Consider the following 243,793-nt stretch of genomic DNA (forward strand, 5'->3'; position numbering starts at 1 on the left):
CAACAGTTTGGACGTGCTAGAAAAAGGCTGTTGTTTATTGCCTACTTTTCTGAAAAAAGAAAAGGTTTAGTACTTTTATTAACTGGGAAAGATCTTCATTGTTCCATTAGGCTTTCCCAAATCCCCAAATCACAACACACATTCTTATTTATTAGAAATTACTCATTCGGGAAGCAACACAAGGGGGATGGGGAATAACTTATATTCTGCAAAGAGGGTAATTTTTATTTATCCCCCTGCCCTCCTTCTGCCAATCCTGCCTTTGGCCTTCTCCTTTTCTGGCTTAAGGCAGAGAAGAGGCAGGAGGTCTCCTATTAGCCTGAATTAGGAAATGTAGACCCTGGTGCCAGCCACTCCGAAACTTTAATCCAAGTGAAGATTTTAATTGTATCTGTTTTAACAATCATTCGAGCAGTTTTATGGCAGGCAGGACATGACAATTAGGGACATTGGTTGGGGGAAAATATATAATCTGTTCATTAGCCTAATAAAGTCTGGCTAAGCTTGCTTATTCAGCGACTAATAATAATCCTACTATTAGCACCGCACTAGGAGCCAAGGTATTAAAATATATACAGCTTACCGGTATCACAATAGGAATATGGGTCAGCATAGGGCTTATCCAGATGATCAGTTCAAAGTATGCCTCTACCACATTTTAGCCCTGATGGGACAGTCCTGCATTCCCTGTTCGAAGGTAACAGTAAGACACCCAGCTCAGCTATAGACATAGTGGATGGGGCAGTAACATTGATGCACAGGGGACATGGGAGTATGCATGCTTCTGAGACTCTATTTTTAAATGGAAGCCCTTGGGTTATAAAGCAGAAAGACACATGGAAGTTGATTAAATCTGAGGCAAAGATGCTGTTGGAGGGCAGGGGAGGAGAGACTAGAAACATCACACTTTCCCTTGAGTTCCAGTTCCTGTGCAGGGTTCCCACTTAGCAGACTATGCCCTGATGCTAGCACAACAACACAGTGTGGGCATGTGGGGAGAATCGTTTTGTTCCTTATCATCAGTGGTGTCACTGGCACTGTCCAATAGATGCCCATGACGCTTCCCCAATTACATTCCAGCTAACAATTTTTTTAAAATGATCTAATTGCTGGGGGGAAAGAATTATATTTTTCAAGCAACAATAACTGCTGAGAAAACGCCATATCCTGAAATAGAAACTCTTCCTTGTTTGAAACTATGAGGATCCTGTTTTGCAACAAAAGAAGAACTGCACATTTGTTGGGTGATGTGCACACAGTTTGGAAAGATCGTTACTTGTTCTTTTGTTTTTGTTATCAGCTCCATATGTCTCCTGAGAAGTGAAAAACAAGCTTCACCAGGCTAACCACAACACACTACAAAAATCCCAAACTCCAAATGTTTTAGAAGTAGACGCCCCCTCCTTGGATTTTTATTTTTTTAAAAGGTTGTGTGAGGACATGGAAACTGCTTACTTATAGTGATGGATGGTCTTGAAAAGCAATTGATTTTTTTCCATGGGTAATTCACCCAATTTCAGCACAAAAGAGCTTTGGCTGTATATCAGATATGAACAGAGGCTAATTGTCTTATTATATGGCTTTCCTGTGCTGAGCTGCTCATGGAGACACACGTCTCACAGAGTATGATGAAACTAACATCTAACACAAGAACACCCACCTAAACCACATACATGACGAGCCTCATTTTTGAGGCACATTGCTTTGGTTTTTTGGCTTACTCTGTAACTTTTATTTCCATGGTAGGGGTGGAAAAAAATCCAGCCTGCATGGTCAGCAGCCTTTTATTAGTTCTTTGCTCATTAAAATGACAGAAATATAACTTCATTGTGTCCGTCTTCTTAAAGCAATGCCAAATTGTTAAGGCCTTTCTGGACACATATGTTTAGCATAATCATTGGGTGCTTGTTAGTTGCCACGCAGGATTCAGATGCTTTTTATAAAAACATCATTCTGCCATTCCAAAATACACTTTAGAGCAATGCTTATATCAGATCAACCAAAACATTACAAAAAAAAAAAAGTCTGCAAGCATTTGAGTTCTACAGAACCTTCTATCAGGTTAGATCCTGGTAAACAAATTATATTTCTGGAAAGCCAGGAGTGTGGTTTTTGTATGTAACACTCATGTTTCACATTTTGGTACCAGATTTTGATTCCAAAGTGAATTTGCTTAATTTTAGTGCGTGTGAATTTCTGCATTTAAACATGTGGTATTTTCAGTGTTATGAACTTCTGCCTGCTTTCTAGTTATGGCTGTAATTTTTACCTATCCCATATGTCATTTGCATATTTAACAGAGAAATAAAATTTGACCTTATCCTTGAGGCTGGTGGAAGATCCCCTCTGACGTACACAATAAGAATGACAGCCATGTGACGTGTAAAAGTAAGCCTGATAAAAGTGACCTCCTCAGATAAACCCCAGATCGCACGGCAGGTTTTTCCAAATCCTGTTACGTGTGCGCCTATTGCATAACTGTCAGAATCTAGCACACTGACCTACAACTGATGCTTTTAAACACTCAAGAAGTGTTCGCTCATGGTACTGGCACCACATGGAAAGATCCTTTGAGTCTAGACTGGAGGGTAGTTTTAATTGGATTCCAGTGGCTTTATATAAGTGTGGGGGCTGGGGCTTAATTCCAAGACAATGAAGCTGAGGAGTAAAGGCCACCTGCTTGTTTGCACCTGGTGGACAAAGCAGCTCTCGATCGGCACAAGAGGAGCAGCTCCTGTATTTCATTTGTTCGTTCCGCAACCAACAGGGAGCCCAGGCTCTTAGCGCAGATCTGTTTTCACTGGGCACTTAGGAATGTTGCATTGAATTGCTTTGTCATTTTCTGTGGGAAATCATGAACCAGTTCTGCATCCAGGCCATTTTACAAAGGCTTTTTTTTCTTTTCTTCAGAAGAGCATCCGCATAATCACCATGAGATGTTATCTTTGCTAACTTTCCGTGTCATGGCATGACAACCGTTTCTATGAATGTTTGAATTCCACAATATTCACTAGGACTTGCTTTTAAGTAAGTGTGCATAGGATTGATTGATTTATTACTTGCTTACCACATTCATATCTCACCCTTTTGCCAAAAAGGTTCTCAGAGCAGTTTAAGGAACTGATTTCCCTGCCCTTAAGCTCACAATCTATAAAGACATGACACACAAGGAAAAAACAGAATGAAAATGTAGAGAGAGAAAACAGGTTCTTAAAACTGCAGTTCTTAATGTAGGTCTGGAGCTGGTCAGTGACTGGATGAGAGACGGCCTTAGTGCCCTATGGGTTCTGCCATGATGGAAGAAATGTGGGGTGTAAATAAATCAGTATGCCAGATTCCACACTGGGCTGTGTGGAAGCTACTGCTTCTCAGATCAATCCCATGCATGCCTGTCTGAATACTGCACACAGTCTTATCTGATCGTCCTCATCTACATGTTTTTAGTATTCATACACGAAAAAGCTATGGGGGATTAAAACACAGATAATCACTTCCCATGCAACTTGGTGTTTGTCCATGTTCAAACACAGACATATGCAAAGTGTGCTGCAATAAGGGATGGAGGAGAAATTCAGTTCGGTTTTCATATAAAGTTTCATATAAAGTTTTCATATAAATATTTTTCATCGAATATGCTCTTTTCAGAACATGAGAACTCTGAACTAAATAATTCTCACTTAGCTGAATTCTGTTCCAAATTCTCCAACCAATGTTTACAAAAATGCATCTGTTAGGGGAAAGTGTGCCTGGAAAGGACAATATAAGTGAAAATAACATAAAATGCACATTAGGAGAAATTGCTTTCAAAAATGTGTACACTAGTCAAAACATACAACAGTGGGTTTATTTGGATAAATTTGCACTATAATGCTGAAGAATTATAATGATTTAAAATAAATAAATAAATAGAATTGCTGAAGAATGAATTTCAGATTGTGTGTGTGTGTGTGTGTGAGAGAGAGAGAGAGAGAGAGAGAGAGAGAGAGAGAGAGAGAATTGGCAGGTCTTTTCATCCCTAGCTGCAACACTTTGGAGAATTTACAGTTGTAAAGAATTCATTCAGTTGCTTGCCAGATGTTGATAAGTGCTTGTCTGGAATGAAAACATGTGATATAATTAATGCTATGGGCACTCTGCTTGTTCAGTATCTGATATCAACCAACGAGTGCAGGGGTGTAACTTTCATTTATTTAAAACTTGAACGAATCTGATTTTAAAAATTTGACCCCACCCACCCTGAAGTGATTTATTTCTGCATTCCCATGATGTGACTACCCTCATGCCTGAAATCAGCCTAAGCATTTCAGTGCACAAAATGAGCATTGCCCCCCCCCCTTCAATTTGTTACTGGGCAAACTTTTCCATGAAGAGGATCAGATCAGTTTCAAGCTGTCCATCAAAATCCATAGTTCAGACAAGGTAACATTAGGCCTCTGAACATGTTGTTTATTTCACAATATATACCTGATATCACCTTAGGCTAGTGTGCATGTGTTTGTATATGTTTTGTTTCCTTAGTCATCCTTATCTCAAATATTTTGCTTTCCTTATGTTTTTAGATTTCCTCTGACAGTGATCTGGGGTCACTGCAAATCAGAGACTTGTTTGCATGGGGTTTGACGTCAACAAAATAGGCAAAGATGGAAAAGATAGGCCATGGGTGATGGTGGAGTTGTGAAACTTACCACATGCCAGAAATATCTCACATACAGTTCTTCAGTGGGATAATCTCCTAATATCCACCACTCCACCAAAGAGGCCTTTTAAAAATAACGAGGAGCCGAGTGAATGGCCTTGGAGCACCTGATGCTCCTTCATCTTCCAGTGCAAGGAAGACAATAGGATTAGGCCAGGCATAGGCCCCCTAGCTAACAGGACAAGTGGTCAGGGATGATGGAAGTTGTAGTCCCAAACATATGGAGGGCCGAGTTTGCCTCTGCCTGGATTAGGCAATGGGAACATGATGGAAGGGGTCAGAACAGCCAGCATTGTTCCCCTCCCACATGCATTTGGCATTATACACCTGAGGATGGTACGTGCAACCTCAGACTTGGGGACCAAATGTAGCCCTTCAGACCTCTTTTGTAGCCCAGGCTAGAGACAAATCTCCTCTCTCCAGGCCTCAGACATACTTTGAACCCTTTGAGTGTTCTTGCCTGGCCTAGAATAAATCCTTAAACTCTCTGAATGCCTCTTGCTGGCCTGGGTGGAGGGTACAGTGCTGTGGGAGAGCCTGTGTGGAGATTGGCTTACTGTCCAAAGGTAATTCACATCCGTTGTTCTGCCCACTTTTGCCCCTTGCACCACTTACCGTTGGCATATAAAGCCAACACAAGGGTGCATAGAAGGGAGTGTGGCCCTCAGGCTGAGTATGTTTCCCCATCCCTGGGCTAGTGCCTCTGTGTAAACATGGCTGTATGTCAGCCCAGCGGTCGGCCTACATGTATCTGAGGCACTCAGATCAGCACCGCTGGCAACTGTAAACTTGTTCCTATTATGCCCAAAGCTGTGCCTGAAAGATTTTAAAAGAAAGTGAGCAATTCCAGGGAGTGGGGCATACCCTCCAACATTTCTCCGATGAAAATAGGGATGTCCCATTCCATAATGATCATTTTACTATTTATACCCCACACATCTTACTGGGTTGCCCCAGACACTCTGGGCAGCTTCCAAGATATATAAAAGCATATATTAAGCATTTTTTAATATATAAAAAAAACCCTTCCCTATACAGGATTGCCTTCAGACGGCTTGTGGGTTGGATCACTCCATACCCTCCGACATTTCTCCAATGAAAATAGGGATGTCCTAAGGAAAAGCAGGACATTCTGGGATCAAATCAGAAACTGGGATGGGTTCTCTAAATTAGGGACATGCCTGGAAAATAGGGTCACTCAGAGAGTCCAGTGGTGCAGTTGGATAATTTTTTACTCTAGACTTGATAGTCTTAACACCACTGCTCCCCTTTAGATGGTCATGCGTATCACTTCACTTCCTTCAAGATGTGTTAAGTCAGCCCTGTGGTGTTTGGAGCCCTCATTCTGCTCAGTGGGGGCGTGGACTTTTGCCCTAAAGTTCTGCCCTAATGGCACTACTGACTGCAGGTCTCCAAAAATACTGTTCATCTGGAATGTTTGTCATTTCATTTTGTCTTTTGGGAAGCCAGAATGAAAGTATATCAGCAATTTCCAAATGGTCCAGTTTAGCACAGCAGTATTATTTATGTGGAATGTTGTCTTTTTCTTTTGGGAATCTGTATCTGTGTAAAAGCAGGCTCAGACACAGCATATTGCACCCAGTGCTGGAATAATTAATATAGACTTCAGATTTCCTGTACTAGCACTCTCAATCCACCTGTGGACTGATGGACCAGTGGGGGATTTTTTTTCCCTGACCCTTTCCGGCGAATCCTGCAAACTAGGGTAACGTTCCCCAGCAGGACACCTGAAGTGTCATTTGCCAAGAGTAATATGTCACCCATCGAACACGAGAATTAACAGATGGCACCCCCTAGAAACTCCAGCTTTAAGAAGCTGCCAACTGTGACAGAGTTTGCACAGGGGGACTGTCAAGGCAATTCTGTTTATCGTCATACTAATGTATTTGTAGGAGGGAAATGATTGCTCTTCTCTGCAACCACTGACATCTTCTTTCACACACTTTACTCCTTGCCCAGTCGTACCTCAGCAAAAAGTTCTCAGCTTGTCAGACAGCATTTATTTCTCTGTGTCCTAAGAAGTCCTTGCAGGAAGAGTTTTTCAGGTCCTTTGTGGAACCTTGCTACAGCATGGACAGTAATGAATCGAGTATATTTAAGCAGCTTGTCTTGCAGACTGCAAGGTTGTTGCTCTTTGACAATGCAAATGTTTTTTTAAAAAAATTTACTCATTGATTCACTTTCTGTTCACTCAAGCCGATTATTTTACAGAAGTTCTTTATTCCCAAATGGTCCCTCAGTGATGTGTTGAGCTGCACATTCTGCAGAAGAAAATATATGTGAGAATGTTACTTTTAAGGATAACATTGATTTGTATATTTTAACTCACTTATGTTATATGGTGACAGTCATGATCTGGGGTATTTTAACTACTTGCCTAGAGAAACAAAGTTTGTGAAGGATTAGTACAGACATTATACTGCTGTGGGAGATGGTAGGCACAAGTTTCAAGATGGAAGGCTGACCAAAAATTGCCTCCCAAGCTTCTTTTATACAAATCAAATGAAATTTGGCCAAGTTTCAGGTTAAAGGATCCCATTGTTACAAAAATGAAGGCTGCCTGTTGCCTGGATCTTCCCCAACTCCTCACAGAACATCTACATCATGAGTGGGGAAGTAGATCTGGCTGGTTGGCCAGATAGTTCTTTCCCCCACCCCTGTGCCCAAGTTGGGGGGGGCAGGGCTTCCCACCTGTCAGCTACCTGTCACAGTGGCACCCAGTGACCCACCTTTGCCTTTGCGGTTTGAAATCAAATACTGAGGGCACTAGGAAATATGGGTGTCAGGTGTACAGAAGGTGAGAGTGACTTGGCCAAAATGGCCTCATGAGCCAAATGAAGAGAGCTGGTGGATGTAAGTTCTTATCCTCACCTGAAACAAATCCTTAATACGGCATCAGTTTGAGGCTTGAGTGGGCCCTTGGCAAAGCTAGGCCCCTTCTCCATCAGTGAGTTGAGGCCCTAGCGGTTTTACCTGGTTCTGGTGGTAGCACCCCATGCAATGTGGAACAGCTGGATCTAGTCACCATTTTAATTTCCCACAATGCCCCAGAGAGGTGGGGGTCAGAGGGCATTATGGGAAATTAAGAGGATGGTTATTCCAAACTTTTTTTTTAACTCATTATGGGAAATTAAGAGGATGACTGAACAATCAACCTGGCACTGCTTAGAGTGCTGACTAGAAGGAAAGAGGGTAAGGATAAGTGTCACTGGTGGACCCTGCTAGATTTCTGGGACCCTGGTAACTGCTCAAGGATTATTATTATTATTATTATTATTATTATTATTATTATTATTATTTATTATTATTATTATTATTATTATTATTATTATTATTATTATTATTTTATTTATTTGTACCCTGCCCATCTGACTGGGCTTCCCAAGCCACTCTGGGTGGCTTCCAGCAAAGATTAAAAATACAGGTGCTGCTCTGTTGCTGAGCCTGCCTACATGCATGATATTGGCTCATCATTTGCTGTAAGTATAATGAGTAATAGTTTTGTATAAACATTTCCATTGATAATTCTTTGGCAGAGAAGTTATGCTCAGGGAGTAAGCTTTCAAACACACACACACACACACACACACACACACACACACACCACAATTGGAAGACAATTTATAGTGCCAGGTTTCACATTTCTGCATTTCATGAAATATCGCTCATGGAAAAGTGAATGTGGTGTTGCATCCCATCTAATTCCCCACCCCCCACCCCGGCATCTAGTCTAAAATTACATAGTAAGCTTTTGGGGACAGAGACCTTTCGTTTCCTTTCTTTACTCTACAAAGTGCCACATGTCTTGGTGGTGCTATGTAAATAATCATAAACAAACACTGTGATTCTTTTGCTTCATGAGACTTCTGACTCCATGCGGATTTTACAAGGAGAGGAGATGCCATGTTGAAAGGAGGAAATGATAAATGTTTGTGTTCTGATTGCACAGAATTAAACTTATTTGTCAAGTGCCACCTGGTGGTTCAAAAGCATGTGGAGTTTTGTAGTCTTATGCAAAAGGTGAACCCTTCCTTTACAAATGAAGTGGCTTCCTTGATTGTGCCTGTATGAAATGCTTATCGGGGATTTTTCTTCACACATTAATTTTGTTTCACATACATGACCAGCTGGAACTGGATCATAGGCAGAATAGGTTCCTGAACTGAAACACACTGTAGCCGGCATGATAAGTTCTAGCATGTTGGTATTATTGTGAATACTAGACCAGGGGTTCCCAAAATGTGGTCCATTCAAGTAGTCTCTGGGATGTCTGTGAAGAATGGTGGGCACAGTGGCTGCTTCATTTTTTTTAAGAACCTGGTAGTCAACTTGGAAGCAGAGAAGGGTGGGTGGGAAGGGGGGGCACTTGAAAGGAGGGGCGAGGATTAGGAGCATAAAGGACACAGCGAGTGGAGCCAGCTTGAAAGGAGTGGAGAGAATGAGGAGACACAAAAAAAGTGAGAGGACGCAAAAACAAAAGTAATTAAAAATAATACAGGATTACAATTGCAACAACAGGCAGACAAATCATCCCAAGGCCCTCAGCAATTTTCAAGTGGTCCACAAAAACATTTTGGGGGTCAGTGTATGAGACAATTGTTGACGTTACTGCCGAGTCAGACCAGAACAGTATTGTCTGCACAAGGGGTGACTGAAAGGTAGATTTGTGATCTCCTGGTGACACGCAGTAGATCAGCGACTGTCTCCCAGTTGCTTAACTATAGTTACAACAGAATTACTACTCCTCTGCCCTACATTATACTGCTGAAAGGAAGGGTGCTTCCAAATGGAAGGTTTTCCAGCTGTAAGCTACCTAATGTCCCATGCTTCAACAGGTACATCCTGCTATCTTCCTGTCATGTCCACGTTCACCCACTTTTTACAGGGCAAAGCTTGGCCATTCCACTGTACAATATCTAGTGTGGAAGTACCTGAAGCAACCTGGGGTGGAGGGTAAACCTGAAGTGGATTTTTGTGAATAAGGAATGGGTTCAGTGCCAGAACTGAACTGCTCACTTCTATTCCGGCACTCAGAACAAATGGCTAGGCTCAGAATTCTTTGATTCTAAACATTTGTACCTGACTCTGGTTCTAGTAAAAAAGATTATAGCCCACTGGCCAGAAGCCTTAATTGCCCTTGCTCTAAACTGACAGGCAACAACTTTCCAGGATTTCGTACAAGTACCTTTCTCAGCCTTCCCTTAAGATGCTGGCGGTTGGATTTGGATGCTTTTGCATGCAGAGACTGGGCTATGGTCCGTTTCATAGAGTTCTGTGGAAAGACCCTTTGCTGCTGCTATTCTGCCATGTTAAGCCGGTGAGATTGCTCTGAAAAATAAGCCTCGAGCAAATATATCTAAGAGGCGTTTTCTGTAGTAGCCCTGCCTAGCGTGGCCCTTCACCAGTGAGAAGGAACACAAAGAGGTTAAGAGGGTCAGCCCCCTCGGATTCCAGTTGCCAGGTGGGATATGGAGGATCAAATGTTCTGGTTAGGTACACCTCACACCTATTTAGGCCTGCACATGGACTTGGAGCGGCTTCATACTCGCACAAAGGCAGGAATGTAGCACATTGTATCTCTCACATGAGAGGAGGGAGAGCTGTGACCACTGGTATGTGACCTTCACTGTTGGGCTGCACAGGTCCCACTCACAGGTCTCCCTCTTCAGGATGTGATATGGAAGCCAGACTCAAAGGGAAGAGAGAGAGAAACAAAGAAAACTCAGTCATAAGAAGGCTGCTCTGTTTTTCTCCCCTCTTTATCTCCAGGAACAATTTTCCCTTTGATTTTGCTTGGGTTTGTGGGCTGAGACACTGTTCCCTTTTCAAGGACTTACCCTTGAACTGTGCATCCCTCCACCCTCTTTCCTAAGTGTAGCAGTTGACTCAGTGAAAAAGGAAATGGAGCAATTTGGGGTGTATTTCTGTTTGTTCCCAGCTCATTAACTATATAGCCCAGTGTGGCTCTATGCATTGAAGGCACATACATCTGCAGCTAATGTATCTACAATATGTGTACTTTGGGCAAGTCTACATATACAGGTTCATCATCAAGCAAAACAGCCATAAAGGGGATATTTTAGAATCTGTGATCTCCTTCACATGACCTGCTTGTTGAGTAGTCATCCTGATTTGCTTACGCAGAGACGAGATTATATCCAGCTTTTATCAAGTCTTCATTCTGATTCATTTGTGTGGGGGTGGGATGGGTGGGTTAATACAACAAAGAGCATTCGTCCTGATTTGCTTGCAGTGTGTTTATCCCATTGATAACCTGTTCATCCCACATTTTTCAACGCATTTCCGTGTCACTTTCCTAATCACAAAAGTCTGTTTCTCTTTTTTAAATCAAATTTGTTGTGCTAGTTCAGCAGAGCTTTTCAATCCACTTTAAGTCACTTTTACTATTAACGGAACAGAAAAGTAGGATATACCGTATTGGCTCAAATATACAGTAAGCCGCACCCGAATATAAGCCACACTTTTAACATTCAAGGTGCGGGGGGAAGAAAAAATACCCGAATATAAGCCGCTCCCTTAAAATTCTGCAGGCACTCACACCCATTCCGTTTTACTGTATGCCTGTTTCAGCAGCGATATCATATAAAGCCAATTTTTGTAAGGTCGTGAATTTAAGCCGCACTTTAACTTTTCATGGTCAGAATTTGGAAAAAAAGAAGTAGTGAGGCTTATATTCAGGCCAATATGGTAACTAATGAAGATTTTTTTTAAAATCTCAAAATATATATGCAAAAAACTACAGTGGTACCTCAGGTTAAGTACTTAATTTGTTCCGGAGGTCTGTTCTTAACCTGAAACTGTTCTTAACCTGAAGCACCACTTTAGCTAATGGGGCCTCCTGCTGCCGCTGCGCCGCTGGAGCACGATTTCTGTTCTCATCCTGAAGCAAAGTTCTTAACCTGAAGCACTATTTCTGGGTTAGCGGAGTGTGTAACCTGAAGCGTATGTAACCCGAGGTACCACTGTACAGTGGTTATCACATGTAGGTTGATACCCTGATCTAAGTGTAGGGTTGGAACAGTGATCAAACCCTATAGAATTCCTGCTTATTTTCCCCATGCCACCCCAAAGCAAATGGTGCTTACTTGTCATCTTAAGCTTGGACTATCTAAAGGGCTACCTTCTCCCATATCAAGCTACGATCATCAATGAAGTACCGTATTGGAATGCCCCATTTCAGGGCTTTCTTTTGGCCTTCGCTGGTGAGGATACTATCAACAGAACTGCTGCCTGCACATTCGACAGCTGGCAATAGGTTGGCTCAGCTGGCAGGGCTGAACACAGGGACACCACCACTCAATCCAAACCCTGCACAGCTGGGCGTAAAGAGGGCTTAGCTTACATTGGCTGTCAGGAAAGAGAAGCATGTGAAGTCTGCTGATAAAAGATGGGAAGCAGAGAAACCACTTAAAAATCAAATGCATATTCTAGCCAACATGGCCTTTAAATCCACATCACATATGCAGAAAATCAAACTAGCTGAGAATCAGGTGAAAAAAAGCCAGTGGTATCATTATAATCATTTCACCAGCAAAAGGAACTCTCTTATGCATATGTTCTCACTTTCCTATCTCAGCCAAGCTCTGTATCTGACTTGTCCTCAAGTAATTTAAGAAGCAATAAAAATCAGCGCAGGTGTCCTTTTCATCAAGCAAAATTCTCAGGTATGGGTGATGATGACCTGTAAAGATCAATAAAGAAGTAAACAGATTTATTACTCAAGGGGGGGTGTCTCCAAACAACTCTCAGCACCCTTAACAAGCTACCATTCCCATGATTATTTGTGGGGAGTCATGATTGTTTAAAGAAGTATTATACTGCTTTAAATGTATAGTGTAGACAGAGCTAAAAACAGTTCTGTTGAAATATTTATTCCACCACCTTATTCTAAAGATATCACAGTAGTTTATGTAGGATTCTCGAGTTGTCGCTCATCAGACAGTACTTAAGACCACACTTACTAAACTTCAACAGAACTGTATAATTCACCATTGGACCATTCTCAGGCTAGCTCCAAAGGCATCGTGCATATTAACAACAAACCCATATGTTTGAAGCTGAGCCTGTGACCATATTTACTACCTGGGCTGATCATATATTAGGTTTGGATCAGGCTGAACTGAATTGATAAAAATTCTAATTCCTCTATAAACCCTTAATTTTTATTTGTATTTTGTTTTCAACACTGCTCAGCTTTATAGCAATGTACAGCTGTGCCTTGTTTTTAGGACATTTTATTGAATGTTGAATTTGTACTGTTTTTACGTAAACTACTTATATATGTATATATTTATGAAGACTGGTTTACAAATTTGATGAATCAATGATGATTTCTTAGATGGCAGATCTACCCTCTCAATCACCCATATCATGCTGCTCTTGATTTAGAACAATAAACAAGATGCATAAAGAGCATCCTGCCAGAAACAAGATGGTGTCTTTCCTTAACAGCCATTTGGAGTGCACAGCCCCACACTGGCCACACTTAGGGCTCATCTACACTTCTGTTTACCCTGCCAATTTTCCCAAAGGTAAGCTGTGATTTATCTCTGAATTGGAACAAATGGCAATAGGGTTTTCCATGGGATGCTGTTTGTCCCGATTTAGCACTAAAGAGTGGGTTTTCTGGGGGAAAGCATTGGGGCAAAGGCAAAACTACTCAGACCTGTACCTAGAAAGCACAGGACAATTGTCTCTCTCCCCCTCTCAATCACACACACACACGCACGCCTGCCATATACATGGGTGTGCGAAAGTACAAGATCAAATTTCTGTCCATTTGGAATTCAGTGAATTATATGCTTACTGGACCCCCTTCCCAATAGCCAAGCATATGTGCCCAAGATATGAGCACAACAGCAATGAAGTAAAGCAGAAATAAAATCTCTCTCAACCACTCAAACAACTAGAACAGGTCTAAATGTGCCAAACTTTCCCCAGGCTTATATAGCTAAGTAGATGGGATTTTTTTAATGGTCCCCAAAAGCCAGCTTACTCTTCTCACTGCACTGGAAAAGTCTATTTCCTTCCTTGTTGAAAATGGCAGTGATGGGTTTTATATAGTCCCATAAAACTCCACTGAGGCCCATGTGTCTTATCTGCATGGAACTTAGATAATAATAGCAATCATAAATACTTCTCCCTTTGACAGTTGGTTCCCTTTCCAAGGCCTCAACAATACACTTGGTTCAATTAAGTTTCTCAAAGTTCCCTGAAGGGGGAAGAGAATGAACTATATAGAGTGATTTCTCTAAAGACACACAGGAATTCTGTGACAAAACAAGTAGTAAATAGCCATGGAGCGAAAGCAAATACAGTACTTGCAAGTGTTGGAAATTCACGAGCTGTTCAGTCCCATACAGGTCTATGCAGAGGCAATCCCAGAGCTTAGTGGGGTTTATTCTCTGGAAATTGAATTTGGGATTGCATCCTAAATTTTCATATTTTGCCAGATTCAGAAAGCGAAGTTGGCAGTCATCAAATCTCACAAGCTAACAACTATCAAACTCTACTGCTGACATATGCTCAATACTGTTACTATCAAACATAATCAAATATTTTCAAAATCAGAGATCAAAGTCAAAGAGGGATGAGCCAAACCTCTTAATGCCTATTAAAAAGAAACTCCCTTCATATAGAATAGGGATGGGGCCCTCGGGATGTTATTGGGGTCCATCAGCCCCAACCAACATGCCCAATGTTTGGGGCTGATGGGAGCTGGAGGCCCAGAGCTTTGCCACCTGACACAGAAGATAAGCATGCCAGGGAGAAGCCTTCTTCAGGTTGTTTTCTTTCCGATATACAGCTGTGGTATAGTTGAGAGAAAACTTTACTAAATGATTTCTGTCCCTGAGGTCTTGTGTGACCATGAACTAAATCTGAATCATGGGAAGTGTGAATGACTGGAATAAGTAGTGGAGGCTACACCTCCCCTGTCCCACCTAGCATAATCAATTTTGACAGCATGCAGGTCTATTGAAGTGAGGTAAGAGGCTATTATTAAGTTAGGTGTTCAGCAGTGCTTTTTTCCGGGGGGACACAGGGGTACGCATATCCCTAAACATTTTGTGAATCTTTGTACTTTTGTCCATTTACTGTATTTATTTTTCCCAGTTTGAAGTATAAAATGGTGATTTTCTTGAGTCAAAATGAGAGTACCATTAAACATTTTTTAAGGAAAAAAGCACTGGTGTTAAGTATTACGATATTGTGCTGCCAGGGGCGAAGCTGCATGCTCCAGCACTGGGTGCAGAGAGCAGGTGGGGGCATGGTTGGCGCGTGCCCTGGGGGCATGGTGCACATCCCGGGAGCATGGCACGTCACTCCTTGGGTGCATGGCATGTGTCCCAGGGCCGTAGCGTGCCTCCTGGGGTGGGGCATGGCACCCCTGGGGGCATGGCACCCGGCATGGTGGTGGGGTGCGGTGCATGTACGGGAGGGCGGCCGCAATGGTACCCCCTCCACGATGGTGCCGGTGCGCTCCCCCCGCCCCCCTGATCCTCCACCAGTGAGTGCTGCAGTGCTTATGAATTCTTTGCAAGTATCCATTGCAAGGGAAGAGGAGGGGGGCCCCAAAATTATTGGGTTCTGCTTGCCATTGGCTCTGGCACCACTTTGCCCACTGTTGGCTCTCCTACCCTCCACTATGCCAACCCTAATGGGAGCCAGCCACTACTGAGACAACTGACTTTTTTACCCAATTTCATGCCAGACTGGATGGACAATGAAATTCCTAGACTGCTCTGTGTGAAGCATCAGTGTTTTTTTTAAGGCTATAGTTAATGTCTTTTAGAAGACTTCTGAATGCTACAACTGGTGTATAACTGGAGGAGAGATTTTATCAAAGATCGAAGAGGGCTCTTCAAACAATCCTTTGCACACTTAAGCAACCAAATCCCACCAAACACACTGGGACTTCCTTGCAAGTAACCCTGCATAGGAATTCTGTCTGTTTATTCTTAGGGTGGGGAAGCAGATACTCAGGAAGGGGCATTGTGTCTGCTTCTTATTTAAAAGAAAATGGCATCACAAGCCCATTCAGCCACGTGGCATTGCTTTTGTGGGGATATAAAGCCTCTACTTGGGGGTCTGGCATGCAAGATCAAAAGCATCTTCAGAACACTTTGATGTTCGGGGGTTTTTTTGTGTGTTTTTGCTTATGCTGCCTGTGGTAATGTAATGGCACATGAATCATGCAGAATGGCCTGACATTTGCTTATTTTATCCAGTTCATTGTCAAGGTACAAGTGAATGAATCAGTAAGATGTGGGATACTGTAATCTCAGAAAATCCTGTTTAATAACAAAGTTGATATTTCGCATTTCAGAAACACAATGTACAATGCTTGCCTATATATCTTGTTTCCACTGATGTTTCCCAAAGAAAGAAAAGAGTAAGGGTGTAGCTAGGGGAAGGGTGGCGGCGGCTGCATAAAACAGCATACGTTAAAAACAGATTATTTTCTGCAGTGAATCCTAGGAACTGTAGTTTACTCCTAACAAAGTTGTAATTCTAAACAGTCTTAAAGAAATCTGGTTCCCAGAGTTCTTTGGGGGAAATAATGTGCTTTAAACGTATGCTGTGGATGTTGCTCCCACACCCTACCATTTCTGCATCTGGACTGAGGCTATGCTTGTTAGATGAAGAGGTTTGTTTTACTTTCTTTGCTGACACTTATATACAGACTGTATATAATCCTTCCAGAATTCTCCTAAATCCTTGGGTGGAGCAGTCTAAGTTTAGTTCAGAGCATTCTGAAATCCTGGCCTAGATCAACAAATGGATCTAACATAGCTGTTACATCCATCCTTTTCCCCCCGACATATAAAATGCAAACGTAATTGAAAACTCAGAACAATTTTAAACTCTTCAGCAACTATATAAGAAACCTACAACTACTATAACAAAACCACACAACTAAAGGAGTAGGACAAGACTGGATGATTGGTATTTGGTTCACAGGCACAGCTCTCTATTGACTATCGTGCAATTTATCCTTGTGATTTGATATGGTGCAGGATAGAAGGGCACTGAGAATTTGTTGCGAGGCTGGATATTCTTAACAAGGGACTGTGTGTCCCACTTTGAATGGCACTACTATGGCTCACCTGCATGGATTGGGACCTTGCCTTTTCATAATGTTGGTGCAGGAGGACATCCTTGATTGGTACATCAATTTGATGTAATTGTGTATGTACCTGTCTGCCAAACATGGTAGCTGATGTCATGCCAGTGGAACAACGAGTACTGTAGTTTAAAAACTGTTGGGAAATTGAAGCAATTCTTGTTTAATATTGGCTCCCTCTGCTGTAGCAATCTGTAGGAATTTCTTGAGTTTCGTCATAAATATCTGTTTCCCCATTTGCTTGAGCACAACGAGGTTTGATTTTTCAGTGTTTGAATCCAAGGTGGTCTGAAAACAGCAAATTGCAGACCTTGAAAAAGTGGGCCATAGTTAATTTTTGCAATAGCAGGTATGCTATAAGATTGGGGAGGGGATCTAATTTTGGGGTGACAGCATTTGTAGTGATGACCATTTTTACCTCTGCAGTCATCAGTAACAATCAAAATATATTCCTCCATTGGGGAGGCTACAGAAATTAATGCTGCCTTCCACCCATGGTGATGAAGGGAAGAAACATGCGGTGCTGCAGAGTGCTTCTGTGGAATTGTTGCTTGGCATAGTGCGCAGGATTTTACATGTTGTCCTGTATGATCATTAGTAGCCAGGGAACCAGACTTTCTCCCTCAGCAGAGCTTTAGTTTTAACTTCTCTCTGGTGGCCTTCAAGAGCCAAATTGATTGCATAGTTCCATAGAGAACATGGAATAACAAACGAGTGCCACAAAGAAGAAGGTCCTCGTTAGTACCAGTTGGCTCACTCTTTCTGTTAGCAAATTACTGGATGACCGATTTTGCTTCATCCTAGATTATTCAGGAGGTCTTTCCACCAATCGCTGTGGACAGTCTTGATTGTTGTCTGGATGCATGCGTCAGCTTGTGTGGCAGCCTTCATGCCCTGCAGAGAAAGAGCTTTAGGGGTGGCCTAGGAGACCAGGAGGTTGGCATGTGCCCCTGCTTTATTCGTAGATGCATGATCAGCGGCTGTGTCGGATATGGGATGCCTGGAAACACCGTCAGCTGGATTGCCTTTACCTGGTTAACAGATGGTGCTGTAATTTAAGCATCCAGTGCTCAATGTGAACAGGTGGTTTAATAAAGGATGGATTGTGATCGCTTATGATTGCGAATGGGCAGCCACATGTGTATGAATGAAAATGAAAGCATGCCCAGGCTACTTTATTTTATTTTTTAAATTTCTACACTGCCCTTCACTCAATGATCATATTTCACTCGATGATCATATTTTATAAAAACACAAAAATGTATATCATAGTAAAAAACAACATTACCTTTCACACACACGGTTTAAAAGGCCATAGATAGTTTATTTAGCCATAGGCCTGGGAGAAGACAAATGTTTTTGCCTGGCATCTAAAGATATGTAATGAATGCACCAGGGAGCCTCCCTGGGGAGAGCATTCCACAAATAGGGAGCCAACACAGACAAGACTTGTCCTTCTGTTGCCGCCCTCTAGATGTCTTGCTGAAGAGACACATGAAGGAGGGTCTGAGATTATGATCTCAGAGTCCGCATAGGTTTATATGGGGAGAGGTGGTCCTTGAGGTATTGCAGTCCTGAACTATTCAAGGCTTTATAGGTCAAAACCAGCACTTTGAATTTGGCCTGGAAATTAATTGGCACCCAGTGCAGTCAGGTCGGTATTGGTGTTATAAGCTCAAACCCTCTTGCCCTGGTGAGCAACCTGGCTGCTGAATTCTGCATAGCTGAAGTTTCTGAACCATCTTCAGAGGTAGCCTCATGTATAACACACTGTGGTAATCTAATCTAGAGGCTACCAGATCTGTGATCTGTGGGAGAAAGAGCTTTGCTGGCATATGCAACAGAAACATGGACATCTTGATAGACCTGTGAGAGTACAGGCAACGAGGTCAACAAGGCTGGCATTCACTACAAGTTCAGTTCTCTTGCCTGGATCAAGGTACGACATAACAAGGTTACTCACAAGTGCATTTTTAAACTCAATAAAAGCAGTTCGAATCTTTTCTGGCCATTCCCATATTCGATCCATTTTTGTAAGATCCCAGAGATGCCGTGAGATTGCAGCCTTGATATAAATTGGCCACAATTGTTTGCAATGTCTAACAGGCTTTGAATCTCAGTAGGATTAGTAGGTATGACAGCATTATGTATAGCTGTTACTTTGTGGGGATTAGCATATTCTTTGGATAATATGCAGCCAAAAAAATCCAAAAGTGGGTATTTTTGAACTCACATTTGCTTTGGTTTAGTGTCAGGTTCTCCTCATGCAGGCATTTTAAGACTGCTTCAAGTTGATTATCATGGTCCTCTGATATGGCAGCAAACACTAAACACTCTGATGTGGTAGCAAACACCGAAATGTTATCACTTACCGTACATTTAGAACTGTCATCTACAGTGGGAGTACTATGTCTCATTTGTTTCTTGGATGAATTAGGAAGGTGAATATTCACACAAATCTGGATTTTTCCTGGTAGTTTAGGTATTTGGACCACTACTACTGGAGAGATCAAAAGGGTAGGGCCTTACTTGTCAATAATTTGGAGCTTCTCTAAATGTTTTGATTCTTCTTTAGCTTATTTTCTGATGCGGAAGGGAATAAGTCTTACATGGTAGGCTCACTGGTTGAACAATGCCATCAATCTGAAATTTTACTTGTTTTCTTTTTAGCTTTCCAGTTCCTTGAAATGTTTCTTCATACGTTTGGAGAGTTTGAGTCAGTCTGTCAAGATGTGCCTGGATCATTTTAATTGGTCCTAGCACATTGGCTGTCTTGCAGCTAAGCAATGCATCAATGATATCAGTTACCACATACATTGGACTTGTAATAGATATGCTTCTGGAAAAGTGGGCTCAGAACATGCCAAACACTAATATTAACATGGATTTCCATGGGCACATATATTTACTGCTGTGCTCTGTAGTAGTGGCTTCTGAGGGAACACATTTTTTGCACATTGAGTCGTCACATTCATGGATGCACCCATGTCAAGTAAAACTTCAGTGTCACGTCCTTGAATGAAAATGTGATGACAGCGCAGGCAATTCTGTTTGGAAGCACTTGTTTGTGCAGAGCATACTGTGCAAACATATGTCTCCCCTTTCTCTTTTGCTTGGCTTGTAACTATTTGGTGAATAGCCAATTTGGTGAGTAGCAATTTCTGACCCCCAAATTGTGGCAGATTGTGCCTGTGACTGGACAAGTGCCTTTATGGAGATACAACCCTCCACAGTTGTAGCAGGTTATCTGAGATGTCTTGAAGGACTTCCACTGTGCTTTGGAAGATGGATGGCTACTGACATCTGGGTCTTATGGAAAATTTGCTTCTGGAGTATTGCTGAAGAGCATCCTTGCATTATTTGTGCTCTTATCTTATGACCTGTGTTTGCAAAGTCACCAGATTGTGCAAGGAGGCATAAATGGGTATGACTTTCGCTATCCTTTTGGTGTGCCTGTCAAAAACTATGCCGCTCTTAGCCTGTTTTTTGGGGTGGTTTTAAACACTTGCTTTTTCATAATCATCACTGTCTCCTGTGTCAGGGAATGTTTTGAAAGTTTGGTGCACTTCACCACCTGCAAAGTAGAAACATGGCTTTTTGGTGGTGAGCTCATTGTCTTTCATCACAAGAATTAAATTTTCCAGATATTCAAGCCAGAGTTCCCATCCAGGCCATATAATACACATGCAACAAGATTCATGTATAGGAAAGTCAGGAAAGGTGGGGAACATGATGAATGCAGGACCTAAACGAATAGGATTGTGAAGAATTAGGAGAATATCCTACACTCTGAATGAAGGTCTTTAGACAGGGAGCAGGGAAATCCCATGGAAAATGTCTCCTGTCCCACCTCTGCATGCAGGACTAAGATTATGCAGTATGGAAGATGGCTCCTATAATTAGAATAATTGGGTAGCTTAATGTGAAAGCTTCATAAGCAGAAAAGCAAATATCTTAGTTGGGAAGCGCTGGCGCTATGGGCACAAAATGTTTGTGTAAGCAGTTGTCAGGGTGATTCTGTTATCTGTTAGGGTTAGGTAATAAGGATTCCCTTTCTTCCTTTCTTTGAACCTGGACTGAAGCTGCACTTGTTAGATGAAGAGATTTGTTTTATTTGAGAGCTCTTTCCTGCCCCTGTGTGGTGAAATCCATTACATTCAACAAAACGTTAGCTCAGTTGACAAAGGAAAACTGAGGCGCTGCATAAAAGCAGTCTTTTTTTATTTCAACAGGAGCTTTAAATATGTGGCGGGGGGGAATGTTTCTCACTTAAAGATAGTTTATGTGATAGTTTATGTAATTCTAAAATTTTTTTTGCTGAAGGGTGGGGATGGGGGAGAAATTTGATGCAGTTTGTATTTAAAGGTAAACCTACCAAATTCACACTCCCCCCCCCAAAGCAAACACAGCCACCCTGTGAAATTCACACTTCTCTGAATTTTGCCATGCAGATCTCCAGCCAAGTAATGTGTACAAAAATGCATTGCCAGGATTAAAGTATGCATTGAAATGCATATTTTATTTTATTTTATTATTTTATTTATTAAATGTATTTTTTTATTTTTACAAAAAGTAACTCAACTTCGTGAAAAAGTGTTTGATTATTACTGAAAATAGCATACAAAGATGCATTGTATAAAGGGGAATGCTTAGGAAAGTGTGTGTGTGTTTTGTGTGTGTGTTTCTGTTGCTCTAAGGAATCTTCTTACACTTCCAGTGTGAGCAGAAAGTGGTGAACACAATTTCTCAAAGCCAAATTTATAAAAGCTTACATATACTCAACAATGTTGCAAAAGAGACTAGTTGGCTTGGCAACCTTGTCAATAGAACATGCCCAGGTTATAGTATCAGCACTTGACCTGAAGGGATTGGTGACAAATTTTGCAAAGGAAAAGGCACACAAAGTGAGATTTTGATGTACCTGAAATTGAAACTTTTAAGAGACTAAATTTTAAAACAGCATTTATTCAAAATGATTTGTATGCTAAAACTTTTTATTTTGTATTTGAGAAAGTCAAAGTATAGTCAAAGATGGTTGTATTACTCATTGTTGCAATTTAAAATAAATTTAGCAGTTCCAAGTTTTCTGCTTTTCATTTTTTCTACATCTGTTTTTAAACATCGAAGTTAGCACTTTGTTTTGGCAGGGGGTGCAGGTAGGGCTCTTTGCCTAGGGCACAAAATAGCTTGGCACCTGCACTGACCATACACAGAACCCCGTTTTTGTTTTATCTTTAATCCACTGAAAAGCTTAATAACATTTCAGTTAGAATAAAAATTAAGCGTGACACTGCATAAGTGAGGCTCCTTTTCTTACCTTTTTCCTCTTTTACTATCAGGTGCTGAAAAGTGCATCTGAACATAAGAATTGTTATGTTGACAGAAAGCACATATGTTGTCGATATCCCCTGATTTTCATCCAAACATTTTGTTTCTCTCTCTCTCTCTCCCTCTCTCTCTCTCTCTCTCTCTCTCTCTATATATATATATATGGCTCATTGGGAAATATGCCCCTGTCTAGAAAACTGAGTTTGTATGAGGTGGACTCATGTGAGCAGTTACCAGCGGTCACTGTTCAAAAACACATGAATGTGAGGTTAAAAGACTGTCTTAAATGCAGTGAGTGAGTTCCAGGAATGGACTCTAACTGTACTTTATCTCAGAAATAAATCGTCTTCTGCAATGCAAGCGCTGACCTGAAATGGTGCTAACTGAAAAAACAATAACAAAACAGCAGTTCGCTCGAAGATCATTGGGTGAATATTTCTGTCTCACTCACCTGCCATGCATTCTTTCAACTTTTTCCAGCGTTGCTTCAGAATGAAATGAAGCCGAGGGTGGGCATGGAAACAGATGACTTTCCAAACTGTCTTTGGGGCCTTTCGAAAGCCTTTTGCTATGGGTCATTCATTCTTCTCCCCACCACCACTTCTCTCTAGTATTGCATGGGTTAAACAACATAAGCAACAACAAGAAAATGTTGTCAAAGAGAAGTTCTTGGTGAGGATGCTGGACTAGATCCATCAGGGCTCTCTTCTTACATTGTCTGCATCCTCTTATGTGCCCTTAAAGGCTTTCCCTGCAGCATCTTGGTTCTTAGGGGGATGACAGAAGCAATTAAAAGTACAGAAGGGAAAGGACAGAAGTATGTATCACTGGTCTTAACAATGTTATTTCCATGCACTTTTTGTTTTGACAAGCTTTTCCAGCTGGGTGGAAAAGGTCTCTCTACCTTAGGTTTTAAAACACTACAGAATAATCACCTGTCTTTAGTTGACATTTTTTGTACTGTTTTTAAAGCTGCTCTTTTTTTTCTTTTTTCTTTTTTGTTACTGTGTAAATTGCCTTGGGAGTCATGTGGAAGGCCATTTATAAATTTAACACACACATACACATATCCCAACTACGCTTTGTGCATTTTCAGCTGTTATGCAACCTCTTCAAGAGGCCTCGGGAAATGTGTGTATCATAATAGAATTGTAGAGTTGGAAGGGAGCATGAGGGTCATCTAGTCCAACCCCCTGCAATGCAGGAATCTTCCACCCAACATGGGACTCGAAACCATGAACCTGGGATTAAGAGTCTCATTCTCTACCGGCTGAGCTACATCTTGACTACTTCTTTTCATTCTCTGGGCAATATGCATAGTCTCCAAGACACATGTCCTTGTTTTCTACCTCTTGTTCAGAAGTGTGCAAACTGCACACTGCAGGCTGCTTTGGCCTATTGCCTAACATGACCCTACAAGATACGCCCCCCACCCCCCCATGGTAAGCCAACCAGCAGAAAGAAGAAGTGAAGCTATGTATAAATATTAACTTTTTTCCAGCAGTTTAGCCTCAGAGCCTAGGGCTCGCCGATCAGAAGGTCGCAGTTCGAATCCCCGTGATGGGGTGAGCTCCCGTTGCTCGGTCCCTGCTCCTGCCAACCTAGCAGTTCGAAAGCATGAAGTGCAAGTAGATAAATAGGTACTGCTCTGGCGGGAAGGTAAACAGCGTTTCTGTGTACTGCTCTGGTTCGTCCGAGGCGGCTTAGTCATGCTGGCCACATGACCCGGAAGCTGTACGCCAGCTCCCTTGGCCAATAAAACGAGATGAGCGCCGCAACCCCAGAGTTGTCCACGACTGGACCTAATGGTCAGGGTCCCTTTACCTTTAGCCTGCTTTCACCATTCTCAGCTGTTGGATTAAAGCTGCAACCCAATATACATTTATCTGGGAGTAAGCCTATTGAACTCAGTAGGATATACATCTGAGTATGCTATGTAATGTATCGATCAGTTAGAACCGGAGCAGTTTAAAAGTTAACTTCAACAGTAAATGGTTGCACAAACATCAGGTGAAGGAACTTAAAATTGTTGGCAACCTTAATCAGGTAGCCCAAGATCAATCTTACATGATACCCAGTTCCTTTCCTCCATGTTTTGCACTTCTGTTTCATTAATATTTTGTGTTTACATTCAACAATGCTGTGTTAAAGAGGAAAAAAATATGTGCCTCAAGTTCCACCTTCTCTGCCACTGCCTACATCCATGTGACAAGCAGCTATTGCACACTGTGGAAATGTTGGGACATTTAATTTTTTGGAGTTTAAAGAAAGTCCAAATAGCTGAGCAGGGTACCCGTCCAATGGAGGCTTGACATGTTTGCATAATCTTTGTACTCAGAGTCAAGTGTTAATACAGTGGTACCTCAGGTTACAAACGCTTCAGGTTACAGACTCCGCTAACCCGGAAGTAGTACCTTGGATTAAGAACTATACTTCAGGATGAGAACAGAAACCGTGCCACAGCGCCATGACAGCAAGAGGCCCCATTAGCTAAAGTGGTACCTCAGGTTAAGAACAGTTTCAGGTTAAGAACGGACCTGCGGAACAAATTAAGTTCTTAACCAGAGGTACCACTGTATAACCTTTCTGGATGTAAAAATATGTACGAAACACATGCACTTCTTTATATTAAAACACAGGCTTTCAATGATACTGAAGGAATATATTCATGGAGTCCCCAGGGTCTGACAAAACTGATCTACCAGCAGCTTCAGAAATACCAAGGGCTTACATTTGTGTGTCTTTCAGCCTCTGCTTGCTTGAACTAAGGTTCTTCCTTGGGGATCAACTGAGTGCTGTGCTGTTCTGTCCATCTGCTGCTTGAAATTTCTCTTAGGAGCACTCATTTCACTTCCTCATAACTTCCCTAATAACCCTCTCCTGTTGTTACCATTGGGCGTCATAAACTCTTGTGTTACGTTCCATGAAACACTGAGGCGAGTGAGTGTTTGTCTCTCTGTGTGCATATGTGTGTGGTGGTTGTGAATATCTACAGTTTTTGTAGAGAGAGGGAGTCTTGAGAGAATCCGAGGGTCAGGAGCCAGACTGGGAAATGGTATTCATTTTGGCAGTCTGTGGAGCAGCTGCAAAAATAAAAGAAGCTTTTTTAAAAAATAAAATAAAAAGTGCACCTCTCATAGCTCTGCTACGATGCCCAGAATATTCAGGACCTATGAAAGGGCAAGGATGTCCACAGATTGAGGGTGGACGGGGTGGACCATTGACTAAAGCAGGGTAGCCAATGTAGCACCCTCCAGAAATTGTTGAACTATATCTCCCATCATCTCCTTCATGGATCACTGCCTTGCTGTGGTGAAGGGGCTTGAATAACTCAGAGAAGCTATGAGCTATGCCATGCAGGGCCACCCAAGATGGATAGGTCATAGTTGAGAGTTTTGACTAAACATGATCCACCTGGAGCAGGAACCAGCAAGCCACTTCAGTATCCCTGCCAAGAAAACTCCATGGACAAAGGCTGATTGCCGAAGAATTTATGCTTTTGAATTATGGTGCTGGAGGAGACTCTTGAGAGTCCCATGGACTGCAAGAAGATCAAACCTATCCATTCTTAAGGAAATCAAGCCTGAGTGCTCACTGGAAGGACAGAACCTGAAGCTGAGGCTCCAATACTTTGGCCACCTCATGGGAAGAGAAGACTCCCTGGAAAAGACCCTGATGTTGGGAAAGATTGAAGGCACAAGGAGAGAAGGGGACGACAGAGGACGAGATGGTTGGATAGTGTTCTCGAAGCTACCAGCATGAGTTTGACCAAACTGCGGGAGGCAGTGGAAGACAGAAGTGCCTGGCGTGCTCTGGTTTATGGGGTCATGAAGAGTCGGACATGACTGAACGACTAAACAACAACAAATCTCACATCATCCTGATACTGGAAGGGGCTGATAGGTATTCATGTTCAACAGCATCTGGATTTTTACTGCCTGAAGCTAATCCATACATCCCGCCCCCCCCCGCCCCCAGTATAGTACCTTTGGCACCTGCGGCAGAATATCCTCAAATAAGCACATCTCTGGATACCTTAGTTGGTTAGAGTGTGGTGCTTATAACATCAAGGTTGTGGGTTTGATCCCCATATGGGACAGCTGCCTATTCCTGCCTTGATGATCCTCAAGGTCCCTTCCAACGCTACAATTCTTTCTTCCACACAGTAAAAATGTAATAATAATAATAATAATAATAATAATAATAATAATAATAATATTATAAAAATAGTATTATCCCTGGTGTGTTTACAAATCAGTTAACTGGAAGGAAGTGAAATTGGGGGCAACATGATGCTTGGGTAGATTCTAGCAAATGGCCTGCATACCCTGACTTTTTCTCTGCATATTTAGAATCCTTTTTGTCATGACTGAATGGTTTTTCTCTGTTCCCTACCGGCTCATTTGCTGCTGATGCCCCCCAAACTTTGAAATAGCCATGCAAATCACAGAGTCCCTAATGTACTTGCAAACCTTAAAAAAAAATAATCATCATCTCACACTTCTCCTAGCTCCTAAAGTTGCTGGGTAACTCCTAATTCTTCACACGTTTCGCTCTACTTGTGTTAGGCTAGTCATTGCTAAAAACAAAAGTTCCTGCAGGCCATTCTGTTCTCACCTTCAAAGCTGTGTGACTTCCTTTTCTTCCCTATTAAGTTACAAAGCTCAGGTGAGGTATTTGCGAGAGGGAGGGAAAGATCTGATTCTTTCACTTCTGATTTCAGAAACTCAACTAAAAGAGAGAGAGATACCATTTTGAACAGCAAAAACAGCCTGCTGTTTTAAGGAATGCCTTGCAAATGTAAATAGCTTTGTTGTCCTTCAAGCTCCACCCCACCACCCTTCCCACTTCCGTGATAACACCTGTGATGGTGCAGGGTTTGGTTCTGGGGTTGAGCCCAAACAACCTTCCTAATGTGCTTCCTATTATTCAATAGGTCATTGGGAAGTATGAGCATACCCATAGCCTGAGCAAACTTAAATGTCTTCCACGCATACTCCCAGTGCACACTGGACTACTTGGAGAAAGAGCTTCTGTGAGTGCTCTTTCATGTGCAAGTTTTAAAACAGAGCACCCTTGACCCAAATCGAAAGGATAGGGCAACACTGCCTTTCTAATCTTGCACATGCCCTGCCCTCCCACTTCACCTTTCTCATTAATATTTATTCCTGTTTTCGTTTCTGCCACTATTTGCAGCAAGCCTGTAAGATTAGTTACCTCTTCACTAAGCTTCATAATTATCTTCTAGGGTTTTTCCCCCCCTGGAATCCACGTCATACCATTTGTCTGCATGCATGGCTATGGGCTGAAATCAGATTTTAGCACACCAATGCAATCCATCCAAAACGTGAATGAATTCAACCCATGAAAGCACAAACAACTTAAATGCATTGCATTCATATTTGCACACATTTGTATTTGAATGAACCTGACCAGTTAAGGAGACTGGAAGCAACCCCTGGTAACCTTTTTTTAAAAAAAGTGATCGGTAAAACATCCACTAGACACATTTTTAGCAGACCTTGAGGAAAAGCCAATTCTGCTGTGTAGAAACATATGCAGAATCTGGAAATAATTCAATGGTCTGGTTTGGACTCCAAGTGGAGCATACATGCATGGTGAGGCCTAGATCGTATCTCCACATCACATTAGACCTTACTATGCAAGTAAGGAGACTTCCTGCTCTTGAAAGATCAATAACCTTTTAGACCCTTTGACCTGTGGGCAGGTGTCTCCATGTTCCTGAGGTCTGCTGGGACATCTTGAAACCCTTCTGGACTTCCATAGATGAGGTTGCCATTGAATTAACCCAATAACGTCCCCTTAGATTCCTCACAAACATCAAGGGAGAGAACAGAGAAGGTCTGGTCAGGAGAAGGTTACAGTTCAAACTACAGGCAAAGTTAAATTATGGTGTTTCCAGGGAAAAGGTTTGTGAAATAATTCATTCCCCCTGCTTGCCCACCAGACTTAGATTATAAGCCTTCTGGGGGCAATAACTATGTCAGTTCTATTTTCTGGGTGGGATTCACCTAACAAGCCCCATCAGCGATGGGGTTTTGCTCCCTCTCCTCTCCCCACGCACCCTCACTCCCTGCATGCTGGGGGAGGAGAGGGGGAATTATTCCCATTTGCCAGACTGCAATGCTTGCACAGGTGAAACATTTGCCACAATGTGACGCTGAACTCCACCCTCTGTACATATCAGGGGTAGGTTAGTGATGTTGCCAAAATACACAACTTCCTGATTCAGAAGACAATCTTCACTAACTCCTGCTGTTCACTTCCAGCTGTTGGCAAGAATTACAGTCCCGTGACAGGATTGTAATTCCAGCTGGCAATGCCTACTTACCTGGCACTGGAGACTTCCATTCCTTCCTCCCTGGAACTTTAAATGGTGCTGCTACAACATTCCAGGGGCTGAAATGCAGCTTTCCCAGGATGACTGAATCCTTTGTCTGTTTGACAGACTCCTTGGAGACCTCCGGTTTCCAGGTTGCCTAATAACCATACAGAGAGCTCAGAAGCCATAGGAAAATGACACTTCCCAAGGTCCCTGGCATCTGGGGCATTGCCATAGCAGTGTTCCAACAGGCACCATGCCAGATATGTGAGAAGGGCATGGCCTGGCAAGGGCAAGGGATAGGGGCATGGGTGCAGCCAATATTTTTGTTGGGGGGCAGGACTTTTGTTGGGGGGCACAGAACCGACGCGATTGGTCAGTTAGTTAAGTATTTCTATTGTTTTACTTGATCATGGAGGCAGCTGCCCCCTGCCCACCCCCCCTTGGCTACACCCATGGATAGGGGGCTTGTGGGCTGGGGCTCACAAACAGCTGTGTGAGCTGCTTATACACTGTCTTGGTCACACCTTCACAGTGATGTAATTGGGAGAACAGGGGGATTAGAGTTATTTATCTGCTTAGCTTGTTTGTCACTTCACACAACTTACAAAATAATAATACAATAGGCAGTATAAAAATATTTAAAACCAGTGCTTTTTTTCTAAAAAAATGTTTAGGGATACTCTCATTTTGACTCAAGAGAACCACCATTTTATAGTTCAAATCAGGGAAAATAAATACAGTAAATTGACAAAAGTTCAGATTCACAAAATGTTTAGGGGTATGCGTACCCCTGCGTGCCCCCAGAAAAGAAGCACTGCTTAAAACCTATACACAGTGGTAAACCAAACCATAAAAACAATCCTTCTACCCTGCCTCCCACCATCAGATACCACCATTTGCCTACTGCAAAGGAAATTAACACTCAGAAGCTTGGAATAAAGACATATCTTCACCTGATTCTGAAATGATATCGGTGCTGGTCCGAGGAGAGTCTCCCCGGGGAGAGCATTCTATAAGTGTGGGCCACCAAGGAAAAGGCCCATTCCAGGGCTTGCCTTGATTACATCTGTACTGTAGGCTGCATGTGTGTCAGCCCCCATAAGCTACTAGGTAACTCTCAAGGTCATTGGGTCTAAAGGCAACTGTTTTCATGGATTCAAGGGAAGAAACTATCCTGACTCGAATGCATTTACCCAGTGGTTGAAAAAGCCCACTTTCATTTAACTCCCAACAGAAGCAGAAAGTGAGCTGTTTGGAGTAGCAATATAATTACAATGAATAATTCATCTTCATTTTATAGTCCCGTCCCCCCGCCAAGGTGCTCAGGGTTGTAAACATTCGTGTGAGCCAACATGAAAACAAGAACACCATATAGTCCCATGAAATTAACTAGCGCTGCACCAGTTTTCTTCCATGCAGAAGTTGCCTTGGAGAATGGGGGGAAATAAAAGAAGCTTTCCTTTCTACACTTGTGCACAGGTTTTGACTTTTTAGCCACAGTCTTCCAGATCTTCCATTTCCCAACAAATACTTCAAATGGCTCATTGGATGAGAGAGCCCAGCCAATCATGGATCACATAGGGAACACAGGCATCGTGATGAGGTGTAGCCATCAAATGTGGCTGTGATGCCACTGAGGGCTGAACAAAGCTGTCAAGATAGGGTCCATTCCCATTGGTCAGGCAATCCAACTGATGTCATGTTCTGTTGTGCTGACAGTTGCATGGCCTGCCAGCACTGCTCTTTCACCCAGCTGACAAGATCATCCATATCCCTTATTTTCAATTGGGTGTGCATTGGGATGCATACGTTTCCAGCTTTATATTGCCCCACCTAATCAATTGTTCACATCTGGATTGGGGTGAGGGAGTTTCAGCCCAGTTGCCTCAATATTTCCTCTGATATCAACAAACTCCCTGCAAGCAGTTTCATATACTTTCACAACAGGATGCAAAAGGGGGGTGGGAATCACCAAAAAGGGAAAATACTCTGCCATTTTATCTCAGCACCAGCACACACATTCACCAAAATAAGTATCGTGGAGTACAAAATAAAACTGTTGTCTTAGATTCTTATAAAAGCCACAGTAGAAGTAAACTAGCCAGCAGTGTATAACACAAAGTGTGTTTTTTAATGAATTCAGGGTGCTAGCCTTTATGTTTAAAGCCTTTCCTGGTTTGGGACTTACAAACCGAGACTGCCACTGCCTCCCTCCCGCCCTTTATGACCCCCTGTGAATTCTCTGCTTCTGGGCTTTCTCTGAGTTCTCACCCAGGACCCCTTAACACCTAGCTCAGATGGCTTTAAAAGAGACTGGGCTGTGTATTTCCCTGTTCCTACCTCAGGTAATTAGCTACTGGTGTCAAGGGAACTTGCAGGGATGACGTTACATCACTGTATGACTTGCATAAAAGTAAGAAGAAAAGAGATTTGGAACAGTGGCTGCTCATGTTTCCATAACGTCTAGGTAAGGGACTGAATTAACATGCTTAGAATCACACTGTGTGACTTTTTAAGACAACTGTGATGACTTCTTCTCGGCTAAAATGGGGAAGCTGTGGCCCTCCAGATGTTGCTGAACTTCAATTCCCATCAGCTCTAATTGACATAGTCAATGATCAGGAACAATAGGAGTTGTGGTCCAACAACATCCTTAGCTTCCCCATACCTGTCCTACACACTTAAATTTCTGCTTCTTTTCCTGGAATGTTTCCATGTTCCTTTATAGCTATACTTTAGTGCCACCTCATGGTCATTGCAAGGATTTTTGAAAAGAATAATGAACAAAGTTCCCCCACTTCAGGTTCTGTGGTCCTTGTACTGTAAGAAGATAATAGCTTCAACATTCAGGAGCTGGCATGAACTTCCAGAAAAGATGCTCATTTAATTTCCATTCCCCCCCCCTTCTTTATATTCACTGCTAGGAAGAACATCACAGCATTGCACAGCACTGATTTCCCAATCCACATCTATATAATCTATGTAAACAGTGAAAGGTCAGGTGTAATGTTATGCTGGTTTTATTTGCTCAGAAATCAATAGGAAATATAGGTGTTGATATCAAGGAGGAGTTTAGATCGGGCACCTGGAAATGATGGCCAAATCAGCCATGTGCTCTGCAGAGTGCCTAGTTCTAAGGGAGGTCAGAGGTTTTGCTTGGGAGGGCAAGGGACTTTTTTGGGTCAAACTGGTTTTGCAGAGTCAGGAATGCTTCTCTGCTGCAATTCGCATTCTGCACTGAGATAGAATCATGAAGAGTTGGAAGGGATCTTGAGGGTCATCTAGTCCAGCCCCCTGCAATGCAGGAATCCAGGCTGGAGATAGAGCGTGTTTCTGTTTCAGAATGAATAAAAAGTTGGACTGAGCAAGTAGGATATGCAACAAAGTGTTGCAGTGTGGAATGCTTCTGTATACTGTTCCAAGCAGGCCGGCACACCTCCCCCATGATACTCCATTCCACCTGATACCCAGGATGTTGCATCACTTTGCAGGCGATGAGGTAGCTGCCAGAAAAACAGCTGCAACAAAAACCAGGCAGCCAGGCAACAACACATGAAACAAATGTGGCTTCTGCGTGTGGATTAGCAAATTAATGGAGGATCAAAATGAGCAATATTTCTGTGCCTCTTAGGTAAATTGGACTAGAAGCTTGAGTCTATTTGCATTTACTCAGATGTAAGCCCCACAGGATTCGATGCCACTTATTTCCAAATAAGTATACCTTGGATTTCAAGTTGGTTTAACACCGGGGAATTCTTGGCTGGTAGTTGTGGGATTTACAGTTTCTCTTTTCCCTGCTGGGTGACTCATTGGAAGTTTATTCTCTGAGGGGACATAAAGAAACTCAGCTGGTTTCTCTAGGGCCAACTGAGGACCAACAACAAACTCTCATCTGCACCCAAGTGCAAAGCAGAGAGAGAGAGAGAGAGAGAGAGAGAGAGCGTCTTGACAGTCAGATGCTACTGCTGAATCTTTAGAGATATACAAGGAGCCATGAAAGAGAGAGCCAGAGAAAAACAAGCTAATTCTGCCAGGAGATATGCTTGTGTGCCTGCATTAGACTGTAGTGAAATCCTGACACCAAGGCTCCCCTTTTCCCTTCCCTTCCCTCCTGTAGCTTCCCTCTCCCAATACATAGCTTTGAACGGAAGAATGAAACACCTGTGCTTGTGAGACTCCCACCTGCCTTTCTACATCCAAGGCGCTGTTCGATCAGAGAACCCAGACTCAGGCTGCGACTCTCTGGAGCTTTGCACATCATTAATCTGAAAACAGCTCAGAAGCAACAACCAGGGGAGATGCTTCTGGTGCACCAAAGTCTTCCTTAGCCATTCCAGTTCCAGGAAAAAAGAGACCCAGAGCATGTCTAGATGGTCCTTTCCTCTTGGGCCAAAGAGCATTCCAAACGCAACATTTGGAATGCAACAGAACTCCTACACGGGGAGAATAGTGCCTTTGGAAAAACACCCCCAAACCTAGATGTCTTTGGTGCCAAGTGATACTGTTGTTCCCAGTCCAGCCCACTCTCTGAAGACATTTTTTTCCTAAGGAGAGAGGGACGATGCAGTCCCATAATTATGTGAAACACAGGCTATGTGGTATCAAGTCTTCACTCTATCATCCTCAAGCATGTTCTTCCTAGTAATAAAATCAGCTGTCCTCTCACCACCACCTCACCCCTGGGGAAGGGATTCATAGGCATCTGATAGCAGCAAAACAAACAGGTGAAGCTGTCCCTATCATTGCACTTGCATGCTGTGTGCCACAGCAAATCATGCACTGCATTTCCAGTTGTCACACAGCTGCTGAAGGCAGAGGAGGAGCCCTTGTCAGGAATGGAAGCTGGCAACAATAGCCTCTTCTTGACCTGTTTGCATGTTCTCTGGGGTAATGCAGGTCTGTTGTCTGCTAATAGTTCTGCTTTTCCGAATACTGTGAGCAGGATGCTGACTTTGGCATTCTAGGGCTGCATAATAATAAGGAGCAGCCAGGAGCGCCATCCTTCTTCCTGTGGGTATAAGACACATTTCATAGAATCAGAGATTTGTATTTGTTGGATCTCACATCCCAGACCTATATCCTCAACTACTCGCTTTCACCTGAGGTTGCTACCACCTTTTAAGTACCTTAAAGATATGTCTGTGTCCTCAGGGCTTTTTTCCATCCAGAACTTGCTGGAACTCAGTTCTGGCACCTCTTTTCCTAGAAAAATAGCACTGCGTGTCTTTAATAAATAGTTTTGTATTGTGCAGAACAGCAGTAAAATATTGGGAGGGATGCAAAGTTGATTAGCCATATCCAAACGGGTCCACTAGGGGGCAGAGTGGAATCATTTATTTCTTTTTAATGACTGCCGCTGTAGTTGCAAAACTAAAGGGGAGGGTGACATTAATCTCTTAGAATCATAGAATCTTTATTCAGCAAAGAGAGTTACCCATGGAATAGCAGAGTTAGGAAATGAAATTGTATAAATTGGCAATGTGTGGATCTGACTCGCCAGATGCAGTAAATTCCAAGCCCACTTTCCATGTTCTGAGTTTTATGAGCTATATCACAAGCCGGGGAAGAACTGCTGCATCTGGACAAAAGCAACATTGGATATCTGTGGAGTGCTGGTGGGGGGGTGGAGGTATATAAATAATACATTCCCCCAGCACATGACATCCATTCAAAGAACTGGGCTGTGACTGAACTGAGCTGTTAACATCTGGCTGAACTGCTAATGACCCTAATGGGAATCCAAGTGTTGCAAACCCACCTGTGTATTGCAAACAATATATTTATGAAGCACATTGCAAAACAATCACAGTCATGTCATAAAACAAAACAATCAAGCCTAAACCCCTTCCCTCAAACCCGGTCCCTGTCTTGGGACACACCCCAGAGCTACATTCTGCCTCAGCCCCATCTCCTGTGCACCAAGTGCACAAGTCCACCTGTCAGTAGCCAGAAAGGCAACCCTCTTTCCCTTTTGCCAAGTACGCAGAGGTCACCAGCACAATTAAATGGGTGGAGAGGGGAGCCAAGTCCTGCACAGTGAAGCAGGTGCAACAATTGTGTGGGAGGAAAACCTTGGAAAAACAAACTACCTGCCTCTAAGCCTTCAATCTTTTCAGACCCAGAACCCACATGTAACCCAAACATGCATTTCTTAACCTTTTACCATTTATTTGCATGGTGGTAGTGCTGCTGTCGCGACTCGTCTTGGATCAGGGCAGACGACTCATAAGCTATCTGGTAAAGCTTCTGTTCATATGGACTGGACCGGTCCTATCATTAGGCAGACTGAGGCAGTTGCCTTGGGTGGCAGATTTACATAGGCAGGGAGCAATGTTGGCAGGGATGGAAGAATCTAACAGTTTTTATTTCTCTTGGTTTCTCATTTTCCTATCATAAGTTCAGTTTTACACATTTCTAAATCATTTTTGGGGGTGGAGAATTAAGTTATTGTGAAAATTTGTCAGCCTTCTAGTGCTAATTAATATTAATCTGTATATGCCTAACATGTACATTTTGGGCATGTATTCCCCCCCTAATACATTTGTTGTGTGTTCCTTCACTAGTATGTGGGTTTTTATGCCCATTGCCCCTATAAGTGCATTTTCACACACATTATTTGGTTGGAAGACTGCATTGCAGATTTCAGAAAAGTGTGACACAGAACTGCGTTTCATTTTGCCTATTCAGGAAGTTCAGTTTCGGTGGGTTTATAGTAAAATGTGAACCACACTGAGTTTATGCCCCATCCCGCTGTGTGCCCCGTGTCCCGTAAGCTAGTTTTCAGCTGCAGTGGAGAAACAGGTCCCATTACCAGTGCTGGCAGAGAATTAAACTGGCAGCCCGGTTAGCTTTTGTGAATGGAATGGGGGAGGACTCAATCTTGTCAGCCCTCCAGATAGGTAAGCAGTCAGAGTTTTTAGCTTTTGCATCCTTCATCGACAATATTTCTTTCTCTAACAGATACACGTAGCTGTAAAGGTGCATCTTAGGGGAGGGTCCAGCCCAGCAGCTCAGGATGCGCAGAATGTTCCACTATTAACCTGGCTTCTTATTGGCTCCAGCAAATCTCACATTGATACATAGATTGAGGGTGGCCACAAGTCCTGCTTTACTGTGGACAGCTCTTTCTTTGAAGGGCTGCCAGACAGAGGGCAGTCCTTTCCTTAAAGATCTGTCCAGTACAGGTTTGGTTTAAAGATGAAGAACTATGAGATGACACGGGGGGGGGCAGTGAAGTTGTCCATCAACAGCTAGCACCAGGAACATCAGACTGAGGTCACCTGGTCGGTCTTGGCAAGATGTATTGCGTTTCTGTTTAACTATAGTAATTTCTAATTTTGCATCAATACATATAAGATGATTTTGTGAAAATCTGTGTCCTCTTTCATCCTTTCTGAGTGACCAACTTCATGTTCAGGCCTTCAATCTGAGATGTCCATATCAATGAAACTTACAAGAATATCTTCATGTGCTAATTGCTGCCTCTGAAGTCATACTTTTCTTTTGACACAGGGAAAGATGCATGTTGTTTGTTTGTTGCTGTAACACTTATAAGTTTTCTGCAAACAACATTTCATTTATTTTTCAAAACACAGTACACTTTTGGAATATTTTGTCTTCTCCACTAGGTGGCAGATTATCATAGTACCTTGATTATTAGACTCTGAAACGTCCAATTAATACAACCATTTCACGAGTGTAAAGGTAAGAAAGTAAAAACAAAAGTGGAATGGCTTAGCAAACAACATTTTAATCCAAGTAAATCAAATTCCCAGGCTCAAGTTAATTGAGAACTAAGCATCACAGCATTTATGTCAGTATTCATCCTCTCTCTCTCTCTCTCTCTCTCTCTCTCTCTCTCTCTCTCTCTCACACACACACACACACACACACACACACACCCCTCCATTTACCTAGGAAATACTGAAATATATACAAGTGACTCTCTGCTTATGCTGGAGTTACATTTTGGAGATAGTGCATAAAGCCAAAATGGTGTAAAGTCAAGACACAATGGGTGCAATGGTGGGTGGGATTGCCAAAGGTTTTTTTATTATTATTATTCCTTGATGCCCCTCTCACTTTCCACCCTGTCTGGAAATAACCATCCAAGTAGGACCAGTACCATTGCAAAGTGGTACCACCCACCCCCAACTTGGACAGCTGCTCCTGAAGTTGATGGTATCGAATGGTGCTGAGAGGTTGAAGAGAATTTATGTACCGTATTTTTCGTCCCATGGGGCACACCGGCCCATAGGACGCACCTAGTTTTTTGGGGGGGGAAATAAAGGGGGAAAAATTTCCTTTATTCCCCCCCCCCCCGCAAACCAGGTCGGGGAATCCAAACCAGGTCGGGGAACAGCGGGATGGCGGCGCTGCGCCTCCCCGCTGTCCCCTGAGCTTGTGGGGTTGGCGCTGGGGAGAAGCGCGCTTCTCCCCAGCGCCAGCCCTCCAAACCAGGTCAGGGAACAGCGGGATGGCGGCACTCCACCTCCCCGCTGTCCCCCGAGCTTGTGGGCTGAAGGCTGCTGCCCGCAAGCCTTGCGAGCCCACGGGAACTCCTGCCGGGTTTGCAAGGCTTGCGGATAGCTTCCTGAAGCCTGGAGAGCAAGAGGGGTCGGTGCACACCGACCCCTCTCGCTCTCCAGGCTTCAGCGAAAGCCTGCATTCGCCCCATAGGACACACACACATTTCCCCTTCATTTTTGGAGGGGAAAAAGTGCGTCCTATAGGGCGAAAAATACAGCAAGTCTTGTGTACATTTTGTAAGAAGTTGTGGTATAAATGAAATAATGATAGTAGTAACAACAACAACAACAACAAGAACAACATATTTATGTTTCACCAGTGGTCATGGAATAATTCCAACATTTGTTTTACACATAGGACCACATTGTAGCAATCAGAGTATGTTTCAGAATATACTAGTAGTGGTATTTGGCCATGTAGTGAATTAAGCGAATGAGAGCAATAACTTGGATCATTCGTTTGCTGCTCTGGCCTGTAGGAGTCATTCCATTCTTCAGAGGGAATCATATGTTTCCCAAGTGTGGCATCCACAGGCTTTCCCTCACTAAAGTCATGTCCCTTATAGCTTTGTGGGTTAATTGGCAGTGATTTATCATCACTCCCATGACAGGATAGAATTCCTCTCGTCTTTTGATGGCCGGGTAATGAATTTAACAGTTTGCAAGGATGCTAATTAGAATCTCTTTACAGCTTAATTGATCTCCGTTGCTATTAATATGCTATGGAGGCTGTAACAAAGTCTTTCGGGACAGAAGATGTAACGTAACAGACCAACACCCTCAGCTGAATGGAGAGCAGCTCTTGTGTCAGAATTGGGAAACACTCAGTTTTTTATGCTTTGCACCATCCTGAACCATCCTGGAAAGTGTTCTCAAAGGCTGGTATATAAAATCTTTTTTAAAAAAATTGTGTGTGTGTGTATATATACACACACATACATATATCACCAACATACAAACTTTATGAAGGAAAGGTCCCAAAATAGACACAAAGGAGACCACAGAGGAACAGGATGGAAGAATAGACAGCAGTAATCAGGAGAACACGTATTTCTCCCAGTTTCACTTTCACTTAAGGGAGAGTCACATGAAACACACACACACACACACACACGGTAAAGCATAGCATTTCAGCCAGTATACCATTTCCCTTATCAGCAATAGTGGTTCTTATAGGAAGGAAGGACTTCAAAATGCAACTTTTAAGAATAATAACCCTAGAGTACATTCACTTGTGAATAATGTAATCACATCGGCTGAGGTATTCATCCCACAGGATGGGGACCTTGTCACATGGTAACGGTCTCTATGCCACATGGGCGTGTCTGAAGGGAGCCTCATTTAAGAGGATTACACGCTGACACACAGAACATAGCAATGGAAATATGCATCTACAGTTACCTCATTGGTTTTGCATGCTTGTTGCTTTTATGTTTTCTAGGGTGACATCCACACCATACATGTGCTTTAAATTAAAAAAGAACCATGGAAACTGTAGTTTACCTTTCAGAAGTCTACAATTCCAAGCACTCTTAACAAACTACAGTTCCCAGGATCCTTTGAGGGAAGCCATGCACTTTAAATATGCTTTAAACATATGATATGGATGTGAGAAAAGTGAGGATTTGGCTTTCTTGGATACAGAGTTTAATTATTCTTAAGTTGACGTAGAGAATGAGTGGGCGAAATTATAGTGTGTGAGGGTGTGTGTTTTTTAAGTTGGCTTCCAAAAATTCATGAAATGCATTTATGTAACATAATTATAGGAAAAAGAAAAACACAAAGGGCCATGACATACAATTCTGTTTTACATAATTGAAATTTAGGTTAGACTGGCAGCTGTGGTTGAGGTTTATTTGGGAACAGCAGTCTAAGGATGTTTTCACACGTGAAACTTAAATCAGCTCATGCTTCAATCAGCTTGGGAAGTCTTCTGTTGGCAGAACACTGATTCACATTACAAAGCACCACTCTTGCCACATCAACAATGATTGGAAGGTTACAATAATGCTTTAATAAATAACCAGCAGCAAGAAGGGGTTTCAAAGGTGAGTTCAGTCTCATACATAGACACAAAATTGAGCAAAAACAGGGCAGGCAAGGGACAGCCAAACATGAATCCCTTAGGGTAGTGCTTCATAAAAGGAATATTGGACAAAACTCTGGCAGGAAATGAAAGTTTTCTGTAAAGCAGTACTAGTTTGAAAGCAACAAGCAGGTACTTGAACTGTCATCAAAAATATTTAGGTACCCACAGGAGCATCTATTAAAACTCAAGACAATGGAATAAGAACAAAAACCAAGAGAGAAATATTAGACATGCACAGCCAACACATTACAGCTTCTCCTTCCTGACAATAACCCAAAATGTCATTTGCTGATGGAAAAATGGGTTATCATAAAAGGAACTCCAGAAATGACCTGACACCACAATCCCAGTCTTCTGTATCACAAGTTGGTGAGAAATGGCTTCTTTACTGCCTAACAATTCAAGGAATAATGACCTAGCCATGTTCCACTGTGTATTGGGGCCAAGAGAGAGATATATTCTTGCAGGGAGCAACAAATAAGAACAAACGCTCATGAACAGCAAAGGTGCGTAAATCCTCCAGCACACCAGAGAATTCCCATGTTGTGACAGAAGCAATCTATAAACAATATAACCAATCTGAAATATATTAGGCATGATTGCAAACATTATTTGTCTCCTTGGCAGAGACAAGCGGAACTCTGATTGGCGGAGGTGCGTTAAGGGCAAAAATAAGTAGGTGACAAGGGGCTTCCTCGTGTTTACTGGGCATTGATCCTTGTTCCTTGAAGGAGAACTGGGAGATGAAGTATTGGGCTGAAGGGAGCTTCTTATCCTCTCTGTAAGCACAGCAGTTCCTCAATGAGAGCTAGTGTAATGCAGTGGCTAAGAGCCAGGAAGGCCTGGTTCATATCTTCTGTTGTGAATTCTATAGGTTGTCTTAGGCATGCTACTAACAATCAGATGGGCAGGGTGTAAATAATAAAATTATTATTATTATTATTATTATTATTATTATTATTATTATTATTAACATTGCAATTATTTACATGTCTGTTCAGATGTAACCACTGGGCTATAGATGTTGAACCACTGGGTTCAATAGGGCTTACTCCATCTTCTAGAAAATGGGTGTAGGAATGATGGCATTCTCATTCTCATTCTCTTCTACCTCCAGTATAATAGATAGATAGATAGATGATTAGATAGATAGATAGATGATAGATGATGATGATGATGATGATGATGATAATGAGATAACAATATTTTTCCTTTAAGTGTTGTTGTAAGGAACGTCTGTGAAAGAAACGCTCTAAAGCAGAGTTGGGTAGAAGATAGACTGGGTTCACTAGACGATCACTAGACATCCTGCAATAAATCAGCAAGAGTTTCTGAATTCCAATTGTTTTACAACAGCAGTCAGGAAAGGCATTCCCACTTCCCGCCCCCCACATGGCAAATTAGTCTGTTAGAATCTTTGGATCAGTATGCAAGGAAAGTGAAGAATTGCATACAAAGATCATTTCATACAACTGGAACCTGCAACACGATGTTGCAGTGTGGAGTGCTCCTGTTCACACCCTCTCCAGGGCATTCTATCCCATTACCCCTCATCCCTGGTTCCCATCCCCCTGCTCCAACCACCAGCCAGTATCCCATGATCACTGTCCTTTGACTGTTTGGGGCCTAACCTTTTAGTCTACCCCGTCCCTTTACCTCAACTTCTGGCATTTTTGGAAACCTAGGGATTTCCTGTATCTTGCAAATGCATTCCTTTTGTGAGCGGATGGTGCCATTTGGGGTACACAATGATCTACAGTCAGAGAATTGAGTTTGTTATTAGTGTAGAGGATGCTGAGCTTCAGAGTACTGTTTGAACTGAATATGCAAAAATATACTGGCTAAAGGCTGACTTATGCCATGATTGCCTTGTCTCTAGGACTGGATTCACATGATGCACACAGAATTGTTTGGGGCATTTCCAAGCATTGCTGGCCCTCAGAGAAGTATGGCACTGGTGGAAGATCCACATGTTGACCATGGTTTTAACTATAGAAATGCATCATACAAAGAAAATGATGGTGGTGGTGGTGGTGATGAAAATGGAAGACCCTACAGGAATAATTTCTACCAAACGTGTATCATTAGCATAAAGGGTAATATATGTCCTCAGTTAAACATTGCATAACTAAATGACAAAGCAGGTTCTGCATCTCTTTAAAGTTTTGTCTTCAGCTGGTGTGTCTGGACCCAAAAGAGCAGAAGTAGAGCCCTGCAGGGTCAGACCAAAGCCAACTAGAGTCCTCTGGAAAGTTCACAGGAGGGACCTGAGCACAATAGCCCCCTCCCACTTTTATTCTCTAGTATCTGGCATTTGGAGGTCTTCTGCCAATTCTGGAGCTACTATACAGCCATTGTGACTGGTAGCCATGGATAGCTAGATCCTCCATGAATTTGTCTAATTCCATTTTAAAACCACCCAAGATGGTCACAACCAGTACATCTTTTGGGAATGAATTCCACAGTTCAAGTAAACTCTGTGTGAATAAGTACTTCCTCTTGTCTTTGCTGAATCTGTCACCATTCAGCTTTATGGGATGATTTGGGGTTCTAATACTATGGAAGAGAGTTTTAAAAAACAAATCCTTAATTTACTTTATCCATTTCATTCACCTCAGTCATGTGTTCCCAAACGTTGCAGCCTTTCTTCACAGGGGAGTTGCTCCAACCTCCTGATAATTTGAGTTGCCCTTTTCTGCCCTTTTCCGCTCTACAATAACCCTTTTGCAGTCTATTGCAGTTCACAATATCACACTATCACCATACAAATATATGGTTAAAAAAATTAAGAGGTGGGTTTTAAATGCGTGTAAGACTAAATATGGTTCCCAAGTCAGATAAACTTCTACACACACACACACACACACACACACACACACCCCCAGCAGGAACATTTTGGAAATTATGTAAAATTATTATTATATTGAATTATTTTTTGGGGGGGGTTAAAGAAAAGGTTTGTGAAAGGCTCCCCACCACCAGCAGAAACTGTACTTGTAGCAAAATAGATTTTTCTTCAGAATATCACAGTACGTATGCCTGCTCCATCATTCTGTCTGATCCTCCTATGCCAATATCCCTGTGACAAGCCTGCTTTAAGTCTACCTAAAAGGGCGGGGTATATTTGTTCTCTTAACAGCTTCCTTATCTCGGTCATATTCCAACTACAGTAGCAAAGTATGTTCCATGTGGTGGTTCAGATTAGTCTACCAAAGGAAAATGTTGTTGTTTTTCTCTTTCCAATATTTAAATTATACAGATAGATATCAAACTTTCCCGCCCAAGGCCACATTCCTTCTGTACACGATGCATCATCCCCAGTATGAGGGGAGGAATTCAACATCACACACTTCTGGTTGTTCAGCCAGCACAAGCATTGGGGCTTGCTAGATGGAATGGTTCCCCCTCTTCTCCCCACTGGGGTTCTTCTGACTGTCCCCAAACCAATTTTGAGGGGGGGGCACAGAGAAGAAGGAGAAAAGCCCCATTGCTCAAGTGGAAGTATAACACCCTTCCTCAATCAGGCACAAACCACATCCTATTCTAAGGGATATGAGCTAATGCTTCTTTCAAACCTACCGTATTTTTTGCTCTATAAGACTCACTTTTTCCCTCCTAAAAAGTAAGGGGAAACCAATTTTGAGGGGGGGCACAGAGAAGAAGGAGAACACATGCCTCAAATGGCATCAACAACCTAGGAGCTTGCGGTCTTATCATAGGACTTGATGAAAAGTGCTGAATTTGATATATTTGTTGCCTGGTGCAAGGGAGAGTATCCAATTTGCTCATTGTTGTTCATTGATAATATGCAAAAATCTATAGCTGTACAGCATTTCCCATGCATTAAATTGCTCAAATTTATCTAACTAAATCTACTGGTACATCTGATGTCAGGTATGGGAACAGGGTATCAGGAAAGGAACAGATACAGAAAAATGGAAGGAAGCGTAGACTAAAGCTCCATTTTATTCCTCATCAGCAAGATTTAAAGAGAATTCTTTTAATTTGATTCATAGGTTGTATCTGACTCCTCATACGCTGAGCAAGATAACTCACACTACCAGCCCAAATTGTTGGAGGGTGTGTGGAGGGCTAGGTAGTACATTTCACCACATATAATGGACCTACCCAATGACTGAGGAGTTTTGGTAGAAGTTTTTTCAGGAGCTCCAATTGATTACAGGGCAGCTGTTGACAACATATACACTTATGGCACGGTTGCCCATCTTGGATAATGGAGGAAAATAGATGCTATATAAGAGTTCATCAGCTTCCTTAAAAAAAATATTATGGCCCATTTGGTGGTAGCATCAAACTGGGAATTAGTAACAGTTAATTTGGTGAAGGAGTGGTATTCTCAGATTTGATTGGTGGCCTTATGGGAAAACTTACTTTTCAACTGAGGGAAAGGAAGAATCCAAGGAGAGAAAAAAACATGTTTTATGTGAAATTGTGTTGTTTTATTAAATATAATTCAGTCAAAGAGCATGATTGGCTTCCTCCATCAACTGGTGCGGCTTTATGGAGTGATATTATAATAGGCTGACTGAGTTAATTCTGTCGTCTTTTTATTGCTTGGCTAGCTGATTATTTCTGTGATGGTTCCCTGATGGCTTCACACAGTATTTATTTGTTTGAGGGTTACAGATTGTATATTTGTGGGAGATTTTCTGATGTCTGCTTGTTTAGCTCTTATGTCTGCTGTAACCAAATGTATATGTGTATATGCTCCAAGTTTACAGTGTTGGTTTGCTTGTTTTTCGTTGATATGAAAAGTCTTAATAAGCTGTTCTTAAAAACAAAAAAGCATGCATATTCATTGGTTTGTAAGGGATTGGAAAGGATTCTAAACAAGCTTAGCCAGTGCTTGTCCTTCATTAGGAAGACATGCCCCATAGTTTCTACATGTAGACCCAGCCAGCATGGTCAGTAGTCAGGGATGACAGAATTGTAGCCCAAAAACATCTGGAGGGCCACAGATTTCCCATCCCTAGGCTACAGAGATGTGAAACAGGGTCTCACACTAGCAGACCATGCATCTGTTGAACAGTTAAAGGTAAAGGGACCCCTGACCATTAGGTCCAGTCGTGACCGACTCTGGGGTTGCGGCGCTCATCTCGCTTTATTGGCCGAGGAAGCCGGCGTACAGCTTCCGGGTCATGTGGCCAGCATGACTAAGCCGCTTCTGGCGAACCAGAGCAGCGCATAGAAATGCCGTTTACCTTCCCGCCGGAGCGGTACCTATTTATCTACTTGAACTTTGACGTGCTTTCGAACTGCTAGGTTGACAGGAGGTTGAACAGTTAGACTACAATATATTTCAAAAACTGAAGACCCACTTGGGAGCATTAATGTGCTGAAATGGTCTTTAAAACACAACACATCATCAGGCCTCAGAATTTTGCAGAAAAGAAGGTAACAGTTAACAGGGGGTATGGTGATCTGGGGGCTGAAAACAGAAGATCTGGATCATATTTAGATGTTGGTCCCAAAGCATCCCCTGAAGGCACATGATGCAGCAATTTTGCTGAAGTCAATAGAAGTGGCTGGTGAGGAGGGGTGGCCCTCAGGAACTGGCAATGCAACAGGGGCAGGGCAATGGTAAGGTTTGGTCTCACTGTCAGAAGCACCAGATTGGGTGCATTAGCAAAGCCAATCTGCTCCAACCTCACAGTATGTGGCTGTGACCCCAATGCTGGGAGCCAGGTCTGTAGCAGCACCCCTCCCCTCAAGCCACTCCTCAAAGATAAACAGTTTAGAGCCCGGTCAATGCCTGGACAAGAAACTGGTTTGAGCAATATGATTGGGGGAAATAGACAAGGTCTAAACGAAATAAATAAAAGGTTATGAATTTTGCCCTATTTGAAAACAGTGGATGTGCGATTCCCTTCAGACTCTGATATCCACATTTGCACTCCAATTGAATTTATTTCATCAAATCACAGGGTGTGTACATTATATACCTTTAAAGCACATTCAAAGCACATTTATCCTCTCCCCCCAAAAAAACCCCAAAATATGTGCACTGTCGTTTGTTATGGGTTTCTGAGAGTTGTAACTCTGTAAGAGGGAAACTACAGTGCACAGTATTCTTTTAGGGAAAGAATGTGCTTTGACTATGCTTTACAGGTGTCCATAGTCATAAATGACATCTATTCCAATCCCTGCTGATGCAAGAAATCCACTGCAACTTCAGCATCCCTTCTAGGTGACCATCTTAGAAACATCTAACAAAGAAGTCTGTTCCACTGTTGGACAGTTCTTTCTCTCAGGGAGTAAATTCTTCTTCCTATTGAGCCAAAAACCCTCTTTCTTGTAATTTGACTCAGTGGTTCAGGTCATACCCTTGAGAACAAGAGGAAATAACTTCGTTCCCATTCAAATATTTAAAGATGGCTATCATATCACTTCTTGGTATTCACTTCTCCAGAGCCTGAAATGTCAATATGCTGTGGTTGAACTATACGTTGAAGATGTTGGCTTCAGAGATTTAGGAAGGAGCTGGTGGGTTGGGGACCTTGATTGGTATTATTTATCTATATTAAAAACAACCTAACAAACTTTAAAAAACAATGGAGTGGGTTGAATTCAATTATATAATAATATTATAGCAATGCTAACCTGATGCGTGCCCTTTCCATCTTTGTTTTAACCTGGCATTGAATGATAGAATCCCGATTAACCAGTAATGGTTAATGAGGAGCAATGGTTAATCAGAATCTTAGAAGAAGAAAGTGGTTCTTCATTTGGGGAACTGCAATTTTGGGTGCTGCAGTTGATTTGGAGCAAAAACTGCTTTGGGACTACTTGTCACTATACGCTCATGCTTCTTACTTGCTCAACCTGTACAGCTGTAAATAAACAAAAACATATAAAACACCATAAACATCCATTGATCTCACACTAGGCACTGATGCTGTAAAACAACCCCAAGCTTTCTCACTGTTTAGGAAAACACAACATGATATAAAATCCAAAATTGCAGATTTTGAAAATAACAGTAACAATAATATGTTACCTGGATGGGAATCAGTACTTTCAGCTTTGATCTCAACACTAACATTTCTAATTCAATAGTTCACATCCAACTCAGAAGGCACAGCACTTAGGCTTAAAACAGTTTGACCCATGTTTACAATAAATAAGATAGAAGTTAAAAGTGAGAAATTTAAAATCTGAAGGGAGGTGGATTTATGTGTCAATAAAATCATTTTCCTCCTATCAATAACTTTTTTCTTCTAAAAAAAAAACAGAGTGAGTGATGAATGGTTGGATCGAAATGGCAAGATCTGTTGCTCACTTCTTTTTCAGTTCTGACACTCTTTCTCTGATGCCTGCTTGTCTCTAGTCCTCGAAACTTTATCTGCAAATGCTTCAGGTCTAATGCTCTTTGCAGCAGCATTAGACTAGAGGGAGGGGGAACATGGCAGCTCAAGGCTTGCCCAGCCTCATTCCCATCGCACTAAACTATGGCCTAGGATTCTTGCAATAGAAAAGCAACCACCACAACAACTGTGAAGCTTTTAAATAATCCCTAGAATGTTGCCAGGTCAGCCTGACAATTTAATGAAGCTTGATTTTAATAGTTGCATGGCAATGTATATTTTCAACAACAACAACAAAATCCAGTGGGAGACTTTCATGTGTGCTACCTTTGGGGGGGGTGTAATCTAAAACTGGTCCCAGGTGATCATAGGTAAGCTCATTTTATATAATCAGGCTCAGTACAAATGCCTTCAGTGGTCAGCACTACTGCAAAAATGAATGAAGTCCACTGAAGGGAACTTTGAACATGTATGGCATCTTTTCCCCTCCACACGATAACCAGGCTCTAAGTGCCTGAGATCAGATAGAAGATAGTGAGTTGATTTGATCCATCTTCTTTGATCTGCTTCTGCCTCACATACTTCTGTCTTCAAAGTAATTATGTAAGAGCCAATTCCTATGGCCACTTCAGTTCAGTAAGTATGGTAGCTTGGGAAAGTGGGTTAACTATAGAAAAGTGGCCTTTATATGTGTGCTTTCCATCCTCAGTATGAAATATGGCTTGGGTTTCCCATGCTATGCTGTGACAGTGCATCATAAAGAAATTCCACACAGCGAAACTGCAGCAGAAATGGCACAACAAATCGTCACCATCTGCAGCCTCCACAGAAGCATAGAATTGTAGAGTTGGAAGGGATCCTGGGGGTCATTTAGTCTGCCCCCAGCAAGGCAGGAATCCTGCCCACATCTGACCCTAGGTGGGCTCAAACCACCAACTTTCTGGTTAACAGCCAGACACACTGACCCATTGTGCTACTTGATGTAGGATAATTAGTTTAGCCCATGTTGAGCTCACATTGAATTAGAATAATAAAATCATAGAGCTGGAGGGGACCACAAGGATCTTCCAGTCTAACCGCCTACCTGCACAAGACATTTGCTACCTCAATATCCCTGATAGGAAGCTCTCCAGCCTCTGTTCAAAATCTAATGAAGGACAGCCCACCCCTTTCTGAGGCAGTCTGTTCTGCTGTTGGAAAACAAATTTGCTCTATCATCTGACTCATCTCACTATCTCACATAGCTACGTAGGTGAAGCTGCACAGGCACACAACAAACTGGTTAAAGCTTTGCACAACTGTGGCATGTGCCAGAATAGCCATGCTTCCACCAGTGACATCGATCCAACTGGGCTGTGATGTGTCTGTGCATTCAAATCAAAGGCCACTTTATTGGTCAGTTGCCTGCCATTTCCCACTAGTGGCAGAAATCTCCATGAATCAGTTTGATATGGTCTGGGTGCTGCACATCTTTGAGAACCTTTGGGGTGAGCTTTCCATATGCACTGGCCTTGGATTGCATCAGGGGGATGAGGCATCTATTTCAGGCCACATCAGCCCCTGGGCAATCTTGGGGTGGGAGCATGTGCCAGTAGATGGTGGGACCAGAAGCAAAAAGTGAGTGGGGCTGAGGCAAAAAGTGGGAGGATCAGTCTTTCTGACTTACTTTTGTACACTAGGACACCTTCCAGCTACACAAGTCAAAGGTTTATACAGTGATATATATATATATATATATATATATATATATATATATATATATATAAAAGTTTAGGGGTACTCTCATTTCCCTACTCATATTGAAATGCTGCCCCTCAATGAGGCCAAACTTAGATTCACAAAATGTTTAGGGGTATGTGTACCCCTGCGTGTCCCCCCCCAAAAAAGCACTGGGTTTATATACATCCACCACACACACACACACACACACACACACACACATCCTCCAGCTAGCAAGAAAAATGCATTTATCACAGGTCAAGCCAGGCAAAAGCACTTAAGGAAGGACTGTTCAGGGTGTGGCCTGGGGATGAGGAGAGACAGAGGCACCAGACGGGGCACATTTGGCTGCAAACCTGAGGTTCCCCATCCCCAGATTGCATGTTATTTACCCATGCCAACACCACTGGCTCATGACTGGGAAATTCTGCTTTGATGAGAGTATGGAATAACGGGATCAGCCACTCCTCATGGAAGGCCAATTCACACATTCCGCGTGGTGTTCCAGCAACACAGACATTTTACTACCAAAGGTCAAGATAACACACACACACCCTTCATTCCTTGTATAGAAACTGAATGGATTGGTATTTGACTCTTGAATTGTAGAGCAGGGGAAGCTTCAGAAAAGGAGTACAAAAATGATATGGGCTACAGTAACTCTGCTACAAGGAAATGATACAAAATGTCTGGGCTTTTTAGGAGAAGGAGAGTAAAGCAGAGGACATGATAATGGTGTACAAGACTATTCAGTTTGGAGAAAGTGGGTAGAGAGGTTTTTCTCCCTTTCTCATAAGACTTGAACCTGGGCCCATTAGCTGAAACCAAATGTTGGAAGATTCTGGACAGGCAAAAGGTTTAAAGTATGGAATTCCCCCTGCTGCCACTGCCCAAGACAGGCTGGCCACCACATTGGATGACTTTAAAAGGGTTTTAGACAAAAGCATAGAGGATAAGCCTATAAATGGCTACTAGCCATGATAGCTATGTCCTCCTTCAGGTGCCAGAAGCAGTATCATAAGTGGGTTCTCCTTTCAGGCTCCCCAAAGGTCATCTGTAAGGTCAGGATGCTGCAGCAGAAGGGCCATTGGCCTGATCCAGCTGGGCTTACTTTCATCTGATGTTCTCCTCTCACTTCAGAAATGGAGGCGGGACAGCATCCTCCACCATAACTGCAGGTGCAGGGCAAGCAATGTGGCACACATGGAATTGCCATCCAACAGAAGGGAGTACATGGGAGTCAGAAGGAATGGCTGGGCAGGTGATGGTAGTGTTGAGAAACAGTGGCAAACAGACACCAGCATTCTCTGACTGAGCCAGCTGCCCCACTCTGCCCTGCACAGAATTCATTTCAGCAGCCTCTGTGCCACTACAGGCATGCACCATTTGGTCAGTGTGTTCCCCTTCACATGTTTCTCCATGGTGGGCTCCCAAGTAGCCAGAGCTAATACCTACTTGGGCAGGACCCTTCCTGACACAGGAGCTAAAAGGTGTGCCTGTTTATGGGTTGTGTGCACACGAAGTCTCCAGCTGTGTGTGCTTAACACTCATCACCTGCATCCCTTAGGAGAGATCAACCTGCCCAGCTGTGATCACCTCTCTGCTCCTTCCAATCCAACCCCACTAGCTGCGTCCCGCTTCCAACTTCGGTTATGTGGAAAAGGAAAAAGTAAAAGCGGAAGGAGAGAGAGAGATCCCAGCCTATCTGGAACAGCTCATGGTGCAATTGACGAAGGGCGGGGAGAAACAGGAGGCGCAGGCGTGGATTAGAATGAAAACAGATCAGTCAATGGATTTGGACTCCGGAGATCATCTGACTTGAGTTAGCAAACCCCAACTGGATTTCGAAGTGTGGGAGCGAGAGAGGAAAAGTTTCTTTCCCCCCTCCACCTCCTCTTTCTTTTTTAACTTTCCTCCACTGGCGGCGGCGGCGATAGTGCTGGTGGGGGAAAGCAGAACCCTCCGCTCTCGCGCGCTCTCCTCCCCCTGCTGCGTTCCTTAATTTCTCCCCGAGCGTGCGCGTCCGGGGATGTCCTACGTTGGGATGATGGATGGCAGGAGGGCAGAAACGCGGCGGCAGCCGAAGAAGCGCCCAGCACTTTTTTGAACTCTCCCTCTCTCCCTTTCCCGGACGATCCTCAATGAGCCTTCGAGAAGGAGGAGGAGGAGGAGAAAGGGGAAGCTTGCGCTCCAGCCGGGATTTTTGGTAGCGGCAGCAGCAGCACCATCAACAGCAGCAACTCCCGCTTTTCAAGAAGGGGTAGAAAAACGACGCACAAAAGGACTGCAAGCGGCAACAACCCTCCCTCCCTCCCTCCCTCCCCCCAAGCCCTGAAGTGGACGATGGGGCGCTGGATTCGCAGCCCTCTCCTGGAGCCGGAGCAGCCGCTGGCCCTGTGAAAAAGCAAACAAACTTCTCTTTGGGTAAAGTTGCTTCCCTCCGTTTCCCTCCCCCTCCCCACCCCCACATTTTGGAATGCTTCGGGATTCTAAAGCGAGTCCTTCAAGTGTCGATTGCCTCCCCCCACAGCCGTTAAAGTGTGTTTGTTTGCGTGTTGGAGCAGACGAGGGGGGTCCGCGCACTCTTTCCCGCCGCCGCCGCTCCCCCACCCTTGGTGGGTGTGACGGCAAAAGTTGGTAACAGGCGGGTCGGTGCAGCTGTGGGTTGATTGATCTGAAGCAGGGAACCTGCGCACGTGTGTCGTCTCTCTCTCTCTCTGTCTCTCTCTGTCTCTCTCTCTCTCTCTCTCTCTCTCTCTCTCTCTCTGTGTGTGTGTGTGTGTGTGTGTGTGTGAGAGAGAGAGAGAGAGAGAGAGAGAGAGAGAGAGATGGAGATGCATTTTCAGGAACTGTGGCGGTGCCTTGACTTTCCTGCTACAACTAGGCAGGAGGGGAGGAGCAGCAGCAGATGAGAGATTGACCAACGTTCGGCTTGGAATGTTGGGAGAATTCCTCCCCACGGGGGTGCGTGGGTGGTGGGGAAGGTGGGGGCTGCCCCAATACTAGTGGGGCTGCCGCTCCTTCTGGGGAGATCCGTGCTGCTTTCTCTCCTCCTCGCCTTCCTCCGCCTCCCCCCCCCCAAACCTGTGTGTATCTGTTGATTTGAAATCTCCCATCTCCGCGGAAGACGGGCGCGGGGGTGCCTGGGTGGGAGTCAGTTCCTTCCACAAGAAGCGGCTTTCCTTGCCCTGCTCCACTCCCTGCTGCTCCCACCCACGCGCCCCAACTTTCCAGGAGTTTGGCGGACATGTGACGGGCGGTGTTGGTTGCTTTTCCCTGCTGCACACCTTTTGGACTGCAAAGCGTGGCGGGGATATTTGATACCGGTATATTACGCATAAGCCAGATATCCTACGTGCATCCCCCCCTCTCTCTGTGTGTGTGTATACCAATCCCGCAGGGATGCGTGTACAGGCATTTCCCAGAAACAAGACGGTAACCTGGCGGGGGCTGTTAGCCTGCGATTATAACGGGGAGTGAGTGATCATTTATTTGCAACTTAAATTTTGGTGTGCGCGCCATTCCCTAAAATCTTTTACAGGAGAGATGGAGAGGCTCTTGGGTTTGACTTAACTCCTCGCAATTGTCTCCCTCTGGCCACTTATCCACCCCCCCCCCCCCCACTTTCCCAAAGCAATCTTTCGGCAAGTATATTTGCGAAGGAATTTCAAAAATCCACCCTGCAACTTGATCCCTGTGTGATGGGGAGCGGCATGGAGTGAGCTGGGCGCCAATCCTATTAAGGATTTGGAGAGCTGAAGGGGTGCTTACCCCCCCCCCTCCAAGAACTCAAAGGCTTGAAGACAATTGTGGAAGGAGGGAGGGAATCGTTTCTTCTTGTTTTTCTTGTTGCCCCCCCCCCCAGAAAGCCTCCACACATACTAAATTGCTGTCATTTGTTGAGATTTTCCAGGTGCACCTTTGCCTAAAATAGTTACCTGAGTTTCAAACTATTATGCTTGTGTGTGTTCCGATTCTGGCATTAAAGATGTGTTGTTTGGCCTGTTGAACACTTTCCATCCAAGTTGCACAGGGAGTCAATGTAGAGGTTTTCAGGCAGCATGATAAAGAATATAGCCAATAACAACTTTGGAAAGGGTGGAAAAAATGCAGAAGTTTCACATAGGCTATCCCTGGGGTGGGGGAGAATACAGGGACCCTTTGGAACTATAGCACTCAACCAGATAGGTGCTGAGGATCTGCAATGTTCTTGCTGCTTATGGTCCATGAGAGTGTAAAGTTGTTAGCATATTCCTCAATGTAACTCACTGAGAGCACAAGACGACTTTTAGAAGACTGTTGGTCACCTTTTATTGCAAGTGCCACAAAAATAACGTTGCAGTGGCCCATCAAAACACCACTCTTAAGGGGTGTAGAGACTGGCAAGATAAGACTTCAGTTGTAGGGGGATTCTAGCTTTGTGTGTGGATGTATGAGAGGGAGATCCCTATGGCCAAGATCCTCACAAAGAGAAGCACTCTAAATGCATAGGGCATTTGCCTTGTAATGTGAGGTGTGGTGCAACCCAATACATGTTTACTTGAAAGTTAAGTCCCGCTGTGTTCAGTTAGTTTTACTTCCAGAGAAATGTATGTGTAGAACAGCAGCTTAGCAACACAATCATATGCATTTTTACTCAGAAGTAAATGAGGTTGTATCCGATGAGAGCTTTGGCTGGATTGTGCCCATTAAATAAAAGTAAAATGCAAATGCATAAAGTAATACATCGGTTCCTTACTCTTAAAAAAAAATCGACAATGCACACAGTCTGTTATGATATCTCTTATTTTATGTAGTTTTCAAAACCTGCACATATTGGGGTACCCTTTCCACAACTGAAGCGTTTTGAAGTTTATGTATTATTGACCGTTACAGATAAAAAGAGCAGTTGTAAAACTTTCTCTCCTTTTTATGCAATAGAGGTCTCTGGGGATGTCCAAGAATTTGAAAGTAAACGTTGCACTCGCATGCTGCATAAAATAGCATTTAAACAAATATTGTATTGGCATGTCCCACAGACCCAGTGCCAAAAGAGTAGAGTAAATAAACGGTGAAATCCAAAATATACAGACGTGGAAAAGACTGATTTCTTGCAAAGACTTACTGATTTGATCTGTTTGTTCTAGCTACCTTAGATTTAAGAGAGAACCTTATGGGGGGGGCTTAAAAACAAATTTACGTACATTTTGCTGCAAGGAAAACAAATTGTGCTGCCTACTTTCACCTGGAAAAGGAAATCTTTTAGATATATAGTACATCATTTACAGCTTTATAAAATGCATGTTGATTGTTGCATATTGCTCAAGCAGTAGTCGTTAGGGTTTTGTATTAATATATCTATATATATCTTGATATTTGCCTGGAGTTATTTATATTTTGTTCAGAGTGCCAGGAAACTTTGACACCTGTCAAACTTTGACTTGCCCTCAACATAAATGGCATATTGAGTATAACTTCACATCTGGCTATATATAATCTAACAAATTACCCACAGTGGAACTTTTTGTGGGGCAATTAAAAAATAAGGCAAGTTTCCAATTTGACAACCCACCCACAATTTTGAAAAGACAGAAAATCAACTTATACTGAACTGTTTCTCTTTGGTGAACTTTTCAATCCTCTGGGGTGTGTTTGTAAAAGAGATAATCTTTAAAGCAAGGTGTGGGGGAAGATTCACTTGATGCTGAATCCTGTTGTTGCCTTAAGCACATAACTTTGAAGTGCCCAGAAATGTAACCACTGTACTGCATAGGAAAACATATCCCAGGGACTCTTTCCAACTTCCTTTTAATGTCTTTATTTCTTCATGCGTCAAAAGGGTTGTAGGTTTGGGCGGATTCATATGGATAAAAAATGGTTGCAGCTGGACATTTGTGCTTATGGTATGTGTGTTGAAGGCTGGGACATAACACTTATTTAAATCCGATGGTGCTGATTTAAAAGTGATCATTCTGATTTAAATCTAGAGGCAACTTGGAGGATATTTCCCATCTTATTATGAAAAGCTGTGCGGGCATATGCTAAGCAACTGGTGTCAAATTCTTAGCCTGTTTTATGTGGGAAGAATCTTGAGAAGCATCCTTATTTGAGCAAACTGGAGCCATTTTAGAAAGGGTGGGGTGTAAATGTTTAAAATAAACCATTCTAGAATTTATATCTGCCTTTAATGTGACAAAGTTTAAAATGCTGTCATAAATGATTGCAGAAATCAATTGCCTTTTGTTTATGCTAAACAAAATTTGAATAGCAACAAACGGTATAGAAGATACTTTTTGTCAATATAAATTGGAATGAAATATTTGAGATACTTGGCAGTATTTCCCCCCTTAATTCAGATTTCTTAAAATTATTTAGTTACTTGTTTAAAAAGCACCTGACGATGGGTTGGGTGCCGTATGTGGGTAAACTCAAAGGAGGAATCTGTCTGCTGACTTATAATCAAACATGGCACAGGTAAAGGGAAGAAGACATTTATTCTGAAAAGCAGAGCCAAGATAAAGAAGTAGGTTTTAAGCCACTGGAAGGAAAGGTAAAGGTGATGGCAGCAGAGATGGAGCTGCACAGCTGGTTCAGTCTGGCCTTTTAAAACCTGAGATGTGCAGCCCAATCCTATGCACGTCTGTTTGAAAGCAAGTAATCTGAATTCAATGTGACTTAGTCCCAAGAAGTCATGGATAGGACTGCAGCCTTACAGCCCAATCCTATACTTCTTTACTCAGACATCCTACTATGAGGGGTGTTGCTCCAAATAAAGAGTGTATACAGCTGCAATCAAAGGAAATCACACATATAGATTGTAAAATAATGTTGTGCTTCTACAGTACTTTATTTTACAATACTCACTTTCCACTGCACTGCCGCATTGTTACCAGTGCCTGATTGCTATTTAGGATCAGGATGTTTAGGAAAAAGGCTGTTCCAAGGCATTCTAATTTTAGATTATTTTGGGTTTTGATAGCATCTTAGAATCACCCTTCACGCATTCCAAGGTGCATCTTTTACACGGACAGTCTCTTTCCCAAGCACGTAAGAGTTTTGTAGAAAAGTGAATAGACATTGCTACCCCTTGCTCCCTCAACTCCTGGTGGCCTACTGTAAGCCAGTTGTTTGCACTGCATCCTGAAAGATACACAAATCCTTCAAGCTTTTTGTGCTTTCAGAAGTGCCTTGTTCACAGTGGAGTTTCCAGTACGGATTAGCGAAGAAAGCAAATTCAGCCAGCAATCACACAAAACTCTATATTTATTTGTGTAGCAAACACCCATCCATTCCTTAGAATGAGTACACTTAACAGTTTTACTCAAGTTGAAGTAGAGGGTTAAAAGGAGAAAGAGGTAATTTTGAATGGTTTGGATTTTTTTGTGTGTTTTTTTAAATACTCTTATTCCCTAAATACAGCTTCTCTAACACTTCTTTGGACTGTTTGCACTTGAGCTACTTGTTCTGTTATCTGAATTTCTATGAATGAAGTTGACTGCACTGCAGTGTGTTAATTTACTTGAGCAGTGTTTGACATACACTTGAAAGCAGGGTAAATATAGAAAAGAACTGGGGTTTATTTTGTTAGCATTTCGAAGGAAAAGCAGCAACCCAAAATTGAATCTTGAGAGTTAATTACTTCCTTTACCCACACTGCCACAGTGCAAAAACATCTTATTTAATGGTCTTTGGTTAGATACCTGCACACTTTGTGAATTCCCATTGGACACTTACAGATCTTATATAGGGCAATCATGAAAGCTCGGAACATATGGCTGCATATGTAGAACTCAAGGGTAAATTGCTGGAGATGATCTCTTCACTTTATTTGGAATACCCAATGAATGGGGAGCCAACAATAATAACAGTTTGGATAATTAACAAAAACTCTGTGTTTTGTCCAGAAATCCACTTAAAGTATACCAGAGTTAAAAGCTTTACTGGAACCTGAAGGAATGGCAGGAAAATGTCCCTGAATCTGTTAATCCTGGTGCAGTTGTTAGGGCTTTCCTTAAATAAATGAAAAAGTGCTAGGAACTGAAAAACAATAAGCCCAAATTGCAACTGAAAAAGAGGTGCCTGATAATACAAGCCTATGCATGTCTACTCAGAAAAGGTCCCATTGAATTTGATAGGACTTTTCTTCAACCTTAGTTGGTCACCAGGATCTGTACATACTAGGCATCTGGTCCTCAATCCAGAGTCTACTAATGAAGGTTAGAAGCTTTGTTTCCACACACCGCGCCCCACTCCTTCCCTTCTCGATTTACTACATTTTGTTTTAACTGGCCATTACTATTTAAGTTCTTAAGGCTGGGTGAAGCAAAATAATACAGGCCAGAGTACTAGACACTTGCTGCTATGTATCATTTCTGTTCCTTTCCCACTTTCAAGGTCTGAAAGGGCATTTAAAAGAAGCCTTAGCCCAGCTCGAGACTTTTCTCCCTGTTCCCTGCTAGGAAGGGGGAGAAATAGAGAACCCACATTAATTTTGTGCATCTGGGAGGATAAGCTTTTAAAGCAGGCTCTGGCGTTTTTGGGTTAACTTGAATAGGTTAATGTTTTAAAAAAGAGGGGGGTGGACACATTGGTGGGGAGTGGGTTTTAACTGAGTACCCAATCCCATTCATTCATTAGCATAAGAAAACCAGTTTTAGTGCATTTACTATTGTATTGAGTGAAGAGTTCCAACAGTCAGGAGGAGAAAGAAAGTGAAAAGCTGCAAAGAAATGATGGGCTATTCAGATTATTCAGCAAGCCCCCCTCCTCCCCAGCTCTTCCAGATCGGGGGATCGGGGATCTCACTTTTATCTCCCCCCCCTCCACTTTCGCCTTTCTTTTGCCTTTTTCACACGTTCACTTTTGTCAAGGTTTATTGATCACGTTTTTTTCTTCTCCGCAAATCTGTGGAAAATTTAATGAACCAAAAACAACAGTGACATAAAAGGAACTTTTAGCACCAGGGCTGAATTCTCTCTCTCTCTCTCTCTCTCTCTCTCTCTCTCTCTCTCTCTCCCCCCACACACACACATTTCAGCTAGAAATCTGCCTTTCCTCCTCATTGTGTAGTTACTGTAGGAACATACAGTAGAAACTGGGGGAAACAGCTGCACTGGTAACTGTTCATTGGGGGGGAAAGTTTGTATAATGCGTGTGACCTGACAGAAAGCCCAATTATAAATGCCTTTCTCTCTCCTTTGATACCTTTGTGAGGGTCAGATGCTAGACACTGCTCCTGCTCCTGCTCACAGGACTGCATCTGATAAAGTATTTCCTTTGAGGGGAGAATGAAGCCCATTAGTTGCCTGGCATTTCAACCCAAGTCGCAATGATTGCGGATTACCAGTCCTTATTTACAGCTCCCTCAATTGTTTTAGTGGCCTGCTCTTTGCTCGGCCCACATCTGCCCTGCCTCTGTGCTGTCTTGGCGTGTTTTATGATGCAAATGTTTTTTTGTTGCTTTACAAATAGTTTCAGTATCTGGATGATCTCAGGTGGCGTAGCTGAAAAGCAGCTTCTTTTCTCCCAGTTGGACTCAAACCCTGTAATTAAGCGGGGCTTCCAGGGCGATTATATATTTGGTTCCAGTACCCTTTCGGAGCAATTTCCCTTTAGGAAACCAGTTGAACTTTCGGCTCATTAGGATTCGCTTGTGGTTAATCTGAAAGGCTTTGGACAATAGCAATTCTTAGCCCTCCTTCTCCACCCTACTGCCTTTTCTCTTGATTGCATGAGTACCAGAATAGCGGGGAAATGGAACTGAGTATATTTGTGACAAACCACATTAAGACGCATTCACCTGGATATACTGTAGAGTAGTTCTCTTGGAGCTGTTATCTTGCTTGTTTCACAATAACTTCTGAATTCCTGTTAACTTCTTACTGTGCTTGGTCTTATATGCTGACTCCCCTAATGTGAATGTATATATTCCACTTGCATACAAGCACATATACTCCTACTGTTATAGATCTAAGCTAGTGAATGCTGGTGAGTGCAGCTATCTGTTAACATTTGCTTCTGCCTCTCTGAGAAGTCTTTTCAAGCATTCACAAAATGCACACAGGGTTGCCTCCATAAGGGATGGGAACCTGTGGCCCTCCAGATGTTGTTGGACCCCAACTCTCAACAACTTCAGCCAACATGGTCCCTGTTCGGATGATTGGAGCAAGATTTGAAGGGCCACAGATTTCTTCATCCTTAGTCCACTTTCACATGTTACCAGTTTTTTACATTCGCTCTCATATTAGTCAGTTTTCCAGCTGGATTTTTTAATAAAATAAAACAAAGGGAGAACACAGGAACACAGGAAGCTGACTTATACAGAGTCAGAACAATTAGTCCAGCAGTTTTCCAAGGTTTCAGGCAGGAGACATTTCGAGCTCTGCCTGGAGAGGCTGGGGATTAAACCAGAGACTGTATGTGAATCAGGTAGCTAAGAATGGAATGGAGGAATATACTACAGTGGTACCTCGGGGTACAGACGCTTCAGGTTACAGACTCCGCTAGCCCAGAAATAGTACCTCAGGTTAAGAACTTTGCTTCAGGATGAGAACAGAAATCTTGTGGCAGTGGCAGCGGGAGGCCCCATTAGCTAAAGTGGTACCTCAGGTTAAGAACAGTTTCAGGTTAAAAACGGACCTCCAGAACAAATTAAGTTCTTAACCCGAGGTACCACTGTATTCATTGATGAGCATATGTTGGGGATGGACAAAGGATATAACTCTCTTTACAATGGCCCCAACTTCTTAGCTTCCCAGGAGCATCTGGTTGGCTACGGTTGGAATTACCATGATGGGCCAATAGGTTACCCTTTGGTCTGGTCTAAAAAGGGAATAATTACTATGGATCATAACTTCTTAAGATAAGGGTTTGAAGCCAGAGGCTTCAGAGGTTCAACTTTAAAACCTACATCACTGGTAACAATTACTTTCAATCCATTCATGAGTGGGGCTAGGATTCTTCCCTGGAACAAATGCATAGTAAGAGAACTGGTACTAGCAAACAAAGCTTTCTCCACAGATCAGACTAAGGATGGTGGAATCACACCACCATTTTATGAGTGTTTGTGTGTTATATGAATTGATATTGTATGGCAAGTTGAACACCCTCCCCCAGGGAACATTGGTTAACTAACCTGTCTTGAGAATGGTCCAGGATAGCCAACATGGCAGTATCCAGATGTAGATGGACAATTCCCATCTTCCCTGGCCATTGGCCATGTTGTCTGCTGGGAATTTATTTAATTGAGCACCTGAACCAAGCCTGAAGTTCAAGCATCTAGAGAACTTTAAAACATGGACTGTGGTGGGAAAGAGGAGCTAGGAAGCTGGCCCAATTTACTGCACCAGAAGCTCAAATTTCCTGATCAATTCACAGTTACCTCACTCCCTAACCACTATATAAATGATGCTGGGGAAAGAACAAAGATGTTAATTTCATAATCACTTTGTTCAGCATTACAGTTTTTCCCTCCTTCCCCTGAGGCCTCAAAAGGTGGCTGTCAAAAGAGACTGAATGTTCTACAGGGCTAGACAAGTGCTGAAGTTGAAAATGAAAAGAAAATACTCTTTTGCCTGGATGTGTGGAAAGGAAAAGAGGCTCCAGCTCAAGGAGTAGAGCAGACACTTTGTATGCAGAAGGTTCTGAGGACAATCCAGTTAACAAGAGCATGAGCAGTCCCTGCAAAGCCATGGCTAGATAGAGTAGACCACTGATCACCATATCAGATGCTAGAAGGCATTATTTACCTAGATTAATTAGGCTATTAATGATGGCTTTTTAGGAGACACCTCTTCCTCTCATAGAGCTACAATTCTCAGAGTGGTTTAATTAGCCAGTCCTCCTTCCCAGAGAACTCTGGGAATTGCTGCTTTTTGTCACTAGGGGCCGGGGTCCTTAACAACACTCAGCATTCTGAGCAAATTTTTAAAAGTGGTCTGATACTGCTTTAAATGTAAAGTGGAGATGGGGGCATTGGATTCTATAGATGAATGTAATTGCCTCTTTCATCATCCTGCACCTGCCCTTAATATTTATTTTTCTGCATTCATCTGTGAAAGGAGGGGTGGGATCAAGCCCACAGGCTTCACCCCTCACTTGCCAAACTTTTACCCAAACGCAAGCAGAGCCTAAGGGCAAGCTGTGTGAGTGTAGGCTCTCTTTAGAGGTTTAGGTGAACACTCAGGTGGTGCCAGCGGGCATGATCTTTCTCTCTCAGTATTCATCTTCTACATGAATGAAGATATGGCCCTGTAGCAAATGGTTCTTTGTACCTCCTGCATGGCAGTTTTCACCACATAGACTGATGACAAAAAATGTGGGGGTAGTCAAGTAAGTTTTACTCAGAGTAGATGCACTGAAATTAATAGACCTAACCTAGTTGCGCTTATTACTTTAAATGGATATACTCTGACTAAAACTTACTTAAGTGTGACCTTTGTTGTGTTTTTGTAATGCTGTACATGAAAGTCATCAGAACCGGTAATGAGTGATTTGATTGACTGATGTTTATTTCTGAAGCTCAGGGCAGTTTATGTGGAGAGGCCATCTCCCAGTCCCATTCAGAGACCTTTGATGCTGAAACAATAGGACTGTTCAGAGACAGCCATGTGTTCAGCTAAAACAGTAGTGGGCAGGGCTTTTTTTTCCAGCCAGAACTCAGTTCTGGAACCTTTCAGGTGGGTGCCATTGCCATTATAAGAGCAAGGGAGGCGTTCATTGTGAGTTCCGGCACCTCTTTTTCTAGAAAAATAGCACTGCCGGTAGGTGACCATGTTTCTTGGGCACCATTCACCTTCGGCAAGGTGCATGGGTGCAACCAAAAGAGAGTGAAGCCACAACGCACTTTCCTATGCATACTCTTGCATGCAAACACACACAAAGGCCACAGAGAGCCCCTGATGTAGCAAGTTAGTCTCTCCATATTAAAGCATGAAGGGGAGCAGGATTAGATTCACTAGTCATTCCTCCCTGTAGTCTTGGCATTAGTCTTCTCAGTGATGAGTGTACAGCTGCTAGGCTGTGGTGGATTGGCACAATGGCAAGTGGGCACGATTCTGCTGGATTCACTGAGTGCATGGGAAGCATTCATGTAGACAGCCCTAATGATTGGTCTCATATGCTCACAGACCATACTCTTTAGATTGATCGCAAATATTGCATAACACTAAAAAAAAAACCCACTAATTTTATTAGGCTTTTATGCTGAAAAGTAGTTTGATGTCACAAATGAAAGAACATTCAAATATCCATTCCACTTACCCCCACTCTATATGAAAAGAAACCACATTAATTAACACACACACACGGAGTAATCTGTGGGGCTTTATTACAGCCCTCCTCTTCTTTTTCTTGGTAGCTGAGAAAAAAGAAAACCCTGTTGATTAAGGACATATCTGTTAAAAGAACATCAGTTTTAAAAGACTGCGGTTCCTTTTCAGAGGGACCCTTAGTGAGCCCTTTTTGTGTGCGGAGGACAATGCAATAAGTCAGACAGGACTTTTTGAGCTGCATCTGTAAGGAACTGTAAGGGCCCCTGAAGTACACTTGTGTTAAGTTGAATTGATTGAGATTTAATGGCCGTTAGTGGCTATGAATGGTAATGATTTTCTTGAGTGTCTTCAGTGCGCTTGACATTAATAACTGGTGGACTTGTATATGTGCATGAACCAACTGCATGATTTACTTATAGAGATGGTTTCGCCCACCCTCCTTTTTCATAATTTAGTTGTTTTGATGGTTTGTTGGGGGTTTTTTTTGTAAAAAACAACAACAACATTGGCTTCAAGGAGCATGTACATCTTGTCAATTTAATTTTGTCCTCTTGATATTTCACCCGCTTTCCAGCATAAATCAAGCCATTATATAGCCGGGTGTGATGAATTTGTTTTACATGCCATCGTGAATTAATGTTATGCAAATGGAAGCTTTACAGGTACCGTGATTTACTTAATAACAAGTTCCAATATTTAGGCTCATTCATTTTGTTTTGAAGGTTTATAGGTTGTATACGTGTGTGCCTATGCGTGTGTGTGTTTGCACACAGGTACATAATTACTTTTTCAAATGTGAGATTTGTGTGTGTTTGCTGTGTAAGCACATATTGATGGTTGTGAATCATGGTTGTAACATGCTTTGCCTACCAAGGCATTTCAAAGAGGATATTCAAATACTGTGTGGGGGTTTGAGAGAGAGAAAAATGGCACCCGTGATTATTTTAGGTAACATTATGAAGAGGCATCCCTTGTATATCATTTGAAGCTTTTCTTGTAGGTCACTTAGGTAAACAGCAGTTTTTTATTCTTTCTATACTCACTATGAAGGCTAGCCTAAGACAATCCATGGAAGTGCCATATATTCAGAATGCTTTGAAAAATCTGCAAGAGCTCTAAGAATCTCAGTCCAAGGGTGGGTGTCTATATTATTGCAGATTTTCCAACTGATCATACCCCCACCTGTTCTTACTCAAGGTTAAGGACAGTGGAGAGTGACACCTGACACATAAATACACCTCAAATTGCTGAAGATGAGAATAAATTTTTAGCTTTGCTTTCAAAAACTTGAGGTCTTGCAAATCCAATGATTGACAGTCTTTCAGTCTGTCATTTTCCTTCTCCAGATATACAGACACAAGGCACCTTGGCTTGATACATTGGTCGTGTTTGGGCTTGTGACAATATATTCTGGTCTTGATATTTCAGTGGCCTCAGGCTCAAGGTTTTAAGTCTGGTTTTCCCTGTCCATCTAGTATTAAGTCTGTGACAGTTTCTAAAACTTGCAATAAAGTTAAGAATACAAATAAAGTGAACAGTTTGTAAAATTCAGGACAAGGGTCCAAATCAGTCAGCAACTTGACCAATAGAAGCCCAAGGAAAATAACTGAGGGTTGTCTAACAACACATCTTACCATGTGCTCTGCTTTTGAATGCAGCATTTGTTCCAGGCGATTTGAACAGAAATGGATCCCCGTGCATTTTGTCTGCTGTTAACACATCAACATTGGGCGCATGTGATTATGAATCATACCTATCACCCAGATGCTGGAAGCTTGTCTGGACCTGGAACAGGCAAATGCAAATTGGATGCTGGGGGGATACTTGTAGAGCAGGATACTGTAATAAGGCAGGATGGGTGATCACTAAATAGCCTTAAAAGTTATACAATAGATTTAATCAAACAATAAGCAAAAGAACATGCAAAACTTGTGAGGGGGAGGGAGTTGCACCGTTGGAAACTGGCTATTTGTGTGTGAAAGGGAGAGTATAGGAAAACTGGCAGTTCTTAAATACAGTAAAATATTGCTTATCCGGTGCCGTCTAATCCAAACACTTCCTTGTTCTTTATGGACACACTTCACTGCAAACTGTCCTGCTTTATGAACCCTCTTTTGGACATCCCGTTGTAGCAGACAAACTTCATGTTCTCCCCGCTCTCTCCCTCTCCCTCACACACCCCAAGGACATCGGGGATTTCTATTGCAACTTGTTTTGCCCTTCACCTCCGAGGTGACTACCCTAGAGTAGATGTAGTGCCTTATTTTCTTCCGCTGCGTGTCATTACTTGCTAAATTAAAAGCTGTGTTTCCTATACCTTCTGGGTGTACTAAAACCACCCATCCTTAAGAACGGTTGTGTAACTCTTGCTGTGTATGGGCTGGAGGAGCGCTCAACCCCTAGTGGAGAAGTTCAAACAAAGTGCATTGCTGCAGGGGCCGCTGCTTTTATTGGCCAGCTTATGCTCAATGTCACACCTTCTTTGTTCCTTTTTATATCAGTTGCGTGATACCATCACACAGGGACGTGGTGGGCACCCTGTGCTGCTTCGCCATCTATTTCCTCCTGGCGATTACTCTCTCCTAAGCATATTTGCATCAAAGACACAAGTTGGCATTTTTAGGTTGCAAAACTGCAGCGTATGGCATCCCCATCTTCTCACCGGCTAACTGCATGACAAATTAGGGGTGTCATGTTATCGCATTCTTTGTCCTCCATTGAGTTCTGCTTTAGCATTATGTTTATTCTGGGCACCAAATGATTCCTAAAGGGCTCATGATCTAAGGAATGAATGCACAATTTCCTGCACTTACAAGTAATTGAGGGTCTCAGAGGAATCCTGGGGAACTTAATTCATTATCAACTGATAATACTTTCTAGAGTCAATATGCCCAGGTAGGTCTTACGTGCATCATTACAAATGCATCCCAGTAATCACTCGAAAGAGTTCAAACAACTGCCGAGTTGGAGGCATCTGGGAAACATGTGGGATCACTGCTGAGCTTAGACTGGCACCATCCAAAGAGCAATGAGAGAAGCTGTCAGGTGCAGTTAAATACCATCCCACTATACACTTGTCATCAGGGCCACTGGAACCCTAGATTTCTATATACTCAGCGGGAAACTGATTTTATTTTAAAGAGAAGCATGGAAACTGAATAAACCATATTTTTAGTGCATTTGTGAGCTTCTCTCTTCTGATCTGATGCCTGTGCTCCTTTTGTCCAGCATTTGCATTGACGCCATTTGTAAGAAGAACCTGCACTTCTTTCAAGATGCTATCTATATGTGTGATTGAAACAGCTCAAGGTCTGAGCACAGTTGCGGAGGGCATATAAACGCTAATAAGAGATAATTGATTTTCAGACCCTGTTAAGACTTAGTGACTTAAAATACGAGTTACTTCAGGGGCAACTGCTGGTCTTGCAACCACAAGTAAATTTAGAGGTGCCATTCGTGAGAACGGGCACCTGTGCCTCCATAGGGATACTGTCTTCATCAACACAATCATGGGAATGAACTTGTTCAGCAGGATGGAAAGCCCCCATGAGGATGTTCTGACACCATTTCCACATCTAAATCCTTAAAAAAAAATCTCATTAGATGAAATCAGAAATTTTAAGCATATCTATGCACATTTCTCAGATGTGCCCCATAACAGACCCTAAATTTAGCGCCCCCTCCTCTTTTTGACAACATGAGGTTTTTATCTTCTGTCAAAATTCACAGTATTCTGTATTGAATTAAATGTTTATTAATGGGTAAATAAAAACCTCATTCGAAAAGCCTCGGACTTGAAAAGTGCTCATAGCTTCCAAGTGTTGTTAAATCAGAACGTCTTCACCCAGCTTCCCTTCATTTCCTTACTGCCTACATTATGCCTCTTGGTTTCTCACACCACCAAGAGCTCCCCAGTCCTCACTAACTTCTTTAGACCTGCCCGTACAGCATTGTCTTTTCAGATGAACCTGCCAGCCTTTAAATCAGCCGAAGATCCTCAGTCCTGCAGCCTGTTGTTAAGGACTCATGTGGCAGAAGCAGCACATGTTCAGGTTGTGTTTTTGATTAACTCCTCGGCATTTCTCAGAATGCCCCGCCCATTTCTCAGAATGCCCTTGTAGAACATTCCTCCAGGATGGCAAAGGCCATTGTGGATTATGTATATAGTATGTTGGTCAACGTGAGTTGCCTCTGACACATCCACAACTTTACACAGTATTGACTTCTGATTTGGATAAACTGGAGTTCTGTAAATGTGAAAATGAGGTTTTTATTCAGAGACGCCCTTTCCAGCTAGACAACAAGCTATTCCCAGAACTCCAGGATAATTTGAGAGTGGTCTCTAATGCAGAGTGAGGAAGTGTTGATTGGAACTGGAACTAGGGAGAGGCCTGGTGGGGTCATGTAGGTGGGAAACTGTCATGTGGGTGAGACTCTTGGATCTCTGCAAGCACACAACGAATGAACTTGCATACCTGGGAGAACCAAATGGGACAACTGAGGTTTTAAATGTGCATGTCGGAAAATAGGGTACCATTAAACTGTCCCATTATACCTTTTGTAACTTTATCATGCTGGGCACTCTGCATATATCAAAGCCACCTGAGCAGTGCTCTTCCCCCCTCCCCTCCCCACTTCCTCAAGTTCTGATGACATCTGCTAGTGACAGATGCTTTTTGATAAAGCCATCAGATCAACATGCCTTTGGAGATACCAGGCAGGCAGGTCTCCATGTTGGTACTTGCAGACTAGAGAGGGATCCAAGAGTCTTTCTTTAATCACCTTCTCAAGTAGAGAATTAAGCTCTGCGTTTCAATGGCTGTGCTGCCAAAAGGCTTCTTACGACAAGATCTAACATAGTCCCTGTGTCTTCTTTTCTTCTTGTTTTAAAGAGCCCGTTTCATTTTAATTATGTGAAAAAAGGAACTGGAGCATAAACTCAAATGAGAACAATGACTAATATCATATATGGTACATAAACTTGGATTTTATAGCCCTTCCCTTCAAATGTTATTTGGAGCTTTTCGGCTCCAGCGTTTGTGATGATTTCTCAAATCAAAACCAGAAATCCGAACTTTTGCCAGACCACAGGCTCCTTAGCGCCAGACTTGGGAGACAAGCACCACATGTTTTGGTATGATTTGAAAGCAGAACATGTGTTATTTTTAACCCTCCCCCTTCCCTTCCCATTCCAGCTGCATAATCCCTTCCCCTGCTAATCCAACAGATTAGCTTCAGTGAAAGCATTGATGATTTTTAGCAACCCACTCCTGAGCTGCAATGGCAAAGCAGCCTACGTGCAAGAGACTGTTAGCCTGATTGTATGATATCCCATCAATTGCTCAGGTAAAGATGAAAACTCTCTGTTGGGTTTTCAATCTGCCTTGAGCAGGACGGAGCCTCTTCTGCTATTAATCAGAATGGCGTCAGATTCATGTGGGAGCCCATATTGTGATTTAAGATCAAGAACTCCCAGAGAACTAAACACATATTATAATTTTCTCTTATGGGATATAATTTGTTCCAGTTTGGCTTTAGATCTGTACTATTGTTTTCTAAGTTCCATGTGAATGTTGCTGTTGGAACGACTATATTGTAGCCCTTGAAGCTGGAATCCTATACACACTGACCTGGGAGTAAGGGCCCTTTGCACCCAGTGGGGCTTCCTTCTGAGTAGGCAAGTAGAGGATTGCTCTGCCCATTGCACTCAATGGGGATTACTTCTGAACAGGCTTGTCTAGGCTTGCAGTAACAGTCTCTGAGGTGTTCATAAAAGGCGCAGGTTGTGTCTTGAGATACTTCTCTACCCACCCACCCCTGTTACTCCATCTGTTGTGAAATAATGCAAAAAGACCCTAAATACTCAGAAATCCTTGAATATCTCCAGACCCCAAAATTATCCTGAAGCAATGTGGTTGCAAAATGCTTCTGCCTAACTTGTACAACAAGGCAAAAGCTTTATATTTTTGTGCCAGCATTAAACCCATGCTGAATATTCTCATTTTAGGGCATAAACTGGAAATTTTGGTGGGAGAAACAAAAACTTTTGTTCCTGAGGGGAACAAAAACTTAATTTTTCTCAATCCAGTTTACTTCCATTACTCCCCCCTTCTGTGCAATTGGGGCTTCCTTGTGAGTTAGTCACATGAGTGATTCTACCAAGAGGAGGTCATGCAGTACATAAGATGACATCACACAGTTACGTAACCAATCAGGTTTGTTTACATGATGATGTCACTGTTGGCAAGTGGGGGCAAGTCAGAATGAGGCCAAGTAAATTAATAAGCTAAAGGAGGGGGGTGTTCAAAAAATCCCCATGCAAGTAAAATGCTTTTTAGTATTCCCAATGACGTTCCTGAAAACTGAGTAGTTTTGGCTTAGCTTTCACCAATATCACTGTAGCTTAGAGACCAGTGGCTAAGAACTTTTGTCTATCACACCTTACTAGTGTTGGGCATCAGACAGTGGGCAACAGTGCCTGCTTCATGTTAGTAAATAATTATAGGCCTGTGGGGGCCAAGTCCCCCCTCCCACACACAATATGTAGTTTGGGCACAAAGGGCAAATGTCACATGTTCTCGGGAAAACAACAAGAGTGCAAAAAGATTGTGATATGTGGGAAGAGGTGGGAGAGAGGAGGGGAAATCTACCAATGTTCTGTGAAAAAAATGGTGGGAGATGCAGTAGACCCCAAGGCTGAGCACTCTTGGTGGAATTTCACTCTCTTGGATGTCCAAGCTGAACCTGCTGGGCATCCATAGTAGATGATCTCAATCCTTAGCAATGTCAGTCTGGTGCAAAAACTTTCGCACAGCACGCAATTGTTTAAATTGTGGTTTTACAACTCATGAACTATTTTAAGGACCGTCCGGGTAATATTTGTTCAGATCACTTAATTAAAGCTAACATGTAGCAGGACTTTTCTTTTTAATTATTATTTTTACATGATGGAAAAAGCAGCTAGAGATTTATGACAGGCCAGGTGTTGGACATATTCCAGGTCAGGTTATGAGCTTACATTATGTGCTGTTCTTTTTATTTTTATATGGCCATTAAGCAGTTGCTTAATAAGCAGGTAAGTAATGTAATGAACTGTGTGTGGATCGAAACCTGCACCTGGGGGGTTTCATGGCTCTCTTGGTCCACTTTACACATTTGGGACATTAATAATCGGAATTTTCCTTAGGGCAAATCAGTACTCGGGAATGACTAGGAGTGCATGAAAAGGTGGTTGTGCTTCAGCCTTATCAGTATCAATGGGGCAGGTTAGTAATGATAAACTTAAACCCTATTTAGTTGGATATATGAAACTGCCTTGTACTATATCAGACCATTGGTCCATCTAGCCCAGTATTGTCAACTTTGACTAGTAAACAGCTCTCCAGAATTTCCAGCAGAGGTTCTTTCCCATCCCTTGCTACCTGTTTTAAGTTGTCAATTTCCAGTCTGCATCAACTTCACATGTGTTCCTTCATGAATCCATTCTGCCTCCTTTTTAGCGTCTGTTTTTCTTTTTAAAAATGCACAAAAATGCACATGAGTTTTGTACACATTTGCAAGCAATGCCCTCCCCACAAAATTCACATTTTATATGCTTTTTCAGTACTTTTTTGAGCTGAGAACTGCAAAAATCAAGAGATAATTGTGTTCCGCTCTAGGAGACGTGGATCAGGTTCATTCCCTTAAATATGCAGACTGAAAGCAATCCTCAGGCATCTGTAGCTGTAGTCCTCTTCCTAATTTCAATGTGCCCTAAATGTGACTAACTTTCTTGGAATCAAAGCCAAAATGTTTTAGTGAGAATGATAATTAGTTGCGTGACAAAACTTGCAACACTACTAGACATTTATTTTTTTGTTAAGCACACAACTTTCCAAATTCTGCTTCTGGATGACTTTTTGAAACCAGACATCTTCTTTCAGCTAGTTTGGAGCCATTTCATATTAATAACTATAAAGAAATCATCACTGTAATTAATAAGAGACAAGTATTAAGCCAACACCCTAAAATTTGAGAGAAGTTCAAAAAATCTGGATCCATTTGCACTCAGAAACAGGATTTTTCTTTTCTTTGCGCTTGCTCAAAGCAAGATAGCACATGTCTTATCAGGAATCCACTTTAAAATATTATTTGACTTTAGGGACTTTGGTTAGAATCCAGGATTATTTTCCCCATCAAAAGTCTGCAGAGACACAGACAGACCTAAGCGCTCTTGCTGTTGACACTTCAGAGCAGATTTCCTGCCAAAGGCTAATGTATTGCTATCAATATTATGCACTGTTGAGACTTAAAATAATTGGCGGCATTGTGCAGTGGGACTTTTTGTCTTAACGTAGATATATGAAAGGGCATGTCAAATATTGTACATTACTGGCTTCCTTACACTGGCTCTACATAAGCTTGTGAGAACTGCCCACTGGAATAGACCATAAGAGAAGCTTCTCTAGGCTCACCTAGTCCAGCAACTTGTTCTCATGGTGGCCAACCACATGTTTATGAGAAGCCTGCAAGCAGCATCCGTTACCCTGCGTCAATCAGCAGCCATTCAGGATTTCATGGATAGCCAAAGAATGCTCTGATAAGCTACTATGAACAGCACAAAGCTATAGTAATGCCTTGCTTGCGTTACAAAGCTTGTTCAGAGTCCTAAGACTGGGCATGTCTACCATTCTCTAGTCTACCCACTGCTAAAAACTCCCTGTTTGACCTCTATGTAACCTTGCATATGTAACCTTCCTGAAAATGTGCCACCTGACAGTCATTGTATGGGCTGTTACTCCCTCATGCAGTACATAATTCAGTGACTTTGACCATATATGACCACTCATTATTTACAATGCCAACAGAGCTGCTAAATATGGCATTTAACAGTGGCTTCCCTGCTCCCTCCTAATAAAAAGATTCTCTCTGAGTAGGGGAAATAACAGATGTTGATTGATATGCCGTGCAAATGTGTGTGTGCGTGTTCATCCTGTAAATACACAGGTATGGAAACGGGTGCACTTCCTTACCATGTTTTCCCAATGGAAACCTCTGCATGTTTCCTTTGCCCTTCAGACAATATGGTGCACATATTTTCCTCAATGGAGCTGAAAGTAACATATGAAGTGATCTCAGCAGAGCAAGTAACACAGATTTCTCAGTGCAGGCGGGAGACAGCATGTGTGGTAAAGCACAGGCAAAGCACTGAAGTAGACAACGTATTTAAAACCCATTATGGAAGACAGTTTTAGCTGTGGATCTAATTTGTGATCTAAGCCAGCCGACACTTTCATGTTTGTTTGCCTGTCTCCCCCCACCTTCCTTTTCATGGAAGAGCCTGAATTACTGGTGTGGATGTTAAGAGCTACAGCTGCATTTGTTTCTCTAATTACATGAATCTCCACCATCCAGCTTGTGCAGAAGATAAACTACCATTTTGCCAGAGATGCTGTAGCTTGATTTAGATCCCTCTTTTTGCCTCGTTTCCTCAATTGAGGTTTTCAAGATACAGTACGGAAAAGCAAGGTGCGATCTAGGAGGCACACTTTGGGGCTTCCTGGAATCCAAGAAAGCAGCTCTTCCCTTTGGCCTGCACAAAGGATGTTTTAAAAGGACTGGCAGGCGGTTATGGGCAGCCTGTAAGAGAGTGAGCCTTTGACCTCCGTTTGCATTTCAAGTGGAGCGAAAGGATATTGAAGCAATGGGGGTTTCTGAAGCAAAAGTGAAGGTACTGCATTGTAAGTTTCATAAAAGACGTGGGGCTTGTTTGTCCCCATTTCTTTGAAGCAAAGTGGAAGATTCCTTGGTCTGAACAAAGAGCAGAATGGTCCACTTTGATTCCTCTTTGCTCCAAAAGTGCCAACTGAACTAAACTCAAAATGGCAACGGTAGAATACCCCAGTGGCCAGAAGTGCAAGATCTGAAACCTTGAAAGGCCCAGATCATTATGACTTCCCACTGTGTGGCTGAAACTTTTTATAAAGGTGAGGAGGGGAAAGAGCAAACTCTTGGATTCTTTTTTTAAAAAAAACTTTTACCACCAAGTTCTTCTCTTTTTCTCCAGTGTCATGAAATCCTCATTTTATTAGTGATTGTAGTTTACTACCTTTGTTCTCCTGACTATCTCAGGCCAAATGAAGAAAAGAGGCGCCAAGCTTAAACTGAGGAAAGGTATTGATTGTCATTTATGATTACATTTTTATCCCACCTTTACTCCAAGCAGCTCAAGGTGGCATACATGGTGCTTCCCTATCCTGCTTTGTCCTCACAACAAGCCAATGAGGTAGGCTAGGTTGAGAGATTGTGACTGACCCAAGGCCACCCAGTGAGCTTCATGGCTAAGCGGGAGTTTGAAGCCTGGTCTCCCATGCCCTAGTCCAAACACTCTAACCACTAAACTAACCACAACTTCAATGGAAGTTGGCTAGAAAAAGCCTGAGTGAGCCAGAAAGAGTATTTGACCACTAAGACCATGTGTAGAGCAGTGGTTTTCCAACTGGGTGCTGTAGAATAAATGTGCTTTGAAGTTGAGATAGGGTGGTCATATGTCCTGTTTTACAGAAGATGGTCCCCTATTTGAGGACTGTTCAGTCCAAGTCTGGTATAAACATAAGGAGCCTATGAAGGGAGAGTGAGCAGGAACCTTGAAGTTGCCCATGAACAGTTACAGGCAGCTGGTCAGCAGATAGAGCAAGTACAGAAGTCATCTGGTGACTTCTTCACTGTGATATGACACATTGTATTTCTATTTCTATTTAAATTATTTCTAAATTTGCATCTATACATTAAGAATGAGGTGCCCTACAGGCAAGACTACCTACCCATTGTCTCTGTGCATGAGTCACTGCTCGGGGTATGCCTCTTTCCCGTTTTTTGTGTGAGTCAAGTGTGCCTCCAATTATAATTCCAAGCAGCAGCATGCCTCTGTTTAAGGAACACTGGTGTACAATGGAATCATGTGCTCTGGGAGGGACTTAAGCAGCATCTGGAGAAGCATCTGGCAGGCAAGCTTTAAGTAAGGGATGGGGAATGCACAACCCACAGGCCAGATCCAGGCTGGGAAGCAATTTTGTCTGGCTCTTAATGAAGCTCAAGTTTTAATCAAGATGTGAAAAGTGTCGTCTGCATTTTCACTCCCCAAAGAAAAGAAAAGAAAAAAACCATTTTAAAAAGTTTGTGAGAGATTCAAGTTCATGCACTAATCGTACATCTCCCTGTGATTTTGTGTGCAAGGCTGACTTTACGGTGGAGCTTGACTTCTCATTTAAAGGCTGCATTGTGTAGCAAAGACTCTCTTAGCCGCTGGACCACTGCCCAAAGAGCTGAGGGACTCTTGGCTGGGCAGAAGTTGGTCACCTCTAATTTCTCAGTGCTTTGACCAATTGGAGGGCCATGTGTGTTAGCAGAGGTGAAACAGTGCACACATTTGACCCACAGAGATTGGCAGGACTGAAAGAACATGTCTGACCTCCAAAATTACAGCCAATTATAAATGGTTTATTGATTTGTTTTATGTTTTGCTTTCCTCAACTGCTTCTGTGGTTTTAAAAGAAAATATAACAATATTGATGGAAATGTTGTTTGTTATTTTTAAATGGGCCGTTACTTGGTTTCTGGAAAAGTGGCATGTAAATATTAAATCAAATTGCCTATCTGGCTCAGCTCAAAATGGCGAACACGTCAGCCTGTGCCTTGCCATAAAACTACGTGGGGAATGGAGTATGGTTGTCCCACTTGTATTCGCCACACTTTGCTTTGTTTTGTTTTGGGGGAAGTCTAATAATAGGATTTTATAAGGTATAGCTAAGTCAGCAGTTCTCAGAGTGGTTGTAGCCTCGTGGCCACAAGTATAGTCAAAGTAAGATCATGGTGGCCACAATTCTGAAAGATAATGTGTTTTCTGTATACCTGTAATGGGACGTTCTTGGCGTTCGGAAGCTTGTGGATTTTGCCGCAACCTGATAACTATCAGCTTGTAGTAAAAGGCTGGCTTTTTCATGGGCGTTTCACCAGTGTTTTGGAATCCTCTCCCTGCTGAAATACGAGAGCCCTGTTGGTATTGACATTCCCCTGGCTCCTGAGGGTACACACCTGCTTACACAAGCATCCCCCTGATCTCCTGACATGAAGTGCCTGTTTTAATTGTTGTTTTAACTGTTATGCCGTTTTAATGGGCTTGTTTATTATGCCTTTTAATTATGGATGTTTTACTGATGTGATGAAATCGTTTTACTATATATTTTAATTATGGGTAGCTATATTTTTATAATTGGTTTTATACTTTTGGTTTATTTTTTGATGTTAGCTGTTACTTGTTTGGGAATTGCCTTGGTATTTCTTCTCTAAATGAAAGGTTGTATATAAATCCTAATAATAATGTTATGAGTTTGTGGGTGCCGGCACAATCCTAGCAAGTGTTAAAAGCTATTCAAGCCAGGCTAGCGTCCTGATGAGGTAACCGTCTGGGTGATGGACCATTAAGAGAACAAGAGGGAGGGGCAGCAAGTTAACTCCTTCTGAAACTACAACCCATTCTCTTCACTCCATTAATTTGGATGAGATGGGAGAACAGGGGAATACACTGAATACGGGGTGCCAGGGTGTTCCTCACAAGGGTATTTCCCAGTTGTAGCTAATTCTTTTGCCTGTAAGTCAATAGACCAAATGAAGTCCTCTGAAGATCAGGGGGAAAGGTTTGACATTTGCACGAAATGCCCCTGGTGAGCACATTTGAGAAATCACCGTCGAGGTTTGAAAGTAGAAGTAAAGATTCACTTACCCCCATTGAGTTTCCTAGTTGCAAACTCCCAGCACATTGAAATGCCAGCTAAAGTGAAGCAGTGAAGGATCCTGTGTGATAACTGGCCAGTGTTAAAGCAGTGAGTCACAATTCCAAAAGGGGAAATGGCAAGAAGCTGATCCCAGCTGCATGGATGTCCTGGTAGAACCAGTCTGGTGCTCTTACTGGTGCATCCATGCAGCTCTGATCTCAGTGCTGCCACATTCCTCCTCCTCCTCCTCCTCCTCGTAAACAGCAGTAATGCTACTGCTAGAAAGCTATTGCAACTCTACCCCACCAGGTGAACCACAATCCAGTAACAGCTGGGAGTAAGCACAATTCAGCTCCTAGGAATTTACCTCTGAGCAGACATGTATTAGGATTGTTATGTAGGTTGTGTTGAAAACTATGGGCTTTAATTTAGTCATGGTCATCGTGTTCCAACAATTTCAGTCCACAGATAACCTTTTAGCTGGGCTGGAGCTCCTACCAACAACTCAGATGTGTGATTAATGGGATGCTCTTGAGAATAAAGCGCTGAAGAATTCAGCACAGATACCATATCCTGGCTCACATCAGATTATTATCTATTTAACACTGACATGATTCCTTATTTGGCAGTGTTATTCATGTTAGAAAGTTCCACCCCCTGAGTAAAATATTCATGAAACTATTCAGATGTCCAAGTATGATGTATATCCAGACCTCCCTTGTTCTGAGTAAGATTTTTTTTCCTTCTCCCCCTTCTTCCTGTGGTTTAGACATTATGAAGCCTGAAACCAGTTTAAGCCAAACTTTATGATGTGAAAATTAAGTTTTCTCTTGTAAGCTGCAGTTTGTCAAAACAACAGCATACATTCCAAGCCAGGGCTGCGATTTGGCAGGCTAGGAAGAGTTCTCCCTCTCCTGCTGAATATCTCTACAAAATGGAAACCTGGTCTTTTAGCTCTTTGTCAGTTTTGATGCATTCCCCTCAACAGCTGGGATCAGCTTCTTGCCATTTCCCCTTTTGGAATTGTGACTCACTGCTTTAACACTGGCCGGTTATCACACAGGATCCTTCACTGCTTCAAAGCTCCTCTCTTTTGGCTGAAGTCTTTGGGATCTGTTCAAGGACTTTGTGTGTCTCCCAAACAGATTAGATTAGAACATGGTTGCCTTTTGTATCATGGCGGCCAACCCCAAATATTACAAATACTCATGAATCAGGCACTTTAAGATGATTCATTCAGCTTTTCGTTGGCGTAATATTTTTTAATAAACAATTATTATTAATTCTTCTTTATAGTTTGACTTGCACTTCCAAAATAAAAAGAAAATGCTGCAGAGTCATGAGGTTCTATCAGTGATCATAAAAACTAGTCTTGCTTGACTTAGGCTCCATCTGCACTATACTTTTAAAGCAGTATGATAGCCTTCTAAACAGTCATGCCTTCCCCTAAAGTTTATTAAGGGTGTTGAGAGGCACCAGGAAGGTCTTATTCTCCACACAGAACTTCAGTTTCCAGATAGACTGATCATTAGAATGCTCTGTGAAACGTAACTCTCTGAGAATAGAGGAGTATCCTAGGAACTCTCAGCACCCTTAAGAAACTACAGTTCCCGGGATTCTTAGGGCGAAGCCATGACAGTTTAAAGTGCTATGATACTGCTTAAACCATAGGAAGGAATGGTACATTTGTAGAATCATTCAGTGAATAACATCCATGGGCGTTGGGTAGAGAATTGTGTAAGGGCATCAGAGTGCCAGTTCTTTGCAAGCTCAATTTGCCAGGGTGTGATTGAATCCCCCCAGCAAAATAACAACAGTCTGGAAGCCCCCTCAGCCTGGATCCAACCCAACATATTTCACATCACACTGGAAAGTGTAGTATCGCACAACATGGGAACAGCAGAAACCACAATTTTTACAAGGAACCGCTGCATTCCCATTTGTGCCCTTTGCCATATGCTTAAATATTTTACAGTAGAGTTAGAAAATGGTCTATTGTGCGTTTAGGGAAAGTTACAGGCTTAGCCAGATGAGCTGTCAGCAAAGTCCTCTGTTATTAACATTTCATTGAGACCTGGGAGAAACATGCTATGTCATGTGTAGGAATGAATTACAGGCTGTGAGGCTCAGCAACATGCAAGTTACAGTAGCTTCGTGGTGCTGTTTTACCTTCTTACTATTGTGCGAGGGTTCAGAAGTTCACTGGTTGTGCAGTTTGTGGGGCGAGGGGGGGGCGGAGGAGAGAAGAAGGAGAAGTCTGGTCTGACTTATTTGTCCTGTTAATAATGATGTCTGGAGCAGAATAACCCCTGGTGAACTTGTATCCTCCAGCCCAGCTGCAGCTCTTCAACAAAGACCCATCACTAAATCCAGGAAATGGACTGGCGTGTGGGTGAGTTAATGACTCCACAATCACACCCTTTCGACTGTTCCTGAGGGGATGGGGCTCATCCGTTATAGATCACCTGCAAACAAGTGTGTGTGTGTGTTGTGTAAGGTGTGTGGGGAGACTCGTCAAAGTTCGTACACATAACTTTTAAAAACATTCCCTTCCTGTTTGGCTATTGTGGAATTTTCTTATTCTTTGATATTTATTCCGTATACAAGCTCAAAACAAACAGCTGTATATTTTCCTGAAGGCTGTATTTATAGACATAAGAGGACTGCACACACTTTAAAGGAAGCTAATACCAATTTTCAATTTTCAACATCAGCATTTAACTGGAACACTGGGGGTATATTTCCTTCTCTTTGATGATTCTCAAATATTTAGCTTCTGGGTGCCCATGTGACTGCATCTACACAGTACACACATACCCCCCCCCCACACACACAACATAGAATTATGGGAACTGTAGTTTACCCCTCACATAACTACAATTCCCACCACTCTTAACAAACTACAGTCCCTACAATTCTTGTGGGAAGGTGCTTTAATCATATGGGGGTGTATGCAGCCCATGGCACCATCTTTTCTAGCTCTTCTCTCTCTTGGTATGCCTGCTCTCCTATACTGACGAAGATTGAAGGAAGTGTATGCTGAGATGTAGGCTTGGACAACAGTAACTGGATTTATTCTGGCAGAGAAGAAGCTTCTTTTCAGTGTTTGGGAGGGAGGAATATTAGTATTGTTGACTCAAAAATGCCAAAGGATTATGGTCAGTTGTTTCCCTCCTGGGAGGAATGCAGTGAATACCAGAAATGGGTTTCATGGCGGGGAGCTTAATTGGTTTTTGCTTCACCTATCACAGAGTTTCTTAAAATTCCTTCTTCCTTCCTCTAATAAAGCTTAGAATCTCTTCCTTGGCATCTTAACAATGTTTTTTTAAAAGAATGCTCTTGATTCCTGCCCTGTCAGTCAAAGACTGGCCCACCTATTTCTGGTGATTCACTTGTGCTAGTTCTGTGTGGGCCAACTTGTATTAAATCAGTGGTTCACAAACTGGTCTTTGATAGGTGCCCAGGATGTTAGTGTTCTACATTTGATTCAATCAGGGATGGGGAAGCTATGGCCCATCAGGCGCCAGTTAGCACTGCTTAATAGCCAAGGATGATGGAAGCTGTAATCCAACATCTGGAGGGCTCACTGGTTCCCCATCCTTGGAACTTGATCATCTTCTTGGAGGTGGAGGATGACTAGACACTTTGCTGCACTACACTACCTGGCCTTCCTTCTGACCCTCCCTCATCCCGGTTGCAACTTGGCTGGGGTCAGGAAAAGGCCCCCTTTCCATTTCCCACACATCTAAAACCCCATTTTTATCTCATCCTTCCTCCAAGCAGACCAGGGTCACACCTAGAACACGAGTTCACCTGGGAAATAGTGATGGGCCCGGGGTCATCCAAGGAGAGCTTCATGGCCTAGCTGGAAACCATGGGCAAGCGGCTGCCACTCTAAAGCATTCACAGCAGGCATTGTAGGCATCTGCTGCCATCTTGGGTTGTGGTTCAGTGGCAGAGTGTCTGATTTCTGTGTGGAAGGTTCCAGGTTCAATCTCTGACATCTCCAAGTAGGGCTTGGAAAAACCTGGAGGGCCACTGCTGGTCAGCATAGACAGTACTTAGCTAAATGGACCATTGGTCTGACTCAGTAGAAGGTATCTTCTTGTACAAATAACTAGTGGCGGAGCAAAAAGGTGTCAGCAGTGGATTTATTTCCAGAAAGTCTGCCTTTAATCTCCCACCCCAAAGAGTAAGCTTTTAAAATAACCTAGCAATTAGAACTCAGGGCAGAAAAGGGTTGCATGTTGGAGTGATTCCCAATACCCACACCTGTATCTGCATTATATCACGTCAAATTCTTTACTGAGTGATGTTTCCTGCCTTGTCACCTTTATCCCAGATTAATGAATCACTTTAGCAGATCAGCTTAGCGCTGAACTGAGCTCAAAGGCCATATCGGCTTTGAGTCACGCAGGGGCCTGTGCCTCTCTTGGTAGGAGATGCGCTTTGCCATTGCTGATACTTGATCCACTGTGTTCAATGCCGTGCCACCAGTTTTCCCTCTCCTCCTCCCTTTCTAGATATTAGTGTGTGATTCACCTTGAATGTTCCATGAGCGGCTTTGCAGGGAGCCTCAAGTATGGAAGTGGCACTGGCACTGAAAAATCTCGGCACCTTGTAATTAATTCAGAGACGAAAGGAAATGGTTTTGTGACAGCTAAATGGAGACCAAGTAATGTGATGCAATGAAAGATAAGTTTAAGTGGGCTGAATCAGAGTTTGTGGAATATTTAGTGCTTTGGGGTAAGATGAATGGTGTGTAAAGAAAGCACTTTGGGGAGTCCAACTCCACCACAGATTTTTAAAAGTGCAACCTGACATGGGGGCATGATGCAGAAACTGCAAATAGCCAGTTAATTACAGTATAACCTGAATTAGTCAAAGTAGGGCCAAAAGATGCTCAGGAAAATTGTTTTACTGAAACCCTGTAACCCTAGCCTGGAATTTACAATTCACTGGTTCTGGCCCAGCCATTGTTAAGTTTCTCCCAACAATGCTGAAAGATTGGCATCACTGCCTCTTGAGGGGGGGAGTAGCTCTAAGCAATTTAGCCCTCAAGTACCTTAAGGATGCGGGTGGCACTGTGGGTTAAACCACAGAGTCTAGGACTTGCCAATCAGAAGGTCGGTGGTTCATAGAATCATAGAATCATAGAGTTGGAAGAGACCACAAGGGCCATCGAGTCCGACCCCCTGCCAAGCAGGAAACACCATCAGAGCACTCCTGACATATGGTTGTCAAGCCTCTGCTTAAAGACCTCCAAAGAAGAAGACTCCACCACACTCCTTGGCAGCAAATTCCACTGTCGAACAGCTCTTACTGTCAGGAACTTCTTCCTAATGTTTAGGTGGAATCTTCTTTCTTGTAGTTTGGATCCATTGCTCCGTGTCCGCTTCTCTGGAGCAGCAGAAAACAACCTTTCTCCCTCCTCTATGTGACATCCTTTTATATATTTGAACATGGCTATCATATCACCCCTTAACCTCCTCTTCTCCAGGCTAAACATGCCCAGCTCCCTTAGCAGTTCCTCATAAGGCATCGTTTCCAGGCCTTTGACCATTTTGGTTGCCCTCCTCTGGACACGTTCCAGTTTGTCAGTGTCCTTCTTGAACTGTGGTGCCCAAAACTGGACACAGTACTCCAGGTGAGGTCTGACCAGAGCAGAATACAGTGGCACTATTACTTCCCTTGATCTAGATGCTATACTCCTATTGATTCGAATCCCCGCAATGAGGTGAGCTCCCGTTGCTTGGTCCCTGTTCCTGCCAACCTAGCAGTTCGAAAGCACATCAAAGTGCAAGTAGATAAATAGGGACCACTCCGGTGGGAAGGTAAACAGTGTTTCCGTGCGCTGCTCTGGTTCGCCAGAAGCGGCTTAGTCATGCTGGCCACATGACCCGGAAGCTGTACACCAGCTCCCTCGGCCAATAAAGCGAGATAAGCGCCGCAACCCCAGAGTCGGCCATGACTGGACCTAATGGTCAGGGGTCCCTTTACCTTTTTACCTTAAGGACCACCTGGTTCTTTAGGCTTCACTTAAAACACAGTACTTTTGGTTGTCCCCTCCCCCTGCCCCTGAGGTTCAAGAAGGTGCAATGGCCACCAGCTTAGATGACTGAAAGAGGATGAGGCAAATTCATGGAGGATAAGGCTATTGACAACTACTAGCAACAATGGCTATGCTCTCTTTCCGCTGCAGCAGTATGCCTCTGAATGCTGGTGGCTGGGAATCACAAGTGAGCAGAGTGCTGCTGTGCTCAGGTCCTGCTTGCAAGCTTCTCATAGACATCTGGTTGGCCATTGTGAGAAGAGGATGCTGAACTATTGGCCTAATCCAGTAGGCTCTTCTTATGTTCTTAACACATGCTGTCTTAGAAGCAGCTCATTTGCTGCATTTTTATTTTTAGTTTTTGTCCTAGGACAACACAGCATCTAGACCAGGAATGGCCAATCTGTGGCCTTCCAGATGTTACTGGGTGACCAATCCCATCATCTTTGGCCATTGGTCATGCTGGATGGGGCTGATAAGAGGTGAATAATACCTGTAGGGCCACCCCTGCTCCAGATTTTCCTCAATGGGATATGGTCCGTTGTGCCACACAAGAGAGGACAGCACCAGTATTTCTAGGAATATAAAAATGATACTGTTGGGATATGTATAATGCAAAATTACAGGAGATGTGGTTTCTTTTCCTAGCCTTGATTTCAGATGTTCCAAGAATCTCTGCTTTTGATTTGCCTGCTTTCCCAGCAGAGGTCTTGCAGTGTGGTTTGCTTTGGTCTAGCAAACGCTGGTTTCAATGTAGCAACTTGACCCTCGGCGATGTTTTATCACAATTGCTAAAATGAAAATTGTTCAGGAAGATTCCCTTGAGAAATGACACGTGCAGGCGCAAACACATATTTACAAGCCCACACACTCCACAGGTAGATTGTGAAAATGTTTGATTGCTAAGCACACCTGAGATAACGATGGTGTATTGGTTAACCAGTCCTACACAACTTCAGCTGTGTATTATGTATATTGTGTTAGGTCAGGCATAGGCAAACTCGGCCCTCCAGATGTTTTGGGACTACAACTCCCACCATCCCTGACCACTGGTCCTGTTAGCTAGGGATGATGGGAGTTGTAGTCCCAAAACACCTGGAGGGCTGAGTTTGCCTATGCCTGTGTTAGGTGCTTGGTATTACTCTCGGGACTGGCATCAGGTTTGAGAGGGGCTCTGAGCAAGCCCTTACATATCACTCCAAAGTGGGAATGGGTGGCATGTAAGGGCAGGAACAGAGCAGCAGGGCAACTCCAGACATCTGGCAGTCCTTCCAGGGTAATGCTGATGGGGCAGCTGCAGCCATCACCATCTTCATTTCCTCAGAATGTCTCTGGGTTCTGACATAGTGTGCAACACAAGGCTTGGAGGAACTGGGTAGCAATGAAGATGGCAGCTGCAGCCACCATGTTTGGTGATTCTCTTCTCAGTGCTGGACCCTGAATAAATGAAACAAGGAAGAGGAAGAGGAAGGAAGGTCAGCACCACCTGCATTGGGTCCTGGCATTTGACCAACTTAGTCATGAGCAGACTTCAGACCGGGTTACTCAGATTGCATGCAGCAAACCATAGGCTTTGGGGGCCTTAAAAAAAGCTGAGCCAGGGTCCCCAGTTGCACTTACACAATCTCCATTTGAGATGAAAAGAAGGCTGTTTTCTGCTTCTTCAGCTTAACCCCTTCATTAGGTTAACAAATCTGAGAAAGTTCCAAGGCTGCTACCCCATGGCAACAGTCCATATAAATATTTCCAGGGGTGCCAAGTGAGCGGAGGGCCAGCCCCCCCATATTTTAAATTAGGGGGCCGGGCCCTCTCAGAGTTCCGCAGTGGCTGTGTGCACACACTGTGGGGTGTGCTCACGTAATGTGGGCAACGCCACAGGGTGTCTGCATGACACATCGGCACGCCCCGCAACATGCACACATGACATCAGCACATTCCATGGCGTGCTAACGTCACATGGCCCTGGCTCCCTCAATTTTAATATATTATTTATTTATTAAATCGATTGCAGGGGGCAATGCGTGTGAATATTTGTTTTTCTTTTCTTTTTTGCCAGTTATTTGTATTTTTGTTTCACTTCCACTTTCCCCTTCTGTGTCTGCTGCTGCTTCACTCCTCTTTCAGGCACCTGTAGAAAACAAGGCAGGTTGCTTTTTGAGTTCATCAGCTTTAGCTTCCTGTGATTGAATCTGCTGCAATTTAATTTTAATTGAGACACACACTGCTTAAACAGGTGCAAGACGGCTCCAGCTCATGCTAATTAATTTTCCTCCAAAAAATGACAACATTTAATAATTATATTCCACATCATTTACATTAGGTATACAAGGTTTAACTCTGGAAATAGTTTTAAGAGGGCATCAGCTGTGAAAGAGTAATATTGCTGTGACTAGATAGGATCTTTATTATGATAGGACTTGTACAGTGTATTTGGTGCTAGTTGAGACATCTTGCACACTACAGGTATAGGTATGTTCCGGGTTCCCAGTACCATAGACCCACTCAATCAACACAAAAGGGGAGCTTTTTAGCCACTGAGAAGAAGGCATCTTTGTGCTCATTGGAGCTAATCAGAGTGAAAGGACACATCAGACAGTCACTGAGGATTGGCTCCTAGGGTCACTCTGGAGAAGGTGCATAGGAAATTGTGGTGTTCCAGCCAAGTTCCTCTTACCAGAATTTCTCATGAGTGGAGCCCAGCTAACATGTAAGAGGTCACCAAGCAAGTGATGTGGTGCACCTCTCTCCCCTATGCAGGATGCAGTTTTGCCCTCCAGGATGTGTATCTCCTCTTTTCCCCTCCTCAATCTGGCCAAAAGGGTTCTCTGGGCCCACCAAAACACACTCTGAAAAAGGGTGAAGCAGGATCACACCAAAATTAACCAAGTTGCAGACTTGAAGAAATAAGGCAAGCAAAGAAGGAGGCATGTGGACTTCCTTGGGGAGGTTTTCCCAAAGATGTTGGCTCACTAGAGAAAAGGCCTTGTTTATGAGTAAGACTTTTGAGAGCTCAGTAGTGTGAGAAAGCCTAAAGCAGAGGCGGAGCTAGCTGCGCCGGCACATGTGGTGCACCCAGGGGTGGGGCCATGGGGGGCGAGTGTCCCAGGGGGAGACGCCCAGGGGGGCGGAGTGAGCCACCCATGGCGGGCTGCTTCCTGGGTGGGGGGGAGGGAGCCGTGCCACTTTGCCAGCAGCCTTCCTCCCTTCCCTCTTCCTTTTGACAGCTCGGGGGAGGCACCCCCCCGGAAGCAGCCCGGAAATGGGGGGCAACGGCACGCTGCCTGTGACTCCCAAGCCTCCCCTAAGCTGTCAAAATGAAGGGGGGGGGAGGTCGCCAGCAAGCGCAGCTCCGCCCCTTCTCCTGATGGCTCGGGGTAGGCTTGGGAGTTGCGGGCAGGGGTGCCGAATGTCACCCCCCTCAGTGATGACACATGGGGCGGACCGTCCCCCACCCCATTTCCTCTGCCCCTGGCCTAAAGTAGGCATGTGGTGCAGAAGTTCTGACTCGTACTTCCCCCAGGTGAATGCAGCCCACTAGCGACGTGCATTAGCCCACTAGAACTTTAGTAAGTCCCTTCGGTTTTCTTCCTGCCTGAGACTGCAAATAAGGGAGCTTGTCAACCTGGTAACATAACTGGAAGGCTGCACTTGACCTGGGAGTTCACAGGTTGCACAATCCCATCCTAAAACTGTTACAAATAATGCTGCAGCAAATATGTGGCATTGGCTGTAATTCCAACAGCTTGTTAAGGAGACGTCACAGAAGTCCCTGCCAACTGTGAAATATCTGTTTTTACTATTCTTATTGTCCCCTCTAGAATGCAGGATGAAATTTCTCATAGGCCAAAGAGGCTCCCTGGGTATTTGACTGGTATGAGGTAAAATGAAGACTAAATGGGGAAGGAGGGAGGGGGCTCAGCTAGTTTGCAATACTGTTATAATGACTTGGGATCAGATGCCAAATGGCTTCTAGCCAACTTTGCTTTAAGTTGGAAAAATGCCCTCCATGGCTGTTGTTCTGGGTTTTTGTTTGAACAGGGGTATGTATTTATGTGTGAGGGGTGTAATGGAAATACTGACAGAACTCCTAGCCTCAGAACAGAACAGCTCATGAGGTGAACAGATCCAATTACATAATGGGCCAAATTGAGATCTTTTATGAGGGATAATTCTCTGGCCCAATACTCTCCTTTTATGTGCAAGTAAGTGAAGGCACCTGTGTGCGTTTGCTTATTGAACAATTCTACTGAAAAATAAGCTTTTTGAGCTTATGAAATACGGTGCAATGGACCTCTCCTTCTCCTTCTCTTCTTCCTCCCACTTCTAGACAACTGCTGCTACATCCTCTTCTCTTTTTCCTATGTTAAAACTTTTGTTCAAGCAAAAGTCATCTCTTATTAAGAATACTGAACCCTCCTCTTCATTGGCTTTCCTTCCAGTCCGCTCTTCCCCCATCACTTGATGCCCCAGAACAGCTGTGATAAAATCGCCTTTTCCTCCAGTGTGGTATAGTGGTTAAGAGCAGTAGACTCATAATCTGGTGAACCGGGTTCGCGTCTCCGCTCCTCCACATGCAGCTGCTGGGTGACTTTCGGCCAGTCACACTTCTTTGAAGTCTCTCAGCCCCACTCACCTCACAGAGTGTTTGTTGTGGGAGAGGAAGGGAAAGGAGAATGTTAGCCGCTTTGAGACTCCTTCGGGTAGTGATAAAGCGGGATATCAAATCCAAACTACTACTACTACTACTACTACTACTACTACTACTACTCTTCTTCTTCTTCTTCTTCTTCTTCTTCTTCTTCTTCTTCTTCTTCTTCTTCCTCCTCCTCCTCCTCCTCCCATTGCTGTAATAATTGTGTCAGATTCATCCATCACAAGATCCCATACTGATTGTGGCTCCCCAGTAATCTTCTCATCCAGGTCAGTCTTCTTGCAGTTGGGCTTTCAAGCAGAAGTAGAGCCATTCATGAGGACACAGGAATGTGGTTTGCTGGGTGATGGAAGGTGACTCAGAGGTCTTGGGAGAATCCTCTACAGGAAGTAAAAGGCCTGGTCACTGGGTACAGCTGCATGCTGGTCCTATAGCAAATACTCTGCACTATGTTCTCTGGGGGTTAGTGCAGTGAAAAGTTTTCTATAACAAATTAAGTGTAGTATTTTGGATGGGAAATGGATGGGAATGGTGACTTCTGCTTACTGTCTGGAGGCGATGAGCAAACTTTTTCTTTCTTTCATAAGCACAATTTGCCATTGGGAAGTGGAAAAGGTGCAACCCATTTGCCCATGCTTTTAAAAACAGTGCTTGAATCCTGTCCCAATTCCTGATAAGCAGGGTGCATGGCGACCTGACAGCATTTCACTGTCTGAAATCTTAAGCTCATTCAGAATGGAATCAATAAGCCCCCTATGCATGTGTGCATGTGCGCACACATTTGGCACATGTTGACAATTGCACAGCAGTTAAAATAATGTCAGCGCCTTGGTTTGAGGAAACACACACACACACGTTTTATACCTGATGGGTGTTCACTTAGGTTGACAAAGTTGCTATTATGCAGCCCCTTGTCGTGGGAATCCTATTAGTGTCAGTAGAACTCCTCTGGGGCAAATGGTTCCATTTCCCAGATGCAGGAAAATCCTTCAGTCCATAGCCCTGAGCAGGTATTCTAGGCAGTTTTGCACAAGCTGAGCAATAAGAGAGAATCCTCCGTTGCCTCTTGTCATAATAATGTAGAGCTTAATGGGAGGTTGGTAATAATGATGCATGGTTTCAGAGGCTAGCTTGCACAGCTTGATGGTAGGAATACTCTTAAAAGCACACATTATATTAACCATATAAATAAATGAACAAACACCAAAGAGCCTGCCCTCCCCAGGAATCCCTGCATAGTGTGGTTGCCATTCACCCACTGCTACACCCAGAACATGGAAAGCAGGGGGGGAAAGCTGTGGCTTCTGGGGTGGGGTGGGGTGGGGAAGCACCAACCACCGTGGGTTACAGGCAGAGTATATTCACCACCACTAAGTGAATTGCTGACTTCCTCCTTTAGTTGTACCACAGATTGCTGCCCTTTCCCTCAGAGAGCTGAAAAGTTTTACATCTGTTGAAAGAAAGCAGGATCATGCAAGTTCCTCATCTCTGTGGTTTTCCCAGACTTTACCCAATCCCCTCAAGTTTCAAGAGGTGTTAGCATATGGTGCCTTTGCTATTTTCTGTGCATCCCTCTACAATGAGGAAAGCTAGATTCCTGCTGTATTTTGGAAATGAAAGCCAAGGTTCTCCAGAAAGTGTGTATAGGTGACAAATATATGGTCCACTTCACCATTCCAAACCAACAGTGAAAGTTGCTCACAAGGTACCATTGCATAAGACTGGGAGATGCATCAGGAAAGGACTTATATCTCCCAAATAGCAATATACAAATGTCTTCAGAATACACTCAAGCTTGGCTTCCTGTAGGCACCAGAGAGGAAGGAATTTCATACCTGGGATCTATTGCAGGGAACATTTTCTTTATGTGGCATGCCAGTGGTCTTTGATACATCATTTTTGATGTGTCCTAGGCAACACACTGCTGTATCTCTTCAAGGCATCTTGACCTCAGTTCCAAGAAACACACCAGCAACCTTGGCTATCTCTGCTTTGACAGTTGTTCAGCTTGAAAGAATTTTGCAGGGGAAGAATCTTTTATGATTAAGGCATACTTCTAAAAGTACAAGTGTGACTTTGTTTTTCCCCGTGTTCCATCACAAAAAGGCCCTTTCCTGCCTCCCTGTTCTCCCTCCTCCCCAACAACCTCTCACCTCTTCCCAAGAAGAGAACAAAGAAACTCCAAAAAGAGAAGCAAAAGTTGTCCCCCCTCCCACCTTCCAAGCCTGCAAGTCTAGGCAAGGACCTTGGCCTAATCTGTGTCTGTCTCTTGAGCCTTTTTATGTCTGCTCATAGGTTGAGATGATTTATTGCTATAGGTTCAAATCAGCATGTGAAATATAATTTAAGATCACAGCTTAATGCCAACTTCTCAATGGAAGTTGCTGACTCAAGCTTAAGGCGACTTTTCGTTTGTTCTTGGTTGCTTATTCACATAAACTTGCAGATCAACATATGGCTCTGATATTTGCATAAGAACTCCTCTACTTTCTAGACATCATGCCTTTCACCCCATTATTCAATATTTGTATTCTTTATACATGCAAACGCTTACATCCTCCTCAGTTACAGTTGCTGTATTGCTTCCTGGAGGAGACTGCCATTGTATACCTTTGAATTTCTTGATGAATCTTCCCTCTCTGGGCCAGTCATCCTGCACCTCTCCTGCCTGCTGTAGTGAGTAGCACATCAGGAGTGCTGCAGAGAGCGATTGGACTAAAGCACTAAGCTGCAATTCAGTGCATGATTCAAGGTGTAGCCTCATTTTGGCATACAGCTAATTCCAGCAGCCTTACTCCTCAAAGTAGAGGGCAGATGGATTGTGGGAATCAGTTTGTGTGTCCATTAAGATGTCCACAATGGACTCCACATATGGCTTCCACTTTAAGTCTCCATTTTGGACATTCTCCACACATAGAAGCTATGTAGAATGCTTCTTTCAAGCCTAATTTCATCAGAGGGAAAGGCAATGGGGGTGATCCTGTGGGCATCACATGAAGCCTCTGGGCACATGTGTGGCTGTGGGTGCCATAATGGAGAACCCTTTGCATCATCCTACATCCACTGACTCACCTTGTTTACTGTTGTGGGAGACAGATGAGTCAATGAGCATTGAATACTTTACCTTCTTAAAAAACAAAGGCTGCAGCCTTCAAACAAATCCCAAAGAAGTCAATAAGAACCTTCAGCATACATAAGCATGGTGAGGGTTCAGGGGTGTTGTTGTTGTTGTTTATAAAAAAATGGTACCTAAATTTTCTAAGTTAGTTTAGACATCTATAAGCTTCACTGATAAGGTGTTTGGAAATAAACACTGACAGATTTACCTGAAGCCATGTGGTCAGTCCCACCATCTCAATCTCTAAATTTTAATTTAATACCTAAATTTCCCAAGTTAAGAACAGTTTTCTATGAGTTTCAAAATCAGCAATATGGAAATAAGCAATGACCACTGAAGCCCATGTGGCTAGCCACTCTCCCACCTAATCAAATTTCTAGGATTAGGCATTAGAAAACCAATCCCAAATCACAGCATTTTCCATACTAATCTCCTTGCCAGTCATACGTACTCCAGCACAATGCCTTATTTGTTTTATTTTGCATGAGGAAAAGACCCTGCTGGAGGTTGTCATTCTTCATATATGACTATTGTGCTGGTCACCTTAGGCTGATCCTTTCTCCATCTCAACATTGCAAGTACACTTTGCTGTTAATATGTAAATAGAAAGAAGAGTCCTGTTTTGAGGAACCCAGTAGACACTGCTAAGAGAAATTTGTGAGGTACGATTCTGTTACATTGTACCAAGTTAGATTTGTTTTTACTTCTGCAGTGTAGCTGGCATTGCACAGAAGAGTGAGATGAAGAAACGGATTTCGTTCTGGAACAGGATCTTACGAGTTGCAAAAGATAGCACAGCAGTCACTGTATTGAGTCAGTGTTAAAACACTTGGCTGGAACTTTATTTTATTCATAGGAAGCTAGAGAAGTATGGCAAGGCCATTTCCTCTTACACATAGCCTCTGGAAGAGAACAAATGAAATAGAGACGCCTCATCCTTTCATTTAATATTTCAATGAAAATTTTGTTTTGGTATCACTGAGAGTTATAGTTAAACCCCCCCCCCCTATTTATTATACTTTTTAATCCACATTGGAGGAAGGAACATGTCTAGTCTTGATACAAGGTACGATGAGCTAAAAAAATCACAGAATGTTCACATGTCTTGAAAAAGCTAGATAAAGTTGGCCTGGAATATGTCATATTTTCCAAAATTCACATGAAAGTATTGTCAACATGACCTAATGGCTGTAGGAATATAATACCCCAAACCATGGTCTAAAGAACAAGTCCTCCATAGTTTGGAGAATTATATGGATGCAGCCAGTGTATGCTGGTTGAAATGGAAACGTATGGATTCATCCATGCCTAAGCATAGCTTTGTTAAAACTTTCCCTCTACTGAGGGATGGGCAGTGTCAGACTAGCTGTACTTCAGCAATAATTAAATTGGTTCTGATTTTGTGTCTATGCTGTGTTTCAGATATCATGGTTCTGTACACTGCTTAGAATATTTTTCATGAATGGGCAGTATGAGAATGTTGTAAACAAATAAAAGACTCTGTAAGCAGGCTGCACATGCTGTTTTGGACAAATTCAAATGACATGCATTCTTCCTGGGATGCTTGTTGCTCCCTAAACTTGTGATTTGTTTCCGTGCTCAGAAAACAGTTCTGGCCATTATACACAGACCAAGTGGGCTGTGCTTAACACTCTTTTGTTTTCCTCAGAACGTGATTCTGAGTTGTTTTCTTTGAAATCCCGTTGGGATCTCTCTCTTTCATTATATATAATGCAGCTGTTAAAATAGCTGGGGTCATCCAGGGCAAATCATAAAGCAGTTTCCTTATTGAGATCTCGGGCATTTCTGAATATTTTAGCATCACAACAGATTTATATACTGCAAAATGCCACAATCACTCTTGGTGTCTAGATCAAGTGCCTAGATTTCTTCCTGCAGAGAAAGTTATGCAGTTGAGCAGGATTGGTAATGTGGTTAAGATTTTTTTATTATTATTTTGAGTAATGACTGAGGTCTTCTGCTAGGTAGCTACTTCTGAATTACCTTTACTAGTAAATAAAATGAAGCTTCCTTTTGGATTTTTCCCCCCATGCTAAATGGCTCTCTGTAGGGATAATCCATCAGTGGGTTTATAAATTCTGTTTTACATATAGCAGTGGAAAAACTTGAGGACTGAGTGCATAAAAAGCAATGGGGGGGTAGGAGGAGGGATGTTAGAAAGGTTTTGTTTTTGTTTTAAATAAAACTAACTTTATTCCTCATTAAAAAGACACATTTGGCATCCTCAGAAATGTAGACTGGTCTGATTTTGTAAAAGAGAAGTTTGTACATTCTTCAGTAACAGAGAAATTTAGCCAATGTAATGATTGATAATAAAGCTGCCTTAGTATTTTTATTAATAAAGCCATCACAAATTTAGCATCAAGATGTCAGGCGAGATGAACAATTTTAAAGTCATTTGATGCGTCCTGCCATGAAAAGGAGAAATGGAAAATCCTTGACATGTCAGCTGGCTGCTCATAAGCAGTGTCTCATTGAAATCTGCATGCTTGTCATGGTGCCACCAATCGTGGGGTTGGGAGGCTTCATCAAACAGTTGGCAGGTATTCCTTCTCCCAGTATAAAAAAAGCAAAGCAAGACATGTGTCCAGAATTTGGGGGAGGGAACCTGGTTGTGTGCAGGCTTGTTGTCCTGGGTAGCATTCTGCCGACAGGTGGACTTTGTTTCAATCAGGTGGTCAGGGAAGCCTATGGAAGTTTCAGTGAGCAGAATTACAGTGGTACCTCGGGTTAAGTACTTAATTCGTTCCGGAGGTCCGTTCTTAACCTGAAACTGTTCTTTACCTGAGGTACCACTTTAGCTAATGCGGCCTCCTGCTGCTGCCGCACTGCCGGAGCACGATTTCTGTTCTCATCCTGAAGCAAAGTTCTTAACCCGAGGTGATATTTCTGGGTGAGTGGAGTCTGTAACCTGAAGCTTAATTAACCTGAAGCGTATATAACCCGAGGTACCACTGTATATGATTATCTGATATCTGAACTCCCATTCTATTCCTTAAGAGACTCTGACATGGATTTGATAGTATTGTTTAGCAAAAAATAATCTCTCACAAATATATCAACTGCACCTCCTCTTTCTCTTTCAGGCCAGTATTATAAACTATAATAAATAATTATAGCTTTGGTCAGGATGCTAAAAATGGACTGTTTAAAAAATTGACAGCATAATCAGGCAACAAACATCTTGACTGATTTTGATATTTCCAAAAGTAATTTCTGAAGCTCCCATTCTTGATATGGTTTTGTGATGAGTGAAATATCAAAGATAATTTCAGCGACACAAACAGGTATGTGGATGTCCTCAATGACTGGCTGCTTTCCTTCAGATTGCAGAGTGGCTCAGTTTGAGCCTCATTGCAGCTGGGTCACTCCTTGGCCCATCGCTCTAATTACTTTCAGTTATTGCTTCTTCGGTGGGGCTTGGCTGTCAGTTGGGAAGAACTTTTGGTCATTACTGACTTGCTGACCCCATGACCTAGAGGTGAAAGACCGTGTATTCCCTTTCTAATTCGCTCAGTCAGCCAGTACCCTTAAATCAGCAAATAATTATAGACTTATGTATACTAAGTCGCTTAAATCCCAAAGATTAGGCGACTACATTCTTTATATATATATATTTCCTTTCAGTCTAGCACTTGAGAAGGATTTAACTGTTAAATGCAAATATTTAATAATCACTTTATTATTTCTTGATTCACACACCCTGCGCACACTTGCTAAAGTCAGTGGGACATAGTTCTGAATACATTTATTTATTTTTGTTTTTTAAAAAACTACCTCACCTCTTTCTCAGAAGAGACTCAAGAGGGCTAACAAAGGACAATGCAAACAGATTAAAATTGTTCTGTTTGTTTTATAACACCAGAAAACCCAGAAGTATATACTCCAATTAATAAATTAACAATAGCACTAACAAATAATTATGCCTGTGTGTTAGTAGCTCTGAACAATCAATTCTTTATGGCCCAACCTTGATGGTTTGGTTTTCTTCTTATTCAGCATTACTTGAAATAAACACATTTAGGACCAAACTGAAAGATGCTGCTCTAAGGCAATTTTGCATCCCCTACAGCAGCAGTCGGGGCTGAATCCTGGCAATCACTTGATGGTGAAGGACTTGAAGTAACACAATTGGGGCTGCAGCTCAGTGGTAGAGCATCTGCTTTGCCTTCTGAAGGTCCCAGCTTGCATCTGCAGCATCTTCAGGTAGGACTAGTCATGACAGCAGCCTGGAACCTGCAGGGTAGACAATACTGGACTAGGTGGAAGAATGGTCTGATTCAGTATAAGGCAGCTTCTGATGCTCTGGGGCTTGAGATCATTATGCAAGGATTCACCTACCCTGTAAAAGCTCTCTCACTTTTCAATTTCCTCCTACAACAAAAAACAAAGAAATGGGAGTAGGAGGTGAATAAATTTCTCAAGAACCGTATCTTGTATGTTCAGTCTACTAACCACAAATATAGAAGAAGGATGTCATTTAGACAAATATTCAGCTGAGAAGCTTGTGCAATCGTATTTCTGCGCCAACATCTTACGGCTTGTTTAGAAGAGCTGATATCTTTTCATTTGGAGGTTAGAATGGCCTCTATGAAGGCTTGCTAATTGTTTAGGAACTAATATCCAGGTGTTAACTCTTTGGATCTTTTTAGGGTTTGTTTGTTGTGGGTATACCAGAAACCACAGAAGATTGCAAAGCCATGTCATCTTTTTATTGTGCTCTCAAGTTTTTCATCTCTCGACAGTGAAAGTCTCACTTATTCTGAGTTACTTTGTGTGCTTTCCAGGAAGCATAATGAGCTCCAGTCCTAAGGATGTCTAATGTACTACTGATGTCCTTGGCTAAAATGTTACTCTTAAGAGCTGTGTGTGAAAAAGGGGGAAACATGCATGATCCATTTTTTATAAGAAAAAGACGCTTTCTTCTTTATCTCTTCAATATAAGAAAGAGTGAAGTGTTCAACAAATTTGAAGACATGCATGGTTCCTTTGTAATCATGAGTTTTTGATTAAGGAAATCAGGACAACTCCGCCTTGCTTAGTATATAGTGAATTACTTTGTTTTTTTGTTTTGTTTTTAATATAATATTTATTAATTTTTCCATTTTAACAATCCAATAAAAACCACATTAAAACGTTCCAAATTATAACACAATCAAAAAAGCCAAATGTTCGGTGCCAAATTATATATCTTTTGGGTGACTTCCCATTCTCTGAAGTTCGGGGGGTGATGATCTAATCTCATACTGCATTTCTTAATTAGTGCAAATAGCCCAAATAAAACATTTCCTATGTTGATCCTTCATTTTATAGTGAATTACTTTAAGTGGTGTGTTTGTTGCTGCTCAGTTGGTAGCTTTTTTCCTGTTCATGCCAGAAAGGAAGTTAGAACCTCTATGGCATCCACTTTGTGAGCACTCTCTTGCAACTTCATTGAAGTCTTTGTAGTTGGTACAAACTTTGGTAATGAATATGTCCTGTACTCCTCATACTACTGATTGAGGGAATAAAAGGTAATGACAGCAGAGTATGTTAACCAAGGAGAATATTTAGAAAGCAATGCATGGCAAAATGCTTTTGGACTCATACTATCATGCCTGAAGTCCTAACTTTCTGTAGGAGTCCAGCATTGTACAGTGGTACCTCAGGTTAAGAACTTAATTCATTCTGGAGATCCGTTCTTAACCTGAAACTGTTCTTAACCTGAGGTACCACTTTAGCTAATGGGGCCTCCTGCTGTTGCTGCTGCTGCTGCTAAGCCGCCGCCATGCGATTTCTGTTCTTATCCTGAAGCAAAGTTCTTAACCCGAGGTACTATTTCTGGGTTAGCGGAGTCTGTAACCTGAAGTTTCTGTAACCTGAAGTGTCTGTAACCCGAGGTACCACTGTATAAGTTCTTTCGAAGTGTAGTTCCTTATAGCTAGTCTTTTTCTGTCTTTCAAATTGTACAGTGCTGGTAGCTGCCTCGGCATTGTCAGTGGGGATATTCCCATGTCCTGCCCCTGCTTGAACCTGGATACTGTCTCTTTTGAGGTTTACATCATGGTTGCTATTTTAACATTTGCAGAAGTAGCATCATTAGGCAAGAAGAAGCAGCTTTCATCTGGCCCAGGAAGGTTCTCCTTCAGAAAAGTGCAGAGAGTCCAAGTCGGGCAGCCACTCTCAATAAGTGGCCTCAGAGATCACTCTAAGCCTCTTATTTCCTAGGTGGATGTGCATGTGTCTGTTAAAACAAATAAATACATTGAGGATTCCAGGGAGGCAGTATCCCCCTTTGCTCCCACCTGAGACACCCATGAGTATACTCAAGAAGTTAAATTGCCATTTCTGTTGTGTGTGTGTAAGGTTGTGTTTTCTGGGCAGGATTCACCGGAGGACTCCCATTCCACCTGTGCAGGGGGGCTTCACCCTGCCCACTCTCCACCCCCTCATGTCTCTTGAAATTGACTCTGAGGGGTTTGGGGAAATTCCCAGAACAGCACACAGTGGGAGGAGAGGCAGGATCAAGCTGGAATGCTTGTGCAGATGAAACATTTGTAATAGCGTGACATTGAATTCCACCCCATGTTGGGATGCGGATAATTTTTTCACATTGTATAATAATTTAGTACTGCCATCTCTCTCATATGCTGAAATGTATAAGGCGTGAGGATCCAGCCAAAGTTAAGCAAATTTATCCTGTCAGGGTTGGCCAGCCCATGAAGCAGGGTGAGGCAATTGCTTCAGGTGGCAGATCTGCCCAGCTGCAATGGATTTGCTACACCACTGCATCCCCACTCACCACTGTCTGTCTCATTTTACTCCCCTGGCTGCCTCATGTGTGCATATATACAGCGGCATTTTTAGTTTTGCCTAGTGTGGTAAAACGTCCTAGGCTGTGTCCTGTTCATTCAGTGGGAAAGTTAAAGTACAGCCTTAGTTGAATTATAAGATCTAAAATGCTTAAAGTTGGCAAAATCATGTGCATTGTTGTTCTCCCTTTAAAGTAAAATAAAAATAACAAAACAAACCAACAGTAAATTTTGTTTAAGCTCAAAATCCGTAGACGTGGTTTCCCAGAAGTGTATTTTCTTTACTAATATCATTAATTCCTGCAATTTTATGCAATTGCTATGGCTGCGGAAAGCTTTGAGAATGGACAATTTTCAAAGAATCCCCATTGAAGGATATAAAATGTTTTAAGATTCTTAAGTGATGTTACCTATGCAATTTTTAATAAATAGTCCAGACCAAAAGCTTTTTCTTTTTACCTTGGCTGCTGGCGCACAAGGCAACTTTAGATTTACAAAAGTAAAAATAATTTTACTGTTGGCAGGAAGTCAACTCTAAATTATTATTATTATTTTAAAGTTGAAAGCTTGGCACTTTTGGGGATTTGTGCTCTTTCTGGTAATAATTACAATAGCTTAACGAAGACTTGGTGAGCAATTAAACAGATCTATGAATGTTTGTGTTTTTAATTATTTTTTGGAATGGGATCAATCGTCCTCCATGAATCCAGTTTTTTTGCATCTTTCACAGAAGAAATGTCTGAACTGCTATTTTTTTCTTTGTTTTTAAGGACTGGGGAGCTGGAATATGTATGTCTAAGATGGAAACATCCACCTCAACTGCTGCTGGAAAGAAAGAAGGGAAAAATGCCCTTCTGGAAGGCAATGGTTTTAATGAAACAACGAAGAAAACAACTCCTTTAGGAGCAGCCGCAGCAGCAGCAGTGACACAAGGAGGTACTTTTTTCGTTGTTGTTTTGTTTCCCACACTTTGAAAGCAACAGGGGCTCTTTTTCATTAGACTGTTAGGTTTTAATATGTACAGAGGCATATGTTCATGTGTGAATATGCTGAGTTTATTGGGGCTCTTGGTCTTAGAAAGTTAAAGCAACTGGAAGTTGACAGACTGCAGATCCCATGCCTTCACAGAGAGTATATGTTTAACGAAGCAACCTGGACCTGTTTTGAGACGCATGTGGCTTTTGCATTCAAATTAACTCCAGAGATAGTACTGATTGTCAGTTGTTGCTGTTTCCTGGATTCCTGTGTGGAATGAACAGAGTAATTCATCTTCAGGAGGGGAATGCAAAATGTTCTGTCTTCCAGCAGAGAACACCATAATTTACAGGTTTTGTGGTTTATTTTGCTATTGTCCTGTCCTGCAGCAAAAATTGAACTATTTACCCAAACAGCTGATTGTTGTTTAATTTAGGTGTGTGTGTGTTTTTAAAGTTATAGTTAATATAAAAGGAATTCAGATCATGATGGCCCCATGGTGACTAACGTGAATCAGAAAGAATATGGAAAAAGTGGCTAGCCTGAAAGGACCAAAGACTCTTATTAACAGAGGATTATATCCAAAAGATCCATTGGAGTTAGTCTATTGATTTAAATGGCTCAACTCTGAGTATGACTTACTTCAAGGGGCTCATTTTCCACAGGCTGCATAGAAATAGTTGTCATAGCAAAAGTGAGTGTAGCCAGACACACAACTCTCCACCTTCCATCCTGGCAAGCAAAAGATACTATGACAGTTGAAGGATGCATTCCATCCAGGTAAAACGACTTGAGGGGAATGCAAAGCAGGGCCAGTAATGGTTCTGGTCCAAAAAGAGGGCATAGTCTGGGCAGAGTACAGAGGGCCAGTCTGAGAGGTCTGGGGGGCTGCATTTGGCCTGTGGGACTCATTAATTGGGTATCTCCCAGAGAAACCTAACTCTAGTAAAAATGGGGTTTTGCAAACCGGAACTGCCTGGGAGTATGCTGTGGATTGCTCACTGAACCCTACATTTGTGTACAACTGACTGGGAAATTGTTGGTATTTGCTGTTGTAAGAGAGAATCACACACAGCAAAATCAGAGAACTGTTGCTTGCTCTGGTTAGACACCAACCACTCCTTGTTTTCCTTGCATGGGACAGAATGACCTCTCACAGCAGGAAATGAAGGAACAAATTAGCTGAGACTTGACCCTTGAACAGAAGAATGTAGGGAAAGTTCCCCACCCCCCTTGCCATCAGCTTTCTTTGTTTTCTTGGCTGTTTGGTAGATAACATGGGCTTGCCAGTGGAAGTGAGAAAGTTTCCCATCTCTTTCTTTATAACTACTTACAATTTCAAACTGTGTAAGTCTATATTTCACCTGTTCAAAAAGAAACCCCCCAGTTGTTGTTTTTCTGTAAAAGCATCAAATATGCAGGACAATGGTTAAGGGGTGGGCAGTGGGGGAAATCTTTTAGAGATCACTGACAAAACAGAACAACAACAAATGTTACTCATAAGCTCTGGACAGAACATTATTGAGAGATGTCTCAAATACAAGATAAAACCATTAAAACCAGCCACACAACTGTATACCATGGGTTGTACTCAACATAGTTCTAAGGCGAATGCTCCATCAATGCAAGGATTTCTCCTTGTGTAGCAGAAAGTTTTTCCCCTACGTTACCTGTCCCCTGAATCTGTTCTGGGGTTTCCCCCGTCCTCTGGAGCAGATTTGTGGACAGCGCAGGGGATGAGCAGGGGTGGGAGAAGGAAGGAAATCATCTTGCACTAGCACAAAACATTTGCATAATACCACCCCATATTTTTGAACAACCACATAATACTGCTATGATACAACAGTGCTGTGCTTACCACCCACTACTCTAGGGGAAGGCCAGGCCCAGCTCATGATGCTTTATATTGGTATAAAAGCACTGAAATGTTTAGTGTGGATTATAAAATGACAGCTTGAAATTTCAGGTAATTGGAAGTTTAGAAACAGTAGCGTCCAAACACCATATTGTGATGGTAGTCAGTCAGCAACATTTCCCAGATCTTGGTTGAGGGCTGTAATATGCCTGAGAGACTCCCACCAAAAGAAGTCAAGAAGTATGACATCTGATATTCTAGCTGGCTTATCCATGGAACCTTACTGTCTAATACAGCTGAAAAATGAGTAACTGGGGCAAGTATACTCCATCACCTACCTCCAACCAAGTAGGTGACACGCAGAAGGCATTGCTAGCCCTGCCAATATGGTTCTAGGCTTCAAACTTACTTTGAAAGCCATTTGAATAGGATCACTATGTCATACTCACCAGTATCTGGTTGGTATTTAGTAGTATTTGATGGCTAATATGTAGTAGTAATCAGTATTTGACAGTTCATATGTGAATTCTGTCAAGCTCAAAACAATCAAGAGATACCATATTAAAAGCAGTTATATTTTGAAGTAAAAGAAGAATCACATTCAAAATATAAATTTGAAATTGAAATACCTTGTTTTAAAATCTGGCTGGTCAAATTAGAAAATTTAATTAATGTTGAACGTTTGTAAATATTTGTTTCAGCTCTTAATTGAAAGTGTCAAGTGCCTTATCGTTAACAGTATGCCCCCCCCCCGAACCCCACAATAATGTACACCCCTCATGACACAAATACCAGCTTGGAGAATTGATGGTGTTTACGTTGGCAGCATTTCCCCCCTGGTGTCTAGCTCTGTCAAGACTAATTTTAGCATTTCTAAAGCTGGGTAAAAATATGGCCTCATTACTTTGATGTCAGAGCATGGTTTACTATTAGTATATTCTGGGGTTTATCATTTTAGTCATGTTTAACACGGCTACAGGAGGCATGCACTATTAAATCTGGCTTATTTTACATTCCTGTCCGGGATTATTTATTTGGAACAATTTCCTCTCTATCAAAAGACACAGCTAATGCTGAGTTTTAATGTGTTATTTACACACAAAATAACCTATTTACAACTTGGTATCTGCCGGAGGGAGAATGAATGGGCTGGTGCTCCCTCCATTCTGTTCTATCGGAGTTTAACAATCTGGATTGCTAATAGAACCATTTATCATGGGGTGGTAATTTATTTTATGTTAGTTGCATAGGTCTCACTGCCTCTGATCTATGGAAATACTTCGTGTATAATGAAGTCCAACAAGTCATTTGGTGTAAACATGGGAAAGCCAAGGTTGGAGCCAGTGAAAACCAAGATGTACTCTTTACCCTAGGTAATATTTCTCAGAAATTAATGCCTTGGTTGATTAAATAAAAACCCATCACCTTGCACATGTGCTTTTAAGTACAGAACTGTTGGAATGGAATATTGTACAGGGTACATTAATGCTGCAGAACGAAGAATATTCTGTATGGTTTTTTTTAAATTTGAGGCTCCAATAGACTGCTTCTTCAGATCAAAGGTCTAAAAGGCTGTTGTAGATGAGGTCAAGAAAGCATTTTCTCCCCTGTCCAATTGATTTGATATCCCAACTGAGTTGATGTCCAATGGCATGCCACCTCCCCCCAATAAAATATTTGAGGGGGCTGGGCCCTCCCAAAGTTGATAGAGCTTGTGTGCTGGATATTACATGCATTGGCTGACTTCAGGTGCACCATCGCTGAGTGGACTGGATGACCAGCATGCCAGCTGGGCAGTGGGAACAGGCACATCCTAACTCAGCTGCATACAGTGGGTCTGATCTGCCAAAATTATTGTCCAGACCTTTCCCTTTGCTGGGCTGAACAATCAGCCCACAGAAATGGAGTGGGTACCCTAGGAGACTCTGAACACTACCATACCCTAAGGGGAGGCTGTACATTTCAGGGGGACAGACAAGCTTTATTTCAGAAAACTTTGCCCACCATTACCAAGCTTCTCATCAATGAACCCCTAATGTGCTTCTAAGGAATATCTAGTTTTGTGGGACATACAGTTGCAAAATGGCTGCAGTAAACTCTCAAAAGAGCTTTAAAATTATATCCAATGATAAACGCACCAAGAGAGACACTTAGAATCACCTGTTCAGCCTCAATGATACAGTTGGGGCTAGAAGGAAGCAGCTTTTCCCATTCTGATTCCCAAGCAGTCTATGTGAACAACACAGATTGAATCGTCCCCCCAAAAGTCATGAGGATTGACAAGATAGATAGGTGGGTCAGCCATGAGCATGGGAAAGAGAAGGTAGAAGGAAAGGAGAATCCCAGCAGACCTCATATAAACAAACCAATAAAAATGTCAACTGTGTGTGTGTTCCTTAGAATTAAAGGAATAAGAAAATAGAAACTACCACTTAAAGTCGCCTAACCTATCCTCCTTGGCAAGCGAGTGACGGCTCTAGAGAATTGTTTGCCTGGTTTCACCAGAAAAGAGCAGCAGAAGAGATACTTATATATTGCAAATTACTTCAAATTCTAGGCCTCTAAAGTTCTTTTCTCCTTAAGCTGTTTTCTGCTGGAGTAGATTGGGATGTGTTAGCCCACGGGTGTCAAACACAAGGCCCGCGGGCCGAATCCGGCCCACCAGACCTCGTCATGTGGCCCGTGTAGCCGCCGCCGGCCGCCAGCCTTCACCTTTTATTCTCGCTTTTTTTTTTTTGACACAAGAAAGCCGCCTCTTCAGCGCATGCGCGGCAGCCTACAAGCCAGAGAACGTCTGCCCTCTAGCGGCGCCGGCCGTTCTACACAGGAAACCTCCACTTTACATGCATTCAGGAAACCTCCACTTGTTTTTATATTGAGCGCATGCCATCCTGTGATGTGACAGATCCAACGGCTGCCTGAACCCTTCTGTCCTGTACTGTAAGTCCTACAGATACAACCGGCCCTTTGAGGGTGACCAAACTGCTGATGCGGCCCCCAATGAATTTGAGTTAGACACCCCTGTGTTAGCCTGAGAAAACTGTGTGAATAAAGTGTTCAGATCTATCCACAGGGTTCACATTGACTAACATTGTTCAGGCCACCTCCTGGCCTTTTCCCCGACCATCTTTTGGCTCCTGAGACCTCTAATAAGCCGTCTATGCCATCTAAGTTCATTCTTCTCTTACTTTTTCTTATGATGGGACAGCCCAGAGGACCACGGACCAATGGTCCCAACAAACCATTGAATCAGAAATCAAAAAGGAAGATCAAACACTCTTTCAGTACGCGACAGTGGCTGCTAGAACTCTAATAGCGCAGAATTGGAAGACATCAAAAATCCCAACTATAAACGAGTGGCAATCCAAACTATTTGATTATTTAGAATTGGCAAAAATGACACAGAAAATAAGAAATCAAAAAGACATAAAGTTTAACAAAGAATGGAATAAATTTATGACATATATGGAAACAGAGGTAAAAAATCTAAAAATCACAGTAGGTGTGACGTAACACTTGTGATGTAAAGAGTTTTTTAAGGAAAAGAAACTGCAGATAAAAAAATCATATAATATATTCTGAAACCGAGATGAAGGGAAGTCAATTAGTGTTGTGTGTTATTTAGTAAATGTAACCTAATTTGTTGGTATTTTATGTTAGGAGATGTTTTTTCTTTTGTTTTCTTTATTATTATTTCTCTTTTTTTATGTATTTCTTTTTTGTGTGTATGTGTTATGTATGTTTTTTTTGTTTGTTTTAATGTTTGATGTAGCAAAACGAATTAAAATCAATAATAAAAAAAAAAGAATCAGGCGCTCTCTACCTCCTAACCCTAACCCTGCCTCTCCCCTGAGAAAATTTCTTCCTCCTATCTTAGTCAAGGTGTCAGTGCAAACATTAATTCAGGTTAACCAGGCTTTCGGAACTAGCTAAAGATCTGCTTTAATTGCAGCACTTGATTTGTTTTAACAATGAATCCCTTAACTGCACTGCAGATCAGAAGGAAATTCATTCTAGCAAAGGAGCACTCAGTCTCGTGGCTTGTTCTTAAACTCTTAAACGTAGTTAAGGGAACCCCAGAGTTAACATCAGCACCAGTTCTTGCCCCAATTAACTGCATAACAGATGTAGCTAATCATGGCATACTGTAGAACAGAGGAAATGGCTACAAATTTAGACCAATTCCTCTGGTGTTGAAGTCATGGAAACAAAATGCAGGATAAGGATTTGTGAATTATTGGCAGGTAGCTGAAATGTTGTTTGAAGCTATCTATCTGGCTGTAATGTGGTTTAACTGATACCCATCCTAGGTGCATCTCTGAAGGCTGAACAGAAATTTCCAGGGCCTTACTAAATGCCTTTTCCATCCATCATCTCTGTTGCTTTTAGTACGTCCATCAGCAGCAACATCCTAAAGTGAAGTTCACTCTGTATGACGCATATTGCAAAACATGCCCTAGGCAATTTGGGAATGGACACTCCTAAAAAAAGGTGTGTGAAGTCTTGTTCCATGGCCTAGAGACATTCAAAATGTATGATTTCCACTCTAAGGGTTTATAATCTGCACTGTGCATTGACGTGTACTGGATTGCCATAGACATGATGAAACGTTCAGCCTCCCAGTGGAGAAGAAGCAGATGCCAACACTCTATGGATCTTGGCTGGGTGTGAAGACATTTTTATTTCAGCATGAATGGGGGGGCATTAATTTTATTTCATATCATAGAATCATAGAATCATAGAGTTGGAATAGACCACAAGGGCCATCGAGTCCAACCCCCTGCCAAGCAGGAAACACCATCAGAGCACTCCTGACATATGGTTGTCAAGCCCTCTGCTTAAAGACCTCCAAAGAAGGAGACTCCACCACACTCCTTGGCAGCAAATTCCACTGTCGAACAGCTCTTACTGTCAGGAAGTTCTTCCTAATGTTTAGGTGGAATCTTCTTTCTTGTAGTTTGGATCCATTGCTCCATGTCCGCTTCTCTGGAGCAGCAGAAAACAACCTTTCTCCCTCCTCCATATGACATCCTTTTATATATTTGAACATGGCTATCATATCACCCCATAACCTCCTCTTCTCCAGGCTAAACATGCCCAGCTCCCTTAGCCGTTCCTCATAAGGCATCGTTTCCAGGCCTTTGACCATTTTGGTTGCCCTCCTCTGGACACGTTCCAGTTTGTCAGTGTCCTTCTTGAACTGTGGTGCCCAGAACTGGACACAGTACTCCAGGTGAGGTCTGACCAGAGCAGAATACAGTGGCACTATTACTTCCCTTGATCTAGATGCTGTACTCCTATTGATGCAGCCCAGAATTGCATTGGCTTTTTTAGCTGCCGCGTCACACTGTTGCCTCATGTCAAGTTTGTGGTCAACCAAGACTCCTAGATCCTTTTCACATGTACTGCTCTCAAGTCAGGTGTCACCCATCTTGTATTTGTGCCTCTCATTTTTTTTGCCCAAGTGCAATACTTTACATTTCTCCCTGTTAAAGTTCATCTTGTTTGTTTTGGCCCAGTTCTCTAATCTGTCAAGGTCGTTTTGAAGTGTGATCCTGTCCTCTGGGGTGTTAGCCACCCCTCCCAGTTTAGTGTCATCTGCAAATTTGATCAGGATGCCCTTGAGTCCATCATCCAAGTCGTTGATAAAGATGTTGAATAAGACCGGGCCCAAGACAGAACCCTGTGGCACCCCACTAGTCACTCTTCTCCAGGATGAAGAGGAACCATTGATGAGCACCCTTTGGGTTCGGTCAGTCAACCAGTTACAAATCCACTGAGTGGTAGCATAGTCAAGACCGCATTTTACCAGCTTCTTTACAAGAATATCATGGGGCACCTTGTCGAATGCCTTGCTGAAATCAAGGTAGGCTACATCCACTGCGTTCCCTTCATCTAGCAGGCTTGTAATTCTGTCAAAAAACGAGATCAGGTTAGTCTGACATGACTTATTTTTCAGAAATCCATGCTGACTATTGGTGATCACAGCATTCCTTTCTAGGTGTTCACAGACTGTTTGCTTAATGATCTGCTCCAGAATCTTCCCTGGTATTGATGTCAGACTGACTGGGCGATAATTATTTGGGTCCTCTCTTTTCCCCTTTTTGAAAATTTGAAAATTTGATTGCACATAATACTTGTTGTACCTATGATGTTGTCATGTATTTTAGTTTGTTAGAGATTGTAGATGATTCATAAAATGTTGTAAGTTACAGAAATGTTGTAAGTTACAGAAATAAATTAGAAAAGCATGTTGTGGAAAAGTGCTATGGCTGCCATATGTCCGGAATACTGCAGCCGCAAGCAAAAAAAAAAAAAGCTCAACAACTTCTTTTCTGTCCAGAATTTTGAAATATGGCAACCCTAGGATAGACAGAAGTTTTTCTCCTTCTCTTATAAGACTAGAAATAGGGACATGTGATGAAACCGAATGTTGGAAGATCCCAGAAAGGCAGAGGGAAGTTTTACCTCCATCATCAGAGGCAGTATGACTCTGAGTACCAGATGCTAGGAAAAGCAAGTGAGGAGATTGCTGGTGTGCTCGGGTCCCGCATCTGCTTGTCCATTGGGAGAACAAGATGGTGAACTAGGTGGGCCTTTGGCCTGATTCAGCAGGTTTCTTCTGATATTTTTATTTTTTTGCTGCCAGGAGAATTCCATTATCAGGTAATGTAGAAGAGGGTAGAGTGTAATAAGAATGAGTGGGCAGTGAATTTTGCTGTAGATCTATTCTATCTAATAACTACAGTATAGACTTGGGCGGTTGCTGTTCCTTTTCCTTTGCAGTTAATCTGAGGGCTTCTAGACCTTGTGAGTCTTTCTTGGTAGAGCACATCCTTGTCACATGTAAGGTCCTAGGTTCAGTCCCTGCCATCTCCAGTTATTGGATGTTAGGTAACAGAGCTGGGGAAACATTCCATCAGATGGACTATGCAGTATTGAACTAGGTCAGGGGTCAGCAAACTTTTTCAGCAGGGTGGTGGTCCACTGTCCCTCAGACCTTGTGGGGGGCCGGAGGAGGGAATGAACAAATTCTGATGCCCCAGAGAGATGCATTTTAAATAAAAGCACACATTCTACTCATGTAAAAACACGCTGATTCCCAGACCGTCCATGGGCCGGATTTAGAAGGCTATTGGGCTGAATCTGGCCCCTGGGCCTTAGTTTGCCTACTCATGAACTAGGTTGTTCTTCACCAGCATGGTACCCTTCAGGTGTATTGGACTGCAACTCCCATCAGCCCTAGCCAGCACGGTCAAGGATGAAGAGAGTTGCAGTGCAAAACATCTGACACACACCACGTGGGGGGAAACTGAACATAAGTTAAGACAGCTCACACAATTATATTAATTATGACAAAATCAAAATAGGAAGAGCTCTCACCAACCCTCATCCATGCTATTTCAGCAATACCCCTGGCTGAACATATGAGCTGGAGGCAATTTTATTGAGGACCGGTGAAAGAATCTTATATGGCAAGTTGGTCTTGTTAAAACATCTTCATCTTAAAAAATCACAGCTTACCATGTCCTGGATATCCCGCCCCCCGCCTTTAAAGAAAACAGATGCTTTTGTTTTAGTCAGTTTTGCTTCACTGAAGTTTACTACGTTTCTTAGTCTGCAATCCTAAACCCATTTACCTGAATGCAGTAGGACTTACTTCTTAGTAGACACGGGGCCAGATTCAACAAAACCAGTTGCACTGGCAGGAGGTCATCGCAACAAGTCCCACTTCCACCCATGGTTAGGATTCGCACTGTATGTTAAGTTCAAAGTTCAGTTTGGTTTCTAAGAGCGGAACTTAATGGTTTAAAGCATTTTCAGAGGCAGCCCTTCTACAAGCTACAAGTCTTGCAAAACCTGAGCTCCTGGATAAAGTACAGCTCCTTGTAAGACCACAGCTCCTTTGCAAGTTAAGTAGAATAAACTCTCTGAAACCACAATTTCAGGGTTGGGATTTGAGCAAGAACCTGGCTTGCTATTCTTTTGGAAGGGCAATTCTGTTATTTCTGTACCGGTAGAGTATAGTCACTGATTACTCCCTTGGATTTTCTCCAGCTGTACCATAATGTTACTTAAGGACTGCTCCAGATGTTCAGAATTTCTTCAGTCTCCAGAACTCTGAAGTTGATGTTATGCAGCAGGACAACTCGGGGGCTCTTTGAGATTAAATGTGTATAAAGAAGATTGACTGTGGAAGCTGCCACAGTTTAAGGAAATTATGGGTGCCTGCCCATTCACTGTGTTCTCCATAGCATGTGAAAGGCATACACGCATTTATTGGGTATGGAGGCCCAGGACCAAGTGCCAGTTTCCAAGATGTGTTTGGCATCCCTTTTTACCTGCTGTCAAGTATCAGCATGGATCTCAAGTGCTACAGTGAACACTGTAGGTAAATGAAATGTCTTATCTGCTGGTTTTTGTTCCATGTGATGCAGACCTTAACATCCACCACCCTATCTATAGATGGATAACTCCCATGCATGGAATAAATATTTTAAGGCAAAGTTTGAATGAGCTGTAAGACTTGTATTTTTTTCTTTTCTTCAAACAGTGAAGCTTTATTTGGGGGGTGGGGGTGGGAATCAATAGGGACTTAGTGGGTTTCCCCTTCTCCTATTTAAAGGCTGCAGCAGATAAAAATAACCCGAGCTGAAGGAAGGCCGTGAACACAAAATAAATAATTACATTATGGAAAAGGCCTGGAGAGATTGCTTGTGTAAATCACTTTTAAACGAGAACAAGCTCCAGATAAAATCCATTCTTTTATCACACAGATTAAGTCTTTTCCCTTTGACGCTAAATAATTGATAGGGTTTGGCAGAGCGTTCCACAGCTGCCTTTGCGGAGCAGTGGGACTGCTCTCGGGGTCAGGCAAGTGGCAAAGAAGAATGCTCTTAAGAAACGCTGCGCTTCCACTACTGACACCTAGAAATGGGGCTTGAATTCCCCACCCTCCTTAAAGAATGGCCACCGTGCCTTGAAAAGACAGTGGAGCGCCAACAGAGCAAAGGGATGGATTGTGTTACTTCCTTGACACCTAACGGCAAAGCCTGAGGTGGATTTGGTGTGGTTCTTTTTACCCAGTGTGTGAGTTTAATTAAGCACAGTGTAACACCTTGCATAGATTCTGTATTTCGTGTTTCTATTAATGTCGTACCATGTGATATCTCTCTCTCTCTCTCTCTCTCTCTCTCTCTCTCTCTCTCTCTCTCCCTCTCTTAATGCTTAATGTGGCTCTAGACAAGGACTTGTGGGACCCTCACTTCAAGGTCAGAACACTTGAGAGGATTTATTGAGAATAAATGCAAGTAAGCCCCTCCCACCCGCCGGCACTTTCCAGTTTCAAAAGTGCCCAGCGTTAACCATTACACAAGCCACACTCCTTCCACTGCCACTGCTTTCTCACTCGATGGCTTTTGCTACCACTGTCTTCATCACAGCAGTGTGGAAACAAATAACTGAGCAACAAGTCCCAATAAGGGGTGCTTTTTTGACACAACAAAAACTTGTACAGCTGCTACACAGCTCTGTAACTTTGACCCCTTGCAGTCAACTATTCCAAAGTGAGTGCTCTCAAGCGACACACCAGTTGCCAAAGTGTGGCAGAAAGCAGTTTGCATGGATCTATCTAGGCCTTTGGCCCTCTAGGTGTTGGTGAACTACATCTCTCACCATCCCTGGCCATTGACATGCTTGCTGGCACTGATGGAAGTTGTAGTTCAGCAACATCTATAGGGCCAAAAGTTTCTCATACCATCTCTAGGCCCAGATAATTCTCATTCTTTCCCAGGTCCTGCTTTCTGTCTTCTCTGGTTAGAAGCCTACACAGACAACTGAGCTACACTGGGGATTTATTTTTTTTACCTCCCATCAGGTGCAAATGTGTTGTAAAATGAGTGGCAGAATGGAAGGTAAAGTGGTAATCAGTGTGCACGCTGCTTCCCCCAACAAACATACATTTCAGCTTTAGGTAACTCTTTCTCAAAACACCAGATGGTCTTGGTTGTCCTCTAAGCAAAACCTAAGCATTGTTGCCTACAACTGATGGCAAGTGTTTCCTGTAAGATAGAAGGTATTGGGGCCTTCCTGCATCAGAGTCAGAAAGCAGCTCTGGGATTTTTGTGACAGACCCTGTTCCTGGGACAAGTGGGAGAAGAAATAAAAGAAAATTCCAGCTCTGACCACTGGCAGAGTCTGCCTTTCTCTCTCCACTCAGTAACTACAACCCCATCCTTCACACATCTGAGGTTATGGGGAAAGGCTCACAGGCCAGGAATGTCTCAGTAACCTCATTTTACAAATAAGGTGATGCTGTGAGTGATGTGATACTAAATACCCCTTCTGCAAAGAACCAGGTTGACTGAAGAGCCCCTTGTCCCAGTAATAATTTCCTAAGGGTGGGTGGAATGATTGACACTTAAGTGCGTAACATTTTCTCAAAATGGGGAGGGTGGAGAAGAATTTGGTAGACCAACCTTTGCCAGCCTTGTGCCCTCCAGATGCACTGCCTGGGGCTGTTGGGAGTTGTGGTCCAGAACTTCTGAAGCAGGGGTCAGCAAACTTTTTCAGCAGGGTGCCGGTCCACTGTCCCTCAGACCTTATGGAGGGCCGGACTATATTTTGAAAAATATATATGAACGAATTCCTATGCCCCACAGTTAACCCAGAGATGCATTTTAAATAAAAGGACACATTCTACTCACGTAAAACACGCTGATTCCTGGACCGTCTGTGGGCCGGATTGAGAAGGCAAGTGGGCTGGATCCGACCCCCAGGCCTTAGTTTGCCTATCCATGTTCTGGAGGTTGGTGAAGGCTTATATATGTAAAGGCTGAATGATCCTGAAAGTTTTAGAAAACTGGCAGGAGGCATCCCGTGATCTGGTTCAGTGGAGGCTCTGAGGCGCCTCGTGGCTGTCTGATTGGCGGGCTGCTTATTTATGTAAACAGCTTCAAAACTTTTTAGCATCTTTCTGTTTTCACAGAGTTCCGAGGGGAATTCTGAGCAGGCATTCTCCAAGTAACATCCTGAGGAGATCAGAATGCTGTTTGTAAAAGAGCTTTTCAGTCGGGGATCCACAACATTTATTCCAAAAGAAGCTTTCTGCGACATGAATTTACTCTCTGCTCTGAAACAGATCCAAGAAATGCTGCTCAGAGCAGATGCGTTTCTAAATAAACAGCTAAAGTCAAGGTTTTGATAACTTCCTTTGTATCACTATAGAAGTCCCAATGTAGAGTTTAAAAACAAAGCATGCCGTACTGGGGGGGCCAGTAGAGGGCTTTTTTTCTCCCTCTCCCCTTCCCTTGAAGCTTTCACCCTCTTTCTGTTGTGCTGAAGACAAAATGGACTAAAAGGTCATAGAAAGTTAAAACCAGACGTTAGATATTTCTGCACATAATTAAATTATCCGAGCCTAGCTTATGTCTAAAAGGCCCAATGCTGTAAGTGGCTTCGTAGTTTCAGATCGGTTTGTAGACATAAAGGAAATGTCAAATCATAACGATGAAAGAGGTCAAAAGTCATGTAATCCAAAACATACGCGCCACCACTGAAACCAGAGATCCACAGAGCTCTGGATCAGGCTCCTTAGATAACAATGTGCTGCAAACAACCAGCAAGCAAGCTTAGAATCAGGGCCCCAACCGAATGCAGAAATACGTTTTAAGCCCAACTGAAACCAATGGGATTTAAGCGCCTTTAATTCTGTTTTGGCATTTGGCCAGATTCTCTATTAATCTGTGTGTTCTGGAGGAGTGAATAAAGGGAACAGACTGCATTTCTACTTGCCTTTATATTCCTTCTACAGTGTGCCTCTAGCTACAGTCAGGTACAGCATTCTGAGGTAGGCAGGGCTTTACTTGATCTTTTGGATGTGTAAGTTTAAACTAGATCTGTTGAGTGTCCATGAGTCCCAGCTTCTCGGAACTAATTTTTCAATGTAAAATGCAAAGGATGGGTTTAAATATTCAGCAGAACTGTCCTGACACCCATAATCCATGCAACTGGGGAAGGCTGAGAATGCAATGGAAGACCTTTGCTGGTCAGGGTCAATACTACTGTGCAGGCTCCCATTTCATTAGAGTGGTGTGAGCTGTTGGCAGCCTAGTGCTACAGATGGTAGGTAGACAGTGTAGAGCTGGGCCAACCAAGGATCATTTAGATTAGGGCTTCCCAAACTTGGGTCCCCAGCTGTTTTTGGACTACAACTCCCATCATCCCTAGATAGCAGGACCAATGTTCAGGGATGATGGGAATTGTAGTCCAGAACTGCTCAGGACAGAAGTTTGGGAAACCCTGCTTTAGATCCTCAGCTTGCCCAGCTCCTGGAAAGGAGCCTGATCTCAGTCTGCCTCTGCTGCATCAGCCTGGAACTGGTTCATCAAAAATCAAATACTGTCTCCCAGCCACACCATCTTCTATCCTGGCTGGTGCAAATGGCAGTGCTTGACAGTGCGGCTCCATTCAGCCCTGTTGTTCCTTGAGTTAGGATTGCTTCCTTAGATTAGGCAATTATCTAAGAATTACAATGGTTCTGAGAACGATTTTGCCCTTAGTTACTTTGTACTGCTAGTTTCATTCACAGGTAACTGGAGTGAATTTGTGTGCCCTCATATTTTACGTAGGCTCAACCTGTTTTAACCAAAGTGAGCAACATAATACAAATTGGTCGGTATCCTGTTTTTGCCAATGGGGACTTGATTCCTCCCACTGTTTATTCAGGTAACATGTTGCATCTTGGCGCTGCTATTCATCTTTGCTTCCTTTCGCATACAAGTAGGAATACACTGAGACAGCTTGCTTGCTAGAATAGTACTTGGCACAGGAACTTACCTCTCTAATGCTGGCCTGTAATTAGAGCCACTGGTGCTCTCTCCAAAGTGTTAGCAGCTGGAGAAAGTAGCAAAACAAAACAACACAAAGGTGATGATTTTGCTAAGTGTTGTTTTTTATTGGGGTGTGTGTGTGTGTGTGTGTGTGTGTGTGTGTGGGCTTTCGTGAAAGTATTATGACGTACTCTCTCTAGTAAACTTTCCTCCTTTCCAGAAGTTTGCTTTGGGAAAGGAATCAAACTGCATTTGGATCAAACATTGGCGATACTTGTTGTGTTACTTTTTGCAGCTGCAGGATGTGAAGCCTGTGAATTTTCCTGTGTCATCTGTATGCACATGAAAATGGCTTTTTATATATAAAAAAGAAAAGTACAAAAAAGTGCTGTTGGCTCCCTGACAGACTCTTGGTTGTTCAGTCAGGCTCACAATTCACCAAGCTGAGTGAAATCAAAAGCACTGTGCTGCGTTAACAAAATATGTTTTTTGTTAGTTAGTTAGTTAGTTAGTTAGTTAGTTAGTTAGTTAGTTAGTTGTGATCCAGAAGGTGGCTAACAATAACAACACTTCCTGTCTGGCTTTCCGGACAAATCACATGGGGAATAAGTTTCCAAAGGCCAATCGTGGGATCAGAACAGTGGAACGTGTAGCTCTCTTAGCACCAGTTTGTTTCCAGTTGTATCATTAATATGAACAATATAAGAACAAGAAAGATCTGTTGACCTCAACAACAGCAGATGACCAGAACTAAAGGCAGCACATAAGGTCCCTGTATGGAATTGTACTTGATGCCTAAGAACTTTTTCTGTAGAGAAGCTCAGCTCCCAGGTTTTGCTTTGGTGGTTTAATTATATACCTGACATTAAAGGTAGGTTCACCAAATGATTTGCTGAGGTTCCTGAATATAGGCAAACCCGGATGAGCCTATGGTTTTGGGGTCAAAACCACATATGACTCCATGACTTTAGCTTTTAAATGAGGCAGCATTTAGTGGTTGAACGTGAGTTTTTAGTGGTTAGACAGTCTGAGCAAATGCATTAAGGTGAGCATGTTACTTTGTGGGAGAGATGTTCAGAAGGTCAGACCATGTTCACCTTTTGCCAACTCTTTTCAAAGCCAAGTATGAACAGCAGCACCTGATACTTTATCTTTCCATAAGGACAAGGACCTGACAGTATTATCCTCCCGTCTCCCCAGAAGACATCTGACAGATTTCATCATTTAAACAATGCCAAGCTTTAAGTAGGCCTTAATCCATATTTTAGGATCCTGGAAGAAAGGGCATGCTGCAATCCTGCCACTACTAGTACTGCCCCTATTACAAATATTGTTAATAATTGCTAACACATAATTATGAAAGATCACCTGCATCCATACACACCTGCCTTAGCTTTATGCACTGCCCTCTGATCCTGTGTTAGGTTAACAAGTACCAAGGACAGGACCTTTTCAGTGATGGCCCCGCACTTAAGGCTCACGCTTCCTCAGGAAATATGACTGAGGAACACAGGGGTGTTTGGATTTTTTAAAAGAAACTTTCAAGCACTTTTTAAAGCACTTTTATTTCAGTCAGCCTCTTACTAATTGCTGTTGCATTTATTAATTTCTGCTACGGTTCAGTTTTAAGGGATGATAATGTGGTTTTCATTTGATGGTTATTTCATAATGTTTTAGCACCATTATTCTGCTTTATGAAATTTTGTACATGACCTTGAAGGAGCAATTGTGTCCAAAAAGGCAGTGTATCAGTCACATAAGTAATTGTGTCCAAAAAGGCAGTGTATCAGTCACATAAGTAATAAATGTGTAAGTGGCCCAGGATGGAAGTATCCTGGGAAGCAAGTCTGGGCATCAGATTTTCCAGGGCGAGCTTCTCTCAGGTCACTTATTACCAGAATCACGAGACGGAAGGTTGTTTGTAATGAGCACCACAAATTCTTCCACAGGGGAGTGCTCCAGTTTAAAGCCTCATTTTCAAATGCTCAGTTAATGCATTAATTAGGACAGTTGTCTGAATGATTGCATTCAGTTCCACAGATAAACAATATTTATAACGAACTGTTTGAATGGAGCAGGACGAAGTGTGCTAAGGCCAATTTGATTGCTGCCTTTTATAGAACCAGCTACTAAAACAGTGCCTAAGCAACATCTGGAAGGCAACAGATTGTCACAGAGTCACTAACATCTGAATCAAACCAAATTTATTGCTGGTTGCTAAAAATATATAGAGGAAAGTAAAGTTCCAAGCATTAACTATGTGCATTGTAAAGATAAGTAACGGCTGCTATAAGATCACTTTAAAAAATTCCCTTTGGGACATGAAAGAGGTCTTTGAAGGGAGCAAGTTTTAATGCAGAAATGTTTGGGTCATAAATATATATTTGAGATGGACCGAGTGGGGAAAATATTGTTCTTATTAAAGTGAGGATGGGTTTCCTTTTATGATAGGCAGTAACAGCTCTTTAACCTATGTATCACTCCAACAAGCTAGCCTGGGCATTAGAGTTTTCCAGAAGGCCCCATGTCTCTTGTTTCCATCATAGCAAAACTACAAAGTCAGTTACTAAGATGCTTTTCTGTACATTATGCTTTGATATAACCAAAATGTGTTATTTTGCTTACAGGGTATGAAGTCTTGAATCACTAAGTATTTCAGTTTATTATTAGAAAAGGTGTGTGCATGTGATGTATTTGAATATTTGTGTGAAAAAACAATAAGCATGCATAAGGACATATTTCAAGTGCACAAAGGTTATCTCATGTATTATCTCAGCTTTAATCTTTACAAGAGCCCTGCAAAATAGATCAGTATTAATATCTCTACTTCTGGAAACGTAACTGCTATGCTCAGCTTAATTACAGTGGTACCTCAGGTTACGTATCCCTCTGGATACGTAATCTTCGGGTTGCGAATGCAGCAAACCCGGAAGTGTATACTTCCAGGTTTCATCGTGCATGTGCGCGCAGAAGGGTGCTTCTGGTTACAGACTTTTTAGGATACGGCCAGGCCTCCAGAATGGATCCCGTCTATAACCAGAGGTACCACTGTATATTGTTAGCTAAGAGCAGTAACAGGTCTATTAATTTCTGCCTGTGTCATTTTCTCTTCATGAAGAGGATGCTGGGGAAAATAATATTACAATCTGCTCATAGACAATGATCCATTCCTCTATGGTCTTATGTATCTTATGTATGGTCTTACGGTCTTAAGGCAGAGAATGGAGGGGGCAACCACATTGGAGCAAAAAAATACACAGAGAGCTACATCCACCGAAATAGGAAACGTGAACACACAAATTGAAGGGGAAGAAAGATCACCCTAAAAACAGACTATCAAAATATATGAGCTGTATATACTGTTATGGGACGCGGGTGGCGCTGTGGGTAAAACCTCAGCGCCTAGGACTTGCCGATCATCAGGTCGGCGGTTCGAATCCCCGCGGCGGGGTGCGCTCCCGTCGTTCGGTTCCAGTGCCTGCCAACCTAGCAGTTCGAAAGCACCCCCGGGTGCAAGTAGATAAATAGGGACCGCTTACTAGCGGGAAGGTAAACGGCGTTTCTGTGTGCTGCGCTGGCTCACCAGATGCAGCTTGTCACGCTGGCCACGTGACGCGGAAGTGTCTTCGGACAGCGCTGGCCCCCGGCCTCTTAAGCGAGATGGGTGCGCAACCCCAGAGTCGGACACGACTGGCCCGTATGGGCAGGGGTACCTTTACCTTTACCTTTATATACTGTTACAGAGGGAATCTTTCCAGCTGTTTATATTAAACTCTGTTCAACCCAATGAACCCACTGAAAAAATAGATTTTAATTATTTGCTTAAATGCAGGTATTTGCAGGATAAGTTATTCATATACTTGCAGGATCAGGACAATATCACTCCTTAAAGAGTTATAAGGGTGGCAACTTCTGCAGTATCTTTAGCCCAGTCCTTATGAAAGTTGCAGCATTGATAGTAGGCAGTCATCCTACACTGTAGGACTTACTGACTAGTAAATAAAGTGGTACCTCGGGTTACATACGCTTCAGGTTACATACGCTTCAGGTTACAGACTCCGCTAACCCAGAAATAGTGCTTCAGGTTAAGAACTTTGCTTCAGGATGAGAACAGAAATTGTGCTCCGGCGGCGCGGCGGCAGCAGGAGGCCCCATTAGCTAAAGTGGTGCTTCAGGTTAAGAACAGTTTCAGGTTAAGAACGGACCTCCGGAATGAATTAAGTACTTAACCCAAGGTACCACTATACCTTAGAATAACTTTGTGTTTTGGATTTTAACTCCCTGATTATTGTTTATTTGTTCTGATAACCTTTCTTTCACTCTTCAAATCATCTCTTCAGTGGTCTGTACTCTGCAGCCTCCCTGGGTGCCCACTTTTACTGGGGGGGGGACAATGAACATTCTCATTTGGTCTCAGTGTGTGACTTCAGGGAAGTGCTGGCAGCTGGATGGAGGCAGCTGGCAGCCAGAGGTTCCTCACGCCCACTGTAAATCATACCCATAAAACTGCAGTCTGTGCTCATGGTCAGATCATGCCAACTAAACATGTCTGAAAGGACTCAAGTGGGTTCATTCCAGAGCTCATGCCCTTGTTTGGTTAGAACCAGAAACATGCAGAGAAAACAGAAAGGGAACAAAAGAGAGGCAGAAGCTACCACTGGATCCTGCCTGTAGGAAAGGCTACAGAGCAATAACATGGAAAAGCCAATTTACTGGCGTGGTTTCTAAGTATATGTTTTCAAAATCTGTTTGTGACTAAAAGGATTTTTAAAGAGGATGTCATCTGCTTACGCTGTAACTTCTGTGTGGCCTGCAAGTGGTTTCAGATTCTTAGCCAAAACCAAGTAATCTCTCCTCAAGGAAAATTTAAAAGTATGCTCATGTTGCAAAGAGTCTCAGATTGAAATGACATTTGTTCTCCCTGCCCTGTTCTCTTGCATGATCATGGCACTGTTTTGGTTTTGTTTTTTTGTTTCTTGTAGACCTTGCAAAGCTGTGGTGTGTCTCTTGGATAGCATTCTAGAACCATGATGTTATGATTTGCACTTAGCTCAGATAAAATATAGACTTCACCAGATTATTTCCCCCCAAGTGCTAATGGAAGAAAATGCCCAGATATATGTTATGTTTTGGAACGTAACAGGGTGCTTGTAAAAAACAAACCAAAAACCCCCATAATATTTCACACCAGAAAAATAACAGAATGGAGCAAACTTTCTAAAAGGAATGAACATAAAGATAAAGTTGAAATTTATGATAGTAAGGCAGATTTCCAGTGTAAAGCTTTGGTGCAGGGATGGGGAACCTGTGGCCCTACAGATGTTGTTGGACTTCCATCATCCTTGGTCATTTGCCATGCTGGCTGCGGTTGATGGGGACTGGTCCAGCCACATCTGGAGGGCCACAGCTTCCCCATCCCTGCTTAATGCCTAATCCGCCTTCATACCAACAAGTTTATACAGCTTGTTTAAGTTGACTAGCACATGTAGGTACTTGTTATATATTCCTAGTTTCATATTATAAAAATCACAGCAGCGAGCAGGCTCTGATTGCTATTTGGACCTTTGATTCTAAATATTTTAGTAAATAAATTGCTCCACAGAATATTGTCTTTTCTCAGAATCTAGTTATGAGATCTTTGTAATGTTCTGTTTTGGGTGCTGCACAGCAAGGAACAGACACACTCTGTGATTGCTGAGGAACAAAGAATGCTTTACTTTGGGACATTTTACATAGTTCTGGTATCACTAGCACTAACAAGTGACATTAACTGTAACAGCACTTGCTTCACAACTACCAGATCCCATATATTACAGTCTCTTCTCTTCCTTAATCTGGAGGTTGGTTCTGCTTGTAAATCTAGACAATTTGTCTCCTCCGGTAGCTTCATCAGTGGAAGCCCATCCATTTCAATTGAGTTTCAACCACTGTAGTATTATTATTATTATTATTATTATTATTATTATTATTATTATTATTTTATTTATTGAATTTATATACCACCCTATACCTGGGGGTATTTGAAGGTTGCAATAGGGTTTTTTGGGGGGGAGGGGGAGGGAGTAAGAGTTTTCTTGTTCAGGGATTTCCCTGATTTAGAACATTAATAACAAATACAAAGTATCTGTCACTAAAACTTTATGCGATCCCGCTCTGTTTCATTGTAAGCAGAGCATATACTTTTATGACAGGGAGGAATATGGAAATCTTTAATCTGGAAGCTTTTCTAATATCTTCCCACATATTCGCTCCCACAGGAGGCAGTGATGGTCATCAGCCTAGATTAGAGGATAAGGAGAGGGCTATCAATGACTACTAGACATGATGGCTGTGCCCACAGGAGGGGAGAGACCTCTTGTGCTTGAATCCTGCTTGCACAGGCATCTGGTTGGCCACTGTGATAACAGGATGCTGGACTAGATGGTCCATTGGCCTGATCCAGGAGGCTCTTCTTAGGTTCTTACGTTCACAGTTATTGAAAGCTAAGAAAATGGGCTGGTCCACAAAGAACAAACCAACCAAACTAGTCTCCTTAATATGACAAGGTTTGCAAATGGATGTCCCATATTCTTCCCAAATGACTCAAGTTATTTATATTCCAGGTGTATCACTTTTTCAAAAGCTGTAGTTTTGCCTGTGTAATCTTTTCGGTATGCCATGTAATCCCCAGAGTTAATGAGTTCTGCAGGGCTGCACCACGGTGGCTAAAGATCATTTACCTGAATTGCTTTTTAATTTCTAGAATGTGAAGTCACTTGTGCAGCAGTATAATTATAATATAATTTACAGCAATCCTGAATCTATAAATTTAGTCATAATGGGGCAGTGGAGGAGGGTGAAAAAATCCCCCTTTATTAAATTATCTCACATTCTGAGGTTGATGTTCCAAGAACTTGACAATAAAGTGAGGGCAGTAGGAGGGATGGAGAGGCATTCCTTTAGAAATCCTGCGTAATCAATCATTCCATGCAGCCAAAGAGGTTTTGCAGTGTGGCTGACAATGCAAAGAAACAAATGTTGCAAAGAACTCAGTCTACACATCCATGTTGAGGTAATACACAGAAATTACAGCAATGATTGGGTGAAGGTCCAGAAATGGTTGGGGAACCCTTAAACAGTGTGAAGGGTGGTGCAGGGGGAAGCTGGAAGTCAAGAACTGCACCCCATCTGTTACATTAGTGGACTTCTCTACCAGATCAAAAGCCATTCTACAAGAGGAATCATAGCATTTGATCTCAGTGGCTTTTGAGTAGTGTGGGAACGATGACGTAAATGCTACCTATGACAAACTCACTGGGCATTCACCCACAGTAGATCTGTTTCCAGAATTGCACAAATCAGACAAACTTCACATATACATCCTGGCGCACCATGCTAGGTCTCCACAAAGGCTCTGGTGTATGCCAGTGATCTCATGTCAGGACCTGGAGCTTAGTGGAGGGCGGGTAAGCAGTTTCCTAAAATGTTATCACTGCACATCATGCTTACTTAACTCATGGTGCCAAGAGGAACTAACAAAAATACCACAGGCATGTGCCTGTAGACTCCCTCCCTTGAAAGTAACATGTCTGAAATGAAGGTATGGCAGCTCAGCAGTGTATGATGCCTGATGGCAATTTCACCTGAGCAGCGCTTCAGGAATTGAGCCATGAGTGCCCACACAAGTGAACAATGCATTCTCTGGCTGCTTTAGGAAGGAATGGCATTGCCGCCTGCTCCTACGAAGACAGGACTTTGTGGCTATCGCTTGTGAACAAGAAAGATCATGACGGCAACAGAAATGTTTAATTGCACGTTCTAATACCAAGCACAGGGGGTACGTGCCAACAAATGGAGGTCAAACTGGGTCACTGGGAAACAGGAAGAATTGGCATGATGAAGCAAACTCTGAATACTGAAAACTTATTTTAAAAAGACCCAGAGGAGGCAGATTGCGCACACCTATATATGTACCTTCATGCACACAATCTACGGATGTTTGAGCACACTCACTAGCCACATAATGTTGCATGGGGGGAGGGCAAAAAACCAGTATGGGGTGGCCTTCTCTGCTTGGAAGGAAAACTAGTTGAAACCCCAAAGAGCAGCACTCCTGTTAGGAGGTGAGGATACCCTCTAATATTTTCCAGGTCACCCTTGCAGCTATTAAGGAAGACCTTGGATGAATTCACTATGTTGCCTTTTTGATTTGTCATTCAGCTTTGAGCTTTCTTAGATGTAAAGGCAAATGAAAGAAGCTAATCTTGTGGCTCTGCAGAGTACAACAAGGGCACGCTCCTACACCAAAGCACAGCAGGCAGTTGCCTAGGGCAGCAAAAAAGGTTTAATGAATGTGGCCAAAGCAGGCTGTGCCTTTTCCGGTATGTCTAGAGAAGCAAAACTATACAGCCAACACTGGCTGCTGATGACTCTTTGGCATCTGTTCCTTATTCAGCTCTTTACAACAAGAGACCAGTGTTGGAGATGCCACAAACCTCACTCATCCTGGAATTTTGAAGCCTGATCCCTTGTTAAATAAAGACTTGGACTTCTGTTGATGTTTTTCTTGCTTGATGATACTTTGGTAGAACATTTGTTTCTACTCCCCCACTGTTACTTGGCAGAGTCGCCAACTCCTGGCCCTGAACGATGTACCTGGACCACGAATAAGTTAATATGGTGCTGCTTTCCCCCATCACTTCAGTTCTTTTGCTGAATGTGCTGCACCTGTTGAACTTCTCCCATCTTATACCTAAAAGGGAGATGTATTTTATTAGAATTTGATACAGTATGTCAATTAAGTCTGCCAATAAAGGTCTGGTTGGCTGGGGAGGAGGGGTCCTCTGCTTTTGCAGAAGACTGTACTAAGTGTTGGCAAATTCCAAAAAAAATAAAAGAGAGAACCTTTCTACAAGAGACAACAAAAGCCAGTGTGATGTAGTGGTTAGAATATTGGATTAGGAATGTGCAGATCCAGGTTCAAATCCCCATCTCAAAGTTAATTAATTTGCTGCCTGGGGCAAAATGGCTCACCTATTCCATGTGCAAAAGCTGACTCAGTTGGTAGCTGAATCTTATTTCAACACTGGCAACAGGACAGCACCCTCCACTGCATCATAGGAGGATATCTAGGAAAGTGTAGGTCATACTATCCCTGTCCACCAATACCTCACCACTGTTCCCCACCATTCAGCATATGCAGCCTGAGAAGGTTGTCTCACTCTGCCAAATGGTAGAGTCGGCCCTGGTTGCGATGTTAATATGAAAGGGAGAACAACGTACACTGATGTGGCTACTTTGAGAAAGGCTGGGATAAAATGATGCTTGCAATCATTCACACTTATACCAGCATTATATGTACTAGTTTAATTCTCATGATTTTCCTAAAGAATCTTGGAAATTTGTAGGTTTTTTGGAGAGCGGATTGCCTTCACTCCCTGTATGAAAAGTGTAAACATACTTGCCTCTTTACTCACCTGCGTACATGCTCATAATCTGTGAGCATTGGCCATGCTGACTGGGAGGGCCACAGATCCCCCGCTCTCTGTACAGAATGCTGATGCTGGTTTCTGCATTTCTTGGAATCTGGAGAATTTAGTGAAACTGCTACAGTTCTTAACAGGCACTTAACAAACATTGCAATAGGATTGGTGCTGGGGGGGGGGAATCCTGTGAACCTTTGCATCAACCCCCTTTTGAATTCTAACAAAACACACACTGGTGAAACTGTTACATCTCTCTTTCAGGACAAGCGAGAGGCCAAATAATTCAAACACACTTATATGCCGTCCCTTCATTTGTTACATCTCTTCCTTGTTTTTGTTACCCTCTATTCATCTCACAGGAAGGAACTGCGCTTCAGTGTACATTTTTTAGTTTTTCAAAAGCCGTGCCCACCTGAAAACTCAACAGCATTTATTTTTCCTTTCAACCACAGCTACACCCATGATTTCATTGTTTTGAAACGAAATCACTTTGTTGTATTTGAGAAGGATTATGCTCTAGCATGAGCTCATGAGGCCATATGTAGAAATACCAATTAAATCCTCTCCCAGTCTTAAGTGCCTCAGCAGCATGGGTGAGGTTTGTCAAGTCCACTTCTGCTTTTTGAGAGAAGTAGCATTTTTACCCAGGCGTTGTCATTTGTACTAATAATGAGAGACCTGTTAAACTAATGAGACCTTTAATGTGATGAAGCAGGATTTATATTAGCCTTTCCCAAGCTGATGTTCTACAGATGTTTTAGACTCCCAACTTCCATCAACCTTGACCAGCACGGCCTAGAGTCAGAGATGATGAGAGTTATAATCCAAAACTTATGGAGGGCACCAGAAGGACGGCTGCTTTAGATGGACAAAATGTGGAGATGTTCAGCGGTATATTACCATTTGGTTGTGATACAGATTTAGTGTTGCCAATTTCATAACTATTGTTAAGAAATCTAGAGCAAACCAGGGTCTTGTGCTGGTTTAGGGTTACTTCTGCAGTAACAACAGCCACTGTCAGTGATACTAACCAGGGCACTGATCAATGGTCTGGTCTGTGCAGCCTCTTAAATTTGACCCTCTTGTGCAGAACTTCTCCTGCCCCCCTTTTTTGGTGGTGGTGCGTTAAACGGGTGCATATGGGGCATTAGGGTATACTGCAAAGTACAATGGTGTCAGAACCCCAGACAATCATCTTAATTTTCAATTTTTTGTGCCCCTAGTCCTTTAAGTATCTAGCAACACCTCTGAATTGTATTTACCAATTATACCTAGTCCTTTGAATTATCATATGTTAGGGTTGGTTGGTTGGTTGGTTTTAAAGGTACTCTTTTCATACAAAATAAATGAAATTAAATGAAATAAAATAATAAAAAAATTCCTTCCAGTATCACCTTAGAGACCAATTAAGTTAGTTATTGGTATGAGCTTTCGTGTGCATGCACACTTCTTCAGATACTAGTCTTTTCAGACAGACTTTTTTGTTCTGACCTGAATATGAAGTGCAGGACTTCAGAAAAAGGCTCTGAGGCAATCTATACATCTCAGTAGCCATGTGTGACAGCAAACTCCAAAGCCAAAAGTGCTGGCAATGCATGAAGACTACCCATACTTTCTAATGGCTCTATTGCATCGCTGCAAGTTATGCTTAAAGTTATGCTTAAACTAGAAGTGCATAAGCAATAATGAGAGTCAGGGAATGCAAGTCTGCAATTTTTATAAAGGATCACTGAAAATAACCTGCAGCTCGCTGAACTATTAACAATGACCAAATAGTTTATTCAGAAGCAATGGCATGGAGTTGTTAGTGAGAATGAAAACTAGGTTCATTCATTTTGGTTTTCATATTCTTTTAACCTCTAAGTGCTATATCTTCTGATCCACCCACATTTAGAATAAAAGGTTCATTATTTTTTTTAATTGGGTATGCCAGAATGCTGAAAAAGGTAATGAAACTGGTGGTGATGGGGGGGGGGTCAGGAGACAGGATTTAGTAAAAGACCAAAAGTGATTCACTGATTTTAAAAAATGAAAGTCCCATTCCTCTCGAACCAGGCAGAAATTACTGCATGCCGCCAGCCTTTGAAATGAAGCCTGCCTTGCTTCCTTAACGTCCAGATGGGGAATTCCAAGGGTTTAGCCTAATCCAGGCAAATCTGAAATCTAACCCTGTTGGGAGGAAACAATGTGGGAAACAGATTCATATTGAGATCTGCTTTTGTGCCTTGAAAAGTGATTAAGATAAACTGTTGAGTGTCCTTCAATAGAGTTTGCAAACTCAAGAGTGCTTATATTTCAGTTTGGTCACAGCCCCTGAAATATCAGATGGAGCTGATCTGGTTACACTGCTAATAGTACTGTCTCCCCCACCGCAATCTAATAGTCATTGTTGAAAATGCTGTTGATTTAGATTTGCAGATCATAGAATTACAGAATTATAGAGTGGGAAGGTACTCCAAGGGTCATCTAGTCCACCCCCTGCAATGCAAGAATCTTTTCCCCAACGTGCGGCTGAAAAACAGGACCCTGAGATTAAGAGTCTCATGCTCTGCCAACTGAGCTATCTTGACCTAATTCCAGCCCCTGCTATGTTACTTCAACCTTATCAATCCCTTCTGAGATACTATGGGAGCAAGTCATCCTCCTTAACCATTGCAACACTGATGTGGCCGTCCCATGGTAATTTGCATTGCAAATGGACAAGCACAAAACATTTTGCTTTCTAAAGTGTTTATACTGCAACTCACTGACCACAAACTGGCAGCCAACAGGTTGAATGGGGACAAGCACAGTTCCCCATTCTCTTTATACTTTTTTTAAAAAAGACATGGGAGATGTCTTTAAAGGGATGTTGTAGTTTCAAAAAAAATCTATATCAAGTTAGTGTAAGCTATCTATTAATTTCAAAACTGGTAGCTCCAGTTTTCTGGTAGCATAAGACTCTTAATCTCGGGGTTGAGTGAAATATTAATCACACATCTAAAGAATGGTTTTAATTGTTTTTAGAGTTTGTTGGAATGGTTTTAATTGTTTTTAGAATTAGTATCATAATTTTCTTCTGTTGTGTTCCATTTGGATGTTCGAACCCCACATTGGGTGGAAGATTCCAGGGGGTTGGACCAGATGACCCTCATGGTCCCTTCCAACTCTACAGTTCTATGAACTGAAACGTTGGATATGTACTTAAATATCTTAGTTTAGATGGGCCATTGGTCTGATCCAGCAGGCTCTTTCAGTGTTAATGCAGCACACATGGTTCTCTCCTCTAACAACATCTGCTCCTCATGCTACCTAATGGTAAGGTCAAGCCTGTCTCCGCACAATCAGTCACCCTACCTTCCCAGTTGTGCAGAGAGAGGTCTCTCCCTGTACACCTTTATGTACAGGGGCTCTCAATAGATGCTCTAATGAATGTGAATAGGTATGGGGGGGGGGGAGTCCGCTGGTGCTGCAGTAGCACTTCTCTCATCCCCCTGCACATCTGTCGAACCCAGTTAGAGTGTCTCTAAGGAGCTATTATGTGTGCTGTTCTCAACTAGTTCCTGTTCTGTGTGACACTCAATGAACGAAAATCAATGACAGGAGAGTGGCGTTTTATGAAGCAGTTCAGCAGTGTCACAACTCCATGATGAGGCTAGCGGTGTCTGCCACAAAAGAGCTATGCATACACAGTACACAAAGAGTTGAACAGTAAGTGGCAGAGAGCTTTAAAAAATATTTCTAATACACTGTTTACTGAGCCAGCGAGAGCAGGGGGAGACTGAAGGGCCAACTAACTTCTCTTGCCCTCTTGACTCCCCTCTGACCGTCTAACTTCTCACAAATGATTTTTTTAAAAAGAAAAACATGGTGTGATTTGCTTGCCAAATCTTATAGCCGCATTGGGATCAGTAGACATTTATTTATTTAAAACATTTCTATATGACCTTACATTAAAAAAATAAATTCCAGGCACTTCACAAACACTAGAATAAAATCTGAATAAAATCAACACATAGCAAGCCATAAATACAACAACACCCACAATAAGGATTACATAGTAATTTCACTTTAAGTCTGCTTTTGTTCTGTTTGGATGCAGATTCCAATTATATTCCCTGCAGACAAATATGTAAGCCTCCTCTTAATGTTGATGCCTTTCCTACCATCTTTTAACAGAAAGTGGTTTCATGAGATGTTCAGTCTATCTATCCACCCCGAGTTGGTGGTCCAAATGGAATCTCAAGCAGACTATGAGGACTGGTTTCCCTCTATACTATATTTGCAATAATCTTCTATCACACTGTTTTCATTGACTGTTTCCCAAGTTTCTAAAGGCGGGAGGGGGGCAGGAAGAAAAAATGGGGAGACTTGTCTGTAGCAAATGACTATGGTATGATTAAGGGAAGGGTTTGGTGTTGGGAAAGAAGGGTTTCTCTCTGTGTTAGTCCTCCAATGACAGGGGGAAAGGCAGATGGAATTGGTGAAGGGGCAGGCGAAATATGTGTGGGAATATGGGAAGTAGGGAGGAAGATAGGTTTGTGTCTAAGAGTGTGTGTGTGTGTGTGAGAGAGAGAGAGAGAGAGAGAGAGAGAGAGAGCGCGTTTTAGGACATGTGATGGGGGAGAAGAAATCTGGAGAGGAGCTGGAATTGGGGGGGGGAGGTGGAAATGGATGGGGTTAAAGGGGGCACTTGTAGTGGGGCCATTGGGAGAAATCAACAGGAGTAGGCCAGAATATCAGTGTCCCTCCTTTCTCCCTCTCAGCTGCCTCATATGAGAGTACTAAGGGCGCAGAGCCCTCAAATATTCCATAATACTTTCACAATGTATTTCACTCCTGGTACTGTGTGTTGTCTTCAAAATGAAGTTCCAAATTCTATGTAGTAGCTTACAGTGGCTATTTCATTAACAAGTAAACATCCATGTATGTACACCATCCATCAGCTGAAATTGACCTCTAAGAGTACAGATTCTATTCATCTTAAACATACAGTAACATAGGGTGTGTGTACAAAGGGGGCTGCACAATAGAAGAGAGAAGGAGGCCTGGAAATAGGGCTGGTCTATGTACAAAGGAAGGGATGCGGGTGGCGCTGTGGGTTAAACCACAGAGCCTAGGACTTGCTGATCAGAAGGTCGGCGGTTCGAATCCCCGCGACGGGGTGAGCTCCCGTTGCTCAGTCCCTGCTCCTGCCGTTCAAAAGCACATCAAAGTGCAAGTAGATAAATAGGTACCGCTCTGGCAGGAAGGTAAACGGCGTTTTTGTGCGCTGCTCTGGTTTGCCAGAAGCGGCTTAGTCATGCTGGCCACATGACCCAGAAGCTGTACGCCGGCTTCCTCGGCCAGTAAAGTGAGATGAGTGCCGCAACCTCAGAGTCGGCCACGACTGGACCTAATGGTCAGGGGTCCCTTTACCTTAACCTATGTGCAAAGGAGAGTTGAAAGGAGGAGGAAGTAGGAAAAAGTGGGTGTTGGCGATAATGATTTGTGTCATAAAGGGAGGGCTGCAGAATAAGGTAAAGGAGTCAGCATGGAAATGGAGGTGTTTGTACAAGGGGGAGTTGAGAAAAAAGGACCCTTGAGAAAAAGGGTGAAGATGAAGCTAGGGGTGCGAGAAAGGAAGAAGAGGAAAGTGTGGGTGCAAAGGGGAATGCAGAATAGGAGGTGGTGGCGGCTGCATAAATGGGCAGAAGGTGAAAAGGGTGTTTAGTAGGTATAATGTGTGAGAGGAGGTAACTGGGATGTGTGTGGCCTGTATGTCCGGGTGCGGTTGTGATAAAGGAGGGTGAGGAAGAGACATGGGCATTGGGTACAAAGGTGAAGGTGAAAATGGGCGCAAAGGGGATTGCAGAATAGAACACAGAAGTAGCTTCAAAAAAACAGAATTGGAAATTTGGCAAGGGGGTTCATGAGGTGGGAAGTGGGGTGTGTGAGAGAGAGAAAAGCAAGCAGGTGACAGAGTCCTGCCTAGTAAAGACCATACAAACAGAGTAAAAACGAATGATCGCAGCCAACAGTTACATATACAATAGTTACAAATCTATTTAATCCTTGTCACTCTTATCTTTATTACCCCGGATAATTAGGGCTGCCTGCAGGTGGTAGAAATGTCTGTCAGTTTGTGTTCTGCAATTTTGCAGTCTGCAGTATTAAAAGCCTTTGCAACAGCTGCGCAACCCCAGCTGTACCACCATGGAAATCCAACGCTTAACCCAATTAGACTGGAATGCTTAGATTTAAATTGGTTATGGTCCCACTTACTTCAGTGTGAGCAAATCAGTTTAAACCTGAGGGTTAACTGGATGCTGACTTGTTTTAGAAAGGCATAACTTACGGATATGGTAAACCCAATGCAGAAATAGCCCCAAACCAATTTTATCTGTCTGATTCTTTATTAAAATATTCTTAGTATGCATGTTTCCTGGGAAGATCATTCCATAAGCAGGGGGCCACCACTGAAAAGGCCCATTCTCATTTTGCCACCCTCCAAAACATCCATGGAGGGGGCACACAGAGAAGGGCCTCAGATGATGATCTTGGGGTCCTGATTGGTTCATGTGGGGTGAGGTGATCCTTGAGGCATATTTCCCAACTGTCTCTACTTTTCAGAAAATAATATTGTCAGCTTATTGGTTTATACAACCAGCCTTTATTGCCCCACCAATATCACATCACACTTTGGGCTGTTGAATTGTTATGTATTTAAATAAACAGTTGCATGTATCAATCTTTTTTCCTCAGAGAGCCTATAACAAAGTTCTGCTTCCAACCAAGGCAAATTAAGCACTGGCAAATTGAAAGCCAGATTTTATTTTCCCTCTGAAAGAAAATTTTCATTTTTACATAAAAATTAGCATATGCAAATTTTATGCAAATTTGTGTCGTGGGCCTGTGTTAAGTTCCCTGCCCTGAAGACTCTTCCATTGGTGGAAACCAAAGACCTGCACCCGGAATTACCCGGAATTATGCTGTCAGTTTCAACTGGATTCTGCTGACCCACACCTCACACATTTCAGCTGGAGATGTGCTGGCACCATGCTTTGAAACTAGAGCATCCTGCTGCTATGGAGCCTTTAGAAACTTCCCTTAAATGTTGGAATGTTTTCAGAAAATAAAATGAGCAGCATTGCTTGTGCACGCACTGTAAAAACATGTCATGGTTCTTTGAAGAGCATCTGTGTACCACATTGCTCACATTCCTATGTATGTTTTTTTTTCTTATATTAAGGACTTGATTTGCACAGAAGGCTGCATAGTAGCCATTTGCATTTAATATGCTTCCACAGAATCCATCTTATTCCCACAGTACATGGTTTATATGGCTGGTTCTTTCATCTGGAGAACCCGCTTGGCTAGATGGCATTCAGGTTCAGAGAGTTCCGAATTTTGCAGAGCAGAATCCCACCCCTTATATGGTAAGAACGTCAGAATGCGACCTGCTATTTGTTCTATACAAGATTTGTTTCACTTGCAATTGCACATCTTGCTCATCGATTGCTGCGGGATCATTGAAAGCAAATCCTTATGAAGAAGACTTTAGGCTTTCCATGAAAAGTCAGCTTAGTGGTTTTATTAGTTGTTTTCTAGCATGAAGTGACTCCTATAAAGTTCATACTTCCTTTTCTTCTTTGGGTGGAGGAGGGTGGGGAACTGGGAATCAAATATATATTCCAGAATATATCATTCCAGGGCGTAATACTTTAGAACTCACCAAAGGGACTCATTTGTCAGGATTACGATCCACATAAAATTGGAAATCAACACCAGCCTCTTCAGAAGCTATTCATGCAGACTTCCATCTTTCCTCGGAGTGGATAAGAATTCATCTTTAAAGTTAGCATAAAGGGGGTGGAACATATTACCACCTGTGAGGACCTCACCTCTGAGTGCAAAACAGTGTAAGTGGAGGTGTTGGAAATAAAATGTTGTAGTAGGATAAAAACACCCCTCTCCATAACTATTTGCACCATGCCTGAATCTCTTCATCTTTTTTTTTTTAAAAAAAGCCTTTCAGCTTTTACAAGGTTTATAGAGCTACGAACAACAAGAAAATCCAATAGCCAATAAAAGAACAACTGAGGTCTAGAGCTTTCCATAGCTCTGACATGTACCATTCATGCCATGAATGAATGCAACAAACAGCAGCCCTTCCACACAGCCCCCGTCTCCAATGCTGCAGATTTGTTCTACCCACCTCTGAAGCACATGGTAATTTAATGTAGACCAGAGTTGAAATACTAGGTACCTATTTCTCCCTAGTCTGACTCATCATCAAAGCAGCAGAGCTGTTGGCCTGGTGATGCTGGAACTGGAGAAGTACTGCAACCTAAACAAAATAAAGAGCTAGAGGCTGCAAGTGGGGAAAACCACCCTCTGACCTGACTTGGCAAATCCCTCTGTAAGAAACCTCTTTCCCCACCACCGCCACAGCTTAAGCCACAAGGCCTCCCAGACTCAAAAGCAAGAGCAGTGTTACGAGAACACTCGGTTGTTGTTTCCTTTCAACGTGATCCAAGTGGGACCGTAAAAAAATATGCAGATTATAGCTAAAAACTAAAGCATAATGTAATTTCAATTTTGCTTTGCCGTCAGCTTGCCTATTATGACCTTTTACACTGCATACTTGCAGGCTGAGGTTACGTTTTCTATTGCCGTATTGGCATAGATTTCTGGCAGCATGTCATCCATTCTCAGAGTATCTACTGATCTGGGAGTCAATTGTCCTTACTAAATGTTACTGTATGCCAAGAAGCCATACCTGTGAGCTTTTGGGTGTGGTATTTATTCTCACAATGAGGACTAGGCTACTTATATTGCTACTTTGAGCTGAAGTAAAAAGGGATGAAGAATGGCCAGCCAATCAGGACTACTTTATAATATAACTACTATAGGTCAGCTGGTAGCTCAGAGTCAGAGCTGATATTGGCCAAGAACCCTTTTTCAGCAAACTATAACCTTCCTCTGACGATCAATATTTATCAGTTCAACCTGGCAGGTTTAAGAAGATGAGTGTTGGAATGGAATGGGAAAGGAAAGGAAAAGGAAAAGGAAAAGGAAAAGGAAAAGGAAAGGGAAGTTTAACTTCATAAACCTTTTCAGCACCATTGATGACAGTTGCCTCATGGGGCATAAGAGTTTCCTGGATCAAGTCAATGGCCCATCTAGTCCAGCATCATCTCACAGTTGCCAACCAGATGCCTGTGTGAAACCAGCAAATAGGACATGAACACAAGAGCACTCTCCCCTGACTCTCATAATTTCCAATAACTCATATTCAGAAGCATCACTGTCTCTGACTATGGAGGCAGAGCATAGCCATAATAAGTAGTAGTCCTTAATAGCTTTATCCTCCGCAAAATAGCCTTATCCTCCATGATAAGCTTTCTGACTTCACTTGTGGTGTTTTGACCCTTTTTGGTCTCTGTGGTCTTGGACTTGACTACATGTATCCTGATAGGTGAAAGCTGAGTAAAAAGGAGGAGGTGAACCAACAGTTAATGTATCAATATATGACAACTGAATTTCAACATGTACCCCAAGTATATCAGTTCAGCCATGAATTATACTTGGAGTACACGTTGAATTCAATTATCTTGTTCATAACAAGAAGTTTAGATGTGGAAGTTCCTTATTTAGACTTGCTTACACTGGCTTGGGATTATTCTTAGTAGTCTTAATGAGATATCTAGCTGCTGGGCATTGCAAAAGCTTGTGCACTTGCAATACCACTTACAGCAGGTAAGCTAGCCAACCTAACAGAGTTGTTCCCCTGCACATTCTAGAGTCAAGGTTTTTTGACCCAATAGTTTTCATATTAAGAATTCTTTTACACTGTCAGATACTACTGATGGCAAATATTCTTATAAACAAGAAAATTAATATAGTGAGAAGCCAAAGGAATCATCTACTCTGGATTGTGGAACCACGGCTCACAGTCATCTGCTCCTGAGACTGGTTTGCTGAGTGCTTAAAAAATATGCTTGGCAGAAAATAAGTTCCCAGGTAGGACCGGCCTGAGGCTGATTTGGCCTTGTACTGTTTGGCCAAGATTGCACATCTATGCTGGAGGTGGAGAGAGGGAAGAAAATGTTTTTTTATGCTGTTACAACAAAAATCACAATTGCAATGAACATCTGAAGTAATACTTCTAGCTCAAACCTCCAGATGCACATCACTGCAATCCAATTTTCCAAATGTTCTTCAGTGCTGGGATGTGTCTGTCTCCTTCAGCTAATTTTATTTAAAGCAGCTCTGGCCAGAAACTAGCAAGATCTGTTTGGCTTGCAACTCCATTGCCTTGTAGGTCCTCTTTTTAGTGTAAAAAAGGAGGAAGTGAAAGAATCAGTAGGTGTTGTTTATCTCGTATTTCCTGGAGATATTTATACAGGGCAGGTCACCATAGCTTTTGCGCATAAGATCCAAAGAGCAGCAGGTTTTACTAACCAGAGGAAAGTAATATGAATAATGCAGTATTCTCTGTATATTTATTGACAATGTCTAGGCAACTCCCACCAGTCCATTTAAGGAATAAAAGAAGAGGCTTTGAATTTCTTCCTGTTTGCAGCTTGTTATAATTCAGGTTCTAGAGCAACTTGCAGACTTCTCTCACATGTTAGTGAAGCTCCAACCTTTGTCGTAATTCACCTATGACTGGACCACAGCACCTGGACCTCCAGATTTTCCACCTCATTCATTGCGATATTTGCCACCTTCCTTCGGGATATCAATTCCCAAGTTGTAATGCATCCAAGTTGCGAAAACAGAGAGCAGCTGCAACCTCAGTGCAAGCCGCTAGCTATAATGGCTTCTTCACAGAGTGTAAGCAGTTACTGGATAGCTAAATGCTTCTTACATTTGCAGTAGCAGTGGGCACTAACAGCACTGAAACCTTGCAAGAAAACCTAAAGGAGAAAGTTCCTGTGATGGGAAACGCTGATCTAATTGGTTGATTCCAAAGTATTTACCTGAGCTCCTTCTGTTGTTCGGCCCATCTTTTTTCTTGTCAGCTTTCAAGTCTCATTTTTCTTTTCAGCCAGAATATTGTCCTTTTACCATACTCTCTCTCTCTTTCATATACCTCCTCCGCATGTTGTCATTTATTCTCTTAATTGTGTGAAGCATTTTAGTCTTCAGTTTGCATGGAGGAAACACTTGCCAAATAAAGTTTGTGTCGTATATGTGACATTGTGGTCTGTAATTTGTATTTCCTTTGCCGTAAAACTCCCAAGATTTATTCAGATAAGGAAGGCATGTTGCCTAGCAGAATTATTAATATCAAGTAGACACTGCAATTTGTTTTTTTATGAGTTCCCCTTGTCAATCCCTCTTTATTACTTCTCTATCTCCCTGGTGATATGGAATGCCTGATTAATTGCATTGTGAGTATTGTAGATATCTGTCCAGTCTATAGCAGTGAGAAGCAGTTTAGACAGATCATTGCCAAACATTTATTGCCCTGGCTAGCCGGCTCCTGGTGGAAAAGCTCTGGGGGAACCCCCCCCTGCCCCCACCACCTCTGCAGCTTTCCCTCTCCTTTTAATTTCCCTTAAATATTCAGACATTCTGTATTTCTGAAATGGTCTTAGGTGGCATGACGAGTTGGGAATGTGATGGCCCATAGAGCTCATTGCTATGGCATGCTGAAGCAACTTTTGTTTCCTGGGGCATTCTTATGACTTGGTGACCCTGACGGTACCCCCGCTAAGGCCTCTGATCCCTGTTCTTTGTTAATGCAGTCGGGGAAGTCATTAAAATTAAAGTCATATAACTGTAATGAAAAGGTTATTTCCTCCTCATGCAAGTTAAGCTCTATTCACTCTTCCTTTTGTCCTCTCTATGTAGAAGCTTCATTATTTGCCTGACCACAGAGGAATTGGGGGGGGGAGTGGAGGGAGGGAGGGAGAGAAAGAGGAGGAGGAAAAGGAGCGAGGGACTGGACGGGATAGGGTGTTTTTTGAGAGGCAGTTATTCTGGCATGAGCTATTTCACCACAATCATATTTTGTCAATTTTTATTGATGAACATTACCTAATTCAATATAGATCTGTGGGTCAAGCTCAAGCAGTAACAACGGGGACTGCATCTGTTGTTGAAAATACCCCTTTCTTCCCCCCTCTTTCCTATCTTAATGTTTTAACGATTTCTCTTAGAAGACATACTCTTTGACACAGAAGAGGGGACAACTAAGTATGAACAGGAGTCCTTGTTTCCTTCTGACTAGATCAGCAGTGCATACCACATGCAATTCACAAATACCTAGAAGCAAAACAGAATCATAGATGTTATTATCCGGCTCTCTGGCTGTCAATTTAATGTCCAAAAGTCTGAAGCTTGGAGCTGTTTTCTCCCCTGTGAGCCATGGGAAGGATTCAGAAATCACTAGCAGATGGGTAAACCAGGGTCATAGGAACTTGGAATACAAAGAGGGATTAGGACTTTGTCCTGCTGTTGGCCTCTGAGATGGTCCAGACCCAAAGTTGAAATGTGTTTCCATTCCAGGGAAGGCTTTGGTGGCACAGCTGTACCAGGCCTGCAAAGAATTCTCCATAAATGGAAGCTGGCATGGGAAACCATCAGGAGCAAGAGCCGTTAAGGGCACTGCCAGCCTGTCACTATTTTGTGGGAGGGATTCAAGGGTATACTGAGAAATATAGGTTTGCACAAGTAGATTAAAGCCCTCTGTCGACCTAACACTACAAATTCATTTTTATGGGCTTTTTGCAGTTAGGAATGTGATGGGGAAATGCATGGAAAAGTGTAGAATGAACAAATGATTAATGAGAAGATGTATAAGAACCCCCACTAGCAAATGAGAATGAATTCTCATTGTCGTATAAGCTCCCTGCAAGCAGATCGGAATGAGCACTCAATAACCAGGTCATCTGGAGGAGTCCCTCAAAGATGGATAATGAGGTAGGGAGCATCAGAAGGAGGGATTGACTCTCTTTAGGTATCAAGGAATAAAACCAGAATAGTTTGGTATTAGCTTTTCTTCCAGATCCTACAAGCCAGGGTGACCCAGGTGGAGAGGCAAGCAGCCACAGCTGTGGAAGTCTTGTGCAACATTTAAGTTGGTGTTATTGACAAACAGTCCTGGGTAGTATACAAGTTTGTCAATAGGTCTCCAATTCAAGCAATACAAAGTTTAAGCATGCCCCATATTAATATAACCAGTAATTTATCAAGCAGTGGGGTATCTTCAGAGCTATAAGCTATTTTCTGTAATGTTTGGTTTGCACTGTGTTGCCTGTTTTGTCCAATGACTTGTAATGTGCACCCCGTAATGATCACCAAAAATCTCCATTAGACCAGAAGGTTATCTCTGAATGCCTGGTTCTGTGATCTTTCTTGCTGTTGTTTTGAAGTCTGCTCCCTTATGAGAAAGTGGTAACTTCTGATGACAAAAAAAGTGGTGTTGAAAGTCTTGAAACAGTCAGTTATAAAGCAATCTTGTCGCCCCTTGTAAAAATATGCAGTAAGCACAACAACACAATATTCCCGAAGTCAAGGTCTCCTTTACGTTAGTGAGTGTGCTGTTCCTAAAGCTTTAGCTAGCCTAATAAATGATTCATAATAGCCACACCTTTGTGCACAGACATCCACTTGATGTTCAGTCCATCCTGCTACATCAAGAAGGCGTGTGCATGTGCTCTACAGTTCCAGTTCAGCCACATCTTCCCAGTAACTGTAACAGAGTGAGAGGCGTTGGGGTAACAAATGAGAAGTCAGAGAAAAGGTTTCTCTCCTGCCTCTTAAAAGTGCAAATTAGCAATGCTCCTTTGTACTTTCTGTATAGCCAGAGCAAGATGCAAGCTCATGAGAATTGGGATTTTGGAGGGGAGGCGGCAGCTCAGCTTATCCACGGAGAATTCTAAAAGTTATGGAAAATAACCCTTCTGTTTCCCCTACTGCCTTGAAAAGCACATGACAGGATTTTCAGCAGATAGATTTGCCAGATAAGGCTATTGCCAAACTCCAACTGTCCGTTTCATTCCCCTCCTCGACTGCTGCCATTACGGTCATCTAATAGGCAAAGTGTTTTGGGATCTGTACAAAACACGGGAGCTGTTTTATAACCCACAATGAGCAAATACAACAGAGATGAAACAAGAAATCTGTAGGTATACCCATGGCAGGAAATATGAGACAATCCTGCTTGTTAATGAATCCTCCTGATATCACTGGGAGATGAATAAGGAAAATGCATATTCCACCAACCTGATGCCCACTGGGTGTTTTGGACTACAATTCCCATCAACCCCAACCAGCATAGCTAATAGTCAATAATAGCCTGGAGAGCACCAGTTTGGGGAATGCTGTTCTACAATTTGACCAGACAAAGCCCAGCCCCGAGATCATTTCCTGAACGAAACGTCCTCCAGGCAAGCGTACACAGGATTTTGGCTTACAGTGCAATCCCATAGAGGGTGACTCAGAAGTCCCACTGAGTTCAGTGGGGTTTACTTCCAGTTAAGTGGATGTAGGATTGTCAGCTGAGTCAATGCACAGGGACACATTTTCCCACAGCATTTTTGAAGGGCATGTGAGAGAACTTTTGCCAGCACATTCAGGGCAGCGAGGTTGGAGGGCTGAATTCTAAAATGCTCCTCTGTTGCTTTTCTCCATCTATTTATTCATTCATGAATTGTAAGCATAATATAGTTTTACAAGGACAGGTATAGAAAAGTCATTAGAGACTGCCATGCATAAGAGGCATAGCTCAGACTTAGGTGCTTCCAGTTTAAAACCAAAAACAATTTTCAACTACGGAAAGTATATATAATTTTTTTCTTCCTTGCAAGACCAATCACAAACTTTTGAAGCATGAAATGATTTTCACTGGCCCTTGGCAATAAGATTCTTCCCCCTGATACTGTCTTTTTCTGAAATGGCTATAATATTTTGCAAGTATTGCATGAAAGCCATCCTTCGCAGTCCCACCTAACATTCTTCTTACTGACTGATGGCGTATTGGTTTTGAAAAGTAAACCAATAGTGATTGTGAAGTAGCGATCAAATAAGTCATTCTGGGATGATGTGTCTTAAGCGGTAAAACAAAAACAAAAAACCAGGAGGGGAAAGGTTTGCAACTGATCGAGTGTGACATCCAAAAATAGTGAAGATTCTATAAAATCCTTGTTAAATTTAATTGAACATTGAACCTTTATTTTTGTGCATAATTAAATATTCATCTTGCAAGTTTGGAGCCTACCTTTCAAACCTTTCAATTTTACTTCCTTTTTAAAATATATTATTCAGCCTTCCTTGTGGCACTTGGATGGGGAACCTGTGGCCCTCCAGAGGCTGTTGGACTCCAACTCCCATTAGCCTCAGACAGAATGGTCAGTGGCTTGGGATAATGGGAGTTGTAGTCTAACACAGTCATGGGTTTCTCATCCCTTCTTTTGCCTCAGGTGAGTTATAAAATAAGTGTGTATCTTGCTTCTATCCGTTGACATTTGCTGGTCTCCCCGTCCCACCCCTCCGCCCCTTCCAGAAGCCTCATGTGTTTCTCTGTGTGGGATTTTCACAAACAAAATACAACTGTAGAAGAGGAGTATTGTGGCACATGCACTTTACCTCCCTTTCCAAAAATGGGGACGAAAATTCAGAGAACCAGAATTTGAAGTCTGATGTGCCTGACACTTCATTTTGTTAGTGAAAACTTTGAATTTGTTATTTATATAGCGCCATGAGGGTACTCTGGCACCATACAAAAAAACCAAGAGAGTAATGGCTGGTCCAGATGATCATCTGTCTATGATCATCTGTCTATTACAAATTCCAAAAGCAGTCTTCTTGCCAGCTACTAAGATGCAATATGGTGCAACCACCCACAACTCTGATGCTGACCATCTGAATTGCCCAAAGCAGGGTAGACAAGATCTAGTTTTATTAATTCCTGATACAAGTGGTAATTCCTTATTCAAGTGGTGTCATCAATAATACCATAAAGACCATTGCGTCGTGTTTATTTCAGTAGCCCAATGGGCCAATTGGCTTGAAATGTGTAAGAGATTGCAGGGCTAGTCCCCAGGTGCTAAGCATTTCTTGGTGATCCTGTAGTTAGTCAATAACCAGGGTAATGCGATACCCCCTCTACTTGCAATTCAAAGTGAGATTCGTTGGGCAAACCCTTTGTTGTCTTGTCTTATAATGAACCTTTTTCTTCCTGGCCTGGATTTGGTGCTAATCTTCACACCGTCAAGCCAGCCCTGATTGGTGGGAGTTTGCAAAGGGCCCCTTTTGTTCTCGTTGAGTATCTAACCTCTAAATCTATTTAATACTCTTTCCGTGGTTGTCCATCATTATGACACATGATTTTCCAAAGGATTTACTATTAGTTAGCGGCACGGGGCTTTCTCCCTGGGGTAGCAGCTCCATGCAGTGAAGAAAATGCATGTTCAATGTAGCAATTTGTCTTTTTTATATATTTATTATAAGAGTAAATGAGTTATCATGGGGGGACTTCAATATTATTGCAAATTAGGTGCTACAAACTGAGCTGCACGCATTTGTTATGTCTCTAGACATACACAGCTTGCATAGTCGCTCAAAAATCAGCCGTTGTGAGCAGTGTAGGTCCCTTCCTCAGAAACTATGCAGGTATCTGTGGAGCGGTGTTCATTTTTAAACCTGTCAGAGCTCCAAATAGGGGAGGAACAGGGTTTATAGAATCACAGAATTGTAGAGTTGGAAGGGAAACCGAGAGTTATCTAGCCCAACCCCCGGCAACGCGGGAATATCAACTAAATCATACATGACAGATGGCTATCCAACCTCTGTTTAAAAAGCTCCAAGGAAGGAGAGTCCAACACTTCTTGTGGGAGTCTGTTCCACTGTTGAACAGCACTTACTGTCAGAAAGTTCTTCCTGGTGTGTAGTCAGAATCTCCTTTCTTGTAAATTGAATCCTTTGGTTTGGGTGCTGGCTTCCGGAGCAGGAGAAAACAAGCTTGTTCCATCCCCCGTGTGACAGCCCTTTAGATATTTGAAGTTGGCTATCATGTCTCCTCTCAGTCTTCTCTTTTCCAAACTAAACATACCCAACTTTTCCTCATAAGGCTTCATTACCAGACCCTTTTTAATCTTGGTCAGTGAGAATACACTAATGTACACCATGATGTCTTATCATCATCATGGTTTTATTAATTCTTTTCTGCTTTGCACCTTCTCCAACTGATCCACTCTTAGTTGTCATGATTATTTTCTTTCTTTCTTTCTTCAAGTGGTCTGCATTCCTCTTATCTTTTTCAGCATTATTGTTTTCAGTACAAGAGGACAGTTGCCAGTTCTAGATGGTTAAAAGGGTAACCATTATCTAGTGTTGGCAGTAATGAAGATAACCTATTTAAACCAGTCAACTGGAAAAATTTGCTTGCACCTTAGTTCATCCCTGAACTCATCACTTTATGACTCTGGCATCAGGTGATACCATGCATGTGTGAAGGAACCATCATGGATCAAATGGAAAAGACTATAATCTACTTCTACATCGCCTCATACACAATGACTGGAATCCAGTTTGTGGTCTTGCACTCAGGTAAGGGCTTTTGATCCAGTGGAAACATCTGCAGATAGAACAGGAGAAGTGGTTTTTGTTACTTTTCCTTCCAGCCTCCACCCCGGACTACTTTTCCATCCTGTTCTGTAGAGTTCCCCAATAATCAGGAGCTGGTTTTCAGGGAAAGAAGAAAGGGGAACTGAGAAAAATTACTTCTCTGTGTCTTCTATTAGTGGACATCTTCACTAGACCAAAAGAGCACTAATTGGATTCCACCCAATGCCTTTCAGTTAGTTAGTTTGTCACTTAGTTGTGACAAATCAAATGATGGAAAAGCATGTGATGCATGTGCATATGTAAACTAGCCCTAAGCACCACTGATTATTTGGGCAACATTCAACTACCACATCTCATCAGTGCATGGAGGAGTGGAGGATAATACTCTGTTGCGCAAGTAAAAATCCTTGCACTGACAGAACGTTGAGGAAGCACTATGTTGGATTCAACCCTTTACTAATTGTTTTCTGATATTCTAGGAGTCCTTGAGCTGGTTTTGAGCTAGCCACAATAACATCCCCTTGTTTCAGGTGGTATATTGCTATCTGACAAAAATCTGGAGTGTATCGAGATTTCCCCCTTGCTCTTATTCCTCAATTACATCCATCTTTCAGAACTCTGCATTTTATCCATCTCTTTTGAAATACATATCTTCTTATTCAGCCCACTTCCTCGCCATTAAATATAAAAACTGATTAATATTTTGCATGGGAGAAGGCATTTAGTGGAACTGAAATCTGTTGGGTCTCTCAAGCAATAGACTGATTCATTGGAAAAGCCCTCTTCTTCTTGTCTATTTCACTCTCTTCCTCCTCCTTTTCCTTTTTTAAAGCCTGGGTATCGTATCTCATATTTCATGTAACACTACTTACATTTATCATAGATGACCTGTATCATTTGTACTTGTTTTTTATTGTCTCCTGACTTGCATTGTTTTCTCAGCGTTGAAATATAGCGCATGTAATGAGGTAGCTATCTCTTCAGATATAGTCAATCAGTTCATGAAAGATGCTTCTGTAAGCCTTGGACTAGTTTGTTTTAAAAAGCCAGCATTTTGTCAGGTCTTGTTCTACAAGGACTACATTAAACACACACACACACACACACACACACACACACACACACAATACAAATCTACCTTTTTGTAGCCAAAGAACACAACTTTTGCAAAACTTAGGCTGCTCTAAACACATGTAGCAGTGGGTCCCCTCTCTGCTGTGTTTTGGGGTGTTTCTCCTGACTAGTACCAGCATGAGCACTGACACTGGTGGCTTCTGCCTGGCCACCCCTTGGATGGGTATTCTCTTTGCTGGTGACACTTGCCTGCTGGTCACAGCTTCCTTACAATGGAGGCTGGCAGCAACAGTCAGGAAATAGGGACACCACACCTCATCCAAACCTCATCCAGCTTGGAGGGAAGCAGAGGTGTTGGATTGCTCTTCCTGCCCTACTTCTGAGTAAGCATGCATAGGATGGCTCTGTTAGTGAGTCTGTTCTGAACACGATGAATTTGAGCTGCAGTGTTTGTAATTTCAGCTGCACCTAAAATTGGTATGTCTTTATTTCAGTTAAAGGAGCAAGAAATAGAAAACATAGCCTGCTGGTTTGTTTGGGATTTGGGGATTGATTTCATTTTGCACAGTTGTGGGACACAAACTAGCCAGAGCCATGCACTTCTGAGGTCCACTGATTTCCGTGGAACTGTTACTCCTGAAGACTGCCCAGAAGCTGAAGTTTAGGACCCAGGTACATAAAACAGCACGTACCAGCTCATGTTTTAAGTTCAGCAGAGAGGATACTACTTGTCAGCAGGCATTTATTTTTATTTAATTTCTATACCGTGCTTCATCTGAAGATCTCAGGGTGGTTTATATAATAAAAACACAAAAATATATAGCATAATAACAATAACACCACCTGGCCTGACTAGTACGTGGAGACATGGGGCAGGACCTTCTCTGTGACTGTGCTTGATTGTGGAATTCCATCCCAGACATGGTATATCTGTCCCCTATATTGTTCACTTTCAGATGTCAGGTGAAGGCATGTTTCTTCTCCAAGGCATTTGGGAGATGGATCTGAATCCAGCAGTGTCAATACTGTGCTGTTGTACTATACTGGTCATTTAAGTTGTGTAGCTTCAAATCTTTTAATTGTTGTAAATGTTTTTTATTGAATTGTGCAGTGCCATAGGCTCCTCTTAGAGGAAAGGTGACATCATCATCATCATTCATTTGTTGTTGTTTTTCTACATTTTGTTCATTCTTTCAACAATTATTATCAATAACTAACAAAGCTCCAATACAAATTCACTCCATATCACAATATTATGCAAATAAATGCAAATTAGCACATTACAATATTTCTTCTAAAAATATTCAAAATTGGCTTTTGCAGGAGGAAATTATTTTCATGACAGTATTCCACAAAGGGCAGCCAATTTCCCCAGAATTTATTTCTCTATGCATTTGCCATTCTTGCTCTGAAATAAGATTTTTATTTTTTATTTTGCCATTAGAGTCAAATCCCACTCTTTATTAAGCCATTATTTCCAGTGAGGGAGCAATGTAACATTCCATAAATTATACCATACTGGTCCAAAGGTCTCTTCCTTTGGCTGCATTACCACTCAGGTTGCTTTTCCCCTTTTAGGGCAGCGCAGTTCTGAAGATGGGGAGAGGGATAAGGAAGCTGCATTTGTCACATTCTTCTATTGACACGAGATGATGGATACGGCATAGCTGAATAAAGCAGTTGATGCTGAAGTGACAGGATTGATATGTTCAGTAAGAGGAGCTTCAAAGAGCAGCAGCCAGGAAGAAAAATGAAAGGGCAGCGAACAGCCTTGAAAGACGGCTCTATAGTATTGTTTCAGTATTGTTTCAGCTGAGATCTTAAGAAGGCAAAGGCTCACAGGCCCAGAGAAAGAGAGTGAGTTTGTACAGTCTGTCAACCTCCCAGTACTAGCATGTGAAACACCTCTGCGGCTTTTATTTCCCAGTGGGGTAGGGACTAAACTGCGCAGTACACAGGGCCTAAGACTGCAGCTGCCGGCAGTGTTAGCTCAGTTGCTGCTTCTCTGTTGCAAGGCGCCTCCAGGACGAGAGGGGGCATTTTGTGGCACAGAAGCAGCAGTTATATAGAACCCCTCTCAGCTGAGAGGCTGCATTCCCTCTGGTTGAGGCCAGAGGGGGAAATGGGCAGAGCAGTGGATGTGACACTTCACATTTCTGTGTAGCCTACATTTTAACCACACCAAAGTCAGGGGGTTGTGCACACACACATACGCGCGCACACAGAGGTTCCAACTTGTGAGGGAGATTGGGGGGCTGACGTTGCGCACGTGGCGTTGTGGCGTTGGAGGAGCCAGGGAGTGGGACACAACAGCAACACAGCTTCAACGGCCAGCGGCTCCTTGTTTTCGTCCTTCTGCTGCTGCCACCAGTCAGAGGCTGTTACTGCCTCCTTCTGCAACAGGCCCTGATTTTTTTTAACATTGGATGGCCAGCCCCCCCCCAAAAAAAAATTATTAGCCCCTCCAAAAAGGGTTGGGCCCCCAGGAGTTGACGCCCATGCACATAAACCTCGCTTCACCCTCCATCCAGGCAAGAAAGAGGCATTGCCACAGTTCAAGGACACTTTCCAGCTAGGCAATTTTTTTCAAAGAGGGTTATCTCTGCCATTGCACCCTCACCACTTTACGCTGCCACACCCCTGTTGAGAGGTAAGCAGCTTGGCACCATCCCACTGTGCTGGCTTCTTCTGGATAATGGGCTTCCCAGAGGATGGTGGACTAGATGTCCTTTGGTTTCACCAAGCAAAGTTATTCTTGCGCTGTCAAGTAATTATTCTACTTCTCATTCCTTCCCTTCCCTTAGACCAGTGGTGGCCAAACTTGGCCCTCCAGCTGTTTTGGGGCTACAGTTCCCATCATCCCTGACCACTGGTCTTGTTAGCTAGGGATGATGGGAGTTGTAGTCCAAAAACAGCTGGAGGGCCAAGTTTGGCCACCACTGCCTTAGACTCAACATTTAAACAGGAAACTTTCTCAAAGACACTTCTTTTTAAGAATGGTCATTTGGACCCAGGGTTTTTAAAAATTATTTTCATAATGTGAAAGGCAGGGAAAGTATATTTGTTCCCCCAAGGAATTTAGGCTCACACTGTGAGGTTGCCCACCCTAGCCTTAATCCTCACATAGTACAGTCAAACCTCTGTTGTCAAACGTAATCCGTTCCGGAAGCCCATTCAGCTTCCGAAATGTTCGACAACCAAGGCACAGCTTCCGATTGGTTGCAGAAGCTTCCTGCACTCAAGCAGAAGCCACATTCAGAGCATTCAAAAACCGGAGCATTTACTTCCGGGTTTTCGGCCTTCGGGACCCTAAACATTCCAAAACAGGATTTTTTTGGGATCTGAGATTTGATTGTAACTTCTATAGTTGAATGGGGATTCAACCCTTGTTTTCTCATACATCTAAGCCCAACCATTTTGCTGACTCTTTTACTGGAAAAAATAATCTGTTGCATATAAGTTATTGCTAGATAATTTGAAGGTTGTGGGTTAAGCAATCACAAAAGAGCACAGCTCATTCAAAACATTGATCTTTAAGTTGAAGGGACTGACTGACTCCTATGTAATTACTGCTCTCAAATACTCTCAAGTATTTCTCTAGAGTGTCTAAAGGCCAATGTTGTTCAGTTCTGTAAGTAATTTATCAGTCAGTTGTAATTAAAAGGTTTTGCTCTTCATTTATGGCAACTCATTTTGCAATGTTGAACCTATCTTTTTGTCAGTAGATCAAACAAATCCTGTCACATATTATACAATAGGCTCTATGTAGCCACTTCCCCCCATTCTGAAATCCACTTTGTGGATATATACTTTGCCCTTAAATAATTACATTTTCTTAATTTATTTTAACTTGTTCATACTTCTTACTGTGGAAGTTGTGATATTATTGATCTTAAATGAATTACTCTATATAGCAAAGTAAGTGGAGAATAAAAAACTGAAATACCATATTGTAATTTCTTTACCAAATGTCATAATTTGTAAAATATGCAGTAACAATTTAATTCCTGTGGTTATTGTGAAAGTATTAGAACTCCCAGTATTCTATATTATCCCAGTCTGTTATTTCATCCTTTGTAATGGACAAAACATGAAGAGCTGCCTTCAGTCAACCCAATATGTTGCTGGGAAGCACCTGAAATAATAGAGTGGTCCTTTAGACATAAATGGCTTTTCATTCAGGTTCCTGACTTTCCAGAGAAATCTGATACTCTGCTTATAATTAGCAGCAAGGAATGTTGCCCCATAATCAGTTTGTCACTCTGAAGTCCACTTAGCTTTCTGAACAAAGGGAATATTCATCCCTGTGAAAACACTTTGCAGTTTGATGTGAATTGCTCAAAACAAATGTTATTGTACAATAAAGGATCATCCCCAACTACAAATAAAGTATCCCCACTATCATCACCAAGATGACCAAATAGAAATGTGTCCTATTTATGGTTTCAGGAAGGCAGATAATAGGAAGTGTAGGATCATGCATATTTGGTTTCTAGTGTAGTGAACATGATTTAATATATAATCAGTTCTCAGAATACAGAAACTGTTGGCTTAAAAATAACTCTAAAGTTCCCGTATATTCACATTTATATAGGAGGACTAAAAATATGGTATATACATTAATATTATACATCTGCATCTAAGTTGGGGGTTATTACTGGCTTAAAATGTTTAGAGCTCAAATTACTGGGGTCTTGTTTATAAGGCAAGTTAGTGTGGTTCAGTGGGTAGAGCATGAATCGGGAAGCTATGGCTATGCAGATGTTGTTGGACTACAAGCCCCATCATCCCTGGACCCATTATCCAAAACCCATGCTGCTTGAGGCTGATGGAAGTTAGAGTTCAACTTAATCTGAAGGGCCATAGGTTCCTCATCCCCAGGGCAGAGAGCCATGCTTAAATGTAGAAGCACAGCCCCCCCCCCCCGAAAAACTCTGTGCTTCTGATTGTACTAAATATGTTCAAAGGGGAATTGTCATGGATTCCCAAGCTTTAGATGCCCATCCAGCAAAAGTAAGTAGTGTAACAGCTGGAAGGTTGGGCTTTTGGATGGGCTGCACTGGGCAACATCTGAAGTAGGGTGGCCACATGCCCTACTTTGCAGGATAGAGCCCAGTATTTGAACTGCTGTCAGAGGACAGTCCTCTATTTGAGGGAATCCTCTACTTGAAGGGCCAACAGGGCTGGTCTAGGTCTGTGTTAAAGGTAAAGAACCACCTGGGCAGCAGACTGAGCAAGTATGAAACACACCTTGTAACAGTCTTCCTCGCTATGATGAAATGTATTTCTGTTCTTTTCAAAAAAAAACTCAGTTGGCATCTATGCATATAAATCAGCATGTGGAAATGTTTTGCAAAGCTCTGTCATTTACTCTCCTATTTTTGGTGGTACGCTCCCCCTCAGTCTCTCAAAGGGAGTGGTGGATACCCATATGCATAAGTGTCTGGCCTTACTTTTGAGGCTTAGCTGGCTGCTCTCAGCCTCAGTTTTCTGTCTGAGAAACAGCAGTTATAGCAACCTACTTCACCCAATGTTGTGAGGATAAGCTGCTGCTTCTTTTTTAGTTCTTACAATATTAATAATATAAATTCCCTTTCAACATGGAAATTGCTGTATCATTTTCGTGTTTCAGATTATCCCTTTACCTTTCTGTCTCTTCAGAAGGCAGCAAATAGAGATTTTGGGAGCTTTTTCACCCTATGAAAGAGAGAGCTTCAATAGGTCATACATATTCCATTTTCTTTGGACCAGATCCAGGCTGTCTAGTCTGCTTTCACGAAGGTTATGCCCCTGGGCATGGATTTTACTGACTGGCATGTGGAATATGCATTCTTGCTTTTAATCACACCCTCTTCTCACTACAAGTTGCCTTGTGCAATCACACCCCAAGGCCTAATGCTATTTTCTGGAACATTTGTTAGCCAGACCTAGTAATGATTCTCTTGTCATAGCAAGTTTGCTGGAAACAGAAAAGAAACAGGAAATTAATTTACTGTCCATTTTTTCTGAACTTCAGAAAGTTGCGGCCCTGTATCTACATTTCTAAGCGGCATTTAATTTGGATTGTGAGGACTGTTTATTCATTTTTGTCACCCTTACATATCTAGGCAGACCTTTACAACCCATCTAGTAAAATCCTTAGTAGTAGTAGTAGTAGTATTTATTACTATATCACTTAATGCCCAGATGGCTTCTAAGTGGTTTACAAACCATATAAACCAGTTCCACAACATAGTTAAAATACAGAAGTGTTGAAAAAATAAGCCAAAATTAAAATACACACTTAAACAACCCCAGTAGAACTTTAAAATATAAATGACCATGATAAAATATGTTATGGAGCACATTACCCAAGCATGGACACCCATGTTCCTTCCCAGTTTGGGGAATGGGGAGGTAATCATACCTGCCTATTAACCTCCATTTGATTTCCTGGATCACAAGTTCTACATGCCCAACAGAGAGGGGTGGCTTCACTGTTGGAGGCAGTTTGCAGTTTCTGAATACCAGTTGCTGGAAACCAGAAGAGGGGAGAGTGCTCTTCAGCTTGGGTCCTCCTTAGGAGTTCCCATAAGCGTTTGGTTGGTCACTGGGAGAACAGGATGCTGGGCTAGATGGGCCACTGGCTTGATCCTGCAGGGGTCTTCCTGTTGGCTATTTTCAAGTATTCACTGGAAACATAAAGTCTGGGTGACACGGGTGTGTCTTTCAGTACTTGTGTACACAGAGTAGAGAGCCAAAACCCTGTGAAGATTCTCAGGTGAATATATTATACATGGGTGTGTGAAGAGGTTGGTGTGTGCACCCTCTACATGTTTGCTGAAGGAAATGCCAGTGTGACAGTCATACTGATCTTTCTCCAAACTAGAACCTTCCAGTTATTGTTGGACTCCAACTCCCATCATCCCTGACCATTGTCCACACTGGCGGGTGGTTCTGATGGAAGTTGGTGTCCCAACAATAACTGAAGGGACTTGCCATTTGGACTAGCAGAGGTTGTTCTGGTCCCACTGTGGGTGTTGGGCATGCAGAATTTGCATGACTAGCCCACTGGGGGGGGGACTCCATCTGAGAGCACCGTTAGCAGACAGAATACTTTAGTCAATGGGAAGTGCTTGGTGATTCATTTTCTCCAGGACCTCTCCGTGCACCACATGCAAACAAGATGAAATTCCCTCTACCCCCATCGCTTTGGAGAATAAAAGAACTTAATTGCACTGAGGTTTAAGGGGTGTGTGTGGCTAATTTCACAATCTCCTTTGACTTTGAAAGCTCCCTTCCACTTTGTTCAGATCTTCGTGGCTTTCACCCAGAGACTTAGCTCTCATTCCAAAAGCATCCTTTTAATTAAGATCCATCTCCCACATAAACAAGAATCCCCCCTCCTCCTCTCTTAAAGCCCAAATTAAAACAAAGCCTAATTTCATTTCTGCGTTTCATCTGCTCACCCCTCCTTCAGTTCAGTTTATGGCTTTGGTTTCGTGATTTACTTCGGGGGGGGGGGGTGTTGCAATTATTCTCATATTCCTCAGACATTTGATGCTGGGAAGCAAAGCAAGGGAAAGGAGATCTTTCTGTTACAGGAAAATGGTGCCAGGTTTTTTGTCCTTTTGAAAGTGGCATCGTGTGCAGAGCACTTAAAAGCAGTGCATCATAGCGGAGGTGTTGTGGGGTTCAAAAATTCCTATACGCAACCAGGGTTAATAGATCTGCAAAAACAGTTTTAATGGGAAGTGTCACATTAAATGATCCTGCATTTTGCACACACAGAGAGAGACACACACACATAGTGCACATTTGATTTGCAAAGTACAAGGACCATAGTTTAATCATAGAGCACATGCTTTTCGTGCAAGAAGACTCTGGCGTTTCTAGGTAGGGCTGGGAAAGACCCTGGAGGTTGAAGACGCTGGAGAGTCACTGCCAGTCAGGGTAGACCAGGGGTGGAGAACCAGTGGCCATCCAGATGTTGTTAAACTACAATCTAGCAACATCTGGAGGCCCATGGCTTCCTCACCCCAGTATAGGCAGCAGTGCTTTAGATCAGGGATGAGGAACCTCAGGCCCGGGGCCAAAAGTGACGCTCCAGGACTCTATCTGGCACTAGGGACTTCCCTTATGCCACACACCCCTCTCCAGGTTGCATCTCTTACCAGCCCTGCTTTGTCTGTTTTCAGGGGAAGATTCCATGGGGATTGGCTGTAGCTCAGTGGTTGAGCATCTGTTTTGCATGCTGTAGGTCCCGGCATCTTCAGGGAGAGAACCTATTCTGAAATCCAGAACAACAGCTGTCTGTCTGTGTAGTCAATACTAAATATGATGGATCAATGGCTTGACTTTGTATAAGGCTACTTCCTATATTCCCAGTGACTTCCTTGTTTTTCACGACACAGAAAAGGACTATTGCAAATCAGTGATTTCCTGTGTTCTGATTCTGTCTCCGCGTACCTGCCTCCAAACCCTGTTTGACTATTCAGTTCCACACTCTTGAATTCCTCTTTATTGCTTGGCAGAACTTAGCCATCACTTCAGCTATTTACCGTAGTTCTTGATTCAGTATGCTTTCTTAACAATGCCTCCTGCTTCCTAGGTCACGACTGAAGTTCTGCTACTCTTCGGCATGGAACATTATACCTACTATTAAAATATAGAAAAGTCCCCAAAAAAGGCTTTTTGAAGGGGGGAAAAAGGAAATAGTATTAAATTTTTCCTCCCTAAAAATGTTTTATTTTATCTCCGCATTCTCTATTCATCTGCAGTTTGCACACTTTCCCACAGCAGTAAAATGTACTTTAATGATCACCAGGTTTCCTGAATCTGAGACCACCAATTCTTGTCTCCCTGCTCAACGTGATAATGAAATCAAAATGGTTCTGTCTGGGGAGCTCTGCAACACAATAGTCATAGCACTGCAAGCATTGCCTCCTTATTAGCTACATGGTTGAAAAGATGACACAGATGAAGTACTTGAATACTCCCCTTCATCATTTGAACTCCCCTTTCAGGCTGCAACTGGTTCCAAGATGTTTTTTGGTGGGCGGGAGACATGAACATAGCCAGGGGGGCAGCTGCCCCTCCCTCCCGTTCAAGCGAAACAATAGAAATACTTAACTAACTGACCAATCAAGTCAGTACTGCCCCCCGCTAACAAAAGTCTCCCCCCCAACAAAAATCCTCGCTACTCCCATGGTGGGGGATGTTCTTTTTAAACTCTGCTTTTAACTTGGACTCCTTTAGAATATCTCCTTGAAAGGGTTTCAAATTGGGATGCAGTTGCCTAGGTACTACTGCGACTAATTATTAGTATACTATTATAATTGGGTTGATTGCCCTCGTGATTGTTATCATTTATAGCAACTGCATTTGTTAGCATCTCAATGTATCCCTGGGTTGAAGAGCCCAAGCACTCAGCAATATTACGTGCGGCCTGATACTCAGCCACCGTCCTGGTGTTGTTACAGGATTCTGTGTCCAAGGAGAAAATAAAAAGGAGGATGGGTCAAAAGCCCCTTTCAGGTGTTCACTGCAAAACACAACGGAGCTTTTGTGGGAACGTGCAGGGTTGACTCTGCCCCCTGGAGTGGGAAACAGATGTGCAGGCATGATCCGCCAAGTCTAAAGTGAGCTACAAATGGTTTAGACTCGGCAGATCACTGGCTCTTGGGCTTCAGTAGGCATTGCGCATTTCCTACTACCTTTGCACTCTAAAGGGCTCAGAATGTGGCTGAGAGTCTCATCAGCCTTTACCAAAGGTGTCATGGGCTTTGAAGACATGCGAACTCAGGATGCAAGGGAGAAACGTGCTAGGAGGAAGGCACGCTTGGCAAATCCACACCGTGATCAACTCCCACCCGGAAACCAATATCCCCACTGTGGAAGGACGTGTGGATCCAGAATTGGCCTCCACAGTCACTTACGGACTCAGTGTTAAAACTGTGTTTATGGAAGACAATCTTACTTGGCTACGAGTGATCACCGAAGAAGAAGCAGCAGCTGACGATTGCTGCATTCATTACCAAGGTCTGCTGCACCACATTTTTATGCTATGTAATTGAGGAATATGCAGCGTTTGGTTACATTTACTCCAGGACATGAATATGTCAAGAGGGTTTAATTTTTTTCTTTCATCCCTGCAAAAAAGGGGCTTTTATAAAAAAACCATTGTTGGTCTCTCTGTATATCTTTTCTTTTTTTTTAAGCCTGCTGTTTGAGGCTAGCTCTGAGTCAACTTTTTACCGTTTACTTTGGAGCATTTCAAAGGGAGCACACACACCAGAACAAGACTGAAGGAGAAGTTTGAATGTGTACACAACAATCATTATTGAGGAAGTCCTTCTCCTTGGGAGTACATTATTCCTAAGCAGCATCGCTGTTTGCCTTGTTTTGTCTAGTCCACAATTTGCATTCACTTGATGGATTGCCAGGGTCGGAGGTGCAGCGCTTGGAAATGCTGAAGTGCCGTCTCAGCAAACTCTTAAGAGGAAGGGAACACTGATACAAGCCTTTGCCCAAACTCTTGAATCTTCTTAGGCTGTGCTAGATCAATATGACAGTTTGCTAAGAAGCCTGGACACACATCCATAAGCGCGCTCTGCTGGATTACCTGACGTGTGATTCAGAAGGCAGCCGTCCACTGCCAAGGGCTCATTCACCTGCAGAGCCACTAAGGCCATATATATAGCTATTGCCTGCTAGTTATCAAAAGCCTTCAGAGATTTACAGTGGCCGCATAAGAGAGAGGACACAAAACGGACAATGGGCATTCTGTAATTATTTATAGGAAACCCACTGAGAGAGTATTTCAGAGCACCAGGGAAGTACCTTGGGTGACCTTATGCTAATTAAAACAGCACAATTTAAAACAGAAGTGGGGAGAGGGGTTTTTTTGCTATCGGAGGCTGCATTTCCTTGGACAATGATTGTTGGAGGATTCCAATCCTTTCTCCTGGAATCCTTATTCCCAACTGGTAGTGTAGGGCATGGGTAGGCAAACTAAGGCCCAGGGGTCGGATATGGCCCAATCACCTTCTAAATCCAGCCTGCAAATGGTCCGGGAATCAGCATGTTTTTACATGAGTAGAATGTGTGCTTTTATTTAAAATGCATCTCTGAGTTATTTGTGAGGCATAGGAATTCGTTCATTTTTATTTTTATTTTCAAGATATAGTCCGGCCCCCAAAAGGTCTGAGGGACAGTGGACCGGCCCCCTGTTGAAAATACTCTACTTTTTCCCTAATTCATGGTGATTTCACTCAAAAGCGCCCGCAAGCGGTTTGTGACAGTACTACGTTAACACAAGTTGCAAGCCGCCACCTAAGGCTCCCCATGGAGTTGGTTTTCGACATCTTATTTAAAACTTTCAATAACTCTAGTGAAACATTTCCTCTGTAACCATATAGGCAGTCACATGCACACAGTGGCGTAGCGTGGGGGGTGCAGGGGGGGCCGGCCGCACCGGGCGCAACATCTGGGGGTTAGGGTTAGGGGGCGCAAATCCACGGGTTAGGGGGCGCAAATCCACAGGTTAGGGGGCGCAAATCCACAGGTTAGGGGGCGCAAATTACTTGCCTTGCCCCGGGTGCTGACAACCCACGCTACGCCACTGCATGCACACTATACATTTGAAGCACGTGGCCTCCATTAAAGACTCCTGGGAACTGTAGTCGTCCGTCCGTCCCCGTCCCCGTCCCCCCCGATTTCCAGCACCCTTAACAAGAATTCTTTCAGGGGAGCCATATGCTTTAAATGTGTGGTGTGTGTGATCAGGGTCTTACTAAACTTATGCCTTGATCTACATTCAAGGTTTTCGGTGGAGTTTTTCTCTTACCATTTATGTGCTAATACTTAAGTATTAAGGAAAGTGCTTTGAGCTCTGTTGGGGTGGGGGGATGTGCGTAGATGGAAAGACAGGCCAAAACTCTTCATCAGACATAGCTCTTTTAAATGCTAGCAGTGTTTCTTAGCCCAGCAACAGAGAGGCTACCTCCTTCCTATTCCTAACGCTCTTCAGCAAATACTTCAGCATTTATGTGACTTTGTGGGCATTTGGCATGAAATATTTGGGGGCACCGTAAAAACCATTCCGCATTGTATCAGCCCTGCCAAGGTCTAAGCACATGTTGAATAAATTCTGAGGTGGTGGCTGCAGTGTATGTACCTTGGCTATCATACATGTGCTTGCTTTTGCTTTTTTAACGTTTTATATCTCTGAGGAGGGTACCAGCTGTGGAGAATAGCTCTCCTTCCATATGGCAGGAGGAATTTGAAAAGTTGTTTTAAATCATGGCTGCCTGCCTGTGGCTGAGTTCGCAAGGAGGCATTTTCAATCAGAGGTCAGGGCTGTGGTCAAACTTCTGCAGTTGTTGTTTTTTCTCCTTTTTTTAGTTTGCTGTAATTTTCCCTCAGACCATGCCCTCCGTCAGGCTCAAAAGTATCCAGACACTCTCTGCACCTAACCTTTCAGGGCCTTTTAGCAAACTGTCACATTTTCCATTTGAACTTGCAGCTAGACTGTGGATGAAGAAGCAATATCTTAAGTGTGTGTGTGTGTGTGTGTGTGTGTGTGTGCGCGCGCGCGCTCAGCTGAGCTGAGCTGAGCTGAAAAATATTTTGTCCTGTAAGTCCCTCTCACCTATCATTTCCTTCAAAATATAATTACTAAGAGATTTTCTTTTTACCAGAATTCTTCAGCATTCAGTTTTGAAGACAAATATATTTATCAGATTAAACTAGTCTCAGCATTTTGAGTTTTACAGTATTCATGATCAGATTAAAGGATACGGGAAATGTCTATTTTCTCATTCAGATTGTACATTCTGGATTCCTAGGATGTGGAACCGCTGGCAATCTTTCATATGTGGTCAGAGACACAGCAACCGCTTCCCATAGCTGAGATTATTTACTACTTTGTCCAAAAATGGGCAAATCTATTAATTGATTAGGATAGCACAGTTAGTCAAGTCAGCAAAGAAACTGGAAGACTTACTTGAAATCAGTGAATTTCATTTCCCACCTGTGGGTAGTTGTGGTCAAAACCCCAATCTAATTCCAGGTGATTTTCAGAGATCCACTTTTCAATTCATCAGAGTTAGTGCTTGGTGTCGGGTCCAGAAAGGCCAGATTTGGGCAGGCAGAGCAGAGTTTTTAAATGATTTTAAAGCCCCTGCATTACACTTTGCCTGTCAGAGGAGACACATGAAGCATACTTGACAAAATGGCATTAATTAAAAGTGAGTCCTTTTTTCTTTTCTTTTTCATCAGAAAGGAAGAAAAATCAAGGCTAACAATATCCCAGTGACATTCCTTGAGGGATTTAACCCATGTCTTTCATATTGTTCTGGGTGAGCAAGAAATCATAAAGAAGACTAAAAAAATAATCTGTTTTATTTTAGTAAGGATGTGTGTGAGAGAGTTTTAAATCTAAACTATTAAAAACAGATATTATTCAATAGGGGCTTCTTGGCAACTACAACCAATTTATATTAACTGGACTTTGCCATTCAGAACATTGTTATTAACACCAACACCTTCATGATAAAGAATCATAAGCAGGGAGATAAGGGACCTTGAGGTTGCCCATCAGCATTTTGCACCAAGACAGCAGACTGGGCAGGTGCACAGAAATAATAATAATGATAATATACCAGCCCATCTGAGTGGGTTGTCCCAGGCACTCTGGCCTTTTCCAACATATAAAAAAAATAACAAACAGTACACATTAGGATATTACCTGCTGTGACAAAGTACACTGTATCTCTTTTTCTACTTTCATATTTTGTAAACTGCTTAGAGTGGGATGGTTGTTGTTTTCCCCTCGCAATCAAGCAGTACATAAATTGTGTTTAAATAAATAAAACTTGTTAGATCTAAATCTGCAGATATACATCTAAATTAGCATACACGGATTTTCTGCAATTTTTTTTTTCCTGGTCTAGGCCAGAAAATGAAGAATCCCAATATTTTTACAGTGCAGGAATGTAATGTCCTATATCCGAAAGGATGGTTCTCTTGAATACGTGTGATGCTTGTGCCTCTGGAGGCGGAGGCAGGAACAACTGCTAGACTGAGGCATAGAAATAGCTAGTAATCAGATACAGCATCAACGGTTGGCCTCTTTTGGCAGCTGCCAGGGCCCAAAATTCAGGCAGGACCCATGCGTCTCTTGGGCCTTCCTTAATTCATTTTTCTAGACAGGTGCTCCATGCAGCACCAAGGCAGTTGGATCTAGTCACCCTTTTCACTTCCTGCAATGCCCCTTACCCAGCAACACCCATGGGCACTGTGATCCAGCTGCCCAGTGCTGTTTGGAGTCCTGCCACTACAACCAGGTAAGCCCATGAAGCGCCACAGGCAAAGGAGGAGGATGCTCACCAGAGGTCATTTTGCCCAGTGCCCCTTTAAACCTGGAGCTGACCCTGCTATTAAGGACCTCGATTTACCTGTTGCAGCTGCCACAAAGAACTTCCACATGCCCACAGCTAATGCGTGCACTTTCCTGCAATTAACTTTTTCCCCCTCCTGTGCTAAGAAGCTTGTTCTGCCCTCTCTCCCCAAACCTCTGAACATACATCTTGAGGGAGGCCCCCGAGAGCTTGTGTTTCTGTGGGAGGCAGATACACTATAAGAGATTTCTTATGCCTGACTTCACCTGTAGAAAAGAGAACTTGCTAGCCAATGTAGTTCGAGGAAGAAACTGAATTAGCAGGAGCAAGTACAGGCTGAAGGAGGTTGGAGAGGCTGAGAATATGGCCTTGCTGATTAAAAACAACCCACAGAAATATTGAATTGCTACAGTTCAGAAAACTATGCTGGGGGAAAGGGCTAGAGTCTCCTGGGTCCTGATGGTTTGCTCCAATTTTCCTGTCTTCTTCACATACACACACACACACACCCCAGTTCCCCTGCAACTGGAATCTATTTTTTCCTTTGGTCAAGTTGTTAGTTTTGCATAAGCCGCCCAAGTAATAACCCAGCCTTGGGCGAAAAAGAAGCTCAAGAGTGGAGGACAGCGGTTTGATTTAACGATTAGCCACCTGACCCGATGACACCTTTTGGAGCCTTAACTGAAGAATAAATTCCCATTCTTCTCTAAACACGGCCTGCATGTTAATCACTTGGAGAAAAGCAGGAGGGCCGGGGGTAGGGGGGTGGGAAGGAGATTGCAATAGGGCCATTGTTTGCAAGACAGGGCGAAGTCTTGAAAAGAAAACTGGCCGTCCCTGCTGTTTTGTGCTGGCTTCACGCTGAGTTTTGGACACTCGAGTTTCTTTTGCTGGGCCTCTGTGCCCCTATTGATGCACTGATTTCCAGTAGGCGAAAGTCTCTTGAGCGCCTTCGTGTCCCCTTTAATTATGATTATATAGATTTCCATATGCATGGCTGAGTTACTGCTAAAAACCGCTGCTTCATGTCAAATGTAGGGTTTTCTCGGGGGGGGGGGATGCACACACACATACACTTATTTTTCTTGTAAAGTCATGCCTTCCCACACAGAAATCAGCATTTTTTAAAAAATCATTTCATTTTTAAGAGGGCTGCTGCATCAGCAAAGGGATTTTGGAGGGAATTGTGCCAATTAGAGGAAACTCATGCTGCTTTGCCCCTTCCCCCAAAGCGTGGTATTGTGTTAGTTCTGTAATCGTACAACTGTCTCCGCCACTCGCTTTCTGAATATTAACTGTAGTCATAGCTCAGGAGAGCTTCTTGGTATATCTAAGGAAGGAGAATTATAGCAGACCTGTGAGGGCATTTAGCAAACACCAGAACAAGCATCCTGGTGCTTTGAAAGTATAAAACATGGATCAGACTTGCCCAAAGAAACTAACTTTCTGGTCTTAAATTTGAAGGTGGCAGTAACTAGAATTGTTCAGTTATAATAGAAATGCTCTCTGCACATGCTCAGAAATACTTTATTATAGTTGCATTCAGTTGTGGAATTCCTTTTCTTTGAAGGCCCATGCGCCTGTTCTCCCATCAGCATTCAGTCTCCGTCCATTGTGGCAAAGCTGTTTAGATCTCAGCCATCTTGAGCTAATTTATGAGGAAATTTGTAACGAGCTAACAGCAACTTGGACATTTCCTTTCCAATTTTGACATGGCAAGTCCAGTGAATGTTTCAAAATGTGGCAGGATCTCAATTTATTGCACAACCTCATTAAAACTAGTTTTCTAACAAGCTGCATTTCCAGACTGTTGCTGTTTTCAGGTGAGATTCAATCACATGCCAGGAAATTCCGGTTGAACAATTGCTTTTGAAGTTTTGTGCAAAAAGCCCGCTTGCCCCAAATATTAAACTTTTGCAACCAGGAAAGTGACTGGGAAACACGCTGAAAAATATGGGATAACATTTGCTTAATGCAACGTTCTGCAACATTCTTGCAAACAAAAGAAAATGAACGCTTGATCAATATACAACGTCGGCTAACTTCTCTGCAAACAAATCAAGACAAATGTTCAATAAACAGGTTGTCTGCATATGACCAAGGTTCCATAAAGGGATGAATGGCAATATCTTCTCATTCATAAATTCACCATTAAAAACCCTACGGAATAATACATTTTGTGATTATTCCACCGCGTCAACATTTTGGGTCCTACCCTCCAGAGCAGGTGAAAACTAGCTTGCACCATCTTCCATGTGACAGCCCTTTAGATATTTGAAGATGGCTATCATATCTCCTCTCAGTTTCCTCTTTGTCAAGCTAAACATACCCAACTTCTTCAACTGTTCCTCATAAGGCTTCATTTCTAGACCCTTTATCATCTTGGTCACCCGCCTCTGCACACCTCCAGCTTGTCCACGTCCTTCTTAAACTGTGGCACCCAGATCTGGACCCAGTATTCCAGGTGTGATCTAACCAAGGCAGAATAGAAAGGGACTATTACTTCCCTTGATCAGGACACCATCCTTCTGTTGATGTAGCCTAGAATAGGCCTAGAATAGCACTAGCTTTTTTTTGCTGTTACATCACACGGTTGACTATGTTAAGCTTGTGGTCTACTAAGATGCCTAGATCCTTTTCACATGTACCACTAGTAAGCCAGGTGTCCCCCATCCATCCTATATTTGTGCATCTGGTTCTTCCTGCCTAAGTGCAGAACCTCTATTGAAATTCATTTTGTTAGCTTGCACCCAATTCTCCAACCTGTTAAGGTCATTTTGAATCCCGATTCTGTCTTTTGCAGCATTAGCTACCCCTCCCAATTTGGTGCAAATTTGATGAGCATCCCCTCGATTCCTTCATCCAAGTCATTAATTTTTTTAAAAATAGAATTGTCCGTTCCTCTGTTTTGAGCATATTGGCTCTATGTCACACACTAGTGTATTGCAGCAAGAAATTCAATAGGGGCAGATTTTCACAGGCTGGAGATGTCTCATCCAAGCAGTTCAAGGAGCTCAGGCAAGACATACATTGCACTCCCCCATCTGACCTACACAGCAACCCCGTGAGGTAGATTAGACTAAACAATATTGGGGCCAAGTGAGGATTTGAACCTGAGTCTCCCCAATCTTGGTCCACAGTCAAAAGCATCACACCCTATTGCTTTGGGGGATCTGAAAAAGGGAAGAAATGCACTTGGCAGTGGGTGAAAGTAAGAAATGCCTTCTAGTCTAAACGGCCATCCTATTTCAGACATTTTAGGTTCATATTGGATTAACTTTTTGAACCCATAAACCAGAGTCAGGTCACCAGACTGCAAATATCAGGTTGCAAAACCCAAGTAGAATGGAATCTTTTTGGGGGAATGCAAACTTCACATATCCCCTACTTCTTTCATTTTTGAAATGTTTGCAGTAATTTGAGTGCAAATATTTAAAGGGGCAGTAACCTTTATGTCCTTTTGTGCCCCACAGGTGCAGGCAGAATATAGAAGACAAGAAGTGGCCATAATAAAATGGCTAAAAGATGGCTAAGATGCTGTGACTTGCACCTGCTGCTGATTTCTCAGATGAAATTGTTAGCAGCTGTACTCACAAACGGCTCAGTTATGTATGTCAAGGTCCTGGGTTGTTGGCATGCTTTGAAGCAGTGATGGGGGAACTTTTGGCTGTCCATATATTAATGGACTGCAACTCCCATCATCCTTAACCATCATCCTTAACCATCCTTAACCAATGCTGGCTGAGGCTGCTGGGAGTTGGAGTCCAACAACATTTGGAGGTTCCCCACTATTGCTCTCCAGAAGTTCTAGAGGAATCCAGTGTTGGTAATGAACGTGCACAGTGAGCTGAAGAAAATGTCCTCTGCAAGTGCACATGGCTGTCATAATAAGGAGGAGGGGAGAGTCAGAATTAAATATCTATACAACCATACGCAGGTGGTGGGTTAAACCACAGAGCCTAGGACTTGCCGATCAGAAGGTTGGCGGTTCGAATCCCTGCAACGGGGTGAGCTCCCGTTGCTCGGTCCCTGCTCCTGCCAACCTAGCAGTTCAAAAGCACGTCAAAGTGCAAGTAGATAAATAGGTACCGCTCTGGCGGGAAGGTAAACGGCGTTTCCGTGCGCTGCTCTGGTTCGCCAGAAGCGGCTTAGTCATGCTGGCCACATGACCCGGAAGCTGTACGCCGGCTCCCTCGGCCAATAAAGCGAGATGAGCGCCGCAACCCCAGAGTCGGCCACGACTGGACCTAATGGTCAGGGGTCCCTTTACCTTTATACAACCATAGAGCTTCAGAACTGTTCCCATTCCCTCTTCCCCTGAAGTCTATTCTGCCAATGGAGTACTTGACCAGGGAGACAGTTGATTGGTGGGAACCATCAAAGGCCATCATTTAACTTACACTTCTTTCCCCAAAGTGCAGTGCTGACTACTTACCCTATGTCTTGTGCCACAAAATCATCTAGTAGACAAATGGGGGGATCCACGACATGTCATTAGGGCATCAGGTTTATTGTAAGTTCATTTTATATGAATTTGTGTTTTTTTGGTGGGGAAAACCCTTTGTCGTCCCCCCCCCAAAAATACAATGGAGGTGTTCAGGATCAATGTGATTTGTGTGATCTTGTTGATACAGGGCAGAAGTGGGGAACCTTTCTTAGCCCAGAGGCCACATTCCATCATGGGCATCCTTCCGGGGCCACATACCAATGGTGGGTGTGGCCAAAGTAGGTGTGGCGAGTCCCACACTGCTCTCCATCCTCCATCAAGGCAAGTGAGAAGGATTATCACAGTTTGAGGATGCATTCCAGGCAAAATCACAAGAGGAGGGTGCAGTGCAGGGTCAGCAAGTAGTGTAGCCTGGGCAGAGTCCTGAGGACCAGATAGCAATGACTGGAGAGCTGCATTTGACCCCGGGTTTTGAGGGTTACATGAAATGTTTTCCTTTGTGCTCCTTTGCAAATCATAGCTGTTGTTCCTTATTAGAACTGGGCATTAGAAACATGGGAGGGGGTTGTTGTTCAGGTGTGTTAAGCAAATGAGCAAAATCTCTTGGAAAGGTTGCCAGTTCCTGACGTCATATTAGGTCCATTGTTTATTTACGGACAGTGTCTTCATGGCTTTGCTTAGGTCATCACATATCACTTAGGCTCTTCGTCTCAGGTGGTCTCCATATGGACACACACATGGAATTCTGGGCCTGCACTTGGGCTAGGTCAATCTGTCAATTTCACTTTCAGTTTTTCTTTGTTTCAATCTTAAATTTGCTTTACCACATTTCCATAAAAGGTTGCAATTTTTATTTTTCGCTTTAAAAAAGATGGATATTTCAGCCTGGTTCACTAAATGTCCTGTGCACCTTCTAGAATAGTGCCTAGCGCTTTCATCCTGTTCTTTGACTTCCAACAGGCTTAATGGTTTGTCACATTTCCTCAAAGTTTGGAATCAGTTTAAAGAGTTAACCTGCTGTTCTGAATCAGGTCCACAACAGAACATAAGACACATTCCCCTCACTCCAATACCCACTGTATCTTTTCCTGACTAAGGCTAAATAGAAATTATAGCAGGGGTGGCCAACTTTGAAACATTCCATACAAACCAATATTGGTGGACTTTAACTCCCCTCAGCTCCCCTCAGCATGGCCAGTGGTCTGGGAAGATGGGAAATGTGGTACAGCAACATTAAGAAGTTGCCATTTTAGCTACCCTTGATTTATAGGAATAGCCTGGAGGTGTGTCCCCCCCCCTTTACAATCCATAGTTTATTATGCAGACCCAGACGTTATGATAACAGTTATATTTCACTGCTGAAATTGTTGCAAGACTTTTCTGTTGGCTAAAACTATAGGGCTTGCAGCATCTTTCCTATACACAAAAAGTTAAAGATCTCCGATTCCCTTCCCAGAGAGGGAATCCCACATAAACTGGCAGAATGTTGCTTCTCATTCATTCTGCGCTGGATTAAGAACAGTTGGGACAACAGTGAAGTAGGAAATCCTCTCCTTCCATCAAGCAAAGAGGTTCCACACAGGCTGAACAAACAACAGTTGTTTGTTTTGAGATTCATGATTTCAGTAGCATTGTGCGTGAGTGTTAACCTCCATGATCTGATAGCACATTTGGTTTGTTTAGCCAGCTTGCTTGTAGGCTACACACTCATGCTGAAGCCACGGGCCTGTCCAACATCCATGATCCAAAAAAAACAACACACTTTGCCACTGGGGGAGGGGGGGATGGCCAAAGCTACATTCATTCATTCTCAAACTGGTGTTTTGTTCCAGTGAGATCCCTTCAAAGGGGAAACAGGTCTGTCATGGTTCAGTGGGGTTTTTTGTGTGAAGTGCATTAAATTTGCATGGAATTCCCTTAATCTGTCTTTACAGGAAAATGCCACCTTTTTTCTTGAGGGAAAGGACCCTTTCGTGGGTGTAGCCAGAGGGGGCCACCCCCCCATCAAGTCAATAAAGAAAAATACTTAACTAACTAAACAACTGAGTCACAGATAACTCAGTTCTTGCCCCCTAACATAAAGCCTGCCCCCCCAAAAAAAATGCTGGCTATGCCAGAGGATCCTTTGGTGCTTCTATTGTTGATGGGAACATTCTTTAAACTTGGATATCATTTATTATAAAAGATCATGGAGTAGGGCAAACCAAAGGTACCTCAACTCAGATCAAGGTTATGGATTCCTGATAACTTGTGATAAAAAGCGAAATATGGAGAACTTTTTCTGTTTAATTCAAGCAGGAGCTACAGCTGGCAAACAGATACCCTCCAAGTGCCCCAATTTCAGCGGGACATCGTGGATTGACACAGAAGTTGCCATGGCTTCTGATCCCAATCCTGGATGTCCCATTTTGGTTCCCATGCTCTGACCATGGCAGAGGGCAGGACCAAAAGACGAGCATTTTTTGATTCTGCACTTTGGCACGAATCTCTGGGCTCACACCAGAGCACAGGACCAAGAGGTGGAAGGGAAATCCCACACGTCGCCACTCTTTTTCCTTCATCCGTCACAGTGTGTGTGTGTGTGACCTAAATTGCCCTCCCCAAATGTCTGCAGTGCCAAAGGAAGAGGAGCAGCAGGCCAGCGCAGCGTCACCCGATGCCAAACAGGCCAACGCAGCCTCACACCAGGCACTGCCAGTCCCGGTTGCATCTTCCGGTGTTGTGCAGGTCGGTGTAGCCTTCTGCTAGGCCACGCCAGTCTGCACAGCATCTCCTGATGTTGCATAGGCTGGTATGACCTTGTGCCAGGCCACACTAGTCCTGCAATGTATGCAGACGCAGTGGAGGCCAGTGCAGACTTCAACTAGGCCATGCCAGTGTGCAGGCTGAGCATGTACTCCTTAATTCTGTGTTCCCTGAGCTGCTATTTTGCACCTGCCTTTGATTGTTGCGTATCCTCAGGGATCTAGTGAAAAAAGCAAAGCAGTTTTCACAGACCTGCAGCCTAAATGTCAAGGTGCTACGATTCTAAAAAGCTACCTTGAATCCCATTGTGGAAGAGAGGTGTCCATGTAATAAAATAAATAGCAATAAAACAAATAGTTAATAAAACAAATGGCATACAGGGTACTCGTGAAATAAGAATATAAAAACGCCTGCCAATGGCCCATCTAATCCAGCATCCTGCCTTCACAATGGCCATCCAGATCCCTGTAGGAAATCTGCAAGCAGGAACTGAACACAAGAGCCCTCTCCCTTCCTGTGGTTTCTAGCAACTGGTGTTCAGAATATGGAAGCAGGACACAGCCATCTTGGCTCGTAGCCATTGACAGCCTTATCCTTTGTACAACAATACCTCTTGAGATGGTCAGAATTTGGGAACAGAGGCTGGATCGTCAATAAGATAGGATACTGTGCCAATTAGATCAGTGGTCTCAAATTCCTATGGTAGTATACACATTCTTAAAAGCATTTGTCTGGTGTTTTGCTTTACATACACTCAACAAATCCCAACTGCTTGCTGTTAGCCTGATCAAACAAACTCATTCCAGACCTAACTTGGTGAATGTGGTTTTGCATGGTTCAAACCCCGCTTACCATGCTAAAAAGGGGGGGGGAGCATTTGTATCCACTCTAAGAGTCAAGGCCCCAGGAGAAGCCTCAGCTGCATATCAGAGAATGTGGTGAAGGAGCTGCATGAATCATCTGCTGTCTGTGGCTGGGCTTGGTACCAAGCTGTGCTAGGATAGGAGGCGTTATCAGTCACAACTGAAGATAGGGGGTTGGGGGGGGGTTGTGAGCCCGAGCTGGGAAGTGAGGAAATGTGATGTGTGCACTCAGCTCATAAAAGCCTCCTTGGTGTCAAAAGGTTTCTGGAAAAATGTGTGGTGTTGCTTGCAGCAGACTCCCAGCCCAAGACGATGGGATGTTTGTTTGTTTGTTTTTTTTAAAAAAGGGTGGATGTTTATAAGTTTACAAAAGGATGCAAGATGGAAGAATCTGGGAGTTGTTTTTTAGGATGCTGACGAAACAAGCAACCACACACTCTTCAAAGCATAGCCCTATAATTGCTTAATAGACTCCTTGCAGTTGGGCCGAGCAAATGCAACCCATACCACATTTTCTCTTTAGGAACTTTGAGACAATAACGGCACAAGTAATATCTCTCTCTCTCTCTCTCTCTCTCTCTCTCTCTCTCTCTCCACTAGCCCTATTTAGTATAAAGTATCTAATCCCCATTAACAGATAATCTTCTTCACCTGCAGTTCAGGGTACTTCACCTAGTCTCCCTATTTCCAGTGAAGAGTTCTGCTGCTTTGTGGTATGGATTGTTTTCAGGGATAGAGAACTTGTGCACATTCAAATGGTGTTGGTTTATAGCTCCAATCATCCCTGATTATTGGCCATGTTGGCTGGGTCTGATGGGAGTTGGAGTCCAACAACATCTGGAGGGCCACAGCTCCCCCATCCATACTTTAAAGGCAATGGTATGCACATTTTTAAAAAATCTTGCTTAACTAGAGTTCCTGCAAGCTGTGTGTCCCCTTCTCCTTGTGCCCTCAATTTTTCCCAGCATCAGGATCTTTTCCAGGGATTCTTCTCTTCTCATGATGTGGCCAAAGTATTGGAGCCTCAGCTTCAGGATCTGTCCTTCCAGTGAGCACTCAGGGCTGAGTTCCTTCAGAATGGATAGGTTTGATCTTCTTGCAGTCCATGGGACTCTCAAGAGTCTCCTCCAGCACCACAGTTCAAAAGCATCAATTCTTCTGCGATCAGCCTTCTTTATGGTCCAGCTCTCACTTCCATACATCCATTTTCTGCAAATCTGTGCCCTCTTTTGGCTTCTTCTTTGGCAATGCATAACTGACTACTCTGTTGATGCGTTATGAGGGCATGTGGTTCTGGTAGGGTAAACATTGACATTGACACACACACACACAAACACAAACATTAGTCCTGAGAGAGATTTTGTATATCTGATCACATCTCATTGACAGGAAAGCAATCCATCTCTACAAGTGCCAACCTGCTTCCCTCCCTCAGAAGGGGCTCTTAGGTGTCTAGCCTCATGGCACCAAAGATTACATCCACCTTACAAAGAATAATATTCATGAGTCATATGCAACAGAAAACAGTTTCAGCAGTTTTCTCATGGGAACAAAATATCCCTACCAATTCAGGCAACCTTGAAAGCAGGTTGCATTTCTCCCCAGCAGCCTGACACCACTTGATGTAGTAACTGGGCTGACACTAAACAAGTCTTGTTCTGGGTAGGGGCTAGTTGTAAAACCACCTATGCAGCCATGGATGCTTTCTTCGGAAACAAAGGTGGGATACAAATGTAATAAATGGATAAGAACAATAGGTTAGTGGCTCTTCTGACTTGATGGCTCTAACACGATTTTTGTTTCAGGAGTTGTATTCTGCCCCTTCCCTGTTAAAGAGATAGGCACAATCTCTGGGTTGATACCTGAGAAATGTACCCTGATCCAGATTTGAGGGGGGCCCCTGTCTTCTGATGAACCCTCTCCTCTGTCACTAGGTGAGCTTACATGGCTGCTCTGACAGCAGACCACACTTTTTTCACAATGCCCAGAGCAACACTTAGCCAGAGGCACTGTGGGAAATTGAAAGGATGGCTAATTCCAAACATATCAGCATCAAATGCAGACACTGGCTGTGTCAGTCAGCTTGTAACAGCACAACTGAAGACGTTAATGAGCCAGGTAAGGCCACTGTGAAACTCAGTAGGACCTTTTCAGGGCCTGTGGGCTGAGTTTTTTAGTAGAACATAAATCAAAGGGTTAAACAGATAAAATATTGTGCAACTGTAGCTGTGAGGATCGTAGGAAAATTGACCCAGGTCAGCAAGGCTCTTAATGGACTTAATAGTCTAGTCTTCTTATAAATCTCTTGCAGGCCTTGTTGGCTGCTCTCAGAATTGTCTAATCTTTCACAGAACACATTCTTTCACTTAACAACTTCAGAATGCACTATCCTCTGCCATATTATGCATATGCTGAGGGGTAATATGAGCATGTGTTACAGCAGCCTAGTGACAAATGCCAATAAAGTGATTTTGCATGTCAGTATTTGGCTGCATACACACCATACATTTCACACACACACACACACACACACACACACACACACACACATCTTTGGAATCCCCACAGAGCTACAATTCCCAGCACCCTTAACAAGCTACAGTTCTCAGGTTTCTTTGGTAGGGGGATGTACTTTATACTTATGGTGTGTACACAGCCTTAGAATAAAAGCTTGGTTTAATTCAGGACTAGGTTGCATGACCAGCTTTTGAACTGTAAGACTGTGCTGAAGCAACCCCAATTGGCATTTGTAGTCCAGTTTGGAACACAGGGTTCCACAGATTTTGCCTGTGCAGTTTGAGATCGATTTCATCTTTCAGGAATACTCTTGCTCTGCATGTAAAAATGAACGACAAAGGGCATTTTTCTATCTCTGTACATTGATCAATTTGTAACTAATAGACCACCTTCTGGATTAGTGCTACAGGACTTCAGTTTTTTGCGGGGAGCAGAAGGGAGAGGGGGGGAAACGACAAACTTGCTAAGTTGATATGCTCCTGCTCTCTGTGACTTTATTTATTAGTCCTTTCAAAGAGGGTTGCCATCACTGAACCTTTTGCATATGAATTTAGCACTTGGCAAAATAAATAAACCAGCAGGGAGTCACAAACTTCTACAGTGGCCCAAGTAATGTGATCTCTATTCAGCCTGTTGTGTGTGGATTCCAGCACAGTTCCCAGGCATCTCTTTTTTTAAAAGTGTTGTTCAAGTTGCCATTTAGGAGAAAACAAGTGGAAGTCTGTGAGAAATTGCAGATGGGATTGTATACGTATGCCTGTGTGATGGGAGGGGGAGTTCGTGAAGGTTGCAGAGGCAACGTGGAAGGAGATGGCAGCCTGGGCTGCTGATGTTCATTCATTTGCCATAGCTACAAAAACTAAAACTGAACCAAACACTCAACATCAAATGGCAACCAGGAGATGTCTTGAATATGTGAACCTCCCCCCACTCTTTGAATGTACCAGACAGAGCTCTATTTCCACCTTACATCATCTCAGACATGAGTCCTTTCAACAGAGGGGTCATCCACTCTTACTTTTTCTCCACACTTTTTAGGCATAGGTCTGGGCTTTCCAAGTTCTGAGTAGTGTTGTTGTTGTTGTTGTTGTTGTTGTTGTTGTTGTTGTTGTTGTTTTTCCAGCATTTATGCTGGGAAAACCTGCCTTTCACCACTGCATTGAAGCAAACTGCAACCTGGAGAAAATCCAATTGCTGTTTGCTCTGATTCAACAGTAAAATGTGGGTTTTTCCAGGGAAAGTGCTAGGACATAAACAAACAAACCCACTTGGACTCAGACCTGGAAAGCCCAGGCCTGTGCCTAAAAACGCAGCACAAAAGGAACTGTAGATGAGCCTTGAGGCAGTTTATACAGTCAGACCTGCGCTACGCACTCAGCAGAGTCACGTGGTGGAGTCCTTCCTAGAGTGCACATACTGCAAAACTCATTTCTCATAGCTCTTCAGTTTTCAAAGCTCCTTAAGAAAACTGGAACATTAGGAGAAAGGTGACCCTGATGTGCTAATTTTCAACAAGCAGAGAGAATTTTGTGCTTGTTTACTGGAACAATATCGTTCACAAAGGAATCTAGCAGGTCATTTTTGCACAGCGTGTTTTGCACAGTCGACAGCTGCAAGTCACGAAATGATATCGACAAGTGATGATACACGTATGTGAAACACAAACTGACCATAGTTCAGAAGTGGGGAATTTGTGGCCTTCCAGAGGTTCCTGGACTCCTCCATCCTTGATCCTTGGCCATGCTTGCTTGGGCTGATGGGAAGTGGAGGGCCACAGGTTCTCTATCCCTGTTTCAATCGCAACAAAGTGCTTGCAAAGTATAGGGAACCATAGTAACAATAGAAGCAACAGTTTGTGCTGCCACTAGCTGTTCATGAGCTATATGCCTCCTTTTGCAATTAACTCTATCATGTTTTTAAAACCTCATTCCAACAATGTTTTTGTTTTTAAAGTGTGTGTGTGTGCATGATGGGAGAGAAATCTCAGATGATCTATTACATGATTTCTCCAGCACCCATTCATTCATCAGCAAAAGACTTAAAGATAATAATTTTTTTTTTGGTTTAAGGCAATTACTTAATCTCAGCAAACTCCTGTGTTAAGCACGGCTATTAACAGAGCAGGCCATAAATCAACGCCCAACCAGGTGGGTGATTATTCTGAACTGCAATCACTCTTCGGGACCTTCTCAAGACCCCTCGCAGTCTTAAGCACCCTAATTGCATTGCACAGGCAGCATGCTAACAACCAGCACTTTGCATGAGCAGCAAGGAGGATGTGCTGTAAAAGGCGCCAGGCCCATTTTTAATACCAGTCAGAACATTTACTTACCAAGGCAGGATGATACATGGGGGTGATTAGCTAGCACCAAAACCACAGCTGGGTGCAACTGATAACTCCCTCATTCTCTCCTCTACGCCAAGACCATCCTGGCTGTCTTGTGCTCATTATAAAATGGCCACAACTCCCTGTTCTTAAGATTTGCATGTACTTCCTGGGGGTGGGGTGGTAGGGAGAAACAACATGGTCTTTATGATGTGGCTTCAGCAAAATGAAGTGGTTCCCTATGTGGGGTGACCCCAGGCCCAATCTCGTGCCCTTTCTATTGAGTACAGCAGTACATGTGAGTCAGTGTTGTGGTGCATAGGGAAAACTGGATGCCAAAAATCCTATTGTCCCATGCAACTCTCTGAATAGGATATCAGCCTTTCCCAACCTGGTGCCCTCCAGATGTTTTGAACTACAATTCCCATCTGTTGGGGAATGCTGTATTAGATCTATTGCACCTTTGAATTTTTATTAATTATGCCCCTTCAACATTTATGGTCTGTTAACAGCTCTTAGCTATAATAGCTTTGGGGTGTCATCATGTGCAGAGCCATTGCAGCTTTGAATACCAAGGGAGATCAGCAAACAATATTGTAGGGAGCGGGGGCAAAGGCACTGTTGCTTTCATGTTCTGCTTTGGGCTTTCTGAAAGGATCTGTTTGGCTACTGGTGGAAATAGGATTGTGGACTGGGTGAGCCTTGATCTGATCCAGCAGAGCTGTTCTTATTGTATCAATAACACAGGAAACTGCCATATACCCTATGGGTTTGTCTAACTCAGTATGGCAGTGGCTGTCCTGGATTTTAGACAAGATTCTCTCCCAGCCTTACCTGGAGATTGAAACTGGGGTACTTTGCCCACAAAACAGATGCTATTTCACTGAACTAAGCCCCTTATATGCTCTTACCTTTCATGTGTTCCTATTAAGCTGGACAAAGGTTGGGTTTCACACACACACACACACACACACACACACACACACACACACTTATGCTGCTGCTTTGAATGGTGGCATTCCCTTTGCAATTTGGGACAGATTGCCCCAGGGGAATGATGCCATTTCTTTGTCTAACATTGTTCCCAGGGACATTCTTGGGACTGGGAGATGGCTTCTCCCATTGACCAATGGACCTTGCTTGATGCAACAGTAAAGTTTTCTCTCTTTTTTTGGTAAACTTTATAAACTTAGTTTGTAAGTTTATATATATAAGCAATAAGTTTATAGATAAGCAATAGCAGAGATCATTCCATGTGTAACTTAAAGGTTAATTCCATTCTTGGCAATAGTCAACTAGCCAAGGCAGCAGTGGGTGGAGGTGTTCCTTAGCAGCCAGCCAGAGTGGCAGGATCTTCACTGAGGTAATAGGGATCCAATTGCCCTAGAAACAGACAAGAAGCATCTATCAATTATTCAGAACAGAATGGATTCCTTCCATTGATAATGATATTATGAGCATGAATTATGAATCTTTTTCTCCATCTTCCACGACATATTTGACTTCAAAAGTGGTGCTAGGGCTTGTAATATCTCTCTGCCAAACCACAGCAAGTAAGTTTGCTTTTTGTATGACTACAGCATATAGCCCAAGTCTAGTAAAAGATACCAAAACAAACTCAAATCAAAGTTTCTGCTATAGACATTGGCCTTCATATGTTCTCCTACAGTAGAAACCTCTTTTATATTTTCTTTAGTATGAAAGAAAATGAGAAAACATGCTTGAAATCCTACCTTGCTTGAAGTTGTGCCATTTACACGGAGTGTGTGAATTCCTTCATAGATTCATCGATGGTAATGAGTGAAATGCCTTCATAGACCTAAAGAACTGGACCATTTACTTTTAATATACAGGGAGTCAGTATGTTTTTCTTTTGGTTCAGTTCAGATTGTTTCAGCTCTAGTCAAACACTGGTGTGATTCCCTAGCTGAAAAGAGCTACAGGCTATCCACGCCGTAAGTAGTATTCTGTGGCATTCGGTTTGACGTTGTCTTGTGGTCGTTATAATGCAGCCCTCATTCCAGGTGATCTTGGCACTTTATGGAGTCAGGCCTTGCAAACAAGGAGGGCATCTGCACAAGGATGAATTTATTCCACATGTCTACAATTGCACCATGGAAATATAAAATGTAATACATGGCCCTGTGGCATTTACCATCCTCAGTTTGCTTTTCAAACAAGACATAGATTAAAAAAAAAAGTTTAAGACCTAAAGGAAAAATCTGGTGAAACTTCAGAATCTTAGGGAGCCTGAACATTCCAATTACTGACAACACTCAGGGGTGGATTCCAAAGCTCTCAACAGCAGCTGTGTATAAATATTAAAAAGAACCAGCGGCCAAAAAGGAACAAGTGGTACCTTATATAAGAGTGGTAGCCAACATGGTTCCTTCCAGATGTTGACTGCACTACAACTCCTTTCATCCCTGACTGTCTGCCTTGCTGACTGGGGCTAATGGGTGTTGAAACCTATAGTACCTGAAGGCACCATGCTGGCTGCAGGGAGTAGAGTTAACTGTGGGCTGAGGCCTATCCTGTGGAAGCAACACTACTGCCAATGAGACCTCCCCAGCTGTAACACATCTCAGGAGTTCTATAAGGGTTTGATGGTAGGATGCATCACAGCAGCATATTGAACCTGAACAGTTAAACTATCCCTGTCCATGGGATCTACATCTACATGTGGATTGCTGACAAGGTAGAACAATATGTTTTCAATCTTAAACCCATTTTTTTCTGGCATGGGTCCAAAAAAATCCACCTCATCCCAGAATTCCTAGAGCTGTGCCACCACAAGGGTAGACAATTTGGGACTATAACTCCCATCATCCCTGGCCATTGTCCTTGCTGGCTGAGGCTGATGGGAGTTAGAGTCCAACATCACTGAGAAGGCCACAGGTTGTACTCCAATCATTTTGTCCATGAAACACCCTGGTAAGTATTTTCTTCTGTTTTACCAGTGGCTCTGCAAGGAAGTGTGGAATCATTTCCCTGCATTGACAAATTGCATTGACAAATGGCTGTACTGGCAAAAATGGGGAGTTTGCAGGGAATGTTTGAAAAGGTGCCCTCAAAGTGGGTGAGCCAGTCATGGTAATGAGTGAAATTTCTACACTCCTCTATTCATTAAGTTATGCTTGGCTCTAGGGCATCTCTGCAAGAATGTATTCCTTGGCTGCCCATGCTTCTCCACTGTAAAAGCCATGCTAAATCCTTTATAAGCAGGTCATTGATTTCAACCAAAATGAGAATAAGAAGGGGATTGTGGCTTAGCCCATCTGAAGAGGCCCACTGCAGGATGCAGACTAGGTGCGACTCTTGCTTTGATCCATACATGCAGCCCATTTGCAAGTGGATTCCAGGAATGCAGCTTCCACCATGAAAAGCACTTGGCTGTGCAACCCCAGGAGACTGCCAGTTAAGGCCTTGATCCTTTTGACTTCACTGAGCAGTTGTTGTTTTATTTCAACAGTACCGCTGATCTGGGCCATATTCATACCGTACATTAAAGCACTGTTATAACCCTTATTCCCTTGCAGAGCTACAAGTCCCAGAGTTCCCCGTGAGAAGGTTTCATTGTTAAACCACTCTGGAAACTGTAGCACTGTGAGGGTTTCCTAACAACTCTCAACACCTATAACAAACTACAACATCCAGAATTCTTCCATAGCTGTCAACTTACAGATTTGAAAATAAGGGGCCAGCAGCCTTGTAAATAAGGGACCAGCAGCTAAAATAAGGGACCTGCAGCCTCACCTGTTTCAGGCATTCCAGTCTTCCTGTCCTCCTGCAGTCTGGTCAAACTCAGGCTGGGTAGCTTCGAGAACACTGTCCAACCAACTTTGTAACCAGAGGTTCAACTGAATAGAATCTGAATCACATGCACCACAAGGCCTATGCAGCCTCAACTTAAGATGGCTCCCCGGCCTGGCTTTGCACTGCAAAGTTTGCAGCAGCACGTGCAACAAAATGGCGTCCAGCATTCAAAAAACCCCTCAGCTTGCATTAACTAGCCACACACAAGGCATGCAAGCTCCACCCCCCAGTCGTTCTTAGACTTCTTATTGGGTGAGCAACACAGCGAAGCAACACAGTTGGAGCCTCCCTCCTCCCTGGCCGGCAGGGAGGGAGGGAGAGGAGCTGCTTCCTTTGAAATTTAAGGGCCATCATTTAAGGGACATTTAAGGGACATCCATCAATAAGGGACAGCAGCGGGACATGGCACTGGAATAAGGGACTGTCCCTTCAAATAAGGGACACTTGACAGCTATGAATTCTTCAGAGGACACCTTCACTGTAAAGAGGTGTAACAGTGCTCTAAATATATGGTGTGAATATGGACCTAGAAGCATCTGCCAGAAATCCAAGCACTAAGGCCTCACACAAAATGTTTGTAATTCTGGGACCCCAGAGTTGCACTTCACCTACCTATTGAGGACGGTGCTGTGAAACAATTCATTTTGCTTATTGAATGGACACAACGGAACAAAGTATGGAACATTCATCAGGTTCCATACAGATCTGTGCCATAAGAGGGCGTTCTAAAGAATCACCAGTTGTGATGGGTAGATACCAATGATCATTTGAACTGGCCTTATGACCTGATAAGCTTAACGTTTGATCAATATTTATTGAATGTAATAATATCTTCAGAAGCAGCACCATGATGGCACATGCCTTCTGCCTGTCTGGTGGCCAATTGTGTTTTGATGCTGTATGCTTGCGATGGTAGAGGACAGAGTGGGGCTCTTTGTTTTGATAGTTTAAAACATGAGGAAATATAAATATTATATTGCAGATATTCACTCTCACACTGCACCAGAGAGAGAGAGAGAGAGAGAGAGAAATACTCCATATGGAAACCTTTCCTGTCAACCTAAATTCAGCAAAGGCTGTTTTAAAAGTACAGATTCAAGCTATTTTATGTTGCCACAACAACCCATACTGTGAACAAAAAAAAGGTTGATAGTAAATCTATATAAAGTGATTTTACAAACTCTGATGGAAACAAAAAAGAAAAAGAAAGAAGCGCTTTCCTTTTTTATTCTTTTTCTTTTTGGGGAGGATAAAATCAATCTTCTTCCTTCAATATTTTTGATTCTTCAATTAAGGGATTTGATCCACTTCCCCCATTATCCAGCACACTCTTAAACCTCCACTAACATTTGCGTGTTTTTGACAACCACCTGCCTTCCCTTTTCATCTTCTCTTCTACCTTGGTTCACTCCAGGAGTTTTGCTAGCCAGTTGGAACTTCTTTCTTATTATTTCGAAGCAGCTGTTGGACGAATGAGCCCTGGATTCCATCTGGTTCTTTAAGTTCAATAGTCTTCCACACTAGCTTTCTACACTAAAAGACAGCAACCTCTCTTTACACAATGGCCACATTATATAACAGTGACTTCCCAGCAAAGCAAACTTCCTTTTATTCAATTGTGTCTCCCTTCTCTCTTTTAGAATTGCCTCAGCAGTCAAGCTCACAATATGTTTTCAGATCTGAGCTAGTCTAGAGGGCCTCCCCCAACACCCCTCCAATTGCTTTCTGGAGGAATTGGCAGGGGCCTGTATTATTAGGACAGCAGCCAACTTGTTCTAGTGGAATTTCCTGTCTGATTTTAATCCTACCCACCCCCCAGCTTTCATTTTTTCCCCCTCCCCTCCTTCAAAGTGAGCCGAGGAAAGCTTTTTTAATTACACTGCCGTGGGTTACTCTTTCAGGATATTATTATTCTTATTAAGTACTTCCTCTTGGGAAGAAGCAAAAGAGCGGAGCCTAACAAGGATGGTGGTACAGTCAAGACTTGTGGCCTTATTGTTCCTTAATAACTTTCAGATTGGAGGGGTGCTTAGACATACGTCTTGGCATGACAGCCAAGCAATGGAAGTGATTTCCAAGGCCCTTAGCACTCTGCAGCTCTGGACTTGTGCAATTAGCAAGCTGCTGATTTAAAACCCTCCAGGTCGACTTTCCAGCTTCTCTGGGTTTGCAGTTCCTTAACAGCTCAAGAAGCCATCCTAGGCATGTTTGCTAAGTCCCATGGTATTCAGTAGGGCTTACTCCCAGGTACATGTGCACAGGATTGCAGCCTTGGATCCAGTACAACAACCAGAAGTGAATTTAAGATGTTCTTGTGGCATCCCATGGGTTTGGGAAGTGTACTCCCTGTGTGAGAAAACCTCACAGTGAGTCTGCCCTAATACTAGGAGGCAGCAGAGGAGTCAAGAGAACTTCAATATTTATGAACAACAGAAAAGAAACTCAACATGGCAGCTAGGACTTCTTACCCAGGCAAGACTAAGGTTCAAACTAGTTCTCACTGAGCTATGAAGGGAACCACACCCAGAGAGGGTCATACACGCATAGGATTTCCAGGTCATCAGCCAGAACTCATGCTGTCTCTTTAATAACCTGGCAACCACATCATGAGGATGAAACAGCTGCTTCTCCTCCAAAATCCCATCTTCAACATTCCCCTCTTGCCAGCTGCAATAAGCAGGACTCACTTCTTGTCCCTACAGCAGTTGAAGAAGGGTGGCCTAAGAAGTTCAAAGACAATGCCTGGCAGGGGAAGGTGTGGCCCTCTAGATGTTGCTGGACTACAACTCCCATCATCCATGACCATTGGCCAGGCTGGTTGGGGCTGATGGGAGCTGGAGTCCAGCAACATCTGGAGGGTGGCACTTTCCCCACTTCTGATCTAGATTGTAACCTCCTTACAGAAGGGTCAGTTCTTGCTCTGTAAAGCCTTGTGCACATTGATGGCACTATATAAACAATAGATACATAATGTAAGAAAACCAAAGCTCCATCACATGGCTCCATCATGATTCATAAGAGCTTCTCCAAAGGCTTCACCTTCCGCTATGCTTCAAGAAGTGTGGTGATACCACACTACACCAATATAAATTATTTAGCTTCATGGGGGTAGAACAAATTCAGGGACACCTTTGCATCCTTTCCTAGCCCTCCCCATAACTGAAAGCATCCAGAACATCTGGTAGAACAATAGTCTTTCTGCCTAGACTTTTACCAGAGGATGTTCAAGCAGATTATAGGCCAGAGCTAAATTTCACCGCACCTCCGGTGAAGGTTTTATAACTGCTAGTTTTACAGTGAGTCAATGGCACAGTTGAGGAATAAAACCTAGGGGTTCAACAGAAAAGATCCAATTTTTAAAAGAGTAATAACACAAATTTGCAGTAAGTGGGTCTGAATTAAAGTGTATCACTGACCCTCAACCACAGGGGATGTTAGGACTTTGTAATGGGGACATTATTCTCTCATTATTCATGCTGGCATTTCCTGTGTGTCCATCAGAAGCACTGGCTACCAGAGCAGAACGATGCCTGCTTAAGCTATCTCACTGTGATGTCTTATGGAACAAACATCCCTTGCTTACAATTTCAGTCTTCTTCTTCTTTGGCAATCACTCATAGCCGAGTAAGATTATCTTCCATAAACACGGTTTTAACAATGAGTCCGTAAGTGACTGTTGAGGCCAATTCTGGATCCACACGTCCTTCCACAGTGGAGACAATAGTTTCTGGGTGGGAGTTGATCACGGTGTGGATTTGCCAAGCGTGCCTTCCTCTTAGCACATTTCTCCCTTGTGTCCTGAGTTCGAGTGTCTTCAAAGCCCATGACAACTTTGATAAAGGCTATTCTCCAACTGGAGCGCTCGCAGGCCAGTGTTTCCCAGTTGTCTGTGTTTATACTACATTTTTTTAGATTTGCCTTGAGTCAGTCTTTAAACCTCTTTTGTTGACCACCAGCGTTACGCTTTCCATTTTTAAGTTCGGAATAGAGTAGTTGCTTTGGAAGACAATCATCAGGCATCTGCACAACATGACCAGTCCAACGAAGTTGATGTTGAAGAATCATTGCTTCAACACTGGTGATATTAGTTCGCCTGTCTTCCCAAGTGATATGTAAAAATTTTCGGAGACACCATTGATGGAATCTTTCGAGGAGTTGGAGATGGCATTTATAAGTGGTCCACGTTTCACAAGCATATAGTAAGCTTGGTAGTACAATAGCTTTGTAAACAAGCATTTTGGTTTCCCTGCAAATGTCCCAGTCCTCAAACACTCTGCACTTCAATTGGGAGAAAGCCGCACTCGCAGAGCTCAGGCGATGCTGGATTTTGGCAGCAATGTTGGCCTTTGTGGAAAGGTGGAAGTGATAGACATTTTCCAACGTTATACCATTGAGTTGGATTTGTGGTGCTGAAGAGGGGTTATTTTGTACTTGATCATAGATTCTGGTGTGTGGAGCTACCTGAGTCCCCTTGCTCACTTTTCAGATGCAACTTCAACTGTTCCAGCACAAGCCTTAGAGTGGTAGCTAAAAGGTCAGCATGGGTGAATTATGTCTGAGTGGATTATGTATTCACATCTAATTTACAGCCCCATATATGGCGAATCCTTAGGGCAGCTCCAAATATTATAATTATTGTGGGTAAACACTGATGTGTCCTGGAGCAAATACATGAAGTGCATCTGTCTCTCACATGCATACATATGTATGCACCCTTAAGCAGCAGTGAAATAATACAAGTCCCACAACTCTCAGCACCCTTAACAAACTACAGTCCCTGGGATTCTTTGGGAGAAAGCCATGACTGTTAAAGTGGTATAAGAGTGCTTTGAGTGTTCAGTGTGGATGTGACTTAAGGCTATGGAATATGATGACATCAGTATATAGGTGACATCCACCCCTGTTTATCCTTTCCTTCAGGTTGTCTAAAATATCCTTTGAGGAGCCAGCCATTTTCATGATTGCTTTGTGTTGCTTTTAATTGTTCTTATGATGCTGTACACTGCTCTGATGGTTTGTGGGAGGGTGAGATATAAATACTATATATATATATATATATATATATATATATATATATATATATATATATCCAGTTGAGCACCCTGAGTCAGTGCTTGCAGTCAGTGATGAACTGGGTTAGGGAAACTAAACCAAAACTCAATCCAAAGAAAATAGAGATAATGATGGTAAATGGTGATGGATGCTGAGATTAAAATGGAACAGGCTTGTTCTGGATAAGGTCACATGCCCCTTTAAGGATCAGGTTTACAGTTTGGGAATAGGCCTGGGCCAAGCATTTCTCCTGAGCTCCCAGAAATTTGCTGTGGCCCAGAGTACTTTTTCCAACTGAGGTTACATCCCCACTGTTGGAGGACTTAGTAGGAATTTGAAGGCAGTCCTTGATTTCCTCCCTCCAGCACCAATTCTTCCATTATCTCAGTGGGTGAATGCAAAAGTGGTACTTTATCACACTCTCCCTGTCCTCCTATGGTAAACTGGTTCTCTGTAGCATCCTGCCAAGGTGCAAGGGGAATTTTACAACCTACCTACCTACCTACCTACCTACCTACCTACCTATTTATTTATTTATTTATTTATTAACCTCTCTACTTGGATGACAGGCTTATCAAGTGATTGGATTCACATCCAAGTAAGTTACCATTTATAGTTGCCTATAATCACCCAAGAAGTGGGAAAGTAGTGTATTTCAACATTCCTCTTGGCAAGCAAATACAGCTGAACACTTATTTACTAAGTTCTTACAAGCACACTCTGGTAAGCTTACCACTAGGTAAATTTTTACCTGTAGTCATCCTGGATTTGTTCCCTTCTGCTCCCTCAGACCTACTCACACCCTCCTACTGCTTCTCTACTCTTCTTCCCCTGAAGCCCTCCCTGGGCACTTCTTGGCTTTTAAATTTCGCTGTCCATGGTGGCACCTAGAAGGGCTGGAAGGGGAAGAACTACTGCAAGCATTGCATCTTCAACTGTGAGAGAAAAGAGATCAAAATGCTGTAAAGCTTTGTGAAAAGCTAACAGTTGCAATCCCCAGTTTCTTGTCCTGTACCATTTTAATTTTGGGGTATATGCAGCTGAACATTTATCAGGTAGTAACTTGCCACGAGGGTAGTGCTGTGGGTTAAACCACAGAGCCTAGGACTTGCCGATCAGAAGGTCGGTGATTCAATCCCCGCGACAGGCTGAGTTCCTGTTGCTCAGTCCCTGCTCCTGCCAACCTAGCAGTTTGAAAGCACGTCAAAGTGCAAGTAGATAAATAGGTACCGCTCCAGCGGGAAGGTAAACGGCGTTTCCGTGTGCTGCTCTGGTTCGCCAGAAGCGGCTTAGTCATGCTGGCCACATGACCCGGAAGCTGTATGCCGGCTCCCTCGGCCAATAAAGAGAGATGAGCGCCGCAACCCCAGAGTCGGCCATGACTGGACCTAATGGTCAGGGGTCCCTTTACCTTACTAACTTGCCACGTAGCCTATATCATCTCCATCTCAATGAAGTACCCTTGGTAAATGATATGAGATGGGATGCAGCAGGTGGGCTTTTGTTCCACTGGAAGCACCCACTAAGATGAGAAGAAGGGAGGGGATCCCCCCCTCATTTCCCCTCCTCCTTGCAACCCTCAACATCCCTGAAAATCAGCTCCAGAAACAGGGTGGGAAGTGGCATGGGAGACAGTGATGGAAAGTGGGAATTTGTATTTTTTTAAAAAAACCAACCCTCTCCTCCTCTTCCACTAGTGATGCCTCACTGGATCAAAAGCCCATCCCTGCATGCAAGGAAACCAACTGCATTCCACCCGTAGCTTAAAAATAATGCAACAGGAGGCAATGCAAATCTCCAGATGGTTAAAAAAAACAGCAACAGTAGTTTTCTCCAACATCTTTTTGTCATGGATGATTAAAGCATGAATGATCTGTAGAAAGCAATGCTGAGAGTGCGGAATGCATCACACATGGTTCTCTGTGTACCTGTATCCTCTTTTGTTTTGCTAGGAGGATGGGAGGGGGGATGAGGGGGGAGATAATTCCTGCCACTGATGCAGCAGCGCTGGGGGGAGAGAACTATAGCAGCAATTTGAATGAGGCTTTGTTTTATAGCTCAAGTTACACATTCACCTCTGGCTTTAAAATGTGCAGACAAAGTGTAATTAGCAACCACATAATTACCTTCTTTGGCACAGAGTGCATTCGTTCTGCACTGGGCGTATTTTGTAAACTGCTTCAAATAAGTCATCTTACTTGAAGCGCTATTAAATGTAAGCCCTTAATGGAGTTTTGATTGCAGGTTAAGTCAGAGCTACTGTAAGTTTGGCTTTCTGCTCTGCTTCTCACCCACCCCCTTAGTTGGATGGGGCTCCTGCAGATGACTTTCCCAGCACGTTCCAATTCTGTGTGGTAGCTGTGACTTCATCTGCGGAGAATCCCACCAGCGTACCCATAGGATATGCTCTGTCATGCTTGCTGTGACCCAGTTCCCCCCACCCCCCGCTCTTTTGTCTCAGACCTTCTCTGACCCCTTCCCTATTCTCTCCTCTGATAATTCACCCCAGTCTATTATTAACGGTGCATTAAGCTGGAGGTTGTGGCGCTTTCAGGCAAGATATCTTTCTTCTGCCCATTCAACTCCCTTAAACAGCAAGATCATTATTCGGATGACATCATAAAAACACTGATAACCTGGGGGCAGTTTGCTATCTAGGATTCTGATGAATCACAAGTTCCTGAACTCTAAGGGACAGCAAATGAAAATGAGGCCCGTGCCACCAGCTATAACTGCTTAAAGAGGAAGGAGTGTGTTTCCATTTTGTTCCTCACAGCAAAACTAGATATTATAAAGTGAAGTCTCTTCTCCTCCCCGCCCCCCTAACATCTGTAAGTTTATCCCATGCCTTGCATTTGATGTCATTAGACTTTTGTGTTTGTCCACCCACACCACCAGCAGCCAGTAATGTGGACGGAGAGTGGACAGCCCCCTTCTTGCATTAATTACATAAGGAGCTCCACACAATTAAAGCGGCAGTGGGGCCATGAACCCAATGCTGTGTAGCTCCAACAGCCATGTACTGAGCATAATCATCTGCAGTGGGGAAAGACTGCACACACAGACTCTGTTGATGTTGAAACCCTGTTAGCACAGAGTTACAGCTGCCATGGCTTCCACACATGTACTGGTGTCAGCTTACACCACTGCACTCAACACGTGGATGTGGGAAATGTGGAAATTATCCAACACCAAGAGGGCAATATCAGCATAGTAGTTCAACTGCCCCTTTAATCTCATGGAACTTTTGAGTTCATGCACTTTTAGTATTAATCTGAACGTCCTGCTTAGCAACCTGTAAATCATTGTGCTGGGTCTCCAAACCTATGCCCACCTAGCTGGTAGTAAGGACCATTGAACTCAGTGGGACTTACTTTGGAGCAGACATGTATAGGATTTTGTTGTAAGATGTCCAGCATGGTTCCCATTCATTGCAGTAATATGATGTGTATTATACAATATTCTAGATAGGAAAAGGCAAAATGTGTAAATAAACTTAAAGCAGGCCTTCTCAAATGGTGCTCTGTGGACCACTTGGTGGTCAGTGAGCTTCATTTGGGGAGTCTGTAAGTATGTCTGTAAAAATACAATTGAAAAGTACACAGCATGTAGCACAGCAGATTACAATTGCTAAAACTGGCAGAAAAGTCATTACGTGGTCTACCAAGACCCTTAGCCATTTTCAAGTGGTCCATGGGGGTGGGGGAGTTTGGGAACCACTGGTTTAAAGCTCTCCACTTCAGTCTTGTCTTTTCCCTCATTTATTTGGATTCAACATTCAAGGAAGAGACACCAACAAGGGCAACTTAAGAAATTGCATTTTCTGTTTAGACCGCTGAAAGAGATTTCTCTCTCTCTCTCTCTTGAAATGTATGCTTACCCTTTGAGAAATCAGGCAATTGTTTCTGTCTCCAGAAAACAAAAATAAAAATGCTGATTCTGATAGGTATTCCCATTCTGTGATTGGTAGTGCATGGAGATCATCTTTCTATCCTTGTTCTATATCCCTTCTTTGTCTGAGGCTAGTGTTTACATGGCCCCTGGAAAGTTACAGGTAACAAGGTTGCAATCTTCCTAATACACGAAATATTAATAATGTGCCCAGGCAACCAAGGACAAGAAAAAGAGGCTTTTCTACAGTCAGAGAAAATGTCCACATTTTCAAGAAAAATATGAGATCCTGTGCTTCTGTTGTTTGATTTCTTAAGTACAATCTCTCTGTATTCTCCTTCCTTTAATGCAGAGGTAGCCAGATGTTGTTGGACAACCACTCCCATCAGCCCCAGCTAGCAGGGCTATTGGTCAAGGGTGATGGGATTGGTCATCCAACAACATCTGGAGTGAACAATGTTGGGTCTTCCCATTTAATTATTATGGGCTCCTGTAAACTCAATGTCCATGCTACAGTACAATTTATTTTGTCCTCTTTATCCACGTGACCTCATACATCATCCCACACACCAATACCAGCTTTCTAATTATAATATCCCATATTTGTTTGTTTGTTTGTTTGTTTGTTTGGTAGTTAGTTTAATTAAATTTAGATTTAATTGTTTTAGATATAATCTTGCTTTTCAAATGATCCCAGGGCCATTTATATACTAAACCACAATAAAATCATTTCATACACAGTTCATCAACATCAACAAAAGATCAGCAATCACACTAATAGGCAGAAATACGCCGTGAATGACCATAGCAGAACCATACTAGAGGGTCAGACCCATCATTTCATAAATACACTTTGGGGAAGTAAGTCTAGACAGATTTCTTGGGAGCTTGCTTCCATGTAAGTCTTTAGTTCTTTATGTACACTGGCTAGAGGACAAGCAGAAAATGTCATTAATAACTAATAATTAAACATTCCAAGGATGTCCACCTCTTTTAACCCCTGTGTGTATAACTATGTAACTGCCTCACACTCGGTAAGAATACTTGTCCATTGAGTAGTTATCATGAAAGGCTTAGTGAAAATGCCAGTCAAGAAGCTAGACAAGAACTTTATTGTCACTTTCACTCCAGCAAGAGCAGAACAGTGACAAGAAACTCCTGGCTCCTTCCTGATCCAACTAATGACTAATAACATGATCCACATAGCAGCATATATCCAGGGTTTCACCTGAAGCCATTCTCATCACCTCCTACCTCTTATCCTTTTGACTGGAGGTGTCAGGGATTCAACCTGAGTTCTAATGGCTACAACACATGTTATGTTTCAAAATGCATACTAAAGCAACAAATGGATGTTTGCAAACATGTGTGATAAAGGTTCTTTCAGCATGTATATGGAGTATGTAACAGGTGTTTGCCAATACGTCATAATGTGTGAGCGAGCTCTTACCTCCATTTCCCCATTGGGACTTAAGCGTCAAAGTTTGCCTTGACAGATACAAAAGATGAGCCAGTTTCTTTAGCCACCAGTACACAGTTAGGCATGGTGCTGGCCACATGTTAGCGTCCCCTAAATCAATGTGCTGGAGTTTAGCTTTCCAAAGCTGGGTGTACCACTGAAGTGGTCACCCAGTATGAGACAAAGGCCTTGTTTGCACAACTCTTTTCCAGCGAGGGACTCCCCAGCTCACTTCAGTTGGAAAGGAAGTACATTCTGCACATGTTCTCTATTGTTGATTCTCTCAGGGTTAAGCCTTGGCACTGAAAACTGTTAAGTGCTTGTGGACTTGGCATCAAGTTGGACAGAGGTTGGCACTGAAGAGTCTAGCGGCTATAAAACTGGAGTGTGAATGAGATTTTGTTTTCATTTGAGACCAAACAGGGTCATGATGCCCTTTCCACTTGGATAGACACGAGCTGCATCTTTATTTAAAAGATTCCTACTACACAGGCCCTTTGAGCAGTGTCAAATCAATGTTTACATAGAATCTGGAATAGCTGGGGTTGGGGAGGTGGTAGTGGACCCATAATTCATTCATATTAACTCCATAGTTGTTGTTGTTTTTCTCTTTGGAGGTTTAACAGTTACTCTACTGTGTGCTGACATTGGCCAGGCTGCAAAATAGCTGCCAGGATTCCCCTGTGACTCTTAGAACAAGGCTGCTATGGAACCTTGAACTCTTTCTACATCATCATCTCTGATTTTACTCCTCTCTCAACAGCCCTGGCAGCCAGGTGGTTTTCAGAGGGATGGAGATAGATGATAGAAAGATGATAGATAGATAGATAGATGATAGATAGATAGATGATAGATAGATAGACAGATAGATAGATAGATAGATAGATAGATGATAGATAGATATAGATAGATAGATAGATGATAGATAGATAGATGATAGATAGATAGATAGATAGATAGATAGATGATAGATAGATAGATAGATAGATAGATAGATAGATAGATAGATGATAGAGAGAGATATATAATCTTCTGTATTCTTTCGCTTTTGCTCAATGTGCAGTTCAAGCAGTTTCCAAATATTCCTCTTGTGCTGACAAGACCACAGTGAAAAGAAGGGTTGGGGATGTTCTATAGCTAAGTTTTTATTCCTCCTAATAAAGTCAAAAGGGTCAGGGAGTGCCCAATCCCTCTTGCGTTTTTATTTACATTTCCTGGACCCACCTTTAATAATAATAAAAAATGCATTCAGGGACCCATTTCCTAATTTTTGCACCATATTATATTTATATTTATTATATTTGTATGGTGGTATGGCTTCTCTTGCAACCCAACTTAGATCAGACTGTGAACTGGTAGTGAGTTCCAACCCACCAATGGAAGACTGGTGTTCTAGGGCATAGTTTGAGGGCATTAGGCTACCATCTTGTTGAAGCTAAGCAGGTCTGGGTCAGCTCAGTTCAGTGCCTGTGAACCACATGTATGCTGCTTTGGGTTTCATGGAGGAAGGAAAGCAGGATCTAAATGTAGGGTTGAGAGGTCATACAAATGCATTAGTCAGTTTATCATTTTTGTGCAGTGAATTTCCCAGCTGCTTTACAGCTCTCAGATAATCACACTGTTAACTTTGGGGACTGGCAATAAATACCAAGGCTTGTAGCTTTCATAAGCCACTGTAGGTGTTCTGCGGTCTTTGCAGACCTCTTTAATGAAGTGGGCACAAATGCACATCAGTGGGGCCACAAATGATGATAAGTAAGGGCTATTAAGTCTCTTTCGGTGGGACCACAGCCACATTTCCTTTCCAGTTCTTACTGCTTAAAGAGTTCACTTTGGTTCTCACCCCAACTAAAGAATCATGGCAAGAAAAATTGATGGACTATGCAGAACTGGCAAAACTGACATATAAGCTATGGGACAAGGATAACTGTGACTTTAAAGATGAATGGGAACCCTTTACAAAGTATTTGAAGACGCAACAAAGCGAACTGGACTCCTTGGCTGGCTTTGAATAAACATTCACAAACCTTTTATTGATAATAATCAGCTAAATAGTTTGAGGATCTATACAACTTTGTAACATGCAGAAAACAGCATTCCCAGAGAAACCAAAGACTGGAACTGAGGGAAGCTGGTGGGTGGGGGTGGGTGGGTTTTGTGTGGGAAGGTGGGGGGAGGGAGGAAAAATGATGATTTGTTTTTGGATAATATGTTTTGTTTTAATTTTGAATTATTATTTTTTTTAAAAAAGAGTTCACATTGGTGCTTTGCTTGACTGTTCCACCCTTAGATAAATATTTCCAAGTTGGGATGTTTGTGTATATACCTTAGGGAAAGGTGCTGCTACTGCTGACAGTGGAAGCAATTCTGGTCTGGGTTCCGCCAAGCTCTGTCGACTCTGATTTGCACTGGGATATGAGTATTCCTTGGTGCTTCCTATAATCTCCCTGAGTTCAAAGAGCGCTTAGCTGCTTGTCTTTGTCAAAAACCCTGTTGGAGATCTTTTATGTCGAAGATGTAGGATTTCTCCAAATGGCTTTGATTATTTATTCATTCTCCTTCTCTGGTGTACGATAGTACAGATATCTCGAAGACCCCCTTGTTTGGCTCTGCACTTGCTCTGAAATGCATGGAGCTTTAGTGCTTTTGAAACTGTTTTGTGGGGCTTTCCCCCCCTTCTTTTTAATAAAATGAAGGAAGTTTTTTGAAGCCGTTTTTCTTCTTTTTCCTTCCACAGTGCCACAGCATCTTTTCCCAGCCTTCCATGCTCCTTTGCCAATTGACATGCGTCACCAGGAAGGAAGATACCATTATGAACCTCACTCTATCCATGCCATTCATGGGTAAGTTTTACCATTTTGCTCGGTTGCTGTAGCCTCCTCCTTCCTGTGTTGGACTTTAATGACAGGAAAAAGAAAGAAATATGCTGCAGCATATATATAGCAAGGCCTTTCTGCAAGGGTAAGCATTCTATTCTTAGCTTCGAATCTATCTCTTTTGTCCTCTGGATAAATTTGTTAACTGGAATATTGACTACTCTACAGATGTTATCAAATCACAGAAATCACAGTGGTGTGTATCTTTATAGTTTGCCATTCAGCTATGTAAATAGTTCCATTGCTGATCGTCACAGCTCTATAGGGTCCTTAATTTGCTCTTTCCACTTTCCAACAGAAATGGAATAAATCATACAGAAATATGCCAGTGAGATGGCGTGCTACAGCACATGCAACCATTCTACTCACTTACATGGGAGTATGTCCCATTGGTCTCAATAGGACTGACTTAGTAGACTTGTGTAGGATTCTGTTAGTTGGCTTTCTTTCCAGCTTCTCAGATTCCAGGAGGTGCTGCTAAAGACTAGAAATCCGCAAAAGAAAGAAAGAAATTTGCCATAGAAAGGCAGAAAACTGAAATTCTCAGGAAACTGAGTCCTGTGCTTTGGTGCCATATTCTGCTATGTTTTCTAATCCCAGCTCAGGAGAAAGGTGGGAGATAAATAAATATAATGATAATGCTTGTAATAAAATGTTTTTCTGCACTGCTGCTGCAGAATCTTGGCACACAAACACGGGCATCTTTGTTCCTCCTCTTCCAGTCAAATACAGGGCCTCACTGCCTTTCATAAGTATTTTCAGTAGGCCCTCCTCTGTGTGCACCCCAGAGGCACAGCTACACATTTAGGTGTTCATACTTTTGAAACTTACTCAGCAGCCAGTGATAGACAGCAAGTTACTCACTAGAGATGAAAATAAGACTTTGGAGAAAGAGGAGAAAATGTCTCTAGAGAGGGGTCAAAATCCTGCTCTGGCTGTTTCCAAATCCAGCTGCAACCAGTGAGGAGAAAAATATGCCGTCTCCTAAGGACGTGATGAAGAGCAGCACAGCTGACAGTTTCCTCCCCCTTTCCTCTTCTGGAATGCCCTGTTTCCGGATATCCCCCTTTTTAAGCAGGAGAAGAACTGCTGTGAGGATGAAGGCGAGTCTGAAGGTCTGACAGCTGGGCAATTTCATGCAATGGGGAGTTGCGGAGGTCTTTGAAAAGGGTATTAACTGCTTCATTGTTGCCAAAAAATACCAGGCACAGCGCCTGGGACAAAATGTGCCTCCCTAGCTGGCCTGGAATATCCCCCGTTGGATTTATCACTGCATGGTCAGCATGCTGATCACTGTGGGGAAATGCCCCCATCAAGGGGAGCTGGGAGGAGCAGTTCAATAATAAAACATGGCCACCTCTATCATGTCAGTCATTTTTAATGTAAGTCATTTTGAGTTCCCTTGGAAGCAACCGGCAAATCCAGTAAATAATAACAACAACACCCATGGCTTCTGAAACTAAAACCTAGGGGTTTCATAGTAATGGATTTGGAGCGGCAACAGGAAATGCTCTGATCTTTTAACTGTTTAAAACAAAACAAAAACTATACATTGCTCTGGAGTTTCATTCCTTCCATGCAAAATGAAGCATCTAAGGTGGTAGTCAACTAAGAGTGGTCCCACTGAAATGAAGAAACATGACTAAGTTTGGTCCATTACATTCAGTGGCTCTGCTTTGAGTAAATCTTAGTCAAATACCACTCATAGCATTCTAGGATAGCTCTCTGCTAGTGGGAATTGCAGGTTCTACAACATGATGGTGAATTAACAGGTGTAACCCCTCATGGAGTCAAATGGGACTTACTCCCAGGTAAATAAGCATAGGCTTGCCACCTAGGTACTTTCAGATTGGGAACCACTCTGAGCTTGGATCTGCCCATCCTCTGGATCATTCAAAAGAGCAAGGTAACACGCGCATATCTAACCCAAGCTGAGCCAATGCATCGTACTAAAAAACAAGAGCGCATGCATCAACCTTGGGTCTTGTATTCAATATAAATAACTCCTGTCTTCAGTTTGCCCTACTGCCAAGAAATGCCCTCATATTAACCTCTGTACCTAAGACTGTCTTAGACCAAGGTGATCTAAAGCAAAGAGATGGATGCTGTCCTCCAGTATCCTCATCTGATTGGGATCTTAGACTTTGGTTTCCTTTTTGCTGCTTTTTCCCCCAGCACCCCAGGGGACAAGGGTGCTACTCATGAATTAGATTAGAGGGTTATGTTATTCCAGCATTACCACTTGGACTAAATCACCCTATAATTGAGCAGTTGTTTTTCCACTTGCTGGATTATTGAGCTGTGTGGACTCTTTACTACCAAAAACATTGGGGCCTGCTAGATCAGGCCAGTGGTCCATCTAGTCCAGCACTGTGTTCTCACAGTGGCCAGCCAGATACCCAAGGGAAGCCCATACATAAGCAGGACCTGAGCACAACAGCACTCTCCCCACCTGTGATTCCAGCAATTTGTGTCCAGAGGCATACTGCCTCAGACTCTGTGAAATCAGCAGCAAGATCTACCTGGGTTACATCAGTGATAATCCTACCAGCTGCCAGCCTCTGACCCTAACCCAGCTCCCCAAAGGATTATACTGTACTCTTTCGTAGTAACTGACTTGGTTGAAAGAACAATCAAAGGCATTAATGTCGGGTAAGATCAGTCTTTGCTCTCAGAAACCAAAACACAAAGGTTTGTTTAAACAAGTTTATTATTTTGCAGACTTAAAATTGCAGCCTTTTTCTTTTTTTAGCAACATGTTGTTTCTAACTTAATACTTCCCTACGTGACATAGAAGTTTACAGTTTATTTTGCTACTGGACAATCCATAACAAGAAGCAGTGCTTCCGGAGTTTGAAGTCAGAGGCGTTCTCTGTTTCCTTGGCAGAAACCTCTGTGGAAGTGAGGGAGTGTAGCCTTTCTGGTTCCATATTGAAAACAAGAAGAACAGACTTATGGGCAAGGGTGGCTATCCTGTGGCCCTTCAGATGTTGTTGGACTACAGCTCCTTTATATAGTGGGTTTCAGCTCTTTTTTTTTACTGATAATTATATTCTTTTTTCTAAACTGCTTTGAGGGCTTATTATGATCGAGCATTATATAAATCTTGTGAAATACATATCTCCACAAGTGCATTTCTAAATTCCGAAGCACCAATTTTGTAATGCACCGGGGTATGTTTTGTGAGCCAAGAACTGCCCTGTAGAATTCAGGCTAGTTTTAACATTCCAATATGCACATTGGTCTGGGATGTGTGGATCAGGCCAGCCTGAATCAGAATTGACTGAAATGTAATTCCTCAAGCCTCCATAGCCACAAATGGCACAGGCAGAAGGCTCTGGTGGTGACTTAGGCCTTGCATAGTCATATGGAAGGCCTCCATGGTCAGAGTGGTTTAAGAGTAGTGCAACCACACTGGGCGCCAGCACCACAGGGGGCAACGCAATGTAGAACAGAGCAAGAGAGGTGGGGCACCAAATTTTAGTGGTAGTTCCCTTGTGAAATTATCTCCCTTTGGAGGTGCAGTAGGCAAGTGCTGCCTTGGTGTTTAACCACCGGCTAAAAGCACGCACTTTTACTCATGCATTCTCAGACAGTCAATCCTGAGTATCAGATTTTACTAAACCTTTGGATATCTTTTTCTAAATTTTAATTTGTTACAACTGTATCCTTTTATTTTTGTAAACCTGCTAGTTATAATTCTGGTGAAAAGTTGTATATAAGCGATTTCAAATAGGGTATCAGTGAAATAAATTAGTGGTTGTGCCTGTTTTTGCAGTGTTGTGCCACTGTCTCTACAGGAGAAACCTCCTTACAGTATGTGCAGGAAGGAAAGAGGGCTTTCTATCTATTATAGTGTACACTGATACCATCCTGTGCTTTAGATCAGATTGGTAAACAGAGTGGCCACCACTGTGTAGATTTTATGGATGCTACAGTAGGGGCTATTCTTGTTTCCTGGTGCCATGAGAGACAATAGAATTCTGCTGCAGAATTGATAGGGCTATCCTGTGCTTATACCATGTACAAGAAAATCTCCTTATTCAAACAAAAGGAATATTTCTTATGATTATTCTACTTTAAACACAACAAGTGTGTGTGTGTGTGTGTGTGTGTGTGTGTGTGTGTGTGTGTGTGTTTACACAAGAATTCTAGTTCAAAACTGTAGCATATTTTCCCTGTGGAAAAGAAAGTAACAGTGCATACTCGGAAGAAAAATTGAGTCACCAAGCTTTGGCCTTATGATTAATATGATCAGAGCCTGACAGAGGGTCCCCCAATTCATCATGACCATATTCTAGCTGTCTACTTCCTTGCCTGTACCAAATGTATCTAATTACATGAACACTGCACAGCAAATTAAGTGTAGTCTCATTTGTTGTCAACCACAGAGTCTTATTATCTGCCTGCTGCTTTGTGTCAAAGGTTTGTTTTCTGACTGCTCAACGTGACACGGCTCTACATTCCCTTTCATCACTGTTTGCATATAACCTAATGAGCACAGGAGTTAGTTCATCACAGCTGTTGGGGACAGGAGCAGCGGGGTTCCAACAAGCGAGTCTGGTCGGGGACAGAGCATAAGCATAGAAAGTTGCTGTCTGGGCTTTTGTGTATCTCTAAAGTGACCCTAAACTGGGACAGTCAACATGGGACACATTTCTTAGTGTGCAGTATGGGGTATCAAGTAAACATATTTGCAAAGCAGTATCTTCAGCTGAGAGAGAGAGAGAGAGAGAGAGAGAGAGCGCGATATGGTTTCCAGAGTTTCCAGAAAGCATCTCTTAGGCAGGAGAAAACTATGAAGTGACTATTTCTGTGCCCAATGAGCTGGGCAAATGAATGTCTCTCTTCAGACATTGTTCTATGCAGGCAAGTAAACACACATGGGGAACTGCCGTGGAGAGTTTCTTCATGCATCCAGTTGAATGCATTGTAATAAGTTTCACTGTGTAATAAGTTTTGCACTCTCCTCCGCTGGCTATAAGTAAATTCCCGTGTCACAAATGCTTTTCAGGCCCATCTAAAGAGGAGACCGCTGAAAACGGTAGGCTTGGTGGAGGATGTTAATAGAAGAACCAACACAAGGGTTCCTCCCTTGACAGATACTCCCTTGACAGTATCATGTCCGTTTAATTCTGTGGGACTGCCCCTCTAAAATTCATCCTAGACAATTTAGAATTAAATGCCTCCAAAAAGGTGAAATTATATCAGGATCTGCCGAGATAGCCTTGGGAGCTCTGTTCTGTCCCTCACTTTTAGTTTGCGTTTCTTACTCAATTTCATTTGTTCTCCTGTCCCACCCACTCCCCAAAAAACTTCTGAAGAAAAACCCCTAACTCAGCTATTTAAAGAAAAAGAAAAAAAGGCTGCTGACAATCCGGAGCCCTGAGGGCTCAGGCGTCTAAGCTCCATGCTAGAGCTTGACTTAGCAAGAGACTTCTTCAAAGCAGCTTCTTTCCTGTGGTTAAAAGTTGTCAGACACTATGAAATGTAACAAGAAAGATAGCATTGTGTTTTTTGGGGGGGGGAGGTGGGAATTGATACCCTGGCATGTTTTAGGATGCAGCCTCAGCACTGTTGTTTTTATTCAGACGGAATTACAAAGCTGCAGGGGTACATACCTGGTAGAAATCCTCATTCGGTGGTGGGGAGTCCCTCAAATTTCCCCATAGCTTTTCCTCTGTGCCACCCCACCCCAGTCAATAAAACAGCTGTGCAAGTCAATTAATATAAAAAGAAAACAGACAGGGATTCATCTTCGAACATGTTACCTTGGCTTTGTGCAGGAGAAAAGTGGAAATGGGGAGGTTACAGTGGTCCCTCGGGTTACATACGCTTCAGGTTACAGACTCCACTAACCCAGAAATAGTGCTTCAGGTTAAGCACTTTGCTTCAGGATGAGAACAGAAATCGTGCTCTGGCAGCGTGGCAGCAGCAGGAGGCCCCATTAGCTAAAGTGGTGCTTCAGGTTAAGAACAGTTTCAGGTTAAGTACAGACCTCCGGAATGAATTAAGTACTTAACCTGAGGTACCGCTGTATATGTTTTTAACAGAGACTTTGGGGGTCAGTGTCTTCTGCATGACAATGTTTTACACACACACACATACCCAAGCTGTAAAGAAGAGCAGAGCCAGCCCAAAGGCTCCGCCAAGTAACATGTTTATTAAGCATTCTCCCTGATTTAGCTGCCCAAAGCTTGCACAGAGCTTAGGAGATGTTTGCTCTTTATTGAGCATTCAGATTTGTTAGCAGGGATGTTGTACAACAGTGAGCGTTCATCTAGATTCGTTTGTACAGAGGCCGTACATCTCCCATCAATTGATCATTATCTCAAACATCTTAGTGCATTTTGCCACCAGTTCCTAACCACAGAAAAATTTATTTTTAAAAGTGCAAAAGAACATTTAATCTAAATTTTTCCTCAAAAGAAAGTGACAGCCCTGAGGTAACCTGAGACATTTTGCTGCCTGAGATGCAACACAAATGGCTGCTCCCTCCCAGCTAAGTCAAGGTGTTTGGCATGCAAGGCTGGCCAATTCCCACAAAGACCTCTTCCTTTCCCTTGAAGCAACAATATTTAATAATAAGAATAATAGTAATAAATAAAATTACTAATAATTCACTACAATATCATGACATCCAAAATTAGCCACCCGAGGCAGCTGCCTCACTCTGCCTAATAGTAGGGCCAGTGCTAGAGAAGAGCAAACAGCAGAGCAGATGAGTTGGAGTGATCCAAGAAGGCCATGGGATTCAAATCTCAATAAAAGACTGTGCAGTTTGGGGATGAGCCATAAGTGTGAGCAAGCCCTAATGTTAGACTGCTGAAGAGTGCCGGGGGGGGGATTGTGGGTTATTCTTTAAACGTTACATTCCGTAAATAAGTTTTGGGTGGTTCTTTTCTGTACACAGTCTCTAAAAACTGAGTAGCTGAGGAAAGGGGGAAGGTTGCTCTATATAATTTCTGAATAGTCAAACTCTGTGTGTCAGATTTACACCTGAGCAATTCTAGTTTCTATCTGCAGTTACAATAAGAATACAGCAGTGTATTGCCCCAAGCAGTCTACTGAACTTTGATCTGAGGGAGGATTAAGATGCAGTCCTGTGCACTGACTAAAGGAATAAGCTCCACTGAAGACTTTGTGTTACTGCCTAACACAAAGACATGGATCTGTAAACATGAAGTGGGCACACACTAATTTGAGTGCCCAAGAATTTAGAGATACACAGCTACCTTTCATGTCCGATGGGAAGTCAAAAATTCCTGCTGTATGGGTGATAGATATGACTACCTGTAAAAATGTGCCATATAAAGTATGATTCCAGGGTAAATGTTATCTCCAGATACTGTTAACTCTCCTGCCATTGTTGTCTTGTCCCAATGTGGCAATCTGTGACCAGATTCAGATGTAATTCTAAACCATAGTTTTGTGGCAGGCTTTCATACTCCCACCCTTTCTTCTTCTCCAGGGTGGCTGTAAGGAAGAGATCAGAAACAACCACTTCTATATTCAACTAACCACTGAATGTTGTTTTGACCAAAGTGAGGCTGCTGTTAGTTTTAATAAACCACAGTTTGATCTTGGATTGTTTGGACAAACCATTGTTTAAACTAACCATAGCTTTTCCCATTCAGTCAAATCACAAACTGTGGTTAGTTGAAAGTGGAAACAGTTGCTTTCAACTTCCTCTTCATGACTATTCCAGAGGAGGGGATGATCCAAAGCATCTGTTGTTCCTTGAGGCTACAACAGAGAAAGAGTAGGGAGATGTATTGCACACAAATCACTAAACTATGGTTCAGTGTTATGTCCGATTGCAATTTGTTGTTTAAATATATTTGATGGAAAAGATATTTGTCATAGGGAAAATGAACATAATTCAGAGCAGCTTCTGATGTTAATTTTTGTCATATTCATCTTTTAAAACCTCTCTTCAAATCTTAAGCTGTTTTTCAGGCTGCTCTGAATAAATGCCCCAAAATATGGAATTAGCACAACTAGAAGAAGACGACTGGGAGACAGGGCTTGACAGCACTTTCACTGGTGAAAACAAAAACTCACATACAAACTGAACACCCAAGTAGGGCTATGACATCTACCCTCCCCCTTTTAAAGCCAAGCAACTGGCGTGATGTGAAGCACTTTCCAGTCTTATTGATTTCAGCAGCAACTTTGCACACTCCTCCAAGCTGAAATCAATTGCTGTAACAGGGTCCTTATGATTTTTGCTTATCTACAATTATATCTGCATCTGCATGTTAAATTGGCCAAGTAATTTGTATTTTGAAATAAATTTCCAGGACAGAAAAAGTCCCTCCCCCAGCATACTAGACAGGCGCTTATTCTTACTGTGTTTGGTGTATCACCGTATCACTTTCCACCTCTAGTGGGAACTTTACGTTACACAGTCTTCCTTTCTAGCTGCCTCTGTTCATTTCATAGGCCTCTTAGCCCTTTCATATGTTGGGTGTACATTACTGCTATCAGTTTATCGAATGGTATAACAATTAATTGGGCAGCATTCCCTATTATGATCTCCCAGATTTGGTCTGTAGGGACAAACCTTATATTTGGCAAATTAGGTTACAGTTAGCACATAACCTTGTGCACACAGGCTTTCCTTGGGAAAAATCTATTTGGAGTTTTTTGTGTCTAGTCCATTACATCAAAAGGACATATTTCTGTAAAAAAAAATATGGCTTATCTAGTATCCACAGGCAGATAAAAAAGTAACACACCTGTCTTTAAAGTCACTTTTTATAAAATGAAACTTATAAGCCAGTTTAACTTCATAACCCACATTTTGACGATGCCACAGTGTTCACTCTTATGTACCTTTCTACGGGATTTGCTTTTAAGTCTTCAGCTTTTTTGATCGATGTTTCTTTGCTTCTTTAGAGCTGGAAGTTCATCCAAACTCAAAGTTAGCAATTGAATGTGCAAAGAGTTGTTTTCTTGTAGTTGTTTGGTCAACCTCATAACATTTGGTAAAATCTACACCACTCACTAGGGCTTTCTATGAAGCTGCCATTAGATAATGTAGACTTAAACTAGTTCTGCTACCAGTTTCTCTCCCTAGGGACCCCTGGAAATTGTAGTCCTGTGAGAGAGAGAGCAGGGGTCTTTAAGAGGTAAATTTTCATCGCCAAACTACTATTCTTAAGCATTTTGAGCCTCAGCCATTACAATGGTATAAATGTTATCTAAGGCTTCACACCTCACACTTACCTGGAAGTAAGTCCCATTGAATGCAAAGAGACCTACTTCTGAGTAGACATGCATACTGTAAGTCTGTATGATAAATAGGCCCATTATCGCTGTTGTTTAATCTTTGTTTACGTTATTCATTTAGTAAGGGCGGCAGTAGTGGAGAACAGAAGTTAGATGACCGATCAAACCATGGAAGTACCTTGTGACCTACATACAAATATCATTGTATGTACTGCATTTATTGGGAGTTGGAGTAAAAGGAAATAAATTGTTTATGTGTATTTCATTGTTATGTGATCTCTATTGAGCTCTGTTCCATCTCTGACTTAGTGCTAGTAGCTATTTGGTAATCCACTGGAGGACATCTTTTTTATTATTTCTTTCCATTTATAGCTCTCTCTAAAAGCACAAGTTCAGAGTGGCTTACATTTTTTTCAAAAAGTAAAACAGTAAGATAAAATATACTAGATGTATAAATATATAGCTAAAATGACCCTTAACATATGTCGGTACACTAGAACGTAGTCTAAATAACAGCCATTTGCGTTATTGTACAGGCTGATTTGATGGCTGCAAAGTATATATATATGAGAAAGAAAAAAGATGACAGCCATCCTTCCAGTGATAGGAGAAAAAACATTCATAGCTACTGCCACTGCCTTCATGGGATGTTGCTGTGGTTCTCATGGTATAATCAACACATATAGTTCTAGCTGCCCATGTTTTTTGTTCTGTGATCGAAAATATAATGCTCAAAACAGCTTACAACCATCAATACATCACAAAATCAACAATTGCAAGCCTAATTTCATAATAACCGCAATAACAAAGCAACAACATATAGCAAATGTAACAGCATACAAAAAACCATACCCATACTATAAATGTAGCAACATTACATATCCTGGCAGTAGCAGAAATATAAGGGGAGTCTGAACAGTTTGATTTTCATCTCAGCCAATCAAGATTCTGTGCAGGGAAGCACAGAAAACTTTCCCGCACTTCAAACATTATGTTGACCACAGTGATAGTATTAGAAGGGGCAGGGGTAACTGGGCATCCCCAGGCCAACACACTTGCCCTCTGTACACAAGTAGTGTGCAAAGAGGGGTTCATGTCAGTCCACAAACCAAAGCAGACATGTTAATTTGTGTGACATCAGAGCTCATGTAGACCCGTGTGGAATTAAGTTCTGTGTCCTTCAATTATACTTCTTTAACAGGTACAGTGTCTGTTTTCTATGTATGTGTACAGATTGCTGATTTGTATTTTTGTATGTGCCAAAAACTGGAGCTTATTTGCCTTCTGCACATATTTCTGCAGAACAAAGTTTGTTTTGAGAGAGGGAAAGCTCACAATTCGATTTAGTATGCCGTGAAGTTGGGTTTTTTAAAAACGAAATTGTATTAGAATGAGATGTTGCACGACAATTAGAAATATACAAACAGAATGTGAAACTAAAACACAATATTTAGTCTGTGTTTTAGATTTGCAAAGTTTCTGTGTTGGAATTTGGTGGGGTTATACCAACAGAACCAACAGAAATGGTGAAGTCACCGGAACCCACCGGAACCCAGTCAATAAGTGTGCAGTCAGTCACAAACAGAAGAAGGTGGTCTTCTCCAGAAGATCCCCATGCAGTTCCATGCTGCAAAACATCTGAAAGGAGGAAGAGATGAGTCAATCCAATTAGACTATGTGGCTTGAAAGATCCTACAGGCTGCAGTCTAGTGCTGGACCACCCAAGTGGTTGTGGTTAAAAGCAGGCCTGATTTGGCAGAGGTCTGGATCTGAATGCTCTGCCAGAATTTCATTGAACAAAACATGCTCTTGGAAAAAAAATTAAAAATAGAGTTGGGTGCCCATCAGGCTAATCGTCTCCATATCTGCACTATGTTTTGGCTCATCCAAATGATTTCAAGTGGGTGTCTGGAGGCCTCTAATTTGATGCCAAGCCAGAGGTGCATCATTGTACATTCCATGCACCAGATACTGATTAGACACAAGATAGTGCCTTGAACTAGGTACTAGATTGCTATTTTAAGAATTGATATGAAAATGGGCTAATAACACAAAACATGACACATTTAGACTGCACTCATAAGCATGCTTACTTGGGAAAACATTTCATTGAAGTCAGCAGAACTTCTGATAATTGGTCTGAGATTGCTCTGCCTGTCTATTTCTTCTGATATGGTGCTCCTGTAACAGCTGCTGCATCCATTTAAACAATCTTCCTCAATATGGTTTCTTAAAGTTCTTTAGTTGCTTGTTCTGTACAAGCCAAATGAGGGCTAGGGAGCGGCTGACCAAGTACCTCACTTAAAAAACCTCTAATAAGATCCCACAGTGTGACCACATGTGCCAAATGATTGCTGGTAGAGCAAGGGATGCAAACTTGTGGTTAATAAACAAATAACATAAAAAGGGCCACTTTTGAAGTTAGTTTTTTACTTCACAGCTAAACTTTAAAATCTGTCTCTTTGCTTCTTCATCATTGTGCTTGCATCTCCTCTTAGCTTCATAGGACTTTACCATGTGTTAAATTTCAGATTTAACAACTTTAAGGATGCTTTTGTCACTGTTTGCTTTGAGGCATAAAATAGCTCATCATGAATATTTCTCATGACAATCATAAGAGAAATGCATTGCAAAAGAAGGCCATAAGAGTAACCATGCCCATCAGACCAGCATATTCTCTCTCTCTCTGACTCTCTCTGTCTCTGACAGTGGCAAGAACCGGGTACATTAAATTAGAAGGTGTTTCAAAAGACCTAGCTGGCTTATCCTGCCAATTTGGGCCTGCAGAATATAGTCTGCAATGAATCCCCTCCACAAATAATGAGTAGTGCAGAGGAACTCCATGCACAGTGGGCAGAAAATCAGCAGAACAAGGAATGAGAAGAGACAGGTGTGGGGGGTGTTGATTGGCCAGCCTGGCTGCCTGATTTACTCCACTTTCTCCTCCCCCAGCTCATTCACGGCATTTGATGGGCGTGCTCCTCCCCTGAGCAATCCAGTGGCCCAGACCCTATAGGCAGCCATTTCATCCTAGGACCAGGTTGCCAAATGCAGCCAAGGAAGCAGCACATGCACCCAACAAGCATCATAACTAAGGAAGGCGAGGGTTATTGTGGAGTAGGGCAAAAAAGCCAACCATCTCATTCCTCCTTACTTGCCTTCATTCTACCCTCCAGGCACAGGAGAGATGGATCATAATATGGTTTTATTATCGTTTTCTTTCACTGGACACAATCCAGCCTTGGTGAAGCATTTTAAGTTCCATTGGTTTAAACTGTAGGCGGGAAGCCTGTGGGGCTCCAGATGTTGCTGGATTGCAGCTCCTATCATTCCTGACCATTGGCCATGCAGCCTGGGCTTGATGGGAACTGCTGTCCAGGAACATCTGGAGGGCTACAGGTTTCCCACTCATTGTTTAAATTAAGTGCAAAGCATGTTCTCAGTGGGAAAAGCAGCCCTGAGAGTTGAGGGGGGAAATCCGCTGATGAAAAATGGTTATGCACATGCTAGGAGGGTGCATCAGTTCTCTGTGTGGGCTGAATAATGAAGAGAATTGGGGTTATTCAGGGGTCTCTCAACTCCTCCCTGTAAATTGTAAAAGTAAATTGTCAATAGCCACTCCCCTCCAGCTCAGATCAGGACTGCCATGAAGCCTCGTGTCACTCTGTTTCTGTGCTTTTCTGTGACATTTCCTATACACTGCTATGTTTCTGTAGGTCTTTGGGCTTTGTAAAAAGTGAGGCTGTCCCAAATGTTGCTTGAAGAACACTGAAAAGCTGTGGGTTGTTGTTGTTGTTGTTTGAAGCCCAGCAGCAGAGGATTTTTCTACAAGTTAAAAGCTTCATTTTTCAAAAAAAAATCCTATGTTGCTCTGCTGTAACAAAACAAAATTCAGAGCTCTTCAAAACTCTTCAGCCAGTGTTCCAAACAGCCTCATATTGTAGGTTCTCTTGGAGGACACAAACAACCTTTCACTGGAAAGGAAGGCTGGCATGAAGCTGCAAAGTCCCCCCCTCCCCTTCCTTAAAAAAAAAAAATGCATCACTCAGATACTCATAATTCTTCTAAGGTAAGAATGAGACAAGGCCTTGTTTCCTACTACCCAGAAAAGAGATAAAGGAGGGAAGAGAAACCATTTAACTTCCCCTGATCTATTTGAAATTAATTTGGGAGGCTTTATCCACTCTGAAGGGCCTTATGTGCCCGTAAATTTCATGCACTTTGACCAAAAAGGGGAAAGTTTATAGCCATTTCTCAGACCCTCGTGATAACAGGAATCAGGAACAAAGAGCTTCCTTTTATACAAAGCAACTCAGAACCCAAAACACAGATCAAAGTTGAAAGAGAATAGAAATAATCAGAAACAGAACACAAATTTTAAAAATGCAGTTACAAGACAAATCTTGGGACTCATGCACTCTCTCGCACATGAATGCATTAAGCACCCCTCGTTTTATAGGTTAAAAAGAAGGGGCCCCCTAAAATAAAATACTGCATTTTGATTTAAAGGCTCCATATTCCACCCTTGTATGTTCCTCAAGGCCTTCGTGCAATCTGATTATTCATTAAGGATCCTTTGAACTTTATCCTTTGACTTCTCATACAACTATTCATGGAAAATCTGAGCTAAGTTCAACTTCCTAGCCATAAGTTTGCAAATAATCTGATGATGCTAAATGTTTGCTTGTTTTCTCTCGAGACAGGAAAAAATGTAAGGGCATCCAAGTTCAGCATTCTTTTAGAATTACTCCCAAAGTGATTGCAGAAAATTGTACTGTGGAAGAAGAAAATGGTGCAATGAATGCACCCTAAGATTCTAATTTTGGCTGGTTTCTTCCAACCCAAAGCCAAATCTCTCATTCAGTGTGGACTTTTCTACTATGCAAGGGGTGACAAACCTGGTGCTTTCCAGATGTTGCTAGACTCCAGCTCACATCAACTCTAGCTAGCATGGCCAATGGTAAGAGATTATGGGAGCTGAAGTCAAACAACATCTGGAGGGCCACAGGTTCCCCACACCTGTCCTTGGCAATACAGTGTTGTGGTCCTCATGTGCACCAAGCCATAAAGGTTGCTCCCAACTCCATGGTTCACTATGGGCTTCTGTGCCTATGTACAAGGTTTTCCTGCATTTAAGAGTTTCAGGTTCCCCAATTTAATTTCCGCCGTCCATGATCACTCTTGCTAGATATAAGCTACACACAAAAAGTAATCTTCCTGGGGTTTATTGAGTGCTAAGCACTCTTTGATTGGATTAGAGTTTCAAGTTAGTGCTGAACTGAAATGTAAGAGTTCATTTCATGAGCATTGTCCCTGTCTGTGAAAGGCGCCACCTTTTTGTGGTGCCTACAACGGCATTTCCTCCTACTGCAAAAGTGTAAAATAAACAAAAGAACCAAATACTGCAAAATACTTGCTGTCTTTTCAGTGACTAAAAAAAATATGGCCTTTGGGATACAGTCCAACACCAGTAACCAGTGGTCCAGACCTAACTTTATGCAGCCCTCAGACCAACTGCATAAATTGTCTGCATGCTTTCAGTCTCAACCTCTGGCAAGAGGAATCTGTCCCTCACCAGCAGCCTACTGGATGGGAAGAAAGAAAGAGAGAGAATGAGGTGGCAGAAAGAAAAATAAAATGGAGTGGCTCCAACCACTCACATGTGGCCTCCAGCAGATTTCCTCCAAGGGAATGTGGCCCTCAATAGAAAAAAGGTTGCCCACCTTAGCTATACCCATTTACCTGGATTGAAGTCAATTGTATCCAGTGAAATTTTACACAGAGTATACCCTCTGAACTTAATGGGCCTAAGTTAGTCATGCCTATTCATTTAAATGGGTCTCCTCAGATTATTACTAAGATTGAATACAACCCATTGTATTCAACCAGGGTTACTCCTGGGTTGACATCTATACGATTGCCCAGTTAAATTCAGAACTCTGGTGGATTCCATAAAGAGACCCCTGTTCTTTATAATTTAATAGCCAGCAACCCACTAGTATTTAACGCTCTATTCCTTATAAACGTTGATTGGGTTAATGGCTTCATTCCAACAACCTCATTTAGGGAGCTCCAGCTGGCCTCCTAGCCCTGTTTCCTGGTATGTAAATGTGGGTTTAGGGCTGATCCTCACCAATCTGCCTAAAGGCAGACAGGCACCTTGTTAGGCTTTTGTTCATCGGGGGTGGGGGGAGTTTCCCATGGCAGTAGTATTCCACTTTATGGTTCTTGGAATACAGCACAGCCTTATTATTTTCATTTTTTAAAGAAAAAAAGCCAAGCCAGAGAGAATGATTGAATAAGAATGGTATGCATAGGGGTTAAAAGTAATTATAAACAGGTTTGCAAAACTCCAGTTACTTAGTTGCCATGGATGCCTTTACAATTCGGCCCGGCAACCAGACTGCGCTAGTTGGAAAGGAACAGCGCCAGCTCCACAGATCGAAGTGGCCAAGTGGCCATAAACGGGGTAAGGTGGCCCTGCCAGTAAATGGCTGTCAAGGTTTTGGGTTAATAGTAGCACTTGGTGCTGTGGCAGATTGGCAGCCAGTACAGATCTCTGAGCAGAGGTGTCATATGCTGATAGGGTCTCACCCTAACATGCCGCAGAGGAAAATTGGGACATGTGTGGCTTGCGTCTTTCACTAAGAGAATCATAGACTTACAGAACCATAAAGTTGGAAGGTCTCCTGAGGGTCTACCCCCTGCAAGGCCAGAATCTCCAAGTTGCAGGTTTCCTGGAGACTGAGAGTGCACACTTTCTCCTTAAAGCCAGTTGCCAGTGAGGAAAGCAGCCAATCAGGAGGCAGAGAGGAGACATTGAGGGAGCTGGAACCTGCCTTCTTCTCCTCTAACATTGGACAGAGGTAGTGGCTCTATAGGCACCGCCGCCACTGCCACTCAGGGACTGTGGCACCCACTGGGCCGCTCACCTCCCAGACAGAATAGGGTGCACATCCCAGCCGAGCACTGTTTGCACCACTGTTTGCACCACACTCCTCTCTGCTCACCCAGCATGCAGCCCACCACCATGCTGAGGTGGTTGGCACACTGCGCTCTCAAGGGTGCAAGGGGACCCAGGTGCCCAGCAGTGTGCTGAGGAGTTTGGCGGTATCTGCCAACATCCAAAATTCAGGGTGTCCCGATTAAATCGAGACAGTTGGCAAGTATGTGGCTGCAACTTCTGAATCAAGTGCAAGGGAAGTCTCACACAAAGTGCCCATGTTCCGAAATATACCAGCAAGAGGATTGAAGAGGAATCTTTCTATACTCCGGTTTCCACCTCTCCCTCTCTCTGAGCTGGCTGCTCAGAAATCTGGCTGGCTCTTACGTTCTGTAAAACTGTAATACATATAAAGTCTTTTATTTATATAAGTACTCTTTATATAGAATTTAAATAGGATGGTTTTCAGTAACTGGCAAATGGCTAAGCTGTTAGGATTGCAGCCAAATGTCTCTTTTTAAAATGAGTCATATTTTACTTTAAATTAGCAAAAATGAATGTATTTTCTTTGCACTCTAGACTAAGCATGCCTTTTTTAAAAAAAACTTGCTGAATGCTTTATGTATAGAACAAATAATATCTATTTGGCTAGCACTGGGACTTACGTCATGCTACATGCTGACAGCCTACTGTAAACATTATACTGTGTATAAGTAAGCCTTCTGTCCACTGCTAAATGGTAAAAATCATATGCCATACATTGCAGAAATCTCAGATCATAAAAAGAGCCCTAGATTTGGCCAGTTTTCCACTACTCTTTCAAGCATACACAGTCTTAAGCGCACAGATTCAGGAATGAACACAAAAGACTCGTTCTCCTCCAACATGTCAAAAGATCTCTTTTCTTTCAGTTTCCGTGTTCAGACATAACGATAAACCACAGGGTGGCATCCAATTGGTGTATTTACATGGATGGAATACATCTATCTGTGAAATGGGGAACGAAACCATTTTCAGCAATATCCCCTCACCCTCACTGAATCTTCTCAGAAGGATTGGAAGATCCCCCAGAGCAGATAGAGGGGCAAGGGGTTGCAGGGGAGAGGAGGAATCACTGAAAATTGCACACCAATTGGACATCACCCTGTGGTTTATTGTCATGGTTAAACAGGGACACTGAGAGAAAATAAATCTTTTGATGTACAGTCATACCTCATGTTACATCCGCTTCAGGTTGTGTTTTTTCAGGTTGTGGACTGCCGAAACCCAGAAGTACCGGAATGGGTTACTTCCGGGTTTCGGCAGTCGTGCATGCACAGAAGTGCTAAGCACTTTGCGCATGCGCATAAGCGCCGAATCGCAACCCGTGTGTGCACAGAGGCGGGTTGCAAACGTGCATCCCGCACTGATCATGTTCGCAACCCGGGCATCCACTGTATTGGCTCACACACTCCCCCTCTCTGGTGCACCCAAGTATTTCATATTGCGACCAAAGCAGGCCATCTAGCCTTATATAAGCAACACCATATCTATCTTATCTATCTATCATCTATCTATCATCTATCATCTATCTATCTATTTATCTATCATCTATATCATCTATCTATCATCTATCTATCATCTATATCATCTATCTATCATCTATCTATCTGTCTGTCTTATATCTGTCTATATCTGTCTATATCTATAATCAACTAACTAACTACCCACCTATAGAACTCACAATTCACCTGTGTGGATGGTACCAGATTGTAGTGTCTTAACAAAGTCCATCTGTATGAGTCGGTTTCTCTTTCTAGAAACAATTCTATAACTTAATTTCCCTACCAAAACACCAGTGTTTACTCAGTATGAAATCTGTTCTTTGTCAGCTTAAAACAGTGATTTCTTTATTACTGCTCCGCAAAGGGAATGGCATTCTAGGCCTGGCACTGAAGCAAGTCTGGTTCAGCCTACAACAATGTTGTAATGGAAGCAGGGTGATCTTGGGGTCAAGCAGAATGGGATTTGTGTACAGATATGTGTCTGCATAAGAAACAGAGGCATGTGCTGAGAGAATGAGAAATGAGGCCTGGCGGAAGCCTCTGCTTAGACAATGGAAAACTGTTACCTTTATAATGGAAAGCTGTGGTTGGCTGGTAGGTAGGTTGCTTTTCTCCTATTGATTGCTGCAATCCAGCCACAGATAAGCATTTTTTTAAAAAAGTTCTGTTGATTTCAATGAGAGAGTGAAGCACATAATTATAAGTATGCCTCTCTGGGGGTGCATTAATTTCTGCACAGTAGTTTTAGGCAGTCTTGGCACTTACAGAAGCATTTCAACATTACACAGGGACATGATAAGAGAGCCCAGTCACTGCTGCCTAGTCTTTTCTTCTAATGATTTGCAACTACAATGGTCACTTACGTATTTGACAGGCCCAGAGCTGTTGCTCCTAGGTTGAAGACATGTTTCATGATACATGATGTATGCTTAGTCTAACTGCCCCCTTTCCTCCTGCACCTTTCTCAAAACATTCTTTTATAAATTCATTTTGCCAAAAGCCTATAAGTCCAAATGGTATTTTACTGCCATTAGCCCATCTAGCTCAGTATTGTCTGCATTCACTGGCAGAAGTCTCTCCCAGCCCTACCTAGGGCTATTGAACTTGGAATATACTGCATGCAAAATAGCTGTTCTACTACTGAGCTTTGGCCCTTCCAAAGTGCGGAGGTCCTGAATTCACAAGCACCCCTTGGTGGGGACCACATGCTCTCTGTACGTTGGGGGGTGGGGTGGACAGAGTCCATCACTACCATTTTCAGAGGTGGGAACACATACAGTAATCTAAACAAGATTACCAGAGCATGGATACAGATACAACTTGAGTTCTTTTGTATAAGTAAAAGGTTGTCATTCATTCCTCTGGAGAAGAAAGAAAGTGCTTCATTTGGGGACACTGTCATAATATTGTGTCACCTGTGTCCTCTTTTGGGGTGGCCCAGTCCCAGAAGCGCCAACTTCTCCACAATCTCACTGGGTTAAGAGTACAGCCTTAATCATTCTCGTGTGACAGAATGTTGGGAGCTGGCTTTAAAATGTATTTACAACTTCTATGGATTAAAAAAGAAAAACATTCTGCTAAGAGGAACTTGTGAGCCGTCAGCTCAACTCTCATTGTTGCAGAAAGGTTTGTTCCAAAAAAAGTTAGGGCTTGCTGGACTTAAAATAGAAAGAACATGTAAGTACGATAATTAGATAAAAAAAAAGGATATTAGGACCTGAAGCAGAATGTTTACTTCCTTTGATGTAGCATGGAAACATATGCCTGTAAAAGCGGGTTGTGAGGCATGTTAAACAGCAACAAAAATCACCATTATTAAGTTTGAATCAAAGTTCTGTCTTTACCGCATTAATTTAATTTGGTTTCAGAGGTCCCCATCTCAATTCTAATTTCTGCCTTTGATGTTTGCCTAGGCGTATTTGAGGTTCACCTTCTTTATTTCAATGATTTAGCCATACCTCCGGACAGCGCTGGCCCCTGGCCTCTTAAGTGAGATGGGCGCACAACCCCAGAGTCTGTCAAGACTGGCCCGTACGGGCAGGGGTACCTTTACCTTCTTATTGGCTATAGCAGTTAGGCCTGTCACTGCCTGTTGAATTTCATGTGATAAGTTTGATGAGGGAAAAAGCACTATCCTATACATGTCGACCCAGAAGTAAGTCCCATTATGCTCCATGGGGCTTCCTCACTGGTATAGGATTGCAGCAAAATTTGCTATCTTGAAAGAGTTTACAAGTATAAGACCACACAAATTGTCACCCATGGTCCACCAAGGCCTCAGTAAATCTGCTTTTGTTGCTTACCTTTGACAGCAAAAATAAAGGGGCTTTCAAGCACCTATCTGGTCATAATACATGCCTGGTGGGCTGCAATCAGCATGTTGGAACACAAGTTTCCCCAAGCCAAAATAAGACCATGCACTCATCACCCAGTGGCGTAGCGTGGGTCAGCACCTGGGGCAAGGCAAGTAATTTGCGCCCCTAACCCGTGGATTTTAGTAGGGGCAGAGAGCTGCGAGCGCGAGCGCACCCCCCCAGATGTTGCGCCCGGTGTGGCCGGCCCCCCCTGCACCCCCCACGCTACGCCACTGTCATCATCCTAACTTAACTTCGTGTGATGTGAAAAAAATGGCTCTTAGGTATGGTCTGCCCAAACAGCAGAATGCAGTGGGAATGAGATGGTAGCGATATGAGCTAGGAGAATGGATTTTCCCATTTTGGATTGCAGGTGGTGGGCAGTATTTTAAAATATTACTTCATTTAAAAACAACAATTCCCTGCAAACAAAAAAGGAGCACAGCAGCGAATGAGTGGGGCTATCTCCCTATTGTGTAATTCTTTCTTTCAGGGTTTTTGATGGAGGACCATTCAGAACTGGTGGTCCCACGCTTCTCATCTAAAAAAAGGAACAACCTACTATAACCATCTCATGATTGTTATCACCATAATACTTAGGTGCACAAGTAGACCAAGCTGGAATTCAAACTGCAAACGGCAGAAGGACAAAATCAAGATTCACATTAAAAGTCTCGTGCCTGTTAAAAACTTAATCCTGCCAAACGAAAAAGCTTTACAATGATTTTTGTGTTGAGCTCTGGTGCAGTGAAGGGCGTTCCATATTTTGGGAGCAGACACCAGAACACTTTTCTACATTTTCTCAAAGAGTTTCCTTTGTGAAGGCACAAGGCAAGCTGAGGAGGATCACTATGTCCACATCTATATGTGCAGTGGGGTTTCCTTCCAGTAACTGTGCTTCCATATATTGCTCTTGGTGTTGCTGCATTTAATTTTCTGACCCAGGAGGCAGTTTTGACCTGCTCTACTTCAGCATATTTGACATTGATTAAAACATGGGTTGTATCCAGCAAAGTCATTCTGTTTGCTCAAGCAGAACTTCCTCTGCTCCCTGTATGCATCCCCCAAATCTGTTCTGGAAGTTCCCTCAGTCCTCCAGAACAGCGTGGGGTGGGCAGGGACAGGAGAGGGAGGGAAGTGATGTCACACCAGTGAAAGTCTTTGCGCAGGCAAGGATGGACACAACCCCATACATTTACTCTGGTTTTCATTGTGCCCATCAAAGAATCCACAGCTGTTGAGAAAATTAAGCTTGGCCTTAGCCCACAAGGATGCAGGGAATTGATTGCACTCCTGGAAACAACTGACATTCCTGAGGTCCTGCTGATTATATGTGTCAGGTGTCGGGTCCTAATATATCTTACTGGCAGTAGTACACTGTTCCTACACCCCACCACATCCCAACTGCTGAGATCCCTCTCTTCCCTGTGTCTGTGGAGGAATGTACATCAAACCTTAAGACAGCAGGGTGGCTTTCAACATTGACAGGTAGCTCAGGATATGGCACCAGCAAGGGGAACTATTGACAGCTGGTGAAATAATCTGAGATCTCTTCATGGCTGCAAATTATGCTCCAAGAAAGATTGCTCCTTTCTCCTTGTGATCCTTCTCCCGCTCTTCAGTTCCCAGGTACCTCATCTCTCCCCATCATAGATGTTCCAAGGAGACACTAAAATAAGCACTGGTGATTGAGCGGGGGTGGGGGGAATTGGTAAAATTTGCCAAAAAATATCCACAACTGGTGCTGATCCTCACTTCCCAGTGAAAATGTAAAATCTGATTATTAGGTTGTGTCTAGTGGTGGCCTTGCACTTCCATTCAAACACTCCAATTCCCATGTACCCCTGAAAAGCTGTTTCTGAAGGTAGGAACTTGGGAAATGTATGAGATATGGCACAGAGGGCTGTAGTAAGTAGATGGGGGAAAGGGGTTGGTGTAAATTAGGACTCTGGTTTGTACAAGCAGAAGCATTTATTCTAGCACAAAATTGCCTTTGGACGGAACTCAGTGCATTTTATTGTAACAGGCAGTTTTCTGGAAAAGACTGTTATTGGGATCCAAGCCAATATTTGCAAGTTTGAATCACTGGTCATCAGAGACAGGCATCCAGCACCACAGCCGTAGCCATGTAAAATTAAAACAAGGTTCTGATTCCTTAAGTGATCGTTCAGTTTGTTTACCATAAAACAATTTCTTTCTGTCATTACAAATACATACTTCACGCTTAATAAGAGTTTTATATCAGTAAGATTTTCATGGCTCCCCCTGCCAAGAATCATGGGAATTGTAGTTTGTGAGGTACAAAGTATTATCTGTTAGAAATCTTCATAGAACTACAGTTCTCAGCATTATGCCTGGGGAATGAATGACCAGTTGAATTCTATAGTATAGGTATATCCTTCATTAGATTTAGTTGTACCATATGAGCTTAGCCAGACTTCCTTTTCGGGAAAAGAAAAGACTTAAGAAGTAAACACCCAAGGAGTAGGTCTCTTAAATTTTCTCCAGTTGTTCTGTAGTTTGTTCTTCACTGGCACCCTTCCCTTAAGAAGACCCCAGGTGTTGTAGGTGGGAGATGAAGTGGCAGCCGGTAAATGATCCATAAATACTTAGGCTTGGGAGCAATTTGGTTCAACAGTGGAAATGGTCTAGGCAGTAATTACATATTAAACTTACTGATGCTATTAAAATGGGTCTGCTTATGACAGCAGAGACAGAGATTAACTCCATGGTACACCTCTCCTTTTCACATGAAACTATAAGCAATAATTATATGAAAGTGGTTTTCAGTTGTATTAGTTTGTGCTGTTCACACACCTCCTGCTCATTTTTTTGGAATGCCTTAGTGGGAAGGACTTTAACCCAGTGGTAGAACATCTGTCTTACAAGCAGAAGGTTCCAGGTTCAATCTGGTTTTTCGAGTTAAGTTTGGGAAAGACCCCTGTCTGAAACCTGAAGAGCTGACTTCAGTCAGTTTAGACAATACAGTGGTACCTCTGGTTACGAACTTAATTCGTTCCAGAGGTCCATTCTTAACCTGAGGTGCCACTTCAGCTAATGGGGCCTCCTGCTGCTGGCCTGCCACCACCACACAATTTCTGTTCTCATCCTGAGGTAAAGTTCTTAACCCGAGGTACTACTTCCGGGTTAGCAGAGTTTGTAACCTGAAGTGTTTGTAACCCGAGGTACCACTGTACTGAGCTAGACGGTCTGACTTGATATAAGGCAGCTTCCTATGTTCAGTAACTGCCAGTGTAGATTGTTTTATTACATCCTTGGTGGTGCTCTCCCTTTTGAGGACAGAGTATTCACAGTCCTTTTTGTAAACAAATTATCTGGCGGGGTCATCTTGATTTTTCATATGTTGTTGCATTCTCCATCTATGCTCATGTTGAGGTGTTGAGCAGGTGCTTCCAATTTCAGTGTAAACAATGACCTTCCAAAGTGACAACAAAATATTTAGGTGATGACACCCCCTCCCCTTATACACACCCATTACTTTCCCTAATGTAGCACACATTCCAGCTAAAACCTTGATGCTGTCATCTTGCATTCCCATTTTTAGCCAATGCAAAAAAAGTTTCAGTGAAGGCCTCCACTTCCCCGTATAAGCTTTGGGCAAAAATGAAAAGCAAGCCCTGGGTATTGTTAATAGGCTTTAGATGCTGGCCTCCTAGTTTGATCGGAATGGACTCAAAAGAGTTATAAACCAAGTAATACATAGTTCCAAGCCGGCATCAAAGGCATTCACAATCCTGTTGGGAGAAACTGAGTATTGATGAAAGGGGAAGCTTATTGTGTATGTAAGAGAATTTCTTTCGAGGCTTATGCATGAAGGCAGGCTCCGTGGGTCAGGGTAGTCTGAGACTGCTTTTAATTTACATCCCTCCCCCTCCTACTCCCACCTCCCCAATGTAGTCACACACACTTGAATTTAGCTTCCTCAGCATTAAAATGTCAGATGTTTTCTTAATGACATCACTCCTTTTATTTTTAATCCTGTTTCATTTTTTCCAGATGGGGCTAGAGATTATTTGTAACGATCTCAAGCCAAATCTGAAACACAGGCTTTGATTCACTTTTCTCTTCCCCTGCCAGCCCTTTCTACCAATATGAATTGAATTGGTACATTTTGCACAGTTGCCTCATTATCTCCAACCTTTCCTGAGACAGGAAGCTTGCACCCTCATAGAGCTTTGCACACACAGATCACTGGGGTGGGTGATGTCATCACAGCCGAAATCCCAGAGATGCTAGCAAGCTGTGTGCCACACCATGGCATAAGCAGGCCCCAAATAGGGAAGCCTTGTTATATTCCCCATGTAACAAAAATTACATTGTCTTGCAGGTAGAGGTTGGGAATCGTTATATAATGATAATGCCTGTTCCCACTCCCTCAAAAAACGTTATTTTAGAATTAGGGCTCCATTTGTCCCATTAGACCTAGCAGGACCCTGTAGAAACATACAAGTAGCCTGCTGGATCAGGCCAAAGGCCCATCAAGTCGAGCATCCTACTTGTCACAGTGGCTAACCAGAGACCTAATCAAAGGCAGTGTGGTGTAGTGGTTAGAGTGTTGGACTAGGATCCAACAGACCAGGGTTCAAATCCCCACTGGGTGACCTTGGGCCTGTCACTTACTCTCAGCTTAACTTTCCTCAGCGTGTTTTTGTAAAGATAAATGGGGGGGTATGCCACCTTGAGCAACTTGAGGAAAAGTGGGATATAAATGTAATAAAAGAGATGCTTTCTGGGAACCCACAACAATGCCTGAAAGCAATAACTGTTTCTCTAGTGGGCACTTGGACATCACCAGGTGTATTGTCATCCCCAAGTTGTATGAAGGAGAAGTAGTTTAAACAGGAGGTTGCTCAAGCATGGAGCACAGCGGCCATGTTGTCCCTGCCCAGGAATGGCTGTAGCCAGTGGTTTTTTTCCTATTTAAAAAAACATTTAGGGGGTACACTTATTTTCCTACTCTTATTGAAATGCTGCCCTTCAATGAGGCCAAACATAGATTCACAAATTGTTTAGGGGTATGCATACCCCTGCATACCCCAGGAAAAAAAAGCACTGGCTGTAGCTAATATGCAGAACTATGTGCATGTAGCCACTTAACTAACTAATCAGCTGAAAGTCATTTAAATAACATGTATTCAATTTACAGCCCTTGTACTGTGTAGAAATAAGACACCTCGATTTTTCTCTGCCTCAGCAAATGATCCTGTGGCCATGAAAAAAGGCGGCGTTGGCTAGATTTGAGAATGGTTAAACTGGCTTAAATGCTCTGTCTTAACTAATATTTGTTTTGGTGTTTCACAGTATGCTAATATATCCAAAATATGCTGAACGAAACTCCCCACTGACAGGACTTCTTTCTAACTCCTTTGCAGACCTCCTACTCTGAGTGGTAGCCCTGTCATCTCCGACATCTCTCTCATCCGCCTTTCTCCACACCCTGCGGGGCCTGCAGAGTCGCCTTTCAACCACCCTCACGCGTACATGAACCCCCATATGGAGCACTACCTCCGCTCCATGCATGGCAGCCCGACCCTCTCTATGATCTCAGCAGCTCGAGGCCTCAGCCCAGCTGACGGTAAGTGGGAACACAGGCTAGGCTGAGCTGCCAGCTGAAACCTGTTCCTGTGTATCGATGCACCTCAAGGGTAGTCTCCACGATGGGAGCTGCCAATAGGCAAGGCCAGTTCTGGATGAAGTAAACTCTCCATTTGAAGCATTTGAAAAGGATGTGTCTTATGTTATTAGGTTGCTTCCTCTTATGGAGGAGGAGAGGTAAAACACCCATGCTGTGTGCTAGGTTGGAGGAGAAGAGAAATAGGGTCAGATTGAAGGGAAAGGTTGATTTTTAAGAAAAGAAAAGAAAATGATGCTTGGGAACGCTGCTGGCCTTAATATTCCTGGGCGCTCTTGGTCCTCATCATCTATTCATGTCAATGGTAAATAGGAAAAGACACTATTAGGTAAGGTAAAGGTAAAGAGACCCCTGACCATTAGGTCCAGTCGTGACCGACTCTGGGGTTGCGGCGCTCATCTCGCCTTATTGGCCAAGGGAGCTGGAGTACAGCTTCCAGGTCATATGGCCAGCATGACTAAGCCGCTTCTGGCGAACCAGAGCAGCACACGAAAATGCCGTTTACCTTCCCGCCGGAGCGGTACCTATTGATCTACTTGCACTTTGACGTGCTTTCGAACTGCTAGGTTGGCAGGAGCAGGGCCTGAGCAACGGGAGCTCACCCCGTCGCGGGGAATCGACCCGCCGACCTTCTGATCGGCAAGTCCTAGGCTCTGTGGTTTAACTCACAGTGCCACCCGCATCCCTCACTATTAGGTAGTCATACCAAAAACCAAGTTCAGTAGGTAGCAGCCACCTGCCCCAATACCTACATGCAAATGCTCAGATGACAGCTGTATGGCCCATAGTCTGTAATAATTGTCCACTTGAATTATACATTTGATGAAGCCCAGCATCCAGGCTGTGCAGAATCAGAACTAGAATCCAGCCTGGCAGACTTAACCAATCTGGTAACGCCTGGCTTTTCTGTTGCTGCTGATTTGGTTTTGCTGGTCCCAGAGGCCTCTCCCTCCAGCAAGTGTTAAGATTCCAAGTCTCTGCTCTAAGCAAACTACGGATGCATTTTATTGCTCTTGTAGTCTTTCTCCCTCTTGCTACTCCCGAGCCTCCTTCCTGCCGGCAAAAGAAAAATTCTTATTACTTGGCATTAGAAAGGGGCCTTTGTGTTGCCTTTCGGTTTTCTTTCATTCTCCCTCCCCCTCTCCTTCAAGCCACAATAAATAAGTTAATGGAGAGCGGACGGAGAAGCAGGTTTGAAAATTCACAAATGGGCAAAAGTGAGGATAATTGGTTCTGGCAAGCCAAATGGTTTTCTACTGCCAGGAACTAAACACACAACCCCCGCCCCCACTCTGCGTATTAGAACCCTGCTTTAATTTTCTTATGCTGCTTCTCGTTAACTGGGCCGTGTTTGTCTTTTTCTTTCATAATAGCCTGGGATGTTAATTCTGACAGCATTACTGCACTTGGATCCCTCACCACCTCCCCTCCTTTCCTCCATTTCTCTCTTTCTCTCTCTCCCTTGCTCTCACTGGTGAACTCTGTGTTCATACAGAGGGATTATTAGAAGGGGGGTGGAAATGAGAGATTGTTTATAAATTTGCGGAAATGGAGGAATGTGGAGGGCCCCAGCCTGGTGTCTTTTGTCCACAGAGAGCACACACGTCCTAAGCATACGTCAGAGTCGTAACTGCAACCTTTTGGCAGGGAGAGGGGGAGATTCTAGTGTCACAGCAGCGGTTTTACTCTCCGGAAATATTTTATTCTTGTTGTTTCTTTCTCCCTCTCCCTCCTCTTCCCCCTTTGCTCTTTCTCCCCTGCAGTAGCTCACGAGCATCTGAAAGAACGAGGTCTCTTTGGCCTGCCCCCTCCTCCTCCAGGAGCCAACCCTGCGGACTACTATCACCAGATGACGCTCATGGCCAGCCATCCAAATCCTTACGGGGACCTCCTTATGCAGAGTGCGGGAGCAGCCAGTGCAACGCACCTTCATGATTACCTCAGCCCTGTAGATGGTGAGTAAGGAAGCAGAAGCCTTCCCGCGGGCTCACCCAGACTTCCCCTTGCCCTGCCACTTTCTCCTGAGGAAATTTGGTCTTCACCCCTGAATCGGAGCAAACGTCAATCGGGCTTTCTTCTGGTTGACGTTTGCTCCAATTTATTGCTAAAGAGTGGGCTTTCCAAAGGAAATCAGCGGGGCAAGGACAAAACCACTTGAAAGCGTGGGGCAAGCGGAAAACCATCCGGACCCATGCTTTCCAGGCACGGGACAAGCGCAAGTCTGGGCGAGCCCTTGGTTGTGTACACCCTGAGGGCATTTTAGTCCCAAAGCCTGTTCCTAGAGCAGATGGCAGCCATCATGCTCCTGATGACTATAGGGAGCACACTTAGCACCTGTAATTAGTAGTGGATTTCACGATAGTGTCCTCGCTGTAAAAGTGTGTGTGTGTGTGTGTGTGTTTATATTTTTGTAACAGGAAGCTTTGTACAGGGTGATGGATTATCCAGCCAGGCCTCTCTAGTTTTTGTGCTTGACTGTAGGTCCTTTTTTTGTGACAGACACAGATGGTGAAACCAGGGCAGCAAAGGGCCCCACCCTCATTTTTTTTTTTTTTTGAGATTGTCTATCAAAAGCATACAGCATACATTGCAAACACTCCGGTGCTGTTGCTAACAAAGCACCCTTCATTAGACTCGTCAAGTACTGTGAGGCTTCAGAGTATGAGTTGTAAGAACTTTGTACTGCTAATGAGGGAAGGCCCCCATCAGGCTTGACAATATGCAAACCAACACAGGACAACCTCCTCTCACAGAGAGAGGGGGTGGAAATAGTTGTAGTCCAACATTTTGCCTGCTTTGCCTATTTAGGTTGCCTGCTTTGAAGCAGTGATGGCCCTTCAGAACAGTTAAGAGGGTGAAGAATTAATTCGCCGGTTTTGTCATAAGTGTTTTCTCCAGTTATTGAAGTCAGTGGGGTTTTGTTTGCCTGCTTGCTTCCTTGAGCACAATATAGCCTAAGTTGAAGCACTTGTAATCTGGGTCCTGTTGATTTCAGCACATGCTTTATGCTTCCAATGAAAGAAATGGGACTTAAACGTACTTAACCTTGGCTGGATTGGGCACTTGGTATTCCTGCTTTTTTTACAGAAGCAGAAGAGGTGGTTCTGACTGAAAAACGAGACAACAGAAAGAAAGAAATGTTTGGGGCTGGAACTGTTCACCTCTGAAACTTGAGTAGCTTGTATCCTGAGTTGCTAAGTGATTACCATATTTGGTCTTGGGTGGAAGAAAGTTTACCACAGATTAGCCAGTCAAACTGGGTAAAAATACCACAGCAGTCATTGCATTGCCATAGCTGTGTGGTGCATTTGATGGAGTCCTTTAGGGAAAAGTCTTTGTTGAACAAGATGTTTTCTGTGGATTTACTGGTACATAGGGGCAAATTGTGGCAGAGTGAATATATTGTGGCATGTGTTTTGGTAGGCACTCCCTCAGTTCCATGAAGTGAACTGGAAAGATGGTGACTATATATGCACATATACAGGTTCAGTGCACATGATGTTTAATAGAGGAGAAAAACACAACACTTTGTTTTTGATGTTCCAGATTGTTGAATAGCCAGCCTTATGTTTTCTTCCTGCATTTGTGTGCACGCCACCGCTTCATTTCACATGGCACATCTGTTGAAGCCAGATCTTGTCTGCTGACGCTCATGCCCACAATAAACTAGTCAGCCTTCAACATGACTCTTCTCAGGAGGCAGCTCTGGAGTAAAATTTCCAGTTCCTCACAGCTGCATTTATGTTCATGTCACGCAGAAGGACAGAACTTTGGCAACCTCCGGAGAATGAGATCAGCTTTTAAGACTGCTCCTCTGAGGAAGCTCTTCTGTAACCTTTCATGGACTATTAGCAGCTACAATAGGCTGCCAGGATCACTGCCTTTCTAGTCTCCCTTTTCTCAATTGTTCAGTTCCACGCCATACATTTAAAGCACTCTTCTACCACATTCAACCCTCCTCGAGAATCCTGGGAACTGTAGTTTGCGAAGGGCACTGGAAATAGTGGCACCTTTAACAAACTGCAGCTCCCACTCCATCCAGCTCCCATGTCAGTCATCCAGAAGGGCAGCAGTTGGGTCGCTGTCATGCGGCACTGGCCTAAAACATTTTCATATCTGAAGCAAACACGCAAACAAAAGTATATTTATGTCTCTTTCCCAGTGGACTAAAGTTTATTTGCAAAGGACCTAGAAGAGAGTACCTGAAAAAGAGTGATTCAAAGAAGGCAGATTAAAAGTCCTTCCATGAAAAAACACATTATTTCATTTTGATCCTGCCTTCCCTTCAAGTTGCTCGCAGTGGCACACATGGTTCTCTCGTGTCAGTTTTGCGCTCGCCATCACCCTTTGGGCTCGGTCATGCTGTGTGTGGGTGAACCGAGGTTTGAGTGATCCAAAGTCACCCCGTGAGCTTCATGCCTGAGTGGAGACTTGTACCATGGACTTCCCTGTACAGGCGACTCTCAATTTATGCAGGGGTCATGTTCCAGGGAATAGCATGTACAGTGGTACCTTGGGTTACAAACACTTCAGGTTACAGACTCCGCTAACCCGGAAGTAGTACCTCAAGTTAAGAGCTTTACCTCAGGATGAGAACAGAAATCGTGTGGCGGCAGCAGGAGGCCCCATTAGCGAAAGTGGTACCTCAGGTTAAGAATGGTTTCAGGTTAAGAACAGACCTCCAGAACGAATTAAGTACGTAACCAGAGGTACCACTGTAAAGCCAAAAGCGTACATAGTCAAAACACACTGAGTTCAGTGGCAGGTGTGACTGCCAAAGTCTTTCTTCCCAGACAACTACCCTGATTCCGCCCCCTTTTATTTTTTTGCCGAGTGCATAAAGCTGAATGCATGCAACTTAAATGTCTGCAAGTTGTGAGCTGCCTGTACTAGGCTCACTAACCAATACACCAATCTGACTTAAAAGAGTACCTTTATGGGGGCGGTTTGGTGGAAAGGTATATTTGGAGATCTATGGGACGCTTAAGTGGCCAGTCACCAAGTCCTGTTTCCACAGCTGCCCAAAAAACAACACACACACACCTTTGGATTGGTATCTGGAATCAGATGACACACTTCAAGGGTCAAATTGCCTCCAATCCCCACAAGTTGCAGATCCTTACCCTATGTCATCATATGTGTGGAGAGAGAGAGCAGTCTGTGGAAAGAGTCTCCTGTGCAAGTTTTATCTCAGCTTGGCATCTGCAAAACCCCTTGGGAGATTTCACTAATCTTGCCAAAATTCACTTGCCTTTTCTTAAAATTCCTCAGATGTTTCATCTGAGGAAGAACCAAAAATTTTGCTTCAGATTTTATTTGAAGCTAAACCTTCAGGGATGTGCAGAAGTCCCTTTAGAAACTTCACAAGTCTCAACAAAATTCAGCAGCTAAAGTTTCGCTTTCAGTAAAAAGTTCACTTTCCTCTTTCCTGCTTTATCTTGTACTTGCTGGGGACAACATAAGCCCTCAAAGGGGACCATAGTCCCAAGATGCAAATAAAAAACACACATTATGGGCATCATTGTTCGTGCATGTGATTTTAAAATACGACTTGGTTCTTATCAAATTCAATGGATTTTTTCTGTGCTCATTTGAAAACAAGATTTACAAACTGAAGAGATAGCCCCTGTCTGCAAGAGCTCTTCCCTCAGATCTTTTGACTAAACTTGTGCTGAATCCCAGGTTCCAGACAATCCCATTTACTTATGCTGGTTTAGGGACTCCCAGACAACCACTTTTGTGGATTGTGGAACAGAAAGCAGCTTTCTTGTCTCCCAGCAAGGATCTTAAATATCTTGAAATGCAAAGCTAAAGGGGCCCTCTGTGCCGTAAGAAAGAAGGCGTCTAGGACATCACCTGGTGCCAGCACAAATACTTGGCATTTGCAGCAGTGTAAACAAGACATGAGGAGATGCCACAGTACAGAAAAATGCTAATAAGGAAACAGTCCAGTGAGGTTGGTGGCAGCTATTTGCTGCTTAGTGATAAGGGGGCTGCCTTGTGCCCAACAAAACTCCTTTTGACGATATATATTTGCCACTTTTGCATATGAGTGGATGTCAGAAAGATACGCTTCTGGCTCTGCATCGTTTTTATATTTTTAAATGAAGGTGGGGTGTGGGGTGGAGTGGAAAATAGAATATGTTCTATGGTTATTCTAGATTTCTTTTCCAATTCAATCACCAGGAAAGCCAGGGCAGGGCTGAATAACAGCAGGTGGCTGATGTGCTTACCTTGAAAAATTCCATGGTTCATTTCATTTCCTCACTATGGAAAGTAAAGTGTTTTAGGAGCAGGACGGTCAGAAATTGGAGATGGGAGCATAAGGGGAAGGGGGTGTTGGGTGGAAGAAAAGGCATAAGTCAGTCTGAATCAGCAGAAGGTGTAATATAAGTAGGCTAGGTTGCTTAAACCTACTTAATTTTTTGTTTATATTATTAATGAAAAGGGGGGGATTAAGTACCAAACACCGCCAGTTTGGAACAAGGTTGCTTTCTTTTTGTATATCTGAAATCAAAACAAAAGCAAGCTATTCACAGAGTACTGAAGCCTCACTTAGCATGGATTCAAATGGGGAAGTGATGTGTGGAAACCCCATTAGAGGAAGACCTCCAAGATGTATGTTAAGCTGATTGTAACTTCAGGTGTTCTGCTGCTGAACATGGTCAGGAAATAGACTTCCTGCTCCTCTGCACAATGTCATTTTGCAAACCCACATTCCCACACTCCCGTTCCCTGCACTCCACATCTCTCTCTGAGGAACCTGAACATATCTCAGGAGAGGGAAATGCCAAGGCTGCATTCCTGCCTTGATGTTGTTGCAGAGGGACAGGAAGCATGAGGAAGCAGGCACTCTCTGCTTTTTCACCTGGGAACCAAACCTTTAAAGCCACCTTAAATGCAGAAAGACCCAAGAGGAAAGCTTTTAAACTTCCTCTATTTGCTCACCTCTCACCACAACATGCAGCCTGACATTGTTTGTTGCCTCTTCAGCTGTCCAGCCATCACAAGGCAAACCTGAGAATGTTCCATTAAAAGGGGTTGGAAGCAACTTACTAGTCATTAAGCCTGTGTGTGCAAAACGAAGATTGTCTTGGAAAGGGTCTGAGGATCAACTGGATTTCAGAGGATAGGGAATGAAAGCACTGAGCAGAAACCTAAAAGAAAAATTAAAAAAACACTAGCAGATATCCCCCAAAAGCAAAATTATCCAAACTTTCTAATTTGCATACTTTTCATAACATAGAAGAATTTAGCTTTGGGGGTGGGAGAGTTTTTAAAGTGTAGAGAGGATATACAAACATTAGGCTGTTTTAGGCTGTGAGACTTTATTCACATTTTGAGCCTTTCTCAAAGGCTCTTTATATGGTACTGTGGAAGATAAAGTGATAAATATTTGTAATCCAAATTAGGATTTTGGCCAACATGGTTTGTACCATATTAGAAAGTTGATATGATACAAGAACCTCATGTGTGGTGGTGGGGGGGAAACCACCTTTAAGTTCTCAGAACTATGTTCAGATTTTATGTGAAGGAAAACAAAGCAACCTTCCTATTAGCTTTCCTTCCTGCAAGAAAAACGGAACCAAGAAAGAAGTAATTAATCTGTAGAATAATCTGAGGGCAGCCTTGTGATTTCAGCACACACATGAACTCATCATAACAGAAAGACCCATGTGGAGATGCTGCATTGAAAACAGAAACAGAAACCCCCATCCCTGCACAAATATCAGAAGGATTTGAATTAGAGCAGGCAGTAATAAAATGCATATTACTATATTTGTACCGGAAGAGTCCCAGGCCAACCTGCAGAATCTGACAGCTTCCAGCAGAGTTTTACACCGGGGGGGGAGGGAGGGGAATTACGTGTGTGTGTGTGTGTGTGTGTGTGTGTGTGTGTAGCAAAGGGGTGTGTTAGACGGCTGCACCAGGCTGCTGTTGGACATCAAGACTTCTTCCTTCATCAAATTAATGGGGACCAATGGCAGAGCTGACACTGCGGGCATAAATCACAGGAAAGAGCAACGAGGAATGAGTACAAGGCTTTTCTTTCTATTTAGTAATTTATCAAGGGAAGTGGCACATTAATAAACAGATCTCCCTTGAGGTGTGGGAGTAACAGAGACAAATATGACTGTCAAACCCAGTCTGCTTCCTCCTCTTAGCAAGATAGGTGAATGGACACAGAGAAAACACTCTCTCTCTCTCTCTCTCTCTCTCTCTCTCTCTCTCTCTCTCTCTCTGTGTGTGTGTGTGTGTGTGTAGTTATAATCAAAATCAGGCCTCTTTGGTGCAAGACGCTTCACAGTGCCTCATTAGCTCATAACCACTGTTACCCAAGGGCACATTCACACCAAAGCTTTGAAGGAGGGGGGCAGATATACATTGGAAGCTCTCCAGCTTCTGCAGCTTCCTGAGATGCTTGTACTGTACTGCTGTGGCCCACAGAACCATGCCACAGATGGAAGTGATTGCTGGATTTGCTACAATGGTATTGGCAGCCTACACTGATCAAATTTGTTAGCATTGGAAATCAGGGGGAAATGAATGCCTAGTTTTTAAAAGGCGATATCTGCTTTAGTACTGTTGGTTCAAGGGGAAAAATGGGTATAGATATTTGGAAGTTCCTTCCAAAGTTTCCCATTTGCCCTAGCATAGAAAAAGGCCACACGTTTGGTAAGTTAAAAAATGGTTTACTTACCAACTTTTCAAAGGTCAGGCTCATGTGCTTTTCTGTACATTAGTAAGAATGCACAGGCAGTGGTGAAAGTTCCTAAATTATTGGTATAGGAGCACAATAATGGCTTGTTAGAGCCATGTGGCTAAGCTGAACCAACCAGCTTAGCTTCCTCACATGCTAAGTTTATCTGGTAGACTGGAGACTTGATTACTCAAGGTAAGGGGAAGTGACCTTGCTAAGCCTGGCAGGACAGCTTACTCTATGGTATTAACCTATCCATGCATTAATTTGACTTAAGCATGTAGATTATATGAGGCTGACTATTCTACAAGCCCTTCCATGGCAGATTAGGTGAAGAAGAACTCAGCCATACTCCATGTGTCTTCCATGCTGACATTTACCAATAAGTCCCATGTAAATAGCACCCCCATTGATACAAGTAATAATCAAATCAAATGTTCTGATGCCCTGTAGGGCATTTCTAATAAATCATGATTTGTTACTGCCTTAAATCAGCCAGAGTGTATAATTGTAAATCCAGTTTTTTGAATTTTTATAGTACTTATGTATATATACATAAGTGTATTAGGTTCAAATGTTTAAAACACATAGAATGCAGGGTGTCTGAGCAGTGGGTAACCTGTGAGCCTCCTTTGTGGACTGATTTCTGTGTAAGAGGGCCCCTTTTTTAATTGTAGAGGCGATGAAAGAGTCTGATCGACAGCTCTTCCAAATGAATGTCTCTATTTATTCTGTAAAAGTGGTATAATCTTTCTTCTTTAATAACAAGTATTTTATCCTCTCCCCCCCCCCCCCGCCTTCCCCTCAACATGAAATTTCCCCTACTTGAAGGGAATCCCTTCCTAAGGATCAAAATGTAGTCCAGCAAAATGGATGACCAGTCTAGCTAGACTTCAACATTTTCTTTAATAAGCAAAGCAAACACCCCAACTATTAATTAAATACCAAACGCTTACTGCATGGAGTGAACAGAGAAAGACGGGCCCAAAACGAAGGGTTTTACACTACCTGCCTCCTATGACTTTGCTTATTTTCAAAACAGGAAAATTATTTGAAGAGCGTTAAACGGCCCCTTTGAGAACCTTGGATTTGCACATACCTGCCAGAAAGCAAAGAGTCTTGCCTGCTGCACAAATAGCCCCTGACTGCTACCAGCCTTGATGCTTTTTTAAATCTTGGGCTTGCCCCTAACAATCAGGCATCTGACCCTACGAAGCTGGTTTCCTTCAGCACCTGGGCTGCTTGGTTCCTCTAGCATACTCCCGTGCCACTTAGATTGCCAGTTTAGCTTCACTAAGGAGGAAGAAGCAGTTGCTAGAGAGGAAGGCATGTCTTCTCCCTCATGCACACAAAGACACAACCTAGTCCAGATTCAGTGTGTATGTTGACTAGAGTCCATTGAGTTAAGTGGGTCTGTTCTGAGTATGACTTAACATTGGATATCACCTTTACAGTGTACTTCTGTGCCTATTTACTCGGACGTAACCCCCAACATGTTCCTTGTGTGTTTCCAATTACAGCCAAAATGTTTTTAATTTCCTTTAATTATGCTAAAATAACAACATAAAACAAACATTTCCAGCTGGATCCACAGCATTTCCCTTTATTTCCCTTTCATATAGTGTCAAGATTCTCCAGTCCACGAGTGACTCCAAGACTAAGTCGAAAGCGAGCGCTTTCTATATCTCCGTTGTCCGATGCCAGCATTGATCTTCAGACAATGATCCGGACCTCGCCAAATTCATTGGTGGCTTATATAAATAACTCCAGAAGTAGTTCTGCAGCAAGTGGCTCTTATGGGCATTTATCAGCGGGGGCAATAAGGTAAGGGAGGGAGAGCAGCTCATGCTGAAATCCTCAGTTCGGGGGGTGGGGCAGGATTCATTACCAGGAGTGGTAATGAAACAAGTTTGCAGCCATTGAAAGACGCTAGAGATGTGGGTCCCTAGTTATACATAATGACCTTGAGTAACCTGTGACTCTCAAGATGCCTCAGTAGTATATGAATAGTTAGCTGTAGTTCACTCTGAGTTCTGGACCTGCCAGTGGGTAATTCTGCCAGTGCAACACAGGCAACAATGAAAGGCCAGGCCTAGTGAGGCTGTCGGGTCTCTTAAGAAAATAAAAGAAACTGCAAAAGAGGGGCACTTGCTCTCTATGGACCTCATGGGAAAATCAGCAAGAGGGGAATGTAATAATCTTGAGTTGAGATGCACCTTTGGAAGACCCCCCCCCAATCTTTTAAAACCACAACCCCCTCTCCCAGCTTTGTTGTGTTTTCAGAAGGCATACTCATGAAACAGCATCCCTTGAACACATCTCTAAGAGGAGAAAGAAACTAAGCAATGTTGACCTTGTCCTGGTTGCTTCATTATCAGGCTGCTTTGCCCTTAACCAGCCATTTGGAGCATCCCAAATGTTCTCACTGCATGCTGCTATATCTTCTCCTTCTGATGTTCTCTCTCTCCAGCCCAGCATTCACTTTCCCTCACCCAATCAACCCAGTGACGTACCAGCAAATTTTGAATCAGCAGAGAAGCTTGAGCTCAGCATTTGGACATACACCTCCCTTCATCCAGCCATCGCCGACGTTTCCTTCGCGGCAGCATGTGGCCGTCATCTCTGTCAATTCCACTCCGGCTCAGATCAGCAGCAACTGTGTCTCTGATTCCAACCAGGTAGGACCCACGTCTGCTTCTGGCAGGATTTTAACTGGGCTGGTTGCAGACACCTATACAAAGACCCACTGTGCCCATTGCAGCTAATCTGTTTCAGTTCCCCTGTCAGTTTCACTCTAAGGATTCATTGCAAGGTTGGGTGTTCACTGTAAACACACAGAAGGCCACAGCTGTGAAATAGCAGTCTTCACATCTCTGCTCATTTGATTGCACTGATCCCTCTTAAGCCAGTGTCTCCATGATCATGACATGCATACATCATGCAGCAACAGCTATATGATCTGTAGCAATTCATTGTGTGCTTAGCTGAAACTTGGTCTTCCACATAATTCAGATGATCAAGGAAAATTAATATAATCTGCGTATTTGCCCTATGAGATAGCATTCAGATAAGACAGGGCCCTCTCCCCCTTCTTTTTTCTTACTTGTGAGAACTATTTGAAACTAGGCATATTTGCACCCATTGCACAAATGACTCAAACACTATGAGCTCAAATTGCCATCTTGAGTTCTGTGAACTGGGTGGGGAAATCCACAGAGCTTAGTCTAATCAGCAATTTGTGCATGAAACAGCTGGTTCAAATGATGAGGTTTCCATGTGCACATTTATCAAATGAAGAATGTGGAAATAAAGCTTGAAAATGATTGTGTGAATCTGTAGGGTGTTTTTTAAAAAACAAAAAACTGGGAAGCAAATTCACTCCTCAGTAGAAGTCCACCGACAGAACAGTGATTCCTTTTTGGGAAGCGCCACAGTATACAGATGAACAAACAAGGATGGAAACACATAAGTAAACAAATAATGGCAAAAAGCACTGCATTTTAATACTTTAAATATTTATTAAATGTGTTCCAACTAAGATCTCAAGTTTTAAATCACGAAGAGTGAATTTGCTTCTCAGGTTTAAAGAAACAGAAAAGAAGTTTTCCATCCCCATGTCACTTTCTGAATGAGGAACCACTGGCTCCTTCAAATGTTTATCCCCATTGTGATACACATATGAACATACATGTACCTGTTGCTGACATGGCTCGAAGTGGATTGCATTATTCAGCATGGCCCAGTTTGCAAAACTGACATCCTTTTCAAAGGCAAAAAATGAACATTCTCTCTGAATTAATTCTTACCCTGATCTAAACTGTGTCTCCTGCTGTTCAGTTGCTGCATTGTAAGTAAAAAAAAAAAAAATTAAAATGCTGCTTTTTCTTTAAAACACGGATATAACCTCCCCACTGCCCCTTTTTGTTTCCCCAGAGCAAGCAGAGCAGTGAGTCAGCTGTTAGCAGCACGGTCAACCCAGTCATTAATAAACGCAGCAAAGTCAAGACTGAAATGGAGACTCTACCACCAGCTTCCCCGCCCACTCAGGTAACTCCTTGGTGCAAACTTGTCTTGAACACTTGAGCTGATGGACCCCAAAATTTTACCAACAAGAACAGAACTAATTATGAAGACTCTCCAGAGAGTAACAGGGCAGCAGTTTCTAATGCTATTATTATTATTATTATTATTATTATTATTATTATTATTATTATCAGCTTTGGAAACATGGAAGGCCACAACTGTGTCTTCACATCTGTGTCCATTTGGATGCTTTTCTTTTAGGGCAGTAGGTGGCTTGTGCCCCAAGGACATTTCATTTGGGGGAGATTTGGTGAATTGGATTTTGCTGGTTCTAAACTGTACCCTTACAGATTATCTCTGTGTCCTGGTACATTCCCCTGAGGTCAGTTCCCCATGTCTCGTCAATAATATCTGAAGTGCTTAGATCACATGGGTTCTTCCTTTGCCAGAACCACACATCAGACAAGGCTATTTTTGCCTGGGAAGTAGCAATATGCTATAAAAATAAATAGCAACCACACTGTAAAGATAGTAAGATGTAAATTAGACATAAGAGGTTTCTCCTGGATCATTAGGCAAAACATTTTGCTTAACTCTGCAACATGTGGTTTGGCTTCTTTGCCTGAGTCACCTGAAGCTGATCAGACAACTTATGGTGTTATCTTATATTTATGTACTTGGGTAAAAGCCCAACTAAGTTCAATGGGACTTGCTGTCTCTGTTAAGTTTGTTAAAGTTGCAGCCTCAATAGCTTCAGCTGCAGTTGCCCTCCAATGGAAGTGAGGAAACTGTAGTCTGATTTGCCCAGACAGCTTCATCTGAAGTGAGGTTTGTGAACAGATTATTCTGCCATGCAAAGGGAGAGGGAGAGAAAATGAGAGTAGATTTGGGGGTCCCTTCTGACCAAGAAAAGAATGCTAACACTGGGGGAAAGGGGATGCTCAAATTTCTCTGCCACATGAAGATCAAATGAGAGCATGCACACCTAGAACAGCTCCAGCACATGACCAAATCTGCAGTTCACAATCTGTAAATGATAATGAAAATTTAAACAAGGCTGCAATGTTCCACTTTGAAAGATGCATGGGTTTGGGGGTGGGTGGGTTGTTGGGCAAAACAGATGAGCGGGAGTGTTTGGAGGTTATAGATTGCCTACTCTAAGTCCCAGCATGATGGGTAGGTGCTGGTTTTTCATGAGTGATTGGACTGAGACATGCTGTGGGTTCCTGGGTCATGGAATCCTCCTGCTGGCTTAGGCAGAAATGCCATATTTCAGCCAGATGCCTTTAAAAATGATGTTTGCCACTTGTAGACTGCAAAGCAAGCAGTAATGGTGTCTCAGAGCAAACATAGATTACAAGGAGATCTTGTGCGCAGCTAGGAAGCTCTCCAGCAAGGAGCTGCCCCTATTCAGGGAGGAATTGCTCACAGCAGCATCCTTTACCTCAATGACACCACATTTGACACCCACAAGAGCCCACCGGCTTCTGTGCTCTTGTCGGAGCCGCACACTTCCAAACTGTTTAATGGCTGGCAGTATCTATCTGACCGTTCTTTATCACAACTGTAAACTATTGGGAGTGCTCTGGGCACTTCATTTTCATGAAATATGAGGTGATGCTATTGTCAAGCCAACAGAAGAGTTTATGACAAATTTCTCTTTCAGCTCCAGTTCAGAAGCGGGTTTTGGCATGATGCATGGGGACAGCAACATGTGCAATCATCAGGGGGCTGGTAAAATTGATGAAGATAGCATATCTGGGAAAGATAAACATGCTGTAGTCAGCACGATTAGGGCAAAGAGGCATCTCTCCAGAGCTTTGGGTTTAGGAACACCTCAGCACACAATGGCAGGAAGCAGCACATGACGTAGAATAACCAGCCTGCTTTACTCCCAGCTTAATCAGGTCACGGATTGTGGTCTCTTACATGGAGAGAGTGCAAAGGGGGATTTCCTGAGGTTAGGAATGGGGCAATATTAATGTAAGTGTCTTTTAGGTAATTCCTTATGTATCTCTAAATTTTGCCCTCCTAAAACCCCATACCTAAGATTTAAAATTTATTTCAATGTAAAGGCTTCTTCACTTATGGATGTTGGTGGTGATGGTGGTAGTGGTGGTGGGTTATAGCTCACCCTTCACCATAAGGTCTCAGGGTGGGTCACAGAAATGTTAAAATACCAGGTAGAAGTCAATGTGCAACAGGGATTTCTCCCTCTTCCAAATGTTCTGTCTGTGCAAGCATTTCAGCTTGCCAAATGGAATGATTCCCCACCCCCTGCTCCTCCCTCTGTGTGCTGTTTTGGGGGTTCTCCACCCCAAGCCAATTTCAGGAGACAGGCAAGAGGAGGAGAGGGGGAGAAATAGCTGTTGCACAAGTGGAAGTCCTTACACCATCCTTCCATTGACAGGGTTGGTTTGGTGAATTCTGCCCAGAATATTAAAAAAACGGTTTAAGATTATGCTTCCAGCTGTACACTCACAATATTCTTTATGTACACCTACGTAATTTTCTGACCATGGCATACACTGCAAATGCATGTTTCACACAGGTACATTTTTTTGGTAAGACGTGATTGTCTGAGGTTCCCTGTCTGAGTGCAAACTTAGCAGATTTGCCACTTTTTGACATGCGGAACGGTCCCAAGTCCCAGTTGAGCTGAGGCTGGGTGTGTTTGTGGATAGGTGTGGCGCACAGAGTGAGAGAAAGTAGGGAGGAGGGGGGATCTGGGTTGTGAGTGAGTTGATACAGACTCTACTCTTTGCAGTAAAAACATGGAAATCATGCAAATCTCTTCTAGCCTCTATGGCAGAGGAAACAGGTGGCCAACCAGATATTAGACTCCAGCTTCCATCAGCCGTCCGATAGAGGTGGCAATTGGGAGGACTGGAGGAGAAACCAGTTTATAAAACATATCAGAAACTTAAAACAGGACAAAATCAACCGTTCAGCCAACACACAATTAAATTCAGTATTGCAAAAGGAATAATCTGAACTGAACTGCTTAAGCACAATGCAAAAAGAAACTTAACACAGCAATAAATAAAGATCTAGGTACTGGCCATACTGGACTCCAAGGAGCCTCAACAGTGTGGCTTAAATATAGTTTAGAGGGGCAAGGGGGTCTTCCCACCAGGCTAGACAATTTGCAGCTGGATTCCTCATCTCTTCCTCCCAGGAGGCTAACAGCAGCAAAATGGAAATCTCGTGGGGGAGGGATCAATGGGGGTGAGCCTTTTTCCCCAGCTTCCCAGAGGTTCCAGCTGCTGGTGCTGTCCTTTCCTCATTTTGCTGGCCAGGCAAAAATGTTCTTATTTACATAGGCATTTTTCATCATTTTTTTTCACCATCTGAAATACTTTTAAAAACTCTCTGCCTTAAAAGGGGGGGACTGTGCTAATTGTTTTCTATGTATTTATTGTTGTTTTCATTTATGCGAACTGTGTCAAAATCACCAATCAAAAAATCTTGCAAGTGTCTTGAGGTCATCAGTGAAAAGTGGTACATAAGTAAGGCCAGTTGTTTGGCTGCAGGGGAGCAGAGGTGGTCTGCAGCACAAGCCAGACACCCAGGGTGCTTTATTGTGGGGTCAGTGCTCATCATACAATGAAGGGATTTTATTATTAATATTATTTTTTGCAGTTTCTACAGAGTGTTGTTGGCAACAAAATGCCAGCCTGCATTTCCCACCTCCCATCGGATTCAGAGTGCTTCCAGACAGGGGAAGCCTGATAAGTAAAAGGGGGGGGACCACAACTACTGCCAGAGACCTGTCTGCAGTATCTCAGTGACCCCTTGCCAAACAAAGCCCCCCGTCTGGAAGCACCCCAGATTTCTATATTCAGTCACCTGGTCTGCGCGTAATGCTCTGCTCCTCGCTTAGATGCCATTTCTGGGCAGGCCCTTCTGTGACTCACCAGCAATGCTGTCACTGTCGCCCTGCGATGGTGCTTTTCTTTCTTCCACGAGCACCTGCTGTGTAATCTATGGGTGACTGAGGAGTTCAGGCAAAACCAGTCCATCTTACGCAGAGTGCTTTGTATCTTGCAGGAGCATCTGACGGACTTGAAAGAGGAACTTGATAAGGATGAATGCAAACAGGAGCCCGAAGTTATTTATGAGACCAACTGTCACTGGGAAAGTTGTGTGAAGGAGTATGATACTCAGGAGCAGCTTGTCCATGTAAGTGGTGTCAGGGAAGAGACACCAGTCATAAATTTCAGGGGAAGGGGGTGTCGTCCTCCCTTCATATCATGATGCTGTGCGGCCAGAAGTCATGCAGCGAGCTACTGAAAGGGGCCGGTCAGGGCACAGCATATGTAAACCCTGCCAAATCAGGTCAAACTCCCAGAAGGACCGAGCTACTGACTAGCTTTTGATGGATTATTTTGTATTTTTCTCAGCATTCCAGCTGCTAAGACTGAGAAACCCTGGTAACGATAAACAACCTGCCTAGATAATTATAAACAACTGTTGCCTGATGTTGAGGCATTCCCAGCCCTTATTGTTAACTTGGAAACACTTGTCTTGCTTTGTCTGTTCCCTACAAAATGATGCTCAGGCTGAGGAAGTACGTTGGATCTTGGAGCTTTGTCAGCATAGCTTTGGCTCTCTGAGAACATGCAGGACCTGGATGATTTCTGGGCTAGAGTATTGGTTGCCTACAGACTGTGGTTTCCTTCTCTGACCTGGACCACAGGGTTTGAGCCCTGGGCCCCCTGTTGTATTCATGTCAAAAATACTCTCTGTGGAAACAACAAAGTGAGATAAAACTGCCATTTTTCCTTCTCTCCATTTAGCAGAGATTTTGGGTTTGTCAGCTTTGCAAACTGACAGTTATCATCAATTTTAATAATGGGTGTAATGGTAAGAGGAATGGGGGTGGGGATAGGATGCACATCCCAAACATGACTGGCTTTTCTATTCTTTTTAAATCTGGCAAGATAAATCAGCATTAAAACTAGTCTGCTTAGGGTGGATCTATTCTATACATACACACACACTACTTAAATTCAGCTTCCCCATTCACCACCTCACTGTGGAAACAATCTATGGCCTTTTAGATCAAGGGAGGGCAATTGTTTTTATTTGTTACTATGGTATGCATTTCCTTGTTTTTATATTGTAAGCTGCTCCATGATCCGCAGATGAAGGCTGGTGTGGAAATTTAATAAATAACAATAGCCTGCATTTCCACTCTGGTTGCTATAGAAAATATGAAGCCATCATGGAAAAGCAGTCCATTAAGCACTTTTAGGAGGCTAGGTAATAGAAAATAAGCAGGCTTGTCCCCTTTTCTCCATCAGGCTGCTTGGTTTCCATTTTGGTTGCTGAGGAAGATACTTTTCTTTCTTTGTGGCTAGCATGGAAACAGTCCTCCTTTGGGCTGGCAGAGAAGAGACAGAGAGATCCATCAGTCCACTCACAGAACTGCTTGGAATTCCATGTATTTGCTGGAATGAAGCAAAATGAGCCACTGTTTTTTAATGCCCTTTCCCAGTAATATGTATTGTGTGGGTCTTATTGATGGAAGGTTAGAACTAAGAAGAGCTCTTCTGGATCAGGCCAGTATCCTCTTCTCAGAGTGGCTAAGAAACATGCCAGTGGGAAGCCGGCATGTGAGATGTGAGCACAACAGCGCCCCCCCACTTGTGCTCCCTGTTCTCTACCAACTGGCATTAAGAGGCACATTGCCTGGGATATTAGCAGTAATATGTAGCCTTTGATAGCCTCCTCGTCCAGCAAGAAAGTGGTGCTGTCTTCCTTCTTCTTTTTTTAATAACCCGACTACTTCTTCTTCTTTCCTCTCCTTCCAGCATATCAATAATGATCACATTCATGGGGAGAAGAAGGAGTTTGTCTGCCGTTGGCAAGAGTGTACGCGGGAGCAGAAGCCATTCAAAGCACAGTACATGCTGGTAGTGCATATGCGAAGGCACACTGGGGAAAAGCCACACAAGTGCACGGTAAGATACTGGCACCATCAACATGCACACAGATTGGACTGGTTGCATCATGCTCATTTAAGCACAGAGTAGAAATCAAGGTGGGAATCTAAAGACATATATACCTGCTTGGTAAAATGTATAAAGCCTATGTGTGCTGGTCTAGCCCTGCCTTCCCCATGTTTGCATACATAGCATGTAGATTCCTGCACATGCATGCCCAATATCTTCCCTACAGAGGATGTGTGTGAGTAAAAATTTTGTTTATTGGATGTACACTACACTATGCCCATGCGTAGGGCAGGCTTGAGCAAGGAAGTATGGTGCTTTATCCAACACAACAAGCACTGAACTCCTGCAGACCCACATAACACAATTCAGACCACAGATTCCCCAAGCAGAGAGCAAATTGAATTGTGAAAGGAGTGTGCAGCACAAACATCACCAATGAGCAGGACTCCAAAACTGCCCTTCTCCTGTTCTGTTGGATGAGCAAGCTAGTTCTGTCTCTGATTTACTTCACCCACAAAGTATGGTGTTTCCTTGAAAGCCCCTCTGAGTAATTTAATCTAGGGATGGAGGCAATCTCCTTCTGCATTCTGGAAAGTTGCAGTCTAGCCAGGTTATCACCTCATAATCACTTGGCTACTACTCCTAACTCCCGAGTGAAGAACTCATTCCATATAGTGCCGTAATGTAAGTTAAAACCTCATCTGGTGGAGAGTTTGCTGTCCAGGTTCATTGTGTAGTGATTTTTCAACGTGTGCTTGGTCTTTAAAAGCAAACTGAGATGTGGAACCTGATTCAAACTGGACCAGAGACTAGGCTGGGGTGCAGTTTTTTAGACACATCCTTTTTGAGAGAATTTGTGATGGGGTGAAGGAGATGCCTAACAACTTTTCAGATCTCAAATTTTTGGTACTTAGATTAAGATCAGAGCTGCCCTTCATCCATATTTCTGCCCAGAGTCGTTGTGTACTGCTTCAAAATAGCTGAACTACTAGTTATCTCTATCCAGTAACATACATTTTTCAATGCAAAGAAATGGCACCTCAATGCACATGGAATGTCAGGGCAGCCCCACAGTTAAAGTGGCAGGATCTGTTGCCATTGCTGCACTAGGGATGTACTGGTGTTTATTGCAAACACATGAAGCATAGATAAAATACTTGTGTCACTAAATTAGGGCCTTCAGGCACATGTGCATGGCAGTTCGAAGATACAAGTGTGTTTACTATAGGAAACCTTGGTGTCTCCACAACTGTCATGCCTGCTGTGTAGAGAGTGCCTTAAGATAGCCATACAGAGTGGGCTGTGACTAAACATTCAGGCTCTCTGCTTTAAATCAGCTGCCCAGATTATGTGCATAGGGGGGTGGGGAAGCCCTTTACCCCCACAGCCTGCTCAGGAAAGATCTGCCTAGGAAATAACGTTCTTGGAGGAGGTGAAGATTGAAACCAGATGAGATGGAAAAATGCCTCCAGCTGATTAACACTCCTCTTTTGTTTTAGTTTGAGGGTTGCTCCAAAGCCTATTCGAGGCTAGAGAACTTGAAGACACACCTGAGGTCTCACACCGGTGAAAAACCTTACGTCTGTGAACATGAGGGCTGCAATAAGGCCTTTTCTAATGCTTCTGACCGAGCAAAACACCAGAACAGGACGCATTCCAATGAGGTAGGTGAAAGCCTTCACCAAAACAGGTAAAGGTGTTTTGTTTTTATTTAAATGCTGCTAATAATATATTCTTTACACACTTGGATTCTCTCACTCTCTCTCTCTCTCTCTCTGTGTGTGTGTGTGTACACACACACACACACACACACACACACACATATATATATATATATATATATATATATATATATATATACACACACACACACACATAGCAAATTACTACCATAATGATACACAACTCTTTTTAATATTTGCTGAGCTGCAAATATAGACTATGCTGGTTTGATATTTATGAATGCCAGCCTAGAAACCACCACACCGTTGAGCAGACATCCTCCCAAGCTGTGAGCCCACGGACTGGTTCTTGCCACATCCCAAGCCCTTCCTAATCCGAGCAGCTCCTCATGTTTGCTGTTTTGGAATGAAGCCCCACGGAGCTAGGATCCAAGCCTAATGCAGTTCCTGCCCTGTGGACACGCAAGGCTAGAACACAAGGCAAATGCTTTGTTAAGCCTTGCTAATGAAGATCCGTTATTAGGAGCTGGGGGAGGGCAGGAAATTGCATTTATTGTAAAGCATGTGATGGTCTACTGCAAAAGGCTAATGCTGAGGTTGAAATTTATATTACCACTAATTAAGAAAATGGCAGGAAGGTGGGGTGCTCCAAAGTTCTGAAAACAGCTGTGACCGGGCCAGGTTTAGCCTCTAGCCTCATTCGTAATGATTAATATGAATTCTATGAGTAAGTAGACTGGTATGGGGACTTTTAAAGTGACAACCTCAGCCTAGCCAACTTTGGGTGGCATCATGTTAGGGATCTCAGACTAATATGCCTCTCCATCTATTTTTAATCTCCTCTGCAAACTCAAGAGTTTCCTTTCGTACAAATATGGCAATGTGCTTGTTTCATTGCACAGGAGGGCTTGGAGGCAAGGTAGAGGGAGGATGGTTTAGAGAAAGAAGGGGTTACAAAGGTACTGGTAAGAAACATGGCATACACTGTGCCAGTATGAGGAGGGGGAACTGAGGTCTTTATTTTGAAAAATTAAGGTTGCAAAGTGATATGGCCATTTCAGAAACAGAACATATAATTTGCTTCATTAAGTAGTGCTGCATTTGTATGGAATGGATTTGTTCCAGGCATGGCACAAAATGTTGTTTGAAGTTTCTACCCAAATAATTTTTATTGTTTTTCATGTAAATACAAGAAGTTTGAATGGGTGGAAGGGGAATTAGAGACACCGCAGGTTAGAAGTCAAGGGTAGGCAGTGGGGAGCTCTGTGTGAGCACGTTTCGTGTGTGTCAAACCAGCACACACACACACCCAAACCCATTGTGTATTACTTCTGGTCAGCAACGACTTTTGCAACGTTGTGGGGAACCTCCAGGCTGCAAACCCAATGCTGTCCTCTCTGGCCTCTCTATTTGGGCCCCAGAATTCTCTCTAGGGCACTGCCCCCTTCCCCATGCCTTCTCTCTCCGTCCCATACCTCTCAGCCACCCTCCTCCATGCGCTCTTTGAATGTGGTCTTGAGATGCAATAATGCCTCTTACTTGTCTGGATGGAGAGAAAGCTGCATTGCGGGGCATGTAGAAATCTCTGGGTTTTCCATAAGTGGAACGCAACCTACATACAAAAGTAAGAGTCACATCCATTGCTCATCATTGCCTTTTGGTTCTGGAGCCCATGAAGGAATGAGTGAAGGAATGCAGCTCTCAGGTTCCCCACTTGGGTTTTACAAGATGGTCACACTGATGAAGAAACAGGGTGGCTGGCGTCATCTATTCTCCACAAGAGAGTGCCAGGTAAAATTCCCCCTCTTGACAATTGGCTGGACAGCAACTGTTACTTATCAGGGGAACTTCAATACTCAGCTCCCAAAAAGACCAGATGTAATGGTCAGAACTGACTCTGGAGGACTCTGCAGAGGGGAAAGTTCAGGAACTTTCTGGAAGGAATGGGGGTGAATTGTTTTTGGCAGAATTCACAAGGTTGGCCCTAATGATGTGGAGTATGAGTGACTAATGAAGTCCTTTATTTCTTGTTTCCGATGCAAACCATTCTTCAGGCTTCAGTCTGTTACCCTCCACTGATCTTCCCCTCCACTATTCAAGCCAAACTGTGCAGCAGCCCACCTAGCGTAGGAGGAGATAATAGTGCACATGAATTATTCTGGGTAGAAAAACATAGGCAGCTGCTTTATACAGAATCAGACCACTCACCCGTCTCAGTATTGTCTACACTGACTGGCAGCAGCTGTCCATGATTTCAGGCAGGGGACATTCCCTACCTGGAGATGGTGAGGATTTAACCTGGGACCTTCTGAATGCAAAGCACAATGCTCTGCATCTACCAGGCAAAGAGATACATAGGAAAAAGTAAATGCTCACTTCTTGCTAAAATTGGAAGAATGTATACCTGCTTATTCTTTGGATGGACGGCTTCCAAGGTCCCAGTGGAAAAGTACTTTAAACAGCTAGTTAGGCTGAAATGGCATTTTAAAATATGAATTCAGCCCTTCAGAAACAGTATCTCAGGGGCTATCCTGCTCTAACCGCATTTGTGCAAACGCACTCTGGATTTGGGAATGGATAAATTGCTGGCAGGGAGGTGAAGGGCAGGATACCTTCCTGTTTTCTTACTTCTCTTTCCAGCTGTGCAGTCCTTAACTTTGTTTGTGTTGTGGTTATCGGTGACTCATAGCTCCAATAGTTACAGCGTTATCCTCTTCAAAAGCACTGCACTTCTTTGGATTCCACCGTACAGCAATAACAGCTTACCCTCCTGACAGGTGATGGAGATGTGAGGGAGATCTGATGGCTTGTAAATCCAGTCTGGCTTGTCTCTCTGGCTCTCTGTAAAATAGGGTGCCTCTTTCCCTCCTGCTGGCCTCCCAGGCTACCATATTTCAGCAGAAAGGTTTCCTTGAAGAGATTCCCTGTACATCTCAGCCATATCCCATGCTAATCCTTGTTAACATTCCTGCGGCAACTGGAACAAATGCAAATCAAGCAAAATACTATTAGGCAAGGTGTTAGAATATTTTGGGTTGACACCCCAGGACAATTTCATCTTTCCATCTGTACACAGACACACACCCTTCCTTACCAGCAGCCCAGGGCATATCAGTCCTAAGCAACTCAGAGAAAGACACTACATCTGGGGTATGAGAAAAGTTTTTCGGCACAACTGCATTTCAGTTGATTTTTTCCAATGGTTTTTTTCAGACCCAGACTAAGTAATGCTAAAACTAGCCCCAGTGAGATTAATGGAACTTAAGTTAGTCACTCACAACTGAGTTCATTATTGATTTTGGTGGCCTGCTTTAACCATGATTAAGCCCAAACCAATGAAACTAGTCTGTCAGAGGGAGATCTGCACACAGCTATTACAGAATCTGCTGTATGTTGGATCAGTGCTTGCAAAAATCACTACCCATTGAGAAATGGCGCATTCAAGCCGCTCCCATGTCCGCTCCAAATTCACACCAACGTTGTCATTCAAGCAAAATTGTCATTGAACTGTGTCTTGTATATTTCTGTCTGCTTCAGGTGTATAACTTTAGATGTGTTCCCATTGGCAGAAACCCTACGTCTGTAAAATTCCGGGCTGCACAAAGAGATACACAGACCCCAGTTCTCTCAGGAAACACGTGAAGACTGTGCACGGGCCAGAGGCCCATGTCACCAAGAAACAACGCAATGACGTTCACCTGAGACCGCCTGCACTGAAGGAAAACAGTGACAATGAAGCAAGTGCCAAGCAGAGTGGAAAGCCTTCAGACGAGCAGGCTGAGGCAAACAGCACCACCAGAGGCATGGAGGACTGCTTACAAGTCAAAACAATAAAGACGGAGAACTCTGTGGTAAGAGATGCACTTGCTTTGAAATACTGGTGATGACATTTAATATGCCAAGTGGCAAATGAAGTTACCCAATTTTCCCTACCACCACCTTTTCAAATCTCCCAGCTCAGATTTCACTAAGGCCCACCTACGGTCCTATGCATATTTTCTTCTCTATGTGAAATATTCCAAAGGGTTACAGCAATGTTGCAATGTTAATGAAGGCATTAACTGCTGTAAGCATTTTGAAAAGCATTCTCTCACACACTCTCTCCAGCTGGGTTTTAACTTTTGACAACAGAATTCATTCAAGATTTGCCTACACTTCCTTTTTGTATAAATCAGAGCTTGCTCTTAATAGACGGCACTCTCAATACCTTGCATTCAAGCAAAATATACCATGCCCAAAACATCTTTGTGATATGACCTCTTCCACTCTGTAAAGTGCTGTGCACACTGATGATGCAATAGAAATAATAATTAACCATGTCTACGTATTGTATTTTAAGAGGCCAAACGTTCATTGACCTGTGTCGTGGATGTTGCTTATTTGCCATTATTTTTTGGTTCTCTCCATTGCTCCATCCGTACCCTTGGCCCTTTCCTTTTGTGCTGTCTGTGTTCTAACAACCTGTTCTTTCTCCTCTCTTAACTTTCTCTACTCTACTTCACAAGGACAGTCGGTACTGAGGTGAGCAAATACACTGTCTTTGTCATAGTCTCTGTACAAAAGACATAAAATGTGCATATCTGTCCAGGTGCCAAAGTAGAATGTGTGGGTGAAATAGCCATGGTCCATATTTCTTTCTACTTCATCCTTTCCATACTGGCATTTCACTAATTACTCCTTTTTATGGCTTACTTTCAATTCAGGCTGGAGTCAAATTTATCCAGGCACAAGGCAAAGCTGAACCGTTTAATATTCCAAGCAGTGGCAGCAATTATTAAATAAGACTTGTGTCGCACCATTAGCCTGTGTTGCAAACATAGCTGTTCTAGTGTACTGCTGTGGCATTACAGGTCATAGATTTCATGCATGATGACAGTCCTATGCTGTTGTGCCTGTTTCAGAGTTTACTTTGCTACAGATAGCATTGCCAACATCTCCTGGTTAGCATCTCAGCACTTCTCTAGTAAATGTGGGGCTCTATGGAGCCCTGTGACCTTCTCTTTTCACAGCAAATCTATTGTTCTTAGGTGGGCAATGGAAAGAACTGTCCACCCACCCACCCTGCTGTATTCTGTAGAACTGAGATGTTGTGAAAAAGAAGGAAACCTTTAAACCAAGTGTCATCTGGCATTCCAGCTCTACAGCCATCTAGGATCAGCAATCGTAAATCATCATTCCATAGCCTAGACAGCAAAGAGCTTTTCCTTTGAGCCAGCAGAAAACATTTAACCTTTATTGCAAATAAATTACTTAATGTGAAATATACCTCCTAATAAAAAAAAACATTTACCAAACCTAAGCCTGCAAATCATGCCCTTATCTGTCTATAAAGACTGTCGGACAAGCATGTAAGGGTCCTTTGAACCATGAGTCGTGCACTGTGCCTGAAGCTTTTGGGGCTTGATTCTGCTGCAGACAAACAGGCACACTGTAGAGTTTGTGGAGTGGGGAAGATCTTCTAATGTTCCAGGTTTATCTCAGAAAAGCATCAAGAGCTTAAGTTTCTTGAATGGGCACATACAGTTCTTCCAAGTTAACAAAAAAAAAAACCACCCTCAGGGCTTTTAGCTCCCTGATGTTTACATACCCGTGCTTGAAAAAGGCATAAAAATTAGCTTAATCACTTATCTTATGGAAAACCTGTGTCCACACTACAGTGCCATCACACTTGCGGGCAATAATGAACACATTGGCTTTATCACCTAATGAGGATTTGTTTACACAGAAAACAGACCTGGCTTAGTTAAGTTTGATTGAAGCCTGGGGCTGGGGTGACTGCTTGGTTTGGCTTTTAATTCTTTTAATGTACAAAATTCCAGTGATGCAAGATAGACACTAAAAAGTTCTACAACTGTTTCAAAACTGATGATTGCTAAGTTAAACATGAGCATCCCATTTTGTAGTACTAGTTGTATAAATAAATACAGTACAAAAGATACTGGAATGAATAATACACATTTTAAGTATATGCCAATCCACAAAGCCCTTTGTATAGGCCAAGTGGTGAAAACAGGTTACCCAGTTAAAATAACCAGTCCCAATTCATTCAGTCGTGGGGAGCCTGAGCAGCAACAAAAATAAAACAAATTTTCACAATGAAATTATGCTCTTTAAAAAATAAAATAAATGCAGGATTAAGTTGTACAAGTTTGCCTTTTAAAAGGTTTGTTTTCATAAATCCCCCCAAGTGCCTCTTATTTTTAAGTACTTTTTGATGCTGTTCATTTCAATGCTATTTTTCTTATTCGTATTTGAGTAATTTTGTCTCACTGGAGGGAGACTGGAATATTACATTATGGAAGTTATGAAGGTCTTTTATCTTTCTTCCTGTAATATTGATTCATTATTACAGTGGTACCTCGCGTTACATACACTTCAGGTTACATACGCTTCAGGTTACAGACTCCGCTAACCCAGAAATAGTATCTCGGGTTAAGAACTTTGCTTCAGGATGAGAACAGAAATCGTGCTCTGGTGGCGCGGTGGCAGCGGGAAGCCCTATTAGCTAAAGTGGTGCTTCAGGTTAAGAACAGTTTCAGGTTAAGAACAGACCTCCAGAACTAATTAAGTACTTAACCCGAGGTACTACTGTATTATCATTATCATCAGAAGCTGCTTTGGATGGGCTCTGCCCCCCCCCCCAAAAGCACCATATAAATATTTTAAAATAAATTTTTTTTTTGCCCTTTCTGTGATCTAATCCAATAGGTTTTGTTAACACTTGTGGTTTTTGCCAGCAACATTGCAAGATCACATCTGATGCGATGATGTCATGGACACCTCTAAACAAAACCATGCTGGTCACCATGGCTAATCGGAGTAACGATGTGGGCAGAATATGGCAGAAGGCAGGGGTGAAAAGGAAGAGAATGCTACAATGGTGCAGAGAAGGAGGAGCAACCACAGGAAGGAAAGGGTGGTGGAACAACAGAAGTTTTCAGCAAGCTTATGCATTTTTTCTAGTAATTTGCTTGCCTTGTCTTGATCCTTCTAGTTTTGTGGATGTGAACTGTGAAATGAGAAAATTTGGTGCAGCCGTAATAATGTTAGCAAAGCAAAGCTGATACTGGGGAAGAACCATCACATTGATGCAAACCTCCTCCTCTTTCTTTGTTTTCTCTAAGATGTATCAGTCCAGTCCTGGTGGCCAATCCTCATGCAGCAGTGAACCATCACCACTTGGGAGCACCAACAACAATGACAGTGGAGTCGAAATGAACATGCACAGTGGGGGAAGTCTGGGGGACCTGACCGCGTTGGAGGATGGCACTCCTGTTGTAGACTCGACGGTCTCATCTGGCAATTCAACCGTCAGTCTGCAGCTGAGGAAACAAATGACAACCATGCAACGCCTTGAGCAGCTCAAGAAAGAGAAACTCAGGACAGTGAAGGATTCTTGCTCGTGGGTGAATCCGGCCCCACAAGTCAGAAATACCAAGCTGCCTCCCATCCCAGGCAATGGTAAGTCTGGCCACTGTTTGAGATCTGTCCATAAGCATTAACTCAGCTGAGTTGGTTAAAGCATGGTACTGATAACGCCAAGGTTGCAGGTTTAATCCCTGTATGGGACAGCTGCATATTCCTGCATTGCAAGGGGTTGGATTAGAGATCCTTAGGGTCCCTTCCAACTCTACAATTCTATGATCTCACAGCTTACCTTGCTAGTGTTTCAAGGGCCTGCCATTATCATCCCCTGCACTTCCTCCTCCCTACTTTAAAACAAATACAAGGGTTGAGCTGGGATCCAAACCCAAACATAGAACATGCAAACAGACTTCCATTAGTTTGCTGAACTCTCCAACTCAGTTATCATATTGCAAGGTGGTTGTATGCACTTCCTTGTCTCCCTGAGAAACTGCTGCTGAACCTGACACTGCCGTACTACAAGAAGGCTCTTGCCTTCCCAGGCAAATTTCCTTCCTCTCGCTCTCAGTTTTTCTCCTAGAGTACCCTGGGCTCAGAGGGGAAATCTAAATGATCTATGAGGAACTGTTTCTTTCACCATGAAAATGGCATTGTTACATTTTTGTGGCGTATATTTACAAACTCTGTAAGTGTGGAGTCCCAGGAGTATGCTAAGTCAATAGGAAAGACTGGACGTGGGAGGTCCAGTTGAATAGCACTGCATTATAATCATCTCTGGGTAGGAAGTGACTCCTCTTTGTAAATCTTTGAAATCATTCTTCATAGCTGATTGATGGTACTTGTTTAAAGGAAGCTGTGCCCATCATATTTTTCATTCTGACACAGTATAGCCCTAAGACATTCTCTCATAGCTGTTTCGGTGGTAATTTAATGTGTGACTCTGCAACAGTCACGGTATTGCTTTTCGATGCCCAGGTCCCTGTTCTCCTTTGCAATCTACATTTCCTTTTGCTGGGGAGAGACACTTGTTTCCCCCCCCCACCCCCTTTCCAAGAGCTAAAGCTGATATGACAGAGTCATCCTATGTGCATTATCACAGATCAAGCCTATTTGCTAGCACTTCAAAAACCTGCAAAACCTGTTTGACCAAACTTGGCAGCCAAGCAAAGGATATGTGTGTGTACAGCAATGGGCAACAGTGGCTCTGTCACACCATCTTCAGATGTTTTCAATACTATTTGCTGTCCCCAGCACATGGTAAGCAACCCTGATAACAGCCTGAATATGTTGCATGTGGTAGATGCTTGGTAATTTGGGGAAACGGGGAGGTAAGATGAGTTCAAGTAACAAAGTACTAGCAACCGAGTTGTCTCTCTGCTATCAACACTGAATAACAAGCCTCTTTTCTCTACCACTCTCCACCAGGCTGTCTACTGGACAACATGGGTGGTGGTGGTTCTTCTGCAGCGCTGCCTAACCCAAGGATAACAGACCTGTCCATCAACGAGGTCACAATGCTGAACCAACTAGTAGAACGTCGCGACAGCTCAACCAGCACCATCAGCTCTGCCTACACCGTCAGCCGCAGGTCATCAGGGATATCCCCTTACTTCTCCAGCCGCCGTTCCAGTGAAGCGTCACAGTTTGGAACCCGGCCAAACAACACAAGCTCTGCTGACTCCTACGACCCCATTTCCACGGATGCCTCTCGCAGATCGAGCGACGCCAGCCAGTGCAGCGGAATCCCAGGTCTTCTGAACCTCACACCGGTGCAGCACTACAGGCTGAAAGCCAAGTATGCTGCTGCCACAGGGGGCCCTCCACCTACCCCCCTGCCTAACATGGAAAGGATGACCCTGAGGAATAAAATCTCCCTTCTGGATGGGCCAGAGCCTGCTCTGCCTTCTTTTCGCCTTCCTCCTGGGCCACGGCGTTGCAGTGACAGCAACGCTTATGGGTATGGTGCGTCCCTGGGATTTGCTCACGATGGACCTGGCAACAATGCAAGACGCGCAAGTGATCCGGTGAGGAGACCTGCTGGAGAGCCAGTTTCCCTCCCCAGAGTCCATCGTTTCAACAGCACCAACAGTATGAACCCACTCCACCCTCCTGCAGAGAGAAGGAACTTCGGCCTTCCAAACTTTGCACGTTCCGATGGAAGCCTCGCCAGGCACATCTATTCCCCACGGCCTCCGAGTATCACCGAGAACGTTGCCATGGAAGCGATGTCTGGCGAGGCCGATGGCTCCGTCGGAGATGATGACATTGTGCTACCTGATGATGTAGTGCAATACATCAAATCGCAAAACGGTGTCATGGCCGCAGACAACTCTTCCGCAGGCTATGGCAATGAAATGCAGAACTTCCAAGTGAATGCAAAAGTGCAACACAGCAACCTGGGAAGCCAACTCAGCAGGGTGGCTGCTCCAGATGTGGGTATGAATCACGCAGCTCCAATGATGAGTGAGTGTCACATGAACTTTGGAGCAGATTCTGACTTGAGCAAGAACAACATGCCCGTCCAGTGGAATGAAGTCAGCTCAGGTACGGTGGACGCATCCTCTGCTCAAGCAAAGCAACAGTTCCCTCCACGTAACTTAGCTGTGGTTCATCAAAAGCACAACTTTGGCCAGTACCAGAACTTTAGCCATCAGCAGATGCAGGTGGGTCAAAACAATATGAATGGAAACCTGCAACAGTTTGTGCAGAAAAACACAAGCGTAGATGGACAAAGATTAAACTGCATGCACTTAAGGCAGCAACAGGTGAATCCGGGACCCAGTAACAATCCAGATTTGAACTCGCATGAAGCGTACCATCAGGTTCATCAAATGCTGAGCCCAAACACAATGGGGGGTGACCTCAACCAGCTTTCTCCTCCCTGTAACAACATGATATTGAAGCCTGCATCCCATGCTCATCCTCAGCAGATAGATATTATGGCTGATCCCACATCAATGGTTGACAGTAGCAGAGAATGCATAATGCACAGTCAGGTCACACAGGAACCAGGACACCAGCAGGGCTTTTCGTCTCAGCCAAACCACATGAACTTTCCCATGACACAGGAAGTCTTCCATCAACCTTCTGCATTAATGACCTCCAGTCAGCAAGACTTTGAGCCACAACAGGATATGATAGGTACTGTTGCACAGAGCTTCCCTTCTGGTCTAGTTCAGCCTCATCCTCCACCTAATCCCAGTCCAGCGAACAGGCACCGAGGGATGTGTGCTATGCAACACTTGGGCTACATGAGAATATCTCACCCGGCTAATGATGTGAGCCCAGGGCAGGAAAGGGTAGAGTTCACCCCCAAGAGAACAACTGGTGTAGCATCATCGCAGCCACAGCAATACAATAACAGCATGGGGGGAAACCATTTGATGCACTATTATGGCCAAATACACATGTATGAACAAAATGGGAATTTTAATACCCATGCAGACTGTAGTGTAAGACAACAGCAGTGTGCACTGAACATCAAGCCAGGCACAATGCCATCTCCTGGGGCTAATCAAGTATCAAGCACTGTGGACTCACAGGTTCTGGAGCCTCCTCAGATAGATTTTGATGCCATCATGGATGATGGGGACCATTCAAGTCTGATGTCAGGGACCCTGAGCCCTAGCATCCTACAGAATCTCTCCCAGAACTCTTCCCGCCTTACAACTCCCCGAAACTCTCTGACACTGCCATCCATACCAGCTGGAATTAGTAATATGGCAATAGGGGACATGAGCTCTATGTTGACAACCCTAGCAGAAGAAAGTAAATTTCTGAACATGATGTCTTAATGCTTAAAGCATAACTGTCTAGAAGTATCCAAGAGATTACATGCTAAGCAATTTTATGATTCTTTTTTTAAAAAATAAAAAAGGTTTCCATAGAGTAGACCTTTTTTTTTTTTACAAGTATTAAATCTGACCATCACTTCCACTATTTTCCCTTGTCATAGGCTGAAAAGTCTCATAGGTTGCAATCCAATGTAGCAAGCTACACTCAGCTCAGCTTACTTCTGAGTAGGTATCTATTGGGATTGCTTCAGTAGTTTCTCAACCCTTCAGCTAAAAAAGATGGGACTTGTCCGGATGTGGAACACTAGAGGGGTATGGGCAAAAATACTGAAAAGCATTGTTTCATATGAAGCTCTGCTTTGAAACTGTACCTGTTTTGCCATCTCCTTTTGGTTTCCCCTTAATTATCACTGCAAAAATGTGGTTTCTTGCCCACTTCAGTCACAAATGGATGGGTGCAGTTTTGACCCAAACCCAAAAGCCATACTGTGTATGCTTAACGCTTTGCTTTGTGACCAGATGGTGCAGGCATGCACACACATGCGTGTGTGAATGCACACATACACAGCATTATTTATGCAGCCAATATAGCTCTTTGTAGCTTGCAGCTTAGCCAAGAAGCATCAGCTCCTGAACAGTTTTGCAGCAAAGTGCCTTACTGTGCATTACTTGCTGAGTCGTCAAGGCATCTCTTGTCCATTAACGTCAACTAAAGTGTATCTTAAAGCATATATAAAATAAAGATGCATTAACGTAAGGCACTGCAGTCTATATAATAAGACATTGGAGAGGGACACATTGATGGGGAGGAGATGTGAAAGATGGATGCCCTGTGTGGAATTGCTTGTTTTTTAATCAGAGGGTAATTTTTACAAGTTGGTTTATATCACAGAGAATTTAGTGGAGGTTTGAAAATGCCACTAATTTAAAATCATTTCTACGCTAGTAGGATAAAGTTCCCTGCCATGCATAACACAAAATGGTTATTAAAGACTGCGAATCACTTTCTAAATATTGAAATTGAAAGCACAAAGGGGATGGACACATCAAAGCCACATTTATCACTTTGGGGTACTTTTTGATTATGTTATAGGCAGAAGGTGTTTGCCCTCCATTCACTAGTCTCTCCAGGTCTGGTATATGGTGCCACTGAAAAGGAGCACAGTTCTCCTTACAAGTTTTTGGCGTGGCAGAGTTTTCAAGGCGTAGATTTTTACATCAGTTTTGCATTGGTTACCCTTCCCCCTTATTATAAATAAGGGGGAACTCCCATACATCCTAAATGCTAAATCTAATCATACAGGAGCATAATCAGCATGCCAAAATGTCAGGAAAAGATCACTTTGGTCGTGACTTTAATCACATCAAAAAAATTAAGATGAGAATTAGGCATGAAGTCCCACTGAAATTAGTGAAAGATTTCAAAATTGCAATCTTTATTATTTTCTCATTCACAAAGGCTAAATACAAGACCTTGGGGGGAAGGCAGAGAATAAAATCCACAGGATTTTCTGGGTTTTGCAGTATCATGTGTTCTGTCATTGCCTATCTACCTGTGAAACCAGAATGTAATCAAAAATTGTGAATGAACTTTGATCAAGTGAATTTGATGTTCATCCTTTATTTCAAACTGCAGTGCAACCTGTTGGCCTAGTCAAGACTGGTGAGCCTCCTCACAGGGCATGACCTTCAAGGGATAATTATAAAAGGGTTGCAGAATGGCTTGGTTGTGTGAATCATGATCACTGAACTTTTCGTAGAATTACAATAATCAAGAGTGTTCGTGGGCCAAGTCCATTCCGGATGCCCCTTGAATTAATGGATCAGAACTTGGCCTGGTGGCAAGCCGCCATCTTCCATGGATACATGGGGGTGGGGGAGTCACCCACTTACTCATTGCTTTCTTCAGCTTTACAAAGTGGTCTTCCTGCCTTTACTGTAATAGTATTATAACAACAATACTGGCTTTGTATATATATTCTGTATATTAATAAGAGTACTGTAGCTGAATTGTTCTGTCTTTATACCTTCAGGACCTTTTTAGCTGTTTTGTACATCATAAGGATTGCAGTCACATGCTATAACTGTATATAAATGTTTTTGTACATTAAAAAAAGTAATTTTTTTTCATAATTTCCATTTGTTATTACTTTTTTCCTATCCAGGCTGCAGTCACAGCAGAAGCCTTGCTTAAAGCACAGTGCAGATTCATTGATGGGCCACTTCACACACTATAGAGTTAAGTGCATAGGCAAGATGTTAAAGGTGTACACCTAAAAATATAAAGTGTGAAGATGACAAACATCTTTGCAGAGCAGGGGGCTGTGATTAGCTACAGCTTACTAATAAGTGGACTCTTGGAGAAATTGGCATGAGGTGTGAGATCATGGCCTTGATTCTTCTGGGTCAAATCCTGACCTTCAGAGGTTACAGCCAGTGCAAGGAAAACTACTCCCTGTTCCCTGATGGATGAATGAATGGCTGCTCAGTTAAGAAAGGGTGCCACAGCTGTATCCCTTAAATGGGCTAATATACGGTATGCTTGCAACCTCTATAAATGGTGCAAATGGTTTGGGCACTAGCAGCTTCATCCTCAGTGTTGCTTGGGAATTCTAAGAAATAAAAAAAAACCAACCCAGTGCAGTTTAGGAAGGTTCTGTCCTCCATCTTGATTCAAAATGGCATCCAACTATATCCAAACATAGATGAAAACCTGCTCCTTAATCTCAGGAACCACAATGCAAAATTTGATTACACTCTCTTAAGAGATGTCCAAATGAATAGCAAACAAACAGCTTTGCATACCATACTTCCCATGCATATTTCTTTTGTCCGACTATTGTTGCTCCTTGCTGGAACAGACTCCTGGTTTCTTTAAACCTGCAAAAACCAGTTTCTCAGAGTGGCTGCACCACCAGAAGTGATCCCTCTCATACATTATACTTTCACTATACACATTTGATTAAAATCTGTACAATTTTAAAGGTTCTGTCCATTACCTTGGATTCAGATGGCACACAGTTCAAACGTAGATGAAAACCTGCTCCTTGATCTCAGGAAGTTTGTAGCCATTTTTCGGTCCTCGGGAAGGGTGAATTATTCATCCTGTTTCTGGAGTGACCAGATGCAAAGAAAGGGAAAGAAAGATCAGCTGCACTGGGGATTTCAGCAGGTGCAGAGTATCTTACTGTTGCTTGACAAGCTGTAGTTGCAAAAAAAAAAGTCTTCTACAAAACTATTAAAAGGTTCAGCAGTCCTTTTCTCCTGTGCCTCTTGTCATCCTGAGAGTAGCAAATTCTGTATCTGCATAATATGAATGTGGAATTATGGTGTATGCACAGCTCTTCTTTGTTCCTTTTGATGTCAGCAGAAACAAATGACCTAGGCAGCAGGCATTTTACTCATCTGGACAGAAGCAGGAGGAGGACACTGGACTTGGCTGCCCAAGCCTCTAGTCTTGCTTGTCTCTCCACTGGTGGGAGCACTGCTGATACCAAGCTAGTTCAACAAGTTAGCAACCAAAGCAACCACAAGGCATGGGGAAGGAGGTAGTTGAGGAGCATACAAAGCTGCCTATTACTGAGTGAGATCATTGGTCC

At 42.9% G+C, this 243,793-nt stretch overlaps 1 protein-coding gene across 5 annotated transcripts; it reads left to right on the plus strand.

Annotated features, from left to right (window-relative positions):
• Positions 1 to 49,955: 49,955 nt before the first annotated feature.
• On the plus strand, positions 49,956 to 240,291 carry GLI2 (GLI family zinc finger 2). 5 transcript variants are annotated; one of them, XM_053403207.1, is made up of 14 exons: positions 49,956 to 50,621; positions 95,603 to 95,768; positions 182,806 to 182,911; positions 208,413 to 208,615; positions 210,436 to 210,627; positions 218,996 to 219,197; positions 219,844 to 220,051; positions 221,307 to 221,420; positions 225,447 to 225,578; positions 227,213 to 227,362; positions 228,853 to 229,017; positions 232,605 to 232,886; positions 236,160 to 236,496; positions 237,826 to 240,291. In XM_053403207.1, the coding sequence occupies exons 2-14, from the start codon at positions 95,624 to 95,626 to the stop codon at positions 240,192 to 240,194; spliced, it is 4,605 nt and encodes a 1,534-aa protein (XP_053259182.1). In that variant the 5' UTR covers positions 49,956 to 50,621; positions 95,603 to 95,623; the 3' UTR covers positions 240,195 to 240,291. The 5 variants fall into 5 exon arrangements, with proteins under 5 accessions (XP_053259182.1, XP_053259222.1, XP_053259193.1 ...); XM_053403218.1 differs by lacking the exons at positions 49,956 to 50,621; positions 95,603 to 95,768 and adding an exon at positions 137,380 to 137,479; XM_053403247.1 differs by lacking the exons at positions 49,956 to 50,621; positions 182,806 to 182,911 and having other exon boundaries at positions 95,695 to 95,768.
• The last annotated feature ends 3,502 nt before the right edge of the window (positions 240,292 to 243,793 follow it).

This window comes from Podarcis raffonei, chromosome 1 (genome assembly GCF_027172205.1).
Source record: "Podarcis raffonei isolate rPodRaf1 chromosome 1, rPodRaf1.pri, whole genome shotgun sequence".
Taxonomy (NCBI): Eukaryota; Metazoa; Chordata; class Lepidosauria; order Squamata; family Lacertidae; genus Podarcis; species Podarcis raffonei.

What these genes read in the sequence shown, in the direction of transcription:
- GLI2 (XM_053403207.1), top strand. Translation starts at nt 95,624, where the DNA reads ATGTCTAAGATGGAAACATCCACCTCAACTGCTGCTGGAAAGAAAGAA. An exon ending in AGGCCTCAGCCCAGCTGACG is followed by an intron (nt 208,616 to 210,435) that starts GTAAGTGGGAAC and finishes TCTCCCCTGCAG; the next exon opens with TAGCTCACGAGCATCTGAAA. An exon ending in TTATCAGCGGGGGCAATAAG is followed by an intron (nt 219,198 to 219,843) that starts GTAAGGGAGGGA and finishes CTCTCTCTCCAG; the next exon opens with CCCAGCATTCACTTTCCCTC.